We start from the raw sequence: 286855 nt of genomic DNA, 5'->3' as shown, positions 1-286855 counted from the left end.
TTTTTTAATTTGGAAATACATTTGGGATTTTCTAAAGGGCACCTGGAACATCTCAAAAGATTTGTTCTCTCTCTGTATAAAAAAAGACATTAAGGGACACCAGGGTAGCTCAGTTGTTTAAGCGTCTGACTCTTGATCTTGGCTCAGATCATAGTGTCATGGTTCATGGGTTTGAGCCCTGCATTGGGCTCTGCCCTACAGTGTGAAGGCTGCTTGAGATTCTCTGCCCTTTTCCCCACTCATGTGAGTGTGCATGTGCACGTGTGTGTGTTCTCTCTCTCAAAATAAATAAATAAACATTAAAAAAACAAACATAAAAAAAAGAGGGGTGCCTGGATGGCTCAGTAGATTGTCTCACTCTTGATTTTGGCTCAGGTCATTATCTCAGGGTCGTGAGGTAGAGCCAAGCCCTGCTTTGGGCTCTGTGCCGAGCGTAGAGTCTGCTTAAGATTCTCTCTCTCCCTCTGTCCCTTTCCTCTGCTTGTGCTCTCTCTGTCTCTCTCTCAAAAAAAAAAAAAAATAAGTAAATGAAAAATAAAAAAACAAACAAATAAAAAAATAGGGGAGTCTGGGTAGCTCAGTTGGTTAAGCGTCTGACTCTTGATCTCAGCTCAGGTCATGATCTCATGGTTCATGAGTTCGAGCCCCATCTCAGGCTCTGCACCGATGGTGAAGAGTCTGCTTGGGATTCTGTCTCTCCCTCTCCCTGCCCCTCCCCCACTTATGTTTGTTTTCTCTCTCTCTCTCTCTGTCTCAAAATAAATAAATAAACTTTAAAAAAAATAGAAAAAGACATTAAACGAATTGGACTTATTTGATGTGTTAAATTACATGGAAACATGTCAAGTAAGAAATAATGCTAAACTTTCTTCATGGATATCCTTGTATGGATATATGTTACTAATACAAGTGTTCCAGAAATTATATGAAATTCCTAGAAGTCCAATATATAACATTATCAGCCATAATTCCAGTTACCATCTTAACATGTTTGCATATCACAGAAATAACCAAATTTCCTCATCAATTTCACTAAACAGAACTCTCATCAGACTTTTAACTATGGGCATTTTTTAATGTTTATTTTTAGAAGAGAGAGAGAGGGAGAGAAAGAGTGTGAGTGGGAAAGGGGCAGAGAGAGAGGGGGCAGAGGATCTGAAGTGGTCTCTGAGCTGACAGCAGAGCCTGATGCGGGGCTCAAACTCACAAACTAAGAGATCATGACCTGAGCTGAAGTTGAACACGTAACCTACTGAGCCACCCAGACACCCCTTAACTATGGGCATTTTAAGTCTTTTTTCATTTACAGGCAGTTATTGTTTTACTCTGAGTCTTGCAAAAGTGCTTCATCTTCAAGGAGATTCATGGAAAGGACTCTGACAAGTACAGCTTTCTGATAACTTTCAGATCATACCATTGAACTCAGTAAGAATTTACAGAACTCTTACGAAAAGCTGGATTCATATGACTGTAACGAAACATCAAGATCAAGAATTAATTACATATGGGCGCTCCTGGGTGGCTCAGTTGGTTAAGCATCCAACTCAATTTTGGCTCAGGTCATGATCTCACAGTCATAAGATGGAGTCCTGAGTTGGGCTCTGTGCCTACAGCATGGAGCCTGCTTGGGATCTCTCTCTCCCTCTCTCTCTCTCTGTCCCTCCCCTGCTTGTGCTCTCTCTCTCTCTCAAAATAAATATTAATAAAAAAAATATTCTACAACATCACCCAAATCTTTGAACAGATGGCTAAACTCTTGCAATCACTAACCTGTTTTCATGGCTGGACCTTTCAAGTTTGAGACGACGGCTGTGGACTGGATTTCAGAATATTGTCTGTATAATTATTATAGCATTTACTATTACAATCCTATTTATGTGCAATTTCTGGGCAACAAGTTGCCCTACCCCCTTTTAGCATGTGGGCTACCCCACCACCATTAATCTCCTCACCATTGCCTCTGATACCTCAGCATCACAGGGAAGATTATAATGTAAACCTTGACAGTGGGTTGTTCTTTTTTGCAGCCCAAATGCCTGACTTAAGCTTTGACTACTGAGACATCCATATCAAGGACAGTCTTCTTCAATAAACACATTGCCAGCCACAGGGGCTAAAGAGCCAGGTCACCTCCCCGCCAACGGATGCTCTTTTGTTTTGGAGATCTTGTTTTTTCTCTTCTCACACTTTAAATTCTCACTCTTATTTATTTAATTTATTTATTTCAAGTAGGCTCCATGCCCAACATGGGGCTTGAACCCACAAGCCTGAGATTAAGAGTCATATGCTCTACTGACCGAGCCAGCAGGTGGCCCCTGCTTTCATGTTTTAAGTTCACCAATAAAGAGTGAAACCGTGAAACCCTAGGCCCCCACCCATGACTCCAATAAAAGTGGAACCCCAGGCCCGTGTGCTGTCTCTACCCACGACCTCGTTGTGTGGCCCCAGGTATGCTGTGTAATTTCCAGGTTCTGTGAGTAATAAATCTTCATTTTTTTCAAAGTTTCCTGATGGTTATTGCTGAAAGGCATCTTACATTCATAACAGGAAGCACAAGGGTCAAGGCCAGTCCAACCACAACATTGCTTCTTGATAAGCTGGGACTGGTACAAGATACTCCTCCATATCCATACAGAAACTTTCCTTACTTCACTATGGCCTCTGCCCAGATATCACCTTGTAGATCTTTCCTATATAAAATAACCCCTGCTGGGCACCTGGGTGGCTCAGTCAGTTAAGCAGCCGAATTTTGACTTCAGCTCAGGTCATGATCTAATGGTTCAAAATAAATAAACTTTAATAAAATAAAACAGCCCCCTCTATCATTCTCTATTCCCTTACCCTGCTTTATTTCTCCAGAGCACCATCACCATGTATCTCTTCATTTGTTTTCTCTCATCTCCCCTCCCTCACTGGAATGTTAGCTCCATGACAGCAAGGACTTTGTCTTGTTCACTGTTGTAGCCCTAGCACATAGTAGACACTCAGTGAATCTTGAACTGATTAACTTTTTAAATGTTTATTTATTTTGAGAGAAAGAGAGAGAGAGAGAGAGCAGGGGAGGGGCAGAGAGAGGGAGAGAGAGTCCCAAGCAGGCTCTGTACTGTCAGCACACAGCCCAATGCAGGGTTTGAACTCACGACCTGTGAGATCATGACCTGAGCCAAAATCAAGAGCTGGACACTTAGCCAACTGAGCCACCCAGGTGCCCTACTGCCACCTTGCTGGTCCAAGGCACCATCATCCCAGGCCTGGACTCCTGAGGTCTATCTGATCCACCCACCTGCCCACACCCAATCCCTTCTGCCCACCTCAGCCAGAAGATCTTTCAAAACTGCCGATTGAATCATGTCACTCCTCGAATTAAAACTCTTCAATAATTAAATAATCTGATCATCCCTTGCAGTGATGAGGAAGTCTGTGGAAATAGTTTGCTAATTCTGTAGAATTAACTGTTATTTGGCTGTATTAAGATGATAAGCCAGGGGCGCCTGGGTGGCTCAGTCGGTTAAGCATCCGACCGTGGCCTAGATCATGATCTCACCATTCCAGAGTTCGAGCCCCATATCAGGCTCTGTGCTGACAGCTCAGAGCCTGGAGTCTGTTTCAGATTCTGTGTGTCTCTCTCTGCCCCTCCCCCACTCATGCTCTGTCTGTCTCTCTCTCTCTCTCTCAAAAATAAACATAGAAAAAAAGATAACCCAAATTATTTCTCAGAGCCTGGAAAAGGCAACACTAACTGTCACAGTATTATCAGTTTTCTATTGCTGCACCCATCTCCTAGCTTTGTGGCTTATTGTTGCAGGCAAGATGGGATGGGAGGACAGTGCGATGAGGATATAAGCATAGTGTCAAAGTATTTTCCCACAAAATACTGATTACTCACAAAGGGAAAACTAAGAACTATATGGAGAGAAACCACCTTAACCAAACTATTGCTAGCAATAGGACATATTGCACATCACATACCCCTTGATATGATACACTCAGAAAGGGCCAATGCTCCTCTGATTTTCTGGCCCAAAAGTGTGTTTGGTTATGTAAGAGGCCAACATTCAGGGAACATGGATGAAAAGTGTATGGGAACTCTATTTACTACTTTTGCAATTTTTTTGTAAGTCAAAGATCATTCCAAAATGCGAAGTTAAAAAATCAAATGGATGTAGTGACTTAATAGCTATCTTATTAAATTTCATGATTTTTATGAGTCAGGAATTTGGGCAAGACTCAGATGGATAACCCTTCTGCTCCACGTGGCAGTGGCTAGGGTCACTTGGTAGTGTTCAGCTTATGTCTGAGCTGGTCTTGAACATCCAAGATGGTTTTACTCATGTGCTTGGCCCTTGGGCAGGGGTTGCTGGAAGGCCATCCTTCCTAGACCCCTCTTTTCCATGTAGTCCAGGGGCTTCTCAGTGTGGCCCCTCCAGTAGGTAGTCAGTGTCCTCACATGGTGGCTCAGGGATCTAAGAGATAGGAAATAGAAGCTGCTAGTCCCTGCCTCAATCGGTTTGGGCTGCTGTAACAGCATACCACAAACATGGTAGAGAGCAGAAAGAAAAAGCAAGCTCTCTAAATAACTCTTATAAGGGCACTAGTCCCATCTAAGCCTAATCACTTCCCAGAGGTCCTGCCTCCCAATATCATCACATAGTGGGGGGCAGGTAAGGGATCAACATACAACTGTGGGAGAGACACAAACATTCAGTCCTTAATAATCCCTAAGACCTGGAGCTAGAAACTGGCAAAACATCAGCTTTATCACATTTTAGTGGTCAGAGCGGTCACAGAGCATGTCCACGTTCGAGGAGAAGGGTCACAGACCTCACTTGTCAACAGTCAAAGAATTTGTACTCTTCTCTAACCCCTCCTCATGGGAAAGGGCTTTTTCCCCTCCATTGCACAGGATTAGATTAATCATAACCTTTGTTTCTTGGTACACTCTCAGCATTGGTCCAGGCGTGACCGCCTTTATATATTTATTTATGTCTTTGCTTAGCTTTTTTCAAAAAAGCAACGGAAATCTTACGTTTTCCCTTTCTGCATCGTTTGTGATTTGTATACCTGCTTGATAACATGGCTAGGAAGAACTTCTAATGAAAAATCTAAACTTACCTCTAGTTGGAATGGGGTAACATGATACTCTTCTTTCTAAAATATTATATTTCTTTTATTTACATTGACAAAACTTAGTAGAACTGGAAAAAATATTGTACAGTCTAAGAGGTTTCTAGGGAGAGAAGCTCTGAAGGCTGTTCTCAAAAGTAAACATAGAATGTGGTTTCTCAGCTAAATTTCCTAGAGACAAGGCAACAAAATGAGACCATGTATCTGGAGATAGCATTACAGTGAAAAAAGCATGGGCTTTGTAGCTAAATCAGCTTGGGTTGAATCCTGACTCTTCTACTTTTTAGCTGTTTGGGAAGTCACCTAACTCCCAAGGCCTGAGTTTCCTCATCTGTATGTTGGGAGTAATAGAGTTAACATTGCAGTGGGTTGTGGGAGTTACAGACACAACAAGGTAAGTAAAGCATCCATTATTCTAACTGGGGTAGAGTAGTTCTCAATGTATGATGACTGATGTGATTATGTAACACATGTTTAGTTTCATTTACACCTTCAAACCTCTCCTAAGAGAAGGAAAACAGATACATGTCCCAGTTTAGGGAATGAAGGTACCATGACCAGCAGCACAGTGAAGATCGCAGGCTGGTTTGCAGGCTGGTTCAATAGTGCTGCTGACCATGGTCTGGTACTCAGCAGTGATGGCGCCTGGAGTGGGCACATGGGGCAAGGTGAGCATCTCATAACCAGACTCTGACCTTGCCATACCAGACGTACCCGTGGCAGGACCATGTGCTGAGAAAAGACTGAAACCACAGACCTTGCCCCAGGAGAGGTATTCCACTAGTTGGGTACATGAGGACAAGATTTGGAGGTTTTCCCAAAATCATAATGGGAAAACATCAATACACATTATTAAAAAAAAAAAAAAAGAAAAAAAACAGGGGCAATACCATCGATCTTCTTGCTAGCAGCAATTTTACTATCTGAAATAATGTTTGAGAAATAGACTAAGGGACAAGCATCTCTGACTTGAAAAAATGAACTTTTCTTCCTTTACTTTTTTTTTTTTTTTAGAAAATTTTTTTTTAACGTTTATTTTTGAGACAGAGAGAGACAGAGCATGAATGGGGGAGGGTCAGAGAGAGGGAGACACAGAATCTGAAACAGGCTCCAGGCTCTGAGCTGTCAGCACAGAGCCTGACGCGGGACTTGAAATCATGGACCACGAGATCATGACCTGAGCTGAAGTCGGCCGCTTAACCGACTGAGCCACCCAGGCGACCCTACTTTTTGTTTTTTAAAGATTTTATTTTTGGGGCGCCTGGGTGGCTCAGTCGGTTGAGTGTCCGGCTTTGGCCCAGGTCATGATCTCACGTCCGTGGGTTCGGGCCCCGCGTCGGGCTCTGTGCTGACAGCTCGGAGCCTGGAGCCTGTTTCGGATTCTGTGTCTCCCTCTCTCTCTGACCCTCCCGCATTCATGCTCTGTCTCTCTCTGTCTCAAAAATAAATAAACGTTAAAAAAAAAAAATTAAAAGATTTTATTTTTGAGTAATCTCTACACCCAGCGTGGGGCTTGAACTTACAACGCCGGGATCAAGAGTCACGTACTCCAGGGGCGCCTGGGTGGCTCTCAGTCCGTTGAGCTTCCGACTTCGGCTCAGGTCATGATCTCAGGGTCCGTGAGTTCGAGCCCCGCATCGGGCTCTGTGCTGACAGCTCGGAGCCTGGACCCTGCTTCAGATTCTGTGTCTCCCTCTCTCTCTGCCCCTCCCCTGCTCATGCACTGTCTCCCTCTGTCTCAAAAATAAAATAAACATTTAAAAAAAAATTTTTTTTTAAAAGAATCACCTGCTCCACTGACTGAGCCAGCCAGGTGCCTCCTTTCTTAACTTTTTTATAATGGTTAAAGAAAGGGTTTTTGCCATAGAGAGCATTTTAATTAATTTCAGACCATACAAGGCATAAAGAAATACTTGAAGGTTATGGTATCAGCTGTGACGATAATACTCAAGTGTGTAAGTGCGGATAACTTGGCTTCATGAGGTTTTTGTTTGTTTTGTCAAAAGCATAAATGTATAGTGAGGAGTGCCTGGGTGGCTCAGTCGGTTAAGTGTCCGACTCTTGATTTCAGCTCAAATCATGATCTCACAGTTGGTGAGATCGAGCCTCATGTTGGGCTCTGTGCAGACAACGTAGAACCTGCTTGGGATTCTTTCCTTCTCTCTCTGTCCCTCCCCCACTCACATGCACATGCACATGCGCTCTCTCTCTCTCTCTCTCAAAATACATAAATAGACTTTAAAAAAAAACACACAAATGTACAGTGAAACTACCCCCAAAAGGCAAAGTGTAGAACAGTATGCTATCATTTGTGCACAAAAATGGAACATATGGTTGGCCTTGAACAATGCAGAGGTTAGGAGTGCTGATACTCCCTACCTCACTGTGCAGTTGAAAATTTGCATGTTAGGGGTGCCTGGGTGGCTCAGTTGGTTGGGCATCCGACTTCAGCTCAGGTCATGATCTCACGTTCCGTGAGTTTGAGCCCCGCATCGGGCTCTGTGCTGACAGCTCAGAGCCTGGAGCCTGCTTCAGATTCTGTGTCTCCCTCTCTTTCTGTCCCTTCCCCGCTCATGCTCTCTTTCAAAAATAAACATTAAAATTAAAAAAAAAAAAGAAAGAAAGAAAGAAAAAAGAAATCCGCATGTGACTTTTGACTCCCCCAGAACCTAACTAGTCATAGCCTACTGTTGACTGGAAGCCTTACCAGTAACATAAACAATTAACACATAATTTGTATGTTATGTGTATTTATGCCATATTCATACAATAAAGTAAGCTAGAGAAAAGAAAATGTTATTGAGAAAATGCATTTATAGTACTGTACTGTTTATCCAAAGAAAATCTGTGTATAAGTAGACCTGTGCAGTTCAAATCCATGTTGTTCAAGGGGTCAACTGCATATGGCATAAACGCACAGAATTTCTATGGTAGTATACCCAAGGACCTAGGACTAATGGTAGCCTCATGTTCACATTTCTGCAAACATATCTATAGTATCCATAACTAATACATAGCATTATTTTATAAATATCCTTCTTACTGAAATGTACATAATGGTATCAAATCAGATGCATCATTCTGTATTTTATCTTTCCATTCAACATTTTATATATTTATATTCATATACATACAAACATACATGTTATATTTAAATAAGGTATATACTCATATGGTTCAAAAAATCAAAACAGCATAGAAAGATTTATAGAAGAAAGTCTCAGTGCACCTGTCTGGCTCGGTCAGAAGAGCATGCGACTCTTGATCTTGGGGTTGGGAGTTTGACCCCCTGTTGGGTAGAGATTACTAAAAAATTAACAAACTTAAAAAAAAATTTTTTTAAATAGAAGAAAGTCTCATTCCTAATCCTGTGTCATCCCACCAAGCAACTACTTAAAAAATTTTCTTCTACATTTCCAGAATTTTCTTACGCAAGCACATACATTCTCCCTCTTCCTTGTTTACACAGAAGATTGCATTCTACCAACACCTTTCTGCACCCTCCTTCTTTCACTTAACAATATACTTGGAGGTTTTCCCATATTTGTACACCAAGAGCTTTCTCAATCTTTTATACCAGGTTAGATCCCATTGGGTGGACCATAATTTATTTACCTGGCCTCTCACTGAAAAACAGTTGAGCTGTTTCCTAGACAGAGCCTGACCACCCCGCCTGACTGAGACACTGGAGAAGCAGTCCAGGTAGGTTTATAAGAGGGAGTGGAGAGGAGGAGGGAGACACTGTACCTCCCAGGTGGGCTGAGGGCAGAGGCAAGTTCAGGCTTTGAGGGAAAGTGGGGAGGGAGAGGGGAGGAAAGGTGAAGTCTTTCCCAGTTCTCCTGGGGTCTCGAGTGTCTGCTGAATTTTCCTCTGGTAACTCCCACCACCCACTGCTCTGGCTCCGTTCCCTCCTTCAAGTGCCTTACTCTTGGCCTTCCCCTGGTTCTACGCCTGGCTCCACCAGGGTAACTTCCCAAGACCCTTGTGTGGTGGGGAGGGGTTGTTGAGGTGTGAGAAACCGGGCTCTGACTCTCCGGGCCTGCACCCTCATTGGCTCTCCACACTGCACCCCTAGCATCCCCCAACTCCTGTGTCACCGGGTCCAGGACCATAAGCGGTAACTGAATGGCTCAGTGGCCTTCAGCTGGCCCTAGGTCAGCATCCCTGTCCGCCCACTGGCAGTCTCCGGGGGCCTGAAACTAGGCTACCTTGGACTGGTGGGGGATGGGCTGAGGCTGACAGGTACTTCTTCCTCTCACTCCCCACCCTCATCAGCAGACCACTTCCTGTGTTTCCCGTTGTGCAGATCTGAGAAGACTTGCCGAGCTGGCAGGACTCTCAGACTGTGGATGAGACACCACCAGTGAAATACAGAAGGATATATCCAGAGAAGGGTGGTGGCTCCCACCAAGGTAGAGCAAGCTAGCATTGGAGGGCCCTTGGAAGAAGGCCCTTGGATCTTGCCTTCTGGCCTAGACCTCTACATCTGCCTTGTTATTTGGCTCAGGTGCCCTAGGGGATAAGCTGGGTGAGGAGGGCAGAGATCTGGGCTTGGCAGGCAGACAAGAAACTCAGTGGAGAGTCTCATGGCTGCTGCCTCTCTCTCAGGCTGTGTCCACCTCTGACTGTGGCTTTCTGGCAGGAATAGATGAACATGGCCTGGCAGATGACACAGTTGCTGCTTCTGGTTTCGGTGGCTACTGCGTGGGGCGCCCAGTCCAGGACTCCGGGGGCCAGGAGAAACCTGCTCAATGTCTGCACGGACGCCAAGCACCACAAGACAAAGCCGGGTCCTGAGGACAAGCTGCATGACCAGGTGAGGATGGAGTGGGGTCAAGGGTTGGGGAGAATGGAAGAAGTTGGGAAATGGGAAGATCAGTTTTGGGGAGCAATGGAGTCAAGAGGGTGGCTGAGGCAATCCCCAGGAGGCCACCAGATTTACTGTAGTGAGGGGACCATTTTCTGGCACCCACTATGGGCCAAGTGCTTTCCTCACGCCTTGTCAGTGAATATGCCCAAAGAGCCTAATTGGTAGGTGGATGGTCTCTACTCATTCAGATAAGGAAATGGGAAATGAGGCCCAGAGAGGGCACAGGTACATGTGGGAATTGAGAGGCTAGTCTTTAGCAGGGCTTAGGACAGAGTCGGGCAGTGCCTTTCCCAGCATTAACTATGTGCCAGCCTACGCAGCTCAAAGACGAGGTACAGGGGAGACAGGTCCCTCAAGGTCACAATGCGGCAAACACATATGAACAGTCCAGGTCCTCCACCCCTATTAAGTCCTGAAGAGACAGTGACAAATCAGATAATGCTGGGAACACTTCCCAGGAAAGGTGCCATCAGCCTTGGCCTTGGAGGATGAGTAAGAGATTTCCAGGAAGACAAAGCAGGAAAGGGCAGCCTAGCAGAGAACAGCATGTACACGGGTGGCAGGGTTACAGCACAAGCCGTGGCAAGAGTAGTGAGGCAAGAGCCAAGGATGCTGCTGCCCACAGAGAAGGGGAGGTGAGGGCCCTCCTTTTATAGGTAAAGCCCCTGAAGCCACCCAGGGAACCCGAACCTGAGGTTGAACTCCAGGATCGTGAGAGATGTCAGTATTTCACTCTTCCTGGTCTCCTCCTCTGTTCCCCACAAAATCTCACGTTGCTAGAGGGCCGGGGATGTTTCCAGGTAAAGAAGGCATAGACTGACCCAGGGGCTGGAAGTGAAGGGCAGGAAGCCCAGAGCCCCATGACTTCTGAGTCATTTCCGATGTATCATTTGCTTTGTGCATGTGTGCATGGCTAAAATATGAGTAACATAAAATATGCCATTTTAAGCATGTCTAAGTATCCAGTTCAGTGGTATTAAATCCATGCACATTGTCTTGGGACCATCACCACCACCCATCTCCAGAGCTTTTTATCTTCCAAAACCGGAAGTCTGTATCCACCACTTCATTTTCAGAACATTTTACGTTCTAGAGGGTGCTTTGAAGAACCCTCTGGAGCACTTCTTCTTCTCCAAGAAATGGCACACAGACTTTTGTGGGAGACAGATGATTCTGTAACTCTGAGAGAGACAGGGGCTGCACTGAGAGTGCTTATCTATGTTGAGCCCCTGCTATAGGCCAGCAAGTGATTTTCATTATATAATTAACCTTGTGGAGGCAGAAGCCACTGACTGTGGTGGGCAGGTCAGGGATGAGGTGCATGGGTTCTTGCAGGACAACCGAGAGTTGGGGCATCAGAGGAGGAGTGTGCATGAAGTTAGGGAGGCCTGGAAGCATGTTCTGTGTCAGCCGTGCTGGGGGCGGGCTGGGTTGCTGGAGAAGGGTAGGTTTGGTTCTACCCTCATGGGTTTTCCTGAGTTTCTCCTGAGTGCCAAGACCTGTCACATCTCCCCTGTCACTTGGCCCTGGGTGCTAGAGGCCATCTCAGAGATTTTAAGCAATCGGCTCATAATCACTCAGCTCTGGAGGCCCAGCTTAGAACGATTTCTTCAGACACCTTCGCCACTTCCTCTGTCTTAGCTGTCTTGAATTTACCTCTCTGGGATTGCCTCCCGCGTTGAGTCAGGTCCACACCGGGTTTCATGTGCAAGACATTGCCCCTCTGTTCCCCCACTGCTTTCTGGACCTATCTGAAGTCCCCTGGCCTGGGATTCTAGACCAGACGACAGCAGATCAGCCCCCCTCATCTCCACCCTTACCACAGCTTGGAGCCAGGCTTTTCAACCCCACCCCTGTCCTGAGTTAAAATCTTGATCCTACCATTTCCCAGGGATGCAGTTTATGTAAACTCTGTCAAAGTTGAAGTAATGATGTTTTCACTAGACCGTTGAAGGCATAAAGTGCCAAAGCCTCAGGGACTTTGCACTTGTTGTTTTCTGTGCCTACAATGATCTGTATCTTCCCTCTGCCCGGGACTAAAACTATAAGCTCCATAAAGGTAGAGATTTGATCTGTTTTGTTCACTACTATATTCTCAGCACCTAGCACAATGCCTGATTGAAGGTAAGCATTCAGTTAATATGGGCTGGATGCGGAATGAGTAATATAAATAACCCGAATCATGTGAAATAACTTTGTAAACTGTTTAGAGCTGTAAAAATAATTGCTCCCCCAGACAGTGGTTCCCATGCCTCCCACATCCTCTGTTTTACTCTCTGTTAAAAGTTCTGTTATAACTACCCCTAGGGCCAGGCATAGAGGCACCCTCCCCAGCAAGTATTCCTCTGGATGCCCTACCTGGGGCCAAGGAGCCAGAATATGGAGGAGACAGCTGTGGTGGGGGAGGCATGTGTTCCAGTGTCTTCTCCACCCAGTGCACTCCCTGGAGGAAGAACGCCTGCTGCTCACACAACACCAGCCAGGAGCTGCACAAGGACCCCTCCCTCTTGTATAACTTTAACCTGGACCACTGCGGCAAGATAGAGCCTGCCTGCCAGCGCCACTTCATTCAGGACAACTGTCTGTACGAGTGCTCACCCAATCTGGGGCCCTGGATCCAGGAGGTACGGGCCTCTCCCTCACCCCAGCCCAGCGGGCTGCCATCCTGCTCGGTCAAGGTGGTCAAGGCGGTGGCTGCCAGCACCCCTGGCTGAGAGGAGCCCTCCCTCCCCACCTCCCACCCAGGTGAACCAGAGCTGGCGCAAGGAACGCTTCCTGGACGTGCCCCTGTGCAAGGAAGACTGTCAGCAATGGTGGGAGGACTGCCGCACCTCCTACACCTGCAAGAGCAACTGGCACAAGGGCTGGGACTGGAGCTCAGGTGAGGGCCTGGGGGTGCGGAGATGGAGGCGGGGTCCGAGGATCTGGGGTTGGGTGCGGGTCTCCAGGGGGGTGGCCAGAAATGGGCTTTGGGCCCAGGGGCTGAATGTCTGTGTCCACCCTCTCTCCCCATGCAGGATCGAACAAGTGTCCAGCCGGAGCCACCTGCCGCACATTTGAGACCTACTTTCCCACGCCCGCAGCCCTGTGTGAGGGCATCTGGAGCCGCTCCTACAAACTCAGCAACTACAGCCGAGGGAGCGGCCGCTGCATCCAGATGTGGTTCGACCCGGCCCAGGGCAACCCCAACGAGGAGGTGGCCAGGTTCTATGCCTTGGCCATGAGTGCTGGGGCCATGCCCCATGGGATTGGGCTTCTCCTGCTCAGCCTGGTCCCTATGCTGCACCTCTGGCTCCTCAGCTGAGTCCCTCCCACTGCCGACATCTGGACATCTTCCTTGACTGCACCCAGCCTAGGTGACCCAGCCTCAGCCCAGCTCAGCAATCTCAGATAAAGGGGCCTCCCAATGCCCTAGTAATTATGCTTCTTGATCCAAGATGGGTCATATGGGGTTCCTCTGACAGCCTATTTTAATAGACAGATCCAGGTATATCTTGTATCTCGTAAATAATTTGGAGATGAGTCATTTGGGGGGCAACATGCCTCATTGCTTTATCATTCCTATTGAGAGGCCCAAAGAGGGACTGGGACTGGCTTGAAGTTCACCAGTAAGTAGGGGTGGAAACTGACCCCTAAGTCTGAGGTTCTTACTTCTGCACCAGGCTTCCCCCTCAAGTTCCCTCCCCCAAGTTCATCACTCCTACATCACAGGGGATGAGGGCCTTGGTGGAAGAGGTGGGCAGAGACTGGCAGATGAGTCATCAGGCTCCTGGTGGGAAATAAAAGTTTCTTGCCCCTTCCTTCCCTTTCTAGATGTGGACTAGGGTGGAGCTATTGGTGGTGGTAGTGGGTAGGGAATGCCAATGAAGAGCAATGGCATTGCTTCCCTTTCTTAAAAGGACAAATAATGCTACACTGAGTCATCTTATGCATGGTAGAATGCTATACTTGAATTCCAGAAAAGGGATTGCTGGGTCAAGAAGCATATGCATTCGGGTGCTTGGGTGGCTCAGGCAGTTAAGCATCCGACTTGGCTCAGGTCATGATCTCACAGTTCATGGGTTCAAGTCACACCGTCAGGGTCTGTGCTGACAGCTCAGAGCCTAGAGCTTGCTTCTCCCTCTCTCTCTGCCCCTCCCCAGCTTGCACTCTGACTCTCTCTCTCCCATAAATAAAGATTTTTAAAAAAAGGAAAAAAAGTAAAACAAACACAAAAAATGTCTTACTACATGACAGCCCCTCACCAGAGCTTTAAGGCTTTTCCATGGTATCTGTTGGAAAAACTAAGCTTCAATGGCATAGAAAGCCCTGCCATCCGCCCCAACTTAGAGCTCACTCGTGTCACACTGTTCCCCTTCCATACCATTCACACTTTTCACTTTGGGCCTTTCTCAGGCAATTCTCTTTCTGTGTTCCTGGAACGTTCCTTTGTCCTCTGTGGGCTGGCTCCTCATAGCCTCTCAGATTTCAACCTACAATTCCCCACTAACAGGACTTCTGACCACTCAACCAAAAGAAGTCATCCAGGCACTTTCTTATCACATCGCTCCAGTCCCTTTCTACAAACACCTACCTACTGTGTTTATCATCTGCTGTCCCTGACAACACAAGCCCTCACAAGTAGCCTATGGAAGCCCAGGGAGGTTAGAGGAGGCTTCCAGAGGAGTAATGTTTGCCAAGCAGAAAACGGAGGGCGGACCGGTATTCCATGGTTATGGTTCAGCATGTACAAAAACTTGGTGGGACCAAAGCACAAGCAAAAATTTCTAGATGGCTGAAATAGAAGTTAAGACAGACGGCGAGGGCAGGAATTGAGGCCAGAGGAGAAACATTGGATTTGCAAGCCTTAGGCTGATGCCCTGAGTGCCTCTCACAAAGCTTCTCTTTCATTCTTTGTGAAAGGATCTGGTTTGGAATGGGACTCAGATCTGAATCCTAGCCCCACCTTGCTGCCTGGGAACCACAGTTTCCACAGCTGATGGGCTGGCACTCAGGTAAAGCTCCGGTTGCTCCCACCCCCACTCCCTGCAGCCCAGGGCCTCTCCCTTTGTAGGCCAAACACCTTCCTGTTATCTTTGTCTGGTCACAGGGCAGCCTACAGATTGGGTTCTACAAGGATGCGGATAGCTCACCTTGCTGATATTAAGCTTCCGGTCCAGGCAGATAACTCTCTTGGGATCTGCTCCAAGGTGGCTGCTTCACCCCCGCCCCAGCACCCAGATCTCAGATTCAGAACCAGGCTTGAGGCTCAACAAGGGCAGGGACTCCCCACAGGTCATAACCCCACCCCCAAATCACCTCCCAGTGGCTGGTTACTTCTGAAGCCATCAGGGCCCAGGGCCTTACTCTCCTGGTGGAGGGGCCACAAAGCCCAGTTAATGATCAGCCCCCAAGGCAGGGGTGGAGGGTGCGGGCAGGGACAAGTCCAATCTGAAAGAGCTCCCACCTTAAGACATTCCTAGATCTCTGGTCATTCTTCCCCAATCAGGAGAAGGCTGTCTGGTCCTATAAAGCCAGAAGAGAGGTCTGAAGGGTCCAACGGTACCTTATCTGCCAAGGTCTTCAGAGGGCTGAACCCTCCCTGCTTGTCACAGGATTCAAGTAAGGATCACTCTGAGGGAGAGGGAAAGCAGGGCATGAGCTGGGGGTCTCCTGGGAGTCCATGTCTTTGCAGACCCTTTAGGGCTTGGCTGCTCCCCCAGCAATCCCACCCCCTCCCTGTTCCATGGGCCCAGACCTATGGCCTTCCCCAGGGTATTGAGGCTCCATCTTCCTTAAACTTCTATTGCCATCCATAGGTTGATGGCTCCCACATCTGCATCCAACCTAGACCCTTCCTCTAGGCTTTCGTCTCTGTAACCACTTCTCCCTGGGTCACACACAGGCGCTGTGACAAAATAAAGCTTGGTATTTTCTCGTGCCCAAATTTGCTCCTCTACTCTTCCCTTTCCCCAAAAGCGGTACCACCATGATAAAAGGAAGACTTGTGTCCTTGGCTAGGGTGAGAGAGGTGGGAGGGGTCTACATGAGACCAGACTCTGATGATGCCATAGATGGGGCACCTGTATGGGTAGATGTGGGGGGCAGGAGAGTAGAGGGAGGAGGGCTGGGGCCTGGGGTTCTGGGCATCTGAACATCTGATTGTGCAGCTGGAGGTGAGCAATGCCTGGGGCTGATGAGCTTGGAGGAGTTGCTGGATCTATAAGTTGGGGACTGGAGAGTTCTGTGCTCTCTACAGCTGGCTGGGAGCTTGGAAGCTTGCACTCCAGCCCTTGCCCTGCAATTGGTTCTATCCTGATTCTCTGGGTCTCATTCTCTTCTGTATAACAAGGACAGGGGGTTGGAAGTGGATCAGATTGTTTTAAAGGACTCGGCAACTCAGGCTGCAAGGTTTTATCAGACCTGAGTCTGGGGGAGAAAATGGGGTAAGTGGGGCTGGGGACTGGCCCTAGGCCGGCACTATCAATCCACCCACCTCCTGTGGAAGCTGGCTAGTGTCCACAATAATTGACGTGCAAGAATTAACTGCTGAGTAGGCCGAAGGACCTGCGGTGGGCCCACCTCAGCCACCTCTCTGGCTTGATCTTCCTCTGTGCCTGACTGTGTGCTTAGTCCCGCACCATGGGGCAGCAGGAAAATCGAGTGGCCTATATGAACCCAATAGCAATGGCCAGATCCAGGGGTCCAATCCAGTCTTCAGGGCCAATGACCCAAAATTATCTGAATCGACCAAGGCCTACCTGGGAAGAAGTGAAAGAACAACTAGAGAAGAAAAAGAAAGGCTCCAAGGCATTGGCTGAATTTGAAGAGAAAATGAGAATTGGAAGAAAGAACTGGAAAAACACAGGGAGAAATTATTAAGTGGACGTGAGAGCTCATCCAAAAAAAACAGAGAAAGAAAAAAAAAGAAGAAATCTGGTAGGTATTCATCTTCTTCATCAAGCTCTGCTTCTTCCAGCAGTTCTTTGGATTCTGAAGATGAGGATAAAAAACAAGGAAAAAGAAAAAAGAGAAAGAAGAATCGTTCACATAAATCTTCTGAAAGCTCCATGTCAGAAACTGAATGGGACAGTAAGGATAGTTTAAAAAAAGAAAAAGAAGTCAAAGGATGCAACTGAGAAAGACAAGGACATTAAAGGACTCGGCAAAAAAGAAAGATGCGTCCTGAAGATAAGGCTTTATCATCTGAGTCCTTATCAGAATCAGATTATGTTGAAGAAGTATGAGCAAAAAAGAAGAAAAGCAGTGAAGAACGAGGAAAAGAAAAAACAAAAAAGAAAAAGAAGCATGAGAAACACAGTAAGAAGAAGAAAAAGAAGGCTGCTAGTTCAAGTCCCGACTTGTCATAATATTAAGAAAAATCAGGATTCCTTTATAAAGAAAGTGCAATGTCTAAGGAAATTTCAACGGTGAAAATTATGACATAATTACTAAAATGCATGAATTTTCTTGTTTTCAGAATTATTACTGGACTATTCAGTAGCCACTCGGATGCCTCTGTGTGAAAGGGCCATAATTGTTGCCTGCTGCTTGAACACCAGTTTTTTCTCTTCCAGGGCTGAACAACTCTGGGAGATAATACATTGCAGTTGTGCTAGTGGTTAAGATGTGGGGATAAAATTACTATTTTTGACTCGAAGTAGCTAATGATACATCAACAGAAATCAAATCTGGATATATCATTTAAGATGTAATTAGAAATGACCAGATGACTCTAGTTAACATTTTGGAAATAGGGATTACACTGATATTTCAAAATTCTTATTCAGTAGATAAGTGTATTTTAATTTTTCCCCTTATATACTTTTATTTACCTGGGGAAGGAGCTTTGAGGTTTGGCGGGGGGGGGGGGGGTGGTTTGCTATCTCTTTAGCTAGAAGAGTAGCGTGCCTTTTATCCTCACACATCCTATTTTTGTGGACACAGTAGCCATGCTTCATGGGGAGCTCAGAGCTGGTACAGCAGTCTTGCCCTTAGACATCCTTGGACTCTTGTCATTTGCTGCTTTAAGTGAACCAGAATAACAGCCTTTTGCAGCACGACAAAGCCCCAAAAGTTCTGGGATTTACCTCCACTTCAATAATACTGAATGTTTTTTAGCATTAGAATGTGTTATAACATTTGAATTAACTTTGACTACACTTTGGCTCTGGAGAGGAATCATTTCAAATAGACACTGGTACTTTTTGAACTTGACAGCTAAAGATCCTAAAACGCATGTTTTACACTGTTAGTTTTAACCAGTCAGGAAAATTTTATGTAACCAGCGATAGTTACTTTACTTTTGTATGCATTTTGTTTAGGCTGCCGTGTTTAGCTTTTATTAACTCCTTATTCCTGCTCTTAAATTCCATACTGTGGTTAATGGCATACTTGCCAAGATACTTAGCATGTAAAACAAAAAAGCAGACTTCTAATTTTTTCTTTTTTTTAACAGCTTCATACTGAAGCTGAGTCTTACCATAAACAAGTTGAGTGGCAGGCCTGGTATGCTGTGTCTTGTTACATAAAGCTATTGCCAGAATCTTAGTAAATATAACACTTTAGAAACTTGTCTTTGTATATTCATAACAAATTGTGACAAGTTAAGTGAGAATTACATTATTGCTCTTCCTGTGTCATATTTTACTAAGAGTTTGTGCCTCATATCTACTGCTGAATTGTTTACTAGTAACGTTAAAAGGAATTGAAAAATCATTTTCACTTTACATTTTTATATAACCAGGTAACATGACATATAATTTGATGTACAATTTTGCCTGTTACAGAGGGTGTGCTAATTAGAGTGGTATATGCACAAAACATTTTGGCATGACAAGAGGCTGAATAAATAGCTATTTTACTTAAAAAAAAAAAAAAAAAAAAGAATTAACGGCTGAGTGGCCTTCGCCCGATCCCAGGCTCCACTCCTGGGCCACATTCCCTGCTGCCTGACCTACTGCCCGTCTCCTAGGCCACTAAACCGCGGCTGTGCCCCGGAGTAAGGCAAGGGGGACTGTAGAGCGGAGCAGAGGCCTGAGCCAGACCAGGAACCACTTCCTCTCCCAGGTATGCCACTCCCCACCCCTTTAGTAGAGGCAACACACCCCGCTGTGCTCCCTGCATGTGCTAAAGAATTTGCTGCACCGAGAGGATCCACTTTGCCTAAATCCTAGAGAATCCAGAAGTGGAAGCTAAGGGCCCAGAGCAGGGTCTGCCCAAGGTTAAAACCACAAGCTGGTGTCCACTACCGAACTAGAACCAGCGGACTTTTACCTTTCAGCACAGTGCTGGGTTCTTAGCGCTTCACGTCTGGGGCCCTGGGTTGTGTGTGTTCAGGGTGATGGTGGTTGGTGGGGGCATAGCTGCACCAGTATCTGAAGCTGAGACTAGGAATGTGGAGAGCAACTTGCAGAGAGCATAGGTTGCAGGGAGAAGAGAGCTCTGACTCTAGAGAGCAACCACCACAGCAAGAAAAACTACTGACCGACCAGGTGGGGCCCACCAAGCCTGGGGAAGGGCCTTCTCAGCCTCCACCCAGGCCTCCCTAGTACTCCCCATCAGCGGCCCCCATGAAAGCCTCAGCACAGCGAAGGTGCAAGGGACAAAGCTGAAGGAGCTCTGGAATCGAGGGGCCTGTATCAATCTTGGGGGGGGGGGTCTCTATTATGGTAGGTGGGGCACATCCCTCAGCCTGAGCCAACTGATGACACAATCCGTGCCCAGCTGACTCTCATTTGTTAGGGGTTTCTCCCCTACATTTAGTGCTCAGATGAGGACGCTAAAGCTCAAGATAATTTGAGTTATTTTCCCCCAAGGTCAAGCCAGAGGTGGTGTGTTAGGGCTGAGAACTGTGCTCTAAACTGCTAGACCGTGTTTCCCCAAAGAGCCTGACCCAAAGAGTCACCTGGTGCTCCTGAGAGTACTGATTTGTCTTGTGACCCAATCAGTGAGTGATTGGGTCATTAGAAGGATGATTGGGTCCTGGAATGAATGAATTACCAAGTGAGAGAATGAATAAACACTGGAGTAAATAGAGCAGCAGAATATTGGATTGTGGAAAGGTGAGGGGCGAGGAGGAGAGGGGAGGTAGGAATTCAATTCCAGGTTTCCCAAGCCCTGCCAGGCAGTCAGCCTGGAGGCCACCCAGCTCAGGTCCCGTCCAGGAGGCCAAGGAAGCTGCCTGAGCTCCACAGGACAGGGCGGGGAGGGCAAGGCAGTGTGGAGACAAGGCAACTTTGAGCAGAGGGGCGTGTGTGCTTTGGGAGCCATGGGAAACGAATGCCAAACTTTAGGAGAGCCCAGGCGCCTGGTGACCGGTGGGGTGAAGGAACGGTCAGTTCCCTCCCAAAGTTCAGTGTCTGAATTCAGAGGATTCAGGTGCTAACGAAAGCCAAAGGGAGGCCAGCTCTGTGGTCGGGGGCAGGAACCTCCCCAAGGCCCCGGAGGCTGTCCAGCTGGCTGCCCACAGCCCTCTGTGCCCTGGGACATTCCCCGTGGTGCAGGATCTCCAGGAGAGGCCAAATGATGAGGCTGGGAAGGGCTGGAACTGGGGCTGGGTTTTGTTGTCTTGTTTTAAACTTAGGTCTGCGGCTTATCTGGAGCTCCAAAACTGAGGTTATCGTCAAAGTTTGCACGAAGTCATTTGGTGTCAAAATCTGACCTGAAAATTAATGTGAGGTTATTATAGTTTTTATTTCTCCCACCAGTGTAGCTATTTCAGCACAGAATGTATGCTTGACTGTTGCGTGCAGGTGAATTGTATTACTTTTACAAAATCCTAAATACTTGAAATTCTGAAACACTTGCCTCCAAGGATTTCAAACAAGACTGTGGACCTATGGCAATCTCCCGGCTATTTCTTCATTTTGCCCAAACCCCATCCCTTAGTTTCATCATTTGATCCTCCTGTCCACCTGGAGAAGTCACTAATGACACTAGCAAGGACTGTCCCAGAGGGCGGTGTCTGATCCCACCCCTCCCTGAGGCTATGAAGACAGGGGTAGGGGTGGGGCATGACCCGGCCCAGGCTTCTTGGAGGCTCCACCCACCTGGGGCTGTTCCCACACACCTGGAGGCCCCACCTCTGCTTTCCTTGGTGCCACTGACCACAGGTCTTCCTTCAGACACTGACATGGCCCAGCTGGTGACAACAGAGTTGCTGCTCCTTCTGGCGGGGGTGGCTGCAGTGTGGGCAGCCCGGCCCAGGACTGAGCTTCTCAATGTCTGTATGGATGCCAAGCACCACAAGGAAAAGCCAAGCCCAGAAGACGAGCTGCATGAGCAGGTGGGCGGAGGGGTGATCCGAGGTGGGGAGGTGCTGACTCAGGAAGAGGGCAGCCAGAGATAGAAGCATCAAACCCTTTCCATGGTGGAGGTAGGAAGGCGACCTGAGAGACTTTGAGTTTGCACTAATGCGGGCAACTACTGGCTTACCACATACTGTGTGCCCAGTGTCGCCAGTACAATGCCAGCACCTCAGCTCCTTGGTTGTTGGGTTTCCGCGTTACACAGATCAGGAAGCACGTCCAGAGAGGAGCCTGGGAAATGACACAGGAGAGACCCGTCAGACACATCAGACCCATGGGCTGATTTTGATTTCAGAGTTTAGACAGGAACTGACCCAAGAATCTGAGAGCAGCAAGTGCACACAACACATTGTGGTTTCTTTCCCTCCAGCCCCAAACAGCTCGAGAAAAGTAGATTTCTCACGGTCTTGAGGCTGGGTGTGAGGCACATTGATTCATGCATCTAGCAATCATTTCCACTGGGGCTCTTGACCTTTTTGTTGGACCTGAGGTCTCTTTTCTATGAAAATTATTTTGTCACAACCCCCCTTTTTTTTTTTTAACGTTTATTTATTTTTGAGACAGAGAGAGGCAGAGCATGAACGGGGGAGGGGCTGAGAGAGAGGGAGACACAGAATTGGAAACAGGCTCCAGGCTCCGAGCCGTCAGCCCAGACCCCGACTCGGGGCTCGAACTCACGGGCCGCGAGATCATGACCTGAGCCGAAGTCGGACGCTTAACCGACCGAGCCACCCAGGCGCCCCTGTAAATGTTCATTTTGACCTCAGTAGCAGATAATGATCACAGTCCCCAGTTAGTGCTTGCTCAGAATCACTGAGCCTGCAGCTAAGTGATGGTGTAACTTGCATACTTTGAGCAGCCTTGATTTTAACTTCTTTTAAAGTGCACTTTTTTTTGTTTTTATTGTGGTTTTTTAAGCTTTTTAAAACAATGTTTATCTTATTTATTTTTGAGAGAGACAGAGACAGAGATAGAGCATGAGCAGAGGAGGGGCAGAGAGAGGGGGAGACACAGAATCCAAAGCAGGTTCTGTGCTGCCAGCACAGAGCCCCATGCAGGGCTCGAACTCACAAACCGTGAGATCCTGACCTGAGCCAAAGTCAGTCACTTAAGCAACTAAACCACCCAGGCGCCCCTAAAGAGCACATTTTAATATTTTGCTTTTAAACTGAATTCTAAACTATGGGTTTTCATTCATTCACTGTTTTGAGTATTTATGTAATTAGATCTATTCTGAGGTTCCAATTTATTTAGCTTGCCTCCTCACCTCTGGGTTTTTGTCACCTTCTAAATGAGGCTTGTCTGACAAGTCTAGAAAACTGCCCTTCCCCATCCCTCTCCCCTGCTTAATCTCTTTCCAAAGCAGTTGATGAGTTTTCATTGTTATGTCTCTACCTTCTGGGTTAGAGTAAGTAGGAGCTCAATAGAGATTTGGATTATTGAATTTTATAATGGCTGCACTTCCCCCAAAGAGGGTCCCCCAGTGGCAAGTATTTCTCTGAAAGATTGACTGTGTTAGGGGATAAAAGAGGGAGGAGTCTTGGTAGCTCAGTGAGTCAAGTGTAGGACTCTTGATTTCAGCTCAGGTTATGATCTCATAGTTCATGGGATCAAGCCCAATGTCAGTCTCTGTACTGACAGCGCAGAGCCTGCTTGGGATTTTCTCTCTCTCCCTCTCTCCTTCTCTCTCTCTCTCTCTCTCTCTTTCTCTCTCCCACCCCCAAGTAAATAACTAAACATTAAAAAAATAAAAAAATGATTTAAAAAAGACTAAAGGGGGAGAGGCTGCACATGGGAATACTGTGGCTGTGCCAGGCATGGGAGTTAGTGCCTGTGTCTCCCCCACCCAGTGCAGCCCCTGGAAGAAGAATTCCTGCTGCTTTGCCAACACCAGCCGGGAAGCCCATAAGGACATTTCCTACCTGTACAGATTCAACTGGGACCACTGTGGACAGATGGCACCCGCCTGCAAACAGCACTTCATCCAGGACACCTGCCTCTATGAGTGCTCCCCCAACCTGGGGCCCTGGATCCAGCAGGTATGAGTGTCCTCCCCTGGACCCCCAACTTTGCAGAGGACCTGAGCCTCCCAGACAACTCCTCGGGCTGCCTCTCCAGCTCTCTCTTCAGGGCAGAGCTGCCGAGAATTTTGAACCTGAGACCTTTTTCTCCACTCACCTCTCCCAGGTGAACCAGAGCTGGCGCAAAGAACGCATCCTGAACGTGCCCCTGTGCAAGGAGGACTGTCAGCAATGGTGGGAGGACTGTCGCACGTCCTACACCTGCAAGAGCAACTGGCACAAGGGCTGGGACTGGAGCTCAGGTGAGGGCCTGGGCAGGTCAGGGAGGGAGAGATTTGGAGGCAGAGGTGTGGGGTGTGGAGCTGGCATATTGGGGCTGTGAGATTGGCGGAAACAAAGTTAGTTCTGCGCCCAGTGGCTAAAGGTCTTCCATCTTCCCTACAGGGCATAACCGGTGCCCAGTGGGAGCTGCCTGCCACCACTTCCATTTCTATTTCCCCACACCTGCTGCTCTGTGCAGTGAAATCTGGAGCCGCTCCTACAAACTCAGCAACTACAGCCGAGGGAGCGGCCGCTGCATCCAGATGTGGTTCGACCCGGCCCAGGGCAACCCCAACGAGGAGGTGGCCAGGTTCTATGCCTTGGCCATGAGTGCTGGGGCCATGCCCCATGGGATTGGGCTTCTCCTGCTCAGCCTGGTCCCTATGCTGCACCTCTGGCTCCTCAGCTGAGCTCCTTTTACCTTGTGATACCTGCACAGCCCTGCCCTGTTCAGCCCCATAGCTCCCTGCTATTCACTTCCTGTTCCTTGGATGGGGGTGGGGCTCTGACCCACGTTTGAATAAACCAGACACCTAACATGTATTAAGTGAATTCTTTGGGTGTGAAATGGGAATGTGACTTTTGCTTTCAGGTTCCCGCTGATTGAAGCCAGTTAGACTTGGTCAGTTCCAAGTTCTGAAACTTACTATGAACTTTCTAGATGTTTAACTGCGCTTATAACCTAGGACATATTCATAGCTCTCAATTTCATTTTTTGTTACAGCTCTAATCTAGAGCCAGGCCCAGAATTTTATTTTATTTTATGTTATGTTATGTTATGTTATTTTTTTAAGTTTATTTTTCACAGAGAGAGAGAGAGAGAGAGAGAGAGAGAGCATGGGTGGGGGAGGGGCAGAGATAGGGAGACACAGAATCTGAAGCAGGCTCCAGGCTCTGAGCTGTCAGCACAGAGCCCGATGCGGGGCTCGAACTCACGCACCTCGAGATCATGACCTGAGCCGAAGTAGGACGCTCAGCCAACTGAGCCACCCAGGCGCCCCAAGGCTCAGAATTTTAGAATTTGAATTGGACCTATGTCCCCCCCCCCAAGGTTGACTATTCTGCTCCGTGCTCAGCTTTCCAATAGAAGAGAGAGGAATGGGTGTGCCTGGCATGTTCTGGATGTATGGCTGGGTAGAGGTGAAGAGGTTCAGCAAGAGCCATTCCTCACCAACAGCTAACACCCACAAAGCACTATCTACCAGGCACTATCCTAAATACTTTACATTTATTCCTATAGGGTATATAGACTGTTGTGTGCCTTGTACATATGTGGAAATGGCCACATAAATTAAGAAATATGGCTAAAACTGTCCCCTGCATAAAAGCTGAGATTCCAACTCAGGCAATCTGACTCTTGAGAATAAATTCTTTCCCCTGCAGACTGGGTAAATATGTGTATCTTGAAGGGATAATGGACCTCATGCTTAACCAGACTTGTGCGCTTGAGCTGGTCTAGCAGAGCCAGGAATGGAACCCAAACCTAGCTCCTAGATCAGGTTCCAAACCAATAATTTGACAGACTTTTAGGCAGTGTTTTCACATTAAGCATAGGTTGTAGCAGTTATAATAAGCTAGGTTAAAAAAAATAATAAGCTAGGCTATGTTACAGTAACATCTCAAATATCTCCCTGGCACAACTAACATTTCTTATTCAAGCCACAGAGTTTAATGTGGGTTAAGCAGGGTTGGGGAGGGGGGGATTTCTGCATGGCACTCAGGGATTCCCAAGGTTGAGGGAGGCTCCATCTCATCGTACACTTCCATGAGACAGGAATAGGAAGCTTGGTGAATTCTCTACAGGCTTACAAAACTTCCACCCATCACTAATTTTGATGGCCACATCAAGTCATTGCCATGACTAACTTCCAGGAGGCGAGGAAAATACAATGCTAACAAGTTCTTGGAAGGAGAGGGGGAGCAGAATGTTTGTCAAAAGACCTACCAACTTGTAATGTTATGGTCAGTTTATGTTTCTGGCATGGTCGTGGTTACAAATTTAATTTTTCAGCTTGATTCAGGTAAGAAAGAGAACCAGCCCTTTGAACCCTATGCAAAGAACTACATCAACATGAAAAGTGGAGCGTTCCACTGGCCACCATCCTAGGTAGTCTTGCAAACAAGGCCAACTGATGTATTACATTTAATATGGAACCAATGATACTATTTACAAATGCAACTTATTTATAGATGTGTTAGAATGAGTGAAATTTGGGGCACCTGGGTGGCTCAGTTGGTTGAGCATCTGACTTAGGCTCAGGTTGTGATCTCACCACTCACGAGTTCAAGCCCCGCATTGGGCTCACTGGTGTTAGTGTGGAGACTGTTTCAGCTCTTCTGTCCCCACCTCTCTCTGTCCCTTTCCTGCTTGAGCTCTCTCTTAAAAATAAATAAATCTTAAAAAAAAAAAAAAAAAGAATGAGTGAAATTTAAGATCGGTATCACTTCAAGCCAACATGCCTTATTAAAAGCTTATTGTGCTGTTTCTGAACCATGTATAAGAATACTTGTCTGAGTCCCACTTTCTGGAGTTGCCATTCTCAAGTTCTGAGGAGTCATTAGCTTGCAGAATGTATTAATAATTTTCCATATTAAGATCTCCTCAGCAGCGGTACTGGCATAAGGATTGACATAGAGATTAATGGATCAGAACTGAGAGTCCAGAAATAAATCCTTATATTTATATTTAATTGATATTTGACAAAGGTGCTAAGGCAATTCATCGGGGGGAAAGGATAGTCTGTTCAACAAATGTGTTGGGACAACTGATTATCCACACACAAAAAGGTGAACTTATGGTATGACCTTCAAGTCATACCATATACAGAAAATTAACTCAAAAAGATCATAGACTTAAATGTGACAGCCAAGGGTCACCTGGGTGGCTTAGTGGTTAAGTGTACAACTTCAGCTCAGGTCATGATCTTGCCCTTCATGAGGCAGAGCTCCATGTTGGGCTCTGGGCTGACAGTTCAGAGCCAGGAGCCTGCTTTAGATTCTGTCTCCCTCTCTGTCTGCCCCTCCCTCACTTGCACTCTCTCTCTGTCTCTCAAAAATAAATGTTAAAAAAGAAGTCTTTTTAACTGTGACAGCTAAAACAAAATTTCTAGAAGAAAACAAGAGAATAGTTAACAGACGTTGCGTTAGGCAAAGATTTCTTAGATTAAAACTTCTAGGGGTGCCTGGGTGGCTCAGTCGGTTGAGTGTCTGACTTCAGCTCAGGTCATGATCTCACACTCTGTGAGTTTAAACCCCGTGTCGGGCTCTGTGCTGACAGCTCGGAGCCTGGACCCTGCTTCAGATTCTGTGTCTCCCTCTCTCTCTGCCCCTCCCCTGCTCATGCTCTGTCTCTCTCTGTCTCAAAAATAAAACATTGAAAAAAAAATAAACTTCTACTGGGCCGCCTGGCTGGCTCAGTCAGTGGAGCATGCAACTCTTGATCTCAGGGTCATCAGTTCTGGCCCTATGTTGGGTGTAGAGACTATTTAAAGAAAAAAAATCTTAAAAAAAAAAAAAAGCTTCTACCTATTCTAAGATGGACAGTGTATTTTTTCTTTCTTTCTTTCTTTCTTTCTTTCTTTCTTTCTTTCTATTTTAACTTGTTTTATTTTTTTTTTAATTTACATCCAAATTAGTTAGCATATAGTGCAACAATGATTTCAGGAGTAGATTCCTTAATGCCCCTTACCCATTTAGCCCATCCCCTCTCCCACAACCCCTCCAGTAACCCTCAGTTTGTTCTCCATGTTTCAGAGTCTCTTATGTTTTGTCCCCCTCTCTGTTTTTATATTATTTGTGTTTCCCTTCCCTTATGTTCATCTGTTTTGTCTCTTAAAGTCCTCTTATGAGTGAAGTCATATGATTTGTGTCTTTCTCTGACTAATTTCACTTAGCATAATACCCTCCAGTTCCATCCACGTAGTTGCAAATGGCAAGATTTCATTCTTTTTGATTGCTGAGTAATACTCCACTTTGTGTGTGTGTGTGTGTGTGTGTGTGTGTGTGTGTATACATATACATATATACACACACCACATCTTCTTTATCCATTCATCCATCGATGGACATTTGGGCTCTTTCCATATTTTGTCTATTGTTGATAGTACTGCTGTAAACATTGGGGTGCGTGTGCCCCTTCAAAACAGCACTCCTGTACCCCCTGGATAAATGCCTAGTAGTGCAATTGCTGGGTCATAGGGTAGTTCTATTTTTAGTTTTTTGAGGAACCTCCATATTGTTTTCCAGAGTGGCTGCACCAGCTTGCATTCCCATCTTTCTTTCTTTTTAAGATGGACTGTGTTCTGTTGGACCAAAAGTAGTCTATGACTGAAAAAAACTGTATGACTGAAAAAACTGATAAACTGGATATCATCAAAATTCCAAGACCTCTGCACTTCAAAATATATCATTTAGAAAACTGGAGCTCCTGGGTGGCTCAGTCGGTTGAGAGTCCGACCTTGGCTCAGGTCATGATCTCACGGCTTGTGAGTTTGAGCCCCACATTGGGCTCTGTGCTGACAGCTCAGAGCCTGGAATCTACTTCGGATTCTGTGTCTCCGTCTCTCTGCCCCTCCCCCACTCACGCTCTGTCTCTCTCTGTCTCTCAAAAATAAATAAACATTTTAACAATTTTTTCAAGAAAATTAAAAGACAAGTTACAGACTGGAGGAAATATCTGGAAAACACATATCTGATAAAGGATTTGTATCCATAATATATAAATAATGCTTACCACTCAATAGTTAGAAAACAAACAACTCAATCAAATAATGGGCAATAGAATGAACAGACATTTCATCAAAGAAGTTACACAAATGGCTAATAAGAATGTGAAAAGATGCTCGATACCATTCATTAGTCATTAGAAAGATGTAAATTAAAACCACAATAAGATACCATTTCATACCCACTAGAATGTTTATAGTAAAAAAGGCAATAACAAATGTTGGCAAGGATGTGGAGAAATTGGAACTCTGATACATTGTTGAAAGAGAGGTAAAATGGTGCTGTCTTTTGGAGAACTGTGTGGCAGTTTCAAAAACAGTTACAGGTAAGACTGCCTTACAACTCAGCAATTCTACTTCTAAGCATCTACCCAAGAGAAATGAAAATATACATCCACATAAACACTTGTATGTGAATGTTCATAGAAGCATTATTCAGAGGAGTGCCTGGGTGACTCAGTCAGTCGAGCGTCCGACTCTTGATCTGGGTAGGGTCATGATCTCACAGTTCATGTGTTTGGGCCCCGCATTACACTCTGTGCTGATAGTGTGGAGCCTGCTTGGGATTCTCTGTGTCCCTTTCTCTCTGCCCCTCCCTTGCTCATGCTCTATCTCTCTCAAAATAAATAAATAAGCATTAAAAAAAAGAAGCATTATTCAGAATAGGTCAAGACTTAAAATAACCTAAATGTCTATCAACCAGACAATGTATAGACAAAATTTATTTTACCCATACAATGGAATATTATTCAGCAATAAAAAGTAACAAACTACTGACACATGCTAATGTCATGATGAACCTTAAAAACACTATGTTAAGTGAAACTCCATTTGTATGAAAATTCCAGAAAAGGCAAATTTATAGAGACAAAGTAGATTAGTGGTTGCCTAGGGCTGGGATTTGGGAACCAAGATTAATTATAAATGGACATGAGGGGGCATGAAAATTTTCTAAAACTCATTTATGGTGAGGTTGTACCACTTGGCAAAATATTTGTAAACTTTAAATAAGTAAATTTTACGATCTGTAAAAGAGTGAATGATTACCTATATGATACTCTCCCCTGCAATGGTAGCATATAGAGGATCTTAAATGATTCTAAATTTCTGTGGGGTGTGTTCATGAGGTGACAGATTCTGAGGAATTCAGAATCTGGCTCCATAAAAATCTATCATCTGAGCCAAACTCGATCCCATCATAAACTTTGAGAGATGAGGTGCTTCAGTGGCTCAGTTGGTTGTGTGTCTGATTCTTGATTTGGGCTCAGGTCATGATCACAGGGTTGTGGGATGGAGCCCCACATTAGATTCTCTCTCTCTCCCTCTGCCCCTCTCCCCCATTCATGTGCTCTTTATTTTTATTTAAAAATTTTTAATGTTTATTTATTTTTGAGAGAGAGAGAGTACGAGCAGGTGAGGGGCAGAGAGAGAGGGAGACACAGAATACAAAGCAGGCTCTAGGCTCTGAGCTGTCAGCACAGAGCCCAGTGCAGGGCTGGAATTCATGAGCTGTGAGATCATGACCTGAGCCGAAGTCAGACGCTTAACCGACTGAGCCACCCAGAAGCCCCACCTGCTCTTTAAAATCAAAAACAACAAAACTTTGAGAGACTGGTTGGGAAAATGCAGCAATCAAGGAGGGACTCTGTGCTTGGTGTGGTATGGACAGTACCAGTAGAGATATTTAGGAGTGTGGCCCATTGACCAAGGGTTTTTTTTAGAGAAAGGGTTTATTCCAGTTGGCACAAGTATGGTCTATTAAATTGAGGGTTAGAAACCAGAGCCAGGAGAGAAAAAGGGCTACATCATATGACTAATGAAAAAAAGATCATGAAGCACATTACCAAAAATACCAACACAACAGCCACAACCATATTGCCTTCTCAATTTCACTAATTCCGTTAAAAATATTCCTGCTTCTTGTCTGTGGGCTAGCTTCTCCCTCCATAGAAGTCTTCTGTTTTAGGACTGAAATTTTTCTGGAAACCTCAAGCCTCACAGCTCCAATGGGTTGCACTGTCCAAGGGTCAGCTATGGTGGTGATGTCAGACCCATGAGTCTGTTCTCCTGTCAAGTATGGCAGAATCTTTGGGAAAACAAAAGGAGAGAATAGAACCTCCTTGTTGGCAGGACCGAATGATCTAGAGACCTACTGATGTCCAATATCAGAGTGAAAGAGAGAAGCTTCATCGAGGAGAAAGACAACAGAGCATGAAGCTACTGGTGACTGCTGCATTTCATGAAGTCTCAGTTGATGGCTACTCTGAAGAGGAAATATTATTAGGATCTGGGGAAGGAGAGTTACCTTTGCAACCAACTTATTTTTGATGATTCTATTTGTCCTTCCTTACTTGCCTTGAGCTCTGGGTGATATGGACAGTGGATATATTTAGAAATCTTGAGGGCCTTACAGTCTATTGTGTAAGATGTACACCAAACTTACTATCGATAATAAAAAGTTATTTTAAACGAAGGCATAAAATGATCTTGGAAATAAATTTGTTGATAGGCATCATGCAAGCCCTTGCATGTGAACATGAGTATGTTTTTACCAATTTGGGAAAGTTCGCAGTCACTGACCATTCACAGCCACAAACTTCACCCTGTAGAAAAGTCTTCTGGAAAGGATGAGCTCCTCTCTTGGCTTTGACATCTTTCTCTACATTATGGACATGATGAACAAGGCAGATTTTGTTTGTTTGTTTGTTTGTTTGTTTGTTTGTTTGTTTTGAGAGGGAGAGAGCGAGTGAGCATGTGAGCAGAGAGGGGCAGAGAGAAAGAGGGAGAGAGAAAATCCCAAGCAGGCTCCACACTGTCAGCACAGAGCCCCAAGTGGGGGCTCAATCGTACAAACCGTGAGATCATGACCAGAGTGAAAACTAAGAGGTGGTGCTCAACTGACTGAGTCACCCAGGTGCCCCAAGGCAGCTCTTTAGAATACTGATAGCTAATTTTAAAAACATGGAGCATACCGACCATACCGAATTATTTTTAGCATCCCTCCTTGTAGCCTTTCCTTCTGAGTGCCAGGCAGTGAGAAAGCAAATTTTTTGTGTATTCTAACAGCTTCCAGGGAAGCATCAAGATGATTTTGGTGTAAAAGATGCCTTGATAATTTTGTTATTCTGAATTTAGGGGCTGATCGTGCATAAGGGAAACAGAAAAAAAAAGTGTTGTCAGGAAATAACCTCAGCCTCAGTCGTGTTATTAATAAGAACATTATATTTTATAATTTTATATTTTAGAACATTAAAAATGTTAACTTCTCCAGAAGTGAGGAACCCTAATGTTTTCTGTTCTCTCTTGACCCAAGGGGATGGATAATGTGAGTCGTGAAAACTTAACATGCTTTCTAAGAAGTGAAAGTTCACTTTCACATTATGCAAGGACTTAAGCTGTGCTATAAGGAGAAAACACACCAAAATAACTTTTATTTCTTCATGTTAAGTATAGACTGTATACTCAAAGACCATTTCGCTTTTTCTTTTTTTTAAGTAGGCTCCACTCCCAGTGTGGAGCCCAACATGGGGCTTGAACTTACTATCCAGAGATCAAAACCTGAGCTGAGATCAAGAGTCAGACACTTAACCCGACTGAGCCACACAGGTGCCCCTCAAAGACCATTTTTCTTATGAGTGACCATAGCATCTAAACATTGATACTTCTTAAAGTACAAGTAGTCTGAAGAAGCACTTCTGGAATGGCGGAGTAAAGACATCTGAAAATCTGCTTCTCCATAAAAGCAATAATACTGGTAAAAATTGTCAAAATCAAGTTTTTAGGAGTCTGGAAACCAAGGCTTTCAAAAATCGAAGGAGAATTTGTTTAAGAAAAATGGTCGAATGTCAGTAGGAACAGTGAATTTTGACCGGCTTCTTCCCCATCCTCCTCTCCCCAACTCCACAGGAGCTCCACAAATCCGCAGTCTCACAACTACACTAGCTTTGAAAAACAGTGGCCTAGCAGCCACTAGAGGGGGCAGCATGGGTGTGGAACTCCCCAAACAGCCCCATCCCTAGAGAACTGTCACCGTTTGATCTATCTGTAAGCTCCCTTGAAGAGTCCCATTCATAGCACTAGTCTTTATTTGACCTGATTCAGAACTCTCACAGCAAGAAACTCTATTTTGTTTGTCTAAACAATTAGCAGCAAATTGTTTGACGTCCCAGCTGCCGGAGGCAGAAACACCAGCTGAAGCAAACAAGAGGCTGGCTAAAAAACTTAAGAGGAATATTGGGGAATGAAATGTCGATGGAGGGCTATGAAATCTCTGATTACCTCGGGATCTAGAAATCTGCAAATGTTTACAGAACTGTGAGCACATCCAGGAAATACCTGAGGAAGTTCCAATCTCTCCATCAACTCTGGTGAGCTTGAGGTCCTGCTCATGCAGGAAGTGAGGAATAAGGCAGAGTAAACTGCCAGAGTGTTGAAGGCTTGCCTGAACCCTTGGTAAAAAGTAGGAAACTTACTGCTTCAAGGAATTTAATGAAATTTCTGTCCAATCATTAACTGACCACTAAGCAAACCAGGCAGAAACTTCAGCGACCGCATATGACAAAGAAAATAAGACTCTACAGAATTAACCCATGAAAGTTGATAAACAAATAAGCAGCAACAACTCAAGCCATAGTTGGGGAGATCTGATTTCCAGAGTTGCCATCTTACATTAATTAAAACACCCAATTTTTGAGGACTTAGTTGGCTCAGTTGGTGGAGTGTGCAATTCTTGATCTTGGGGTTGTGAGTTCAAGCCCCACATGGAATGTAGAGATTAAAAATAAAATCTTTTTTAAAAATTACCCAATTTTCAACAAAAAATATGAGACATGCAAAGAAACAGGAAAGTGTGAGTCATACACAGGGGGGAAAAAAAGCACTCAGAATAAACGGTCCCTGAGGAAGCCCAGACACTGGACTTATTAGACAAAGACTTTAAACCAGCTATTATAAGCAAGAAGTAGGGTGGCTGGCTGGCTCAGTAGGCAAAGCGTGACACTCTTAACCTCAGGATCATGAGTTCAAGCCTCGTGTTGAGCGTAGAGCCTACTTTTTTTTTTTAAAAAAAAGAGGAAACTATGTCTAAAGAATTCAAGGAAATATGAAAATGATGTCTCACTAAATAGAGAACGTCAATAAAGAAATAAAAATTATTGGGATGCCTGGCTGGCGCCAGTCAGTAAAACATGTGACTCTTGATCTCAGGATCATGTGTTCAAGCCCCACATTGGGCATGGAGCCTACCTAAAAAATAAAAAGAAATAAAAAAAAGAAATAAAAATTATTTAAAAACTGAAATAGAAATTAGGGTAGAACAGTACAATAACTGAAATGAAATATTTACTAGAAACTGCTCAACTTGATAAGGAATATCTACCAAAAAACCTAGAGCTAACATACTTTTTTTTTGAGAGAGAGTGCGAGCACAAGTGGGGGAGATAGGCAAGGGGGAGAGAGAGAGAGAGAGAGAGAGAGAGAGAGAGAGAGAATCTTAAACAGGCTCCGTGCTCAGCACAGAGCCCAATACGGGGTTTGATCCCACGATGCTAGGAACCCTTGGTTCCCCAACCCAACCCAATCAAGAGTTGGAGGTAGAGCTAACATACTCAATGGTGAGAAACTTGAAGCTTTCCTATTAAGATCAGGTACAAGGTAAGGAGGTCCCTTTCACTTCTCAGCATTGTACTGAAAGTTCTAGCTAATGCATCAGGATGATCAGGATGAGAAAAGGAAATAAAAGGTACAGATTGGGAAGGAAGAAATAAAGTGTCCTTGTTCATAGATGACATATTCATCTATAAAGAAAATCTGGGGCACTTGGGTGGCTCAGCTGGTTAAACATCTGACTTCTGCTTGGGCCATGATCTCGCGGTTTGTGAGTTGAAGCCCCACATCAGGCTCTGTGCTGACAGCTCAGAGCCTGCTTTGGATTCTGTGTGTGTCTCTCTCTGTTCCTTCCCCACTCACCCTCTGTCTCGCTCTGTCTCTCAAAAATAAATAGACATTAAAAAAAATTAAAAGAAAAAAGAAAATCTGAAGAAATGACAAAAAAATTTCTGGCACTAATAAGTGATTATAGCAAGATTGAAGGATATAAAGTTAATATGTGGAGGTCAACTGCCTTCCCACATACTAGCAATGAACAAGTGGAATTTGAAATTAAAAAATATATATCATTCGGGGCGCCTGGGTGGCGCAGTCGGTTAAGCGTCCGACTTCAGCCAGGTCACGATCTCGCGGTCCGTGAGTTCGAGCCCCGCGTCAGGCTCTGGGCCGATGGCTCGGAGCCTGGAGCCTGTTTCCGATTCTGTGTCTCCCTCTCTCTCTGCCCCTCCCCCGTTCATGCTCTGTCTCTCTCTGTCCCAAAAAAATAAATAAAAAACGTTGGAAAAAAAAAATTAAAAAAAAATATATATATATATCATTCATAATAGCATCTGGAAAAAAATGAAATACATAGGTATAAATCTAACAAACTATGTATAAAATCTATGTGAGGAAACTATGAAATTGATGAATGAAATCAAGGAATTAAATAAAGGAGACATATTTCATGTAAGGAAGACTCAATATCGTCAAGATGTCAGTTGTTCCCAACTTGATCTATAGATCCAATGTCATCCCAATCAAAATCCCAGCAAGTTACTTGGTAGATATTGACAAACTGAGCCTACAGATTGTGTGGAGATGCAAAAGACCCAGAACAACCAGCACAATATTGAGAAGAACAAAGTTGGATAAATGACAATACCTGACTTCAAAACTTACTGCAAAGCTACAGTAATCGAGACAATGTGGGCGGCACCTGGGTGGCTCAGTCGGTTAAGCGGCAAGCATCCCACTTCAGTTCAGGTGGTAATCTCGGGGCTCATGAGTTGAGCCCCGCATCGGGCTCTCTGCTATCATTGAGGAGGATGCTTTGGATCCACTGTCTCCCTCTCTCTGACCCTCCCTCACTAGCTTTCTCTCTCTCTCTCTCAGAAAATAAACACAACAAAAAAGACAATGTGGTATTGGCAAAAGAATAAACAAACGGATTAATGACACAGAGAGTCCACAGATACACTCACATAAGTATAATCAACTGCTCTTTGACAAAGGGACAGTGGCAATAAAATGGAGCAAAGAGAATCTTTTCAACAAATGTTGCCAGGACAACTGGACATCACATACAAAATGATAAATCTGGATACACGTCACACTTTTTGTGAAGGCACAGGAAGTAATTGAAAATGGATCACAGACTTGAATAGATCACAGATGCAAAACTATAAAACTCCTAGGAGATGATGTATAAGAAAATCTAGGTGACCTGGGTTTTGTGATGACTTTTTTTTTAATGTTTACTTTATTTTATTTTTTGAGAGAGAGTCAGAGCACAAGCAGGGGAGGGGCAGAGAGAGGGGAGACACAGAATACGAAGCCGGCTCCAGGCTCTGAGCTGTCAGCACAGAGCCTGACGCGGGGCTCGAACTCATGACCCTGAGATCAAGACCAGAGCTGAGATCAAGAGGTGGATGCTTAACCAGCTGAGCCACCCAGGTGCCCCTGGTGATGACTTGTAAGATACAAAATCAGGAGAGCCTGGGTAGCTCCATCAGTTGAGCATAGGACTTCGGCTCAGGTCATGACCTCATAGTTTGTGAGCTCCAGCCGAGGGGGAGCTCATTGCTGTCAGCACAGAGTTCACTTTGGATCCTCTGTCCCTCTCTCTTTGCCCCTCCCCCGTTCACTCTTTCTCTCTCTCAAAAATAAATAAACATTAAAAAAAAAAAAAAAGATACACAACCAAAGGCATGATCCATGAAAGAAAGAACTGACAAGCTAGTCTTAATTAAAATCTAAATTTTCTGGGATGCCGGGGTGTCTCAGTCCCTTATGCCTCCAACTTCAGTTCAGGTCATGATCTTGTGGTTCGAGCCCTGCATCAGGCTCTGTGCTGACAGCTGACAGCCTGCTTCAGATTCTGCATCTCTCTCTCTTTCTGCCCCTCCCCTGCTTGCTCATGTGTGTGTGTGCATACTCTCTCTCTTTCTCTCTCAAAAATAAATAAGCATCAAAATTTTTAAAATTTTCTGATACGTAAAAGATACTAAGAGAATGAGAAGACAAGCCACAGACTGGGACAAAATATTTGCAAAACACATACCAAATAAAGGACTGTTTTCTAAAATAGAAAGAACTCTTAAAGCTCAACAATAAGAAAATAAACAACCTGATTAAAAATAGCCGAATACCTTAATTAGCCGACACCTCAGCCAAGAAGATACACAGATGGCAAATAAACATATGCAAAGATGCTCCACATATATATCTTCAGGGAAATGCAAATTAAAACAATAGTGAGGGGCGCCTGGGTGGCTCAATCGGTTAAGCCTCTGACTTCGGCTCAGGTCATGATCTCGCCCCTCGTGAGTTCGAGCCCTGCATCGGGCTCTGTGCTGACAGTTCAGAGCCTGGAGCCTGGAGCCTGCTTCGGATTCTGTGTCTCCCTCTCTCTGTCCTTCCTCTACTCTCTCTCTGTCTCTCTCAAAAATAACTCAACATTAAAAAAAAAAATTAAAGCAAGAACAACAGTGAAATACCACTATACACCTAACAGAAAAAAATAATCTGAAACACTGACAACACCAAATGCTGGTGAGGATGTGGAGCAATAGGAACTCTCATTCGTTGCTGGTGAAAATACAAAATGATACGGCCACTTTGAAAGACTGTTTGGTGGTTTCCTAACAAAATTAAACGTATTCTTACCATATAATCCAGCATTTCCCCAAAGGACTTGAAAACTTATGTCCACATAGAAATCTGTACATAGATGTTTCTAGCAGCTTTATTCATAATTGCCAAATGTTGAAGCAACCAAGATGTCCTTCAGTAGGTGAGCAGATAAATGAACTGTGGTACATCCGGACAATGGAATATTATTCAGCACTAAAAAGAAATGAATAATCAAGCCATGAAAAGACATGGAGGAACCTTGAATGCATATTACTAAGTGAAAGAAGCCAACGTGAAAAGGCTACAGACTATATAATTCCAACTATATGACATTCTGGAAAAGGTGCAAACTAGGAGACATTATAAAGATCAGCGGTTGTTGGGGGCTGGGGAGAAGGAGGGATAAATAGGCAGAGCAGAGAGGTTTTTTTTTTTTTAAGACTTTATTTTTTTGAGTAATCTGTACATCTGACGTGGGGCTCAAATTTACAATCCCAAAAGTCACATGCTCTACTGACTGAGTCAGCCAGGTGCCCCAGAGAAGAGGGTATTTTTAGGGCAATGAAAATAATCTGTATAATAATGACACGTGCTATGATATATTTGTCCAAACCCAAAGAATGTACAACACCAAAAGGGTACTGTAATCTGAACTATGCACTTCAGGTAATTAAGATGTGTTAATGTAGGTTTATCAGTTGTAACGAACGTACTACTCTGGTTGGGGATGTTATAATGGAGGAAGATATGCATGTCTGGAGGCAGGGGGTATATGGGAAATCCCTATACCTTCTCCTTGATTTTGTTGTGAACCTTAAGCTCCTTTTTTAAGGAAAAGTAAAGTCTGAATTTAAAACAGTTTCTTACTGTAGGTACTCAGCAGTAGATTTGAAGGGGTAGAAGAAAGAATCTACAGACTTGGAAATAGAAATTGTCCATTTTTTTTAAGTTTACTTATTTATTTTGAGACACAGAGACAGAGAGAGCGTGCATGAGCACATGAGTGGGGGAAGGACAGAAAGAGAGGGAGGGAGAGAATCCTAAGCAGGTTCCATACTGTCAGCGCAGAGCCTGATGTGGGGCTTGAACCCACGAACAGTGAGATCATGACCTGAACCAAAATCAAGAGTCACTTAATGGACTGAGGTAACCAGGCGCCCCAGAAATTGCCCATTCTTAAAAACAAACAGGATGAAGAAAAATGAACAGAACACAGGGACATGTGGGAATACCATCAAGCATACCAGAATATGCACAATGGGAGTCCTAGAAGGAGTAGAAAGAGAATAAGAGCATAAATAATTGGAGAAATCAAGACCAAAACCACTCAGATTTTAAATAAAAAAATTAATCTACACGTCTAAGTTCAGTGACCTCCAAGTAAGAGAAACTCAAAGAAATTCACACTTGAACACATCAGAGTCAAACTATTGGACTATAAAGAGAGAATCTTGAAAGCAACAATAGAAAAATGACTCATCATTTATAAAGGATCCTCAATAAGATCAACTGTTAATGTCTCATTTAGAAACTATGAAGTCCAGGAGGCAATGGGATGAAATATTCAAAGTAATGAAAGAAAAAGACTGTCAGCCCAGAATTTTATAACCAAAAAAATTCTTCTTCAAAGGAGAAATGAAGACATACACAAATAAACCAAAGTTGAGAGAATTTGTCACTAGCAGACTTTCCCTACAAGAAATACTAATGATTGCCCTTTAGGCTGAAATGAAAGAACACCAGACAGTGAGTTGAATCCACATGAAGAAATAAAGAGCACCAGTAAAAGTTACTGCATAAAGAAATAGAAAATACGGGGGCGCCTGGGTGGCGCAGTCGGTTAAGCGTCCGACTTCAGCCAGGTCACGATCTCGCGGTCCGTGAGTTCGAGCCCCGCGTCAGGCTCTGGGCTGATGGCTCGGAGCCTGGAGCCTGTTTCCGATTCTGTGTCTCCCTCTCTCTCTGCCCCTCCCCCATTCATGCTCTGTCTCTCTCTGTCCCAAAAACAAATTTTAAAAAAAAAGTTGAAAAAAAAAATTAAAAAAAAGAAATAGAAAACACGGTATAAATGTTTTTATGTTGTAACTCTTTTCTTATCCTGTCTAATGGGAAAAGATAGCTTCACGAAGCAATAACTATAAAATGGTATATTTTTTTTATTGAGAGAGAGAGAGCGCGAGAGCGCACAAGTAGGGGAGAGGCAGAGAAAGAGGGGGACAGAGGATCTGAAGTGGGCTCTGCGCTGACAGCCAGATGCGGGACTCAAACTCACAAACCATGAGATCATGACTTGAGCTGAAGTCTGATGCTCAACCAACTGAGTCATCCAGGTGCCCCTAAAAGGGTACTAATATGCTCATAGTGTATAAAAATGTAATTTATATAATAATACAGCAAAGGAGTATGAGAAGGAATGAAACTATACTGGAGTAAAATTTTGAACATTATTGAAACTCAGTATTAATCTGAACTAGATTGTTATAAATTATGATGTTAATTGCAACCCCAGAGCAACTATTAAGAAAAAATTATAAAAATATAATAAAAGAAACAACAAAGTAATTAAAAGGGTACATTTTAAAATATCTATTAAACACAAAAGAAGGGAGTAAAGGAGAAATAGAGGAACAAAAGAACCAAAATACATATATAAAACAAAATTGCAGGTGTAAAACCTGTTATTAGTAATTACATTATATATAAATAGATTGAATTCTCCAATAAAAATGCAAAGATTGGCAGATAAAAAAATCATTGTCCAACTATACACTCTTTTTTTTAATGTTTATTTATTTTTGAGAGAGAAAGAGAGAGCTCAGGAGAGGGGCAGAGAGAGACAGAGAGACAGAGAATCCAAAGCAGGCTCTGTGCTGACAGCAGACAGCTTGAACTCACAAACTGTGAGATCATGACCTGAGGTAAAGTCGGACACTTAATCGACTGAGCCACCCAGGCACCCCAACTATCCACTCTTTGCATGACTCACGCTTCAGATTCATAGACACAAAAAAGGCTGAACGTAAAAGGATGGAAAAAGATACATTATGCAAAAAATAACTAAAGGATATCTAGAGTGGCTATAATAGTATCAGACAAATAGAATTTAAGACAAAAATTGTTAAGAGGCAAAGAAAGGCATTTTATTTTATCTTTTAAAGTTTATTCATTTTGAGAGAGAGATAGACACACGTGTGTGCACACACGGGAGGGGGCAGAGAGAGAGGGAGACAGAATCCCAAGCAGGCTCCACGGTATCAATATGCAGCCTGACATGGGACTCAATCCCATGAACCGTGAGATCATGACATGAGCCAAAACCAAGAATCAGACACTCCACCGACTGAGCCACAAAGGCACACCAAAAAGAAAGATTTTAAATCAAAACCTAACCTTCTACCTTAAAAAATAGAAAAAGAGCAAAATAAACTCAAAGTGAAAAGGAAAAAAATTAAGAGTAAAGCAAAAATAAATGGAATAGAGCATAGAAAAACAATAGAGAAAAACCATGAAAATGAAAGTTGGTTCTTTGTTTTGTTTTTTTTAATTAATTATTTAATTAATTCATTTTTAAGTAAGCTCTACACTTAACATGGGGCTCAAACTCATGACCCCAAGATTAAGAGTCACATGCTCTACTGACTGAGCCAGTCAGGTGCCCCCAAAAGTTGTTTCTTTGAGAATATCAACAAAAACCTTTATTTAGACTGATCAAGAAAAAAAGGAAAGAAGAGTCAAATTAATAATATCAGGAATAAAAGAGGAGACAACACTAATACAGAAATAAAAAGCATTGTAAAAGAATATTATGAACAATTGTATGCCAATAAATTAGATACCATAAATGAAATGGCCAAATTCCTAGAAAGATACAAACTACCAAAGATGACATAAGAAGAAGTAAAACATCTAAATATACCTGTAACAAGGAAAGGGATCGAATTCATAATTTTAAAACTTCCCACAAATAAAAGTTCAGGCTCACACAGCCTCAGTGGTGCACTCTACCAAATGTTTAAAGAATAATTACTACCAATCCTTCAGAAACTCTTTGAGGCACCAACTGGCTTAGTTGGAATAGAATGTGACTCTTGATCTTGGGGTACAAGCCCTACGTTGGGTGTAGACATTATTAAAATAAATAAACTTTAACAAAAAAAGAAATTATTTCAAAAAAGAAGAGGTAATACATCTCAACTCATTCTGTGAGATCAATATTACTCTGATACAAAATCACACAAAGACATTGCAAGAAAACTACAGACCAATATCCACTATGGATAAAGACATAAATATTCTCAATGAAATACTAGCAAACTGAATCCAGCCAGGGGCGCCTGGATGGCTCAGTCAGTTAAGAATGACTTAAAAAAAATTTTTTTTTCATTTAATGTTTATTTTATTTTTGAGAGAGTGAGAGAGTGAGCATTAGCGGGGGAGGGGCAGAGAGACTGGGGACGGGGGGGGGGACAGGATAGAGGATCCGAAGTGGGCTCTGTGCTGACAGCAGAGAGCCCCATGTGGGGCTCAAACTCTTGAACCCAAGATCGTGACCTGAGTCAAAGTCAACACTTAACCAACTGAGCCATCCAGGTGCCCCAAGCATCTGATCCTTGATTTTGGCTCAGGTCATGATCCCAGGGTATGAGATTGAGCCCCGAGTTGGGCTCCATGCTGAGCATGGAGCCTGCTTAAGATTCTCTCTCTCTCCTGCCCCTCTTCCCTGTTTGTGTGCTCTCTCTCTCTCAAAAAAAAAATAAATAAAATTATATATATATATATATATATATATATATATATATATACACACACACACACACACACACACACACACACACACACACAAAAACAACCCACAACTGAATCCTGCCACATATAAAAAGGATTGCACATCATGACCAAATAGGATTAATCCCAGAATGCAAGTTGGTTTAACATCCAAAAATTAATTGATTCAAAATATCATATTACTAGAATAGAAGACAAAACCCACATGATCATCTCAGTCGAAACATAATTTGGCAGAATCCAAAATACTTTCATGATTTAAAACAAAACAAAACCCAATACTGAACAAACTAGGAATAGAAGAGGATTCACGCAACCTGACAAAGGTCATCTATGAAAAAGGCACAGATAACATCCCAGTCAACATCAAAAGGCTTTCCCACTAATATCAGGAATAAGGAAGTATATCCATGCTCATCATGTCTATCCAACTTGTACAAAAGTTGTAGCTATGGGTACTTGGCTGGCTTAGTCAGTGGAGCACACGACTCTTGATCTTGGGGTGGTGAGTTTGAACCCCACTTTGGTGTAGAGATTAATTAAAAAAAAGTTGTAGCTAAGCCTGTTAGTCAATAAAAAGGAATAAAGGCATACAGATTTGAAAGCAAGAAGCAAAACTATTTCTCCTTCCTTCCTTCCTTCCTTCCTTCCTTCCTTCCTTCCTTCCTTCCTTCCTTCCTTCCTTCCTTCCTTCCTTCCTTCCTTCCTTTTTTTGCTGCAAAAAGCTTTATCATTTCCATTTGGTCCACAGCTTAAAAAGCTGCCTAGAGACTGCAGGGAGAAACTCAAGTACAAGCCTGGGCATAAAAGGGATGCCATCTAGGAAATGTTTCTCTAGGAAGAAGTAAAACTTTCTATTCACAGATGTCATTGTACATAGAAAATCCTAAGGAATCCACAAAATAGTATTACTAATAAGTGAGTCTAGAAAGTTTGTAGGATAGCAGATAAATACACAAAAATCAATTGTATTTCTATATGCCTGCAATGAAAATATAAAAATGAACTTAAGGAGCACCAGGGTGGCTCAGCCAGGTAAGTGTCCAACTTCAACTTAGGTCATGATCTCACAGTTTGTGGATTCGAGCCCCACATCAGTCTCTATACCATCAGCTTGGGATTCTCTCTCTCCCTCTCTCTGCCCCTCTCCTGCTTGCTCTCTCTCTCTCAAAATAAATAAATAAACTTAAAAAAAAAAGACTATAATTCCAGGGGCACCTGGCTGGCTCAGTCGGAAAAGCATGTGACTCTTTTTCTTTTTTAAATGTGTATTTATATTGAGAGAAAGAGGGGGGGGGCGGAGCATGAGCAAATGGGGGAGGGGCAGAGAGAGAACCCCAAGCTGGCTATGCACTTCCAGCACAGAGCCCAGTGCAGGGTTCCATCTCACCAACCATGAGATCATGACCTGTGCCGAAATCAAGAGTAGGATGCTTAACCAACTGAGCCACGAAGGCACCCTGGAACAGCATGTGACTCTTAATCTTGGGGTCATGAGTTCTTAGCCCCACAATGGGTGAAGAGGTTGTTTAAATAAATAAAACTTAAAAAAAAAAAAAAGAATATCATTCCATTCACAATAGCATAAAAAAGAATAAAATACATAGAAGTGAACTTAACAGAGTAAAAGGCTTATATACTGAAAACTATAAAACATTGTTGAAAGAAATTTAAAACCTAAATAAATGGAAAGAAAGCCCATGTTCATCAATCAGGAGACTTACTATTGTTAAGAGGGCATTACTCCCCAAACTGATCTACAGATTCAATTCAATCCTTCTCTAAACGCCAGCTGGCTTTTTTGGAGAAATTGACAATCTAATCCTAAAATCCATATGGACATAGAAGAAACCCATAACAGCCAAAACACTCTTGAAAATGAACAAAATTAGAGGACTCACACTTTTTGAGTACAAAACTTCCTACAAAGCTACAATAATAAAGACAGTGTGATAGTAGCATAAATATAGATATGTAGGTCAATGAAATAGAACTGAGAGTCCACATTTTTGACAAATTGAATTGTGCCAAGACAATTCAATGAGGGAAAGAATAGCCTTTTCAATATGTGGTGCTGGGATACAACTGGATATTCACATGCAAAATAATAAAGTTGGACACTCTCATTTTATACCTGATATAAAAATTAAACTCACAATGGATCATAGACCTAAATGTAAAAGCTAAAACTATAGAACTTCTTTATTTTTTTTAATTTTTTAGAGTTTATTTCTTTATTTTGAGAGAGAGAGAGAGAGAGCACAATTGGGGAAGGGGCAGAGAAAGAGAGGAAGAGAGAGAATCCCAAGCAGGCTCCACATCACCAGTGCAGAGCCCGATGTGGGGCTCAAAGTCACAAACCACAAGATCATGACTTGAGCCAAAGTTGGACACTTAACAGACTAAGCCACCCAGGTGTCCTTTAAAAATTATAGAACTCCTTTAAAAAAACAAAACAAAACAGGGGAAGAGCTTCATGGCATTGCATTAGGCAATGATTTCTTGGATATGACAGCAAAAGCACAGGCAATAAAAGAAAAAACAGATAAATTAGACTGCATCAAAATGGGAAACCAGGCATCCAAGGAGAGTTAACAGAATGAAAAGGCAACCTACAGAATGGGAGAAAAGATTTGCAAATCATATATCTGACAAAGGGTTAGTCCAGAATATATAGAGAACTCCTACAACAATAAAAAGACATGTAATACAAATGGGGTATCTGGGTGGCTCAGTTGATTAAATGTCTGACTTCAGCTCAGGTCATGATCTCAGGCTTGTGAGTTCAAGCCCTGCATCCGGGCACTGTGCTGACGGCTTAGAGTCTGGAGCCTGCTTCAGATTCTGTTCTCCCTCTCTCTCTGCCCCTCCCCCGCTCATGCTAGGTCTCTCTCTCTGTCAAAAATAAACATTAAAAAAATTTTTTTTAAATAAAAAAATTTTTTTTAATTTTTTAATGTTTATTTTTGAGAGAGAGACAGACAGGGCATGAGCAGGGGAGGGGCAGAGAGAGGGAGACACAGAATCTGAAACAGGCTCCAGGCTCTGAGCCATCAGCACAGAGCCCAATGAGGGGCTCGATCTCATGAACCTTGAGATAATAACCTGAGCTGAGGTCAAATGCTTAACCGACTGAGCCACCCAGACGCCCCACGTTAAAAAAATTTTTTTGAAGACATAGAATACAATTTAAAAGTGGGCAAACAACTTGGACAGACATTTGTATATCTTCCAAAGAAGATATACAAATGATCAATAAGCCTATGAAAAGATGTTCAACATCACTCATCACCAGGGAAATGCAAATCCAATCCATGACCTCACACGCCCACTAGGATGGCTTTTATTAAAAAAACAAAAAGCCAACAGGAAATAACAAGTGTTGGTGAGGATGTGGTGGAATTAGAACCCTGTACACTGTTGGTAGGAATGGAAAATTGTACAACTATTACAGCAAATATTATGGCAGTTCCTTAAAAATTAAAGGTAGAATTACCATATGATCCAGCTCGTCCATATCTGGATATATGAAAGAATTGAAAGCAAGGGCCTCAAAAGATATTTGTGCACCCATGTTCGTAATAGCATTCTTCATAATACCAAGAGGTGGACGCATCCCAGGATCTATAAAGGGATGAATGGAGAAACAAAATGTAGCATATACATATAATGAATTACTATTCAGTTATCAAAAAGAAATGAGGGGCGCCTGGGTGGCTCAGTCGGTTAAGCGGCTGACTTCGGCTCAGGTCATGATCTCGCAGTCCGTGAGTTCGAGCCCCGCGTCGGGTTCTGTGCTGACGGCTTGGAGCCTGGAGCCTGTTTCGGATTCTGTGTCTCCCTCTCGCTGACCCTCCCCTGTTCATGCTCTGTCTCTCTCTGTCTCAAAAATAAATAAAACATTAAAAAGAAAAAAAAAGAAATGAAATTTTGACATATGGATTAACCTTGAGGACATTATGCTATGAGAAATAAGCCAGCGACAAAAAGACAAATACTATATGATTCCCATTTATATGAAATATCTAAAGTAGTCAATTCATAAAAACAGAAAGTTGAATGATGGCTACCAGGGACTGGGGAGAGGAGGAAATGGGATATTGTTGCTTAATGACAATAGGGTTTCAGTTTTACAAGACGCAAAGTTTCTGGAGATTGCACAACATAAATACACTTAAAATTACTGAACTGTACACTTAAAAATAATTAAGATGTTAAGTTTTACATAATGTTTACCACATTTTTAAAAAAAGTTTATTTATTTACTTTGAAAGAAAGAGAGCAAGCGCAGGCTAGAGAGGGGCACAGAAAGGGAGAGAGAGAATTCCGAGCAGGCTCCACACTGCCAGTGCAGAGCCCGATGTGGAGCTCGAACTATGAACCATGAGATCATGACCTGAGCTGAATCTAGAGTTGGACACTTAACCTACTGAGCCACCCAGGTGCCCCTACCACATTTTTTTAAGGCTATCAAAAAATGTTCAATTATTTTTTTTAAAATTTTGTTTAATGTTTATTTATTTTTGAGACAGAGAAAGAGCATGAATGGGGGGAGGGTTGGAGAGAGAAGGAGACATCGACTCCGAAGCAGGCTCCAGGCTCTGAGCTGTCAGCACAGAGTCCGATGCGGGGCTCAAACTCATGGACCATGAGATCGTGACCTGAGCTGAAGTCAGACGCTTAACTGACTGAGCCACCCAGGCACCCCATTTCAATTATGTTCATAGAAATGCTAGGTGGTGAGATATGATCATTTACCAGGGTTTTTTTTTATTTTTTCTTTAATTTTTTTTTTAACGTTTATTTATTTTTGAGACAGAGAGAGACAGAGCATGAACGGGGGAGGGGCAGAGAGAGAAGGAGACACAGAATCAGAAGCAGGCTCCAGGCTCTGAGCCATCAGCACAGAGCCCGACGCGGGGCTCGAACTCACGGACCGTGAGATCGTGACCTGAGCTGAAGTTGGACGCCCAACCGACTGAGCCACCCAGGGGCCCCCATTTACCAGATTTGAGACCATTTTTCTTTGTGACCCTTGACTTCTATACTTCAACCTCTACCTATGTCTACCTGGCTACTCAAAAAGTAACCTGAGAGCTATCATTTAAGCCCACTCATTTTGTGCCAGGCTTTTCCATATATAATTCTCCACAATTTCCTGGAGAGTAAACGAAAGCTCAGAAAGGCTGTGACATTTTCCAAGGTTGTGTGAGGGACGGTGCTACCATTGGGACCCATGGCCTGACCCTAAAGCCTGGGTTTTTCCCTACTGCACCTCACGCCCAACAAACCCGCTTCATCCTAACAACCACGTGGGGTACCTCAAAAGTTCAGATCCCCCTTAGAGATGAGCTTCTCTAGGTTTTGATGAATCTTGGATGTGTGAATCCTGTGATGAATAAATTAACAAAGAGTTGAATGGAAACAGGAATGAATACATTGAGAGACTAATGGAGCCTTGAATGGGTGGGGCCTGGAAGAGAGGGAAGACCAGAAGAGCCGAATGAGGAAATTATACTGTGCTAACCAGAGTTCTTACAGTCTGTCTTGCACCGAGGTCAGAGACCACTGGTGAAAGTCAAAGGGCCTGGAGCCATTGCCAGCCTGAGAAGAGGCCAATTCAGACACAGCTGTGTGTGCTCCCAGCCGCAAAGGAGGCTCAGGCAAGATGCCCTAAGAGGGAAGGGTGACAGGGACACTGGGGAGACTTGGCGGGTTTCTGTGTAGGGGAGGGGCAGATCTTTCTTTAGAAAGATCACTCGGGCTCCTGTGGGGAAGGTGACTTTAAGGGGAAGAAATTGGAGGAGGGAAGACCTGACCCCAAATATAGAGCCAAGGGAAGTGAATTCCAGAAAGATCTTTGGAAGGACCCTTGACCAGGGCTTTGTGATGATCAGCTGCATGTAGGGATGGTGAGAGAGAGGAAGGAGTCTCCATTATCCCTTCCGGTACTTCAGTGACAGAGCCCAAAGAACAGATCTTTTTTTCCCCCTTAAGTTTATTTATTTATTTTGAGAGTGAGAAAGACATGGGAGGGCGGTGCAGAGAGAGAGAGAGAAGAAAGAGAATTGCAAGCAGGCTGTCAGTACAGAGCCTGATGCAGGACTTGAACCTTCCAACCGTGAGACCATGACTCGAGCCAAAACCAAGAGTAGGAAGTTTAACCGACTGAGCCACCCAGGCGCCCCAGGAATAGATCTTTAATAGATGGGAGTGGGGGGTGAGGGTCAGTCAGGAACAGAGAAGCGGGCCGTCACTTTTGCTGGGTGACTCCCATGACTCTAAGTGCTCGTCTATTTGGCTGTTCCAACATGAGGTACTTTTATGTTTTATGTTGTCCCCAAGGGCCCAGGGGTCTCTGCACTTGTTTTCTGAAGGGTAAGGAAGGGGGATCTGCAGGGGTAAGTGCATTAGCCTAGCGAGAGCTGAGGAGGCCAAAGTCATGATGGGGTGGAGGGAGGAAATGGTTTTCAGAAAACAAGGAAGGAAAAAGTCTGAGGAAGCAAAAGTTAGAAACCACCACTCTTTCTATTTCTGTATTACTTAACCAAATACCACCCCATGTGCTACATCCCTTGACCCTCATGGTGATCGGGAGAACTCAGCAGAGCTGGGCCACTGCCTTCCCCAGGCTAACAGGGTCTCTAAGCTGGCACGGGAACCCAGGTGGTTCGGTGCCTCGTGGAGCACTTGCTGGACACAGCATAAGGGCAATGGGTGTCCCTGGCCCCTTTCAGGGCAGGAGGGCATGGACCTGAACTATTTAATTACTTTTCTTGGGTAAAGTTGAGAGAAGATGAGGGCACAAAAACATCTCCTCCAATTTAGGAAGACTCCCCCAGAGCCAGTCCACTAACCTCAGATCTCCTCTGAGCCCACCAAGCCTGGAATGGGGAGCCCCCTTTGCCAACCTTCTCTACTTCAGCTTCAGGGAGCCTCAGGACCCCAGCACTAAAGGAACAGGGTCTGACCCCATCCTCCACTGTGGAGATGGGGAGACTGATGCAGGGGGTCAAGGGGGACGCCGCATGAGGCTCTCTCCCTTCAGGCCTCGGCCTCCCTAACCACAGCTCCATCTGCAGGGACACAAAGACATGGCCTGGAGACTGACACCACTTCTGCTGCTGCTGCTGGCCTGGACAGCCTCCATGTGCAGTGCCCGGAACAGGGTAGACCTGCTCAACGTCTGCATGGACGCCAAGCACCACAAGACAAAGCCAGGCCCCGAGGACAAGTTGCATGACCAGGTATGGCCGTAGTGTGGCTCGAGTTGGGGAGGGGGTTGGTTCTAATGGGGAAGAGGAAGTCAGGGTGGTGGGGGAAGGACGGACTGATCAGATAGCCCCACATCCTGAGTTACTGCTGTGGGAGAAGATGAAGGTAGGGTGGGGGGTATTGGTTGAGGTGATTTAGGGGTGGCCTCCTCAGAGGATAATGTCAGCAGTGATACGATATGATCACTTGTTGAGCACTTACTACGCGTTGAGTTTTCTGCACGTGATTTCACATTCCCAGTAGTCGTTCAATGTAGGAGATCATGTTCTCCCCCATAGAACCCAAATGAGGAAATGGGCCCAGAGAAGCAGAGGACGCACAGAAGATCTGGACATAAGCAGCCCCTGTGGTGTGGGGGTAGGACTGGGGTGGGCACTCCCAGCATGTTAGAGGGTAAGAGACTGTCGGGGAGGATGGTTCTCACTACCTTCATCACGTGCCAGTCCATGAAGCGTCAGAGTAGAGGACAAGGGCTCTTACGGCTGTGACCCAGGGGCACGATTGCTGCACATCCACTCACTCTATACAAGCGGATGCCAGTTGGTTTCAACTCTACTGAGACTCCATGTCTCCTTTTTTTCTGAAATAAAATTCAAAGCCAATAGGACCTATTTGTACATTTAACTTAAAAAATATCAACATGACTCTATCTATCTGTAATACAAAAGAGAAGCACAAAGAAAGCAATTTATAATAAAATATATTTCCATGTGTCAATTCTCTGATATGACTACGTTAGAAATCACTATCAAATGGCATGTTTGCTTTTTAAGTTACTGCTTTATTTTCTTTAATCTTTATTTATTTTTTAGAGAGAGAGAGATAGAGAGAGAGAGAGAGAATGCAAGAGGGGAAGGCGCAGAGAGAGAGAGAGGGAGACACGGAATCTGAAGCAGGCTCCAGGCTTTGAGCTGTCAGCACAGAGCCTGACGTGGGCTCAAACTCATGAACTGTGAGATCATGACCTGAACCCAAGTTGGGAGCTTAACCAACTGAGCCACCCAGGTGCCCCAATGTTTGCTTTTATTCACCAAATCACTAGGAATGGGGCAGCTACAAATGAAGATGGATACAGGTATATTCTGTTGACAACTCAAATGCTATAAGATACTCTATGCAGTGTTGCCATTGATGACATAATTTTCTAAAATAGTGAATAATTCCAGTAAAACAAAACACATAGCACGGCCTTCCTTTTCATAGTATTTACAGTCCTGAAAAAGCCAGTCTCTATTAAAGCTTACTAAAATATGATGCATCTATATGTAAGATGGAGTTTAGATTTAGGAAATCATAAATAGGTCTTTCATTTATTTTTTTCAGCAAATATTTTTACAGGCCTGCCACGTGTCTGGCACTGGCCTCACCGCTGGGGACACAGAACTTAATACCTACCAAGAAGAAAGTTATTCAACATACATTACTGCATAGGTCATTCCCTTCCTCCTTTGCTCAAAATGCCACTTTCCAGTGAGGCTTTTCACAACCACCTTCTTTAAAATTTCAACAATCACCCCATACTCCACATCCCTATTCCCTGCTGTAATTTTCTCCATGTAATTGATCATATCCTGACACTATATTTTTTCTCTTTTAGTTTCTTACTGTCTGTCTCCATTGATCAGGATGTAAGTTCTATGAACACATATTTCTGTTTTGCTTTCTACCGTATTCTTAGCATCTAGAACAGTAACTGGCATAGAAATAGGTACTCAGTAATTATTTTTTAATGAATAAATAAATCAAAGAACTCCCTATAAAATATGAAGGGCTGCTTAAACGATAGCTATTGTCCTCCCAAGACAGGGTTTCTTTCCAGCTCCCACAACCCCTGATTACACTGTTATAACTAAGTCTCCCCCAAGATGGGAGCTCCTGGAGGCCAAGGACAGAGGGGTCTTCACAGTAAACTTCCCTAGGACAACCCACCTGAGGCAGGAGACCAAGCACCAAATAGGGAGAGGCTGAAGGTTTTGGTGGGGGAGGCATGTGTTCCAGTGTCTTCTCCACCCAGTGCACTCCCTGGAGGAAGAACGCCTGCTGCTCACACAACACCAGCCAGGAGCTGCACAAGGACCCCTCCCTCTTGTATAACTTTAACCTGGACCACTGCGGCAAGATAGAGCCTGCCTGCCAGCGCCACTTCATTCAGGACAACTGTCTGTACGAGTGCTCACCCAATCTGGGGCCCTGGATCCAGGAGGTACGGGCCTCTCCCTCACCCCAGCCCAGCGGGCTGCCATCCTGCTCGGTCAAGGTGGTCAAGGCGGTGGCTGCCAGCACCCCTGGCTGAGAGGAGCCCTCCCTCCCCACCTCCCACCCAGGTGAACCAGAGCTGGCGCAAGGAACGCTTCCTGGACGTGCCCCTGTGCAAGGAAGACTGTCAGCAATGGTGGGAGGACTGCCGCACCTCCTACACCTGCAAGAGCAACTGGCACAAGGGCTGGGACTGGAGCTCAGGTGAGGGCCTGGGGGTGCGGAGATGGAGGCGGGGTCCGAGGATCTGGGGTTGGGTGCGGGTCTCCAGGGGGGTGGCCAGAAATGGGCTTTGGGCCCAGGGGCTGAATGTCTGTGTCCACCCTCTCTCCCCATGCAGGATCGAACAAGTGTCCAGCCGGAGCCACCTGCCGCACATTTGAGACCTACTTTCCCACGCCCGCAGCCCTGTGTGAGGGCATCTGGAGCCGCTCCTACAAACTCAGCAACTACAGCCGAGGGAGCGGCCGCTGCATCCAGATGTGGTTCGACCCGGCCCAGGGCAACCCCAACGAGGAGGTGGCCAGGTTCTATGCCTTGGCCATGAGTGCTGGGGCCATGCCCCATGGGATTGGGCTTCTCCTGCTCAGCCTGGTCCCTATGCTGCACCTCTGGCTCCTCAGCTGAGTCCAGCCCTCCTCAGGCATGTTCGCTGCATGTCCCCAGTTTTGATGACCAAGCTTGGCTCAGCATAGCTCTCACAAATGAGGGAGTGCTAAGCATGCCTCCACTCATTATCCATCCTTCTACCATCCGGTTCCTGCTTCCATGGTGGGCCTTGGGCTTTCTCTGACAGTCAGTTCAAACAAAGAGACAGACCTATCCGTGTCTGATGAATGGTTTTGGTTTCAGTAAGTAGAGGACAGCTTCCATAGCTTTTGTATTCCTTCAGATGAGAGAAATGAGACTTGGGTTTGAATCCTAGCTCTGCTACTGACTATGGAAAGTGAAGCAGTTGCTTGTCTACATTAAAGCTTAGTTTTTTCCTCAGTAAAATGGGCATAATAATCCTTCTTTCCCCCAGAGTTGTGAAGTACAAAGGAGATGTTGCCAGAAAGCATGTGAGCCCAGTGTCTGTGCCCTTAATAGTCCTCGGGGATCCTGTTCTCTTGTAGCCAAACATGAGAGACAGGTCCAGGACTGTGTTACTTGTATTGGTCCCCAAATATCCCCACTTTCTCTCAGGTCCTGTCTGCCTGGCTTTGTGGTCAGCTCTGCTGGGGATGGAAGTCCAGGGAAGGCTCTGGATTCCCAGTGGGGGTGAAAAAAATTCTCACGTGATGTGGATTGAAGGGACAGAGTTGAGACTAGGAACCCTCAGAGGCGGAAGACAGAAGAATGGGGAGGGCAGTGTGGGAGGTTCCTGGAAGATGAAATGTTCGAGTCTAGAATTGGTTTAGCCCTGCTGCAGCCAGGAGGATGGGAAAAGGTTGGAAAGTCTTGGGGGCTTCCCAGGGGCAGAAGCCTGGCCTCTCCTCTGGCGATTGCTAGATACACCTGTTCTGTCTCTACACATCCCCCAGGAACTAGGCCTGAGTAGGTCTCTGGGTCTCCCTCTTGCCTTTTTCCCCTGGGGAAGTCTTTGTCTCTACATCCCCCTCACAGTCATCTCCAAAAAGGCACAGGTACCTCTCTGAGACACCAGGCAGGTTGGTGATCAAGCTAGGACTAGAACCCAGGTATGAAGTTTCCTAGTCCAGGTCTCTTCCCTCCCCACCGCACCAGGGTGTCTCCTTCATGGCAGACTCACCTTCCCTCATTTCTAGAGCTGAGTGACGGGAAAAGTCGGGCAGTTTGGAGGATGACTTATGGGGTTCCTGGAGGGGTCTAGAGACACTGTTGGGTGTGGGGGGGCTGTCTCTTAGTCACTATATTTACCTAGTCGGGAAAGCCCCCACAGAGCCCATTCCGTATCCCAAGCTTTGGTCCCGCTGGGTTAAACAAATACTTATTGGAAATAGAGGAAGGAGCTTGTAGGGACTGACCCAGGCACAGGTTCAATTGAGCAAAGTGAAAGTTCTCTCCCAGGTTAAAGGGGATAGGCCGACGGTGGCTCAGGAGTTGGCAGCAGTGGGAGCCAGGATGGAGGCCTGCGCCTTTAAGGAGCCAAGGGGCGGAGGGGCGGGGCAGGAAGCGGACTCCCGGGAGACGCTGCCACCGGCTAGGTCTTTTTTGGGGGGAAGGGGCGGGCCAGACCCTCCATGGGCCCCGCCCCCTTTCCGGCGACCGTGTTCCCCCCACCCTCCCGCCAAGGGCGGGCGTCTGAGCGGGGGTGTCTGAACGTACCCGATAAGGGGAGCTCCCGGTTCGGCGTCCCGCCCACAAAGGCTCAAGTTTGTTGTCTTGGAGGGAGTAGCTGGGGCGGGGGCGGGTGCTAATAATACCCGTTCGTTCAGGCGCAGCGCTTTACAGTTTACACAGCTGTCACCTTCGTTACTCCTTAATTAATAATAAAAATAGCCGCTGTTCTGGAGCGCCTACTGGATGCCAGGCCCCGTGCCGAGAGCTTTACAAGCAGTCCCATTGAGTCGGCCAAATAACATTGCCCCCACTTTGCAGAGCGGGAAGGCGAGGCGCGGAGAGGTGCCGTGACTGGCCCGAGGTCACTCGGCGGGTCAGCGGCTCCAGGATCTGGGGGCCGGGGTAGGCGGGGCGCGGGTGCTACCCCCGGCTCCGCGGAGAGCCGCGGGGGCGGAGCGGCGGGCGGGGCGGAAGGCGAGGGGGGGTGCGGCGGCAGAGGATGGCCATCTTAAGTGGCCGTTGAGAGTCAAGGGCCGCTTCCCCCGGGAAAGGGGCATCGGAGCGGCCCAGGAGGTGGGGGTCTGCGCGCGGCGGCTGCGGTTCTGGGGAGAAGTCGGGAGCCCAGGGGTTTGAGGGAACTTTCTTCCAGAGGGCAGTTGGGGGTGCTGATCTCGGACTGCTGAACCCCTCAAGGCCCCGGCCTGCGTGTATGGGGGATGGTGCCAGGGAACTTGGCAGGGAGGGGGGAAGGGCTCTGCCCCGGCTGCGAGGGGCTGCCAGGGACTGTGCCCGGGGATTCGAGGACACTGGACCTTGTCTGAGGGTGTATGGGAGACCAGGTCTCAATGGGGGGAGGGGGGATTTACCCCCGCGGGATTTGTCGGGGGCTGGCCCCAGTGGAGTTTGAGGGTTCAGGTCTAAGAGGGGCCTAGATTTCACGGGAGTTGAAGGTCCAGGCCGCTCGGATAACGAGGATAAGGATGGGAAGAGGTTCATCTTGGATCCCTCGCGGGTTTTGGGAACTCGACCCTTTGAGGCTGCAAGGGGAGCTGAATGGAAAGGATTTGGGGTGGAATTAGACGATTATGGGAATTGGGGGTCATATCATTGCGATTACTAGAGACGGCTTATTTTCCGGAGAGGGGGCCGGGATCCAAAGTGTCCAGAAGCAGGGTGGGGGAACTTGACCTTCGTTGGGGGGATGGTTGGGGACTGGATCTCTAAGGGGTGGTGATGGCAGGGCAGGATCATTGTGGGTTTGGGGGAATCCTGAGGGAATGTGGGGGCCATCATCCCCGCGGGGAAGATGGTGGGGGTAGGGGCGGGCCGGGCCGTGGGCCGAGCGGAGGGGGAGGGGGCCGGCCGCCGGCTCAGCGCTGCGCTCCTGCCCCTCCCCCGCCGCCTCTGAACAAACTTTTCTTTCTCTTCAAGTTGAGGCCGGCGCTGCAGGCGGCGGCGGCGGCGGCGGCGGCGGCGGCGCGGCGAACAAGGCGGCCTGCGCGGCAGAGCGCGGAGCCCCAGACATCCAGCCCGGTCCGGTCCGCGGATCCTCAGGGCCCGGGCCCGGGCCCGCCCCCAGCCTCAGCCCCGAGCGTCCCGGGGCGGATGGCGCGGGGCGGTGGGCGCGGGAGGCGCTGAGCCCTACACGCGCCATGGCTTCGGCTTGCGGGGCGCCGTGCCTGGGGGGTGCGGGGCCCGGGAGCGCGCTGGGCAGCCCGGCCCCCGCCTGGTACCACCGCGACCTGAGCCGAGCTGCCGCCGAGGAGCTGCTGGCCCGGGCAGGCCGCGATGGCAGCTTCCTGGTCCGAGACAGCGAGAGCGTGGCGGGAGCTTTCGCGCTCTGTGTCCTGTGAGTGGGCTGGGGCTCCTGGCGGGCGGGGGCACGGCCCAGGTTCCTTGCATGTGCGCGGAGGGCCTGGGACAGTGGGACGTCTGCGCCCTCCACAGTGGGAGCTTTGGCTTCAAGCCGGGACTGAGGAAGGATGCAGGGGGCACTTCCTTCCTGCTGTGTCTGGGGACACTTTCTGGGGCAGGGAGGGCAGAGTATGTGGGGTCCTGTTAAACAGGGTGGCTGTAATAGGGAAAAATGCAGGGAGTCTCTGGCAGACCCCCTCAGGCACCCTCCAGGCAGGAGGGGCGGGAGGGAGTGAGGATGTGTGGATGTGTGTTCCGGGGTTATATGCAGTTCTGTTTATACAGGGATTGGGTGTTAAGAGCTGTAGGCATAGAGGGAGTTGAGGCCAGAGAGACTGATGGATATGTGAGGATGCCCAGCAGCTTCCTGTGCCGCCAGGACTGAAATTGGGACCTGCCTGGCCGTAGATGTCTGGGGCTGGTGGAGCAGAGTGGTGTTGAGAAAAGGGGATGTGAGGCTATATGGGGCCGTGTCATTATTTCATGAATCAATGGGCGCGTTCATGTGCCCTGGCTCTGGGCCCCAGTCCTGGGCATCCTGGCTGCCCTAGCCCTGAGCTATGGGTGCTGAATGTGGAGCCAGACTTGGCAGCTCCCTGAATGGATCTCATCCTGTGCCTGTACCCATCAGCTGTATGTGGCAGTGGTGTCGGGTGCGTTTGGTATGTTTGGAGCCTTCTCCCTGAGCTGTCTCCTGCACCCCGTGGTCTGATACTAGGTGGGCTCCTGTGGGCCTTGTTAGGATCTGGTAGTATTCCTCAGCCTCGTGAACCCTCCCAAACCCCTGTCGTTCTGTCCCTTACCCCTCTGTTCTCCTCACTTCTTTGGGGGTACATGGGCATAGGCCAGTGGTTCTCAGTTGAGGTTGATTTTACCCCTCAGGGACACTTGGCGATGTTTGGAGACATTTTTGGTTGTCACAAGTGGGATATAGTGCTACTGGCATCTAGTGGGTAAAAGCCAGTGATGCCACCACACATCCTAAAATGCACAGGATAGTCCCTCACAACAAAGAACTATGCAGTCCAAAATTTTAGTAGTGTTGGCGTTGAGAAACCCCGGCCTGGGCAGTGGACCTGAAGACGAAGAAGAAGGGGTCCCCTAAATCTCAGCTTATGCACCAAGTCTGACGTCCAGTAGGAGAGACTAACAAGGGACAGCTTCCGCAGATAAATATCACGGAGTCCTGCCTCCCAGCCCCCTCTGAGGCATATCCCCTAATTAGAGAGGGGAGGGAGGCAGGTGCTGGGTCAGCTGTTGAGTGGGAGGGGGACAGCTGGGCCTGTGTCTAGGGGAGGAACATTATTGTCCCAGGAGGGGAGAGCCCAGACTCCACTGCCAGGGGAGGAGATGGGTGGAGTGAGGGTCTGTCTGTGTCAGGGGCTTTGGCTTTGCCAGCTGACTCTGGCTCCTCCTTGCATCTCTGCAGCCCGGGGATGGGGGGAGGGGTCAGAAATGGGATAGAAGCCTGGGGGTAGGTGATGAGAAACATACTTGCTTACCTGTAGGTGGGTAACATTTCCGGACACACCCCTGCTCCAACAGGCACAGGCAATCTGACTGGCAGGTCGGGATACAGGCACTGGGCTCTGCCCTGGCTTTAAGTCCCAGCTCTGCCTTTTACTTAAAAGTGAGGCAAATCACTTTTCCTCTTTGAGCCTATTTCCTCTTCTGGAGAATGGAGTTGGTGCTCATATCTGTACCAAAATGTGAGGATTAAATGAGATCACATCTGTGGGGTGTTGAGTACCCAGCCTGTCATGCAGACAGGGCTCAGTTCATGGGTTGCTTATGTTATAAATACAGACCCACAGTCCACAAACCAGTGCACAAAGACACCCGCACAGAATGTTGCCCCGTCAGCATCCAGGAGAGTGCCCAAAGGGGGCTTACTTGAGGTGGGGGATGGACTGTGGCCAAGGTGTAGGGTCTCCTCAAACAGGCATTCGGTCCTCTGGTGCCAGTGTCCCCCTCCTGCCCAGCACACACATGGACCCGGGTGGCACTGTTGAGCAAGCTTACCTGAGGTATGGCTGCAAGAGAGAGTCTTTGCCCCCATTGAGTGTGGCCTGTGCTGCCCAGGCCTGGCTCAGCTGTCACCTGCTCAGCTGTTGCTGCCACCTGTCAGTACCCCTCTTGCCCCTCCTCAGTTTGGCACTCTTACAAGCCTGGGTCTGCCACAGGGGACCCCTTGGGTCATCCCAATTTCCTGGTATCTGGGGAAGGGGGACAGAAGCTGGGATACCCGCATACTCCCTAGCAAAAATGGCCCCTGACACACCCAGCTCCAGTAGAGACAGACACCAATGTAAACACAGACAGCAGGGACACACGTGTGTTAGCACATTGCCTATGCATGCAAACAGAGGTTACCAGGCTTCTGAGGACTCTTACTCTGGCGGGGGGCCAGAGCTGGTACCACAGCCCGAGGGGCTGTTTAGACAGCTGTGGAGGCCACAAAAGAGCTGCCTGTTGCTTCCCGGGCCCTGTGGTGGGTGTGGAGCCTATGTAGGTCTGGCTGGGGTGGGGGGGGGGGGGGATGCTGCTGGTCATTCCTGCTCTTGTTGGCAACACTAGCAGGCTAGAAGTAGACTGGCAGGCTAGAAGTAGACTGGCCTCATCATTAACCCTGTGTGGACTGAGTAAAGGATTTTAGGAAAACTAACCTGAGTGGGCTGGGGGCTGAGCCTGGTGGCAGGAGGAGAGGGTACCTTGGGGCTTAGACCCCAGCTTGGGGGCGACAGATTCTGACCCCTGCTTTGTCATCAGGTATCAGAAGCATGTGCATACATACAGAATTCTACCTGATGGAGAAGACTTCCTGGCCGTGCAGGTAGGAGCTTGGACCCCAACCCCTGACCTTGATTCCAGCCTGTGACTGGCTGATTTTTCTCCCACCCTTGCTTGCTCGCAGACCTCGCAGGGCGTGCCCGTGCGCCGCTTCCAGACCCTGGGCGAGCTCATCGGCCTGTATGCCCAGCCCAACCAGGGCCTTGTGTGCGCCCTGCTGCTCCCTGTGGAGCGGGAGCGAGAGCCAGACCCACCGGACGACCGTGATGCCTCAGGTGCTGCCTGCTGTGCCGTGTACATATGTCTTCTCTGTCCCTTCCCCAGACACCACCTGTTTTTTCCCATCACATCTTCTCAACCTGCCTGCCCTAAAGCCCCCTGCCCCTAACCATGATACCAGAGCCCTTTACCCCACCTCTGTGGAAGTCTCTGATAGCCACAGCATCCCCCCATACTTGAATGAGAATGGGGAGGCCCAAACAGCTGCCCCACTGACTCCTGTCCACAGATGGGGAGGATGAGAAGCCCCCACTGCCCCCGCGCTCTGGCTCCACCAGTATTTCTGCCCCCATGGGGCCTGGCAGCCCCCCAGCAGCCCCTGAGACTCCCACAACTCCAGCTGCTGAAAGGTAAGACCGCAACCCCCTACGCCGAACAGGAATTCCCTTTCTCCTCTGAGAACTTGTCCTCATCAAAGGTAGAGAGACCTTCCCAGCCCCCACTCCTCCCCCAGGGACCTTCATCCCATCTCAGCCCCAGAGGTAGACTCCCTGATCCATGGTGCTCCAATTGTTACCAGTACTATCTCCTCTAGGGATAGGGTGGCGGTGCTGGGACAGGGTCAGCAGATTCTTCACTGACTTTTTAACCCCTCCCTGAAGTGCTCCCAACGGGCTGAGTACTGTCTCGCACGAGTACCTGAAGGGTAGCTACGGACTGGACCTGGAGGCTGTGCGAGGTGGAGCCAGCAACCTGCCCCATCTTACCCGCACCCTGGCCACCTCCTGCCGGAGGCTGCACAGGTACCTGGGGCACCCAACACCATGCATGCAGCCTCTCCTCTGACCTGTCCTCGCCTGCCCCCTTGCTGCACAAATGCTCTGACCTCTGATCTCTGGCCCTGAACAGGGAGCCAGCTGTTGCCTCCTGACTTGTCCTCACCTGAACCCTCGTATCCTCATCGTAGAGGCTGAAGCTGCACACTCAGCCCCCCTTCCCCATACTTGGGTTGGGGTAGGGAGTTCTGACCTACTGTCTCCCCTAGTGAGGTGGACAAGGTCCTGTCAGGCCTGGAGATCCTGTCCAAGGTGTTTGACCAGCAGAGCTCTCCCATGGTGACCCGCCTTTTGCAGCAGCAGGTGGGATTGTGAGGAGACCTGTGGGGAAGGGGTTCATGTTCCGGGTTGGGTGGGGGACCTCCTGCGCGGTGGCCGCATGTTACAAACCTTATTCTTTCTCTGTGCAGAATCCACCACAGACTGGGGAGCAGGAACTAGAGAGCCTGGTGCTGAAGCTGTCCGTGTTAAAGGATTTCCTGTCAGGCATCCAGAAAAAGGTAGCCTTAACCCTGACCTCTGACCTGACCTAGCAGTCTCTGAGTATTTGCGTTGGCCTAACTGATCTCAACCCTGAATCTACAGTTTAGCATTGACCCCACATCAACTGTGTCCCCCCTGGCCCCAGCTTTCAGCATGTCCCCTGACCTTGCCCGCCCTTCCCTGCCCTTCCCCACTCCAGGCCCTGAAGGCCCTGCAGGACATGAGCTCCACAGCCCCGCCGGCCCCGCTGCAGCCATCCATACGTAAGGCCAAGACCATCCCCGTGCAGGCCTTTGAGGTACACGGAGGGGTGACAGGTGGGGCCTCATGGGCCAAAGAGCAGCTGGAGATGAAGGGGGTGTCACCTGCCCCGAGGTCTTTTCAGCAGCCTACACACCTCCTGACCTGCAGGTGAAGCTGGATGTGACCCTGGGTGACCTGACCAAGATTGGGAAGTCACAGAAGTTCACGCTGAGCGTGGATGTGGAGGGTGGGCGGCTGGTGCTGCTGCGGAGACAGCGGGACTCACAGGAGGACTGGACGACCTTCACACACGACCGCAGTGAGCCAGGGCGCAACCTGGGGTGGTGGGCAGGGTGGCCTCCAGGCCTTGGTGCACAGGCCAGTGTAACCATCCTCCATCCCCTAGTCCGCCAGCTCATTAAGTCCCAGCGTGTCCAGAACAAGCTGGGAGTTGTGTTTGAGAAGGAGAAGGATCGGACGCAGCGCAAGGACTTCATCTTTGTCAGTGCCCGGGTGAGTGGCATGTTGGGCTAGGCCCTGGGGGCTGCAGGGGTCCCCTGTGGGATGGGAAGAGAGGGAACACGTGATGTAGGCCGGTCATCCCTCTTGGCAGGAGTGGGTCTGACAGGGTAGAGAGTATGTGTACTGAAAACGGGTGGCCTGAGGGCAGAGTCAAATGGTCATTCAGTGAGCGTTTATTGAGTATCTGTTGTCTGCTTGAGTAGTGGATATTCAGTGAACTCACAGGCATGACCTCATGGGACCTACCACCTACCAGGGACCTCCCCTAACTAGTCGCTGTCCCCCCAGAAGCGGGAGGCCTTCTGCCAGCTGCTGCAGCTCATGAAGAACAAGCACTCGAAGCAAGATGAGCCCGACATGATCTCTGTCTTCATAGGCACCTGGAATATGGGTCAGGCCCAGGTTGGGGCTGGGATGGGAGAGAGGAATAGCCCCAGGTCAAGGGCCTGACCGCCCCCATCCCCTTCGCCTCCAGGAAGTGTACCACCTCCGAAAAACGTGACATCTTGGTTCACATCGAAGGGTCTAGGGAAAACCCTGGATGAAGTCACAGTGACCATACCCCATGACATCTATGTCTTTGGGACCCAGGAGAACTCGGTGGGCGACCGCGAGTGGCTGGACCTACTACGCGGGGGCCTCAAGGAGCTCACAGATCTGGATTACCGCCCGGTGAGGGGGTCATCTTGTCCAGTCCCCCTCCTCACACACCACCCCAAACTATCCTACTTCACCTCATGGGTGACCCTGGGGAGCACAAGTTGACTGGCTTTTCCCTTGGTCCCTGGGCATATCCTTTAGGAGGTCTAACCCGAGTCCTTCATGCTATGGGAATGTGCTGTGTTTCTCTCTGGCACCTCAGGAAAAAGGGGTAGTGGAGACCTTCCTATCCTATGACTGACAGAACAGTCTGTAGTGTAGGTGGGGGTGGGAGGGGAATGCGGACAGTGGCCCCGGTCCAGGGCCGGAGTGACCCCAAACCCTCTACCCAGATTGCCATGCAGTCACTGTGGAACATCAAGGTGGCTGTGCTGGTCAAGCCAGAGCACGAGAACCGAATCAGCCACGTCAGTACATCCAGCGTGAAGACTGGCATCGCCAACACCCTGGGTGAGCAGGGTGGGCAGGGTCCCTCTGTCCACGCCTCCTGCTTCCTCTCCAGCTCACAGTCTCCTCCTTTTGGTTGCTCCCAGCTTTCTTATATAGAGAGCCCTCCCCCCATTTTTTTTAAAGTGTGTTTATTTTGAGAGAGACAGTTAGCAGGAGGGAAGGGGGCAGGGCAGAGAGAGAACCCCAAGCAGGCTCTGTGCTGTCAGCATGGAGCCTGATGTAGGGCTCAAACTCATGAAATGTGAGATCATGACCTGAGCTGAAATCAAGAGTCAGAGGCTCAACCCACTGAGCCACCCGGCACCCCTATAGAGAGCCCTTTGTAAAGCATATTCATATTCTAAATCTCTTCCAGCACCACTAGGAAGGCAGGGCCAGGATAATTACCTCTATTTCATAGATGATAAAACTCAAAAAGACCCAAAAAACACTCAGGCCCAGAGTCGCTGAGTGACCTCTCCAAGGTCACACGACTAGTATGTGGAGGACCTGGCAGAGTGCCCAGGTCTCTTGGTTTGTGGTCCAGTGCTCCCTCAGCATAGATTCTGCTCAGAATCTGCAAGTCCTTTCAGCGTCACCTTTGGGATCCCCTGTGATCTCCAGGGGCCTTGTTCACACATGCAGAGAAACTCGGGCCATCCAGATGGACCGCGTGTGATCTGTGTGGCACCTCCAGGGAAGGAGGGGATGTGTTCAGGGGCCTGCCTGCCTCATAAGCCTCTGCGGGGGGGACTTGGGAGAACCTTCCCACTGCTGCTTCGAGGGGCAGAGGGGAGACTTGGGAGCCCTCTAGATGTGACACAGGCCTTCTTTTCTTGCTTGCCCTGACAGGAAACAAGGGGGCTGTGGGTGTCTCCTTCATGTTTAATGGCACCTCATTTGGCTTTGTGAATTGCCACCTTACCTCGGGAAATGAGAAAACTGCCCGGTGAGGGGGGCACCTCCCCAAGTCTTTACCCTCATTCCCTATTCGCCTGAGACCTATTCCCTTTCCCATATCCCAGTCCATGACCCACCTACCTCCCTGTCCCCAGAGAGCCCCTTCTCCCTTGTCCAAACCCGAGACTGCTGTCTGTTCCTGACCTTGATCTTGTTCCCAGCTATTTCCTCTGTCCCCAGGCACCCTGAGCCCTACCCTGTACCTGACCCCAGAGACTTACCTTTCTGCCAGTCCCTGGCTTGTGACCCTGGAGGCCTCCCCCCACCCCCACCATAGGCGGAACCAGAACTACCTGGACATCCTGCGGCTGCTCTCACTAGGTGACCGACAGCTCAGTGCCTTTGACATCTCTCTGCGTTTCACTCACCTCTTCTGGTTTGGGGACCTCAACTACCGCCTGGACATGGATATCCAGGTGCAAACAGGGCCAGTGGTGACTGGTAGGGGAGCTGGGCTGGGGGGCCAGTTGGGATCCTACCTCTGACTCTGGCTGTGGCTCAAGAGGGAGTTTTCAGTCTTTGTGTCCTCACCACAGGAGATCCTCAACTACATCAGCAGGAAGGAGTTTGAGCCCCTGCTCAGAGTGGACCAGCTCAACTTGGAGCGTGAGAAACACAAGGTCTTTCTTCGATTCAGTGAGTGTGGGCCTGTCAGGAGGTCTCTAAGGGATGGGGCCTTTACGATACTCCTGGGTCTTCAGGGCCCTGATCCATACTTGTTCCCTGCCTTTCCTAGGTGAGGAGGAGATCTCCTTCCCACCCACCTACCGCTATGAGCGGGGTTCCCGGGACACGTATGCCTGGCACAAGCAGAAGCCAACTGGGGTGAGTGAAGGGAACGAGGCAGGTTTGGGGGCGGAGTGCTTGGGAGATTCCCCTGGCCTGCAGTGAATCAAGGGTACATGTCTGGTCAAGGGTCTGGGCAGTTACTATTCCAGCTTCTGTGGTTCCTCTGAGGCCTTAGGGGTGATCCTGAGTGTTACAAGGACCCAAGAAGGGAGGTAGGCACGGGGGCCTGGTGTGGTGGGAGCATAGGGCCTCATCAGCTCTGCTGGGTGGGGCTCATGCTGAGCAACCCCAGCTATTGAACCTGACCATGCTGCCATCTCCTGCCCCAGGTCCGGACCAATGTGCCTTCATGGTGTGACCGGATTCTCTGGAAATCCTACCCTGAGACCCACATCATCTGCAATTCCTATGGTCAGAGTTTCCTGGACAGGGTGATGGGCAGTCCTGGGTGGTCACTGTCCTGACACTGCCCTAGCTTTGGGAAGTGGGAACGGAGAATAAAGAGCTTGCCCCTGAGCTCCCATTCCTATCCCAGGTTGCACTGATGACATCGTCACCAGCGACCACTCCCCTGTGTTTGGGACATTTGAGGTTGGAGTTACCTCTCAGTTCATCTCTAAGAAAGGTGACTATTCTGGATGTGCTTGTGGGTGGATAGGCACTGGTGGTGGCCTGGGGATGTGCATAGGTTTGAATATATCTGTGCGTGTGTTTGTGTGTATACACGGACATGCGGTAATGTTTCTGAATGTGTGCTGTGTGAGGGTGTCTGTGCCTGGGGCATCATGAGAAGTACATGTCCATGAGTGTGTGTATGTGTGTGAGTATAAACGTGCACGTGTATCTGTATTTGCCTGGAACCACATGTGTACCGCTGAGTGTGCCTGGTAGTGTGGGGGATTGTTGGCAGGCCATCCCTGCAGCCATTCTCATCCTCCAGCCCTTCCTTAGATGGTCTCTCATCCTTGGGTTGTCTGTTTGCCCTGGTCCATGGTCTGGGCTTTGGGGTCTCCCCATTGGTTGCTGGGGATTGGGGAGGCCCCTCCTGGCCTTCCTTCCTGGGACCTCCCTTACTGCTCTGCCATGACCCCTGATTTCTTTCCAGGGCTCAGTCTCTGTCCTGTTCCTCCTGTCACCCTCTCAGCCCTCCTGACTGCCTTCTTCCCTTTACCCCTCAGGTCTCTCAAAGACTTCGGACCAGGCCTACATTGAGTTTGAGAGCATTGAGGCCATTGTGAAGACAGCCAGCCGCACCAAGTTCTTCATTGAATTCTATTCCACCTGCCTGGAGGGTCAGAGGGGGGCCCCGGGCTGGGTGTGGCCTGAGAGGGATGGGGAGCCAGAGGTGCCCAGACACCTTGGATATCCCCCTTGGATAGTGGGAAGGGAAGCCGGGAGGTGGCACTCAGTCGGGTATTCCCCACCCTCACCCCAGAGTACAAGAAGAGCTTTGAGAATGATGCCCAGAGCAGTGACAACATCAACTTCCTCAAGGTGCAGTGGTCTTCACGCCAGCTGCCTACGGTGAGGCTTTTGTCAGGGCCTGGGCTTGTAGGTGAGGGCATAGGGAGAGGTGCAGTGGAGCATGTCCATGTATGTACGTGCACATGGGTGTGCGTGCATGCATGTGTATGTGCATGTGTGTGCTGGGGGCTGGGCATGAATGAGGATGAGGGCATTTGCTTTCTTTGAGGGGTGTGGGACCAAGTTGTAGGTTCATTTATTTGTTCACAAAAGCTTTTCGAGTTTCTGCTAAATGTCAGGTCCCGTGTTAGCCATTGAGGATGCGGAAAATTAATTACGATGCTGTTAAATGTTATGAAGGGCCCATGTGGGGCTGTGTCCTCTGTGTTAAGGATTTGGGATTTTTCCCTAGTAGATGAGTGGTAGTGAGCATGGACGAGCCTAAGGGTAGGGATGAGTGGTGTCGGGTAGGAGGGGATGGTTGGGGCTTTGTTCCTCACTGGGTCTCTCTGCTCCTTAGCTCAAGCCAATTCTGGCTGACATCGAGTACCTGCAGGACCAGCACCTCCTGCTCACGGTCAAATCCATGGATGGCTACGAATCCTATGGTGAGGGGTGAGGGGTGCCAAGGGGCACAGAAAGCCAAACAGAGACCTAGAAAGGTTTGGCAATCTGCTGGTCTACCCCATCTGCCCTTCAGGGGAGTGTGTGGTGGCACTCAAGTCCATGATTGGCAGCACAGCACAGCAGTTCCTGACCTTCCTGTCCCACCGTGGCGAGGAGACAGGCAACATCCGTGGCTCCATGAAGGTGCGGGTGCCCACAGAGCGCCTGGGCACCCGTGAGCGACTCTACGGTGGGGGCTCCACTGGGAGGGATATGGGGCATGAGATGGGGTGGTGTGGGCAGGTCTCGGAAAGGAGAACCGAGGGTGTGGGGAGAGCATGTTAGAATCCCTGGAATATTTGGAAGTTCTGCAGCCATGGTTGGGAGTGGGCCTGCCCTGAGGAGTAGCTGGAAAGAGGCTGGTAGGCCCAGTGGGTATCTAGGGTCTAGGACCCCAGGTCCTCTCTGAGTCTCTTTTCTCTTCCTCCCCCAGAGTGGATCAGCATTGATAAGGACGAGGCAGGAGCAAAGAGCAAAGCCCCCTCTGTGTCTCGAGGCAGCCAGGATCCCAGGTGAGCTGGGGTTGTGCTGGGTGTCCCATGAAGGGGTACCCGGGGGCTTTGGGACAGCCTCTACAGCATCTCCTCCCTATACACCCCCGGCAGGTCAGGGAACCGCAAGCCAGCCCCTGCAGAGGCCTCCTGCCCACTGTCCAGGTTATTCGAAGAACCAGAGAAACCACCACCAACTGGGAGGCCCCCAGCCCCACCTCGAGCTGCTCCCCGGGAGGAGCCCTTGACCTCCAGGTGAGAGAAGGAACCTGTTATCCCCCCACTTTAACTATTGCTATGTTTGGTTCTCACGGCCAGCCTGGGGATCATTTGCTGCTTGAGTGTTCTGACGCCCCATGGCTGGGAGTGCCAGGGCTCTACACCTGTGGCCACTCTGGCCAGCCAATCCCCTCTTCGGTGTGGCTCTCTGAATCCAAAGGAGCACAGTGAGCCTTTCCTCCCCATTCTGCCTTAAAAAATAGAATTAGAAGTTGTTTTTGCAATAGTTCCTTCCATGTAAACAGATTTAGCTTGAGCTTTCTGTTTGGCTTCAGCCTGGGATTTCCCTCGGTGCATACTATGGGACCACAGTCCTACAAGATGCCCTATTGGAAATGGGTTTGGGAAACGGTTCTTGCTAGATTCTTTTCTTAGATAGTCCAGTGCACACTAGTGTTCGCAAAAGCTCTGAGCATGTGGACAGGAAGGAAACTGTTTTTCAACTCTGTTGAATATAGTTTCCCAAACTTAATGTGCTAGGAAACTTCTTTTCCACACAGTAACTATTAATACCCTGGGGAACTAGTATTCTGTGGCTCATACTCTTGGAAAGTGAGGCTTACTTTCTAATTATATCCAGCTGTCGATTGAACTTCAATAAAAGCTGCTAGGTACGGTTTGGTGCTTTTTCACTCATCTTCACCTGTTATCAGTCGCCTTGGTTTTATCCTCAGGCTTGAGTAAAACTAACCTGAATCCCTGGGTAAGATTCCTCAGTAGATTGGCCTCAGATGCCTCCAGAGGCTTTCAAATTCTGGCTGATCATTCCCATTAAAGGCCTTCATTGCCTTGACTTCTGGCACCTGTTTGCACTGATTTACGCTCTGAGAATTTTAGCAAGTAAGGCTAGGAAGTTTAGGGATTATCTGTTCAACTGCCATGTCTCCTTGACTTTAGAGATGAAGACCAGAGGGCCAGAGAGGGAAAGCAATGTGCTCAAGGTCTCATGCAATTCTAGGACCAGGGACTCTTATCTCCTGACTCCCAGTCCAGTTCTCCTTCCACTGCACCCATTGCCTTCACTTTGGTCTCTGGGTCCTGACTTAATTATCCTGCTCCCAAATGCAGGTTGAAGGCAGAGGGGGCTCCAGAGCCGGAAGGGGTGGTGGCCCCCCCACCCAAGAACAGCTTCAATAACCCTGCCTACTACGTCCTTGAAGGGGTCCCACACCAGCTGCTGCCCCCGGAGCCACCCTCGCCTGCCAGGACCCCTGTCCCACCTGCCACCAAGAACAAAGTGGCCATCACAGTGCCTGCTCCACAGCTTGGGCGCCACCGGCCCCCCCGTGTGGGAGAGGGGAGCTCATCAGATGAGGAGTCTGGGGGCACACTGCCCCCTCCAGACTTTCCACCACCACCACTGCCAGACTCGGCCATCTTCCTGCCCCCCAGCCTGGACCCTTTGACAGGGCCAGTGGTCAGGGGCCGCAGTGGGGGTGAGGCCCGTGGCCCACCACCTCCCAAGGCCCATCCAAGACCCCCACTACCCCCAGGCCCCTCACCTACCAGCACTTTCCTGGGGGAGGTAGCCAGTGGGGACGATCGTTCCTGCTCAGTGCTGCAGATGGCCAAGACGCTGAGTGAGGTGGACTATGCTCCTGCTGGGCCTGGCCGCTCAGTGCTTCTGCCAGGCCCCCTGGAGCTGCAGCCACCCCGAGGACTGCCCTCAGACTATGGCCGGCCTCTCAGCTTCCCTCCACCTCGCATCAGAGAGAGCATCCAGGAGGACCTGGCAGAGGAGGTGTGTGGACGAGGGGTGGCTGTCTGTGTGTACCTGAGGTGGTATCTTCTTCCTTCACCATTCAGCACTTAGTAGTGTCCCCTCTGCCCTGAGCTGGGCACTGGAGAGTTTGGGGGAGGGGAGGGGAACACTTCAATCAGCCCTAGTTCTTGCCTCCTTCCCGAGAGCACGTGGTAGAAAGTGGCTGTCTGCAGGTGCTTCTCTGTGTGGGTACCTTCAGTGCTCCCCCTGACGTGCCCTATTCCCTCAGGCTCCGTGCCCGCAGGGCGGGCGGGCCAGCGGGCTGGGCGAGGCGGGCATGGGCGCCTGGCTGCGGGCCATCGGTTTGGAGCGCTATGAGGAGGGCCTGGTGCACAATGGCTGGGACGACCTGGAGTTTCTCAGGTGGGGGCGGGGCTGGAGGCGGATGGGTGGGTCTGACCCCTGGGGCGGAGCTACGGGCCCTCAAGACCACTTCGCGGATCTCCCAGCCTATCTTACCCCTACAGCGACATCACCGAGGAGGACCTGGAGGAGGCCGGGGTGCAGGACCCGGCTCACAAGCGCCTCCTTCTGGACACCCTGCAGCTCAGCAAGTGATAGCGGTGGCACTGCGAATCTGCGAACTCAGCGCCCCTCCCCGCCCCTACTAAGGCCCAGCCTTAGCCCCAAAGTTGAAAATTATGAGGGGTGGGGCAGTACCTCTCTGCCTATTTATTGGGGATCTGCGTTCCCCACTGCCCAATCATGTTGGAATGCCCTAATTAGGACATCCTGCCCTTCACCTTTTACAGCAGAGTCAGTTGCCCTAATTACCAAGGATTTTGGTTATTCTGGTGCTGACCTCCCTTTCTGGACCCCTACTCCCAGTCCCGGGGGTGCCTGTAGGGTCCATTTGGGTACGTCTGGGCCCCCACTTCACCGCGGTTTCTGCTGCCCTCTATCTGGCCTTGAACCACAGTGGGGCGTTCTCAGCTAGGACCTCTCCCAACCCCAACTCTGGGGGTGTCCGTCCGGAAATGAAGGAATAGCCCAAGGACTGGGCTGGGGTTTATTTAAGCTTTTCTGCGTGGGTTTAGGGAGGGCAGGCACTTTAATATTGGGGCCGGTTGGGGGTGGGGAGAAGAATCTTGGGCCATAAAGTGCTAGTTTGCTTAGTTCTCACTGTCTCCTGGTCTATACCACCATGGGGTGCGGATGCGTGGCAGCAGTGGCTTCCTCGCTGGTTGCAAGGGGGACCGTCTCTTGCAGGCAGCGTAGCCCCATCCTGAGTACTCAGAAGGGTTGCCAGCGTGATGTCTTCAATAAATTAAGTTTTATTTGGATTGAGCAAAACTCACCTCAATAAATTACAAGTTTTTCAAGGAAAAGAACAACAACAACCAAAAAAAAAAAAAAAAAATCAGGAAAGAGGTAACCCCTCTGTCCCGATGCCCTGGCAGCCAGCCCCTCTGCTCTGAACCGGCCTAACCTCTGCGCCAGACCGGCTGGGAATGGGAGGGGACAAATTGGCAGTGGGACCCTTCAGGCGGCTCATTATCCCAACGACGACCAGAACGGGTGGGGTCAGTGTGGGTTGACCCAGGGGCTAGAGCAGCAGGCTGGTGGCTAAGTGACCCAGCCAGCTGCAGAGCTAGGCTGTTACTGAACTTGAGGACCCTCACATTCCAGCGCTGTTATTTCATCCCGGTTCCACAGAAAACCAAGCTGGAATTGGGGAGGGGAGGGGTGGCGGCCCCAGTGAAAAGCACCCCGCTCTGCTGGGTAGGGTAGGTGAGGAGGAGAGTGTCTCTGACTTGATCTCTCTCCAAAGCTGGGGAGGGCACACCTACGGGTCAGACATGGTAGGGGTAGGGACGGATGGGCACTTCAGGCGGGCGCCCGAATGGGGAGGGATTCTGTCAGGTCCTGGAGGGGCAAGGACGTCTCTGGGGGGCAGGCCCGGAGCCTCCAGAGTCCGGCGGCTAGAAGAGATTGGTCTTCAGGGCCGGCCCAGGCTTCCGGTGGAAGGAGGACAGAACCCCCGAGAAGGGCCCCGGCCCGGGTTCCGCCGGCTGCCAGGCCTTAAGCAGCTCCGCCGCGCCCGCGCCCGGCCCGCCGCCCCCGCCGCCCGCCACGCCGGCCCACAAGGGGCCCTTGAGCGGCTGTGGCCCGGGGCCAGGGCCGGGCCCGGAGCCCAGGGCGGCAGGCAGCGGGCTGGGGCTCAGACGCGGGCTGGCCAGGCCGGGGGCGGGCGGCGGCGGCAGCGACGCGGTGCTGTCGGGCGTAGGGCTGCACGTGGACTCCTTGGAGTCGTCGTCCTCGGACGAGCAGCGCGCCTCGCCCTTTTTGGCGCCCGCCGCGCCCGCCGCACCCTTGGCGCTGGCGGCACGCTCCTGTTTGCGGAACTTGGCCCGGCGGTTCTGGAACCAGACCTGCGGGCACAGGGGCCGGTCAGGCCGAGGCCGCAAGGCGCGGGTGAGCCCTCAGTCCAGAAGGGACCGGATCAGGATTATTGCCAGCTTTCTGAGCGTTGGCCCCTCGGCCCTCCACTTGACCCGTTGCCCTCCTCACCTCTCTGTTCACCTCTTCTCCTCCACTTGCCCTTTCCTTCCAGGTCTTCCCCCTTGGGATCTGCTCACCCGCGGACCCAGTGTTCTTGGTCTCGGGGACTCCGCCTTCGCTCCCCTCATCACCCAAAGCCCTGCCCCGAAGTCCTTCCTACACGAAGCTCCAGGAATTTCCACCTGGGGTGTCCAACGGCGGTTGAGAACGGGTTGGGGCACAGGGGAAACCTTTTGTTCAGGGTCTCCAGTAAGGGCACCAGCTCAACCTCTGTACTGGATTTCTGAGATAGACAACAGAATCTACCCTGGCCTGGCTCTCCTGGGCCCTGTGCCTGCCCAGAGCCCGGGATTTCCCGGCTCGGGGATTTCACAGCTGCAGACCTGGGGAGGGGACGTGGAGGAGCTCACTGGCTTTCCCGTATTCGTCTGCCTCACTTGGCACTGAAGCCTCCCCGGGCTCCCGCTCTACCCACTCGGCCTCCTTCCAGGATTCCGCATGCCTGTCCCTGCTAGGGAGACTGAGGGGGAAATCTGGGGGGCTGAACACGCAGATCTCCCTAGGGCCTCAGGTCTGCCGAGTCCTGGCCCCCTCGCCTACCGCAGCTGCCCATCCTCTCCTTCCCAACCACCCCCAGACCGCGCCCTAGCTCCTGGTCCCAGCTCTCCGCCCCCAGGCTGCACCTGCCTGCCACTCTGTCCCGTGGCCCCCAGGTGCCGGGCACTGACTTCCCACCCCCTGACACGCGCACACTCCCGTTTACACACGCAAAACACGCACCTGCACGCGAGCCTCCGTGAGGTCGATCTTGAGCGCCAGCTCCTCACGCGTGTAAATGTCGGGGTAGTGAGTTTCTGCGAAGACGCGCTCCAGCTCTTTGAGCTGCGCGCTCGTGAACGTGGTGCGGATGCGCCGCTGCTTGCGCTTCTCATGCAGGCCCGACGGCTCCGGGAAGAACTTGTAGGGCACTAGGGGTGTGTGCAGGAAGGGGGAGCAAAGAGGGTGAAGGTGTGAGGGGCAGAGCTCAGCCGGCTGTGTCCTGCCCCTGAGATCGCTCGCGGTCCCTGCCCCTTCCCTGGCCCCTCGGCTTCCTCCTTTCAGTCTCCAATTGAGCCTCTTCCCTACCGTTCAGTGGAGCTGGCAGGAATGAAGACGGACAGGGCGCAGGTAGACATGGGGCCCAAGAGCAGAGGAGAAGGAACCAGGATCTGATCCTCAGGTCAAGACCGCTGACCTGGCCTCACCCACCGCCTTGTTCCCTAATCTCCCTCCAGTCCACTTGCCCCTCCGACCTCCGCTTGGGTGTTTCTGCCTTGGTCAGTCTGCCGGTTTGGTTTCAGGCTGTGCCATGTCCACCTTAACCTTGGCTGTCACGTCTTATCAGTATCGTGAGTCTTCCCAGTACCAGTTCTGGACCTGGCTGGGCGACCGAGACTCCCTGGCCTGGGTCTACTTTCAGCCCTGCCTGTGTACACTCTGCCATGTAGGGACTTGGCCCCCTCTACCCTGCCATTTCTCTTCTCCTAGGCTTCATTTTCTCATCCCCCTCTCATGCCTCATTTTCCTCCAGATGTTGGTCCCCCTCTCCTCTTCCTCATCTCTCTCCATCCGCATCTCTCTTCAGCTTTCCCCTTCTGAACCATTCTTCTCTTTGTGGCCATTGAGAAGAGTCCGTGTTTCTCCCCACCCAGGTTCCTTCACCTTCTTCTTGCCCTTCTCATTCCTCCCAGGCACCTCTGTGTCCCAACTCCCCCACAGCCAGCCCTACCCCTCTCCCTCATTTTCTTCCCATCCTTGTCTCCCATTTACCCCATCCCAATCCCCATTGCCCCACAGCCAGTGTTGCTGACACTGTCTCCTCATCCCTGTCTCCAAGCCCTGCTTAGGTGTCCATATCCTTTAGGGGTCCCTAATATCCTTCATCTTTGTCCTATGTCCCTAGTTCTCTATCTCCCCCCTAATCCTTGTCTCTAACACCCCATTCCTATCCCATCTTCCTCACCTCTGTTGCCAGTCTTCCTTGGTTCCCATCTCCCATAATTCCTGTCCCCATCACCTAGTTCTTATCTCTATCTCCCCAGCCCTGGGTCCCCATTTCTCCCATGGTCCCCAATCTTCCCGTCTTTGCTCACACTTCTCTGTATCTGTCCTCAACTCCCCATCTCAGAACTCCATCTCTCTCGGGCCCATATCCCCATTTCCTGACTGTATCTCCCCAATCCTTATCCTCATCTGGCCCAGACTACCCAATCTCCCCATCCTTGTTCCAGTGTTTGCCTCCATCTTGCTGGTTTTCATTTCTCCAAATCTAGGTTCCTATCGCACCATCCCTCACCACCCTTCAGGCCCCAATCTTCTACTTGGGTCCCAGTGGTGTTCTCAGGAAGGAAGGAGATAAGGACATTGGGTGGGGCAGCTTGGACTCTAACCGTGAGATGGGGATGGCTGAGAGGCTCTATGAGGTTGAGGGTTCAGATGGGGACTTGAATCAAGAGGCTTGGAAGTGGTGGGGGCTGCCTCTGGGTTCTGCAGGACTCTAGCTGGGAGAGGCCCCAGGGGGAACGAAAGTGGCTTAACTCTTTTCTTCTGGCAACAGAACGGGATTCAGTGGTGCAAGAGGGTCAGGACACAGGCAGGATGGGTTCAAAACCAAGCAGGAGGGGCTTGATGATGCTGGGGCTCTAGGAAGGTTTCCATGTGGGCAGCTCAGCTGCTGCAGGAGCCCTTGCTGGGGGTCAGACATGAAGTGGGGTGGGGATAAGGATGGGATCTGATTGGATTGAGCCGGAGTATCTTCTAAGGATACGGGGATGGAGAGGTTTGGTGGTAAGTCTTTGCAGGTGGGGACAAGTGGACCTGGTGAGGGGTCTGGGGCTGCACCAGGGATCTCTTTCCCTGACCTAAAGAGCACAGGATAGGGATTTGGCAGTGAGAAAGAGGAAGGGGAAGGATGAGAGGGTGGGGCTCAACTCTGTCTAGGGGAACCCCATCTTACAGGGAGGCTGGGGTTCCCGCGGGGTGTTGGAGGACAAGGATGGTGGCAGCTGTGGGGGACAGTCGCAGTCACCTGCCACATAGACCAGGGGCTGGGGTTTCCGCAGGATTTGGAGGGAGGGTTGGGCCGGGGCTGGGCTCACCTGCCGAGTAGGGCGCGGGCTGGTGGTCGCGTAGAGCGCCAAGCGCGCAGTTGGAAGAGCCGAGCGCGGGGCAGGGCGGACCAGCCGCAGGGAAGGCGGGTCGCAGGGGGCTGTACTGGAAGCCGCCGGGCTGGCTGCAGGCGCCGAAATCGCCGTAGGCGGACGCCTCCATGGCCGCCACGCACGAGTCGTACGAATTGAGGTAGGAGTAGTCCATCGGCCCGGGGGTCGGGGTCGGGGGCCGGACCGGGCCGGGTCGGGTTGGGGTTGGGGTCCGGGTCCCGGGCCGGGTGGGGGTCGGGATAAGGGTTCGAGCGCCTGGCGCCGAGGACCCGAGGCCGGCTCTGAGCGCCCGCGAGTCCGCCCGCCCCGTCGCGGCCACCCTCCGCCCGGGTGCAATGCAAGTGCAGCCAGACCGGGCCCGCGCGCCTTTTAACGCTCAGGACCCCGCGGAGGGAGCGGGGCGGGGCGAGCTCCGTGGGGCGGGGCCTGGGCCTCCCAGGCCCCACCCCCAGCCACACCAGACCCCCACCCCAAAGGGTCCCCGCCGCCCTCCTTGGGCTCCCGAGGTGCAGGGAGGGGTGGCGCGGGGACCGATCCCTAGAGTCCCCATCGGGCCCCAATCTGGACCAGACCTTCGCTCGCTACGCATAGTGCCAGGCTGGAGGGTCCCAACCCCTTTCCTCGGCCTCCCCACCTGCGGCCCAGCAGAAGGGAGGGGAAATAGGCCTGGCGGCGCTCATGTGAAGAAGTTAATTTAATTCGTCCCGATAACCGAGTTATTCTGATCCAGCCCCTCGGCTCCGCCCCCAGCGAGGTCCCCATCCCGGCGGGGACCACGGAGGCAGCCCAGGAGGGGGATGGAGACACGGACAAGGAAGAGACGGAGCCTGGAATAGGGACGTGGATGAAGAGAGGACACAGGGAGAGAAAGGGACAGAAACGTGATGGAGAAAGGGACAAGAGCGATACAAGTACACAGATGGAGACAAGGATGAGACATGGACCAGAGAGAGATTGGAGATGGGGCCAAGGAGGTGCACAGGGGCAGAGATGGAGACAGAGCTGAAGTGCATACAAGAGAAAAGCAGGGATGGAGATGTGGATGAGGCAGAAACAGAAAGAACAAAGATAAGAAAGAGACAGAGAGGGAATGGAGAAAGAGAATGAGGAGACAGAGAAGGCACCCGCATGAGATGTGGACGGAATCAGGGATTGAGATGGAGATCAGGAGAGAGAGGAGACAAAACAGGGCAGGGACAGTGAAACACACACACGGAGGGATAGTCTCAGAGAGACAAGGCCAGAGACAGGGAGAGGAGGAACAGAGGCTGAGAGAAAGAGCTTTTGGAGAGCTGAGACCCACAGCGGGATCACCCAGAGGGTGGTAGGATTCTGGTGGAGGGGCCACGGGAGGCTGCTGAGGGGGAGGGTTGCTGCAGCCGATAGCCCTCTATCCTGACTTGGCCACAAAACCGTGCCCTGTACCTTCAGGCCAGCCTGCCTCTCCCCTCTAGTTCCCCAGCTCTGTCTTCCCTGTGTGCCTCCACACAGTGTGACTCGCTGGTCCTCAGCACCGTCCGCAAAGACTGTTTGCGATGAATGTCAGGATCAGGAGTAACTGAGTGACCCCCACACTTTCCCTAAGCCTCTTAACCCCCCCCCCCTTTTCTTCACCAGGAAAACCACTTAGACTCTTTCTGGAGCTGGTCACAGACCTAGCCCTCAGCAGATTCAGACACAGACCTTCACACTGTGGGAAAACCAACACAGACTCCCTTCTAGAACAGAAGAGAAAAGCTTTTTGCCTTGGCAGCTTACCTGAGGTGGATTGGACAGCCTCCTCACCCAGCCCTCGGCCTCCTCCAGCCAAATCTTGGTAGGTCCTACAGATGGGGGACTGAAGACCCAGAAGAAGGCCAGGGGAGGGTGGCACCTTATTACCAAAGTCCTTGCAGGATGAGAGAAGGACTCTGGGAATATCTTCTCCCAATTTACCAACTTAGTGGGGAACGTGACTATCCTCAGGTCACCCACTTCCCTGGCCACCAGTTCTTTGCTTCACACAAGGACCACCTATCTCCAATTTTTGTAACTGCTCCATGCCACAGGGGTTTTTTTGAAGTGTTTTCTCTAATTACTTTTTAGATATAAACTTCTAAAACTGGCAGCAAAATTGCTTCAAAAGTCCTCCCCACTGGTGTGTGAAGCGTACTGCTCACCTGTGACACATCCTCCACAGGAAGCCTAAGGGATCTCAGAATTGAGAAATCAGAGGTGCTCTCCTTAGACCTATTATGGCTCTCCATTGCCCTCATGATCAAATCCAAGCCCTCATTCTGGTCACAGTGTCCTCTGTACCAGTGCTCCAGCCTACCTCTACCTCACCTTGGCTTTCTTTGAAGCCCTCACACATTGATCTTTTAGTTCATACTGTTCTCTCTAGCTGGAATGTTCATTCCACTACCCCCTCCCCCATCCAACTCCCCCTTACCTCCCCAAAACACCCAAACCTGGTGGGTTCTTGTTTATCCATCTGGTCTCAACTTGGACATTATTGTTTCCTGGAAGCCTTCTGTGATACTCCTAGACTATGTTGAGTGTCCCATAGTACCTCCCTCTCTTTTGGTTACTCATGTTACCAATATTCACAATAAAGTGCAATGTCTCAGGACAGAACTGTTACCTCCCAGTTCTACCACTGTCGAGCTCATCATTCTGTACATCACAGGTCTTCTCATGTCTGCCTGTTGAGTTAAGGAAAGCTAAGCTGGAATCTTTGTGTTGGGGAATCCCACCCTTATTTCTGGGGAAGGAATCCTCATCCCCTGATTCTTACTCCCCACTCACCGGAAAGGGATCATCCTCCCCTTTTCATACCCTCATTCTGCAGGGACAGGAAACTTCCTTCTGCTGAGCCACCCTTCTGCCTGCAAGAAAGTTCTCCCTCGTCTGAGGAATTTGCAGGGGGCCTGATCCCTTCTCCAATGACAAAGCTGAAGCAAAAGAACAATTGAAGCTTGTAGGCAGGGACAAATAGAGATCTGAGGAGAGGCAAAGAGCTTCTGGTTCCAGTTTTCTCAGAGACCATGATCCATCCCTATCATTTCTACAGCTTGGGTTTGATCATTGAGCCAATAAAGTCTCCTCTCTGTCTACACCTACTTTAAGTTGGGCTTCTGATACCTGCAGTCAAAAGTTCTGACCAATATAATCTCTGAGTGCTTGACACCTTTATAAGTAATCAAATATCGCAGTGGTGATTAGAAATTTTATGTAATGTGCATGTTGCACAGTTAGCAGGGCAGAAGCTGACCTTCCCATGACTCAGGGCTGTGGACTTGGAGGTTCTTTTCTCAGCAGGCAGCCATTTGCATCCTGCTGATTGGCAAAGAAACAGACATAGCACCCCCCCCCCCCCCCAATGCTTTGAATCCTGTTGACTACTGGGTTCAGGTCTTCCAGATGGTGGAAATAAGGGGACTTTGGAGGCTAGGCTGCGTGGTGTGGTGGTGGTGGTGGTGGTGGTGGTGTGGAAGTGATATGGGGGCAGAAAAGGGGGCTTCCCGAGAACTCTTCATAAAAGAAGAAAGAAACAGAGTGGGCTGGACTCTGCAAAGACCTCACGCTCAAGAGGCTAGTGTTTGAGAGCTGATGTGGGGAGCTTGTCCTGACTAAAACTCCCTCCCACATATGCATGCATTCCTGGGGGAATAAAAAAAAATGCTCTAGCACAAAATAGTGTTGCAGTAGTCTTGCTGTGATGCCTTCTTGCTGAGCATAATGTCTTCACTTCCATGAGTAATGACAGATTCTGGAGCCTGATAGCTGGTTTTAGCTCTGCCACTTACAAGCTTATGACTTAAGGTAAGTCATTCAACCTCTCTATACCTCAGTTTTCTCACCTGTAAACTGGTTGATTTTTTTAAATATGAAATTTATTGTCAAATTGATTTCCATACAACACCCAGTGCTCATCCCAACAGGTGCCCTCCTCAATGCCCATCAGCCACTTTCCCCTCCCTCCCACCCCCATCAACCCTCAGTTTATTCTGTTTTTAACAGTCTCTTATGGTTTGCCTCCCTCCCTAACTTTTTTTCCCCTTCCCTTCCCCCATGGCCTTCTGTTAAGTTTCTCAGGATCCACATAAGAATGAAAACATATGGTATCTGTCTTTCTCTGCCTGACTTATTTCACTTAGCATAACACTCTCCAGTTCCATCCACGTTGCTACAAAAGGCCATATTTCATTCTCATTGCCACGTAGTATTCCATTGTGTATATAAACCACAATTTCTTCATGCATTCATCAGTTGATGGACATGTAGGCTCTTTCCATAATTTGGCTATTGTTGAAAGTGCTGCTATAAACATTGGGGTACAAGTGCCCCTCTGCATCAGCACTCCTGTATCCCTTGGGTAAATTCCTAGCAGTGCTATTGCTGGGTCATAAGGTAGATCTATTTTTAATTTTTTGAGGAACCTCCACACTTTTCCAGAGTGGCTGCATAAACTGGTTGATTTTGGGGCGCCTGGGTGGCGCAGTCGGTTAAGCGTCCGACTTCAGCCAGGTCACGATCTCGCGGTCTGTGAGTTTGAGCCCCGCGTCAGGCTCTGGGCTGATGGCTCGGAGCCTGGAGCCTGTTTCCGATTCTGTGTCTCCCTCTCTCTCTGCCCCTCCCCCGTTCATGCTCTGTCTCTCTCTGTCCCAAAAAAAAAAAAAAAAAAAAAAGTTGAAAAAAAAAAATAAACTGGTTGATTTTAATGATTAGGTGAATTAAAATATATAAAATGTTTGAATAGTACCTAGCACATAGTAAACATTAAGTAAATTAGCTACCACCACCGCTGCTGTTGCCACCACCACTGTCCATATGCACACTTCCTTCTCCCTCTCACCAACTGATTCAGCCCTGTGTGACTCAGAGACCCAGACCACACTCTGGTCAGGCTTCTCTGGCTTGTTACACCTCATACCTGGGTATATAATCTGGACAAAAACTCCCATCATTGCACCATAGCATCACCTCTATCCTTAAGATTTCAGAAGAAATCAGGGCTCAGCAGTTACCCAGACTGACCTCTTAATTTTTACAGATGAAGAGAGAGGTCCAAGGAGTGGTCTTGTAGAGTCACTTCCACACAGTGAAGTGTGTCAGGATGGGAGGAGTCCCCCACAGAGGGAGCAGAATGAAAAAGGAATGTAGGGAGAGACTGTTTTTCTTCTGCTCTGACAACTAACTTACTCTGTGACCCTGGATAGTGGAAGAGCCCTGAAAATGGATGAGGAAGGACCCATGTTCTGGAGAACTTTTTTTGCCTGTGGTCACTTGGAGAAGGATAGCCTGGGAATTCCCAGGTACCACCACCTTATTCCAACTTCTATGAGTAGCCTCTGAGGTCAGGCTTGCCTAGGCTCAGAATGTGGCTGCCAAGCTGACTTATTAATCCAGGGCACCCCTCGCTAGTCCTTCTCTCCTATGGAAAGAACATGGAGCAGTGGCTCTTCCCTACCATGGAAATTCATCTTCTTGCCCTCTGAAGCAACGTCCTCAGTGTCATCATTGTCCAATCATGACTGGAAGCAAAGCTTGATCAGACATCCATGTCTAACTTCTAAAAAGGAAGAGAGTTTATCTATCAGTGAAAAGTTAACACACTGTCAGGTCCTGCATGAAGACCCTAGAACTCCTCCCCACCCATTTATCTATGAAGCATCCTTTGGAAGTGACAGAAATCCAACTTGAAGTAGATTAAACATAAAGAAGAATGTATTGGATAACAAAATCCACAAGCATCCTTTTTCCAAATCCCTATTCTCTCCTGCTGTGACTCTCTGCTCCAAGGAGTGTTGGAAGCAAACACACTAACTGTGTATCCTCCCAACTTGTCTATTAGAGCCTGTAGTCTCTTGTTCATCTATTAAGGGGACAACCTTGTTGACCATTCTCTTCTTCCCACTAATACCTTAGGCTACCCAGTATACTACCAATTTCTACTTTTTTGTTTTATTTTGTTTTTTAATTTTAATGTTTATTTATTTTTGAGAGAGAGAGAAAGACAAAGCATAAGTGGGGGAGGGATAGAGAGAGAGGGAGACACAGAATCAGAAGCAGGCTCCAGGCTCCGAGCTGTCAGCACAGAGCCCAACGCGGGGCTCTAACTCACAGAGTGCAAGATCATGACCTGAGTCAAAGTCATACACTCAACCGACTGAGCCACCCAGGCACCCCACCTATTTAGCTTTTAGCATTAGTTTTTAGCTTCTAGCATTAGGCCTCTTCTTTCCAGGGCCCCAAATGTTCAACCATCAAGGATTTCTGAAGAATGAGGAAAGATCTTAATCCAATTCTACAAATATTTTTAGGGTCTGATCCATGATAGCATTTCATGGGGTACTAGAACATGGGAATAAATTAACCCTGGATGCTTTCTTTAAGAATCTCCCAGTCTGATGGGGTACATGGATTCTTATCTATGGGGAAGTTCTCCTTAGAATGTTTTAGTTGCCTGGACAAGAGAATGGTGCATACATAGATGGTGAGGTGAGTGGACTCTTAAAAAAGGAAGAAGGGGCTCCTGGGTGGCTCAGTCAGTTGAGCAACTGACTCTTGGTTTCAGCTCAGGTCATGATCTCATGGTTTGTGGGTTTGAGCCCTACGTTAGTCTCTGTGCTAACAGCATGGAGCCTGCTTGGGATTCTCTCTCTCCCTCTCTGCCAATCTCTCTCTCTCTCTCAAAAATAAACATTTAAAAAGGGAAGAAGAAAAAAGGTTTGATCCTAACAACTATGCCTTATATTGACAAGCTTATCCAAGTTTTTGTGCATGGGAAGGAAACGGCATAAGGACTGCCATAGTGGACATCTATGGTGTGGTCATCCCAGCACAAGTCCTCTCTTGGGAACTGTCTCCTCCATCCACATGGATACCTAGGGAATCATTGCTCTTATACAATCCTACCCTCAGCCATAATTGGTCCAGGTGTGGATACTTGTCCAAAGATGGGTCAATAAACCCTTTCCCATCATTTCTTCTTTTTGTTTTTTAAATTTTATTTTATTTTGGAGAGAGACAGAGACAGCACGAGTGGGGAAGGGGCAGAGAGCAAGGGAGACAGAGAATCCCAAGCAGGCTCCCTGCTGTTAGTGCAGAGCCTGATGTGGGGTTCAAACTCATGAACCATGAGATCATGACCTGAGCCAAAACAAAGAGTCAGACACTTAACCAACCAAGCCACCCATGTGCTCCTCATCATTTCTTCTTAATTAAATTGAGAAACAAGACCTTCTCTTTTGGATGGCGAAAGCTGTAAATATAAATCTCAGGAAATGTTTGCAGCCATTTTCCCTATAACAAAGAGAAAGAATATGGTCTGTAGTGAAGAAAGAATAAATAAGAAGTTGAGGCAAAAGATATAGAGACTCAGGTTAGAATTTAGGAGCCTCGTTCCAGTTATTCCTGAGACATCTTTACTCTTTTTGCAAATTAGTTGTTCAGCCATCCACTGAATTTTGTTATACAGTACATGCTTCTTTTTTTTTTAAGTTTATTTATTTATTTTGAGAGAGAGAGTGAGCACAAGTGGGGAAGGGGAAGAGAGAGAGGGAGAGAGAATCCCAAGCAGGCTCCATACTGTCAGTGCACAGCCTGATACAGGGCTTGATGTCACAACCATGGGCGATCATGACCCGAGCCGAAATCAACAGACACTCAACCAACTGAGCTACCTAGGCACCCCCCACCCAACACATTCTTCTTTACATTTAATCTAGTTCAAGTTGAATTAAGCACATAGTGATGCGAAGAGCAGACCCTAAAATATGGAACTGGCCCTGTTGATATCAGGTGAAATGTAGTCAGAATCTCCATCCTGAGCCTAGAAATGAGATGACCTTGTTAGGTGATAATAAAGTAGCTGGAAAAACTACTGCATGTTGTCTCTCAGAACTTGACCTCAGTTTTCCCCCTTGCCCTGAGGTTTCAATTTCAGAGGATTAAGTAGAAAAATGGTAAAATATTGGTGTATACTGTCTACATTTGTAACCTCAGGAAGGTGGGTCAAGAGGGTACAAGCAGATGAGGAACAGCATGACAATTTGTAACTTTGGTAAGGATATGTCTGTTTGTGGGCAGCAATCTAAGGCTGCAACAAGAGTATAATCATGTGATTGGCAGATTGTTCATAGTCAAGTTTTCTGCCACATCCTAAAGTGAATGAATGTATTGATTAGGAAATAATAAATGTGTAACAGGTGAAATGGAGATATTTGGGAAAATCCAGAGGAATCAGAAAAGTGTGATTCTCCCAGTCCTTCTTGGCACTCTGGCCTGACAGCAGGAAAGAGTTGACATTCATTATTCTTTTTTTGTTATCTAGCATCTGAAACCACTTTCTAAGTTAGGGGAATTCCCCACCTAACAGATGTCAGATACTTGCTTTCTAAACTTCCCTTACAACCAAGAGGCAGACACTTGACCTAGTCTCACCCAATCATGTACACTCATCACAGACTAAGTTAAGGAATCTGTAGTAGTGAGGACACAGGGACCATAAGAATCCTCTACAGGGGCAAGGGGTTGTGACAAGGTCTAGTTCTAGGTGCAGGAGGGCCCCTACAGAGCTTGTTCTTGGCAGCATTGAGGGTTTGGCACCAACCACATCAGCTGTGCAAGGGACAGTGGTGGCAGGGCTGTCTTCATGGAGAAAACAATGCAGCTTAATTTAGGGCAGTATTTCTAGATCTATGGTTCTGTATTTAGTCCTCCAGGCATTCCAGTAATTCTTTAATATATCTAATATATTTTATAAATGTAATATACTAATATATATATTTTTTGCTTAAATAAGATGGAGTTCGTTTCTGTTGCTTGTAACTAATGACTCTGATACAGAAATTGGTACTAGACTGGCTGAGGGCATCAGGGTCTCAGAACTATTGGAATCTTGGAATAATTTTGATGCCTGGTTGTGACCAAAGGCAGTGAAAATCCAGAGATAGAATGTCATTCAATGGCAAAATAGTTCATCAATGTATTACGAGTGGCCACCTGGAATGAAGTGGCCATAAAGAGCATAAAGGGGGGCTGTTAAGGATCAGTATAAAGGGAATGAGGAATTGAAGGATTGCGAGGAAGTTTGCTCCTATGTGAGAGAATGGCTTGAAAGAAGTGATGCAGACAGGATGGTGGTGATGAAAGGATCCGGATGGCTACAAAAGCCATGAGCCCTCTATGAGTTAGGGTTAGGTTGGGTGCACATAAGAAAAAATCCAAAATAACAATACTGTAAAAAAAAAAAGTAATAGATTATTTCTTCCTCACTTAAGGTAAGTCTGTAAGTAAGGAGTCCAGTGCTTGTGTGGCTGCTTCATGGGCATCAAGGACTCCTATTCCTTCCTTCTTTCTGTTTCCTAGAGTGTGGTTTCTAACTTCATGTTTACTTCATGTCCTAGAGTTCCATTCTAGGCATCAAGAATGAGGAAGAAGGAAAAGAAAAAGTGCATCACTCAGTGAGACATCTCCCTATAAGGAACCTTCCGGAAGTTCCATACAACACATCTACTTGTTTCTTTTTTGTCTAAACTTAGTTATATAGTCACATCAAACTTAATGGGGGACTAGGAAAGGCAAGATTTTAACTGAGCATATTAGTATTCCCCAGCCCAAAATAGAGTCTGCGTTGCTGAGGAATAAGGAGAGAATGGATATTATCCATTGCTGCATAACAAATAACCCCCAAACTTATTAGCTTAAAGCAATACACATTTATTATCTCATAATTTCTGTGGATCAGGAATCTGGATGTGGCTTACTTGGGTCTTCTGCTTCAGGGCCTTTCACAAGATGGCAGTCAATGTGCCAAGTCTGTAGTCTCAAATTAAGCCCTGACTTAGGAAAGATTGCTTCCTAAGTTCACTCACATGGTTGTTGCCAGGACTCTATTCACCCAGGGCTGTTGGACTGAGGGCTCAGTCCTTACCAGATGTTAGCCAGAGGTTGCCCTCAGTTCCTTGCCTCTCCATCAGGGCAAGCACATAAGGAGAGCCGGATAAAATGGGTAGATCTTATCTAATAACAATGAGCCCTTTATATTTGGGTCAGAAGGTCAGAAACAGTGAAGTCAGAGAGATTTGAAGCATCACTCAACAGGAGGAAGATTCTTTATCGTCAAATGGAGGAGCCACATGGTAAAGAATGTAGGTGACTTCTAGGAGCTGAGAGTGACTTCCAGCTGAAAGTCAATAAGAAAAGAGGACCTCAGTCCTACAACTACAAGGAATTGAATTCTGCTAAGAACCTGAATTAACTTGGGAGTGGATTCTTCCTCAGAGCCCCCAGAAAGGAATGCACCCTGGCTGATACTCTGAGATCCTTAGCAGATGAGTACTGTGCCCAACTCTGACTTACAGAATTGTGAGCTAATGACTGAATGTTATTTTAAGCTGCTAAGCTTTAGATTATTTGTTACACAGTAACATAAAACTAATCTAATATGCAGTTTGCTTAGCCATTCTCTTTTGATGGACATATGGACTATTTCTAATTTTGTCTTAGTATGAGTAGTGATGCTATGAGCATTTATGTACAAGTTTTTTTGGTGGATATATGTTTTCATTTCTGTTGAAATGGAATTGTTGGGTCATAGAGTAGATGTATGCTTAGTTTTATAAGAAACTACAAGAACTTTTCCTAAAGTAGTTGTTCCATTTTATACTCCCACCAATATGTATGTGAATTCTGGTTGCTCCACAACCTTTTTCATTGTCAAGTAGTCTTTTTTTTTTAATGTTTATTTATTTGAGAGAAAGAGAGACAGCAAGTGCACATGAGCAGGAAGGGGCAGAGAGAGAGGGGCAAAGGATCTGAAGTGGGCTCCACGCTGACAGCTGAGAACCTGATAAGGGGCTCAAACTCTTGAACTGTGAGATCATGGCCTGAGCCAAAGTTGGATGCTCAACTGACTGAGCGACCCAGTCACCCCACAAATAGTCTTTTAAATTTTATCCATCCTTGTGGGTGTACAGTGGACTTTATTGCTTTTTTTTTTTTGAGTTGGTTGACTGAAACCTGGATTCATTGATGAAGTTAAATGAAATTGAGATGCCAAGAATCCTTTGGTATAATGTAGAAGAAAGAATCCAAACACTTAGGGAGATGGGAATGTTGTTTTATGAATCTTTCCTTCTAGGAAAGTGTGATTCATCCACAACCAATTCCAACCCCTGAGAGGGTCCAGATGACATTCTCTTCACTAAGGCACTGAGAAACATATTTGTGAGAGAGTAATAACATCTTTGGAAAATGCATAGTAACTGTTCTCTGTAGGCCAGGGATGTTGGGGGAAGACACTGCAGATGGGACTAAAGAATATGGGCATTTCACTAAGGTGTTAACTGATTCATAAAACCAAGAATCCTTTGGAACCTGTGAACAGAAGGCCAACTTAAGACAAGATAAAGAGTTATGGTCTCCCACCCAATTTTCAGGCCTGGATTAGTTCCTTGAATGAAGTGAAGACAAGTACACTTAAGGAAGTTGTATAAAGATCTGTCTATATATTCCTTATAGACTTCCCCAGTGGGACTTCTAGTCATTTCTCAGGATAACTTATGAGTTGAATTGCATCCTCCAAAAAGATATGTCGAAGTCCTTGCCCTAAATACCTGTGGAATAGGTGGCCTTATTTGGAAATGGGTTCTTTGCAGATGTAATCAAGTTAAGGTGAGGTCATACTAGATGAGTGTGGGCCCTAATCCAATGACTGATGTCCTTATAAAAAGACATTTGGACATACAGACACACAGAAAGAACACTATGTGAGGATGGAGGCAGAGGCTGGAGAGATGCATCTACAAGCCAAGAATTGCTGGAAACCAGAAGTTAGGAGAGAGGCATGTAATGGATTCTCCCTCAGAGTCTCCAGAGGGAACCAACTCTGCCAACACCTTTGAACTTCTGTCCTCCAGAACTGTGAGAGAATAAATCTCTGTTGTTTTAAGTCACCCAGTCTGTAGTACTTTGTTATGGCATCCCTAGGAAACTAAGAGTAACTGTGCCCTTAGGTACTGTTGACACCAGTTCTAATGCAAATTGGAGCTGTAGTTGGCACAGTGATCCACCACTCAAGAGTGGAGGCTTATGGAGTCAAGTGATAGATTGACTTTTGATTGTCATCTACCTCACTGTCAGTCTAGTCCTTAAACCCATTTTTAAACCCATGATTTTTCCAACTCCAGAGTGTATAGTTGGACTAGGCATATTCAGCAAGTGGCAGAATGTGTCTCTAATCCATGGAATATGGCTATTATGGTTGAAAGGGTGAAGTGGAAGCCCTACAACTTCCTTCCTATCAAAATTATAAACAAAAAATAATACTGTATTGCTGGGGGAAATGTAAGACTAGTGCAGCCATCAAAGATCTGAAAATTCAGAGGTAGCGATTGCTGTTACTTACCTTCTTAACTCACCTGTCTGGCTTATGCATAGTCAGAAGATGCTTGGAGAATGGCAGTGAATTATTGAAAGGTTAAGAGAGGTGATGACTCCGGATATGGTTTCTTTACTAGAGCAAAACAACAGAGACTCAGCCACCTGTAATAAAGTTGTTAGCTTGCAAATGTTTTTTCTCTATTTCAGCAGGCAAAGAGAAGGCAAAGGTATTTTTGTTTAATCTGGCAAGGGCAGAAGTACACCTTCATCTTTTTGACGCAATTTAGTCCCATAGACACTTCGATCATCTTAACATCACAGGGGATATCACACAAGTCCACTATAATCATGACAAAATGCTGATAAAACCAGATGTCTTAGTGAGTTGGTGTTTTCAGTGTTTTTGGTTTTAGTCACTCTAGGATGTGTGTAGTGGTATCTCATTGCTGTTTTAGTTTACAATTCCCCAGCTCCCTAAAAACATATGATAAGGAGCATATTTTTGTATGCTTATTTGCTATCTTTTTTAGTAAGGCATCTGTTCAAATCTTTTTCTTTTCTTTTCTTTTCTTTTCTTTTTTTCTTCATTTTAAAAAGTTTTTAATTTTTTTAAACTCACATCCAAGTTAGTTAGCATATAGTGGAACAATGATTTCAGGAGTAGATTCCTTAATTCCTCTTACCCATTTAGCCCCCTCCCCCCTCCCACAACCCTTCCAATAACCCTCTGTTTGTTCTCCATATTTAAGAGCCTCTTATGTTTTTGTCCCCCTCCCTGTTTTTATATTATTTTTGCTTCCCTTCCCTTATGTTAATCTGTTTTGTATCTTAAAGTCCTCATACGAGTGAAGTCATATATGTCTTTCTTTGACTAATTTTGCTTAGCATAACACCCTCTAGTTCCATCCACATAGTTGCGGCAAGATTTCATTCTCTCTGATTACCGAATAATACTCCATTGTATATATGTACCACATTTTCTTTATCCATTCATCAATTGATGGACATCTGGGCTCTTTCCATCCTTTGGTTATTGTCGATAGTGCTGCTATAAACATTGGGTTGCGTGTGCCCCTTCGAAACTGCATACCTGTATCCCTTGGATAAGTACCTAGTAGTGCAACTGCTGGGTCACAGGGTAGTTCTATTTTTAATTTTTTGAGGAACCTCCATACTGTTTTCCAGGAGTGGCTGCACCAGTTTACATTCCCACCAGCTGTGCAAAAGAGATCCTCTTTCTCTGCATCCTTGCCAACATCTGTTGTTGCCTGAGTTAATGTTAGCCATTCTGATAGGTGTGAGGTGGTATCTCATTGTGGTTTTGATTTGTATTTCCCTGATGATGAGTGATGTTGAGCATTTTTTCATGTGTTGGTTGGCCATCTGGATGTCTTCTTTGGAGAGTGTCTATTTATGTCTTTTGCCAATTTCTTCACTGGATTATTTGTGTTTTTTTGGAGCTGAGTTTGGTAAGTTCTTTATAGATTTTGGATACTAACCCTTTTCTGATATGTAGCTTGCAAATATCTTTTCCCATTCCATCGGTTGCCTTTCAGTTTTGCTGATTGTTTCCTTCACTTTGCAGAAGTTTTTTATTTTGATGAAGTCCCAATAGTTCATTTTTGCTTTTGTTTCCCTTGCCTCTCGAGACGTGTTGAGTAAGAAGTTGCTGCGGCCAAGGTCAAAGAGGCTTTTGCCTGCTTTCTCCTCAAGGATTTTGATGGCTTCCTGTCTTACATTTAGGTCTTTCATCCATTTTGAGTTTATTTTTGTGTATGGTGTAAGGAAGTGGTCCAGGTTTATTTTTCTGTATGTCGCTGTCCAGTTTTCCCAGCACCACTTGCTGAAGAGATTGTCTTTATTCCATTGGATATTCTTTCCTGCTTTGTCAAAGATTAGTTGGCCATATGTTTGTGGGTCCATTTTTGGGTTCTCTATTCTGTTCCACTGATCTGAATGTCTGTTCTTGTGCCAGTACCATACTGTCTTGATGATTATGGCTTTGTAATACAGCTTGAAGTCCGGTTCTCTTTTCTTTTCCCTCCTTCCCTCCCTTCCTTCCTTGTTTCTTCAAACACATATTGCTTTATTTAGCATTTCTCTGGATTGCAGAAATGTCAGAGGCTGGCTGAGACATCCCAGGAGGGCAGAGACAGGTGGGTAGCCACCAGGCCCTCTGGGGAGGTGGGGTAAAACAGCAGAAAGAGGTGATGCCTCCACAGCTCCTCCCAAGGCCAGCCACTTCCCCAGGCTTCCAGGACAGGGAGGGGGGCTGGGGCCAGGATCTACTGCCTATTTTAAAATTAGGTTGTTTGTTCTCTTATTGTTGAGTTTTAAGGATTCTTTGTATATTTTTGATACTAGTCCTTTATCAGATATATGTTTTGCAAATATTTTCTCCCAGGCTGTGTGTCTTGTCCTTTCTTTCTTTTACTAGTGTCTTTTATAGAACAGACATTTCTAATTTTAATAAGGTCCAACTTATCCATTGTTTCTTTATGGATTGTGCTTTGGGTGTTGTTTCTAAACAGTCACTGCCAAACCCAAGGTCACCTAGATTTTCTCCTATGTTATCTTCTAGGAGTTTTATAGTTTTGCATTTTACATTTAGGTTCTTTGGTCAACTAACATGTATATTTTAAACAATTACTTTATCAAATTAAAATGTACATAATTTAAAAAAATCAAGACTTATAATGAAAAACACCAGTCCTCCTCTCTACCCCTTTGTATCCCCAGAACCCACACCTCACTTTGCAAAACATTTCAGCTGTTTCTTTTGGTATTGACTTCCATATATTTAGATAAGTAATTTTAGCTAACATTTATTGTTTACAATGTGTCAGGCTTTATCTTAAGCATTTTTCATGTTTAGTCTTTATAATCGTTTTATATTGTAGGTACTATTTCCATTCCCATGTTAGAGATGAGAAAAATTGAGTCACAGAGGGGTTAGGTACTTACATAAGGTCACATGGTTAGCAAATGGTGGAGTTGGGATTTAATCCTAGGTAGTATGTTTTTTCAGTATAATGTTTACCCTGTGATTTCTTGATTTATTAATCTTTTAATTTAATTTAACTTTTTATGTTTTATTTTATATTTAAGAGAGAGAGAGAGAGAGACGGGGCATGACAGAGAGGGAGGGAGACACAGAATCTGAAACAGGCTCCAGGTTCTGAGTCATTAGCACAGAGCCCGACGCGGGGTTTGAACACACAAGCAGTGAGACCATGACCTGAGCTGAAGGTGGACACTTAACAGACTGAACCACCCAGACACTCCTTAATTTATTAATTTTAGACTGTTGGATTCTTAGTATGAATATTTACCACTCACACCACCTAAGTCCCCAGTGTGTCTCCCAATATTAACCCAATATGCTGTATTTCACTGACCCTCACTGACTATAAAATACACCTTTATATATCACTAAAAAGAAAAAAAATTACCAAAATAACCATTATATTTTCTTATCACTTAGAACATTTTTAGGGGCGCCTGGGTGGCTCAGTCGGTTAAGTGTCTGACTTCGGCTCAGGTCATGATCTCACCGTTCGTGAGTTTGAGCCCTGTGTCGGGCTCTGTGCTGACAGCTTGGAGCCTGGAGCCTGCTTCAGATTCTGTCTCTCTCTCTCTCTCTCTCTCTCTCTGCTCCTCCCCTGCTCACAAGCGGTCTCTCTCTCAAAAATAAATAAAGATTTAAAAAATTTTAACAAAAAAAGAACATTTTTATATTTATTGAAAGAGAGGATTTACTTTACATTATACATCTATACTTTAGATGTATAATTTATTATACACTTTTGTGCATGCATGCAAAAAGAAAAAGATAAGCAAATAAATTGGTTAAAGCATTTCTGAAATTTATTTCAGAATCTCATTCTTTTTAATTTTTTGCCTCACAATGCCCACATTTTATTTTTTTAATACAGTGTCATACCCCATACTTTCAAGAGTATTGGTGATATAGCATTTTTAAAGGTTTATTTATTTCTTTTGAGTGAGAGAGAGAGAGAGGTGGGGAGGGACAGAGAGAGAGGGAGAGAGACTCTCAAGCAGGCTCCACTGGCAGTGAGGAGCTTGATCCAGGGCTTGATCCCATGATCTGCAAGATCATGACCTGAGTCTAAATCAAAAGTGGGGTGTTTGACTGAGCCGCCCAGGCGCCCCAATATAGCATTTTTTAAGAGAGGGATCCACTATCATCAATGGGATTTTCTTCCAAACCATTGATATTTATTCTGCAAGTTTTGATACTGGTACTTACTTGATTTTTCCAGAAGATATAAATGAAAACTTCTTAGACAAAACCTGGACTTCTCTTCTTTCCTCAAATGGTTCTTAAATGGGTTGTGGACTGAAATGTCCAGGAGTGGCATATTCAGTCATGCGATAGGAGTTAACCATTACAGTTGCGTATGAAATAGCATCTATGTCATGATCATTGCCCATCTGCTAGCACTTGTGACAGACTTTGATTTCAGATTCTCAGATTTCAGTTTGATAACTTGTGTATCTTGGAATCCATGAAGAACAGTAGTTGTATACAAATTTTAGTTATGTCAACATTTAATTAGACTTTATACCTGAGCCATGTATCATATATGTAACATGATTAATTTCTTCATATGAACTTTTGCTTTCCTAGAATAATAGCCTGTTTTTCATTTGCTTACTTTTCTATATTCTCCATAGTTATTTCTCTCCTAAGAAATTGTAAAACATTTGTAAATACTCTTTTCCACACAGACATGTCTTCTATTAGTCCCATTATTTTTTTCCTGGAGACATTTCTCCTGGAGCTTTATGGGTTAGGCTGGATTATTGTTCCCAATTCTTCACTTCCTTCCTGTTATTGAATTATACACCCATGCTTTTTCCATGTGACTTTGTAGTATCTTCCATTAGAGTAGGGGGGAGTATGTTTCCCCACCTCATTGATGTTGAGCTTAGCCCTATGACTTGCTTTGGCTCAAGAATGTTAATAGACATGAGAGGAGCAGAATATTTCAATGTACTTGTGTAATTTGGCTTGCTTCTTCCGCTTCTGCAATTTGCCATGAAAATAACGTGGCTTTGGTGGCTGCTGGTTCCAAGAGAATGAGAAAACATGGGGAGAAGACTTGAACTCAAACTTCAGTCCAGAGCCAAGCCCAGCTGAGCCCAGTTATATTGATTGAACCCGAGCCAATATGTAGACCCACGAACATGAAAAACATTTGTTTTTGTAAGCCACTGAGATTTTGAGGTTTTCTTTTATTACATAGAAAAAATTGACTAAATGCCTTCTGTCTTCTTGCAAAATCCTGCAAAAATCTTCCTGGACTAATTGTTACTTTGCAGAGCTATTTTCCTGAGATATTCCTTTGCCCATCTATCAGGCCAGATACCCTATTTACTGATTTCTGTGACTTTCTTTTTCTTGGTTTATTTCCTTGTTTGAATGGAGCATATCCTAAAGTAGCTTCCTGAGAAAGGGTGCATAATAGGCACATTTCTTGAGCCCCCTTCATATCTGATTAACATGTTGATTAGGCTATCACATTTCATTAAGAATTTGGCCAGGTATGAATTTCCAGGTTGAAAATAATTTTCTTCCAGAATTTGAAGGCATTTCACCATTGTCTTTCTTTTTTTTTTTTTTTTAATTTTTTTTTCAACGTTTTTTATTTTTGGGACAGAGAGAGACAGAGCATGAACGGGGGAGGGGCAGAGAGAGAGGGAGACACAGAATCGGAAACAGGCTCCAGGCTCCGAGCCATCAGCCCAGAGCCTGACGCGGGGCTCGAACTCACGGACCGCAAGATCGTGACCTGGCTGAAGTCGGACGCTTAACCGACTGCGCCACCCAGGCGCCCCTCACCATTGTCTTTCAATTTCCTATGTTGTTTCTGAGGGATGTAATTATAATTTCTTACTTTTAAAAATGGTTTTAAACTTTATTTATTCATTTTGAGGGGTGGGCAGAAAGAGAGAGAGAGAGAGAGAGAGAGAATCCAAAGCAGTCTCTGCACTGTCAGTGCAGAGCCAGAGGTGAGGCTCCAACTTGTGAACCATGAGATCATGACCTGAGCTGAAGTTGGACATTTAAACGACTGAGCCATGCAGGTGCCCCTAATTTTTTTAAAGTTTGTTTTGAGAGACGGAGAGAGAGGGAGAGAATGAGCTGGGGAGGGGTAGAGAGAGAGAGAGGGAGAGCGAGAATCCCAAGCAGGATCCTTGCTGTCAGTGGAGAGCCTGATGTGGGGCTTGATCCCTATGAGATCATGACCTGAGTTAAAATCAAGAGCTGGATGCTTAGCCCAATGAGCCACTCAGCCACCCCTCTCATTTTCCATTTCTTTTTGTTATACTTTTTGAGAGATTTTCTCAAGTTTATCTTCTAATTATTTTATGGATTAAAAAAATTAGTTAACATATCTTAAAATTGCAGAAGTTATCTCTGTTCTGTTATTGTTACTTTTTAAAAAAAGAATCTTATTTTTTGTTTCATGGTTATATTATTTTTTCTTATCTCTCTTTATTATTCATCTTTATATTTTTTGGACAATTTTCTTCTATTGTTTTCTGTATTTTCTGCTTTTTTCTAGTTTTCTTCTTTTTTAAGTTCTATTTATTTATTTTTGAGAAAGAGAGAGAGAGAGAGAGAGGGATAGAGAGCACACAAGTGGGGGACAGAGAGAGAGGGAGACAGAGAATCCCAAGTAGGCTCCACACTCTCAGTGCAAAGCCCAACGTGGGGCTTGATTTCACAAACTGTGAGACCATGACCTGAACTGAAACCAAGAGTCAGACACTTAACCAACTGAGCCACTGGGTGCCCCTAGTTTTCTTCTTGATTATATTTTTGGCTTTTATGCTCAAGCTTTCCTCACATGTCTGGTGACCCTTGTTTCTTTTCATATTTAGGAGTGAAGTATCAAAGTTTGTTGGGAGCTCTCTCTGTGTGTCCAGAGCTTGTGAAATGTGGTTTCTCTGTATGGTCATTGGTTAAGGACTCATCCATTTTTTTTTTTTAAATTTTTTTTTTTTTCAACGCTTTTTATTTATTTTTGGGACAGAGAGAGACAGAGCATGAACGGGGGAGGGGCAGAGAGAGAGGGAGACACAGAATCGGAAACAGGCTCCAGGCTCCGAGCCATCAGCCCAGAGCCTGACGCGGGGCTCGAACTCACGGACCGCGAGATCGTGACCTGGCTGAAGTCGGACGCTTAACCGACTGCGCCACCCAGGCGCCCCCCATTTTTTTTTTTTAATGTAAAATGTTACATCTATAGATCTTTTCTCTATGATATTTTAGTATCTCTAGAGAGAAATCTGTCAAGGTTCTGCCCAAGAAGGAAATGTGCCTGGCTGCCATTGCTTTTGAAGCTATGTGGCAGAAGTAGCCGGGGTATATTTTGGGAACAGCTTTTATACCTCACTTTTTGTTGTTCTTGGTGGTCCTGAGCCTGAAGGCTCTCTGGTTGGCTTCTTCCATAGGCTAACACTTCAGTTTCCTGTTTCTTCGGGGAAGGGGTAATTAGCTGACCAGGATGTAGGAGGAGACCTGGAAGTCTTACTGCATCAAAAAAAAATTTTTTTAAACATAAAAAAAAATTTTTTTAATGTTTATTTTTGAGACACAGAGACAGAGACAGAGCAGGGGAGGGGCAGAGAGAGAAAGAGGGAGACACAGAATCCAAAGCAGACTTCAGACTCTGAGCTTTCAGCACAGAGCCCAATGTGGGGCTCAAACTCACAGACTGAGTTCATGACCTGAAGTCGGATGCTTAACTGACTGAACCACCCAGGTGCCCCATATGTTTACTTATTATTATTTTTTTTTAGAGAGAGAGACAGAGAGAGAGACAGAGAGAGAGAGAGAGAGACGGAGAGAGAGGAGAGAGGGAGAGAGAGAGTACACGGGGGAGGGGCGGAGAGACAGGGAGACACAGAATCCGAAGCAGGCTCCAGGCTCTGAGCTGTTAGCACAGAGCCCAAAGCGGGGCTTGAACTCACGGACCTCGAGATCATGACCTGAGCCAAAGTCAGACGCTTAACTGACTGAGCCACCCAGGCACCTCAGTCTTATTGCATTTAAAAAATAAAATATATTTACAGTCCTGGAGTTTCCTGGAGTCCTGTGGTATAAATTTGATTTTTTTTTTTTTTTTTACATCCACTCTGTAGCTATTGGGCGTTTAGTTTTCTTAGTTCTGCTATTCATTTTTCTCAGTTCTGCTTTCCCTATTCAGTTTCCACTTGTAATAGAGTACAGAAATGTACTGAGAGAAAAAGTTTATAATTTCACTAACTCAAAATAAAAATACATATATTAGGCCAGATGATTTAAGAAAGACAGGGGCGCCTGAGTGGCTCAGTGGGTTAAGCACTGACTTCGGCTCAGGTCATGATCTTGTGGTCCATGGGTTCTGTCTCTCAAAAATAAACAAACATTAAAAAAAAAAAAAGAGAAATAGAAAGTGATATATAAAGTGTCTTCCTCCTTTCTTCCCCTAGTCCTTCTCTCAAAAGGTAATCTTTGTGAATACTTTTCTCCTAGAAATAAAAAAAAAAAAGCCCGTGTGTGTGTGTGTGTGTGTGCGCGCGTAAGTGTACATACACATACACAAAGGGGATAAAACCATAATGTATATGAACTAGATTTTTCCCCATAATATTCCTGGAGATATTTCATTATTGGCACATACAGATTCATTCTGTTCTTATTAGTTGTGTAGTATTTATAATTTATTGTGATGAACACAATGGTTTTGAAACAATATTTCTTTTTTCAAAAGTTTTTAATGTTTATTTTTGAGAGAGAGAGAGAGAGAGAGAGAGAGAGAGAGAGAGAGAGAGAGAGAGAGCATGAGCTGGGGAGGGGCAGAGAGAGAGGGAGACAAGAATCCGAAGCAGGGTCCAGGCTCTGAGCTGTCAGCACAGAGCCTGATGCAGGACTTGACCTCAGGAACTGTGGAATCATGACCTGAGCTAAAGTCAGATGATTAACCAACTGAGCCACCCAGGCACCCCTGAAACAATATTTCTAGAGCACTATGCAAATTATAAATTATAGAATCCTTTCTAGTAAGTTCTTTTTGTAGAGCAAACAATTATTTCAAGCTAATTAATACTTACCCAGTATTTTTTCAGGCATGTACACTTGCACTTTATTTTTTAGTTTATTAGTTTAAGTAATCTGTACACCTGACGTGGGGCTCAAACTCATGACCCCAAGATCAAGCGTCACATATTCCCCCGACTGAGCCAGCCAGGTGTCTCTGTACACTTGTATTTTAATACATCAAACTTTCTTATTTTAAAATTTAAATAAACTTTCTATTTTGACAGAGAGAGAGAGAGAGAGAGAGAGAGAGAGAGAGCACAAGTGAGGGAGGGGCAGAGACAAGGAGAGACAGAATCCTGAGCAGGCTTCACACCATCAGCGCAGAGCCCTATGTGGGGCTTGAATTCAGGACTGTGAGATCATGACCTGAGCTGAGATGAAGAGTTGGATGCTTAACCCACTGCACCACCCAGGCACCCCAATACATCAACCTTTCTTAAAATGATCCCACCTGCAAATAACAGATGACCACATATATAGTCACAAGGGTTTCAGGTGAAATGCTCAGCGAGGCAGTGAGCAAGATTTTTGGGAATCTTTTGGTTGCAAGAAACAGAAATTTCACCTGAAAGTAAACTCCAGCTAAATGAAAAAAGAAAGTTGGTTTTAGGGATACTCTGTTGTCTTATAGGACCTAACAGCAGGTGGGCTTCAGGGAAAACTGGGACCAGAGACCCAGACACCATTGTAACTCTCTCTGACCTTTAGCTCTGCTCCTCTCCAGTCTGTTCTTTACTCTCAGCTCATCAGTTTCTTCCACTACTCTGCCCCCCAGAGCAGATAACTTGGCCATGGCCAGCTCCAGAGCTGTACATCTTAGGTACTCTAAAGAGAGCCTTGAGGTTCTCTCTCAAGCTCTGGTTTTAAAATTTCTTGGTGGGGGGAGAAAGGGGAGTCTGGTTGGTCCAGCTTGGGTCATAATAGGTTATCACATTAGGACCAGTAAAATATATCCAGATGTATATCCAGAGAGCAATGGATGGCCATGAATGGACCAACATGACAGCAACCTTGAAAAGCATTTGGATGGTGTTAGTGGGTGGGGGACAGCGTTGCTATCAGAAGGAGAATCCTGAGCCGACTGTTGCCTAGGGGTCTTCCATTACTAAGTCTTCTAATTTCTTGATGGACACTTCCTAGAAGGGGTAAGATTTCAGTGGTGCCATAATTTGAAGAAAATCAAAGCCCTCAGCGAAGGTTCCAAAGGTTCCCTAGGTCACAGAAAGACCCTAGCCAAAGATACCTTTACCAGTTTGGAGGCCACCAACACACCCTTTTCTGGGCCTCCAATGTTGTGTGATCCTTCCAATCAAAAGTGGAAAGCAGCAGGCATTATTGTTAAATAGTGGCTCAGAGGGAGATCTACATCTCTTAATATAGATCAAAGTTTCTCTTTGATACCATATTCCATCTTCCTGAAGAACCCCCTTTAACATTTCTTGTAATGCAGGTCGAATGGTAATGAATCCTCTCAGTTTGTATTTGTATGAAAAAGTGTTTCACTTTCATTTTTGAAATACTTTCACTGGGTATGGAATGCTGAGTTGACAGTTTCTTCCTTCAGCACTTTAAAGATGTTATTCTCTTGTCTTCTGGCCTGCAGAGGTTTTGGTGAGAAGTATGCTTTGTTCCCCGTATAATGTGTCTTTTTTCTTTGGCTGCTTTCAAGATTTTTCTCTTTATTTTTGGTTTTTGGAATTTTAAATATATGATGTGTCCAGGCATGTGTAGTAGTTTAAAAATATATATATGAATTCTTTGATGCTTTAAAAGGTGGAGCTTTATTCTTCTTTTAAGTTTGAGATGGACTTAGAAACTTACTTCCTGTTCCCTCAGGTATTTTAATTTGTAGTAATTTTTTTGTATTGAGGTAGAATTAACATATAACATATTAGTTTCAGGTATATGACATGATTTGACATTTATGTTATCACAAAATAACCACAACAATATCTAGTTAACATCTATCATTATATAGTCAAATTTTTTATTTACATATCGCCATGACTCATTTATTATATAACTGGAAGTTTGTATATTTTGATTGCTTTTACCGATTTTCCCCAGCCCCCACTGAACTGTTCTCTGTATAAGTTTTTTTTTTTTTTCAAGATTCCACATATGAGTGAGATCATATGGTATTTGTCGTTCTCTGACTTGTTTAACTTAGTATAATGCCCTCAAGGTCCATCCATGTTTCACAAATGGCAAGATTTCATTGTTTTTATGGCTGAATATTCTGTATCTTGGATATTATAAATAATGCTGCAGTGAACATGGGGGGGGGGGGCATATATCTTTCTGAGTTAGTGTTTTTGTTTTCTCCAGGTAAATACCCAGAAGTGGAATTGATGGATCACAGGATCCAAACTAAAAATCAAAAAAAATTTTAATTTTTTGAGGAACCTCCCTATCGTTCTCCATAGGAGACTTACTTCTAATGAAGAGAATATGGTGGGAATAATGGTGTGCTACTTCTGAGACCTAGATCATACTAGATAAGGTTGCTTCTGCTTCACTCTTAGATTGCTCTAGGGATACTAACTGCCACACTGTGAGGATTTTAAGCTGGTATGCTTTAGTGACCAGGAAATTATAATTGTTTTATATATTTGTTAGAATAAGCCAGCTGACTGAAGAGATACTGTAATGGGAAGAAACTATCAAAGATAAAAACCCAAGTTGTGACATTAGGCCACAGAAAGCTTGAGTGACTTGCTCTTCCAGAAAGCACCTGGTAAGCATCTATACTGTGTCTGAGTATGTCCAGATAAACCACAGAAATTAAGCAGAGTTAGACCCTAAAACAGTTTTGTAATTTTAACCTGCTGGGATATGAACCTTGACTTCTTTGATAAGCTGTATTAAAATGAAGTTCATTTACCTTTTTAAAATTAATAGACTTTATTTTTTAGAGCAGCTTTAGGTTCACAGCAAAACTGAGTGGAAAGTATAGAGTTCCCATATACTCCCCCATCCCTAGAAAGCTTCCCCACTATCAACATCACCATCGGAGTGGTACATTTGTTACAACTGATGTTACAACATATCATTATAAACCAGAGTCCATAGTTTACAGCAGGATCCATTCCATGGGTTTTGACAAATGTATGGCATGCACTCAACAATATCTAATATACAGAAGAGCTTCATTGCCTTAAAAATCCCCTATGCTCCACTTCCTCTCTGTCCCACTCAAGCTTCCAGCAACTGCTGATGTTTTTTACTGTCGCTATGGCTTTGTCTTTTCCAGAATGTCATATAGTTGGGATCATACAGTATGTAGCCTTTTCACATTGGCTTCTTTCACTAGTAATATGAATTCGTGGTTTCTCCATGTCTTTTTGAGGCTTGATAGCTTGTATCTTTTTAGCGCTGAATAGATGTACCACAGTTTGCTTACCCACTTGCCTATTAAGGAATATCTTGGTTATTTCCAAGTTTTGGCAATTATGAATAAAGCTACTATAAATTTTGTGTGTAGCTTTTGTGTGGATTTTTCAACGCATTTGGGTAAATACCAAGCAGCATGACCTGCAGGATCCTATGGTAAAAGTATTTTTAGTTTTGTAAGAACTAAAATAGTTAAACTGTGTTTCAAAGTGGCTGGACTGTTATGCATTCCCACCGGCAATGAATGAGAGTCCCTGTTGCTCCACATCCTCACCAGCACTGGTGCTTCAGATTCTTTTCTAATGTGTGTGTAGTGATATTTCATTGTTTTAATTTGCAATTCATTAGTGATGTAGGATATTGAGCATCTTTTCACGTGCTTATTTGCTGTCTTTTTTTGGAGAGGTGTCTGCTCAGATCTTTTGCCCATTTTGTAATCTGGTTGTTCATTTTTTTTCTGTTGAATTTTAAGAGTTCTTTGTACATTGTGGGTACCAGTCTTTAGTCAGATTATGTAGTTTGCAAATATTTTCTCCCAGTCTATGATTTGTCTTCTCATTCTCTTGACATTTAGCTTTGATGCTTTTAAAATGCTTATTTTCTAAATGATTTTTTCTTTAAATTGAGGTATAATTTTCTTGATACAAAAAACCTAAGATAATTCACATGTCATAAAAGTCACCCTTTAAAGTGTACAATTAATTCACTGGTTTGCACAAAGTTGTTCAACCATCACCACTATGTACAGAAAATTTTCCTCACTCCAAAAAGAAACCTATTATCATTCCCATTTCCCTCTCCTCTTGGCAACCACTAATCTACTTTGTCTCTATGGATTTGCCTATCTGGACATTTTCATATAAATGGAATCAGAATACGTAATCTTTTGTAACTGGATCCCATTACATTTAATATGTTTTCAAGGTTCATCTTCATGTTGTTGCATATACTTCATTCTTTTTATGGCTGAGTATTCCATTGTATGGATACATCATATTGTATCTATTCATCAGTTTGATGGACTTTTGGATGGTTTCCACTTTTTTGCTTTTAACATTCACGTAACAAGTTTTTGTGTGTGTTTTATGACACAGGTATATACTTGGGACTGTAATTGCTGGGACCTATAGAAACTTTTTTTTTTTTTTTTTTTTTTTTAATGTTGAGAGAGAGAGTGCATGCACACGAGTGGGGAAGGGGCAGAGAGAGGAGAGAGAATCCCAAGCATGCTCTGCACTGCCAGTGCAAAGCCCGGCATGGGGCTTGAACTCATGAACCATGAGTTCATGGCTTGAGCTGAAACTAAGAGTCACTTAACCGACTGAGCCACCCAGGGATCCCTGAAAGTTGTTTAATCTTCCCAGGGATTGCTAGACTCTTCCAAAGTGATTGCATCATTTTACATTCCCAAATCTCCACTTCATCACTTGTTATTGTCTATATTTTTGATTATAGCCATTCTACTGGGTGTATAGTGGTATCTCATTGCAGTCTTGATTTGCATTTCTCTGATGGCTAATGATGTTTTGCTTATTGCCCATTTGTACATTTTTGGAGAAATATCTCTTCAGACCTTTTCCCCATTTTACAATTAGGTTATTCATCTTTTTATTGTTGAGTTGTAAAAGTTCTTGAAGTGTAGTTACTGTTGATAAGATGTAGGATGTGACAGTGACATAGGTGAGTGAAGTGAGCAGGGGCAGAAAAAGATCATTAAATATAAGTAAAGCAGAGAGTTGGAACAGTCATTCATGGTAAGTTAAAGCCACCAAGAATAATGGCATGTGTGGGGAAAAGAGAAAGTGATACTACAGGAGCTAAAACCTTCCCTGTATGAGGGACATTGAGAGTTCAGTAGAAAGAACAATGACAGAAGGGTTGGGATAGTAGTCAGACTGCTTAATTTTAAAAGCTGGAAGAAAGGATGAGAAATAATCACAGAGCAGCAGTGGGGGGCTCACTTCCTGGGTATGACAATAAAAGCAGCCTCCACTTAGGAAGGCTACAGGGGAAGCAACAGTTTATGGGACAGCCAAAGTAAGCAGTCCCTTTAGGGGACAATTAAGGTGAAGAGTGATGCAAACATTCCAACAAGAAGGTGCCTATATAGAATTTGATTATAGGGGCACCTGGGTGGATCAGTCGGTTAAGCATCCAACTTCAGCTCAGGTTATGATCTCGCGGTCCGTGGGTTCGAGCCCCGCGTCGGGCTCTGTGCTGACCGCTCAGAGTCTGGAGCCTGTTTCGGATTCTGTGTCTCCCTCTCTCTCACCCTCCCCCATTCATGCTCTGTCTCTGTCTCAAAAATAAACGTTAAAAAATTTTTTAATAAAAAAAAAAGGATTATAGAAGGCAAGTGCCGGAAGGCACAGGCAAAGGGCTGGGAAGGGGAGCAGTATGTGTGATGTGGTGGTAGATGACCAATGAGGTTCAGACGCTTGGGATTACTGTGACAAACCTGTGAGGCATGGTGGGATTAGACTTGACTCTTAGGCGGTGGTGAGCAAATAGTTCCAGGACTGTGGTCGAGGCTACATTCCTTATTTCTGCAACTGGTCATGGCCCAGAGGTGGGGGTGGGTGGGGTGGCACTCCAGTGACTTCCCTCCTCTTCTACTCATTCCATATTCTCCTTGCCCTATGTCATCTCCTTAGATCATTAGTGTTATTTGCCTAGTAGGTGATCCAAATCTTTGTTCTTTAAAAATCCGAGTGGTCCTAGTATCTAATACCTAATACATAGTATCAATTAGGACCACAACAAAATAGAAAATTGCTTAGATGTAAAAAACATGGAAATAAATCTGAGGAAAGTTCTGGAGTGTTCTTTTCAGATTCACCTATTTTTTATACTGTCCTTTCTTGCATTATGGTTTCCAGTCTTCCCTTTATCTCTCTGAACATTTTAAACATATATAAATTCAGATTCTTTTAACAATTTTGAGTAATCTCTACATGTAAGTGGTGGCCAAACGCACAACCCTGAGATCAAGAGTTGCAGGTTCCACCAACTAAGCCAGTGAGGCACCCTTCAGACTCTTTTAAAAACAATTCTTGGGAGTGTAATCTCTCCCATTTGTTCTTTCCTTGGTTTGTTGTTTCTTCTCCTTCTTCTTCTTTTGTAACTTTTTCAATTTCTCCCTGTAAGCTCATTTTTAATAGGACTTGTTTTCCCATGGGTTCCTTTGTGAAAAGCTGATTATGGGAATATCCTTAAAGAACAGTAACTCCTTGACTTCCACTGTCACAAATCCTTTGACTTTTGGGTTCCCATTCATTTCTGGCACCTTGGGATCTCCCATTTTTAGTTCAAGCCCAGTTATGTGTTAAACTTTTTGTTGTTGTTACATATTATTTCCATGTTTGAGGGTGGGAAGGGATTTTGCCTGTAACTACTCCATTTGTTGCAAACTGGTCCGAAGTCAGCCCAAAGGGTCTTTTGAAAACATAAATATGGTAATTTCATTCCCTTAGATGGCATTCAAAGCACTATGAAATTAGGAAACTTGCTTCTCTAGCTTCATTTTCCAATGCTTTCTCCTCTTTTCCACATCCAGATACAGTCTCCACATTCTAGTCATAGATGACTCTTCTCTTTCCTTTCTCTCTCATTGTACCTAGGGTGTGTGTTGGTGGGAGTTAAACGGACTCATTCTCTAGTTTGCACACTATTAAGTAGTTACTGCCAGTAGTAGTAGCTTGTATGTTCTAAGAGCTAGATCCAGAAAACAGGATCTCCAGGTGCCTTCACATCTAGACACTGCAGTGTAACATGAGTTTAGTTAACTTAAAAAAATTTTTTAATGTTTATTTTTGAGAGAGAGTGAAAGAGAGAGAGAGAGAGAGAGAGAGAGAGAGAGAGAGAGCGAGCGAGCACATGAGCAGGGGAGGGGCAGAGAGAGAGAGGGAGACACAGAACCCGAAGCAGCGTCCAGGCTCCGAGCTGTCTGCACAGAGCCCAATGAGGGGCTAGAACTAACAAGCCGCAAGATCATGACCTGAGCTGAAGTTGGACACTCAACTGACTGAGCCACCCAGGCACCCCTAGTTAACTTTAAATTAAAAATGCTGTTGAGTCGTTAGGTTTACACTGAATTATATATTGAGTCATACTTTTCAAGAACTTGGTATATCTTTTCATTTTATGCCCTTCAGTAGGATTTTCTTAAGTTTATTCTTAAATATTTTATAATTTTGAATAGGTAACACATTAATATGGTTCAAAATTAAAAGTATAAAAATGAATATCGTGAATTTTCCACTTCCATTGCTATCCCCCTCTCTCTACCCAATTCCCCTTTCATAGGTAATTTTTTTGTATATATGAACAAATATACATATGTATTTGTTGCAACTGAATGAAATACCTTTCTTTTGTTACTGTTTTCTAGTTGACTACTGCTAGAATAGAAAAAAAGCTATTGACTTTTATACATTTACCTTTTATTCATACTTACCAAATTTCCTTATTATGCTACTAGGTTTTAGTATAGTCTCTTGGATTTCCTAAATACACAGTTGTATTTCACCAAAACAAGATAAGTTATTATTTTCCAGTATTTTCATCAATTATTTAGTTTTCTTGCCTAATTGTTTTCAGTTGAATTTTCAAAGTAATGTTGAATCCTGTCTTATTTCAGACTTCAATAAAAACAGCTTTAGTATTCACTATTAGAAATGTTTGCAATTGTTTTTTGATGAATTATCTTTTCCTTTTACTTAAAGCTTTATTTTACATTAAAAAAAATTTTTTTAAGGAATCTCTATGTCCAATATGGGGCTCAAAATCAGGACCCCAAGATCAAGTTACATGCTCTACTGGCTGAGATAGCCAGGCACCCTTAGAGCTTTATTTTTATATCATAAATCATTAAAACTGAAAATTTTTATTCAATGATTTTTCAGCATATACTGATAAAATATTTTATCTCCTTTAATTTAGCAAACTTTATTTGAAATAATTTTAGAGTTAGAGAGAAGTTCCAAAAATAATATAAAGAATTCCTATATATCCTTACTCAGATTTCCCACCTGTTAATACTTTACTCTTTTGTTTTATCATTGTGGGTGTGTATGTGTACATGTGTATACATATATGAGTCCATGCATCTGTATGTATGTATGTATGTATGTATGTATGTATATATGTATATATAGTTATATAAAGTTTCCAGATACATTTGCAAATTTTTACCTTTAACCTCTAAATACTTCAATGTAGATTTTATAAAAACAAGGACATTCTCTTAATCATATATTATTAAAATAAGAAAATTGATATTGATCTGACATTTAAATAATCCAGTTTTTTTTTTTTTTTTTTTTAAGTAAGCTCTACACCCAACACAGGGCTTGAATCTGAGATCAAGAGTCGCATGCTCTACCAACTGAGCCAGCCAGGCTCTTCGTTCTTGATGTAGTGACTTATATTAATAAATTTCTAATACTGAGGTTTGTACCACTGAAATAAACCTAATATGATCATAGCATACAATTCAACTTTGTTTTATTTGGAATTTTTAATCTATAGGCATAGGTGAGATTAGGCTAGGGCATTCTTTTAGGCACTATCAGGTTGGAGTATTAATCTTATGCTGGCCTTTGAAAATCAGCCAAACATCTTCCCATCTTATCCCACAGTCTGAAGCAACTTATAATTAAAAATTGTAACTCATCTATTTGTTGGGCTGGATGACAGCTTCAAGTGGTGTTCACCTTGTGACAATTCAATGAACTGTATACTTGTGATTTGTGCATTTTCCCACATATATTTCAATAAAAGAAGTTTAAGTAGGGGCGCCTGTGTGGCTCAGTCGGTTAAGTGTCCAACTCTTGATCTCAGCTCAGGTCTTGAGATTGAGACTGTGTTGGGCTCTGTGCTGGGCGTGGAGCTTGCTTAAGAGTTTCTCTCTCTCCCTCTAGCACTAATGTGTGCTCTCTCTCTAAAAACAAAACAAAACAAAAAAGTTTAAAAGAACATGATTTTTTAAAAGGATAAATGTTTAATAACCTTTCCAATTTTTTCTTTGGTAATTAATTGGTCTATTCAAAGTATGTTTTGGGTCAGTGTTTGCTAGGAAATTATCTATTGTTTCCAAATTTGTTGCCATAGAAATCTCCTAAAATTTAAAAAGTTTCCATATTTACATGGTTTCTCATTCTTAATTCTGCAGGGTTTTTGTTTGTTTGTTTTTTGCTGTTTTTCTATTTATCAAGCTGAGGTTTTATTTATTTTATTGGTGTTTTCAGAGTCATTTTTCTCCTTGTCCTTTTTTTTTTTTTGGTTTCCTACTTTTTTAAAAAGTTTATTCATTTTGAGAGAGAGAGAGAGAGAGAGAGAGAGAGAGAGAGAGAGAGAGAGAGAGAATGAATCCCAAGCAGGTTCCTCGATGTCAGTGTAGAGTGTGACATGGTGCTCATTCCCACAAACCATGAGATCATGACCTGAGCTGAAATCAAGAGTAGGACGCTTAACCAATCGAGCCACCCAGGTGTCCCAGTTTTCCTACTTTTTAACTTCAGGTTTTATCTTTATTGGTCCATTTTCTATTTTTGTATGGTTTAAATGTGTTTCTTTCCTAAATCTCTAAAACAATCACTACACATCTTTGAGTTTTTCTTTCTGAATAATAAGTGTTACATTTTAATTTTCGAGCCCAGTCTCACGCATTCCAGGATACTCAGTATGGGATCAGGGTCTTACTTTACCCTCCAATCCTGGCAGGTCCTTCTGGCTGGGCACAAAATCATGACAAATAAATGTGTCCTTGTTGAATAAATGATACTGTTCTGTCCTGGGACCCACTGTGAAGATCTGTGCTTGCTGCAAGGCCCACCCACCCATCCAAATACCTGGAGCATCTGTCATATGCTGGCACTGTGTCAGGTCTTATGAATAGGGCAGTGAACTAAACAAGTATCTGCCCTCTGGGTGTTTATATTCTAGTGACAAATACAGACACAGAACAAGTAATACAAGTGAACTAAGTATTGCCTAGGATGCTCTGGAAGTGATGATAGGGACCCAACATCACTTAGGAGGTCTACCTAAGAATCTGCAGAAGTAGTAATACTTAAGTTCCTCAAAATCTGAGGATCTACTCTGTCTCCTACTTTCCTCTCAGGAAGGTGGCCATTGGGTTTTCTAATATGAAAGTTGTCTGGTCTTGAGTTATATGTCTATTGCTCCTAGTCACAGCGGATTGAACCAAAGACTGACAGCCAGGCATACGAACTTAATCCAATAGGAATGTTCCACATAGGATGGTCACTAACTGACTGAATTAGAGCCCCTAAGGGAAGTCTGAACACCAAACAGAGTGAAAGGAGAAGAAACAGAGATAGCAGAAGAAGAGAAAAAGAAAAGTAAAGTATAATAGTGTCACAAATCCTATGGTATGGGATTGGAACTGTAGGTATCACCTGAACTCATGATTTTTAATAATATACATATAGACACAATAATAAATCCAGATGTGCGTGATGTGTGTGTTAACATAAATACACATATTTCTTTAGCTCTGTATGCTGAAAGGGCCTAGAAATAATGACACCGCAGTAGCAATGAATACATCTGATGCCCATTCTCAAGTGAAAGGAACCAGGAGCTACCTGGGGAAATAACTGATGCCAGGGCTAGAACAAGAAAAATATGAATGAGCCTGGAACATCCTGTGGTGCTAGAGAGTAAGGAAGTACTTAAAAAAAAAAAAAAAAAAATGATGGGGACAATGCTGAAACAACACAGAAGCCAACTTGAGAGAGTTCCTGATGGCCAAATCTGGGCCAGTATGAGCAACAAATTAACTATTTTAGTATTAGATTATAACCCATAGAATAAAACAAATATCCATTAGTTTATACTGATATAAATTATTGGATAAATATATGGGGGAAAAGAGATAGCTCTTCCCCACAGTAGAATGCCAACTAATACAGATAAAATAAGTAAACAGAAAGTCATCATTAGGTCAACACAGCATTAATACTTGTAAACAAAAGCCACTTGGTTTTTGGATGCTAAAATTAGTGGGCAAAAAGTCTAAGAATAAATAAGACATTGACACAGCTTCAAAGTATCTCCCCACAAGATTCTTACTAATTTCCAAGGGGAAATTAGTAATTTTACAGTGGAGAAACCTGGTACACACCACCTCAGCCACGTGATCAGAAGTAACATCACCACCTGCTACGAGGCACTAGAGGGGCACATCATCAGTTCTGGGGTAGTTTTGTCAAAAATGCAAACCCTCAATCTAATCACATGAAAACAGAAGACAAATCAAATTGAGGAACATTCTACAAAACAACTGGCCTGGACATTTCAAAAGTGTCAAGGTCATGAAAGGCAAAGAAAAATGGAGGCATTGTCACAGGGTGAAGGAGATGAAGGAAACAGGACAACAAATGTAACATGGACCAAAAAAGGAGGGCAGCACCTGGGTGGCTCAGTTGGTTAAGCATCTGACTCTTGATTTCAGCTCAGGTCGTATCTCACAGTTTGTGAAGCTGAGCTCTGCATTGGCTCTACGCTGACAGTGCGGAGCCTGCTTGGGTTGTCACCCTCCCCCTCCCCCATATGCGCGTTTGTGCATGCAGCACTCTTGCTCTCAAAATAGACTAACTTTGGAAACAAAACAAACAGGGGCACCTGGGTGGCTCAGTTGGTCAAGCATCCGACTTCGGCTCAGGTCATGATCTCACTGTTCCTGGGTTCGAGCCCTGCATCGGGCTCTGTGCTGGCAGCTCAGAGCCTGGAGCCTGCTTCGGATTCTGTGTCTCCCTCTCTCTCTGCCCCTCCCCCACTTGTGCTCTCTCTCTCTCAAAAATAAACAAACATTAAAACAATTAAAAACAGAAAAACAAAACAAGACAAAAACCCCCACAAAATGTAACATGGGATCCTGGATTGAACTTTGGGTCAGAAAAAGGGCATCAGCGGGAAACCTCGCAAAATCTGAATGTCTACATAGTACTGCATCAATGTTAATTTCCTGCTTTTAATAACTATACTACAGTTTTTAAGATGTTACTATTACGAGAAGTGAGGCGAAGGGTATACGAGAACTCTACCATTTTTGCAACATAAGTCTAAACTTATTTCAAAACAAGAAGCTGTAGCAGTAGTAGTAATAATAAAAAGAACAGCAGTCACTGAGGTAGGGAACAGCAGGCAGCTCCTTGAGGGGCTGGACAGTGATTACTGGAGCATCTGCTGGAGCCCATGTCTTAGCTTCTGTCTGCTTCATACCCACCATACTGTCATGGCATTCCTCCATCACCTGCCCCCATTTTCTGCTTCATGAAAGAGATCAGCTAACACAAAAGGAGAGTTCTAAAATGGCCCTGCAGGACGATGGAGTGGTCATCAATGGTGCCTACTGTCGATGGAGCCCAAGGATGCACCAGGCCTTGCTGTGCCCTGCTAAGCTGGGGTTGAAACGTGGCTGGTTTGTGGAATGCCCTTGGGGGATGGTGTGCAGCCCCTCTGCTTAGTGACAAAGAAGGAGACTGCATGGGGAAGCTATTCATTCCAGACTTAGTTGGGACAGCAGGATAGAAAGAGCTGCTACAGACGTCATGGCCACTTGGGCACAGGACTGACTTCATTCTCTCTCTCCCTACAGCTCCCCAATGTCTGTGTTAGTCTCCTGAAGGAGGTCCCATAGAGCTGAGCTTGCTTGGTGATTTGGTACTGTTGTCCAGTTCCAGAGCAGAGCAGGGTAGTGACCCAGTCAGCCTTCCTCCTAGAGGTGCCTTATCCTGGTTTAGTCCCAAAGCTGGAGAAACATGGTCTGGCCTGACACCAGAATGTGTGGGGAGGGGGAGTAGCTACCACATGGCAGTGGAGTGGGGAAGGATTCTATGGGTCCCTTCTCGTTGGAATTTTAGGGCATGGGAAAGAGGTAGCCTCAGCCTACACTGTAAAACCTCTGTGCCTGGGCCTCTGCATTCTTTCTCTACAATCTGTGCAGACATTATGGGGACTCAGTTGCATGAGGGCCAGCAGAGGGTGGCAGACAGGTCACAGCCTGGTCCCTGTCTTTCCTGAGCCAGATCTGTTCTTAGCTGTCAAACTTCTGAGCTTCCTCGGACCGTGATAAAGTTCCAGAGAGTATACAGGCCATGGGGATCATGCTGAAGGATAGAGAAAAGGGACCTCCTTCTCCTCCCTGCTCTGAAGAGGGTGGGAAGACAGCCCCTCTCCTGGGGACCTGTTAGCAAATTTTGGGCCCATAACAAATGGTCCAGGGGAAGGCAAAACCCCTATTTTTGATTTTGAGGCTAAGGAGGGGTCTTCCTGTGGCTGTGGAGGTAAACAGGCCTTAGGCTGGGTGGAGACGAGGTAAAGGGCATGAGGGGAAGATAGGGCGGTTGCCATGCCACAGCCGAGGGGCCTTTATTGGATGTTGAGGGCATGTATAGGTAGGTAAGTAGAAGCTAGAGACTGTGGCACATCTTCTCAGGGTGTAGCGGTGCCCGGATGTCCAGTTTGTGGGTCTTGCTGTCCTTGTCGATGATCTCCAGCCGCAGCTTGGGTGGACGCTTCTCAGCCTGAGGTGAGGGCAGTTCAGGGCTCTTGAGCAGCTGCTTGTCTGAGTCCTCCACAGTGATACGCAGAGTACAGCCCCCTGGCAGCAGATCCTGTTCATAGGCGGCTGCCAGCTGGTTCACCACACGGCGTTCTACCTGCAGGTGACAGGTGAAGTGGTCGTCACCGCTGTGGCCTGGGCTAGCATGTGGCCTGAGCCTGGAGCCCAGGCTCCATCACTTACTGCTAGGGCAAGTCAGAAACCTCTGAGCTTCAGTTTCCCTCTGCAGAGTGGGGCTAAAAACACACAGTTTAAAGGACTATGCTAAAGACTCAGGGGTGTCAATTTCTGAGGTTCCCAGCTCAGTTCCTCACTCCTAGCAGGGATTCATACCCGGTTATCTTTCAGGACAGGGGTTTTACTTGATCATCTTCTGGTTTTGGTTCTGAAGGGGCATCTGCTCTGGGTATGAACTATTCCAGGTTGGGAGCCCAGGGGCTGGGTCTGGGGGCCCTGGGGTGGGAAGTGTAGAGGTGCCTTACTTCTCTAAGGATCCTGTGCTCACCTCATGCTTGATGGAGCGGGCGCCATAGTGCACATTGTAGCCGTCGACCAACACGTCTGCCACCTCGCGGTCCCAGAGCAGCGTGATATTGTGCCTTTGCTTGGCCTGAGACAGGTCAGATAGGAGCGTGCCTGCATGTGGCCCAGTGCTTTCCATCTCTCACCACTCTGGCCTGAGGCCTGGGCCTGTGAATGACTGTGTGCCCCTAAGGCCACTGACCCACACCACTGTTCTCCAAGCCTCTAGGAAGGGGGTGCTCCCAACCCTGTGTTCCCCAATTTCCAACAGGCAGATGACCCATCCCCACCCATAGGCAGTTCCTATTCTTACTCTCTTGGCCCAGAAGTTCAGTTCCTTGTTGACAAGTTGGATGAGCTCCGAGTGGCAGAAGGGGAGGAAATAGACAATCTCATTGATTCGTCCTAGAAACTCGTCCCTCCGGAAATGAGCCTGTAGGGCCAGGTTAGGGGTGGGGTGAGCTCTGTGACCCAGAAGGGGTAAAGGGAATTACTGGACCCCAAAGGGGAAGACAGAGAGATGGTTAAGGGGGATCTTCTCACCCAAGACTCCAATAGGAAGGACAAAGACCTCTTACTTTCAGGATGGGGCGAATCACATTCTCCTTGAAGTTCTTTGAGATGGTAATCTTGTCATTAATCTGGACATCCCCTGTGGAAAAAGAATCATAAATTGCCTACTCCCCACACCTAGGGAGCTTTGGGAACTGTGCCTGCCTCGTGGCCCCATTTATGAAAAGAGATCTGGTCCTGCCCCTGATGGTCTGTGTGATCCTGGTCAGGGTCTCAGGCTCTCTATGCCTTGGCCTGCTCTCCACCTGAATATTGAGAGGGTTAGAACTGGGCACTTTCTGAGGCCCTTCCATCTCTATGTGCTACAAATCCAAAGCTCAGGATTCCTTAGGGTAGGAGTTGTGTGAGGGAGGAACAGAGGGGGAGAAGAGTCAGGACAAGACTTGAGTTCTGACTTGGAAGAGGGGTTGGAGGGTTCACTTCCAAATAGAAAGATGACAGATGTGGCCTCCTGCTTGATGTCATCCTCCACCTCCTGGGGAAGAGATGTGCTGGTGGTCTGGGCACCTGCTCAACTGCCCAGACAGCTCAGGCTGTGTGCCATACCAAGGTTATCAGCAAGACGGTTATGGCTCATCTCCAAAGCCTCCTGCCGCAGCTGTAGGGCATGCTGTGCGATCTCATCACTGGCCACATTGGAGGTCATGATGAAGATGGCATCCTTGCAGTCGATGGTCTTCCCTTTTCCATCCGTCAGCCGGCCCTGGGAAAGAACAGTGACTCCATGTTCATGGAGGGTTAAGCCTGACTACCTCTTCCAGAAGTTCTCTCTAGAACCCTCAGCTGCTCCCTCCTCCCAGTTCTCTGAACACTATTCTCACACCTAGGCTGCAGTGCTCACTGCCCTGGGCTGCAACCACTCCACCTGTTGAGAGTGACTTCAGGCAATATTGCACCTCTGTTTGTCATCAGTAAGGGCCCTTGATTCATCTCTGGCACCCTGGAAGTCAGCCTGATTAAACATGCATTTATCCAACACACTTCCTTGGTGGCCCAGTCCGGGCCAGGCTCGAGGCTCACCGCACCTTTGACACTGTCCTCCTTAAGAGAAGAAATGCCACTCAAGAAACCAGCAATGACAATTCAGTGAGTTAAGTGGTATAAGGTCACTGTAGGAGTTCAGAGGAGGGTATTTTATAGGGCCACTGTGAAGACTAATATGGTCATGTTGGTTAAAAACCCTTAGTTAACCAAACTATGCAAATGTCCTGAACTGTTATTATGACAGCAGACAATATACATTTGCTGTATCAAAATGAATGACATGAACTGAAACCAGTATAATCTCTGCATCTTTATTTATTTTTTTAATTTTTTAATGTTTATTGGTTTTTGAGAGAGAGACAGACAGACAGTGCAAGCAGGGGAGGGGCAGAGAGAGAGGGAGACACAGAAACCAAAGCAGTCTTCAGGCTCTGAGCTATCAGCACAGAGCCTGATGCGGGGCTCAAACTCACAAACAGTGAGATCACGACCTGAGCCAAAGTCAGATGCTTAACTGACTGAGTCCCCAAATCTCTCCATCTTTAAAGCCATCCTTTTGCCTGACAGAGAGGAAGAGAAAACAAGGCTCCTCTTTAGCCAATGTGGGAAGTTTCCTTGGAATCTTTAGCTCTTTCTGAAGTGACACAGATGAAACCATCTATACAGGAGATAGATGCACCGAGAAAAGATACAAGAAGCTACAGTAGAAGGGACAGAACAACGAAGAAAGTATAGTTGTCTGGGGCCACTCAGTTCAAGGGCAAGAAGCTCCACCTACTCAGCAAACATCAAGGCTATGACTGTACAACAACAGCACTTTATAGTCATTTATGACAAAAGCAATGGTCAGGGCCTCGCTGAGCAGAACTGATGGGAATAACAACAGTGGACACCGATGGGGCACTTCCACATCCACTGCAGGTCTCCTGTTTAGTGCTTCCCATGTGCTCCCACACTCTTCCCACAAAGCACAAGCTCATGCCAGGCCAGAGACCATGGCTCTGGGGACAGGTCACTGACCTCAACCTGTCAGCTCCTGCCTGCCCCAGGCTCAGATGGTAACTAGTCCTCCTTTAACAATTCCCATTCCCTGGTGGTATGAACCTGACTCAGGGTCAGCCCTTGCTTCTAAAGCCAAAGCAACGGCAGACTAGCCCTAGCCCTCAGGGGCTAAAGGGGAAGAAATGTGCATTAACCTAGCACCTACTCCATGCTGGGCATGGTATCTGGTGCTTGTTAGCCTTGCTTTATATGGGTCTTTGACACAGGCCTCTCAGAAAGTGTTAGTTCCAAGGGGGTCTATTTAGAATAGATGTGCAGCTCAAGTCCTAATCACTTTCTTGTCCCTGCCTTGGGTGGGAAGAAGGGAAAGCAAGGGTGGAAGCAGATAATCTTTAGCTTTTGCCATTAGCTTCCGTATCTGTGAGTTATAGATCAACAGAATCTACCTGGGGGCAATTCTTTTTTTCCTTTTTTAACGTTTACTTACTTTTGAGAGAGACAGAGACGGAGTGCAAGCAGGGGAGGGGCAGAGAGAGAGAGGGAGACATAGAATCTGAAGCGGGCTCCAGGTTCTGAGCTGTCAGCGCAGAGCCTGACGCGGGGCTTGAATTCACGAACCATGAGATCATAACCTGAGCCGAAGTCAGATGCTCAGCCAACTGAGCCACCCAGGTACCCAGGGGCAATTGTAGTTTTGAAGACCTGTTCTGTGCGTGTGTGTGCATGTGTGTGTGTGTGTGTGTATGAAATGTGTCCAAATGTGCGCATAGGACACTGTTCACAGAGCTCAACCCCAAGGACTGAGTACACATGCTGCTATACTGGCTAGAGCAATAACCAACAGCAATTTCATTCCAGGATCAAAGCGCTGCTTCTAACTGGGCCTGTGGATGGGTCCTAGAGGGGTGACGGGAACAGGTGCAGGGTAAGACTGACCCAAAGGATGGCTTTCAGTGTTCATGTCTTCTCTTCCTCAGAGTCTTTGGCAATAGGATGTTGTCACTGGCACACCTCCCAGCAGTGACTGGGTGGGTGTGAATGCTACCCTGGGTTATAGGGGTTGCTTTCCCACTGCTTCCATCCTTGAAGGGAAGAGCAGGTTGGGCTTCTCAGGGGCCAGTCTCTTCTTGGGACTTCTTCCCTGTGCTACAGGCTCTGGGGTCATAGTCCTGCTTGGTGTTTTGGTGAGAGCATTAGGGCTCCTGCTTCTCTGGATCCAGGCTTGTGAGAACTGGGCTGGGTGAGAATGAGGGTGCTTCCTTCATGCCCCCAGACTGGATCATATGCCCCCACAACTCCCGACAACTGTAACCTTATTCTAGCTCAGCATGCACCACAGTGGGCTAAAATGCTTTTTGCTGCCAGTCTGCCCTACTCATTCATGAACACCAAGGCAGACACTGTGCATCCTGTGTCCCCTCTGCCCCACCTGAACCACATTCCCTCTGACTTTCCTGATAGGTCACAAGGCTTTGGGTTAGCCTTTTCTTCTCTGCATACTACACACCCCCTAGTTGAGAGATCTCATCCCTTCCTGTGGCTTCCATTACCCTGTCCATGCTGATGCATTCCTGAATCTCTGCTTCCAGTCCAGAATTGTACTATGCTCTAGATCTCTCCAACTGATGACTGGCCTCTCGGGACACCTCCATCTGGTCGTCGTCCCTCAGGCATCTCATTTTCAGTGATTTCAAACCTCAGCAACTCACCTTCCTCGCCAATCTGCTGCTCATCCTCCTGTGTTCCCTGCCTCAGTCAATGGCAGTAGCGGCTGTCTTGTCACCCAGGCCAGAAACCCTGCAGCTGGCCACGCCTGGCCCCTCTGTCTCCCCTCAAATTCAATCAAATCACTGAGCCCTGCATAGTCAGCCTTCTGGGAGTTCTGGCTAGCCTGTGGCTCTGCTTTAGAGAAGGCATCCTCAGCTCTACCCCGGAGGCTTCAACAGCCTCCTTGCTGCTCCCCCTCTGCCTTCCAGTCCATTCTCTCACCAATGCCTTCTCTCAGGCTAGGAAGACAGATCTTTATAAAGTAAGAACCTGGCCATGTTTCTTTCTTGCTTAAAGTCTTTAAAAGCTCCTTACAATCTAACAAGTAAACCCATACTTCATCTCCTGGGATTGTAACTGGTCCCTGACAACTTACCCACTCACCTCCACTGTTCTGTTCTCACTTCCCTTCTGTAGCCGAGCAGTGCTGAGCAGCTGCAGTTCCCTGGACAGGCCAGACGGCCTCGCGCCCCCGTGCTTCGGCACAGTAGCTGTCTGCTGCCAGCCCTTCTCCACTCGTTCGCCTAGAACCTCCTGATTTATCCTTGAAAGGTATACTATATTCCTGTTGAATTAAGTTACTTAACAGAGCATTTCCCCTGACTTTGTGGGCTCTGGGAATGGTTGGACTAAGATAAAGTCCCTGTCCACAAGGAGCCTATAAGCATAACTCTGGCTAAGTAATCTTGGATGACAGCTTTGGTCAATGGAATCAAGGATATAAATTTCAGGAATGACAGTAGGCTGGTGGGGGCTGTAGGAAGGGATTATTACCAACTCCCAAAAGGTAGTCAATGGAGTGACAGTAGCAGGGAATGGGTGGACAGGGCTTATATATGAAGGCGGTAACAAGTTCTAGGTGGTGCTGGTTGTATTTCAGTCAGCAGCTGCCTTCCCTCTTTCTGGGCCAAGGTGGTCATCAGAGGTACCTCTCCAGGGATGTCAGAAACTGTTGTGCTCATGCTCCCTGCGCTGGGCCCTCCCTTCCTGTGAATGCTTCACTGCAGATCTACCTCTCTCTTCTGGTCCTACCTGCATGGTAGTTCTTAGTGAAGCTGTAGGCTCTGAACTGGACTGCCTCGGTTCCAACCTTGGATTCTCTCTTCCCAGCTGTATGACCATGGGCAAATTACTTATCTCACTTTACTTCAGTTTCCATATCTTACACAGAGGCAGTAATAAGAACTGTCTTCATAGGGATGTTGGGAGGATCACATGAATTGATACAAGTAACTGTTTTAGACCAGTGCCTGGTACATAAAGTCAAAAATTTCAACTATTATCATATCTCCTTTCCACTTATCTACCTAGGCAGGGAGCTCCCAGAGAGAAGGTCTGGGTCTAGTCCATGGCTGTGTACTTGAATCCCATCAAGAGACTAGAATAAAGTGGGAGGTCTTACAGCACAGATGTGGGTAACTAATATATGACTTTTGAAGGACCGGCCTTTATTCCTCAGTGGGTGGTCTGGGGACAGGGAAGAGCTGGGGGGCTAGGAAGACAGCAATGAAACTAGGGCAGGGACAAGGATACTGGGCCATGTGGGGAAGGTGATGGGCAGCTATGGGGATATCTGGATCTGGGTCTTCTTGGTTTGGCACCTGGTGTGCTATTTGGTCCATGAGGAGTCCCTTCCCACACCTCATCAAGTACACTTGCGACATGGGAAGCAAAACCCCTCCTTGCTGTCCCAGAGCTGGAAGGGACTAAGTGGAAAAGTGGGCTGGACTCCATCTGGACATATATTGGTTAACATAGCCCCGGCTTGGGAGCAGAGGAGAAGCCTCATGCTCAGTTCTGCCCGGCCTCTAAAGGAAGAGATCCAATCCTCCTATGATAAGCTCTCCCTCCCCTGCTTGAGGTAAGGAATGGCACAGAGTAGGAGAACTGGGGCTCTGGAATCAAATGTATCTGTGGCCCAAACCTGGATCCTCTGTATAATAGCTCCATGGCCTCAGGCAAGTCATTTATAACCTCTCTGAACTTCAGTTTCTTCTTCTCTAAAAAATGAGACAGCTGGGGTGCCTGGGTGGCTCAGTTGGTTGGGTGTCTGACTTCGGCTCAGGTCATGATCTCATGGTCCATAAGTTTAAGCCCCGCGTCGGGCTCTGTGCTGACAGCTCGGAGCCTGGAGCCTACTTCAGATTCTACGCCTTCCCTTCTCTCTGCCCCTCTCATGCTCATGCTCTGTCTCTGTTTCTCAATAATATTAAAAAAAATTTTTTTTAATTAGAAAAAATAATAAATAAATAAAAAATGAGACAGCTTTCACTGCCTGGCTATTGTGATGATTAGCGGTGACGTTGTTAGCACAAGCCTAGTACACAGAATGTACTGAAAAGCAGAGTTCTTATTTAGAGCTTACCCTACCAGAAGGAGGTTATCTAATTTGTGGTGAGCCTGGAACTCCTTGGAAGAAAAGGGCTTCACAAGCCAGAAAGGTTCTTGGAGCTTATCTTGGATACAGCCTCCTTCTTTGTCACATGAGGTCCCTGATGCCTAGAGATGGAGCAGAGGGGGAACTAAAAATTCATGTGTCTCTGTCTTGGTACCTCTGCTCCATGTCTCTCTAGAAGGCAGTCTGGGCAGCCAGAAAATGTCAATCCTTGGGTAGTACTACTGGTCTGTCCTCAAGTGCCCAGCCCAGGCCCTGATCCAGAAAGGGGGCAAAGCATCATTTGCTAAGTGACTGAATACACATGGGGGCAAAGTGGCAAGTAAAGAGATCAGACAAGCCTCTGGGCCCTTGATTCTTGATTCACAGCACCCCATACTTCTGGGGTCCCCTCCTCCATCCCAGCCCAAAGTCACTTTCACCTCATCAAACAGCTGCAGCATGATAGTAAGCACATCTGGATGGGCCTTGTCCACTTCATCGAAGAGCACCACAGCATTGGGACACTGTTTCAGCTTCTTGGTCAGCTGGCCACCTTCTTCGTGGCCAATGTAGCCTGGTGGGGACCCGATAAACTTGGCCACCTGGAGGAAGGAAGGAAACATATTGAAAAAGCCTTTCTATGCTTTTAGTTTCCGATATGGGCACACACAGGAAAATGGCTTTATTCATTAAGACTGCCTGTGTCAAGAGGCACCTGGGTGACTCAGTTGGTTAAGCGTCTGACTCTTGATTTTCGGCTCAGGTCATGATCTCACAATTTGTTAAGTCTGAGCCCCACGTTGGGATCCATGCTGACAGCATGGAGCCCACTTGGGATTCTCTCTCCCCCTCTCTCTGACTCTCCTCTGTGTGCGTGTGCACATGTACTCTTGTACACTCTCTCTCAAAATAAATACATAAACTTAAAAAAAAAAGACTGCACGTGTCAACAGGGACAGTCAGGCTTTCTCCTGGGGTGGCAGGAATCCTGCTGTAATGAGAGAGCAGACAGATCTTCTTTATGCTTGTTTTTCAGAGCAAGTCTGATACAAAACAGATCAGTGATCCTGCTGCACACATATGCCCCCAAAGGACAAATCCCAAGGCAGAATCATGTTGATTGACAGATCCACCAAACCACATTTTACCAAGGACTCTCACTCACCTCATGCCGCTCCTGGAACTCAGACATGTCCAGCCTGATGAAGCCCTGTGTGGAAACAAGCAGGAGTCCATTTGGAGGCAGGAAGGCAGAGGGAAGGGTTAAGGAGAAGAGCTGCTCAAATAGGCCCTAGGGTTTCAGACCACACCAACCAAGATCTTCTACCCCATTCTCACCATAGTGGGTTTCTGTTCACTCCTCCCCCACATGATTCCCCCCCCCCCCCATTCGCTACCTTAATAAACCTAAGTCGTGTCCCTGCCCTTCTAAATCTGGCTCAGAATGTCTTTTTCAGGCTTCTACTGGTCTGATTACCGTATCACCCACCTTCCCACCCATCCCACATTTCCTGAGGGCATCTTGTGTGTGCTGGGCACTGGAGCTACAGCTGTGAACAAGTCTTGGTCTCCGTCCTCAAGGAGAACACCTCAAGTGGGGGCAGACATACATGGACAAATTCGGTTACCATCAGTGTGGACCATGATGAGAAGGAAGGGTACAATAAATACCCAGACAGCTCCATGGTGCCCTCAGCTGTGCAGGTCTTTATAGGGACATGCCCCTTTGTTTTAGTTTTCTTTTATGTTAAGAAATCTTTTAATTTATTTAACAGCTATCCATATGGCAGCTTACAGCCCCTCTCTCTCCACCACTGGGCCTAGGAGTGATCTGCAGGGAACCTCTGGGGTGAGGTTCAACTATGATTAGCCTCAGAGGGAGTGGATGTGTGTGTGTATGTGTATAGTATGGGATCTGTGAGTTAACACAGGCAGAGTATCCACTCCTTTTCACAACGAATTTAGGGATTTAGGGAGTGAAAAGGGCATTCACAGGTAGCCTGTCTCTCTACTCGCAGCCTGGGTGTCCCAGGTTCCTCTCCTAGTGGCACATGCTTCCACCTTAGAAAGTGCACTCACTGAATATGCTTCTTCCGAGGGCTGGAGATGACAGGGTGCCAGGAGCCTAGAGGGAGGTAGCTATTTATGTCTGAAATCCAGGCCACATTCTAGCTCAGCTGCCGGTCAGAAATTCACTCGGTGACGTAGTTTTTCTCTGTTCTGTTCACTCTGTACCAGAGGTAGAGGGCAGCAGAAGAGCCTTTGCAGGGCCTTGGTTTCCAGTCCCAGTTTGGCCACTGTCCGTGTGGCACTGGGCATGCTGCCCCCCTCCCCCTTTTTGAACTGCAGCTTCTTCCTATGTAACACAGGCCCTGTTTCCTCTCCCTGGCTCACCAGAGGCCTGAGGAGAGACCTAACCCAAGAGGTAGAGGAGGACTGGAGAAGTAGTAAGGCAATGTGGAGGTGACCACTGCTATCCGAGAACATGGGGCATTAGCCAGAAAACATTTTCAGAGGGTCCAAGGCAGCTCAGCCAAGAGAAACACAGACTTGAGGAAGAATGGGAGGACAGACATGAAGAAGCCGGGAGTGTTTCCCAGAGGGAGCAAAGCATTGGAACCCATGAGATGGGTATCTAATGATAATAGCTGACAGTCACTGTGTGCTAAGTACCTGGCAATGTTCTAAGCCAGCTGCTCTACAGGGCTCAGAACATGTACAAGTCTGTAAGGTAAGTATTCTTATCATCCCCACTTTTCAGAGGAGAAGACTGAATCACAGATTAATGTAACTTGACCAAGGTCACTCAGGTTTGACAATTTAGCTCCAAGTCTGTGCTCTTAGCCACTAAACTCTACTGCCTCCTATTTCCTGCTCTGTCAATCAGCAGGGCTCTTGGCAGTCTTCATCTAAAGAATCCTGAGCTTTGTGCCGATGTCAATTGTCCCAGGATCCAGAAGTATAGGCTCTACTGCTCACTTATGTCAAATAATGTGGGTTCTCATCCTAGTTCTCCCACTGATTTGCGAAGTAACTTTGAACAAGTTTCAGGGCTTGAGTTTCTTGGCTTGAATACTTTTGGTTTCACATGATCTTAGTTTAGGATGAAGTGAGGCAACAATTATGACAGTAATATCCAACATGTACTGATTGATTACTACATGATAATGAAGGTGTCTAGCGTTTTACATTATTATTTCAATTAACTTTCACAGTAATCTAATGAGATAGGCACCATTATTGGACCCATTTTATAGATGAGAAAACTGATGCAAACAGAGATCCCAGCAAACTCCAGAGTAGCTTAGAATTGGGGTTTGAACCCAGGCAGGTGGACTACCCTTGATTCCAATAAAGAAATTATAAAATTGTACAAATGAGACCTTGTGAGGCAACCAGGTCCAAAGGTACCAGTGGCCTCTTCCAATGAGGAAACTAAGGATCACAAAGCCAGAATTTAAATTCAAGCCACCAACTCCCAGGCCAGCATGCATTTCATTTAGTCAGCCCTACTCTACCCTTTTTATGACATGACACTTCCATAAATCATTCCTTGGGTCCTGTTGGTGTTGGGTACAGTTTAAGACTCTTGGATTTTGAAGGTAGGTCTCAAACTTGCCTGTTATATGGCCAGAAAATGTCTCTACTAAACACAGACTCTGAGGTGAGCTGGCCCACGGGCTGGTACAAGTAGGAGTTTTATGGAAGCACCGCCTAGGATTTTAAAATTAGGGGCGCCTGGCTGGCTCAGTCAGTACAGCGTATGACTCTTGACCTTAGGATCTTGAGCTCAAGCCCCATACTGGGTGTGGGGCCTACTTAAAAAACAACAAAATAAATAAAATGAAAATTAAATACAGAGACAGTTGTTCTGGGCTTCTCATGCCTCTCATCTCCCTATGTGACGTGGGGACAAACTGACAAGTTTACAATCTAGTCTCCTACTGTAGCTGAGAACAACTGTATTGAGAGAAGAGATGAGAGACTGGATTCTGATTTTACCTCCTCCCCTCAAAATGAACTTGGACAAGCCCTTACATGTTGCAGGATCTCAGTCTTCTCATCTGAAAAGTGGATCTAATTTAGCATCGCAAGATCAAATAAGACAGCTGATGGGGTAGTGCTGCAGAAAGTACCAGATGATGAATAAACATGAGACAAGGGATCAGGCACTTACTTAAATGTGCCAGAGCCTGAGCTCACTGTGACTCCTATTACCTCACTGCATGCTCACAACCATCTTAGACACAGGATTGGACAGCTTCACTTTGAGGCAAGAGAGCTCAAACTTGGAGGGGTTAAGTAACCCACCTAAGGTCAGGAGAAAGGAGAACTGGAGCCTGTACTGAGGAATGGCTGGCTCCAGGGCCCTGACTGCCCAGCCCACTGCCTCCAAGGGGTGACGGTGTACTGCAGAATGCCATAACCATGCTTCTAGGAGCCCCCGCACTGGTGTCAGTCTGCCCCTCATTCAGATGCTCCAACTGAAAAATGACTTGAATCATCAGTCTCTTAGCAAGCCCCGCCTGCCTCCTACACCAGCAAATCAGACCATGCTTTCCCTTCTTCCACTGTGTATGAAGACATATTAAGACAGCTTGGATAAGGAGATTATAATCTGTAATTAAATATTAACCTTTCTGACAGTATTAAAATTAAACCACTCAGAATTCTTCATCCCTAATCAGGTGGTTCCTGCCCGTAACTGTATCTTCCCTAATAGTCCTGCTAGTTTATGGCTCTTTCCAGAGTGCTAATTGTTTCAATCGCTGCCAACCTGATGAATTGTCTTAAAAATGCTATTTTGGTTGCAGTATGTTAGCATGCTGTGTGCTGCTTCTTGCCTACTGCCTGTCAAGTGGGTCTGCTTTGGGTTTGGTTGAGGCAGAGCACAGCTACTGGCAGAGCCAGGAAGGCTTAGGAGCCTTTAGCCAGTTATCAGGCAGACGGGGGCCAGGGATGTGGCTCAACAGGACACAGCCTGAGCTACCTTGTTTCTGTGGTGCCAGGCCCTCAGGGAGGTGGCAAAGGGGTGGTGAGGCCAGAAGCAGGAGGAAAGGTGGCCAGGACTCTGCTGCTGCGGCAGTTTGGCTGGCAGAGGCCTGAGCAATTCCTCATTGCCTCAGCTGCAGAGGTCTTCCATAGAAATTAGGCGAGGGCATCTGGGGTCATGGACAATCTCAGGTGGTGAGCAGGGGGACTTTAGCTTCCACAATGGAAAGACTGGTGGAAAGAAGAATGTCTGGCTTTAGTTGAAATGTTTCTACAATCTCCAAGGATGGATCTCTTGGATGTTTCTCTCTGCGTGAAAACATTTACAGTCTGCCTAGAGGGTGCCTGGGTGGCTCAGTTGGTTAAGTCTGCCTAGAAAGTCAAATTAAGCAGGTCTTGGAAAGCCAGAGTCTGAATAAATATGGGACAGGGACAGCCTTCTCCTATGAAGAGTCCGTGGGCTTTGAGTCATGGGGCAAAGGGGACTATGACCACACCACAGGTTAGGGCATAAGAAATCATGTTTAAAAGCTCATATACAATGGAGAGAAGCAATAAGGCAACTTCTCATTCTTGTTTTCTTCTATAGGCCCCAAGACTCTAGCATGGCCTTGATGCACTAGACAGTAACATTATGTTTCTAAAGCTGTTTCCTTGTTCGGCCTGAGTTCCTCAGGTAAGGGAAAGTGTCCTAAATGCTGAGTTATTAGAATCTATTACAGTACCTGGCCAAAGTAGATGCCTGAAAATGTATGGATGAATCTCAGTGGGTTCTCCCAAATGCCCCAGGAAGCAGGCAGGGCAAGGATTATTTTGCCCATTTCATAGACTAATAAATGGAGGCACAAGGAGATTGGATAACTTGCCCAAACTCCTGGAATATTTGGTAGCCAAGTTGGGGGCCAGAGCTGAGGCCTGCTTCCTGGGTCAGGGCCCATCTTTTTGATTCACTATTGACAGATTCAGAGAGCCTAGAATTTTGGAGGCTAGCAGTAATGGCGAGGTTTCTATGGCCTGCACCTCTGGCCCAGATCCTGGCCCTTACCTTTTTGGCATCTTTGTGCATATATTTGGCTGTTTGCTTGGCCAGCTCTGTCTTTCCTAGTAAGACGGAAGGAAGAGGTGTTGGGTTAGGACCAGATGACTATCTCCTGGAATGAAAGAGTATTAGAAATGCATGGACACTGGAAATAATGTATTTTATGGGTGGGAACACTGAGGCTCAGAGAAGGTCGGTGACTCTCCCAATGTCACTGGGAGAATTAGAGGTGGTGCTGAGACCAGAATCAAAGTGCGTTGCATCTTGATTTTTCTGTGGCTGGAGACTGAGACTTTTTCTCTATAGCAGCATCCTAACAGTGGGAGGTTGACACTTATAATCCAGAGCCAACTTATCCTTTGAAGCCCAGTGCAAACCTTGCCTCTGACAGGAGCACCCTGACTTCCTGGTCACTGCACTGCATCTCTTTGGACACTCATGGTCTTGCCATCCAGCCAGGCCCTGGAGCCATAGGCCAAACAGAGGCTGGGAGAGGATAAAGAATACCTCTCCTTAGCTTCACAGCCTTTCTTTGTAACATAAAGAAGCAATGACAATACCAAAGCGGTGGCTCTAAGGGCCATTTGGTATGATGGCCAAACCTTTGGAAGTCACTGTCTAGTATAGGAAATCAAGTTCTACAGTATCATGGTGAGGTGGCAGTAATCTACATCTGGGGGAGAGCTAGGCCCATGAAGATGCTGAGAGGGGAAGAAGAGACAACAAATGCATGAAACTCCCCAAAAAGACAATGGTGGGAGGTGGTGGTGCAGGTCAGGGGTCTGTGAGGGTGGAGAGTGAGGGAGTGAGAATGCCTCAGATAATCCAGCCCAACTGGCTAGAAAAATACCAAACCCATTTGACTGAAACCAATTTTGCTATGCACCCCACACTGTGTTGGCCACCAGGGGCTTTCTTTAGCTTGCTAGAAGGTTATGTCCCAAGTTGTACTAATAAATAAGGTTGGTGTGCTGGGCAGTGGAGGTGGTTCAACTGTTCCCAAAGGGCAGCCTCTGGGGATGCAGAGTGGCTGGACCAGGGCTAACAGACCCCAAAGGGCCTGGTTGTCCAGGTGCATCAGGCCCTATACCACAGCTTCCGGAGGGAGGGGCATCATTCCAGCTGTTCCTAATGTGACAGACAACCCTCTTTCTGGCTCTGTAATTTGGAGGCAGTTGTTTTGAGAGCTGGAGTTCAGAAGTGGGCTGTGTGACCCTGGCCCACAGCAGCTGGGGCTCCCTCAGCACTCCTTCCCTACTTGCCGTTCTGCTCCCAGTTACCTATTCCAGATGATCCCAAAAAGAGGAAGACCAGAGGGTGTTCTTCATCGTACCAGCCATTCTCCTTCCTCCGGATCGCTAGGGCCAAACACACAAGACGGGGGGGACAGTGAGGGAGGCAGATAAATCAATGACACAAAAGGCAGGATAATTATCACTAAGTATACAATATGTTTTACTGCTCTGCGCCCACTCAAAGTCCTCACTACCATTAGTGCTGCCTAATCTGATTAGCTGGCAAGGCCCCTAGAGACACCTAATCAGGTTAGCATGGATTTGGAAAGCTGCCCAGAGCAGATTTCGGATAAAGTTTTCCAGGATGAGCACTCAGCGTTGCCAGGGAAACTGAAAGGCGGGTGGATGGTGAATGGAGGTGAAGGGGGCAGGGGGCTGGTGAAGGAGAACTGGAGAGGAACTTTAGCTCTCAGAGGGCTGGTTCCACTTCTACTCACGACTGGTGGGAGACTGAGCCTGCCTCCTATGCAAATGCAAGAGACAGAAGCCCATGTCAGGCCCTGAGTGATCTGGGGTATGAGCTCTGGGCTCTTTCCCACTTGGAGAAACCAAGACCTAGTCTGCTGTCTGGAAGTATAGCCAAATGTACTTTCTGGAATCCAATCAAGGGTAGTGCGGAGCTCAGGGCACAGAGGGGTGGACCACATGGTTGGCACTGTCACTAACCACGACCTCCATCAGGGAGAAATGGTGCGGGAGTGGGACAGGTATGTCCCAAGTTCCCTGGGAGTTCAGCTCTGCCAGAGTGAGACCTGACCTCCCCTCTTTATTTTTTATTGAAAAAAAATTTTTTTCCCAATGTTTTTGACAGAGAGAGAGACAGAGCATGAGCAGGGGAGGGGCAGAGAGAGAGGGAGACACAGAATCCGAAACAGGCTCCAGGCTCTGAGTTGTCAGCACAGAGCCCGATGCAGGACTGGAACTCACAGACCGCGAGATCATGACCTGAGCCGAAGTCGGACGCTCAACCGACTGAGCCACCCAGGCACCCCATGACCTCCCCTCCTTAGGAGGAAGTATATAATCAAAGGCTGTGCATTCAAGGTGAGGAAATTAAGTGTCCAACTACAGAGTGGGAGAATCAGGCTCCAGAAGCATCACTCAAGTATAAGAGCAGGGGGCAGAATGAGGCAGAGCCATTAGAAAAAGAACCATTTATTGGACAAGCTATCTGCCAGGCACAACTAGAAAAACTGTCAACATTTTTTTATTACTCAAGACCCACACAAACACCCTGAGAAGTAAAGTATTATTCTTAACTCCATTATACTGAGCAGGAAACTGAGGCCAGAGATAAAGAGATTTGATCGTCACGTCACATAACTGGTAGATTATTACTAGTTGGTATAGATGGTAGAGTTACTTCTCTCTCTAAACAGGTTTTCTTTTTTTTTTGCTCACATATGGCTGCTTTTAAAAAAGTATCCATTCGGACTGCATTAATGGGAACGTGGCAGTCAGAAGATAGAAGGGGACAGAGGACTGTGCAGGGCTGGTCTACAGATGGAACAACATGTATGCTCTGGTGCTCAGAGTGTCAGGGGGAGATTAACAAAGGGATATATGTCAGAAGACAAGGCCTTGAAAACAAGTCAACTGAGAAAGAGTTGATGGTCTTAGGGAAGTGTCTGCTGGTCCTGAGGTACAAAGATCCTGTGTGGTACAATCTGTGGCTGGGTTTCAAAGAAGTAGCTACACAGATCAGGGAAGGCTTTCTAGAAGAAGTAGGACTAATAAGGGATCATGAAGGCCAGGAAGGATCCGAAGGGGCAAAGGTGGCCGGCAAGACACAGATGGAGAAACAGGAATGAACATGAGTAGTTGTGTGTGGGATCAGCTTACCGTCTCAAATACCTGCCATAGCACTTCAGGTCTTTGCTGTGGTCTTTCTCAACTCAATCTCTAATGTTGCTACCTAAAGAACTTTCTAGTTCTGGCCTCAGCAGGAACAGATGGAAGTGCAACCTCTTGGGAGACGCTCTCTGTGAATCATGAGGGGGGCCTGAGAAAACACTCAAGTCTAGCTTCTCTAAACTAACTGACCCAGCCCTATGGAAGGCTTGGTTCTCAGGGGAATCCACTGGCCTCACAGATACCTGAAGGCTGGGAATGACAAGGGGCAGCCCAAGCCTGGCTGAGAGGGAGTCCCCAGTGTCCTGACAGAAATAAGAACCTGTGGGTGGGGGCTTTGGGGGACGTAGAGATACAAGATGGCAAAGGTTAGACTGTGAACATGATGTGTGGATGTGTTTTGGGGCAGCGGTGAGGCAGGGGTCATCTGAAAGGAGTCACATTCTTTAAAAAGTTGGGTGAATTGAGAGTGTAGGCTGAAAAGAAGCTGAGCATGAACTGGGTTCAGGCTTCTTGGGGTTTTGGGGGGAGAGAGAAGTGCCCAGGCATCACTTAGACAGGTGGCCTAGGGGAATTTGGGATCCTCCAGGTGTCATGAATCTGAGGTTCTGATCTTGATTTCTCTTTCAGGAAAGCTTCCAGATCACCGAGAGTTGCACATTGCTGGGCTATGCAGTTCAAAAGCGCCATGGAGAAGGTGGAATTGGATTATGCCTGGGGCCATCTTTTCCCCTTCTTTTCTAATAATGCACCTGGGAGAGAGCTCTTTATAATGCCAGGCAGACTGCACTGCACAGCTGTCCCTGGCCAATTCTGCCAGACCCAGGGCATGGATCTGGGGTGGGCTTGATCTGGTCCCCCTGTGAAACAGGCGAAATGCCAACCATTAAACAATTACAACTCTGGATATTTCTAATAATATCTGAAGAGAAAAACGACCAAGCAGATGGAGTCCGACAGAATGAAAAATGGAAGCAGCTAGGAAAGACTGAGGAAGGCAGGCCTCAGGGTGTGTGGTTGGCAGGGTGGCTGATGACCATGGCTGGTCCTGTTGGGCTGGGGCAGAGGCTGGGACAGAGACCCTGATGGGCCACTTGAGATGTGCCATAGGTATCGATGTTCTCACTGTGGACCAGCAATAGCAACTTACTCTGCTAGCACTTTCCAGTGTATCAACAACTTGCATAGACATAACTTCATTTGAGCCTCATTATGACAAAGCAGGCAGGGCAGGGAACTTGATTCCCTTCTGATAGATGAGGAAATATGTGCAAAGAAGTTAGGTAACCTATTCAAGTTACACAGGTAAATAAATGAAGACCCTGGGCTTTACCCCAAGTTCTGGCTGACTCTGGAGCCTGAACTGGTGCTTCAAGAGTTTAAAGAAAGAAGTTGGCTCTTCCTGGCCACAGCACCTTCTCACACCCTAGCCTCGCCCAGAAAACTGTCTTTTCTGTAGTCTTCCAGTCTGGCTCATTCAGCCTTTGATACATGGCCTCAGGAGCTCCTGTCCTCCAACAGTCTCCTGACAACTGCTCTCTGGGCTAAGATGGTGTCAGGGTCCCCGAGTGGGCAGCTGAGCCCTTTCCCTGGCTGGTCCCATCTCTGTGAGCTCCAACAGGCTCGGCTGCCTCTTCACAGGCTGGGCGAGCAGCAGTGCCTCCTTGCTGTGTTCTTCCCCTTAGCAGAATGCCTGCCTTCTCCTGGCCATGCCCACCACCACTGGACCATCTTAAAACTCACATGCAACAACCTTTTTGATTAACTCTACCACCCCACATCTACTCCATTAACTCTCGGGGTCTGTATTCCCTGGTCGACTTTCACCTATGGGGTGGTATAATAGACATAGTAGGAGTTATAGGACCTAGTTTGGAGTCCTGGCTCTGCCACTTACTAGCTTACTGAATCTGAATAAAACACTTATTCCTGTAGAGCCTTATTTCTTCATCTGTAAAATGGGAATAGTCAGACACATGCTAAGCCAGCCCCACATGTAGATGAAATGAGTCTAGGGTTATGAAGGCACTCCGTAAGAGAGGATAATCAGAAAAGTACAAATAACAGTAGTCAAAGCAGCTGCCGCCAGCTTTGGCATTTTATAGATATCTTTTTCATCCTTATGCTAGTCCTGAGAAGTAGGTATTGTCTCCATTTAAGAGGAGACTAGGGCTCAGTAAGGGGCAGCGTAAGGGGTTTCATCCACCTGTGCCCTTGCTTCCTGGAGGAGGGTGTTCCCTGCTCAGACTGTGTAATCTGTGGGAGCAGATGCTAGGAGTTCCATTTCCTGAGGGACCCTTGGGACTAGCCCAAAGGTGGTATAACATTGCTGACTACATGAATTAATTCTTGGTCATTCTGAAATCACAAGGAGGAAAAAAGAGATGCTTCAACTTCCATTTTACAAACGAGAAGGGTAAGGCCTGACCCAAGAGTTTGTTAGTGCTCCAAATGGTTACTACTACCCTTGGGGGAATAAGGCTTCCTCTCTCTTCATAACCCCTCTCCAGGGAGCCTTTTCCATTTGTGCAGCAAACAAGCTCTGAGCCAGGTGCTGGGATACCTAAAAAGACACCTAAAGTAAGGTCTGTTCCTTTCAGGTGAATGCTGCTCTGCCAACTGTGGGCTCCAAATGGAATGGGAACACTGGGAGAAGTGTGGGAAGAGCCATTTGCATCTGGGCGAGAATGATGAGAGGGGACTGCCAGGCAGTAGGGGTATGATGGAACATTCCAGACAGAAAGAACCATCGTATGCCAAACTAAAACAACAGGAGACAGCTGCCTCTGTCCGGCTCAAGGTTCTGGGGCAGTCTGGGTGGGCTGACTCCTCCTTCCTGATCAGTTCTAGTGATCTAGTATGGGAGGTTTTTTTAGCCTAACCTGGAACACGTTTGTCCCATGCTTGTGGCATCTCCTATGGGAACGAGTCCTTAAGAGGGACTCCTGTGGTTGAGTCACCTGCACATCTATTAGCAATCTCCTGTCTATACCTTATAGGTTCAAGGAGCACAGCAAGTGCTCAAGAAGTACTTGCTGGATGAGTGGATACTGACTGGAGCCTCAGGCTGAGAGGGTGATGAGAGTACAGTTCTCTCCTTTTTTTTTTTTTTTTAATTTTTAATGCTTATTTTTATTTTTTTTTTTATTTTTTATTTTATTTTTTTTTTATTTTTATTTTTTTAAAAAAAATTTTTTTTTCAACGTTTTTTATTTATTTTTGGGACAGAGAGAGACAGAGCATGACCGGGTGAGGGGCAGAGAGAGAGGGAGACACAGAATCGGAAACAGGCTCCAGGCTCCGAGCCATCAGCCCAGAGCCTGACGCGGGGCTCGAACTCACGGACCGCGAGATCGTGACCTGGCTGAAGTCGGACGCTTAACCGACTGCGCCACCCAGGCGCCCCGCTTATTTTTATTTTTGAGAGAGAGATAACAAGAGAGAAACACAGTGCGAGCAGGGGAGGGGCACAGAAAGAGGGAGACACAGAATCTGAAGCAGGCTCCAGGCTCCAAGCTGTCAGCACAGAGCTCGACACAGGGCTTGAACTCACAAACTGCAAGATCATGACCTGAGAAGAAGTTGGACACCTGACCGACTGAGCCAACCAGGTGCCTGAGAACAGTTCTTTTCTTAGTCTCTAAGGATTAGTGTTTCTGAAGGCAAACAATTGCTACTGAGTGGTTAACACATAAAAAATGCAAAGACTGGCTTTTGCGAAACCCCCCAACCCCCGCTCGTGGGTGTACTGGGGTAGAAATCACTAGAAGGATCACCCTTCCAGAAAGAGGACGGGTTGAGAATCTGTGTTGAGGAATGGCTAAGTGTGAAGATGGGCTCAGGCTTAATTTACTTGAGTTCAGCAATCTTTTATACACCTGTGTGCCCAACCTTGGGGAAAAAGCTGAAGGAGAGGTAGTTTCTGACCTTTGGAGGGAGACATCAAATAGATGCCCTTTGTTAAGTGCAGTGATAAAAGATGTCCGTGGGAAGCCACAAGAATGGGCCCTCTGTCCAGGTGGAGGGCTAAGGAAGGCTTCCTGGAGATAGCCTGGGTCTTGAGTATCTCAGCAGACCAGGGTGGTCCAGAAAATGAGAACATGTGAAGTGGTGTGACGTGAAGGTGGGACTGCAAGCAGTTTTCTAAATTAATCATTGCCACACCATGACTCAGGGATGGCCTGATTATATTTCTCAGCTCAGAAACAGGACCCCAAGAGGGGTCCAGAAAGGTATAGGGTGGGCTTGGGTGATTACATTTTTGGATTGTCAAAAAGAGAAGTGAAGCACGAGATAGTCCACCGTGTGCCACGTAGCCAATGGTGAGATTCTGAATTCGGGCCAGACCCCAGCATGGTAGAACATTTAAGCTGGCAGAGGTCTCCTGAGGGGAGAGTCAAGTGGGAACAGAGCAATGGGTGTTGAGGATGAGCCCCTGGTCAGAGGGAGCTGCAGGGAAGCTTCCAGGTGTGCAGGCTGACCCAGAGCAGAGCTGGGGAATGGCCTATCCACCCAAGGGGCCAAAGGTCAAGTTGTATGTGTGTTGTTATTAACTATCAATATACTCATGTTCCTAGTATGCTTGTGAGCTACTAGAGGGTAGGCTTACAGCTTCTCTTCTCTCCTCAGAGCATGAGACAGACATGGTGCCCAACCAAACTAATTCAACAAACTGCACTACACATCTACTTCAAAGCTGTGCCAGGAACTGCGAAAACAAAAACGACTGAGGCATGATCTCTGCTCTCAGGAGTGTACAGTCTATTACTTTTGAACTGAGTTAGGCTAAGTAAAAACCAGCCAGAATGTGGGAGATAGGGAGGGCTGGGCTAGGTTGGGGAAAGGGCCAGAAGAAAAGGAATTCCAAACAGAGAGGGCAACATCAACAAATGCAGAAAGCAGAAGCAGCTGGTGTATGTGATGCACAGCTGGGTTGGGGGAGGCATGGCAGAGGAAGGTGGGGCAGCAGCAGGGGTGGGCCTTGTATACTGGTCAGGGCAGCAAGAGCCACTCAAAGATTTTAAACAGGGAATTTTTTACATTTTACAAAGCTCACTCCAACTGGGTAGGAGAAGTGGTTATAGGGGAAGGAAAGGAGGCAGGGTGACCAGGGAGGAGGTCACTATGTGGTTCAAATGGGAGATCCTGAGGTCCTGAGCAAGGACAGTGGTATTGGGAATGGAGGGGAGAGGGTAAATTTTGAGACCCGTTTAAGAGGCAAATGCTAGAACCTGATATTTGATGGGCTGTTAGGGGTGAGGGAGAGGGAAGAGGGGCAAGGAATAATCTAAGTTTTTATTTTAGGAGATAAGTAAATAGTGGTGCCTTTACTGAGACAGGAGCACAGGATGTGGACAAGTTGGAGGAAGCAGTGGAGTCTAGTCCTGAATATGCTGAATAGACAGCTCGTTGCTTTTCTGAGAACGGTGGGATGTAGAGTCTCTGAGATCCCAGGAGGTCTGCTCAACAGGGTAGGCATCCTCCCCCTCCCATGACCAACAGTAGCTCTGGGTTCTGTAAGGAGAGCCTCACTTTCAATGCCAAGGCTCTGGCTTGTGGTATGTAGGCTGGCCTTGCTTTGGCTCCAGTGACCCTAGAAGACCAGAGAGGCCATCGGGGCCTAAGCTATGGGGTTGGTGCTTTATCTCCTCCATTTGTAAGGCGGTAACTGTGCGCCAGCCTTGCTAGAAGCCCTGCAGCTGGGGATCACACTGATAAATTCACTGTATTACTTTGCACAAATCAATATCCCAGCACTTACCAGGGGTTGATGTGACCGAAATTGGTTTCAGCCAATTCGTGTGGGTAATAAATGGCCATTTATCAAATCAATTCATTCTGCGGCACTTCTCTGGCTGCCCATCCTCATGGTACCCCTGGGGTGCCAGGCTCCACCCAGTCAGTCCCTAGCATATATCTGACGCTAGCCTAGAGGATCCAGAGAGGCCTGGCCTACCCCTCTGGATGTGCGTCTGTCTCCTATACTTGCTTCAGTCTGGAGATCTTTTTTTTTTTTTTTTTAATTTTTTTTTTTAACGTTTATTTATTTTGGAGACAGAGAGTGAATGGGGGAGGGTCAGAGAGAGAGGGAGACACAGAATCGGAAGCAGGCTCCAGGCTCTGAGCTGTCAGCACAGAGCCCGATGCGGGGCTCGAACTCACGGACCGTGAGATCATGACCTGAGCCGAAGTTGGACGCTTAACCAACCAAGCCACCCAGGCGCCCCCAGTCTGGAGATCTTGAAGCACTGGCTGCTGCTTGCCTGCCACAAATTCTGGCCCAGAGAGTACCTCATGCTTCACCTGGGTTGGTAGGTGAACATTATCAGATCTTTATCAATGTGATGACCAGCCACAGGCTTCTCAGCTAGGCGGGCATACAGTTATCACCATACAAATGGAGGAGATACACAAGCCCACAGCTCAGGCCCCAATACCTGTCTGTCTTTTCAAGGGTCACTGAAGCCACAGCAGGGTCAACCTACATAACACAGGACAAGGTGTAGGACCCTCCCTATCCGAGGCAAAGTCTGGGTAACAGAATGGAGTTTTGGGTAGAGGGAAGCTCTCAGGGCAGGCATTCTGACAGCCCTTCGCAAGTGGGCAACTGAATCATTTACTCCGGCTATGGGCCAACAACAAGGAGAGACAAAGTGGGGGTGCATCAGAGGTTGGTGTAGGATCAGAGGAAGAGGCCAGCCTGGGGCTGGGACTAAGGATCAGTCTCGGCTTGAAGGAAACAACTGTGGGCCTAATTTAAAGAACATAGTGCCCCACTCTAGCTGGTTAACACCTTGATGACAGGGACTGGAAAGAGCATGTACTTTATAGTCAGTCAGTCCTGGATTTGGCTCCCCAGTTCACAGATGAGAAAGCTGATGCTCAAACAAGCCACGTGTTTAGCTGGAGTTGCACAGCTAAAGAGTGCAGACCTGCTATTTTAGCCCACGTTGGCCTAAATCTCTCCTTCCCATGTCCTCCTCTCCCCTCCCTCCAACTTCTTGGAGCATCACATCTTATGGGGCTTGAGAAGCTGGGGAGAAGCAAGAGGTCAGAGAGGAGGAGACAGCCTGCTGGGAAAGGGCTGTGTAAGGAGCAGAGGGAAAACACTATGATGGCAGCTGCAGTGCCGGCCCAGGTGGACAGAAGACTGCTTTCTTAGCTCTCTGTGCAGGTAATGCCTTTTCCATGGGCAACTCCTCTCTTCAACCCTCAGGAACTCCCAGGGCTTCCCCTCCCTCCACCTCAGCCACAGCCTTGGCAAAGTAGTAAGGTGTCGTCACCTGTAAGGTGGTGGCTGAGAGTGGATGTCTGTATCCAGATCCTAAAGGGCAGCCTGGTGTGGCTTGGGCCTGAGTAGTGGGGCCTGTGTGTTCAAAAAGCTTTCCTTGGCTCCTGTGTATGCCTCTAAGCAGCCTCCTGACTTCTAGCTGGTGAGGCAGTTCTGGTCCATGGGCTCCTTTTATCTGCTGATGAGGGACTCATGACTGCCACATGAGTCCCACTGGTGTGTGAGGATGATGGAGACCAGGCTGGGCTGTGTTGCAGGGGTGGCTGCCTTCATTTTTCAATTACCCCTCTAATTGGTATCCTAGGGCTGATATGCTGCTCCAGAATGTCCCAGAGGGGCACCAAAATACAGCCTGATGTCTTCTTTTATCACTAAGCCTTTATCAGGTGCTGTCTTTGGCAGTTGCTGGATCACATCTGGTGGGGCCAGATGCTTGGAGAGAAGGGGTAAGCAACATGAATAGAATGTCCTGACACCATAGGGCAGAGGTTTTTAAACATGAGCTGAGCATCAGAATTGCCTACACAGCTTGTTGAAAGATTGCTGGGCCCCACCCCAGAGTTTCTGATTCCATAGGTTTGAGGTGAGGTCTGAGATCTGCAATTCTAACAAGGTCCTAGAGGATATTGATGCTGCTGGTCCAGAGACCATGCTTTGAGAACCACTGCCTGCTTGTTTAAGCCAGGCGTGGGTTACTCTGCCCTTGCCTCATCTGTCTGAGGACAGCTTCAGAGAGTCATGCACCTGAGTCAGAGAAGAGAAGTGAGAGCACTATCTTGAGCAGAACCCTAGTTTTATAATTCTCTCTAGTGGGGTCTGCATGGGCAGAAGGGCCATCAGAGAAGGGGTTATACCAGAGAGCATTCCGGCTCCCAGTATGGGACCTAAGAGCTTCTAGGGTCAAGAAGAAAGCGCTTAAGGCTTGGTTCAGGGTATTTCTCCTAAAACTGAACCAGATGCTGACAAAAAACACTGAAAAGTGGCAGAGTCCCAGGCTGGGAGACAAAAGACAGAAGTTCTAGTTCTGACTCAGCTGCCACATTACAAGTGATGGACAAGCTCCTGCTCCTCTCTGGGTCTTAGTCTGCCTACGTGAAAAGTTAGGGGTGGGAACAGTGGACCAGATCAAGGTTTGAGTCAGAGTATAGCAAAGCAGCCTTGAGCAATTATTATGAGTGCTCTGTATCTCCGCTTCCTCATCTGTAAAATGGGGATTTACCCTAACAGGGTTGCTGTAAGGACTAAATGACAACATACATGAAGAGCTTATCACAGTGCCTGGCACACAGAAAGTACTCAACAAACGTTAAGTTGTAATGTTAGTCACTTCTGCCTGGTATGGTGACAGCAGGATGCACACCTCACTGCAGCAGACCATGAGCTCCCCCGCCCTTTTCTGGCACCGGCTGGCATCTTGATACTCACCAGCACCCACTGTGGCGATGGCATTCTCCTGGCCAATGATGTGCTCTTTCAGCCGTTGCTCCAGGGGAAAGCGGCGCCGCTCCTCAGCCTCACGCTTCCGCTGCTTCTCCTGGTACTGTGGGGAGAGAGGGCAGGTGGCTCAGGAGCACAGGGCCCAACAGGATCCCAGTTTCATTCTATCCTGTAACTCAGGGGTAAAAAACACAGTTCTGGGTCTCCAGGGGTCCTAATGCACACTCTGGCTCCTGGTCATTGGAGGCTGGCCCAGTCCTTCCCACTGTCCCCTTGTCCTAGTCCTCACCTCATTCTCCTTACTTCAGTTGGCCACTGCTCAGGAGTCCTGGCTCATCTTGCTAGTAAAATAAGTACTGCTAGTAAAGTAACCCTTGATTCTGGAGTCTGACCAAAGACCTGAGTTTGAATCCTAGCTTTATCACTTATAAGATGTGCTTATCATCTGGAGCAAGTTACTCCCCCTCAGTTTTCTCATCTGTATATTGGGGATTAAATATGATGATATACATAATGTGCCTAACATCATGGCTGGCATTCAGTTTTAAGTGCTTAATAAAAATAGGTTATTTCCCTTTCCACTTACCCTCTTGAAAACTTTTCTGGTTTTACTTTTTTTTTAATGTTTGTTTTTGAGTGAGAGTATGAGTGGGGGAGGGGCAGAGAGAGAGAGAGAGAGAGAGGGAGACCAAGAATCCCAAGCAGGCTCCGTGCTGTCAGCACACAGCCCGAAGCAGGGCTCAAAGCCATGAACCATGAGATCATGACCTGAATCGAAATCAAGAGTCAGACGCTTAACTGACTGAGCCACCCAGGTGCCCTGTTTTTCATCTTTTTAAAAGTAAGCTCTACATCCAGTGTGGGGCTTGAACTCATGACCCGGAGATCAATGGTCACATGCTCCACTGACTGAGGCAGCCAGGTACCCCAAAAACCTTTTGGTTTTTATTTAAAAACAAAATTTTTTTTAACGTTTATTTATTTTTGAGACAGAGAGAGACAGAGCATGAATGGGGGAGGGTCAGAGAGAGAGGGAGACACAGAATCCGAAGCAGGCCCCAGGCTCTGAGCTGTCAGCCCAGAGCCCGACACGGGGCTCGAACTCACGGACCGTGAGATCGTGACCTGAGCTGAAGTCGGACGCTTAACCGACTGAGCCACCCAGGCGCCCCCCTTTTGGTTTTTAAACCAGAGCTATGAACACCCTCCACTTCCATGATACTGCATTTCAATTAAACACAATTATTCACTAATTGCTGTCTGTTTTGTCCTGTGCATGCCATGATGGAAAAGGCAGGGTGGAGAGGAGGACTAGAACCCAGAGGGTTCTAGTCACTGCTGACTGCCTGGTATGTGTTTGGCCCTGGGCTTGGTCCACTTCAGGGAAGGCAGAAGGAGGAAGCCTGAATATGATCACACTGCAGGGAAGAGAAGAGAGCCAGGCCTTGTCCTCAGGGAGCTCTAAGTTGGGAGGAAGGTGAGGCAGGGCCTGTGCACAAATATTTCTCAGGCAGTACTGATCATTTTCCTCCAAAGCATGTGTGCCTATTTCTAGCCTATACCCATCTCTAAAAAACAAACAAACAAAAACCTCCCACTATTGAAAACAAATTTGTTGCATGTTTGTGACTCTGTCCTCTAAATCTATTTATGAGCCGCCTGAGGGCAAGCGCTGTCTTTTACTCCCTGCATGAGTCCTGACACAGTGGAGGCAGCTGGTGAATGTTTGCAAAAGTGAATTTGATGATAGATAAGAGGAAAGAATTGACAGCTAAACAGGGTGGCACGGGAGTCCAGAGAAGGAAGGATATACAAAGACCAGAACATTCTGGGGAGGCTTCTGGGTGACTGGAGGCTTGAAGCTGGAGTACTGGGCCAGGCAGCAAATGGAGGGCTATCTGGGGGCCAGCAGGGAGGGTGAGTGTGCAGGTGGGATGATAAAGTGCGCATGGAGCAGGGTGGATGGTGGAAGGGAGCAGGTCTTGGACTGGGACAGAAAGACATGGATCTTCAGGAGGCTCCTTTCCCCTAAGACCCTGTAACACTGACAGCTTTCTAGAAAGAAAGCTGTCAAGGAAAGGCCCTGTCACAAAAGTTGTGGCTACAGATTGCTCTTGCAGGCAGAGTGGATGAAAAATACCTGCTGCTTGGGCAGTGTTTTCCTGTTACAGTAGTGACCTTGACAGAAGTTAAAAAAAATAAATAGCAAACAATCCAATTTTGGCTGTTGCTATCAGTCTGTAACTGAAAGCTCCCATCAGTCCTGGGTTTCATATGGAGCAATAATTCGGCGCCAATCCCAGTGGAGCGACGCTTGCCGGTTGGAATCCAGAGTGTCACTGTGCAGCTCCCTCAGGCGCCACATACATCACCTGGCTCTGACGACTCCACCATATATCTGCCTCCTCCTCCTCCCTGCCCACCCAGCCCCTCTCAGCACTTAGGTCCACTGGGCTGGAAGGCTCTGATGGTGACATGTACACATACTGCCTGGTGCTGCATTGGCTAGTGGCCTTGCTGGCTTGTAGTCAGGCAGGCCACAAAAGCAGCTTGAGGCAATGGAAGCTGACTGCCGGGGTTTGTTGAGTCTGCTTCCCTTCCTTCTCCTAGTGATGGGTCTCAGAGTATTCCTGCCTCTGAGCCCTTGCTCACACTGCTCCCTCACCACAAAAGTCTTCTGCATTCCCATCTACAAGTGCCCTGGTGATCTCAACCTAAATACTACATTGTCTAAGGACCCTATCGTAAGGCTTCATGCCTGCCCCTGGGACCTCCAGAGCACTTATTTAACTGCCTGTTTGTCTCTCCTTACTCAACCATGAGGTCCTTGGTGACAAAGACCATGTCTTATTCATCTCAACAGCTCCATCACATAGCAAGGGCCTGGCTCACAGAAGGAGTCAATACACGTTGCCAACTGAATGAGATGACTACTGGTTGTGGAGCAGGGGCTGAGTGCTGGGAACCATACAAAGGCACTGCCCTCTAAAAACAGTGTCTTTAATTGTTACAGTTGTCCCCACCTGAAGTTTGTCTCCTCTTCTGGCTCATAGTGGGGCAAGCTGTGTGGCAGAAATAAGCAGCTCTGTTCCATGAAGACCTGAATTCAAACTTTACCTCATCCACTTACTAGCTAGCTGACCTTGGGGAAGTTCATTCAACTCCTGGAATTTTCATTTCCTCATCTCTAATACGGAGATGGTGACTCACACCCACCTTCCAGGGTCCTGGTGGGATGCTGGGGAGAATCAGGTGAGATAACATACACAAAGAACTCGGCAGAGTCTCTGGCACATAGCAAATGTATAGCAGAAGTGGTAGTGTGAGAGACTTAAGCAGAGAACACAGTAGCTGGCCCTTGGAAGGCCTTTGATAAATGTTATTTCTCTCCTTCACTGCATTTTGATAACTATTTAACCCAGTGCTTTCTTGGAGGTGGGATGGGGACACAGGAACCCTTTTAACTAATTTAACCTGTATGGGCTCCACAGATGAAGAGTTGCTCTGGATCAAGCAGAAGCTAGGAGCCTAGTCCACTTAGATGCCCCACTACCCCAGAAATGGCTCTTGAGGCTCCCTCCTTAGGAAGCCTAGGTCTGTAGGGTACAGTCTCAACACCAGCGAGGTTCTGGGGATACCTCCAACTGCACAAGGCAGCTCATTTCTGCCTGCCAGTTTTCCTTATGTGTTAGAAATTCAGCCTCTAGGTGCTTTCCATGCATTGATGTGTGGGGCCTCACAGAACATATCTTTTTCATTTGTCACAGGCAACATGACTTTTCTTGCCACTCTGTTGGTTTGGGTAGGACCCTGTGGTCTTCCTAAGTCTTCTCCAGGGAAACATTTCTACTCCTATAACTCTTCTCTGATGTCATGAGTTTAGTATTCCTGTTATTTTCTTGGGCAAGGGTAAAGGGTCCCTGGCTTTTATGGGGGTGAGTATAGGGAAAAGGTTATACTGTGATCTGGCCGGTTTCTCAGGAGCTTTCTAGATGGTCCTGGGAAAGATCCAACCTGTGGCCTAAATCAGGACACATCCTGATTCTCCCCCAGCCTGGAGTTCTCAATATCTATTCAGAAAAACTTCTGAAAATGGATCGGACTTTTTGATAAAAATATATAGGATGCTGGGATTAAACCAGGTTAAAGTTTACTGCTCCATGCTCTTTTCCTAATGCTTAGCACGGAGTTTGTATTTTTTTAAAAAATGTGTTGAATGAAAGAGTGGCCTTTTTTTTTGAAGATTTTATTTTTTAAGTAATCTCTACATCCAACATGAGGCTTAAACTCACAACCCTGAGATCAAGTATCATACTCACCAACTGAGCTTGCCAGGCACCCCTGAATGAATGGCTTTTTGAGGCATCAACTATGAGCCCAGGCTTGTGAAAGAACACAGGAAAGGAAAATATTTGGTCTGGATATATTCTCTTTGGGGAAGGAGAGTAAGATGGGAGAAGGCACTTGGTAAGGGCTCCATAAATGTAGGCTACTACTGTTTCCGGCTTTTTGAGGAGATGGAGAGGAAGCCTATAGGGACTGAGGTCGAGGCCCTGCTTTGACACAGTTCCACTAGAGGAGAAGATAGGGCAGGTGACCCAGCCTGCAGAAGGAGAGGACACTGGGCTGAGAGCACTAGGAAGAAACCACCCACAAGAGCAGAAGTGGGGGAGTGATCATCTTCTTAATAAAAGCCACATGCAATTAGCTTCAGAAGTCCTCACCTGGAGCCGGCAGCAACCAGCTCCCCATGCTGCATCTTGGTGGATAATCGTGGCCACTGGTTTCTATCATTCTTGATTTAATATGGCACCCCTCCTGGCTGTGAGTGCATTTACAGGAAAGGGCTGGGAGGCTGGGGTGAAGCCTAGCTGCACACACTCAGTGGTAGGTAGCTGAGATGAGTGGTTCTTTGGGGGAGGGTTACAGGGAGAAGGGGTATGTCAGGCAACCCTATTATTGGGTATCCCTCAAGGAACAGGTCTGACAATGAAAGTGGCAATGTGTTCACTGAAAGGGCAGCTGAGGTGAAGGTGGGAGTGGTGAGTAGACAGAATGAGACCCTGGGCTAGCATGCAATAGGTATGGAGGAGGGAACAGAAGAAAGGCCAAGCTACCATTTACCTCTCATGGGAGGTCAGGGTCACAGAGCCCACTTAGGCTGCTCTCAGATATACTCAGATATGCCCCATGTTCCTGACGCTGACCCCAATTCGCATCTCAGGGCTTCTCCCATGCTCTGAAGCTTCAATGACAGAGAGGACTTGGTAAGAAAGTCACCAAAAGGACAGGGGGCAACAGATGAGACTAGGGTCACGGGATGATGGAAAGAACGCTGAGTGGGGGAATGATGGTAAGAGGAGCCCAGGAGGTCCAACAAAGAGGCCTGGAGGATGAGAGAGGCACCCAAGGGACTTGAAAATCTCTTGAACTAGCTCATAAAGTATACACCCCTGTAGAGAAAGTTAGGGCACATAGCAGGTGTCACTTCCATTACACTCAGTGACCATTATGTCAGCATCCTGGATTCCATTGTCTTCTCTTCCAGCCCATCCTCCTTGCTGCCAGAGTGATGTTTTAATATGTAAATCAGATCATGTCACTGTGCAAATAGCTGGGTTGATTCAAAGACTGGTGAGAGAAGGTTAAGAGGACTGGCTCAAGTGAGAAGATGAGTTGTGTTCTTAGTGTATCATATCAGGAGGCACAGGATGTTGATTATTTTATAACTGGTGATGTTGACTTTGATCACTGGGTTAAGGTGGTCTGTGCCATGTTTTTCCACTACCATTTTCCCCTTTGTAATTAATAAGTATCCTGTGGGGTGAGGATCTGAGCCTATGTAAATAATCCCCTTACTCCTCAAACTCTCACTCACTAGTGTTAGCATCAATTGCTGGGTCTCATCTGACTGGGAACCAGCTGTTCTAATCCTCCCAGCCATAAGAAGTTCAGTATATCTCTTCCTCCTCTGCACAGAGATGAAGTGCATTAAAGCATGGGTCCACCGGTAGCAAGTAATAGAGACAGAATATGCTAACCTTTGCAGTCTGGCTCTAGAGCTTGCAATTTACACCCTGGAGGTAAGAAAAGACCTGTTTCCTGCCCCAGGGAGTTCACAGTCTATTTAGGGAGATGAGACTTAAAACACTAATCTCCTATTCCTACTTTTAGCATGGGGCTACCTAATGATTTTATTGAAATAAACACCAGAAGGTGTTCTTGCCAGAAATGTGTAATCTAAATGTAATCATAAGGAAACATCAGACAAACCCAAACTGGAGGACACTTTACAAAATATCCAGCTTGAACCCATTAAATGTCAAGGTCATGAAAGACAAGGAAAGACTGAGGAACCATTCTAGATTAATGGAGACTACTAAAGAGATATGAAACTAAATCCAATTTGGGATCCAGAATTTTCTTTTCTTGTAAAGACAGTCATTGGGACAAACTGGTGAAGTGTGAATAACACGGACAGATTAGTTAATATCAATATTAATGCCTTGCTTTTGAGGACCGTACTGAGGTAAGAAAATGTCCTTTTAGGAAATACAAGTATTTAGGGATAAAGGGGCATCACGTGTGTAACTTACCCTTAAACAGTTCAGAAAGAACTACCTCTCTCTCTCTCTCTCTATATATATATATAATAAAGCAAATGTGATAAAATGTTAACAATTGGTAATGTGGGTGAAGAATTTACAGAATTCATCGCACTATTTTTGAAATTATGTAAAAATAAAATTAAAATAAATCAGGGTAATGCTTAGCCCTGGGGGATGGGCAGTGACTGGAAGTATAAGGTAGGTTTCTGAGTGTCTATAATGGTCTGTTTCTTGATCAGCTGTGTTTAGCTTGTGAAAATACAGAGAGCTATATAATTAAGATATATGCACCTTATAGAAGTATATTTCAATAAAAACTTATTTAAAAGTTAAAAACAAAGAAAAGAGAAAGCAAATAGCTTTCCTCATAAGCACATAGCTCTGTGTCTGGCCCACTGTAAAGCTGCAATGAAGGTCAGATGGTGCTGTCATCCCCGTAAGGCCAAGCACAGGGCCAGGCATGGGGCATGTTGGCACTTGAAATGAAATGCAGCAGGGAGCAGGCTGGGCAAAGTGGGGAAAGGGTATCACTTCACCCTATGACGGGAGCAAGATAACCCTCTTACTCTCCTGTGTCCCTCACCCCTTCTCTCCAAGAGGGCTCTCCTCAGCACCCAGGTTTGCAGCCCAGAATGCGGGCCCAGGGGAGCACTGCATCCCCAGCTATCCCTGAAGCAAATGAAAAAATATGGATACAGGAAATGTGCTTGTGATTCTGTCACTGGGATATGCAAATAAAATATATATGATAGGCCTATCTGCCTAATATTCCTGCCAATTCATTCTCTGGGTGTGATTAAAATGAGCAATAAATTCCTCGTGAGTCTCGGCGGAACGAGGATCCGGGAGTGGAGATGCGGGCTGGCACCAGCACGTCCCCCTCAGCTGAATATTCATCATGGACTAGCTCCCCATATTTTTGTTTTATCTGCCATCGTGTGCACAGAGATATATTTCTACCTCTCTCCTTCGTCTCTTAGTTAAAACATGAAAATGGTCTAAGCTTTAAGTATTAAACTCTCCATGTAACAAAATCCTTCAAAGTGAGATCACAACTACCTTCTCTACGAAGCCTGCCCTGCTCATTCTGCCTGAAGGTGATCCATGCTTTCTTGGAGCCCCCACAAACTCTCTGTGGACCCCTCCTAACATACAAATCAGTCTGTGGGTATCAGAACCAAGGGTGCCTGCCTCTCTCCCATCCTCCACTTCCAGATGGCCAGCTCAGAGGACAGGGGCTGGGGTTCATCCACCTCTGAATCTTCTTAGGGGGCCCAAGGAAGCTTCTGCACAGACAAAGCAGAGAAACTGAGCAAACCAGCAGCAAGGAGAAAATCATGTAGGCTACTAAAGGTGACAGAGATTCTTTGGGGTGCATGGGTGGCTTAGTTGGTTAAGTATCTGACTCTTGATTTTGGCTCAGGTCATGATCTCACGGTCCAAGTCCATGCTGTCAGCACAGAGCCTGCTTGGGATTCTCTCCTCTCTCTCTGCTCCTCCTCTGCTCACACTCTCTCTCTCTCTCAAAATAAATAAACTTAAAAAAAAAAAAGTGACAGAGATTCTTAGATAAGTGACACATTTTAAAAGGCAGAATGAAATTAAAAATTAGGCTTATGGATAACTTGAAAATGGGAAAATTTTCAAGAAATCATATTAAGCAGGGCACCTGGCTGGCACAGTCAGAGGAGCATGTGACTCCTGATCTCAGGGTTGTGAGTTCAAGCTCTATGCTGGGGTATGGAGATTACTAAAAAGAAATAATAATAATAATTAAACTTAAAAAAAAGAAATAATATTAAGTGAAAAAAAAAGCAAATTCCAAATATGGGACTAGGATCATAACTCAAACACCTTCAGGGCCAAGTAGGAAATATAAATGTCTGTTAGGCTAGCACAAAATATAATAGCGAGCTGGGAGGAATCCACACCCCCAACCCTTACGGGGTCACATTTTTAATAAATTCTTGGATTGTTAAAATAAAACATGGCTGCAAGTGTAAGACCCCTGTATGTACCGTAGGCTATCAACCAGGTTAAAAAAAAAGGCCATCTATATACATATATATAGGTAAGGTTCAGAAAAGGCAAATATAGTATCATGAAAGTAAATCCTCTGATTCATACCCCAATAGTTACTTTTTTCAACGTTTTTTTTTTTTTTTTAATTTTTTTATTTTTGGGACAGAGAGAGACAGAGCATGAACGGGGGAGGGGCAGAGAGAGAGGGAGACACAGAATCGGAAACAGGCTCCAGGCTCCGAGCCATCGGCCCAGAGCCTGACGCGGGGCTCGAACTCACAGCCCAATAGTTACTTTTAACAACCTGATTTTCTGTTAAGTATCTGCTTTCTTTCTTTCAGCTTCAGTTTTCCCATCTATAAAACAGGGGTAATAAGAGCTGCTTCAAGGATTTGTTAGAGGGTTATAAAAAATGCAGAGAAAGCACCTGGCATAGTACCTAGATGCACTTAATAAAAGATGCACTTAATAATACCTACTATTACTATAAATAATTAAAAATATTAATAGTGATCACATATTGATAGTAGGGCTAAAATGTTCATTGAAATTCAGCTCAGTTGCCCTGTCCTCCAGTGAGACTGCCTTGATCTCCCCAGGTAGGATTCGAAGCCACCTCTGGATTCCCACAGTCCCTGGGCTTCCCTGGTTCACTTTCATGGTTCACTTGCCTGTCTCTTCACCAGACAGTAAGCTCTTTGAGTGTTTCACCCACCTGTCTTCTTACCTAGCCCAGAGCTTGGCACACAGACATTCATAAACATGTACTAAATTATTTAATTCTCTTTAATTTACTTTCCAAATATTCTATAATGACACATATGACTTTTACACTTACACATTTTCCATAACGAACACATATTTGACTACAGGGTGGAGAAGGCTGGGCTGGGAAGCAGGAGGATGCTGGGTGCATGGAAGGAGAGTAAGCTAAGATTGGAGTGGCAGTCACCCATGTCTAGACAAAGAGCCAGGAGATGAGGTCTCAGGCTGGAGCCTCAGCACCCTCCAGGCCTGAGTCATTAGGTTATAGACGTAAGGCCTGAACTCAGAGAGGATCAGCTACTGCTTACTTACTGGCAAAGTGGGACAGAACCAGGTCTATAGCAGTGTTCTTCCCATGAAGCTCTGCCTCATGATATTGAAGAGGTAGTGGTTTTTTGCAGCTTAGAGGAAAAAAAAAAAAATCAGAGAAGAATGGGTGACAAAGTAGATGCTGAGCAACTGAAAGACAATGCTAATACCCAAGGAGAACTGAGGGATGACAGGACAGTACAGCAATCAAGGAGAGATGCTCAGTGGACAGTTGGGACATTTCAGACCAGATGAAAACATAAAGTACAGAGAGGTGACAACAGAGAAATAGTCTTCCATGGAGAGGTTACAGAACCCCAAGCAGTCTCTACGTGGTTTTCCAGCCTCCAAAGGCAGCCCCGTGCACTGTGTGACAGCTCTGTTAGGGAGCTCCTCCCGATAGCTGCCACTGAGCCTGGCTCTGTCCCAGCTCTGCCAGTGAATGAATCTCCCCCCCCTGCCCCCTTTCACTCACAGCTATTCCTGTGTCTATATGTGGTCTCTCCTTTCTGGGCCTGATGTCCCCACCGCCTTTGGCTTTTTCTCTGGCATAGTTCCTCTTTCCCCTTAGCTGCCCTACTCTGCACAGATTCTAAGAGCTCCATGTCTACTCAGAAGGTAGTGTCTGCGATTGCCCTCTGTGGTCCAGAAGGGTCTGACTGGAACAGAGGAACACAACCACCATTTATTTACTCGGGACACTAGCCTTGTACTAACACGGCCAACATCAAGCCACTTCTTAAGCAGCTGAATTTTGTTAAGGATCCCACAGCAGCTCTAACTCCTCCACCTATGCTGGCACTAAGAGACTTGCCCTATGTCAGACCACCTGACACACCATGGTTTCTCTTGGCCAAGTCTAGGGCATGGTCTCATGGGACAGCTATTGTGCCTGAGGGATGACGGGAGTGCAGTCCAAGGTTATGTGAAACACGTTTAGGGATATCTTTAAGGCACCTGGGCAAACTGACTCTACCTCTAGGGACATTCCTAGGGATGGAAAATCTGAACAGAGAGGAGGGAATTACTTGCTCTCTAGGAATTTTCACTCTTGCTGGTCCCAAGCACCCCTCAGGATGTGCTGTGAAAGCCCATCTCCCTTCCTACCTCCTCTCCTCTGGAGGAAACTACTGCAGGGTAGTTACTAAGGCTCCCAGGGAAACAAACTATATGGTTAATTCTGGCTGCCAGACATTTCCAGTCTCCCCCTTGTAGGCACATGGTAGGATTACTCCCCTTGGTCCCTTGTGATTGGGTGGGAACAGGGATTAGTTCTGTCCAGTGAGCTGTGAGTGGAAGGGTCTACTTCCAGACTGGGCATTTAACTGCATATGCAAGACCCTCCAGAGCATTCTTCTCCCTCTGGCAAGCAACCTGCAACATCCCAGAGGGTGGCTGCAATGCCAGTCTGGTCTCTGCAGGCCTTTGATGAACAGAGCCCCCACTGTTGACCCATGATGGATAGGCTGCATGAGGCCAAAAATAAATGTTTATTGCTTTACACCACTGAAATTCTGGGTTATTACAACATAATCTGGTTTATCCTGACATGTAGACAATTGTATACAGAATAGAACCTTAGAAACCATTCTGTCCAATGTCTTCATTTCACAGAGGTAAATTGAGCTTCAGTGAAAGCAAGTGCTAGCCCAACATCACCCAGTTAGTGAGTGGTAGAGTTGGGATCACAACCCGTATCTTGTCTGTTTCAGTCCAATGACCTAAGTGCTCTTACTCAAGACACAGAGAATATCTGCCACTAGGTGGGACCTGTCACACTGAATCATCTCAAGGTACATCAGCCAATATGCCAATAGAAACTCCATGATCCTGGACAGAACACAAGAATGAGAGTCAGCAACCAAGTCTTCCAGTTCCAGTCCTACCACGGAACCTATCACCTGACCTTGTATTCAAGTCTATTAGCTTAGGTTTGACACTAACTCACTCTGGAGCCAAAGTCATGTCACATCCCTCGGCTCTAGTTTCCCCAGGAGTAAAACGAGTCCATTGATTTAGGCTTCAGAGATTTAAAACGTGTGTTCACAGCAGAGCCTCCCCTGAGGCTGCTCAGGAGAGAAGGGCTAGGCCAGTTGGGTGCAACTCTGGTCCACTTCTCCTCAACCACAACATCTTAATTTCCTCTGACTTAATTGTTTAGGCTTTGGTAAAATTTCTTACCACCGGACTTGACAATTTCTGAGGTCCCTGGCAGCTCTGAGATTTGTGATTCTAATGCCTGGACTCTGCCAAGTAGTTCCTGAGTGATAGCTCAGTGGCTGGGAAGAGCAGAAAGCTGCCTGTATTTAGGGAGCTCAAAAGTTTGGTTGAGAAGATCATATTAAGATGGAGATTTTTTTGGCTCAGACTATACCAGGCTCTCTGGACTGTGTGTGGAGGGGAAGGGTCAGGGAATGGTTCTGAAAGGAGGGATGATGGGAAAGGATTACTTGCTGAGGTTATAGAATACATAACGACTGAGGAAACAGTACTTGGGCTAAAGATTTTGTCTAACTATCCCGGTCCTATGAAAAGGAGCTAGAAGGTCTATTAGCTCAAAAACTGAATTTGAAGATTAGTCCTCAGAACCCAGAAGTGGCCCAGGCCTCTGCCTGGTCATGATAAGGGTAGCTTCCTATTCTTATTAAGACTGGGGAGGGGCGCCTGGGTGGCGCAGTCGGTTAAGCGTCCGACTTCAGCCAGGTCATGATCTCGCGGTCCGCGAGTTCGAGCCCCGCGTCAGGCTCTGGGCTGATGGCTCGGAGCCTGGAGCCTGTTTCCGATTCTGTGTCTCCCTCTCTCTCTGCCCCTCCCCCGTTCATGCTCTGTCTCTCTCTGTCCCAAAAATAAATAAAAAACGTTGAAAAAAAATTAAAAAAAAAAAAAAAAAAAGACTGGGGACTAGATTTATGTATGTGTTTATATACACATTATGTGTATGTATATATAGATACATACGTGTGTGTGTGTGTGTGTGTGTGTGTTTTGTTTTAGAGAGAGAGTGCAAGTGAGCGAGAGGCGAGAGAGAGAGAATCACAGGAGGGACAGAGGGAGAGAAGGTGAGAGAGAGAGAGAGAAGGGGGGCTCACCCAAAGAGAGAGAGAGATGTGGGGCTCACCCAAAGCGGGGCTTGTGTTTTACCCAAAGCAGGGCTCGTGCTCACCTGGAGTAGAGCTCAAGCTCACCCGAAGCAGGGCACGAGCTCACCCGAAGCGGGGCTCAAGCTAACCCTATGTGGGACTCGAGCTCATGAACTATGAGATCATGATCTGAGTCAAAGTCAGATGCTTAACAACTGAGCCACCCAGGCTCCCCCTGGATTTGTATTAAAACAGACAATAATCACCTAAGTAGAAGTGGCCTTTGGTGTGGAGCCAGACATCATTTAATGAGCAAAAGATTAAATGCAGCATGGAGTACCCATAGGCCTTCTCCTTTCTCTGAAATTTACCTTTGCCTCCGAAGTCCTTAAAAGCTTCATCACCTCCCCTTCTCGGGCATAATCCAAAGGTGTGTGTCCCATTTCATTCCTCTGAAGGGGGTTGGCTCCTGGCAGGAAGAAGAAAAGTAGTTAAAGACTCTATGAGTGATCATTGGGGCCTCAGCCTTCCCTCAAAGGTGACTTGGGCCCTGATTTCAAAGTAAGGAATTCCCATGGAAATAGCAACAAAACCCTAAGAGATTGTAGAATGGTGTGACAAACATCAAGCTGCTCTGACAGGAGAGTTCTTAATTCTGACACAGAGGTCAGGGTACTGGCGTTCCTACATGCACATGCACATATGTGCAGAAACATACTACCCACACATACATGTGTTATGTACACACAGGTGTGCTCTATACACACACACAGAAAACAAACACACACAGCTGAATATGCTAAAAAATATACCAAAGACATAAATATATCCTAATGCCAATGCATTAGTCATTAACAAACTCATCTGCATACAGATGAATATTCATTAATAAAACCATATAAGAGGGTTCCTTTCTAAAGCACAGACTTTCTGAAAAAAGGTGAAACAGCCCCCTTCTTTCTGTTCTCCACTCCTCTCTCTTCTTTAATGTCTTTTACCTCTGGTATTTCTTGCTTACTGGAGTTAACTGAGTCCTCTGTAAGGGAGTGGGCATTACCAGGAACCTGGCTATGCTAGCCCCAAGGTTTGATGCCCTTACCAATTCCAACTGAAAAATTAATACTTTTATACATGATTCCTATTTTCTAATAGGAAAATGTGCATGTGGGCAGGCATTTCTTTCTGTATCAGTTCCTGTGCTTGGAGGACAAAGAACCTGAAGTATGATAAAAAGAAGGGGCTTGCTGGGGGCCATGCATCTGCCTTGTTTCTCTTTTAAGTTCTGGCAGCTCACAAGCCTGTATAAAGTGTCTACTTGGTGCAAAGCCTTGGCAGATATGGAAGAAAGGCTCCTCTGACCCCCACATTATTAGAATCTCCTTCTCAAAGCCCAGGTCTGAACCCTCACTTTCCTCTTCAAAAACTGTCCATTCCATTCAATTTGTCAAACTTTGAATGTGTGGGGCTTGAGACACAAAAGAATCAGATCTGGCCTGGCCCCAAAGGCACTTCTCTCGAAGCAGGGAGACCGAAACCTAAGAAAGCTGTGCCTTGGACACAGCAGATACTCAAGAACTATGTGTTAAATGGAATATTCCTCGATCTTCTTTCTTGCTAAGGAAGTGTTGTCGGGAAGTAAAGAAGGGTTAAGACACAGTCCCTGCCAGAAGGATCTAATGGGTTGGTTGAAAACACTAAATATGCAGGCCAATGCACATCAGCATGGGGCCTGGCTCAAGGCGTGTGTCCCGCTACTGTTTACTGATGGACTATAAAACTCAGCATTTCTTCTTTTTTCTTTTTAAATTTTTTAACATTTATTTATTTTTGAGAGAGAGTGAGAGTGGGGGAGGGGCAGCGAGAGGGGGAGACACAGAATCTGAAGCAGGCTCCAGGCTCTGAGCTGTCAGCACAGAGCCCAACGCGGGGGTTGAACCCATGAACAGTGAGATCATGACCTGAGCTGAAGTGGAACATTTAACCGACTGAGCCACCCAGGTGCCCCAAAACTCAGCATTTCTTAATCCTAGGCTGTGGAACATTTGTTCCATGATCTAAAACTATTCCTACTGAAGCTCTCTGCTTCTTAAAGGTCTATAAATTTATCAACCAACAACTGTAAGCTTTATTAAGCATTTACATGTGGCTGTCTGCCTGGGCTGCAGGGGAAGAGGTGTGGGAGGAGAAGGGAGTGGAGGAGAGAGCAAGAAGTATGATCTAGGGCAAGGACACTTATTATTCAATGAGAAAAATTAATACTTTTATACATGATTCCTATTTTCTAATAGAAATTTGATATAAAATATTAATATATATAATTTTTACTGAGATAGAATTCACATACCATAAAATTCAACCTTTTAAAGTATATAATTCAGTGGTTTCTAATATACTTACAGGGTAATACAATCATCACCACTAATTTCAGATCATTTTCATAATCTCAAAAAGAAAGCCCATAGCCATTATCACAGACACCCTAACCTATACTTTCTGTTCCTATAGATTTGCCTATACTTGACATTTCATATAAATTAAAACATACAGCATATGGCCTTTTCTGTCTGGCTTCTTTCATTTGGCATGTTTTCAAGGTTCATCCATGTTGTAGTGTTATTCATGCTACAACATGAAAGCAGAAATGCAGCATTCCTTTTCATGGATGAATAAAACTCCATTCTGTGGATAGGCCACATTTTGTTTAGTCATTCATCAGTTGATGGACATTTGGGCTGTTTCCCCCTTGGCTATTATGAATAATGCTGCTATGAAAGTATGTGCACAAGTCTTCACGTGGATGTGTTTTCATGTCTCTTGGTTATATATCTAGGAGTGGTGGTAATAATAGGTATTTACTGAGCACTTACTATGTACCAGACACTGTGCTCTGTACTTCATGTACATTACATCACTTAATCCTTACAACCACTATTGAGAGGTAGGAATTAAAATCCCCATGCTATAGACATGAAAACTAGAGCTCAGAAAAGTGAAATCATAGCCCAAGGTTACAAAGCTAATTATTTGCTTGGACCAGGAGTCAAACCCATGGCCAGGTTTTCTCAACTCCAATTCTCCACACTCCCAAAAGGGCAGCCAAAACATACTCCTGCTGAAATATCCTTCCCTGGCTTTTCACTACTTATAGGATAAAGTGCCAGCTCCCTGGTAAGGAGGGTGTCTGTGTTCTTCGTAACTAGTAGGTGGGTCTTTAGGGGCTCAGCTGGAACCTCACTCTTTCAATTCTATTGGCAGTGACTGGGTGCTTTGTATCAGCAGGGCTCTGTATGTAGGATGATGGGGGATTGGCAAAGCCAGTGAATAGCCTTCTTTTTTGTATTTTTTGACCACTCTATAGCAACTGATACCTTGGCCACTTTTTTGTGTTCTATAAAACCACTTTTTCAGGTTTTCCTCACACCTCTGTGACCATTTCTTCTGCAGGCTCCTCTTCCTGTCTTTAAGATTAGCTGTTATCTAGAGTTTGCATCAAGGAACAATTTCAGCTTTCCAGAAGTTAATGGGGATGGAAGACGACCATACAACTACAACTTGGGCTGAAGGAGGGACAGACAGTACTGTGGGGGCCCAGGAAGGAATGGAGTGCCAAGGGGCCTGCTCACATGGTCTGGCTTTCCCAGCCCACTCCTGTTCTCTCTGGTGCTCAACACTGAGGCGCTCCACAAGGGCCGAGGGCCAGTGGCAGATGGCAACTGCCTGCCCCACCACCCCTATTTCCGGGACCATAGCTAGAGCTGAAAGGGAGCTACAGTTTAGCAGAGTGGAAAGGTCTCCTTTCTTAGGCAGCCTCAAAGGGAGCTCTGTCACTAGATATGGACTGGAGTAAAAGGGGAATCAGGGACCTATAGAAGGGAAAGAAAAGAGTAAAGGGGGAATCAGAGACCTATAGAAGGGAAAGAAAAGAGGACCAAGAGTAGAAGAGAAGAGAAACAGGAAGAAAAGGGGAGGGGGGGGAGAGCAAGAGAAGGTAAGAGAGGAAGACAATGGGAGAAAGAACATAGGGTGAGATTAGTTGCATCAAACAAGTGCTGTCAGTGATCTATATTTGCTTACAGAATGAAAAATGTGTGCCATAAACATTGGCCACTGAGTAATTTCTAGTAGGAGTCGTGTCACTTCTCATAAAGGATGGGATGGGGACAGGTAGGACATCTCTGCACCTGGGCCAGCCAGCACAAGGACGCCTTTTAAAACAGTGCTGAGCCTATCTCTAGCCCAGAAGGCCCCACCCCAGCTACTCCTGAGGGGGGAAGCCAGCCAGGTTCCCCAAGGTTCTGGAGCCTCAGGGCAGCACTTCTGCTCCCACTTTAGGAAGGCTGAGGTGGGGGCATCATGGAAAATGTCCATCTAATATTAGTCCCCCAGCCCCCGCACCCTTGCACTGATGCTCTGACTTGACTAATTGCTGTAATAATTGATAGAACCTGACTTCTACAACTGATCGATTTCACCTCCACGACCAACGGCCACAAACCATTATACTCCAATAAATAACCACATTGGGTCTCACCCGCCTGCCCTCTCCAGGGGCATCAGGATGGCCCGTGCCCTGGCCTGACCTCCCCTTGTCTCCCACCCAGGGCCCCTCCGGGCCGAGCAGCTGGTCTAGAGGGTCAGGCCTCTGGGAGCAAGTGAGAGGGCCGCATGGAGGTGGGGAGTGCTAATCGCAGGCCATCCGTCACCTCCCACTGGCTGTCTGGGGCTGGGGCCAACACCTGGAGCACCCCAGGCAGTATAGTGCAGGACCCCTCCCCTCCTCTCCCTGCTCCAGATTAGTGTGTCCCAGCTTATAATATTTGATAAATAGCAGACTGGCTTCCTGGCAGCACTGCTGCGGCTGCGCCTGCCCGCTACAGCTGTGGAAGGTCACTCATTGGGGAAATATGTTTCTGTCAGTGGTATTGAAAAAAGTTTAGTGGAGTGACAGGCCTCAATTTTTCAAATTTTATTAACTCCATCCCCTTAACCATTTGTCTTGAATTCCTTCAGATTCTGGAGGATCTGTCAATAGGCCACGAGAGAAGGGGGGTGGGGTGGGGTACGGGCTGGTTCTGGTTGGTACCAGTGGCTGGCTTGGGTCTCACCATGTAAAGCAGTGGAAATGGTGCCGGCAGAAGAGAAGGCTGGCCCACCAAGACCCAGGGAGCCCACTGGCACAGTGCCTTTGGTTTGACAAAATCATAGATTTTGAGTGGAAAAACACCTTAGTAGTGAGCTCTTCTAATTCCCTACAAAGAGACACCCCTCCTACTACATCAGAAACAGGTGGTCACCCTGACTCCCCTGAATGTGTTCAGAACCTAGCCTCATGCTCATGGCCCTCCACAGGGTTCCCCCCACTAAACTGAGGGCAGATCCTTTTCCTACAAACCCCAACCTGTCCCTCCATCCCCACTCCCACCTTGGTCTTCCTGCAAATACTTGTTCATCTTTAAAGACCGGTTCAGGCTTCTCTAAGAAACCTTCCTGGTTTCCTTCCCACCCCAGGTTTGGTACCATCATTTGTGCTCCCACAGGCCCTCTGCTCTGTCTTACCGATCATTCTGCAGTCAAACATTCTGTCTGCATCCAAGACTGAGGGCTCCTAGAAGTCAGGGACTATGTCTGACCCACTGCGAGCCAGCACAGGGCCTGGCACAGAATAGCTTTCACTAAAATTTACCAAATAAATGGACTTCTTCCCAAGGACTATCTTCTGAGGCCACACAAACACACAAAACTGTTCTTCTTGCCTCAGAAGAGCCCTCTGACAGCAAGTGCATGCCCCATGTTCCTGACACCTGTAGACCAAAGCTCCTAGTCTCTTTTCTGGTCCCAAACACCTCTCTAGAAAATTATATCAGGGGCGCCTGGGTGGCTTGGTCGGTTAAGCGTCTGACTTCGGCTCAGGTCATGATCTCACAGTCCGTGAGTTCGAGCCCCTCGTCGGGCTCTGTGCTGACAGCTCAGAGCCTGGAGCCTGCTTCAGATTCTGTGTCTCCCTCTCTCTCTGCCCCTCCCCTGTTCGTGCTCCGTCTCTCTCTGTCTCAAAAATAAATAAATGTTTAAAAAAAAAAAAAAAAGAAAATTATATCATGTCAAGTCCCAACACCTTCTGGGCTCTGTGGGCAGGAAGTGGGGACAAAGTGGTTGGAGAGAGGCTCACACGCTCTTCCCTGGGAGAGGACTAAAATTAGGGTGGGGGAGGAGGCCTCCTCCCTTGGCCCTCTGCCTACCTCTGTGAATATCAAAGAAGATAATGCTAGGATAAGAGGGCTTAAACACACGCGCGCGCGCGCGCGCGCGCGCGCACACACACACACACACACACACACACAGTAACTGCCCTATACAAATGTGTTAGGCTATATTATCGATAATATCAGCATACTCACACACTCCCCACCGCCCCCTATAGTTCTCTCAGCCAGACTGGCCTTCTAGTGGTCCAGGTCTACCACCACTGCAGTTTCCATGACTCACCCCTTCCCCTACAGGCAGCTGGTTCCCAGTCCTTTAAAAGAGCACTGGGTGGGGGAGTTTGCAGGAGTAGGGGTTACCTCTCCCTGGCTCTGTGATTGAGGGCACCTGCTTCACTTCTCTGGTGGTAATGACTGCTGCCTTGCCCACCTCTAGGGGTTTTGTTTGGACTGAGTAAAATAAAAAGCTCGAAAATGGGAAAAAAAGACTGTACATTGTTCTTTGTAATAACGTTTATATTCACTCTCCCATTTTTTTTTTTTTCAACTTTTTAAAATTTATTTTTGGGACAGAGAGAGAGACAGAGCATGAACGGGGGAGGGGCAGAGAGAGAGGGAGACACAGAATCGGAAACAGGCTCCAGGCTCCGAGCCATCAGCCCAGAGCCTGACGCGGGGCTCGAACTCACGGACCGCGAGATCGTGACCTGGCTGAAGTCGGACGCTTAACCGACTGCGCCACCCAGGCGCCCCCACTCTCCCATTTTTACTGCGAGCTCCTTTACCACCTTCATCCTGATTTTCACTATTTCAACAGTCTGTTTACTATCTCCAATTGGAAGTTTTTTTGCTGAACTGGGGTGCCTGGGTGGCTCAGTCGGTTGAACGTCTGACTTCAGCTCAGGTCATGATCTCATGGCTCATGAGTTTGAGCCCCACATCGGGCTCTGTGCTGACAGCTCAGAGCCTGGAGCCTGCTTCTGATTCTGTTTCCCTCTCTCTCTGCCCTTCCCCCATTCATACTCTGTCTCTCTCTGTCTCTGTCTCTCAAAACTAAACAAATATTTAAAAAAATTAAAAAAAATTTTTTTTGCTAAATATAAGGGAACTCACTCCCATAATTAGAGGTATCTGTCAGGGTGCAGCGAAATCTTTTTGGTTGTGTGCTCCCCATCAAGGAAGCATTCCCAGAGAGACAGAATAACGACCTCAAAGAAGCCGCACACCTTCCCTGTCTCCACAGTGTTGCTTGCGCCATTCTTCTTGCCTGGAACTCCACTCCTTGCCTCCCTGACCATCTAGATCTTACCCCTTCTTCAAGGTTCCTTCTCTGGGAGGCCTCCACCACCCTCTAGCTATCCATGCTCTCCCCATCTGTCTGCTGGCTCTTGTTATCCTCTCAACTCCCTCCCTTTCCTGGCAGCCCATCCCTGTTTCATCCTCACAGCTAGTATGTATGTAGCTCCTCAGGTCAGAGACAAACCAATTCTTCTCCATTCACTGAGGCTGAAGGTGAGAGAGAAGAGACCTGTCCAAAATGCTGCAGGAAGCTGAGTGGAACCAGAAAGAGCCCCAGTTCCTGACATCTAATCTTGAGCTGTTTCCATAAGCCATACCATTGAGCATTCTCAAGATATGTACACACACATACATGTGCACCTATAGATATGCCTCCCCTCTAACCAACAATCTTTACTGAGCACTCACTACATGCCATACCCTGTGCTGACTCCTTCCATGTATTTCATTCTTAACAACAATTTGAAGAAAGTAGAAGAGGTATTATTTTTCCCATTTTCCAGATGATTTAACGGAGTCTGGCAGAAGAGCAGGACAAAAAGAGACAAGCTAACATTTGTTGTGTGTAAGGCCTTTGTATACAGTGTCTGAATTATTCATCATACAAATATTCAGAGAATACGGGCTCAGAGAGCTGAAATAATTTGCCCATGGTCACCCAGCAGACAAATAGTAAAGATGGAATTTAAAGCAGAGATTTATTACTGTATTTTTGTATGTGTTTTGCAATTTTCCATAATAAGTTTTTTTGTTGTTGTGTTTGAAGAAGCCAGGTCTGGTTTTCCACCACATGGAGCTACCTTCTAAAGACCTGATGATTCAAAAAGAGGAAAAAAAATCATCTCTCTTCTTCCCTTCCAGTGTGCTCAGAGGCTCCAAAACCAAGATATAGGGGGGTTTCTAGAAGTAGGCTTGGGATAGACAGCTTTATAGAAAGGGTACAAAATGGGGTTCCTTTTCTTCTCATTCAGGGCTGCCCCATCTGGGGACCAGGTGAACAGTGATTCACATTAACTGACCCCCCAGAAGGTCATCTACCAGTCCTAACTCCCCAGTGGACCTAGACAGGTAGGATCCCTTACCTTCAAAGAGGGGGATTTCTAAAGTTCATGGAACAGAGAGCTACTGCTTCATGGCTGAATCCAGCCATTCCATTAAAACCCACTGAGTACTGATGCTGGGCGAGGTGCTGGGCACACAGAATCAGATCAGTTCTTGCCTTTGGGCAGAACCAAGACTGATGGGACACAAACAGAGACAGAAACAGTGACAACGCAGTGTGGTGAAGGCAGACAAGGGGATGAGGATGATGACTCCCTTCCCCTCACTACAAGGGAACCACATACTGTGTAACTGGGGAGATGGGAAACCATGGCACCAGCTGGAGAAGAGCAGAGGTGCTGCACTGAGTAAGCACAAAGGAGAAAAAGACTGGAGGAGCCTGGGTAACAGAAGGCTGGAGCCCAAGGTGGTCATGGAGACTGTGAGTGGGAGAGTGGGAGCTGGCCTTCCAGTCCAGGGCTCTTTCCACCTGCCCAGTCTTGGGTCCCACACCCCAGGATTTCAATTCCAACTGACCAGAGGACTGGACTACACAGAGCTGTCACTGCTTTCTTCAGTGGTGAGCCCAGATCCATTTCCCCTATCCCAAAGCTTTCCCAGACCACTCTAGCCTATGTAGACCACCTCCTCCTTTGAACACCTAAGCACTTATCTGATCATACACTTTTCACATAAAAGTGAAAAGAATCTCCAGAATCAGATGTATTACAAAAGGGATGCTCTGTGAATGCCTAGAAAAGGAAATGGTGATGATCGCCAGGCATCACGATGGGTTCACGGAAACCAAGTCATGCCAGACTAACCTCATTTCCTTTCTTCATCAGGGTTATCTATTTGCTCAATCAGGTGCAGCCAGGGAAAATGTGGACTTCATCAGACATTTGCTGGGGTATCTGAGGACAACCTGAGAACATGATGGAGAATTGTGGGCTGGGTGCCAGTACAGTGTGGAGAGTTAATAGTGACTGGTGGACTAACCAGACCCAAGGGGAATGGAGCGACTAACAGATCATAAGTAACCTGGAAGGAAGTTTCGAGAGGCAGCAAAGAGGCTTGGTCCTGTTTAGTATGTTTATCCTTGACACAAATATCAAGGCATGGTCTGCTCGTTGAATCTGCAGACAACAGATTAGGGTTGGGAAGAGCACGAGATGCACCTGGTGGATGGCTGACATTAAGAGCTGAAACAGGGGCGCCTGGGTGGCGCAGTCGGTTAAGCGTCCGACTTCAGCCAGGTCACGATCTCGCGGTCCGTGAGTTCGAGCCCCGCGTCAGGCTCTGGGCTGATGGCTCGGAGCCTGGAGCCTGTTTCCGATTCTGTGTCTCCCTCTCTCTCTGCCCCTCCCCCGTTCATGCTCTGTCTCTCTCTGTCCCAAAAATAAATAAAAAACGTTGAAAAAAAAAAAATAATAAAAAAATAAAAAAAAAAGAGCTGAAACAAACGAGATGAAAAGTAATGGAGATAAATGGGAAGTCACGGGTTTCAGAAGAGAAACAAAGTAGAGATGGTTCTGGGAAGAGGGATCAAAATAGGAAAGGGCTGGGCACCTGGCTGGTTCAGTTAGAAGAACATGTGACTCTTGATCTCAGAGTTGTGAGTTCAAGCCTCGCGTTGGGTATAGAGATTACTAAAAAAACAAACCTAATAAAAGATCACAAGCAGAGATATGCCACAATTGTGCTACTTACTAGGAAAGGGTTGGGAAGCCACATGAGAATAATGGGTTAAGGAACTGGAGGTTCAGGGTGGAGAAAGATAGCTCAGAAGAATATGACTGCAACTTCAGGTATTTGAAGGGCTGGCAGTGGAATAGGGATCAGATTCATTCTACATAAGCCAGATGGTAAAATTAAAGACCCTTGGATTTTGGTTGAATATACGAAATTTCTAACCATAATCCAAAGATAGATTCTGAGCAGGCTGAGGAACAAAGGAGTTCCCCAGCACTGGAAGTATTCAAGCACCGAGTGAATGACCATTTGGTAGGTCTAACACTTACACATCAGCTTACAGAGGTTTTTTTCCCAAGACTTATTGCTTAACTTGTGCTTATTCATTCAGAGATACTTTTTAAGACTGTTCTGGGTGTCTGGCATCAAGCTAGGCACCAGGAATACAAAGGTGAATCAGAAAACACTGGCCCAGCTCTTAAACAGCTCCCAATCATGTGAGGAGAAGATGGGTAAGTTTATTTAAATAGTACCTTGTGCCTTGATTACAGGCCTCAGCACAGGGAAGCTGTGCTTCAGCTTAGATTAAACCAAAGAGATCCTGTGGAAATTCAAACACTTATTTGGTTACTGAAGGCCAGAGCTTAATCAAGCCAAAGCACATGCTTAAACCAACTACTGGCTGTGGGCACAGAAGTGTACAGTGAAACACAATTTGTGAATTTTTGTGCATGATATTTTGCTCTTATAAATCTGAGATTTGGTCTTTGGCTGGGACTTGTTTATGTACCTACAGATTGTCTTACAAGTGGCTGTGATGTCAGGGTGAAGTGATTTAGCCAGCAGGGCTACCCAACTCTCCATTTCTTACCCACCCTATGGGGACTGCTTCAGCACGGACATAAACATGCTCCTGCCGTTACCTTATTGCACTCGTCACATGGGGAGGCTAGAAGGCTTGATTCAGGGATATGATTGGATTTTAAATCCCAGTCTCACAGGATTTTAATTACTGGTCTGGGGCAGCAGGGATAGGCGCTGGCTGCCTTTGGATGGAGGAGGTCGATACACCACTCCACAACATATTGAGCCACAATGCCTGCAGACTCTATTGCTCTATTTAATCATCTTTTGCAAAATTTACAGTGGAACAGGAGGGATCAATACAGAATTTATCACATTCTCTTGTAAATATGAGCCAGGAAAGAGTTCCAGGCAGTTTGTTACTGAGTGGGAGGGAACATGTCTGTGTACAGCTGGGCATTAGGAGAGGAGACAAAATCCATACTTCTTGGCATAAGCTACAGATGCTCAGCCAGTCCCTCTTAAGCCTGGAAGCAAGTTCAATGGGAAGAACACTGATTCATTCATTCATTCATTCATTCGATCAACCAACCAACATTGCAGAACACCTATTTTATGCCAGATTCTGTAGAGACTCTGGGGATACAGACTGGTAATTCTGCTCACGAGATCATAAGCGAGATATGCCACAACGGCTGTGCTACTTACTAGTGAGTGGTGGAACTTGGGGAAGTTACTTAAGAGTGCCTTTGTTCATACATAGGGAAAATGTAGGTAATAAGAGTATCAAATTCACAGAGTTATTTTAAGTATTGAAAGAGATAAAAGCCTTAGTACAGAGCTTGATACACAGTAAGAACTCAATAAATGATAGCTATTGTTATGGTTACTACAATTACCATGATTAGGCATTCCTTCCTACAATGCCATCTCACCAATGGTCTATTACAGAGATGGCGTATTGAGCAGGGAGCCAGCCACCTCATCTCTTTAGCAGACAGAAGGAGACTGGGACGGCCTTCCACAGGTTAGACACCTGACCAGGGCTACTGGCAGCAGAATCAGTGGAGCAGAGGACAGAGGGTGTATGAGGTGGAGATATATGTTGAAACTCTGTATTTTGAAGCTTCCACTATAATCTCTGAAACAACAAAATAACCTCCTGAAATTGCTGTGGGGGAATAGAGTGAGAAATGATACACTTCATGTGGGCAAGTCAGGGAAAGTTACAGAGAAGAGACATAAATGAGTTGGCTCCTGAAGACTAGGAGTTTGATAGGTGGAGAAGCAGGGAAGGGGCATCCCAGGCAGAGAAAAGTGAATGAGCAAAGGTTTAGAGGCAGGAAAGACTCTATCCTACGCACCTGAGTGGGCCTATGGCAACAATAGTTCCTGTCTCTCTGGGCCCACCTGGCTGCAAGGATCCCCCTGGTAGGCCCACCAACCTCTGGTCCCAGTCCTGAAGCAATCCCCAGCCCCTCTTGGAGACAGGGCGGCAGAAGATTCATGGAGCACTGCAGGAAGACGTGCATGGGGTTAAACATCTAGGCTTATCTTACAGGCACTGGGAATTGCTGAAGGTCTTCAAACAGGGGAGCGCCTGCAGGGTAGAGGTTGAAGGGGAATCTGGAGGAAGGGAGATGAACAAGAAGACTGTTACAACAGGCCGAGTGACAGTGATGAAATCTGAACTAGGGTAGTGAAGACTGAAGAGAGAAGATGGACTTGAGAGAAAATTCTAAGACAGGCTTGATGGAAAGTGAGAGTGAAATCATCAGACTTACTTATAATGCTCTGTTTGTGATCAGTAGATGATGCTGCCAGTCACCAAATAGGAGAATATGGGAAGAGTCTGAGGAGGGCTGGGTTTGGACACACTGAATATGTGATGTCTACAGAATATTAAGCATCAGCAGAGCTACTGGAGACATGAAAGTGCCTGGCTTGTTCTAAGGCAAATATGTAAGCTAGTCTGGTTAGAAAAGAGGTGGTACAGGGGCGCCTGGGTGGCTCAGTCAGTTAAGCTCTTGATTTTGGCTCAGGTCATAATCTCGAATGGTGCAGAGCCTGCTTGGGATTCTCTCTCCCTCTTTCTCCGTCTCCCTCTCTCTTCCCCCCCCCCCCAATAAATAAATCAACTTAAAAAAAGAAAAGTGGTGGTACAAAAGCATGGAAATAAATGTTCAAACATAATTCATACACAGAGTTAAGTGGGAAAAAGGGCAAAAGCAAAAACTCCTGCCAAGGACTTCTGCTCAATGCAACCTAAGGTAGAGGTTTTCTAGATGAGAGATAATGTTCTGAATAGCGTGTGACATAGGCAATGGAAGTGTGGGGAGCCTCAGCTCATTTTCATTTTGGGCAAGTTTCCTGGAAGTTGTGGGCTTTCAGGAGGCCAGCTCTACTTCCATCTCTCCCCATAATCCAGCACGGACTAACCCCCAGAGACGGCAGCAAGCTCTGTGCCCAGAAAGCAGCTGGGAGCAACTGTCATGGGACGGAATGGCTCTGGATAAAGCAGAGTTCAAAGTGGACATAATAAGAGCCTGGGTCCCTGGGCTTGTGCATTCTCCCCGTCCCCTCCCACAAATGACAGCTGAGACCAAGGCAGCCGAGCCTGGGGTCTGGGCTGAATTTAGCAGTCATAATTATACTGCTGACGTCTGGGGCACAGCCACAGTCTCTGCAGAAGGCAAAGCTTTTGTTCATGCACTAAAAACACATCATCTTCAAACATGCTAATCTCATGTCTGCTTCCATCTAACAACATTGAAGGGAGGCTGAGGAGAGGGCACACAATGCCCACACATCTGGCTAATTCAGTTATGAGGCCAATCAATCTTGATGGGTTGTCTATAAAACATCAACCACCCCAAAGGACTGACCTGACCAGATGTTTAAGCTTCTGTTGACCAATCCCAGCCTAATGTCCACAGCAGACAAGAGGGGTTATCAAGAGATGGCTTATGCTTCCACTCACATGTCTACTCTCAAAGCTAAGCAAAGCCTTCTGCTTGGATGAGAAGTATCAGTCCATTAAGTGGTGGTTAATCCAGGCTTACTGAAATGATGTACAGCGGACCCTTGAACAACACAGGTTTGAACTGTGTGGGTCCACTTACATGTGGATTTATTTTTGACAAAAACAGTATTATAAACATATTTTCTCTTCCTTATAATTAAAAAAAATTTTACTTTTATTTTAGAGAGAATGTGAGCAGGGGAGAGGGGCAGATGGGGAGAGAGAATTTTTTTTTTTTTAATGTTTATTTATTTATTTTGAGAGAGAGAGGGAGGGGCAGAGAGAAGGAGAGAGAGAATCTGAAGCAGGTTCCTTACCATCAGCACACAGCCCGATGCAGGGCTCAAACTTACAAACTGTGAGATCAAGACCTGAACCAAGATAAAGAGTCAGATGCTGGGGCGTCTGGGTGGCTCAGTCAGTTAAGCATCCGACTTCTGCTCAGGTCATGATCTCATGGTTTGTGGGTTCAAGCCCTGCGTTGGGCTCTGTGCTGACAGCTCAGAGCCTGGAGCCTGCTTCAGATTCTGTGTGTGTGTCTGTCTCTGCCCCTCCCCAGCTTGCACTCTGTCTCTCTCCCTCTCAAAAATAAATAAAACATTAAAAAAAAAATTAAAAAAAAAAAAAGAGTCAGATGCTTAACCAACTGCGCCACCCAGGCACCCTAAGAGAGAGAGAATCTTAAGCAGGCTCCATGCTCAGTGCAGAGCCCATCATGGGGCTCAATTTCACAATCCTGGGATCGTGACCTGAGCCAAACTCAAGAGTTGTATGCTCAACCAAGCCACACAGGTGCCCCACTTTTTTCAGATTTTTTAAGTAACATCTTTTCCCTAGTTTACATTATTGCAAGAATATGTTATATAACACAACATGTATGTTAATGAACTTTATGTTATTGGTAAGTCTTTTCTGATCAAGAGCGGGCTATTAGTAATTAAGCTTTGGGGGAGTCAAAAGTTATATGCAGATTTTTGCCTGCATTAGCATTCCTAATCACCACGGTGTTCACGGGTCAACTGTATATTCAAATATACAGACTTTCACTTTGACTTTCAAGAAGGCAGGAGGCCTTCTTTACAGGTGGTTTCTGCAAAAACAGAAACCAATGAAATAATTTTGCTAATTGTACTTCCTAGTCGGGAGAGAATTCAAGAGTGCAGAGGTGAGTATCTTTACAATATTAAATGCTACAGCCTCCAGTCCTGGGTGCAGGAGCCATTCATCTGCTGATGTCTGCTTTTCAACCCCACATCAAGGCTGAATTACTCATCTCCCTCATAAAACTGTTGTGGTTTTCTTTTCTTTTTTTTTTTTTTTTTTTAAACCAGAAGCCACTGCTAACAAGGACTCTCTCAGTTTATGCTCCTTCCTTTATGGCCAAAGCCAGTCACCAGGCAACAGTCACCAAAAATAAAAGTGGAATGGCAGTGGGGAGATTAGGAGGAAGAGGGCAGGGACTTGCTGCCTACACCAAGAGGCCCATTTCTGACCTGGAGCTTCTTGCTGGTGCTAATTATTCCACTTCCCTCAAAACAGCTTTTCTCTACCTAATTCTGAGGATTTCACCAAGTTTGTCTCAGTTGAGGCTGCACAACAAACCAGACAGATGGACTTGGGAAAAAGAAACCTCCAACTTTTCAGAAAGTGGTGAGAGAGAAGCACAAATTTACAATGAGGTCAGGCAACAACAGATGTTGGCGAGGATGGGGAGAAAGAGGATCTCTTTTGCACTGCTGGTGGGAATGCAAACTGGTGCAGCCACTCTGGAAAACAGTATGGAGGTTCCTCAAAAAATTATAAATAGACCTACCCTACGCCCCAGCAATTGCACTAGTAGGTATTTATTCAAGGGATACAGGTGTGCTGTTTTGAAGGGACACATGCACCCCCATGTTTATAGCAACACTATAGACAATAACCAAAGTATGGAAAGAGCTCAAATGTCCATTGACTGATGAATGGATAAAGAAGATGTAGTATACATATACAATGGAATATTACTTGGCAATTCCATTCAAAAAGAATTAAATCTTTCCATTTGCAACAACATGGATGGAACTAGACTGTATTATGCTAAGCAAAATAAGTCAGAGAAAGACAAATATCATATGACTTCACTCATATGTAGAATTTAAGATATAAAACAGATGAACATAAGGGAAGGAAAGCAAAAATAACATAAAAACAGTGAGGGAGATAAACCACAAGAGATTCTCAAATACAGAGAACAAACTGAGAGTTGCTGGAGGGGTGTTGGGTGGGGGGATGGGCTAAATGGGCGTGGGGCATTAAGGAGGGCACTTCTTGGGATGAGCTCTTGGTGTTATATGTAAGCGATGGGTCACTAAATTCTATTCCCAAAATAATTAACACTGTATGTTAACTAACTTGGATTTAAATTAAAAATAAAATAAAATATGGGGCGGCTGGGTGGCTGAGTTGGTTAAGTGTCTCACTTCAACTCAGGTCATGATCTCATGGTTCGTGAGATTCCACTTCTTCCTCATGGCTACAGTAATCAATGTTGCTGGCCAATCCTGCCTCCTTTCGATTATTTTCCACCTTGATTTCCATGATATATATACATATGACTTTATCTCCTTTGAAGGTTCCTATTCATTCTTCTGTCCCAAGTTACAGGTGACACCCAAGACTAAGTCCTTGGCTCATGATCCTTTCTTTCCGTATGCGCTCTCCTTTAAGAAACAGTTCCAACTGGCACAGTTTAAACTACCCCAGTGGTTTGCAATCCTGGCTGTATAGCAGAATTATATGGGAAGTGTTAAAATCTTATCAAACCAAGGCTGGAGAAAATATTTGTGATATATATCACACATAAAGGGTCAATATCCCTTTGAACAAAGAAAGGGATCCCTTTCAACAACCCCATTCAACAAAGAAATTTTAAAAATCAAGAGAAAAATAAAGACCAAAAGTCCTATAGAAAAATGGGCAAAAGACATGAATAGACAATTCACAAAAAGAGATACAAAAAGGCTCTTAAACACATGAAATGGTGTATGGCTTCACTCATGACAAGAAAATCAAACTAAAACTATGCTGAGATACTATATCTCACCTATCAGATTGGCAAAAATCTAAAAGCTTGACAATACACTCTGCTGGAGATGTTGTGAGAAAAACAAGCACTTTCTTTTTTGTCTTTTTTTAAAGTTTATTTTTGAGAGCACATGCACAAGCAGGAGATGGGCAGAGAGAGAGACTCCCAAACAAGTCCATGCTGTTGGTGCGGAGCCTAACGTGAGGCTGGATCCCACAAACTGTGAGATCATGGCCTGAGCCGAAATCAGGTCAAGTCAGATGCTCAACTGACTGAGCCACCCAAGCACTTTCATACATTGCTAGTGGGAACGTAAAATGGTACAACTTCTGTGGAGGAGAAATTCACCATATTTAACTAAAGGACATATGTATTTACCCTTTGGCCCAGCAATACCACTTCTAGGACTTTGAATCTCAAATATACATGCAAGAGGTTATTCACTGCAGCATTATGTGTAACTAAAAAATACTGGACACTTCAATGTCTGAGCATAGGGGATATAGTGCAAACACACAACAGAATACCATGCAGGTGTTAAAAAAAAGAAAAGAATGAGGAAGATCTCTGTGAACTGATAGTAGTTTCCAGGAAATACAGTTAGATAAAAAGAAAAAAAAAGCAAACTGCAGAAGAGCATATATAGTGTGCTACCTTTTATGTAGGAAAAAAGTAAATTCAAAAATACATATACTGTATTTGCTTATACTAAGAAACATGGGGTTAGGGCTCACTGAGGGGAGTGGAAAAAGGTTGAAAGGGATACAGGAAAGTCTTACTTCTCTGAGTGTATCTTTCTGGATAGTTTTTAGACAAAAGTGAATCTTCTACATATTCAAACACCAAAATTAAAACGAAAACAGGTAGGGGAGAAAAACCCTAAAACTGAAAATAAACTGAAAAATTAACCCAACTGTATTTCAAATGAATAACATACACACTGAAGGGGAAAAAATACCACCCAAGTAACTTAATGAACCTAGTATTTGACTATATAATCTTAGCCACGGATGGAGTACGCATGAGAACTGCAAACAAATCCTAACTGGAATTCTGTTTAGTAGGCTTTTTTTTTTTTTTTTTTTTAATGCTTATTTTTGAGAGAGAGAGACAGAGACAGAGTGTGAGCAGGGGAGGGGCAGAGAGAGAGACACACACAGAAACCAAAGCAGGCTCCAGGCTCTGAGCTGTTAGCACAAAGCCTGACACAGGGCTCGAACCCACAAACTGTGAGATCATGACCTGAGCCGAAGTCCGGCCCTTAACTGACTGAGACACCCAGGTGCCCCAATAGTATGCTTGTTTTCTATAGTGGTATAGGTGAGGCAAGGCTCAAGCCTTCTTAGACGTCTTATAGGAGTAAACAAATGAGTAAATGTATCATTGCTATTTGGAGCCAGCATTCTCACTATAGAAGAAGGGGCATACAAATAAGAAATGTGTGAAGACAAGGAAGAACTCTGTAAGGATGGACTGGAATGGGAGGTAGTGGTGTTCAGGATTTCGAAAATACGTATGTGCATATGCCCATGTGTGTATATACGCATATGCATGTATGTGTATCTTGTGATGGATCTATATGCACATGTGTATATAACCATATGCATCCCATGGTCCTATAAACAGAAGGGGTGATGAGCAAGCCTGGTACTCAGGTTTCAGTCTCTAATACAATTGCTCACTAAAAAGTCTTAGGGCTCCTCAGAGAAATGGCTGATTCCAGGGGCACCAAGATGGATACAAGACTAAAACACCTTGTTATGCCAGGAAATATGGAAATGCTAAAAAAAAAAAAAAAAAAAAATTGCCACACTGGCCAAATCTGAGATAATTTTAGCACCAACATAACTAAAGATAGTAATGAGGTGCAGAACAATTAAAGCAATAGTATCTGTGAGCACATTTTGACAACACATAGATAAATGAGGGAGAAAGCGTTCTTGCTTTTGCTTACCACAGGATGCCAGGTCCTAAGTGGTCAATGTGGAGTGATGCTGGAGTTGGGAAAGATGCAAAATATTCATTTTGCAACCACTTATAAAGATTGGTTCAGGAAAGAACCATCAATGGAAGCTAAGTCCAGGGGGGAAATTTTGATGAGCAGCAGGATTACCTGCATGGTCTTAAAACTGTCTCCCCACAGAGTGCTTATTAATTTCAAGGGAAGAAGTAATAAAGGTACAGTGGAGAAACAGGGCAATACTTGGGTTGGTGATGGGACGGGAGTAAGATTTTTTACTGAAAACTCTTTTGAATTTTGTACTGTGTACAAGTATCAACTATTCAAAAACAGGAAGAAAAATAAATATAAAATATCCGAGATTGTCGTAGGCAGAATAACAGCCCCCCAGTGATGTTCACATTCTAATCCTTAGAATTTGTGAATATGCTAAATCACTGGGCAAAGGGGAATTAAGGTCGTAGATAGAATTAAGTCTGCTAATCAGCTGACTCTGAGAAGGGAAGATTACCCTGGATTATCCAGGTGGGCCCAATGTAATGACAAGGGTCCTTATAAGTGAAAGGAGGGAGAAGACTCAATGTCAGAGTGAAAAAAGAGGAAGACCAACTGACACTGCTGACTCGATGACAGAAGGGGGCTATGAGACAAGGAATGTGGGCAGCCATTAGAAGCTGGAAAAGGTAAGAAAACAGATTCTGAGTCTCCAAAAAGGAATGTATTACTGACACCTTGCTTTTAGTCCAGTGAGACCCATTCCAACTCATCTCCAGAACTTTAAGACAGTAAACTTGCATTGTCTTAAGTCATTAAGTTTTTGATAATCCGTTTACAGCAGCAATAGGAAGGATACATAAGAAAAGTTACAGTGGTTGTCTCTGAGGAGGAGGACCAGGGACACAGAAGGGAGACTTCCTTTCCCCTATGTATCTTCTAGTACTGCTTGAAGTTTTTATCATGTACAACTTTTAAAGTTAAGAATCACTGTAGTCACTAAATAAACAATAGTCAGTCACTTTAGGAACTCTCTATGGATTTCAAAGTGGAGTACAAGTCCTCTGGCTCATCCCCAAGGCCCTCCACACTCAAGCCTCCCTATCCATAATCTAGCAAGTGGCCAGTTTCTTCCAGGTCTCTAACATGCAAGGCTCATTTCTGTTACTGACTCACCTGAAAAACTTTCCTCCTTCCCTCTGCTTGTTTGAATTCTACCTGTCCTTCAGGGACTGCCTCCAGTCCCCCTCCTCCAGGAAGCTTCTACAATGCCAACAGTGATCTTCCCCTCTTCATTCATTACACTAATTCATTCTGCCCTTTGCTTAGGTTTAATTCAGAGTCCTGCACTGTCCTGAGTGTGCTTTGTGTATGAACCTTTTTACCAAACTAGCACTCTACAGGGTGCAGTCTGAAGGAAGGGCCTATATCTTTTTCATTTCCTGTAATGCCTAGTGCCCCTTTATAAATACACTTATTCAAAAAATGTTTACCAAGCACCTATCATGCGCTAACAATATTGCAAGGTGCGGGGAATATAAGCACTGCAGATCCAGACCCTACCTTCAGGGAATGCATTATTTAACAAAGGACAGATCTATTGATCAAACAGCTATATGTCTACATGTTGTGGTAAGTGTAAGAAAGAAATTATACAGGACACTTTAAGAGCACATATCGGAGGAACCTAGAAAAGGGATACTGGTGGTCAGCTGCAGGAAAATAATTAATAGTTGCTGAATAACTATGAGCACTTAGATTTGCAATTAGACAAATCAGAGGGCAATTATTTACTGAGAATCACAAAATATGAAAGTAGAAGGGAGTTTTGAGATTGCAGTCCAATTATCTAGTTTTACAGATGGGGAAAATGAGGCTCAGTGAGGGGGAGGGACTCCTCAAGGTTGCACAGCAAGGTCGAGTTGGCACCAGGTCACCTGACCCACAGCCACCACTCCCAACAACACAGCATTCATTACTTCAAAGGGAGTTTCTGAAGCATTCCTGAAGGGACAAACTCCTTCTTCCACTATATTTAAAAGAATTCATTTCCAAAATGATGTTCAGGAAGGAGTCTGTGGTTATAGACCTACAGAGAGCATGTCTGCTGTGCCCTTTCTAGGACACTGCCAGGCCTCTGTGTAGAGGAAGAGAGGGCATGAATGCTAGAAGCAAAACTCCTTTGGGGAAAGGAAACTTGGTTCTGAGCAAACTCCCAGTCTGACTCTAGGACAGGAACTTTGCTGCTATTCTGCAGACCCTGACCTTCAGACTGACATCCCTTCTTAAAGCTGCAGTGCTGTTCTTACTCTGTGCATTCAGTCCATGACACATTCACTGAAGGGGCAAGAACGGGCCAGCAAAGGGCAGATGGCCTTGCCTTGGGAAATCTGAATTCTACTCGGCTCTATTAGGCCCAGTGCAGGTGGAGGAGCACACTGGACACAGAACAGACCTGGCCTAGCTGATGCTGACCTTTCCCTCACCCAGGGGAGCCTTGGCCTCCAGCTGCCACTGTTGGCGGTGATGAGGTCATGCCGGATACCAGCCAGGCTCATCTGATGACTGCTTGGAGCCGATTACAGCCTTGATGAAATGCGCCTGCCTAGATGGCAGGTGGCTCTGGAGAGCTTGGGCTCTGGTGACCAGGCGCTCATCTCTAACTCAACCATGCAGTGTCTCCTCCAAACCCACAGGATCTGGGATAGAGAAATATCTTTCCTTGGGGGGTGAGCAAGGACAATTCTTCATTCTGTCCTGGGTAAGGGTCTGAGTAGGCCAAGGGAACAGGATAGGACTCAGGGTCACTGAAGGCCCCCTTTAGCCCTGACCTACCACATGGACTCCAATTACAACACCACAGAACTCCTCCATTCCCCACAATGCCCCCGCCTGGACTGCTGAGTCCCTTGGGATGACCAGTGCCCGTCGCTCTCTACGGGACTTTCTCAAGTTAAGTAACAAGCTAACATCTATACTTCAGGTCTCAATACATTTGCTCAGGGAAGACTTCAGATCAGATTAGGTCCCTGTTACACCCTCACAGTACCCTCTACTCTTCCCTAATACTTATCTCAGTGGCAATTAGCTAATAATTTTGTAATTACTTGCCTAATTTCTATATTCTGCCAGAGCTTAAGCTTCACAAGGATGGGGAGTGCCATAAACAGTTGTTAAGGTAATAAGAGGAAATCAACAAAAAGACCAGTTTTATAGCAAAAAGAGAAAGTTTTACAGGAAAGTTTTGACTAGTATTCTTTAAAAGGAAACTTTTATATACAACAGAGGGGCTCCTCTAGACCACCACCTTAGCTTTGGGGCCAGTCAGGTCCTCTTGGCTTTCTGACCTGCAACCAGTTACTCACACAAGCCCATTTTTCCTAGTTTTGAGTGGCACTGGGTCTTTCTTTCTTTCTTTGTTTCTTCCTTTCTTTCATGTATAACAGCTCTACTGAGATATAATTTACATATCATAGAGCTCACCCATTTAAATATACAATTTAATGTTTTTAAAGTATATTTACAGAGTTGTACAACCATCACCATAATCTAATTTTAGAATATTTCATCATCCCCAAAAGAAACCTCGAACCCATTAGCAGTTACTCCCCATCCTTCTCACAGACAACTACTGGCATGAAGGGATTTTAGCTCTGTATCCAAACAATATGAGGAAACCTTCAGTGTCCAATTATCTGACATGATCTCTTCATCATGCAGATGGAAAAAGTGATGCCAGAGATGGACTGTGATCTGCCAAAAGTCCTACAGGGGTGAGATGGTGGCAGAGCTGGGTGCCCACATCCTAATGGCAGTGCTGTGAGCTCTCTGTTACACAGTATGACTCTGTCTCCCAAATGGTCTATCACACTGGACTTCAAGCCACGTGAAGGCAGAGGCTATATTCTGCCCATCTGTCTTCCCTTCTTGCCCAGGAGTACCATCAGAACAGTTATGCCTCAGGTGTGGTCCATACACTGGTGCCAGTCTGTGAGCCTTGATACCAGTCCTCAACGAGGTAAGTACAGTGAGAGTAAGTGTCTAGAAACTTTTACAGGGACCCAGAGTTATTCTATATCTGTCAAACCTAATGGCACATTTGAGCTCTATTTTGTATGCCTTTAAAAATATAATTTTGCCAGTAATTTATTTTTATTGTATTTTACAAAAGTATTGGTTATTGGTTCATGACAGATTGCAAGATCAAACAACAACAAAAAGAGACAGGTCTTTCATAGATTGTTTGAGAAGTACTGCCTTAAAGCAACCCATTCTCCACTCTCTTCTGCTTCCCCTTTTCCCTCTCTGTTTCCTTGAATGTCTTGCACTGGCTCTCCCTCTCACGCTCACATCAAAAATGCAGGTGCTCTCAGTTGTGTCCTTGGGTCTCCTTAGCTCTGTAACTTCCCATGGGCAACTCACAGACTCAGCCAGCTTCCACCACCCCCAAGAGACTGCCAACTCTGAAATTTTCATGGCCAACTTAGAGTCTTTTCTCTCTTCAGCTTCAGACTCATTTATCCTACTGCCTGCTGCACATGTCTACAACACTGTCCCACTGGTTCCCTGGTTGGTCAACAGCTATTTATTAATCGCCTACCATATGCCAGCTGTGAGGTTTTTTTTCCCTAGGAGCTGCAACTATAGCAGTAAAATAGAGGGACAAGGTCTCTTATGATTGTAAGACTTACATTTTAGTGGGGGAGAAAAAGATAACCAATAAATGTGATCATTTGGGAACTGATAAAGAAGATAAGGTGGGGTAATATGATAGAAAGTGACCAGGGAGCTATTTTCCTAGGGTGCTCAGGGAAGGGTTCTCTGAGGAGGCAGCACTTGAGTTGAGACCTGAATTCCCAAGGTGGAAATGATCCCATCTCTGGGACAGGCAGGTACAGAAGCCCTGCCATGAGAAGTTCTGTGTGCCTGCAGGACAAGAGAAGACCAGTGTCACTAGGGAAGAGTGAAAACGGGGGAGAATGGCTAGGGATGAGGTCACACAGACAGGCAAGAGTCTGGGCTCTGGGCCTTATAGGCTCTGGTAAGGAGTCTGGATTTCATTTTGGTGTCAGTGGCATACCAATGTTAGGTTTTAGGTAGGACAATGATAGCATTTATGTTCGAAAAAAGATCGCCTAGCTGTTTTTTGGAAGATGGATTCGGGGAGACAAGAGTGGAAATGGCGGAACTTAGCAACCTGTGGTGCTCGTCGCCCTGCACGGGGACTACAGGTGAGGCAGTGGCACAGGGGAAACAGGAATGGGTTCAAAATGTGCTTGACTGGCACAGCTGACAGTACTTATTGAAGGACCTGACAGGGAATGTAAGGGAAAAAGAGAATTCAAGGATGACACCAGGATTTGGGGCCTGAAAACTACACAGATGATGGTATCATTTATTGAGATGGGGAAGCCCTGACATGCCAATTCTGGGAGAAAAATAGATGAATATTTTGGCCAGGGTGACACTGAGACAGAGGAAAAAACAGGAGTTGGGGGAGTGGATTATGTGGGTAGGGACGTAATCAGGACTTTTACCATGAAGGGATGTAGAGAAATGAGGTGGCAGCTGGAGGGAGATCCCAGGAAACTTTTAGTTTGCTTTATTTAAGATGGGTGATAACGAGGGCATGTTTTTGTGCTGACTGGAATCAGCCAGCAGAGAGGGGAACACGGCTAACACAGGAGAGATAAGGGATACCCAGAGGAGCAAAGACCTTGAAAATAGGAGCCTGAGCCCAAATGCAGGGCTGGTCTTAGGAACTGCAGAGGAAGGAAGGCAGCATTCAAGTACAGATGTGGTAGGCTAGTGGAAGCGGTGGGAAGATGAGGTAGTTCCCTTCGAACTATAATGTATTTTCTTTTTTTTTTTAATTTTTTTTTTTTTCAACGTTTTTTATTTATTTTTGGGACAGAGAGAGAGCATATCTTTGGGACAGAGCATGAACGGGGGAGGGGCAGAGAGAGAGGGAGACACAGAATCGGAAACAGGCTCCAGGCTCTGAGCCATCAGCCCAGAGCCTGACGCGGGGCTCGAACTCACGGACCGCGAGATCGTGACCTGGCTGAAGTCGGACGCTTAACCGACTGCGCCACCCAGGCGCCCCTATAATGTATTTTCTATAGTAAGCAGGAGGTGGGATCATTTGCTTGGGAGCTAAAGGAGAGGACTGGAGGTCTGAGGAGAAAGAAGGCATAAAAAAGGTGTCCTGGTCCAAAATAAGATGGTGATTTTAATCACAAGTACAGTGGGGCAGCTGGCAGTGCTGAGCGTCTGGGATTTATGGTCATAAATGTGAAGTGAGTCCAGTTAGCATGATTGTATGATTTTTTCTTTCCCCCAGCAATATTCAGCTCTTCAGATTCAGACATGAAGTGAAGAGAAATTGGGTTTAACTACGGTTAGTGTTGGGGCTCCTGGGTGGCTCTGTCAGTTGAGCATCTGACTTCGGCTCAGGTCATGATCTCACGGTTCGTGAGTTTGAGCCCCACGTCGGACTCTCTGCTGACAGCTCAGAGCCTGGAGCCTGCTTCCGATTCTGTGTCTCCCTCTCTCTCTGTCCTTCCCCCACTCATGTTCTGTCTCTCTCTCTCAAAAATAAATAAAGATTTTAAAAAAACAAACAAACAACAAACTACAGTTAGTGTTTCATCAGATGAGTGCAAAGAAGGGAGAAAGCAGCAATGGAATCATTAGAACACTGGACCTCAGAACCTAAAAGTGAGAGGGAAAAGGGAGGGAAGAAGTAAACATTCAAAATAGCACTGGTCATTCCCCTGTACCTCCAGTCCTGTATTTTTTTTTCTTTCTTTTTCTTTTTTTAATGTTTATTTATTTTTGAGAGAGAGAGTGAGAGAACTCAAGTGGGGGAAGGGCAGAGAGAGAGAGGGAGACACAGAATCTGAAACAGGCTCCAGGCTCTGAGCTGTCAGCACAGCTCGAATGTGGGGCTCGAGCTTGGGAACGATGAGATCATGACCTTGGCCAAAGTCAGATGCTTAACCGACTGAGCCACCCAGGAGCCACTCCAGTCCTATATTTTTTTTATCTCAGTGCAGGTACATGCCATCTATTCAGGCAACCAACCTAGAACTCGGACCTCATCTTGACTCCTCCTTCCCTCTCACTGTCTGATCCTACTCCTCACTCTTTCTGGGATCAGTCTTCTCTCTCTTCAACTGTCTTGGGTTAGGCCTCACCTAGAAAATTTCAGTAGCTTTTAAACGAAGTATTTTCCCTTTTTCCAATCATGCCCTCTTCTCATCCATGTTTCTCCATTTTCTTTAACCTTTCTCTCAAGTATAACATATACACAGAAAAGTTAAAAAAATACATAAAGGTATAGCTCAAAGAAATCTCATCAAGGTGGATACACCTGCACAACCAGCATGTAGATAAAGAAATAGAACATTACATATCCCAGAAGCCCCCTGGTGCCCAGTAACTATCTGCCCGCTTGAGGGTAACTACTACCTTCACTTCTTACACCATTGGCTACTTTTGTCTATTTTGAACTCTCTATATAATTGCAGTCACATAGTAAGTACTCTTTCATGTCTGGCTTGTGTCCAGAATGTTAGGTTTGTGAGACTCATTTGTGTTGTTGTACAGAGAAAGAAACCGTTTGTTCGTTCATTTGTTTGTTCATTCACTCATTCCATTCATTCATTCATTCATTCATTCATTCATTTGATTATTCCATTGTGTGAACATTTCATAATTTATTTAATTTGAATTTATCCATTTGATTACTGATAAACATTTCTGAAACTCCTAAGTGATTTTTCACATTAACATAAATCCAATCCTTCCCTCTCCTAAATTTTAATGCTTTCCCACTGAAAGATAAAGTCCAATTTCTTTAGCAGATCTTGGTATAGGCCTCCCTTATCGGCTCCTGCTTTTCATTCTTGACTTCTGAGCCTTCTATCCATACCCTATAAATTCAGCTCTTCTGAACTACCTGAAATGTCCTAAATACAGCATACTGCTTCAAACTCCATGCCTCTGGACATGCTGTTCCCTCTGCCTTTCTCCCTCATCTACCTGGTAAACTTGTATTCATCCTGTAAGACTTAGTGCAGACACCATTCCCTACACCATGCTTTCCCTGCCCTCCCCAGAGACAGAAAAGGTCTTTTCTTGGTGATCCCTCAGTACCTCCTATATATCTCCATTAATATACCCGATGGCAAGTCTTTGTTAAAATGTCTGATTTCCTCTCTGAACTATGAGTTCCTTAAGGGCAAAGACCACGTCTGGATCATCTTTATTTCCCAGGTGCCTAGGGTAGGGCCTATGACAGGAGAGGTACTCAGTAAGTGTTTACAAAATGAATGAAAAGACTTGCCTAGGGGTTATATAGGATGCTGAAGCTCGCTCGAAGGGGTCCGTGGGATCAGCTACTCCAACTTCTCTGTTTTACTGAGGAGAAGAAAGGATTTGCCTAAAGGAGAAAGGATTGGCTGGTGGCAGAGCCTGAATATCTGATCTTCAGCCCAGTGCTCATTCCCCTTCTCTGCACTGCTGGCAAGAATCAGAGGGTCAAGTTTCCAGAGGACAGCCTGAGGCAAAGCCGACTCCCTCAGCATCTGGCAGTACAGTCAGATGGACAGACAGTGAAGTGGAACAAGAAATGGAACTCTAAGTTTCCAGCCCCAAAAACAAACTAACAGGCTGTTAAAGGGAAGATGTCAGCACTGGAAAGGCTCTTTGCCTTAGGCAGAGATGGTGGGGAATTTGACTCATTTGATGATGGCTGGTTAACACTGACGACTGAGCTGCACACTTGGAGAGAAGGGCAAGGAAGAGCCATGAAAGTAGGTAAAAGAGGCTAAGGGAAGCCCCAGGGAAAGTGCTATTAGGTTTCATAAAGGCCAAGTGTTTCTGAGGGGATGAGCACTGAAAAGGCAGTGGTAGGTACTGTGACTACAAACGTAGCTGCAAAGAGGCTGCTCATATGTGAAGCTCCAAAAAACCAGATACATGCTGACACTAAGAACGAGTGGGCCAGGAAGCAAGAGTACCACATCTCCAAACAGAAAGTCTACAGTGGCTTTAGAGATGATCAGTGCATCTAGACATGTGCTAAACTATGTGCAGAGAGCACTGTGGCAAAGGAGGGAGGGGCAAATAAGACACAGTCCTTGTCCTCAATCTACCTCAATCTAGTAATGGGGACTGGACCCAAATCCCAGGGAGCAGGGAAGAGTTCAGAAGGGAGGTGGCATTCAAGATGGGGACAGACTGGCAGAAGACCTGCATGAGTAAAGGCACCAAGGTGGGAACACTGAAGCGACATTATTGTATAGCTGGATATTACGGTAGCAGTGGGGAAAAAAGTTAGGTGAGGTTCATGACTAGAACAACCAGGTTAAAAAGTTAGGATGAGTAGGGGCGCCTGGGTGGCTCAGTTGGTTGGGTGGCTGACTATGGCTCAAGTCATGATCTCACAGTCTGTGGGTTCGAGCCCTGCGTCGGGCTCTGTGCTGACAGCTCGTAGCCTGGAACCTGCTTCGGATTCTGTGCCTTCCTCTCTCTCTGCCCCTTCCCTGCTTGGTCTCTGTCTCTCTCTCTCTCAAAAATAATAAGCATTAAAAAAAAAAAAAAGTTAGGATGGATAGGATTCTTTTTTTATTTTGTATTTATTTTTTAACAAGTAAGCACTGAGTATTTTTGAAGTAAGTAATACAAGACCATCTATAAAGTGCCTACTTTGTAGAACCTACACATGCCCTAAGTCTGACAAAACCACAGACACCAGGTGGCATACTCCCATTTCCAGAAGAGGAAAGACAACATCAGAGCAGTCAGGAGCTTGCCCAGGACCACACACTATTTGGTGGCAGGGCTGGCATTGAGATCCTGACTTCACAGTTCGTGTTCTTTCCTTGCAGCTTTCTTCAACTGGGTTTCTCCTCTGAACCACACATAGGAAATTATCTCAGTAATGATTTTCTCAATTCTCCCATGAATGGTGGTGGATAACTCATACCATTTCAGCTGCCTGGGAGAGGAGTTATTCCCTGTGTACTGTGGATGCCTTAGAGCATTAGGGCTCAATTCTCTGGAGGAATCCTAGTTGAGAAAGGCTGCCATGACTGGAGGTATGTCTTAGGAAGATGGATTTGGCCATGGGATCACATCCCTCAGAGGAAATAGCTGCAAAAACCCTTAACCGCCCTAGAAATACTGGGATGAGTCAGCTCCAGGGGCTTGAGGGAGGTGGCTCCCTACTTTCCCCAATTATTCCTCATCCCAGTCATCCTGTCTCTCCCTCCCTGCGTCCCTCCAACCTTTTCTTGTACTTGGCAGTCAAGAGCAGAGGCAGAGCTTTCCTGTTCATAAGCCAACAATACAGGCAGAAGCAGCATGTTTACAGAATGAAAACCACAAAGATTTCCACTTTTGTATGGAGCTCAAGAATAGAGAATTGCTACCCGTGAATTCAGAACTCAGTACCGTCCACGCAAAGCTGTCTGGCAAACTTTCATTATCCTTCCTGATAGGACTTAAGCACAACCCCTGCCCCCTCCTCCCAAGCTTTCTGTAACTGACTCCACCTCCCTGCTCACTAAGCAGAGGTAGGTATTTCCTCCTTTTGTTCCTAGAGCCCCTGTCCTCCAGCTCCCAGCCAGACACCCACCCAGCTGTCACTGCCTGTTTCCATATCTATCTCCTCTACCAGTCTGAGAGTCTCTCAGGGTCAGGGTCAATCTGCCTGATCCATCTTAGGATGCCCTGAAGTCCATGGCCTCAGAGATGACAACTACCTAGCCCACACTGACAATGCAGAGCTGAGATTTAAAACCAGGTCTGTCGGGGCGCCTGGGTGGCTCGGTTGGTTAAGCGTCCAACTTCAGCTCAGGTCATGATCTCACGGTCCGTGAGTTCAAGCCCTGTGTCGGGCTCTGTACTGACAGCTCGGAGCCTGGATCCTGTTTCAGATTCTGTGTCTCCCTCTCTCTCTGCCCCTCCCCTGTTCATGCTCTGTCTCTCTCTGTCTCAAAAATAAATAAACGTTAAAAAAAAAAACAAAAAAAGAAAAAAAAAAAACAGGTCTGTCAGACTCCCAAGTTTGTGTTCTTTTCACTATGTTACAGGACCTCCTAAAGATGAAGACACAGCCCATGCTAAGCACCCAGCCCAACCCTGCAAGAGTTCAGAGGTGGTGCAATCAGAATGGACCAGAACATCAGAAGAAGCTTCCTGAGAAAGGGAGACCTTGAAGAGCCCAAGGGTCTAGATAAGAAGAGAGGGAACACAAGGGTGTTTTAAATAAGTTGTGGCAGAGACAGAATTAAGAAGCCTTTAGGCAGGAACAGAGGTTTAGCATGGGGAGGAAATAAGAAGGATTAGAACTGTCAGAGGAAGAGCCTGACTTCTCTATACAATCATGGTGCACCTTCCACATATCGTGGATTTTACAGACATTATCACTGGTCCTCACCTAACCCCTGTGGTACTTCCCAGGTATTATTTGACAGACAAGAAAGCAGGCCTAGAGAGTTAAGTTGACATGTCCAGGGCAATACAGCTAGTAGGTGAGGGAAGTGGGATTCAAACCAGGTTGGCCTGACTCTGAAGTCTGAGGTGTCCTTCCTCAGACACTTTCCTGAAGTGACCATGCCTCTAAAGGGGTCAGAGAACTTACCACATTAACAGACTGATGCTGCTGCCTGGACCACCTCCCAGCTCTCACATGGGGACCGCTGGCCAGAGGGCAAGAGCGGCTGCTTACTCTAGCTCTAACCCTCTACAATCTGGGGGCCCCAAATCCCTATGGATGAAGTAATTTCAAAGACAAGGGTTCTGTGTGGATCTCGTGAGCATAGGCTGCCCTGTGCCTATGCCTGCCTTGGATCTCACAGAGAGCCTCCCTCTAAGTTGCTGCAGCAAAGCCAGTGGCAAATACAGGCCCTGCTGCCTTCCCTGAAACCCTCTGGAAGAGGTCACCTAAGGTCAGAAGACTTTGGAAATGTGGCTGGCAATAGCCTCTAGGACAAGGGAGCAGGATCTTGCCTCTCGGTTGGCTGGTCACACATACAGGCAGACCAACAGAGGTCAAGGGGGGAGGGAGGTTAGAAGTTGGCAGGCCTGCAGGCCTTGAGTGACGGCCACTTGTTCAGGTTGGGAAAGGAGAAATAAGTGGGTTAATGGTTTTGGCCCTTGAGGCTGGGAAACTAGGGCAGGGGGTGTAACTAGATGCTGGGTAAAAAGGCAGGTGGGCCAACTGTAAAGTTGGGGGCTAAGGGCATCTGTTCCAAGTCAACAGGCAGGAACCATGCCCCTGGAACGGCTCAAAGGACCAGCCTTGGCCTGGAGGGGTAGGGTGGGGAGTGCTTCATAAAAGGCCCGTGCATCTTCATTTCAAAGGTGTTCGATCTGGAAGACTGGGGAGAGGGTGTCTCTTTAGAGTGAATTCCCTGTCTGCTTGGGGGCTGAGGGGAAGCAGGGAATGTAAACCACTGGACAATGGCTGGGAGTATTGATTGATTTTTAAGGCACGGCAGAGAGAAGCCCCATGGTGAATGCTCCAATTCTTAGCTACAAATGTCTTGCCTGAGATCTTTCCAAAGGACAAAGTGAGTAGCATCTTGCTTGAGACGTTTTCTAAGTCTCTGCTTCTGAGAGCAGTGAATTCTTGCTCTGAAAGCATCAGTCATCCCATCCGCAGACACCCCTGCACTGTCACCACATCCATGAGCAGTCCTATGCTTCACAGTGTTCATGTTCCAGGCCCAGGCACACTCTGCTGCCTAGGCTGGGGGGATGGGCCAGGCCTGGGTTCTAAGCCAGCATGGCTGTGGCTGACAGGAGGTGGCAGAGTTTGGGGATTACCAGAAATCCCTCCAGCCCAGCACATGACAAGGACTAGAATATGATCTGGGAATATTAGCTTGGGGAGGCAAAGGCTCTAGGACTGAAAGAATTTCTTTGAATACTGGATTTTGAAAAAGTGATTAGGTTGCAGAGGACAGTTGGCAGCAATTATAGATAAGAAAATAACAGTGTATTTTAAAAAAGATATTTCAACCAGTCAGAGAAGAACTAAAATGGAATGGACTCCTGGGGAAGAAGTAGGGTTCCCTCAGTCCCTGCCAGGATCCAAGAAAATGCTACCCTGTGAGCTCTTGGAGATTCCTGCCAGGAGGAGAGGGAGCAGGCAATCAGGGTGACCTAGAGGACTTCTGAGGCCCCTTCCTGAGCCCAGGCTCTATGAAGAATGACCACTGAGAAGGATCTTGGCCCAAGAGAGGGTCCCTAGGCTCTCAAGCAGTGGCAACAAGGGCATACACAGGCAGTCATGTGCCACACTCACTCAGAGGCCTGGCCATGTCACATCCTGGCAAGATGCTTCTTTCCCTACCCCAAGAAGAGGCCAGAGTGGGATAGGGGGAAGTGGGAGGGAAAGTGACAGCTTGGGAAGTATTTGGCAGGGTGGCAGGTAACTCTGTAACAGACCTAGACAGAATGAGTCCAGCCTGTCTGGGGATGGCATATACTGCCTTTCCAATTAAACCAATGCTCTCCAAAGGGAGGGTATTCAGTCCTGAACAAAGATTTATTGAGTTCTTACTTTACGCTAGGTACTGTACTAGGTACTAGGGACTAATTAGTCATGGTTCCTGCCTTTAGGAAGTTCAGAGTCAAGTTAGGGAGAAGGCCACTGAACACATTAAACTAATTCCAGATTGTGACAAGAGTAATTACAGGAAAGAACAGGGTGCCATGACCCAGAGTAATGGAAAGGGCCTAATTTAGACTGAGGTGGGGGGATGGGATCAAGAAGGATATCTTTGAGACTTGCACTGGTAGGGATTTGAAGGCCTCCTGTCTTGTTCCACTAGCCCTGCTCTGGAGGTCACAGAGGAGAAGACACTTATGGGGAGAGTCACAATCAAAACTCGGAGTGTGTGCAGACAAGGAGATGCTGTGGGATACGACACACACATAGGAAAAGAACATGTTCCAGGCACAGAAGGGCAAATCACACATGCCCAGACCCACTCTCATGAAGTGCAGCCATCTTTGAGGCATTTCCAGCTCTGGAAGAATAACAGAGCTCTGGGGAAGCATTTCCAGAGCAGAGAGGTTGCCAGGTACTCCTTCCCTGCTAACCCCCACCCCCATCACCCACACGCTCACCTCCATCAAGCAGCTCCTTGACTGTGCGGTAGTCATCCGCAAGGACAGCATAGTGCAGGGCTGTGCAGCCCTTGAAGCTGGCGCGGTTGTTCAGCCGGTTGTTGAAGTCATCCTCTCGGGTGACCAGGACTGGAGGGACAGCAACACAAACCCTTCCATTAGCAACAAATGCCATGAGCCACCAATCTCACCTTTTTCTTGGTTCTTTATTTTCCTCCCTCACTCATGTACCTGCTTACTAAACACATGATGTACCTACTAAGTGCTGGGCCATCTGTGCAGGGCAAGAGGTGGTAAAGCAAAACCAGTTAATTCCACAAATGTTTACTGACATTTATTATGTGTTAGGATTCATTTGGGTGCACAGAAAAGAGTCAGATATGATCCCTGACTCAATCCAATGAAGGAGGCAGACAACAAACAGATATTTACAGTGCTATCGGAGATAAATGCTATGTTAGAGGTATAACAGGATGATATAGAAAGCAGAGGGGAGCTTAGCTCACTTTGCGCATGAAGAGAGTATCCCAAAAAATGAGAGTCTTGAAGGGTGAAGAGAAACTATCCAAGTGAATAAAGAAGGTTGGGGTAGGCTAATGGAGGAGTCAGGTGGGAGAAAGAGACTGTTCTGCTAATAACAGCCATACATCTCTCTAATCTGAAGATTTTTACAATCTAGTGAGTATTTAATAGTATTTTGGAAAGAACTTTTTAAAAAAGCCATTAAAAATTTGAAACCACAGAAAAATACAAAGTAGAAAAGGCATCAACAGTTCAGCAACTCAAGAAACTACATTTAATATTTTGGTGTATATATATATATATACATATATATATATTTATGTGTGTATATATATATATATATTTATGTGTGTGTGTGTATGTGTGTGTCTTACATATAAATCGTACAAAGCACATATATATGTATCTCTCTCTATATGTACATGCATATAGGTCCTATAATATTAGAGCTTACTATATTGCAGTTTTGTTATCTTTCTTTTTTTCACTTTTAATGATGTACTATGAACATTTTTTTTAAGGTAAGAAGGATAAGTATTTCGTGTGGTCAAAGAGCCAAAAACCCTTGGTTCGGTCCAGTGCTAATATTCATGACTCCCTCTAATTTGATAGGAAAGAATCTAAATCCAGTTCCATCACTTCTGCAGGACCCTCTGGGCTGGGTGACCACAGATGTCCCAGTGTACCCTGGATGGGTCTGGTTTATGCCTACTGTCCTGGACAGTCCCAGTTTGGACAATAAATTGTAAGGTTATCCCACTTCTGGGGCCCCACCTTGGGAAATGAGACCACCTAGAACAGTAAGTATCCTGCATAGAGGACAGGGTTTCTTTTTTGCCTCATGGAGAAATTATTGGAGCTACGGTCTATGTTCCCACCTGAGTTGAGTTTGTTGGGGGCAGAATTTGGGTCTACCTACCTGTACACCCTCTTCCCTAGCCCATAGGGCTTGCAAAGGTAGGCTCCTCTTAACTCTCATTGGATAAAGGGTATAATTTAGTCAACAGGTAACCTTGCCTAGGTAGTTAAAAGCACCATACCATTTCTAAATCATTCTTTTCCAAGTGGTCACGGAATGGAGTCTATGCAATTCCCCTCTTGTGAAACTAGACTTCCTATTTAAAAGTCCCCCAGACCAGAAGACTGTCACATCTCTTCCTAAAACTAGTAGACTTCACTTACTGACCTTCTACTCTTGCCTGGAATGGTCACTTCACACAATCTATTTAATTCTTCTAACTAACTTCTGTAGTAGGTATTACAATTTCCATTTTACAGATGAGGAAACTGAGGTATAGAGGTCACATAGTCAATGAGTGGTTGAGTGAGGATTAAAACCCAGGTCTAATCCAAGTCCTCTTTCTTCTATTTTATTTTTTTAAGAGACAGAGAGAGCGAGCAAGAGCGAGTGCACACAAATGGGGGAGGAGCAGAGAGAGAATCCCAAGTAGGCTCCACGCTGTCAGTGCAGAGCCCGACGTGGGGCTTGAACTCATGAACTGAGAGATCACAACGTAAGCCGAAGTCAGAGGCTTAACTGACTGAGCCACCAGCACCCCCAAGTCCTCTTTCTTTACATCATATCATGTTGTCACTTAATTTTGCAAATAAGGGAATCAGAGCCCAGAGCCCAGACATTTTGGTCTTAGCCTTGGTTCCCACTCCCTCTTCTTTCTCTGCTCAAATGAAGGTACAAGCACATTCTCCTTGGAACTTGCCTTAATAAAGATCGGTCTGAGGTTTGTAGCTAGCACCGGGATAAGCGAGCTTAGGTGGAAGCATTTCAAGTGTTTGGCTAGAATGAAGTTGGTGGAGTGTATAGTTGAAGAACAGACAGACTTTCTTGTAGTCTAGTCAATTAATGGTAGATCAGTTCTTCTGTACCACACAGAGGCTCTCCAGACTGATGACCTCTCCCAACCTCTGAGTGTTATCTGACCTTTCCTGGAGCAAGAAGAACAGGAAGAAGGCCTCTGAATAGCTAACATACAAGTCCCACGTGCATCTGCATTTTCCCCATAGGTCACCTTTAGGACCTAACTCAGAAATGACTAACTCTTAGTCACAAATAGTCTTATCAAATCATAGTAAGTGATCTTGTTTCCAGCCCACTGCAGATTAGGAGAAACAAACAAGAAGCCTGGGGAGGAGGCTTCAGAATCCAGCAGACTGATTAAAACCAAGGGCTGCCCAGGCAGGAAGGGAAAAGAACAGCACAATAAAAAGCTGAAAGAGGAAGTCACAGAACACAGCACCTCAAAAGCCCCTAAGGGTATCACTGAACTGCCACACAGGACATTAGCTGTTGAATATAATGATGAACCTGAGGAAAAGGGATAGTTGGCTCAAAAAAGCAGGAAGGATATAATCCATTTTACAAAGAAAACACATCACTTATTCAACAAACATTTACTGAGCATCAATGCATAGTAGTAGCTTCTGGAGACACTAATGAGTAAGACATGATTCTTGACTTTAAGAAATTAACAGTCTGATGCAAGAATCAGGAACAGACAAATTATAACACTGTTTTGTGAGGACAATGACAGAGGTATACACTGGATGTTTGCCATAAAAAGCAGATGAACTCAAGGAACACAGTTGGGGCTATTCGGTTCAGGGACAAATGTCAGGAGAGTACCAGCGTCATAGTCTAGCTAATAAGGAATGTCTGTGAGGAAGACCCCTGCTCATCTCTGAGGTCTCACCTCTCACCATGCCCTTCCTAATGAGCTTTCTTGCCTCTGAACTTTTACAAATACTATTCCACTGCCTGGAATGCTTTTCCCTCTCCATGCCTTCAGCTGACTAACTCCAATTCATTTTAGGCCTCTGATTAGAAGTCACTTCCTCCAGTATTACTCTTCCTAAATTTGAGGCAGTTATTCCTCCTAAGGGCTTCCTTGGCATCTTAAGCATCTCCCAATTACAGTATTTATCATATTCTGTTGTAACCATCTGTGTACTTGACTATGTTCCCTACTAGACCAAATGCTCACTGAGGACAGGAAGTGTGACTGTCTTCAGAGCTGTATCCCCAGTGTCCAGTTTGGTGTCTGGACATAGATACGCACTTCACAAATACTTGATGAATTAGTGAATAAATGCGTAATACATAAATAAGGTCCTAGTATTACCTTGTTTTAGAGCGTGGCTGTTAAATAAGTGAGCTCAGGAGCCAGACCCTGGTGTTTGGATCCCAGTTCTGAACTTACTGACTGTGTATCTTGGGTAACTTACCTAACCTCTCTGTGCCAAGTTTATCTGTAAATGGAAAGAGCAGTACCCTCTCATGGGATGTTTTAAGGATTAAACAAGACACTATGAGCAAAGGGGCTTGGAACAGTGCCTGGCATATAGTACCTCTCAGTAAATGTCAGCTATTATCCTTCCTGTCTGGTCTTGTGCTTCCAAAGTTCATTCTGTCTGTGAAAAGTGGTCCCATTTGGGGAATCCTGCATACACTTTTCCCTTCTGAAAGGCGCACTGCTGACTAAGAACCAGCTGTTTAATTTGGTGTTAGTCAGCAGTACCCTGTTTGACAGACTCTTTCTCCCTTGTGCTTGTTAAAATCCTGTAGCACTAGTGTTCCACAGAATACTCTTTGGAAGTGAGTAGTGTACTACAATCTCTAGAGCATTTTCCTTTCCTTATTTATTTCAGAATAAGCCTGTGAGGTATAAGTTTATTTTCTCATCTCACAGATGAGAACACTGAAGTTGAGAAGGGTGCTACAATCAGTTAGGACCCAGTGCAGGTCAGCTAGGCCCATTCTGTGCTCTTGCAGGAAGCTCTTTTCCTGACATCACCCAATTCGAGAAGCCTCTCCCAGAAGATCTTGCTGAAGCCCCCAGATCATATGATGTCATACTATTCTCTATCCAAAACAAGTAGCTAAAGGTGGAAAGGAGGTGTGGGGAGAGGTGCGGCACGTGCCCTCACATATTTACCCACTCTCATTGAGGAAGAGTAAGTAAATCCACGAAAGCTAAAGTGACTCATTCAAGACTGGCTCACCAGCTGCCCACCAAGGTGGTCTTTCGAGGCCCCTGTCTGAGCCAATTCTCAGCCAGCGAACTGACCCCTTCCTAAAAGAAGACATTTCCCAGCCTCTACCAGCCCAGGGAGAGATGAGCTCAGGCTCCTGCTTCTCCTCTAAGTCAGCCATTCCCGTCTCTTCACCCCTCTGACCACAGGGAGAATGATAACGCATCCCACTGTCATCCTTCTGCTCCCACCTCTGTCTTTTGATGTTGCAAAGTCTATACCTGGGTGGTGTGGCCAGTATGTGCCTGATGTGCACTCTGCAGGATTCCCTGGACTCAGCAGTGTCAAGGAGTCAGCAGAGGTGAAAGTAGTACCTGAAGCCCTTCATGTAGCCCTGGCCACTTGCCAGCACTGCTGAAATTACAAAAAAAAAAAAAAAAGCCACTGTCTCCCACAGTGAGAAAGTGATTTAAGGTAATGGGGTCATGCAGTCCTGACTTTAAGCTCTGCCACTACTAAGTTCTTCTATCTGTAAAATGGGTATGATAAGAAATCACTTGAGGAACACTATGTGTTTAAATATTATGACAATCAAATCTGGTACCAGGGTTTTTTTTTTTTTAAGACATCATCACCACAAATATTTACTAATGTTGCTCTCCCTTGGGTTAAGCACTGGGACACAGACATGAATCAGACATGGCACTTGTCCTCATTTGCAAAGTCTACGGGGGGAGACTGAAAAAAGGTATATGAGGCAAGATGGGTGGTCTCTGGTTAACAAAAGCTTTATTACCACTGCCTTGTACAGGGGAAAGGCAACCCTAGAAACGAGTGCCTCTCCCTCAGGCTCAGCCAGCCTCTACCTGCCACTCCAGAACTTGTGCCATCTAATGTCATGGAGTGTCTAGCGGTGCCTTTGCTTTTAAAGATGTGGGCATGTCTCCAGGAGAGTAAATGTCTGTGACTAATCTGACAAATGCGAGAACAATCCCGTACATTTGTGCAGCATTTTATAGTTTCGAGAGTACTTCAATGTGACTGTTTCCTCATTCCATGACAACTTAGGACAGATGCCATCGCTCTACTCAACAGATTAGAAGACAGAGGTAAAGAAGCTGGGTGGCCTGCCCAACGCACACTGCCAATTGGTGGTGGACCAGAACAAGATCTGGAGCCTGCCTGGCCTTATCCTTCATACTTCTCAATGCCCAGCTTCTGTCAGTGCCTGCAGGCTCAAGCCTCACATAATCCAGGGTTGCTCAACCTGGTTTGAAGCTCAGGATGTAGGTTAAATTTTTATCAGAGTCTCGGGGAAGAAGCCTTGGGCTCTTAGCTTCCCCCCCCTCAAGATATTCTATATCAGGGCACCTGGGTGGCTCGGTCGGTTGAGCATCTAACTTTGGCTCAGGTCATGATCTCATGGTCTGTGCATTCGAGGCCCACATCGGGCTCTGTGCTGACAGCTTGGAGCCTGAAGCCAGCTTCAGATTCTGTGTCTCCATCTCCCTGACCTTCCCCTGTTCAAGTGCTGTCTCTCTCTCTCTCAAAAATAAACATTAAAAAAAAAAAAGATATTGTGCATCTTTTACCTCTTTAAATCCTCGCTATAACCTGAGAGACAGCACCTTGCCAGCATGGGCAGGCCGACCTCTCAACCCGTGTGGACACTGTCAGCTCTGCTTCTTGTGTTTGTCTTCAGGCAGGGGATGGGGCAGGAGAGAGACCTCCTGTGCAGGGTCACCACGAGACTATCCCTGGGAAGGGCAAGGCCCTTCATTTTCTTCCACAGCCTGGAAAACCCTCCTTCCTCTCCAAATCCTACTTGTTCTTTAAAGCCCTGTTCAAGCTTCCTCTTCCAGGAAGTTCTTTCTTCCCAGCTCTGCTCTGGATGCCTGTCATGTTGATTAGGCATACCCATCTGACCAGTTAATCATTTATTGCCTAAAAATACCCCTTGTAATACTTTCTTGTGTTAAAATTTCCCCCTGACCCCCAGTTAGATCATGGATAACAGTAACTAGTTCATAACATTTTCTGTATATATTTCATATAGCATCACCTCAGTATTTTACACATCTATAGCACTCAACATGAGAACCTTCAACCATCTGCCTGCCCATGAGCACACCAATACTGAGCTCCTCAAAAGAGTAAGTGCTATGAGAGTCATACATGCACAGGGTCTAATGGCAGCAAAGACGGGGCACAGGTCATGTGGCTTGGGGAGGAATCTCCCAGAAGAACGGTCTTGAGGATGAAGAGGATCTTGCCAGATGGAGAGAGGAAGAAAGGCATTCTAGGAAAGAAAGTATGTGCAAAGGCCAGGGCATGAAGTCTGCACTACCTGGCCCCTGGAGAAACTGAGTCTTTCAGTAAGCCTAGAATGCTGCGGGCAGAGATGAGGTTGCCCAGGGAGGCAGAGACCTGACTCAGAGTATTTGGATTCTACCTTGAAAACTATGGGCATGCAATGCAATGATTTTTCTTAGGGGATTAAGCAGCATGGAGAACAGCAAGAACAAAAAAGATCAAGAGACAAGAGAACTGGATTCAAAAATGACTCTTTCACTAACTGAAGATGCATTTCAATCCCTCTGTGCCCCCAGATTCCCTATTTTCATTTTTTTAAAGTTTATTTATTTTTAGAGACAGAGAGTATGAATGTGAGCAGGGGAGGGGCAGAGAGTGAGGGACAGAGAGAATCCCAAGCAGGCTCCACACTGTTAGCACAAAGCCCAACATGGGGCTCGATCTCACGAACCACGAAATCATGACCTGAGCCAAAGTCAAGTGTCGTACGCTTAACCAACCGAACCACCCAGGCACCCCCAGATTCCCTATTTTTAAAGTTGAAGAGTTTTTCTACACCAGTGGTTCTTAAACTTTAGTGGGAACAAAACCACCAGGGTAACTTGTAAAAAAAAATGTTGATTCTTGGGGCACCTGGATGGCTCAGTTGGTTAAGCATCTGACTTTGGTTCAGGTTATGATCTCGCGGTTCATGGGTTCGAGCCTCGAGTCGGGTTCTGTGCTGACAGTTCAGAGCCGGGAGCCTGCTTCAGATTCTGTGTCTCCTCTCTCTGCCCTTCCCCGGCTCATGTTCTTTCTCTGTCTGTCTCTAAAAAATAAATAAATGTTAAAAACAAATTTTTTTTTAAAATGTTGATTCTTAGGCCCCCATCTCAGCAATTTTTAGTAGGCAGGGCCTGGGAATGTACAGTTTAAAAAAGCCCTTTGTGTTGCTCCTCAGAGAAAACTCTAAGAAGCATCAAACTAGATGGTCTCTGAGGGTCCCTCCCACTCTAATGTTCTTGTGACAAACACAAGAAAGATACAAGGCTAGTCAAACCCATCCCACCTCCACCTGCTTCGTCCTGCTCCAGAGAAGCTAAGGATGTCTGGGCATCAGAGCACTCTTCCCAAGCCCTATGTTTAGAAACTTAGAGCAAAGCCCCCAGGACACCAAGCCTTGGGATGAGACCTCCAATATCTCACTTATACCTCCTTCTGCCCGCCTCCAGAATCCCAGTTGGAATTGGTCCTTTTACACCATATACTCTAGTCTATCTCCTCATTCATCCACCAAACATTTATTAAGTACTTTCCATGGGCTGGGCCATGGCCTGCAGAGCTTGTAAATGCTGCAAATAACACTGAAAGAAATCCATCTTTTATAAAATATCTCTGGCAGGAAAGAGTTCAGAATTTTGAGTTCAAGAGAACCAAATTCTGATCCTGCTGACTCTGGAAAATTACTTTGTCCCTCTGGACCTCAAATTCATCATTGGTAAAATGGGAACATAAATATCTATGAACTGGGTTGCTGTGAAAATCAGAGATGATGTGGTATAGTAAGGGGCACAGGAAATGGTTGGCACCTAGGAAATGGCCATTTTCCTAGTCCTGGAGCTGTTAATATATCCATATTCCTATGACTTTCAGAGGCTTTTCCCACCTAGTCCTAGTTAATGTCTCAACTCCTCCCTTCCTGCTGGCAAGACTCCCCATAAGAGGACCCTGGTGATCCTACCATGAATCCTTAGCAGGCAGTATTGTGCAGAGGTCAATAATGACTGAGGAGACTGGGGAGCAAAACTCACTGTATAACTTTGATCAAAATACTTAACATCTCTCAGAATCTGTCTCCTCATCTGTAAAACAGATATCACCACCTACCTTGCAAGATTCAATGGCAAGCCCAATTGAAACACAGATGAAGGATCTGAGTGGATATATATACAAGTGGCCATGAGGCACATGAAAAGATGATCAACATCATTAGCCATCAAGGAAATGCAAATCAAAACCACAAGATACAACTTCACATCCATCAGGATGGCCAAAGTAAAAAAGGCAGTAACAAGAGCTGCTGAGGATGCAGAAAAACTGGACCCTTCATACAAGGCTGGTGGGAATGTAAGATGGTGCAGCCTCTTTGGAAAACAGTCTAGCAGTTCTGCAAACGGTTAAACATAGAGTTATCCTATGACCAAGCAATTCTACTGCTAGGTATAAAGCCAAGAAAACTGAAAACATTATGTTCACACAAAAACGTGTACACAAATATTCACAGTAGTATTATTCATAGTAGCCAAAAGGAGAAACAACCCAAATGTCCCTCAACTGATAAATGGAGAAATGAAATGTGGTCCATTCATCAACGGACCATTCAGCTATGGAAAAGGAATGCAGCACTGACACATGCCACAACACGGATGAACCTTGAAAACATGCTAAGTGAAAGAAGTCAGTCCAAAAAATCACATATTGTATGACTCCATGTATATGAAATGTCCAGAATATGCAAAGCTATAGAAACAAAGTAGATTAGTGGCTGTCTAAAGTTAGGAGGAGTTGAGAGGAAATGGGGAATGGCATTTCTTTTTATGGAGTGATGGAAATGTTCTAAAACTTGACTGCGGTGATGAATGCACAACTCTTGTGCATATATTATAAGCCACTGACTTACACACTGACTTTATATATTTATATATGTATGTATTTTAGAAAGAGAGCATGTGGGGGCACCTGGGTGGCTCAGTCAGTTAAGCGTCTGCCTTCGGCTCAGGTCATGATCTCACGGTTTGTGGGTTTGAGCCCTGGGCTCTGTGCTGACAGCTTGGGAGCCTGGAGCCTGCTTTGGATTCTCTGTCTCCTCTCTCTTCCCCTCCCCCACTAGTACTCTGTCTCTCTCTGCCTCTCAAAAGTAAATAAATGTAAAACTTAAAAAAAAAAAAAAAGACAGCATGTGTACAAGTGGGGGGAGTGGGTAGGAAGGAGAAGGGGAAAAAAAGATAGAGGGAGAGAGAGGGACAGAGAGAGACAGAGAAAGAGAGAGAGAGGGATTCTCAAGCAGGCTCTACACCCAGCGCAAAGCCTGACGTGGGGCTTGATCCCATGACCCTGGGATCATGACCTGAGCCAAAATCAAGAGTTCCAACGCTCAATCCAATGAACCACCCAGGCATCCCTGACTTACACATTTTAAATGACCGAACTGTACAGGATGTGAATTAAATCTCAACAAAGCTGTTATATTTTTAAAAAGTGTATGTAAGGAGGTGAGCACACTGCCTGACATACAGTAGATAGTCAATAATGTTAATACATTTATTATTGTGCCCTTTCCTCTTCCTGATGCCACTCCAACTCTGACGAGAATCACCTCTCAGATTAACACTGTACAATGTGTCAGGCTCATTGCAAGAGCCCATTTCATACTCAGTAGAGGGTCACAGGTGAGTCCTGATGCCTAATACCCTAGGACTTAGAGTCTTTCTCCAATACTCAAATAAATATATAACTCTTGGTGAAGTAAGAAAAAAATGGCCTCCATTTATTGAGCACTTACTATATGCCAGGTATTGTGCTAGGAACTTTACAACTATTTTCCTCCCAAGAATTAGGCTGTTATTATTATTCCTAGTTAATTAATGAAGAAACCATGACTTACAGGGTTGTATAAATTGTTTCAGATCACAATGATATTTAATAATTGAGCTGCTCTGTTTAACTCCAAGGCTTGTACTCTTTTCTCTATGTGATTACATGACATCATTATTCCTTTTATCTATATGTTACTCATCCTTTATGATTTAAGCAGCCTGATCTTCACCGATCTCCTTTCCCTCTGTGCATTTGAGTAATGTCTAGTCTGTATCAAATTAGTTACCATTCTCTTTTTAGTCTTAAATGTTCTCAGTTGCCTCTTATGTATATTCTTGAACATGGCAGGTGCTCAATAAATACTTCCTTAGTGAGTAGATGTTGGAGTTTGTCTCCCCAAGCAGAAAACAGGTTTTTGAAGGAACAGATACTGTGTCTTACACATCTTTTTATCCTTCATACAAAGAAGGCACCCGTGGTCTCTAGGTTGGCCTATAGGTGGAATACCAAACCCCACTTGAAAATGGTTCTCACAGACACCATGTTCTCTGCCCATGGACCGGAAAATTTCTGCTTAAGAACAGGACTCTGCTTATCTCATTATTACCTTCTACTAGGAGCTCAGAAAAGGTTTGAAGAATTAAAGGTAATACTGGGTCCACACTTACTCTACTGAAGGCACATCAAGGGCAGCCTTCCCCCAAGGACCCCAAACTCATCTTCTCTCACCCCCATGAAAGGGAAGGGGGAGAACAGGAAGGTTGGCCTAGAACTTCAAGAAGACAGGTTGTTGACCCTGCCTGTGGTGCTAGGCAGTGTGGCATCCTCTCTGGGCCAAGACCCCTTCTTTGAACATAGACCTAGGTCGAGCTTTCCAGAGCCCACATGTCACCTTCATACCATCATATTCAAAGAGTGGGGCAAACTCTTAAGAATGTGTTACTCTGCTGTCTGTAGACACGTTGGCACTGTGTTTGACCCTCCTCTTCTTCCCATCTCATCTCTCACAGCAGTAACATCTCACAGCCATCTAGAGTCCCTCTGAGGTGGCCAATCATTACTCTGAGCTTAAACCTCCCCCACTGCCCCTGCTTTGCCCCCATCCCAACTAAAGCAGAATTCTTTCAGCTCCAGGGATCCTCTGGGTAGGGCTGGCAACAAGAGGAAGAGCCTGCCCTCTCTGCCTTTCAGCCAGTTATGCTACTTGGTTGGCCAAACCTGGTCCCTCTGTGCTCCCCATCTCTATACCTGCTTGCCTCTTCTCTGCCTTTTCTTCAAAATGTTAAAAACTTGCAATAAAAACAAATACAAAATGCTGTAATTAATAGCCAATTCCAAGCCAACCCAGCATCTCTACTAATAAACCTCAACACTTGCAAAAAGAACAATAAATTCTGCCTCTCTCTGGTTCTGAGGTGGTCTCTTTTATATCCAGTCCGTGTGTGTGTATGTATGTGGGTAAGTGTGTCTACATATATATTTATTTTCCTTTATTTCCCATCCAGGGAGGGGCAGAATAATGAACTGCGTGCGTCAGGGAAGATGAATCTGAGATACTAGGGAGCAGTGCAGTAAAAAGATTAAAGTGTTATTATTGTTGTTTTTTTTTCCCCCATGGTCCATTGTGACAGCTCGACCGTCATCTGTAAAAAATGTCTCAGCGAGAGATAATCATCGGAAACTCAATAAAGCGTCAGGGGGAGCCTCAGCCCCCATCAATCACTGGGTGCCTGGAAAATTTCAGCCCTCTGTCTCCCTTCCTGCTATCCATATAAATGTCTCTAATATATTTTGTGTGGTGTGTGGGACCCATCCCTGATTTGGAACTTTTGATGAAAAAATATTTATACACAAAATATGTAAATCAGTTAAAAATCACAAGACTAGTCCTTTGCCACCTCATCCCACTTTTCTTTTATTTTTATAAATGTATCAAATTTATTCTTTTTAACAAAACATGTCAACTCGTCTATCTCCCTCTCCTAGTCAAACATATATAAATATGGCTAAAAGGAGGGGAACAATTAACCTAACTGGCTGATACACTTCATCTTGAAGTTGGCTAACAGGCGTGATGGATTCACAGTACACTGTCCATCCTGGTGACTCTGTAGTGGCTGGCACTGCTGAGAAATGAGATGTAGAACCGCTGGCCCTGGAGGAGTGACAAGGCTGTGACATTGATGAGGAAGAGGCAGGGACATTATTAAAAATAATAACTTGCCCAAATAGCTTTTGGCCTGGCAGATTCCCAAGCCTTCCAAGACTCTGGACCAGCAGAGGTTCTGGGCTAAGTGTGGGACACCTAGAGGCTGCTCTGGTGGCCGGGTTCTGTGTAAGAGCAGGAGACAGTTCCGCTGGCATTTGGCTGCATCTCTCTGCCTCAGTTTCCTTTAGTGCCTACATCACAGGGCTGCTACGGGCACACAGCATCAGTGTTACCTGCTGCTGCAGCTACCTCATCACCATTGTCTTATGGTGGCCCCAGTCTACTAATGCCACATCTTTCCCGTTCACTACTCTTCAAAATAAACCTGCTATATGGCTGCTTCACCTGGACAAGTTCACTTAACAGCCTGAAACACATTTTTCTTTTCCTCACTGTTGTGGATATAATACACCCCTTCACACCCAACTGCACCCACCTTCAGGCCCTCCATAAAACCTTCTTATACTCTGGGGCTCAGATACCATTTTATTTCCTTGACTGCTTCAACCAGAGATTCTCTTCTTTGAGCTCTGATAGTCCTTATTATCTGCACCTCTGACTGGACACTTGTCAAAGACTGTCTTGGTCCAGTCTTCAATCTTTATTATTACTATTTACTTTTCTTGCTAGTATCTCACACATTTGCACAATGCCTTGTATCTTCTCAAGTGCTTTCATAAGTACTTCAATTTGATCTTTATAATAAACCAATAGTTTATTCTTTTCTATAGATGAAAAAATCAAGGCTCAGAGAAATAAAGAGAAATGCCCAAAGTCATACAGTTAGGTGATGACCAGGCCACTCCTCAGACTCTAAATGTTTGGCTCTTTACAGACAACAGTTTGCTACCACTGAATAGCATTTGGAAGCCCATGTCAAAGATTCTGAATGAAGTTCCATAAAAGTATGGTGAGGATAATGATGATGATATAAAAACAGCAATTTACATTAGTGGAATTCCTTCTATGTTCTAGGTTTTAGGCTAGGGATAAATATACTATCTCTAACTCTTCTGGTAACCTTTATTTTACAAATAAGGAGACAGAGCCTCAGAGAGGTACAAAAAAATACTGCAGGTGTCATAGCTATTAAGTGTTCTGTACTTATGGCATTAGCCCACAACCTCACCAGGAGTGAAGCTTAAAGTGGCAAAATAGGGTCTCTTCCAGGGAGAAAGTCCAGACGAGTTTTTAAAAGCAGTACAAGCCCAAGGCCAGAACTAACATCTGTAGACTTAAATCATGCTACTCAAAGACTGGGGACCTCTCTTATGCCCTTGGGAGGCTTATTCTTCCATCTAAATTTGTGCTTTCCAAGGGGATAGAGGGGCTGGGCACACAGTGGGTACTGGGTGATTAACTTATACTGAATAGATGAGCTAAGATGAGACGACTCCCTGGCACGTCCTGGGGAGGGGGAGAAATGTTATAGAGAGCCGTTCCATTACCGCCAGTGGGAACTCCTAGCCATCTCCTGAACTCCAGGGCACTTGTCCACTGGTTTGTGATGCGCCAGCTTGCACCGTCCTGTCCCCCATCTGAAGACACAGAGATGGGGAGGTCAGCTGGAGCAGGCCAGGGCCTACAGCCCCTGGAGCTGTGGGAAGGGGACCACCCAGGCTATTGGGGTTAGCCTTGGGAGGTACGGCCTACTCCCCAGAAGGGTCCTATGCCAACCCAGCTTCTGCACGACTCATCTTTATTCAGCCACCACTTGGAGCTGAGAAGAGAAGCTGATTTATATCCTATTCTGGTCATGTTTCTGCCGTGTTTTATTGTTTTAATTGTACATATGAGAGGCGCTCAGAGTGCTCGCTTGCATTTCTGACAGCCCCAGACACCCAATGTTTATAACAGTTACTTACAAGCAGCCTGCGGCATCCCTGGCTGGGCGACTTGTTTACTGTTATCGTTAATTTATTGCCTCCTCCACCTGAGGATTGGGACCCACCACCCATCGGCCAGCCACAAGTGGAACTCTCCTGGAGTGAGCATGAGTGGGGAGCAAGGCACTGAATGGAATGTGGTCAAGATCGGGGAATGAGTTGGTAGAGAAGCAGCAGTGATCTCCACGTTCTCCTCCACATCTGTCCCCTCTATGTGCCTTTGTTTAAGCTGTGTCCCTGCTTAGAATATCCTTTCTTTTTTCCTTTCCTTTCCACCCTCCAAAGCCCAGCTCAAATCCTACTTCTAAGTACATTACCTGCTCTGATGGTGAGCCTGGAGTTTCTAGAATCTTAGAAATCACATGGCTGACAGGGGCCTTGGAGGCCATATTGTCCAATGACCCAGGGCAAGAATCCTCTATACAGAATCCCTGATGGGCAGACACCCAAGCCTCTGTCAATGCCCCTTGAGTGATGAGTTGCTCAATACCTCCAAGGAAGGTTTGCATGGAGTCAAAACCCACTACAGTAGAGAAATTCTTCATCAAATGACATTATCCTTTACACTATGCTTTACTTATCTCTAGTCATCCTAATAGCCCTGTAGATGAGTACTGTTATCCCTATGTTAGAGAGGAGACAACTGAAATTCAAGAAGCTTAAGTCACTTGCTTAAGACCATACAGCTTGTAAGTACAGAACTTAGACGAATAGAGCTTAGATAACTGCCTGGCACCAAAGTCTGACCTTTCTCCAGGACACCATTATGCCTCTGAAGATGCCACTCTTGAGGGCTAACGACAATGGACAGAACAGTCAGGCCAGCAGGGTTTCTACGCCATGCACTCCTATATCACTTGCACTAGCAGACCTGCCCTCTGCCCAGAAACACCAACTCTGACAAAGGTGGGAGATACTGTAATGTGCCTGACTGAGCAGGCTTCTTGCCAAGGAGCAATGGTCATATGTAAAACAGGAGAAGGGTTTCACTAGGAATGGGGCAACCAATAATAAAGTCTCAGAAAGGAGGTCACAGAAGTTCCTTTCCTTTCTAGACTGTGCCTGTGCTGAGCAGGCAGAACAGAGATAACAAGGGCACTTCTCTGATACCTTTGGTCCCCTTGTTTGGATCCTCTCTCCTCCTCACACCTTGTCCCCTCACCTCTTACCTTAACTCTTTTCCTTGGGCAATTTTAGTCACATCCACTGTAGTCCCTACCAAGTAAACACAGGGGGCTCCTACATCCCTATCTCCTGACTTCTCCTTTGAGCTCCAGACCCATACATCCAACTGTTCACCCAAATCAGAAATTGGGATGTCACCATGGATACCTCCTTTTCCACCAATTTCCACATTTGGCTAAGAACTCAACCTCATAGTATGTTGTTCATATCTACTTTCTCCATTCCCAAAGATCACTTTTAAGAATCCCTAGAAATTATAAGTGCATTTTGGGGGAGACAAACATAGCTTCTCATCCAATTCTCAAAGGGGCCTATCATCCCCTAAAGGTCAAGAGCCATTGCTGATCACTCCCCTCCAACTTCATCCTCCACCCCATCAGAATGATCCATCTAAAATGCAAATGTAAACTGAGCATCTCCTTGCTTAAAATCCTTTAATGGCCTCCAGAAAACAGTGTGAGCACCCTAGGACTGTCCTACAATGTTCTTCTCATGTGGAACCCTGATTCCCTCTCTAGTCTTACTTCTTGCTATTTTCTCAGCACTGTGGCAGATGAGTCCCCCTGCTATCACCCACCCACCCCATGTCTCTGCATGTGTTGTTCCTTCTGCCTGGAAGATCCATCCCTCTTAGTCTGCCCGTCAATCTCCCACTCATACTTAAGACCCAATTCAAAGTGACTTCCTAGATAGCCTGCCCTCAGGTAGAACTCATCATTGCCTTTATCAGTGCTATCTATATTCTTTGTACGTCTACCTTTGCATTTATCACCCTGTACTGTGGTGTCTTGTTCATAGGTCTGTCTTCTCACTTGACTGGGAGCACTGTTGACTGGCTAGACCATGTATATTCATTTCTACATTCCCAGCATCTGGCAGAGTGCCTGACACTCAGTAAATGCTACTGAATTATAAAGAAATAAAACTAATAAGCAATTACAACTGTAGAGCACTTTACAATTCACACGTCATATACTTTATCTCTTGATGTTCACGATACTGATAAGGCAGAAAAATGATCTATTACTGGGATTTGGGGAGATCCTTCCAAGGTCACAAACTACAACTCACCTTTCAGTACTGAGCACAGTATAAGACCCACAGAAATTCTACTAGAAATTTAGTAAATTTGATGGACTTAGCATGGTCTCTGCTCCAAAGGTGAAGGACCGTCCAACTGAGCCTTTGACTTTCCTCTGGATTTGCGTGGACACACTCTGGGCAAGGGGCTCACATCCCGTATTCTATTCTAGCTTCCTCACACATCCCATAAGTCAGGTAACCTCCTGTGAAAAAGTATGTCCAATCCAAAGGAAAGAGAACCACAAGATTCTTTTGTTTCTGTCTACTTCATCAATGAGAATGACCCAGAATTGGATACAGTAGGCAATAAATAGTGGTTGAATAGATGAAAGAATGAGATACCTTTAAATGAAAAAAAGAAAGGAAATCTGGTTAAGAAGGAGCTAAAGTCTTGGTAAGGAGAGAGGAGAGTCCTGGGATGATTCTAAAGGACCGTCACTTTTTAGGACTTAGCATACATGAAGTTGGAGGGGAGATCACATTCAAACTGATATGTCAGGGAAAATCAGATAAGCTGCCAGAAAACTGTGGCAGGCAATGATGCAGTCTGGAATTTAACAACAACAACAAAACAAGTGCAAAGACAGGCATATCCTGCAAGCTACAAGATTGAGTTCATCAATGATTCTGACAAAATTTTAGTATTTTTTTTTAATGGTTCTTTAACACTTAGGTAATTACTGGGTATCAGTATGGGTTCTCTATGGACAACACAAGGCCATGCCAGAATAATTTAGTATCTTTTGGGGAAAGGGTTACTGGGCAAAAAAAAAAAAAATATGGCAAATGCTAAACACATTTTTATTTTCACAAGAAATTTAAGAAAATCTCTTAAAATTCTGTGGACAACAGGACAAATGGAGGCTAGAGATAAATGAAGTTTGGTGGATTCAGTTGTGAATGTTGAATAATGCTTCCAAATTGTCCTGATTATGAGGTCCAAGGCTCTGTACTGAATGGAATCCTTATGAACATTTAAACCAAAGACTAGCACATAAAGTACATGATAGCAGGGATCTTGTCTGTCTAATTCACCAGTGCCTAGAACAGCGCCTGTTAAATAGGAATGTCATATGAATCCATAGAAAGCCTACACACCAAATTTGCAGATCATACAAAATGAGATACTTAACATTATAATCTTTATTTCATAAGGAATATAATAGCCTTTTCCACTATTTTTGTTGTCTACCTACCTACCTTATACAGAATGCGGTATGGCTAGTGTGAGAGTTAAAAATTCAGAGGAGGCAGGCAGGCAGCGGAAAGAAAGAAAGGAAGGAAGGAAGGAAGAAAAAAGAAGAGAAGAGGAGAAGTAAAGAAAAAGGAAGGAAGGAAGGAAGGAAGAAAGAAAACATCTACAACAGGGTTAGCAAACTACAGTCTATGGGCCAAATCCAGCCTACTGCCTATTTTGTAAATAAAGTTTTACTGGTTCATATCCATGCACATTTATTTGTGTATTGTCTGTAACTGCTTTTGCACTATAGTGGCCAAGCTAAGTAATCAAAACTGAGGCCCACAAAGCTTAAAAGCCACTCTACAGCTCTTTCTAGGAAAAGTATACTGACTATGGATCTAGAATAGAATGTTGGATATGAACATCAATCTGGAGATAACAAAGACATAAAAGAATGCAGGGGTTGGGGACTGGAGTGAAAGTAAAGGTTAGACTACACGGCTTCACAGCTCTGAGATTCTGTGAAATCAAAAATAATGACTGAAGGGCAGCTGGGTGGCTCAGTTCGTTGAGCGTCGGCTTCAGCTCAGGTCCATGATCTCACGGCTTGGGAGTTTTGAGCCCTGCATCGGGCTCTGTGCTGACAGCTCAGAGCCTGGAGCCTGCTTCTGATTCTGTGTCTTCTCTCTCTCTGCCTCTCCTCTGCTTGCACTCTGTCTCTCTCAAAAATAAATAAGCATTAAAAAAAAATTTTTTTTTTTAAATAATGACTGAACCCTGCTGGAATCCTGAGAGCAAGTGAGAGGGTACTTATTCAAACAATCCCTTCCCTTCCACCTGGCTCTGCTCTCTCAGCAAATGTTCCTCCTTGCTTTTTGGTGAGAGCATCTGGACAGAAGACAGAGCTGAGGACAGTAATACTGTGTTTGAGTAAAGAGAGGACAGCCCACAAAGCAAGTCTCCACATAGCAAGCTGCAAATATAGGGCAAGTTTGGTACTTATGAAATTCTCCTCTGAAACATGAAGTGAACATAATTCCTCCAGCTCAGTGGGGAATCCAAAGAGGCATAGGTCATGGCCTGCACATGGAACTGTCAGCTGAGGAGGAGAGAACAGACATATGGGCAGATGAGAGTTCAAATAACCATATAAAAGGTCAAGATTTAGAGAACATTAAAAAGAACAGCTGAGGGCAGGTTGCAATTATTGCCAAGGACAGTAAAGGCTTTGTAGAGGGTCTAGCCATAGCGGTGGAGCTTGACACAAGGAGTAGGTTTAGAGAGGTAGAGAGGTAGAGAGGTAGAGAGGTAGAGAGGTAGAGAGGTAGAGAGGTAGGGGGAGGGCAACTCGACACTTCACCAGGGCAGCAATGCTCTGATGCTCTTAACATTGCTCTCGTGCTGCTGACTTGAGAAACCTCTCTGGGGCAGCAACAACCCCTCTGCTCTGGGCTACCAGAGCTATGTCAGTCTGGCAGCCTCACTGACAGCTCCGAGGGCTAAGCGCACCACTCCCCTGACTGGACGTCCCTCCAGCCAACGTTCCGACCCTCAGGCAGTCAGTGTGGCTGGCTGTCTTCCAGGCATCACTGCCGACCCTGAAGCAGCACTGCTTGGCTGCCCTGTTGCTGGAAACAGGGGTATCTCAGCCTCTGTAAGCAACACAGGATAACAGACAGGGAGGGAGGAGACCGTCCGAACAAGCAAAAGCCCAAAAGTAAAATACTCATTTCTGCCTGTAGCCAAAGCAACCCATCCTCTTCTAGACCTCACTTTCAAAGAACCACTCACCAGAGGCAACCAAGACTGACTTCACTGACTACCCTCCGACAGACATGTGACAAACCCTAGTATGGGTGCACATTGCCTCTTTCTTCTAAAATCCAAACAACCCACATGACACTTTTGGGAGGTGCTTATGACCACTGCATTTTACAAACATAAACGTCATGGCACAGAGAAGGTCCACATTTGTTCTGGGTCATAATGGTAAATTGAGGGGCCAGTCCCAGAGACAGGATTGCATTTTGCATATAGAAGGCGGGGGAGCAGTATTCGGAGTAGTATTCAGAGGGACTTCTGAGGCAGAGGAAATCAGTGAGGCTACTTTCTAGTTCTAGGGCAGGGACGGAACAGGGTAAGTCTGCAGGAAGTAGAAGAGGAACAAAGCCACATTCCATGCAGTTGCCTTAATTATTTTATGGAAACCTGCTCCATTGTCCACTCCTCTGAGGCTCCACAGGCTGAGGCGCTTTCGGAACACCAGGTAAAAAGTACCCCCACTCCCTGCTGTGGTCATGAAGTCAGACCTCTGTCTTATTCCCCGAGACTTTTGAAGGGACATAAATTAAATTATAGAGCCACAAGGGACTGTGAAAGGCATCTATTCCAAGCCTTTTGGGTTATCCATGAGTTCCCAGAGGATAAAGAACTTATAGACTCTCACTCTGAGTTGCTGGTAGAGCTGGCACAGAGCAAGACTGCCTGGTAGCCAAAGGGAGAAGAGTGCTCAGAACAGCAGGGGAGTCTATGCTTACCTTCCAAAGAATGGATTCCCTGCTCCTTGGCAGTCTTGTAAACACTGCTGAAATCATCCCCGAGGTTTGGGTCAGCACCAGCAGCAAGGAGGACCTGCACCACACTGGAAGAAATCAGAAAGACAGAAGTGTCAAAAGCTGGAAACGCCTAGGAAGTAGAGTCTCAGGTTCTGATACCTGTTTGGGGATTGGATCTGCGTCTGTTCAAGTGAGTGGTACAGGGGAAACAACATGGACTCTGCCAGTGTGAAAGTCACGGGTAGGAAACCTCTGAAACTTACTAGCTGAGAGGCTCTGGCCAAGTTATTTAACACCTTTCTAAGGCCCTATAGGCTTCCACAACTACAAAATACAAAGTATTTATTCAACGATTAGTTGTCAAATGCTTCCTGTGTTGTAGTCACTGTGCTAGGGTCTGTGCCCTCATGGAGGTTACAGTCTTCTGGGGAGGACAACAATTTAGCATAAAATTGTAGCAATGTGTGATCAAGGCTATGATGGAAGAAGTACCATGTGCAGTAGGAAACCAAGGGAAGGGATCAAGAAAGGCCTCCCAGAGATGTGGTATTTAAGGTATTTAAGACTTGAAGGCTACAGAGTCGTACCTGGGATGGTGAAATGGGAGGACTCAATGCGTTTACAGATCCTGGAGGCAAATGAGCACGGGGCTTCCCCTGAAGAAAGTAGGGCTGGAGCAGAGAGTGTAAGGGGGAGAAGCATGGGAGAGGAAGCAGGCCACTGAAGGGCTTAAAGGGGAAGGGACTTGACAACTTGTGCCTTTCCTCCCCACCTCAAAATACAAAGACTTAGAAAAATACATACCATATTGAAATACTAAATTAAAACATCCACCTCCTTAAAATTCCAAGAGTAGCCACTATTCACAGTTTGGTATATCTTTCCAAACCACTGCTATTAGAAAAATCACTCCAGTAGCTGTGTGTGAATGGACTGGAGGGAGGAGGACCAGAGGCAGGGGCATCTACAGACTCAGTGAGGTTAAATTAGGTAAATTTATAAAGCACCAAGCATAGTATCCTTGACCCAGGAAGTGTTCGTATATACATTTACTTCACTCCTATTACAGAATATTCCTGCCAATGCTTTATTTTTTCTGTAACAAAAAAAAATGTGTTCACTATAAAACATTCAGAAGATATAGATAATTAAAAAGAAGGAAATATTTTAGAATATGTAACAGGGGCGCCTGGCTCAGTCAGTTAAGCAACCAACTTGTGCTTTTGGCTCAGGTCATGATCTCATGGTTCATGGGACTGAGCCCCACGTCAGGCTCTGTGCTGACAGCATGGAACCTACTTGGATTCTCTCTCTCTCTCTCTCTCTCTCTGCCCCTCTCCCCTGCTCACATGCACGGGCTCTCTCTAAATAAATAAATAAATAACCTTAAAATATATGGTTTAAAAAAGGGAATATATAGCATCCATTTTTTCATGTACGTACATTTTTATTTACAAAAATAAGATCATACATAAATTTTCTCTGAACACACACAAACACACATATTTCCATGTTTTAAGTATTTGTCTATCACACTGGGTTTTTTTTTAATGTTTTATTTTATTTTTGGGAGAGACAGAGCAAGAGCAGGGGAGGGGAGAGAGAGAGGAAGACACAGAATCAGAAACAGGCTCCAGACACCGAGTGTGTCTGCACAGTGTTCTGACCCTGATGCGTCGCTCGAACCCACGAACTGTGAGATTGTGACCTGAGCTGAAGTCAGATGCCTAACCCAGGAACCCCTACCACATCGGTTTTTAACGGCTGCACAGTGTTCTACTATAAGACTATTGTATATTTTATTTAGCCAATCTCCTATTGTAAAACATTAGATTATTTTTAATATTTCAGTAACACATGTCTGATTATTTCCTTTGGCTAAATTCATTGGAGATGAAGTCCTAGGTCAAAAGCTTAAACCTTTTTAAGGGTTTTGATAAATATCACCAAACTGAATTTCAGAAAGACTGTACCAATTTTTATTTTTACTAGCAAAGGAAAAAGAGAGTAACTGTTGGGCCTTCCTTTCTCCAAAATAGGGTGTTTATCGGGGCGCCTGGGTGGGTCAGTCAGTTAAGCGTCTGACTTCAGCTCAGGTCACGATCTTGCAGTCCGTGAGTTCGAGCCCCGCGTCGGGCTCTGGGCTGATGGCTCAGAGCCTGGAGCCTGCTTCCGATTCTGCCCCTCCCCCGTTCATGCTCTGTCTCTCTCTGTCTCAAAAATAAATAAACATTAAAAAAATTTTTTTTTCAAAATAGGGTGTTTATTTTTCTTCATCACGTGTCAATCTGGTAAAGAGAAATGGAATCACACCGCCGTTTCAACTGAATTTCTTTGATTACTAATGAGGTTGGACTTAAAAGAATATGTTTAGGGGGCACCTGGGTGGTTCAGTTGGTTGAGTGTCTGACTTCAGCTCAGGTCACGATCTTGTGGTTCATGGGATTAAGCCCCATGTCAGGCTCTGTGCTGACAGCTCAGAGCCTGGAGCCTGCTTCAGATCTGTGTCTTCCTCTCTCTCTCTGCCCTTCCCCTGTTCGCCCTCTCTCTCTCGCAAAAATAAACATTAAAAAAAAAAATGTTTAGTAGTTAGTTGTGTTTCTTTTTTAATGAATCACAACAGTTGATTTTATTTTCATAATGTCCTTTGACCATTTTTCTCTTAGTATGTTAATCTTTTGCTTACTGGCCTTCAGAACTGTTAATGTTTTTGAAGGCATAAGTGGTAAGCAATTCAAAAACTTACTCTAATTATTATAACTATTAAAAAGTCAAACAGTAGTTTTAGTTTTTCTCTTCTTTGTTAGATTTTCAGTATCTGTAACCATCAGTGTTGAGGGTTTTCCCTGTACTAACTGGCTTGAATTTCATTACCTTCAACAGGCAAACAACCTGGCTCAATTACTTGCTGCATAAATGAACGAATTTTAGTAATTCCCATGTCCACAGACACACACTCCTCACAGACAGATCAAAGAACCAGAAGCCATCTCCCACGTACCTGAGGTGCTTCTACAACTGATCTAGCATGGTCAGGTTGAATCTCAGGTGTCTATTCACCTTACCTACAAGGATCTTAAGAAGTACCTTTCACAGGTAATCCTTATAGGATATGGATTATAATTCCAAAGAGAAATGAGAAGTGTCTGTAAGCAGCTAAAATCCACGTCTAAAACTCAGATACTGAATTCATAGCAGAGTCTGTCAGGTTCTCACTTGGAGACATATTTGTTCTTAGTTTACACATAAGTGGGATGAGACTGTTTCCCAGAAGATTAAAAGCCAAAGGGTACAAAAAGGCTGTTATGCATAGGCAAATCAATTGACGGCAGTGAGAAAAAATATCTGCTAGAAAGGTAGTATGATATAGAGGTTAAGAACACTGGCTTTAAGAGGTGCCTGTATGGCTCAGTTGGTTAAGCATCCGAGTCTTGATTTCAGCTCAGGTCATGAGCTCACAGTTCATGGGATCAAGCCCCGTGTTGGGCTCTGTACCAACAGCAGGGCATCTGCTTGGGATTCTCTCTCTCTCTTTTTCTCTCTGCCCCTCCCCTGCTCTCTCTCGCTCTCTATCTCTCAAAAATAAATAAACATTTAAAAATAAATAAAATAAAAAAAATAAAATAAAATAAAAATAAACAAAATAAAATCTGGGACTATCTGAGCATCAACATGAATAATGACAGTAACGGATTACAACCCATTGAGTAAAATAAGATTCCATAATTCCATACTGAAAACAAGTTAATGGAGAGAAAGGAAAGCTCTTCCTTACTGTAGAATGACAACTAATAAATGTAGAAGGTATGATGAAATTAGAACATCATCATTTTGCAATCTCATAATTATCAAGGATAATAAGAGCATCTGGCTTATATGGCTGTGTTAACGCATGTAAAGTGCTTAGAACACCATCTGACATACAATAAGTGCTCAACAAACATTGGTTATTATTATTACTATGTACCTGACTCTGTGGTTGGGCTGTGGGGAAGTCAAGAGAAATGTGAATTAAGACACTTAAATTAGGAAGACAGAATGATATTTTATAAAAAGCACAGAGAGACCTGGGTTTAAATTAAAGCTCTGTCATTTACTGCCTGTGACCCTGGACAAGTTACTTCACCTCTAAGACTCCATTTCCTTACCAGAATAATGGAGATAATGACGCCTCCTTTTCAGGTTATGAGAAAGTATGTGAAACTTTGTGGCACATGGCACATAGAAGGAGCTCCACAAATACGAGCTCTCTTCCCTTTCTCCACATAATCTTAGTGATAACAACATGAATCTGGGCCACAGTGGGCACGTATACCTGACCACCCTTCCCCCAGGACTTATGCCGGCACAGCCCTGTATTAAGAAGGCAGCTCTTCTATATTCTGCACAAGTCAGCTTGTTATAAAATCCAAGTGAGAAAGGTTTGTCGATCTAAACTCAAAGGGACATAATTTGGTTAATCCTCAGATGCTGTATCCAATCACCATTCAATCACAACCCCTCCCATGGCAGGCTGTCCCTCCAGGCAGCTGGTGTCACTAACTGTGCTAACCTGGGCCTCTCCAGGTTCATGAGTATTGATTCCGTCTGTCCAATTTGTAGGCTGCAAGACGTGTCCAAGCAACCAAGTATGCCGCCCTTGGCCCTGGAGGGCAGACAGTGGTCTGGTAGGATGGAGAGAAGACAGTGACTAGGCTCGGCCCTCGGGCAGCTAACCCAATCAAAGGGAATGGGCAATTCACTTCACAAAGTTGGAGGCCAAAGAGGGTAAGCAACCAAGCTAGTGACTCATTCTGCAACCTCAGAGAAAATTTCCCTCACTTTTAATAAAACTCAAAAGGCAGCAGCCCCACTATGGGGTATTGCTAGGACTAAAGGAACTGTGGCTGCTTAGTGGCCAAGAATGGCACCAAACACCTTGCCAGATGGCTAGGAGGCTTTTTGTCCAAGGGCCATTTACGTACTTAGAAAGCATCTAATCCAGAGCTTCACGGGGATCAAACCCCTCTTGGAGAAGCCAGCCCAGATCAGGCCAGAGGGCTACATGACTATGCTTAGCTTTGGTAATCAAAGCTAGCTCTGACGACCAAAAGAAGTGTCCAGACCTGTGGGCTACAGCAGGACAAAAACAGGCTAGCCAGGTTAGAGAAAGCTACGGCAAAGCTGGTAAGAACAGACTTAGCAGTTGGCCATGCCCAGCAAGTATCAAAACGTTCAGAGTCAAACTAGAACCAAGGGCCAGAGACTAGGCAGCACTGATATGTGGTAGAGAGTCAAAAGCCAGGTCAGATGTTAAGGGCTAGGAGCTAAAGGAGAACAGTAGGCCACAAACCAAGTAAGCAGCCAGAAACTAAGGAATATCCAGGTACCAGAGGTCAAGGCAAGGCAAAAGAAGCAGAAATGAGAAGCAGCAGTAAGACTTTGGAAATGAAGTGATTTCTGTCTCTTTGATGCTTTTTGCTGAAGCAGAAACAAATCCCCAGGTTCAGAACTGTATCGGGGAGAAGGTGACTTACATGGGGAGAAGGTGAGTTGGCCCATCTGGCTGACAAGGGAAGTACAAGGTCAGGAGTAAAATGAGAATCTGATGGCACAAAGGGAAGCAGACACTGCTATTTGAGGTGATCCATCAAAGGACAACTGCAGCCTCCCCTCTGTTCTCGTGCCAGCATACTAGGTGCCATTTTGTACGTCTGGGTTTAGATATTACTGCCTTAAATTTGGATAGCTGGTACCAAACAGACTTTGGTGTATGAGCTAGGCCTTCGTGGTCTTAACATCTGGATTAAAGGGGGCAGAGTAAGTCATTCCATGCACTTAACGTTTTTCTACAACAGGAAACATTTCTACTCAAAGGATCTATGTCAACTACTCTTCAAGTTCTCCATAGGCAAAGACTTAAGAATATCAGCAATTCTCCAAGCCAGCTCAGGATTTGGTCTCTGGTGGTCTGTGGAAAGATATGCCTACCAATGTGAGGATTAGTCTCAAAGGCTAGAGATAATTTCCAGACTCTCTTTCCCTAATTTCAAGATTCAGAGGATGTGTACAGCCCAAGAGGACAGGAGTCTGTCCTTTAATGACCTGGCTCTAGCAGCAGTACTTCCTTCCTGTGTGCCCATCAGGATCTGTTCTGTTCTTATCTCCACCCAGTACTCAACAAAAAGGCAGGGTCTTGTGAATACTGAAGGTGAAGGAAGTGAGGGTAAACTCTGATCCTAGGCTGAGAGCTATTTTTTTCTCTGCCTTGTTTCTACTGCCTGCTAGTACAAATATCTATTTTCTTAAGGGTACAGAATGGCTAAGTAGGAGGAAGGTAGTAGTCTAATCATAAGAGCTAACATTTGTGTATACTTCCCACATGACACTGTTTTAAACACTTTATATATAATAACACATTCAATCTTTACAGCAACACAATGAGGCAAGTTATGCATTAAGAAAACTGAGGCACTGCATGGTTAAGTAACGTGTCCAAGGTATCATTCAGCTGTAAGGAGTAGAGGTGGAATTCAAACCCGGGCAGTGTGGCTACAAAGTCCATGTCCTTATCCCTCTGCCATGTTGCCCCTCACGCTCCTATACTGACTCCCAAGAGCTAACAATCTGTGGGAACGCTGTGCCTCAAGTCAGGTTTTAGCAGCAAAGCTAGGATCAGAAAGTCCAACTGAAAGATGGGGCAAGGGTATGAACAGTGAATTCCCAGAGGAAGAAACAAACAAAAAAGATTATCATTAAGTATACGAAAAGATCCTCAAACTTATGTTATTAGAGACATGCAAATTAAAACAATGAAATATCACTTTAAATCCAACATATTGGCAAAAGTTAGAAAGCTAAAAAATGCCAAGTGTTGGAGAGGACATGGGGTTCTGGGACTGTTCACGTACTGTCAGGATAGACTGGTGCAGCCACTCTAGAAGCCAAGCTTGTAACACTTTGTCAAATTAAAGTACCTTACTCTATGACCCAGCACTTCTCTTGAATATATATATCCCAGAGCAATTCTTACACAGATCCATAAAAGGCGACATGGAAGATGTTCATCCCAGCATTTTGTGACAGTGGGGAGTTGCAGGCAATCAAGTATCCATCACTGGGGAATGAGTTAAGTTCAATGTGGTAGAGACACACTATCTGATATAGCAGTTAGAAGCAACAGACTAGATATACATTCAACAACACCAACATGATCTTTTAGAAGGGTTGATTCCCTATCCCCTTCTATTAATCATTAACTGAACTTAACCACTTGTTCCAAAGGTTTATTCCTTTAGGAAGTCTCTCAACTGCAGAACTTCTAATTCCTATGATGATCTGGTAGATCTTGGGGACTAATAGGTTAAGGACCCAGAGAAAACAATGAATTCTCTGAAGTACACCAAAGACCGTCAAATGTGCCACGACTTCTGCTGGGAGTGCCCCCCCTCTCCTTCAACTGGTTAGTGCTCATCACTTTCAGGGCTCTTCAGTGATAAGGTCACCAATTCACTGAGTCTTGTCTGACCTCCAGCCTGGATCCATGCCCTTCTTATTTGTCTACAGAATGCAAGACCCACACCCACGGGTAGGTGACCCTGATCATATTGTACCATGATTGACTATTTACTCGTATTTACCTTTCCTGATAGACCATGAGGCATGGAGACCATGTCTCCACCTTCCTTCCCAGCTCCTTGCCCAGTGCCTGGGTCAAAGTGGTCAGTAGATGCTTTCTGAATAAGTGCATGAATAAATGATGAATAAATAAAATTATTATTTTCTCCATAAGTTTATTTATTTTGAGAGAGAGAGAAAACAAGCTGAGGAGGGGCAGAGAGAAAGGGGAACAGAGGATCTGAAGCAGGCTCTGTGCTGACAGCAGAGAGCTTGATACAAGGCTCGAACTCACGAACTAGGAGATCATGACCTGAGCCGAAGTTGGATGCTTAACCTACTGAGCCACCCAGGCACTCCAATCATTATTTTATTTGATGGGAAACGGAGAATGGTAGATGGCAACTGTCTCAGCCCTGCCTAGCCATCTCCTATCTGAGGTTCCAAACTAGGCCACAGGTGGTTTAGCCATGGAAAACTTTCATCTTCCTCTCCTGAGCATGAGGCCTTTCCTGCCTTCCACCAGGCAGTTCCCAGACAAAGGTGAGGAAATGAATAGGAGAGTGGTCCCTAACTGGAAGCTCCTGGGACTCATGAAACTCCCTTTGGAACCACGGCCCCAAGAGGCACATTTTAATTTGCTGATCAGATTATAATTAGATTAGAGGTGGGAGCTCATGTAGGAAGGTTGGCTCACACCGACCTTGATGAGCTCCTGCTTTCAGGACAGTGGGGTGTCACAATGCATGGAAGATAGTTACATCGATCGATGTTAAGGCTTTCTGCTCTCAGTGGCCGGAGGGGCTTGAAGTTGCCACATTGTTTAGGAAAAAGCAAGGAAACCTGTGGTGTGGGCCGAGGCCTATGCTGGGCAGGCACGTGTCAAAGACAGCTGGTGAGCAGCTGGAGTTGGTGAAGCAAGAAGGGCAGTGATCCCAGCTCCAGGTCGTCCCCACACAATGTTGAGCTTCAGGAGAAGCTCCTCCAACTCCTCCTCCCCTCTACCCGCCCCCCTACATGCAAAGCATAGGGTCACTGTGATGAGTGTCACGGGTCCCAAGGAGAAGACAAAGAGTTGACCTATTCTCAACCCAGTGCACACCTCGATGAAGGGAGGAAGCAAAGAGGTCAGAGTTCAGGAGGTTTGCTGGAAAGTCAAATGAGCTGTGGCTCATTCAGCCTACTGGCTGGTCTATGAGCTGGTCAGGAAAGCAGGGTAGCCTGACCAAAGGCACCGGCATGTGTTAAATCTAAAGGTCCTTTGGCATGGGGGCATGAAATGGGAGTGGAGAGGGTGAGGAAAGCAGTTTTCTTTTTAAAGCAGGTTCCTTAGGCCAAAGCGTAAGAGACTCTTAAAAACTGAGAACAAACTGAGGGTTGATGGGGGGTGGGAGGGAGGAGAGGATAGGTGATGGGTATTGAAGAGGGCATCTTTTGGGATGAGCACTGGGTATTGTATGGAAACCAATTTGACAATAAATTTCATATATTAAAAAAATAAATTAATTTAAAAAAATGAAAAGTTAAAAAAATAGTAATAATAAAGCAGGTTCCTTAGGAAACAAACTAAGGATCAGGTAGGAGGCAAAGTACCTGTATAGAAAACGTGCCCCAATTTTCTCAAAAGAGGATAATAATCTTTTGTTTACTTCCCTCAAAAGGTAAAAGTCAATAATCATAGTAACAGCAGCCATAGTGTGATAAGCACTTTACATTCACTATTTCAGCTCCATATAACCACTTGCAATGAGGTACTAGTCCCATTTTATAAGTGAATAAACTGAGGCTCAGCAAAATAATGTGAATTGCCAAAGTATACACATTAATTAAGCATAGGAACCAAGATTCAAATCCAGGTCTGTGTAAGGCCAAACCTAGTACATATTCCACTAAACTACACTGGTTCTCACTCATCCAACTATCCATCCATTAGTGTGTCTTACTATCCCATAATTACTGAGCCCCTACTGTGTACCAGGGACAGTGACATTTTCAGATGGTATAGTCAAGCAGGTCATAGCAGCCAGCTGGGTTAAAAGGGAGTCTCATTCAGATGGACAGGGTCAAAATCAGTGGTGAGATCATTTGGGGCAAGGCTCAAGGAAGACATGGCACATTAAGGAGAGGGGCAAGGAATCAAGACCACCATCACAGGGTTTCCAACACAATCTCGATTTCACATCCTTAGCCTAGTTTCAAATGTAATTCCCTATCTTTCATGTCTTTCAATCTGTGCTCTGTAATATATGGTTGTCAAACCTATGGGCTAATGTGGTCAAGCTCTGATGGTAGGGATTTCACCACAGTATGGGCCTGATTAGGCTCTCTCTAGGCAAATGATCTATAAGAGCACGCTGGGGCTGATATTTTTCTTCAACTCTGGATGAAAATAACAACAAGAAAACAAAAAATATTAATAACACAAGCAGATATCTATGCACTAAATAGTCTTATGTGCATCTTATGTGGAGATTAAATCTTCACAATCACCATTGCTGAGGTAGGTGCTATTATTATTCGCATTTTGCCGATGCGAAAACAGAGCTAGTTAAGAGATACAGCTAGGTGTTAAACTCAGGCAGTCTCCTTCCAGAGCTCTTGTTCCTCACCACTGTCATACATAACTGGACTGTGTACTCCCCAAAGCAGGGACTGTGCTTGACCATCTGTTTCTCACACATAAGACCCAGTACAGACCAGTAAATATTTGTTGAATCAATTCACTTCTGGGGCCTTAACACTGCACTGCTGATACACAGAGTTTTTAGTCAGCTCCTGGGCTTTATTTGCTAGTATTGCTAAGTTGGGACTTCCTCACCCTGCATTTTATGGTTGGTTTTTGGTTTTTTAATTGTAGACTTAAACACTCATCCCTATTAATGTTTATCACCACAGATTTAACCATTGTTCTAACCCACTGAGTTCTTTTTTCATGTCCACAATTCTTTCACCTAACATATTAGCTCTCTCTCTAAGCTTCATTTAATCTGCCAATTGGGTTGGCATTTATCCATGGTCTCAATAGAATCACTGATGTAACTACTGAAAAGGACGAGGCCCTGTGGCTCACCACTTGAGTCTGCTATCTAGTCTCCAATCATATATACACAACATATGAAATAGGTCATTCACCATTTATTAGTCTGTCTGAACTATTCTCCACATCATACTTTATTCATGCGAAATGTCATGAGAGACAAATACCTTGCTGAAACCCACACACACCTACTATACTGCTTGTATACTCCTGACCCACTAGCCTGCAGCCTTATTTAAATAAGCAGCTCACCTCTTTCCACCATCTTGGACCCTTGGACCCTGTGGAAGCCTGCTGGGAACAGGACTCTTAAAACAACAAATATGTCTGTTAGGCTGTAGTCTAAGGCCATTTTTGTTGGCTATAAGTGAGGTCTTTGGAACCAGAGGGAGCACACAGCTCTTCTTAAAACTGAAGATGTTTATGCTCTAGATACAACTGAATTCTATCTAGGCAAGAGATATGCGTATATGTACAAAGCAAAGAACAACACAGTGACTCCTGGTGGCAAACCGAACAAAACCAGAGCAATCTGGAGAAAAGTAACTTGTGCTTGTGGAACCACTGGCATGGTTCATGCCAAATTCTGAAGCAATCTTCCTGCTAAAGCCTCTGGCCACAGAATCCGTGTGATGTTGTACCTCTCAAGGATTTAAACTTAATGAAAAGTAAATAAAGGTATAGTTTGTTCTCTTAGATAGATAGGTAGACAGGTAGACAGGTAGACAGGTAGACAGAAAGAAAGAAAGAAAGAAAGAAAGAAAGAAAGAAAGAAAGAAAGAAAGAAAGAAAGAAAGAAAGAAAGAAAGAAAGAAAGAAAAGAAAAGAAAGAAAGAAAGAAAGAAAGAAAGAAAGAAAGAAAGAGAGAAAGAGCGAGCCCATGGCAGAGAGTGGATCTGATGTCTTTAAAGAAAAGATGTGGGAGTGAACCATATCACAGTCCTTAGAAGTTGAACATCCTTCCCAATGTATCCTTCCCCATGACCAGGATGAGCACTGGATGCTCTCCTTGTTGGTCCCAACTGAAACTCTCCAGGAGATCACTGAACACAGAACTCCCGAACAAGATATAGTGTTGGAGAAGGGGGGTTATCCTGAGATTGTTATGTTAGGCAAATGAGCTGGCACTGCTTTCCAGGGACCACTGTCTTGGGTTGCCTGAGGTCAAGGCATGCATCTGCCAAACTAGAATTGGTGCATGCTGGAATTGGAATATCATTACTATGAAACAGGATTATCTTGAGCAATGATTCCAAATGGGATTAGAAATGACTCTGTTACTCAGACATAATCGGCCACAGCAGCAGCAGTGGGAGAAAATCAAACTAGGCACACTTTTCTGGGGACATGATGCTGGCATTCCGGGCACCTGGCCAGCATTCTCACCCACCCTTTCTTGCTGGGAAATACTGAGCACTGTCCAGCATCGGGCAGGTGGCCACCTGGGACAAGAGCCAGTCCCATATCAAAGTGTCCTGCTCTGGGGTCTCATGTTCTACGCCCAGCTTCTAGGATGAAAAGGAGTGGAAAAAGAATCTCCAAAGCCCTACTACTTCTGAGTCACCTAAAGGTATTGGTGAGAGACAAGTAATACCCTACATTCAAAGACAGGCTTACCTGTAGACCATTCACTAATTTCCTCCTGGAGTGACCAATAATCAACAACAAGAATAATAATTAAGGCACCACTACTACCACTAACCAAAGTAACAAACCCTTATCAAGTGCTTACAATATGGTAGGCATTGTTCTAACACTACATATATTTACATATTTAAACCTCAAAACAGCCTTTTGTGGTAGATCTACTTATTATCCCCATTTTATAGTAGATGTGAAGAAACAATCACAGATAAGTGAAAGAACTTGCCGAGGTACATAACTAGTAAGAGAAAGAATGTGGTTGAGCCCAGGTAATCCAGCTCTAGAGCTACAGCTGTACCAATGCTAGGCTACCAAAGACTGAGAGGATCATGGCCTGTGTTGGATAAGGCCTTTCCTTCACATTCTCTGATCTCTAGCCTCTGCTAGATCCTCCAACAAGATCTGGCACAGTCCTACTTTCTCACCTTTGTGAACCTATGCTCACCACAGTCCTTCTCCCAGAAATGCTGTCTTTCTAGCCCCCACCTCTATCAATCAAAATCCTGTCCAACTTTCAAGGCCCACCTCGTATGAAAGGCTTCCCTTAATGATGTTGCCTCTACATGGCGTGATCTACACCTAGCACTATAGGTGATCTTCACTGAGGCACTGACCACATTCTGCCTCATTCTACAGTTAAAGTGGGACTTGTTTATCCCTTTACTGCCAGATTTTCAAGATTTTTATTTTTAAGTAATCTCTCTACCCAACATGGGCCTTGAACTTACAACCCCAAGATCAAGAGTTGCATGCTCTACTGATTAAGTCAGTCAGGCACCCCCCCCCCAATTGTCAGCTTTTTGAGAAACGGAGAATGTTTTGTCTGTTTTTAGACTTCTCATAATCATCCAGCACATCATCAAGAAACCCTAATTGAGCTGACTTCACTCTAGTCCCAGCACCCCTTAGGCCAACCCATAGCCTTGCTTCCCACCATCTCCCTCCACAGGCAGCATACTCCAGTGGAAAAAATGAGAATCTGTGGTTCAAAGATACCTGGCTTCAAATCCTGGTTCCCTCTTTCACTTATTAAACAACCCTGGGTATCCCTGAGCTTCACTTTCCCCATCTGCAAAATAGGGATAATAATCCTTCCCTATTAGGATTGCAGTGAGGATTAGAGACAACCTGAGAAGTGCCTGACATAGGCTTGGCATACAGAAGGCACTCAATCATAACCATAGCCGTGATCACCACTACAGTCAGAAGATCAGCCAGCACAGCACAGGCAACAAGCAGCCAGGCCAAGAACAGGATGGGGACCCTGGGAAGAGGCTGCAGAACTCTGAGGCAGGATAGACCTCTACATGGTTGGGCCCCCGAAGGACCTGCACTGAAGCACAGGTGCAAGGGTGCTCTACCAGCACTGCCTCTGGCCAGCCAACAAGGAAGGAGAGCCACTCAGGGAAGCTGCCCCTGGTCCAGCTCCAGGAGCAGCATCACTCTAAGAACACCTGTGCAGTGGCTGACCCCATAAAGAAAGGCCTGCACAGCCAGGAATCTCAATTGAGCTACTGGTTTCTTAAAGACAGGTTTTAATGCCCACCCACCATCTCAGTAAGGTGGAAAGAAAATAAGCAAATGCTAAAAATAAATGACTGCTATGAGAGGAAATTAAATGGTCTTCGGCCAAGGATGGCGGCATTTTAAAATTAACAAAGCCCAGGTACCACATCCAGGAAGGCCTTGGCAAATGCGTGTTATCCACTCATTAGATCAGCTCCTCAGGGACCCTGGCCAAGCAGGGAAGGCAGTGCCGGGAAGCAGTCCTTCCGATGCTTATGAAATGCACTCCGGGAGAAAAAGCAGAGGAGGGAGGGAGACTCTTGTGGGGAATTTCAAACAGTTTTGCTGGAGCTCTGCTTCATAACTTCACCTTCTCTGAGGCAGGGGCTTTCAGAGTAACCATCAAGCCCAAGTGGACTTATCTGAATCTCCCCCCCACCATCCCACTCTTGGTTCCTGAGGCACAACAGCCACACTATCTAGGTGGTCTCACTGCCTGGCAGTCCAGGGACAAGGAGTCTGAGGATCATGTGGGATGGAAGACAAGCTCCCAGTCCTGTATCCTGTACTTTTTTCTTACTATGAAGAATCATAGGATACTTTGTGAATTTACATAAGCTCCCTGTGTATCGCTTGTAAATGAATTTGTTGTTGTTCATCAGGAATTACACCTTATGACGTCACAAATCATGTGAAGTCACAAACCTTTATTCTCTAGTAACAATTAATACACGTGAAATACCATCAACAATAGGAAATCTAAACATTCCAGGTGACCAGGAACTATACGAATTCATTTTGACATGACAAACAAATTCTCAGTGTGCCACCAGTCACAATAATGAATATTAGACAGGGATGATGGCTTTTTAAACAATTTTTTAAAATGTTTATTCACCTTTGAGAGAGAGAGAGAGAGAAAGAGAGAGAGAGAGAGAGAGAGAGAGAGAGAGACAGAGTGTGAGTGGGCGAGGGGCAGAGAGAGAGGGAGACACAGAATCCGAAGCAGGCTCCAGGCTCTGAGCTGTCAGCACAAAGCCCGATGCACAGCTTGAACCCACAAACTGTGAGACCATGACCTAAGCCAAAGTTGGACGCTCAGCCAACTGAACCACTCAGGTGCCCCGGGATGATGACTTTTTTAAAAAGTTTTTTTTAAGTCAATTTACTGAAGTATCATTTACTCACAGTAAAATTCACCCTTTTAAGATGTACAATTTGATGAGTTTTGATTGTTCAATCCAGATTTAGAATATTTCCATCACCCAAAAGTTCCTTTGAGCCCTTCCTCCTACTCCTAAACCCTAGCAGCCACTAACCTGATTTCTGTCCCTACAGTACTGCCTTTCCCAGATCATCCTATAAATGGAATTATATCATAGCTAGTTTTTTGTGTCTGGCTTTAGCTTAGCATAAGGCTTTTAATATTTGTCCCTGTTGTTGCACGTGTAATTTTTTTTTTTTTTTAACTGCAGAATAGTGGTCCGCTGTATGGATGTACCATAATTTGTCCATTCACCAGTTGATAGACATTTGGATGATTTCCAGTTTGGGGCAATTATGAATAAACTACTATCAATGTCTTTTTGAAGATTTTTGTTTTTGTTTTTAATCTTTTTAAATGTTTATTTAAACATATTTAAAACATATTTACAGAGGAGGGGCAGAGAGAGGGAGACAGAGGATCTGAAGCAGGCTCCACACTGACAGCGCAGAGCTCAATGCGGGGCTCAAACTCACTAACTGCAAGATCATGAACTGAGCCAAAGTCAGATGCTTACCTGACTGAGCCACCCAGACGCCCCCAAGATTCATGTTTCTATATCTCACGGACAAAGTTGGTATAAGAGTTGGTTTTGCTGGGCTAGATGGTAATATATGTTTTGCCTTTATGAGAGACTGCCAAAGTGGTTTATAGCATAATGCATTCCTATCAGCAATGATGGCAGTTGTTCTGCATCCTTGTCAGCACTTGGTACCGTCAGGTTTTCTAAACTTTAGCCATTCTAGCAGGTATACAGTGGTTTCTCCTTGTGATTTTAACTCACATTTCCCTAAATGATGAATGCTGAGTATCTTTTCATGTGCTTATTTGCCATCCATCTCTTCTTTGGCTAATGTCTGCTCAAATCTTTTGCCCATTTTTTAAAAATTGGGTTGTCTTTTTACTGTTGATTTGTAACACTTCTTTGTATCTTCTGGACACTATTCCTTTTATCAGACATGTGTTTTAAGTCATTAAAAACTATAAGGATCTAAATCATACCGTATTTCCATCACACCGCTATCCCTTGCACGTAAACACTGATGAAGTAAACAGGACAGACTTATACCTTCATTTTACAAATACTTTAGTGACACTGGACAGAGGGCCAAGCAGTAGTTGGTAACTGCTAAAACTCAGGAGACTATTTTTACCTCCACAATAAGCACCTAACCAACACTAGGCTTTAAGGAAAGCTACATCTGGAGAAATGACTGTTCTATAAACAGCTTTTGGCCCCCCAGGCTCTGCACCTCCTAAAGCCCTGTTCTGGTCCACCAGGCTCCTGGAATGGTCAACAGTCGTCACACTCCACTGCTGGCCATTGTCCACTGGGAAAGGTAGGAGGCTCCCAATGCATCCTTCAGTGAAAGAGCAAACAGTGGGGCCTGTGGCTGCTTGGACATCAAAGTTGAGCAAACAGGCCGGGCAGGCCCTGCCTCTCCGCCTACACATCCTGCAAACGCCATGTGAAGGAGCTTCCCTGAGGGGGTCATGACTTTCAGCTTGTCATAGCACACATCAAAGTTCGCACCACACACGAACTGGGTACATGGGTTCGAATCAAGTCGCCCAAGAGCGGATACTCAGCCATTGTATCCAGTTTTAATCCTGTGTTTTCCCAAGTAATTAAGCCTTCTTGCTTATGAACTTGTGACTAAGTAAAGCATCACTGAGAGGTTGTAACATCAAAGTGCCTTCCACCGTCTGTCCATGTTTGGTAAAATTGGATTTCTTTCCCTTCTTAAAGAAAAACTAATTGAATTTAGCTGAAGGCTGGGTATATTTGCACGAGCTGGTGAAGGCTATGCTAAGTCACAGTGATCATCCTGGGACCCTGTGGCTTAGCCTTTAGTTGGGTTGGGTCAAAGTGCAACACAGAATGAGGCACCCAGACTCAGGCTAAACAAGTGCCTGTGGCATGAGGCTTATGAAGGTCTCATTGTGGAAAAGGGGTCAGCCCCCAGCGACTGCTCCTCAAGTCGCTAGTACACCCAAGCTGTTACTAGGGCTGGCAAAAGGATCATCCTAGTAGAATGTTGGTAAATCTTTGGCAGAACGGCTACTGAAAACAAAGGCCATCACATTACTTGCATCCTTGATGTCAGCAGTCTGAGTAAGCTTCTTAAGGCAAAGGCTGTGATGCTTATTATCTGAATCCCCTCACAGCCTAACACATCAGCACCAGACACAGTATAGTTTTAAAAAATGTTTGCTGGATACATAAAATGATAGTATAAAGGGGTGCCAGAACAAAGTTCCTCCTTCCTGATGAACCAAACTCTCTGTATCCCTTTTTTGCCTTGTTCGTCAGGAAACTTCAATCTAAATTAATACTTAATTCCACTAATTACCTGATTTGCAGTGAGTACAGCATCGTCCCATTTATATAAAATTACACACACACACACACACACACACACACACAGATCAATCTCTAGACAGAGGGAATTTATTTGACTGCTACTTTCTTCTCCATATTATTTTTACAAAAACAATAAACCTATTTTCAGAAAAGAAAATCTCTCGTTCAATCCTGATACAATTATCTTTCCTTTTACCAATATGATTTCTGATCCAGTTTTAACTCTCCCGTGTACATTTATATTTGTATTTTAATTTGAGTCACTGCAAACCCTTTTGGAAATAAAAGGTGAGAATAAATTATAAATTAAGTTCCCATACATACTTCAAAAATTTTGTGCTACAGTACTGTATTTTCTATTCAAAATTAAATAAGATAGGACTATCTTTACTATTCAAAATTAAGTTAAAAGACAAATACATACATAAATAACAGTTCACAAGATGTTAATCTCCTTAAGGATAGACACTATTGTGATCTATCCCGAAGGATGTAAGGTATGAAGCAGGCACTCACTAACGGCAGTTGAGGTGAAATGATCAGATGGTCTTAGGACCTCTCTCCCTTGAGCTTGCAAGCTGCCAACATCTAAAGGAGGTGAAGGTTCTCTGCTCTCAGCTTGGAATCAAAATGTGCAGTTCCTCTACCCTCCTTTCATCCAAATCCAATTGAAAGGTGGTGGTATTTCAGGCCTGATTCCAGAAGGGCTTGGTGATTGATGAAATGAGGATCAGCACACTTCTAATCAGGAGAAACTTACTGGCAGACTGTGCTGGCATAAACATGATCATCTCTCAAGACCACCCCCCACGGCACTTTACCAATGAGGCCTACTCACTCTGACCAAGGTACTCCTGGCATTCCTTTTTATCAGGTTCCATTTTTCCTTTCTCTCTCTCTCTCTCTCTTTTTTTTTAAAGTTTTAATTTTAGAGAGAGGGCAAGTGGGGGAGAGGGGCAGAGGGAGAAAGAGAGAATCCCATGCAGGCTCCATACTCAGCATGGAGCCTGATGCAGGGCTAGATCCCAATACCCTGGGATCATGACCTGAACTGAAAACAAGAGTCAGACTCAACCAACTGAGCCACATAGGTGCTCCTATTTTTCCTTTCCTTTTCTTTTCACATTTATTCATTTTTGAGAGAAAGAGAGAGAGAGACACAGAGCACAAGCGGGGGAGGGGCAGAGAGAGAGGGAGACACAGAATCCGAAGTAGTCTCCAGGCTCCGAGCTATCAGCACAGAGCCCAATGCGGGGCTCAAACCCACAAACTGTGAGATCATGACCTGAGCTGAAGTCAGACGCTCAACTGACTGAGCCACCCAGGCACCCCAATTTTTCCTTTTCTATAGCACTTCTTACCTTCTAATAAGGTATGTAGTTTACTTATGTATTATATTTATTATTTATTGTCTGTTTCTGCCTCTCTCTACGCAGGGACCACTAGTATAGAAATATGCTCTGTGGGAAAAAAAAAAAAAAAGAAATATGCTCTGTGAGGACAGGAATCTTTGTCAAGAACAGTGACTGGCAAACAGTAGGTGCCAAATATATATATATATACACATATATATGTATATATATATATATATTGCAGATATATATGTATATGTATACATATATATACATATATACATATGTACATACATACATATATGTATATATCTGTAATATATATGTATATGTATACATATATATGTATATATATGTGCATATATATTGTGTATATATGTGTATATATATGTGTAATATATATATATATAATATGTATATATATGTGTATATACATATGTATGTATGTACATATGTATGTATGTATATGTATATAATGTGTATATATAGTGTATATATGTATATGTGTATATATATAATGTGTATATATATACACATATATATATGTATGTATGTACATATGTATGTATGTATGTATATGTATATAATGTGTATATATATGTGTAATGTATATATGTTATATATATAATGTATATATGTGTATATATATGATATGAATAAATTAACCTAAGTTTGCTATTTGCAATAAAAATCTGTCCCTGGGCCCTGGAAGGAAGAGGATGTTTAAACACCAAACATCCAACAAAATGGATGTTTAAAACACCAATAATTAGTCCTAGGAACCAAAACAAGTAAATACTAGCCAACACTGTCACTTCACTCAACAAGCAACGCTGATTTGCTAATGGCCCTGGATAAAGACAGGACAATCAGTTAAGCCAACAACTCGTTAGATTTAGAGAGAAATGTCCCCAAAGCACATCTACCAGCTATCTGCTCACTGATTGACAGTACTCTTAAGTATAGTGTTATTTCCTATTCTGTCTCAGCGCTGAAAATACTATGTAAAGAAGGGCACACACTCCCTTCTCTTTTCTCCACCACCTGCTATCTCTTGTGAATGGAGATACTTGCAAGCTGGGAAAGAAAACTGGTGGGTGGGGTGGAGGTGGTGGTGGATGGAGTATCACTGGTAGAATAAACACATGTGTTTATGTGTAGAGACATCTAATATGGGCAACAGAGAATAACAACTCACCATTTGTAACAGGTAGCACAAACACTATCTCACTGGGTTCTCACAAAAATATAGCAAGAATCTACCCTGCTCACAGAGTCAGTCCTCTCCTAACCTCTGCTTTGATAATTTCCTGTCCACATGGCTCTGACATCATTGATTACACTACACTCTGTCTCTCTACCTGCCATTCTTTTTCACATTGGACCTTGAGCTCCCAAGGTCTCTGATTCTCCAATGCTGAGCACAGAGTGTGGCTCAGAGTAGACGTTTACCAAATGTTTGTAAAAATAAATGATTTCAGATGAAGAAATAGAGTGCCCACAGAATTCTTAAATTCAACGAAGGGTCAGAACCAGGACTGGATTCCAGGACTCTCAACTGCAAAGCCTATTTACATCAAGTTTTCTTTTTTCTTTTTTTATTTTTTTAATGTTTATTTTTGAGACAGAGAGACAAAGAGTGCGAGCAGGGGAGGGACAGAGAGAGAGAGGGAGACAAAGAATCGGAAGCAGGCTCCAGGCTCTGACCTGTCAGCACAGAGCCTGACACGGGGCTCCAACTCACGTGCCATGACATCATGACCTGAGCCAAAGTCGGATGCTCAACTGACTGAGCCACCCAGGCGCCCCACACCAAGTTTTCTTTTAAGGGCTTGGAGCTTAAGTGGCAAATAAGGAAATGGAATTCTGAGAAACAAGTTCAGGACAGAGGAGCAGCGAGGAGAGACCTATCTCACATATAGCTAAGTCTCTCAGCCAGTCTGAAGCACTGCCATCTTTATATTAGAAAATCCGTTTTGTTGGTTTCCACCACATTTATGATCCTTCCAAAGGAGGCCAGTACGGCAGACAAAAGCCTTAATGATCTGCTTAAAGGAAAAATTAAAACTGGTAACTCAAACTATCAATTTCAGTGGCTGCTACTTAAGTGCCCAGTCTGCTTTTTTTGAAAGCATTTCTTTTTGCTCCTTTTTAATCAATTCTTTTGCATAATTACAGCTAGAGACTGGGATGGAGAGGCAGTATACAGCACTAGCCCAGGATCTGGCAGCAATGAGGTAAAGTAAAACACACAAACTTTGCAGGCAGCCAGACCAGGCTCTAACTCGTCTGTGTGATCTCAGACAAATCACCTTATCTCTTTGGGCTTCAGTTTTCTCAGCTACAAAATAAGAAATCCATCCATCCACCACCTACCTACCTACTTACCTACCTACCTACCTACCTATCTTGTGTCAGTTGTGAGAACTGAAGTAATTCTCTACACACAGGGGACTATTTCAGTCTTTACAAAACAGCTATCCCTTGAGGAAATGGGGGAGCGGGCAGGAAAAGAACACGGCCTCCAATGGGAGGGAGAATGTCCCCGGCCTTCCCTAGTTTCCATCAGAACCTCCAAAGAAATAGCCTAGCGGGGCCCTTACTGTGACTACAGATTCCTCACATGGACAGATGGTGGAATAAGAAAACATAGGTAACTCAAATGTGTACCTTCAACCACTTAACACACTTCCAAACATTTCGTGACTTCAACAATGCAAATGACATGCCTAATGTCACAAAGCCAATGAAAGATGGAGCTAGGATCCAGAGTTATATTCTTCCCTCTCCACATCTTCTATACTTTCCACTGCACAAGGTGTAGACCTGACCTTCTCCTTAGTCCACCACCCTGCCTCTGGAGAAAACAGCAGGGAGACAAGCAAGGGTGGAAGAGGGTTCTGGAATGTGGTCTGCAGGGATCTGGCTAAGGGAGCCCTGTGTGGAAGGAGATCTCTCACCTGTCGTTTCGGCTGATGGCTGCCACCATGAGTGCTGTCCACCCAAGTCTGTGCCTTGCATTGACATCTGCACCTTCTGACAAGAGCCTAGAAAGAGAGAAATATTTTCAGTGTATGGCATATCATGGACGTAAGAGTGGAAGAAATGAGACGGTCAACAAATAGGGAGGCTACATGAATCTGGAAACAGTCAGAGGCCTTTGAGAACTAAGTACCCACTCTAGCTCCTCTGGCCAGTCTCCCCCCCCTTCCCCAGGGATCCCTTACCCCTCTCCTTCTTCCCTTAATCAGTCTGACCCCTGCTGTTATCCTTCCAGCCTTCTGAGGAAAGAATGTGCCTTCTCTATCTTAATACCCTGACACTCCCACTACCTTGGTCCACTACCTTGGTCCAATGCTCTCTCCCTGATTCTTTGCCTATTCTAATCCTACTTCCATGGTATGGAATACAATCCTGGCTTGAGAGGTCCCCCGAGAAGGCTTCCTTAGCTCATCCAATCCACAGATCTGTTTCCCATCCTTAGAATTTCCCCATGCTTAGCACTGAATGCCCAATGACACTGCTTATCTAGGTAAGTGCCAGTTTGCAAAAGGATCACACTCAAGTTTCTCTGTATGGTGGTTATTTGGAAATTCAAAATCTCAAACCCAAGGAAACATGGAAAGAATGCTAGAAATGCTAGACTGGGGTGCCTGAGTAGCTCAGTAGGTTAAGCTTCCAACTTTGACTCAGGTCATGACCTCGCAGCTCATGAGTTTGAGCCCTGCGGCAGCTCTGTGCTAGCTAACAGCTCAGAGTCTGGAGCCTCCTTCAGATTCTGTGTCTCCCTCTCTCTCTCTCTGCCCCTCCCCCAACTGTGCTCTGTCTGTCTCTCTCTCTCTCTCTCAAAAATAGATAAATATTACCAAAAAAAAAGAAAGAAATGCTACATTAGGTTTCTAGGAGAGTCCACACAAGCCTGACTCTCTATGCCAGTGCCTAACACATAGTAAGAGCTCAATAGTTGCTGGATAAACTAACAAACACAGTTTTATATATATCACTAAAATCCTGAATTCCGGGTCCTGGGAACAGGGGGCTCTACAATGTGGGGGTGGACAGAGAGAAGGGAGTAAACAGAATCAACCTCTTACTGGACACCTACTATAAGCAGGAACTGCCTTCAGAACTTGACACACCTGCTCTCATTTGCTCTTCATAGACGCTTAAGGAACTGACGCTAACCTCCTCTTCTCATGGATGAGGTAACAGGCTCAGTGAGGTGATATGACTCGCTGAAGGTCACAAAGCTAGCTAAGGAGTGATCAGTGACTGAAGTTCAGGCTGATAAAGGCTCTAGAGCTGGAACCCTTCTCGCCTCACCACCCTTCCTCCAAACTGAACCTGACGCCATGGCACATGGAAGACAAGATACTCAACTGATTTTAGCAATCACCATACGTGCCTGGTCCTGTGCTAGATTCTGGGATGGGGGTGAGAAGACACAGGCGTACCCTAGAGAGCAAATGACATAGTTGTGGAGGGAAGACTCAGGACAGCAGGAAATCAAAGCCTGCAGCGTATAGTTTTCCACCAGAAGTGCTACAGGAGACCAGGAGAGAGGGGGACCAAAAGGCAAGAGCAATTCACCAACAAGGCAGGATCTGCTTATGAGGACTGGGTGGGAGGGTGTTTGGAGGACTCTTTAGAGGGGAGCAAATGAAAGGGCACCTGCAGAGAGTCTGGAGGCTTAGAATTGAGTCCTAGTGCCATTCTTGTGCCACAATCTGCAGTCACTGCTCCTCTGGACCAAGCCAAATAAAAGCTCTGTGCTGCTGAAGTAAGCAGGTGATGAAGGCTTGGGAGGAAAAGCCATATCAAGTATGTATTCACTTGGCCCGTGATGACACAGGGGAGAAGACAGGCCAGCAAGGACATAAGCATGCATCAGAGGAGCGCTGTGAATGGGGAGCACAGGCTACAGGTGCACACCCAGGAGACCTAATCCAGTCTTAGTGACCTGGAAGCCCTTCCTGAGGATGTGATGCCAGAGAGTTAGCCCGACAAATGAGGTCAAAGGAGAGGAAGGAGTGCATGAGGCAGAGGCTAAAGCCTCTCCCCCAGAAGAGAAGGCAGCATGACTGGGCACAAAATCTGAGGGAAGAGTGTTGAAGAGGAGATTGGGAAGTCACTCATCTCTGATCTCTAATTTGGAGGATTTCTTCCGGTGAAACTCCTGGGCCTCTTTACCACAGAGTTAAGCCTTTTTTATGCAGGAACAATTTTCTATGGCCAAGAATATTGAAGAGAGTAAGAACCCTGTGAGACAAAAATCTCTTTGCACAAAACCTCCTTCCTAACTTACAAAACCTTCCCTGGTTTAGCAGGTGCTGTGGAAAGTGCATGGGTATGAGAGTTTAGAGCCTGGGGTTCTGATCCTAACTCTGATTCTGATAGGATGGCTTCATTTATCTGGTCCTCAGTACAGAAGGCCAGAAAATCAGGACCAGCCGAAGCAAATCAAAGAGGTTTCTGAAGGAAAAGCCTGAACTGTGCCTTGAAGAATGGAAACAGTTTAGAGACAAGGGAGGAAGTGCACAACAGTCAAGACAAAAGGAACAAGACACTATCAGGACACAGGGAAGCAATGGGAAGGTATATTTGGAAATCATCAAGTAGATCCATCCAGGTGACGGTTCTTGGCAGAGAAACAGGCAGCTGCCAAGGTATGCAGGGCCTACAACAGAGCCTCTAAAGTCAAGACACAGGGCCAAGGCAGTGGGCGTAAATCTCTTTTGAGACATAGGCTTCTTTGAGAATATGACCAAAGCTGACGATTCTCTCCAGAAAAGTGCACAAGAGCACAGGTACTCAAAAAAAAGATTTTTTTTTTTCAATGTCCAGGAGTTCACAGGTCTTCATGAAATCAAAAAAAGATCCTAGGTTACAAACCCAACTTCAAGAGTTGACAAATGCCTGGCATGCATGCTACTGTCCTGCCTTCTGCATCTAAGTCAGAAATCATGAATCTCTCCCGGAAGTTTTTTCTGTGGAGCCTTTGAACAAGCCTCAGAATCCTTTTCAACCCTCGTTCTAATCAGGCATCATTGATCAGCTAAAGCCGGCAACAGAGAAGAAACCTATTTGGCATTCCTTAAGACTCTTACCACAGGCAAAAGGGTTGTCACTGAAGGTTTCTGTGTAAAAGAAATTATAAAATTAACCTGATAGCTTAAGCAAGCTGACTCTGAAAGGGGAGAGAGTAGAAAGTGGGGACAAAAGACAGTTTGGGAGCTGTTGTAACATAGACAAGGGAGACAAGTCAGGGCAGGAAAATGAGAAAGTGGGGCATGGCCAGGAAAAACTCAGTGCAGCCAGAATCCCTCCTGTCTCCAGTGGGACAGTGAGCCGTTTTCCCCTGCCTGGGCCCTGAGAATTCTGGAAGCAGCTCTGATCTGGAAGTAGGGCTGAAGAAACAGGACTGAGATGCCTCCTCCTCATGCCCCTTGAGGACCGAGTATGGTGTAATGAAAAGGATGAATAAAAGGACTTTGTAATAAATCAAACCTGGATTCACATTCTAGCCCAGCTAGATAACCCTAGGCCAATCAATTCTCTGAGTCTCAGTTTTCTCACCTATCAAATAGGGACACTAACCTCTAATTTGCTGGGATCCTAGCCCAGTACCTGGCACATAGCAGGTGTTCGATACAGGGTGGCTTCCACCTAACACCTTACCCTACTTCCACCTCTTTCATGGAACGAAGTGTTGTAGTCTGACACTGGCAGTGGCAGGTTGGCCAATACCCAGGGATTCTAAGACAGGGTCACATAGGATGACTGGGTAATTCATTCAGCTTGGCTCTGGGCACTCCTCTCTTCATTTATTCAACAAACATGTGTACATACCTACTCTGTGCCCAGCTGCATGCTGGCCCCTGGGAAGGAGACAAGACAGAGGTTCTTGCTTTCCAAAGCCTGAGCCAAGCAGTGTTTTCTCTTTATATATGTACACACACACACGTGTTGTATTTATTACTTTTTTTCACAAATAATACATTTTAAGATTAACTCACACCGCCAAGTATACAATTCCATTTTTTAAAATTGCTATATAATTCTCAATGGCACATTCACCAGATTTTTTCCTTCTCTGCTCTCCCAGAGATACCTACTGAGGCAGTCTCCATCTCCCAGCCACCAAAAGTAATGCTCAAAGAACATCCTCTTGTGGGGGGCCTGGGTGGCTCAGCTGGCTAAGTATCTGACTCTTGATTTAGCCTCAGGTCACGATCTCACGGTTTCTGAGTTCGAGCCCTGTGTCAAGCTTTGCGCTGACAGTGTGAAGCCTGCTTGGAATTCTCTATCTCCCTCTCTCTCTCTCTGGCCCTCTCCTCTCTATCAAAAATAAATAAACATTAAACAAAACAAACAAACAAACAAAAAGAACAAGAACATGTGCCCTTTTGGACCAGTAGGAGTATTTCTGAGGCATGTACTTGCAGTGAGATCCCTGGGTTTCAGGATGTTCCTGTGTCCTGCTCTCCCAGCCAACACTTGGCAGTTGCCAGCTTCCTACTGACTGCAAGCCCAATAGGTGTAAAGGGATCTCACATTATTGTTTTAGTTTGCATGTCTCTGATTAGCAACAATTGTCAGCTACTTGTTACATGGCCATCAGCATTTAGGGGTTATCTTTTTTCTGTACAATGCAGGGTTTTCTTCTAAGAGGAGGACTGCTGGAAAAGAGGGCTTCTCTAAACTTGCTATCCTGTCAATGAACAGAGCCAAAAGAGCAGAGAGCAGTCAGGCAGCCTGGGCTCTAGTTCCAGGGCTGGCGCCTCCTACTCTAACAAGCTACGGAAGGTATCTCATCCCAAGCTTTAGCCTCCTCATAGGCTCTTACAGGTTTCAGGAGGGGACACTGAAATCTGAAGGAAAGGGCTCCACCAACTTGGAAGACTCATTCCTAGGAGGCAAATCTTGGTGTTCTTCAGCGACACTCCAGCTTTTGAGCCCTGCACAGCATCCTGCCTGAGCACCATTCTTTGCAGCCTTCTGGGGGCTCAGATGTAATGAAAAAAGCAATGACCCTGGAGTCCAAGGGCGCTCTCTCACTTACTAGCTGTGGCACGGGGGATATTAATCTCTATTGTGCAAGGTGGCTGTAAGGATTAAAAGAGATACCACGTGGTAGCACTCCATAAGGAGTGGTGGCACTCGGTGACTCAAGGCAGGACCAGTACCAACATTACAAACCATCACAAGTGAACCCAGCTACAAACAACTTTTCCTCCTTCAAAGCTGGCTGGGGCCCCTCCCCCACTTCCCCTCTGTGCTCAAAGTTAGGATTTCACACACCCAGGTCTCCTCCATTTCATTTTGTTCCTTTGCAAGTGAATGCCCAGTAGGCAGTCATTTCAAAGTTTCGGGCCAGCTGGGCTTGCGGGTGGCTGCCTGCTGAGAGTGGCTGAAAGGGCCTCTGAGGCCTGAGAAAGCCACCCCTGCTCTCCCCTGTGATTTTCACCAACGGACAAAATGCGGCAAGTGAATTAATCTCTTTTAAAAAGAGCAATGCTTGTGACAGAGCACGGTGTCTCCGAAAAGGTTAGGATTCCATCATCCCTGAGATGATGAGTGGAATGCTTAATGCAGGTTGCCACTCAGGGCAGAGCAGCCTCTGTCCAGGAGTTGGGCACTGCAGGCCTTTCTGGGCTCCGTCCAGACTTGTGGAAGGCCCTTCCGTAATGAACTAGGTCTCTCCTGCCTGGCACAGCAGTGGTGGGTGACACTAATTGGGGGTGGCCCAGGGCAGCAGACAGGAAGGAGGCCACACTAGCGGTCAGGAGTTGAACCCCAGATCTCACACAGCTCTCAGGAAGTATGGTGGAGCAGGGGAATTACCAGGATAGACTTGGTCCACATGCATGCTCCAGCATTACTGGGTGGGTAGCAGTGAATGAATGCATGACCTAGCCTCTCTGAACTTCACTTGGTCCCCTCATCTGAGTGACAGCTACTGCTCTACAAGCCTGTTTCCACATCTGTTAAAAAAATGGAGGACCCCAGCGGCCCTACTCCGTAAGTCACACAGGGGTGCCATGAAGAAACGATGATGCAAAATATGTAAAAATACCTGACATGCAATAAAAATAAAGCACTGGACAAAGAGAACAATGGCCTGTACTATTATCATTTCCCAATTAGTATCTACCCCATTGTAAGGAAGTTAACAAGAGTAAACCAGGATATGTGAAAGGTGTACACAGAACTTGGAACATAAGTGCTCAAAATTTTCTGTGAAATGATAAATAAGCAGTCTCAAATCCCCAGGCAAGGGCCAGCAGTAGAAAAGGGCACCCTGGCCCAAGACCTAAACATCTCCATAGGGGGGCGCCTGGGTGGCTCAGTAGGTTAAGCGTCCTACTCCAGTTCAGGTCATGATCTCCTGGTTTGTGGGTTCGAGCCCCACATCAGGCTCTGTGCTGACAGCTCAGAGCCTGGAGCCTGTTTCGGATTCTGTCTCCCTCTCTCTCTGCCCCACCCCCCCCACTCATGCTCTGTCTCTCTCTCTCTCAATAATATATTAAATAAACGTTAAAAAAAATTAAAAAAAAAAAAGATTTCCATAGGAAAGGAGGCAAACCATAAGAGACTCTTAAGGACTGAGAACAAACTAAGAGTAGATGGGGGGTGAGGGAGAGGGGAAAGTGGATGATGAGCAGGGAGGAGGGCACTTGTTGGGATGAGCACTGGGTGTTGTATGGAAACCAATTCGACAATAAATTATATTAAAAATAAATTAAATAAATAAATAAATAGTAAGTAAGTAAAGATTTCCATAGGAGAGTAACAAATCAAGGGGGACAACAAAGCTGCTCCGATATATCAGGAATCCAGGAGAGATCTGAAGGCTATGGACCAAACATGAAACAGTTAAGGGGGAAAGGGGGTGGGGGGTATTAAACTTTCCCTTCCTGCTGTGAGTGCTTCTGTATTCTTTTAAGTTTTATTGTTGTTTTGGCAACAATGAACATACTATTGCTTTTCTTTTTTAAACAAAACTTTCTTAGGGGGAAAAAGCCCCTTACCCTTTTTTTCTCCAAGAAGCCTTCCCTAAGACTGCCTTGATGCTGCCTCATTGGCCTATGCTAGCTAACCTATATCGCACATCGGTTTCCTTTTTTTTTTTTTTAATGTTTATTTTTGAGGGAGGCAGAGAGAGAGAGAGAGGGAAACAGAATCAGAAGTAGGCTCCAGGCTCTGAGCTGTCAGCACAAAGCCTTGATGCAGGGCTCGAACCCACATACCATGAGATCATGACCTGAGCTGAAGTCAGACACTCAACCGACTAAGCCACCCACGCTCCCCAAACACATCAGTTTCCTTGTCCCCCCACCCCCTCCTCCAGTCAGCATGACCCTCCTGTCTCTTCACTCCTTGTGCTGGCACCACAGCCACTCTCTCAAGGCTCAGGGGCTGAATGAATGAGTACATGTATATAGCATTTCCTGACATGTATCTCTCACCAATACCTGTCTTATGTTGGAAGTTACCTGTTATATATTGGTTAGGCCTGTCTTCTTCAAAGAACTTAGGCTCCTGTGTATATGTGGGAGTATGTGGGTGTGGCTTCTCAGGCTCAGGGCTTGGGATACTTCAGATGCAGGCCTGGGGCTAGAGGCCATGGATTCTAGTCATGGCTCTCTCAGTAACTAGCTGTGTGATCCTGGATAAATCAGTCTCTCTGGGCCTCACTTTTCTGTGTGGTAAAATAGGGGACGTGAATTCAATGATTTCTCAAGTCCCTGCCAGTTCTACAATCTTAGGATTCTAATTACGTATAATGTCAAAATTTGAGAAGTGGATTCCTGACAGACACAGGCATCAGCAAGACTTCCAAAGAAAAGACAACTCCTCCGGCTGCTGTCTGTAGGAGGCAGACAGTCCCAGACAGGGATATGGGGGCAGTTTTGAGTTGTTCTGGCTAACCAGCTCTTCTACTCAGGGGAGGGAGGTACCACATGATTTTTCTTCCTCTTTCTTTACAACCAATCAATACAAAGCGGCCACTGAACTTCAATCGTGCATTGTTCCAACTGATTTCCGGATCCTTCACATTAACTGGCTCTCAGCTGCAGCTGGGAAGGGGGGCTGAAGGGTAGGGAGCCCTGGCCCACCTGCATCAGAGGCCTGGAAGCAGTGAGCCATGCAGACTCAATCATGATCACTATCTGGGCAACAGGACTCTGGCTGGAGCCTCGCAGAAGGTCCTGTTTACAGTAATAACAGCACCAGGCCAGGCTGTCTGAACAGAGGCAAGGCGCCTGGGGCTAGAATCCACACACACAGCCTCCATCTGCGCCTTATCTACCCAGTAAGCCTGGGCTGAGAGGGGCAGGGCTAGGGAGGAAGAAGGCTGCTCTCAGAACTCAGCCTGGGCCAGTGGACTTTAGGTAGGATCCTGGTGCTCTAACTTCACAGACATGAGGCCTCTCTAGCATCTTCTGCATTTGCTACTTGAACAAAGCATTCTCCTTTAAGGCCCTGCATGGGACCCTTCCTCTAGGAAACTCTCTAGTTGCTCTTTCTGCCAAGAATATGGCTCACCCCAGCACTGCCATACCCAAACTGCTCCAAAGGCAAGCAGGTGGGCAGAGAGGGAGAAGGGCAGGCACTTATGCAGCACTTACAACAAACGTGTAGAATGTGCCTGTAAGCTTCCTGACTAGTTATTTCCTATCATATAAAGTTTTAAAATTTCTAGACATAATAAATGATCGGCAGAGATTAATCAGTCCAATCCTTCCTTGTACAGATACAGATGTGGAGGTCCAGAAAGCATCAGCCTCAGACTAGACTAATTTGGATATGAACCTGCATGTGTCTCTTCCAGGCTGCATGACTATAGCAGGTCACGTTAACCTCTCTGAACCTCAGTCAGTCACCTTAACCTTATCAGCCTGCCAGACCTACTTAACAAGGGTGCTGAGCTTGAGCAAAGGAAATACCATATGCAAAAGCACTTACATTTTGCAAATGTTAGTTGTCATTACCACAAGTTTTCATTTGTTCAAAAGCACACAGCACAGGAGCTGGATCAGACCCTCACTGAATAGTACTAGATGAAATGGAATGAAGTCCGATGCTGGGTGACCATTCTTTGTCCCATCTCCCTGTTTCAAGCAGAAACTTGACACACATTAAAGTGCACAGATTTTTTTAAGTTTATTTATTTATTTTGAGGAGGGGAGGAGCAGAGAGAGAGGAGAGAATCCCAAGTAGGCTCCATGCTGTCAGTGCAGAGCCTGATGCAGGGCTTGATCTCACAAACCATGAGATCATGACCTGAACCAAAATCAAGAATTGAACACTTAACCAACTGAGCCACCCAGGTGCCCCTCACAGATTTTTTTAAACTTTATTTTGAAATGATTTCAAGCTTACAGAACAGTTACAAAAATAGGACAAAAAAACTCAGATCCATCCTCCACTCAGATTCTCGTTACATTTTGCCTCCTGTCCTTAGCCATTCCTTTTCTCTATTTTTTATATTTTTAAAAATATTTATTTATTTTTGAGAGAGAGACATACAGCGCGAGTGGGGAAGGGACAGAGAAAGAGGGAGACACAGAATCTGAAGCAGGTTCCAGGCTCTGTGCTGTCAGCACAGAGCCCAATGTGGAGCCCAAACTCACAAACTGCAAGATCACGACCTGCGCCAAAGTTGGCCACTTAACTAACTGAGCCACCCAAGCACCTCTCCTTTTCTCTATTTTTTTCCTGGACCATATGAAAGTTAGTTTCAGACATTATGTGCCCCTTTACTCCCAAATACTTCAGCACATATTTCTAAGTACAAGGTCATTCTCTTTCATAACCACTAACCAATAATGACCAAATTTGGAACACTTAGCATGGATAAAATGTTTTTATCTAATATTCAAATTTCATCAATTATCCCAATAATGTCCTTTATAGAAATTTCCCTCTGTAATCCAGATGTAAGCCAGAATCAATATTAGAACCAGGCATTGCAAGTGTCTTCAGTTTCCCTTCACTAGAATAGTTGCTGGGCCTTTCTTTGATTTTCTTAGTTCTGACACTTTTACAGAGGAAGGCTAATTTGTTTGTAGAACGTCTTTCAGTTTGGGTAACGATTTTTTGAGGAACCCATTTCCTATTATTCATCCATTCATTCCACAAACTTTCCATGAGACTGGTTATTACAGAACTCTGAGCTGAGTTCCACTGTGTCCTTCAAGGCATTCACTGTTCAGCTCCACACCTGGCAAACAGCTAAAATACAAGCAAGGACCCTGGAGAAGGTGTTGTGTGAGGGTAGGTCAGAGCAACAGAACCACAGGGACAACTTCCTGGAGGCAGAGACATGAGTTGCACCAGAAAGGACAGGCAGAAGCACAGATTCCCCCAATGATCTCCTGGGATCCTCTTTTAAATTTTATTTTTATTATTTTTTTTAATGTTTATTTATTTTTGACACAGAGAGAGACAGAGCACGAACCGGGGAGGGGCAGAGAGAGAGGGAGACACAGAATTGGAAGTAGGCTCCAGGCTCTGAGCTGTCAGCACAGAGCCCAACGCAGGGCTTGAACTCACAGACCACAAGATCATGACCTGAGCCGAAGTAGGACACTCAACCGACTGAGCCACCCAGATGCCCCTTAAATTTTTTTTTTAATGTTTTTATTTATTTTTGAGACAGAGACAGAGCATGAGCATGAGCAGAGGAGGGGCAGAGAGAGGGAGACACAGAATCTGAAGCAGGCTCCAGGATCTGAGCTGTCAGCACAGAGCCTGATGCGGGGCTCAAACTCATAGACTGGGACATCATGACCTGAGCTGAAGTCGGATGCTTAACCGACTGAGCCACCTGGGTGCCCCTCCTCGAAACCTCTTAAGGAAATATCCCTGTTTCCCCAAGCAGTGTGTGTTAAGGCTGGGACGCAATAAAACATGAAAAGCAACAATACAAGGCTATAAGGAGGAGAGGGTGGCCCAGGGCACCCTTATCTGGGTACCTCTGCCCAGGGCTATAGGGTATGTCCCAGTCAACAGCTGCCCTGGTAACTTGGTGACAAGATGGAAATGCAGGTCTAGGTAGCTGAAGTGTGGGAAAGGGCCACCGGCGCCACCTACTGGCACTACAGTAGGACTCTAGCTGGGCAGCTGGCTGGTTGCCAGATAGCTTGTCACAATATGGCAGTGAGACACAGAAGTGACTCAGACTTCTCCAACAGGGCTGGCACTTGAGCCACTAGTGCCAAGCTCCAGAACCCCATGCTTTTCAGTAAATACTGGACTGTGCAAAGTCAGTCACAATACCTGACTCCCTAGACAGGTGGAGGCAAAGACTGGCCTACATTAATTCAGGTTCATTCCAGTAACAAAACTTAGGTAGCATCTTCTCCAAGTCAGGCTCTGTGCTGGGCACTAAGTGTACAGATATGAATCAGACATGGACCTTGTCCACAAGCAGCTCCCATCTGAATTGGGGTTGCGGAAATGGGACAAGTACACAAATAAATGCTTTAAGTATCGCAGGTGCTCTGAGAGCTCTGCTCACTCAGGGTCAGTGAGCACACAACATACTTGGCTCCTCATGTGGAGAGCTCTTGAATGGTGAAGTCAAAAGAACTCACACTTCTTGAGCAGCCTACTATGTATCAGGCACCTGACGTGATCTCATCTGATCTTGTGACTAGTTAAGGACTTGCTTAAGATGACTAGCCAGTAAGTGGCAGCTTGGGACTGGGACCTCTCCCTACTGAACCACACTGCCTTCCAGGGCACATATCCCATTTCTTCCCTCCTTTCCCACATTTAGCCTGGGGCCAGCACACCACAGGAATCTGATGGGACTAATCAACTGACAAAAAATGACAAAGAAGGAAAAGACTTAAACGGAAAGGAGGGATCTGAAGGATGGAGATACCCTTTGATTAGTTCTGCTTTCTAGAACCTTTTCCCATTGAAGAGACCCTCTTCTCCTAGACTCAAGATGAGAAAGGCCCAATCCATCCCTTCTTCCTCACAGTAATCTCCACGTTAGCAGCACTACTTTCATACTCATGTAGCAATACATGGCAATACGATACTTTTTTAAAAGTGGTCTTGCCTTTAGGTTAAAACAAGTTTGCTAAACAAATCCAATCAAAAGGTTAAAGAAGTACAGGAAGCCCTGGTTCTCAGCAGGCTGGGCTGACTGCAAGCTTACAGAATCTAGGAGCACAACACGGCTACCAAAAAAGCTAGTGCAAGCTCAGGCTATATTAATAGAAGCATAAAATCTCTGACAAAAGGGATGACTGCCCTGTTCCTCACAACTGTGGTCATGCCACACTGTAATTCAGAAAGGGCACCAAAACTTTGTGGCCATTTCATTAGGAAATGACTAGGATGGGGAGAAGACTTGAAAACAGTTTAGGAAACCAAGTCTTACTTGGCTTGGAGCTCTGTCTCCTAATATTTAGAGGTCTGGAGGGGCGCCTGGGTGGCTCAGTCAGTTAAACATCCGACTTCGGCCTAGGTTATGATCTCGCCATTCCTGAGTTCGAGCCCTGCATTGGGTTGTCAGCTGTGCTGACAGCTCAGAGCCTGGCGCCTGTTTCAGATTCTGTGTCTCCCTCTCTCTCTCTGCCACTCCCCCACTCGCACTCTATCTCCCAAAAATAAATAAATGTTACCAAAAAAAAAATTTTTTTTTAAAGTCTGGAACAGGAAAAGAGTTGCGCAGTCCTGGAGGACAGAGCAGGGACTAAAGGGCAGTTGCAGGGGAAGCTAACACATAATGACAGCCCACTATGTGTCAAGTGCTATGCCAGTGCTTTCACACATACAGCTTCAGAATTCATCACAAGATAAATGTTTTTTCTAATTACCGAGTGCCTTTGCTTACATTACTCCAAATGCCCAGAAAACCTTTCCACCAAGCTCCTTGTACCCAAATACTATGAATCTCCAGGCCCAGACTAAATGCCACCTTCTCTATGAAGCCTTAACTTTTCTTACATACTAATTACAAGTCTCTTACCAGACTGCAAGTTCTTGAAAGGCAAAAGTCATCATGATGCATGTTTATTCTCCTCCTCAATGCCAAATGGGGCATAATGCTTATAAGGGGTCTTAAGAATAAATAAATGCCAAAAAAATATAAAAAATAAAAATAGGGGCGCCTGGGTGGCTCAGTCGGTTGAGCGGCCGACTTCGGCTCAGGTCATGATCTCACGGTCCGTGAGTTCGAGCCCCGCGTTGGGCTCTGTGCTGACAGCTCAGAGCCTGGAGCCTGTTTCGGATTCTGTGTCTCCCTCTCTCTGACCCTCCCCTGTTCATGCTCTGTCTCTCCCTGTCTCAAAAATAAATAAAATGTTAAAAAAAAAATTTTTTTTAATAAAATAAAATAAAAATAAATGCCAAAGCAGATATACAAATGGCCAATAAGCATGTGAAAAGATGCTCTATGGATGGATCATCAGCCATCAGGGAAATGAAAATCAAAACTACAATAGGATATCACTTCACACATACTAGGATGGCTATAATTAAAGACAGACAATAACAAGTTTTGAAAAGACTAGAGAAGTCAGAACCCTCATACATTGCTGGGAAGAATGTAAAATGGTGCAGCCACTTTGGAAAACAGTCTGGCAAATGGATAATAAGAGTTATCCTATTGTGCAGCAGTTCCACTTGTAGGTATCTACCCAAGAGATACCCAAGGTATCTACCCACATAAAAACCTGTACATGAATGTTCACAGCAGCATTATTCACAACAGCCAAAAAGTAAAAACATAAACACCCATCAACTGATGAAAAAAGGATAAATAAAATGTGGTATATCTATACATGGAATATTATTTAGCAATAAAAAGAATGAAGTACCAATACATGCTACAACATGGATGAACCCTGAAAACATTACGCTAAATGAAAGAAGCTTGTCCCCAAAGACCACGTTGTATGATTCCATTTATGGAAAATGTCCAGACAGGCAAATCCACAGGGACAGAAGGTAGATCAGTAGTTGCCAGGTTCTGGGGGGAGTGACAGGGAGTGACTGCCAATGGGACCAGGATCTTTTTTGGGGTGAGGGGGTGATGAAAATGTTCTGGAATGAGGCAGTGGTGATGCTTGCATAATCTTATAAATATACCAAAAACCACTGCACCCTTTAAAAGAGTGAATTCTATGGTATGTGAATTATATCTCAAAAAGAAAAAGAAAAGAATAAAAAAAAGAATGCTTATTCAACCAGAGTTTGTGCATCCTTTGGGAGGTAGAGAGGGCCTCATACCTAGAGGAGCTGTCCAGCAGAAAACCTCCTTGAAGGGGAAAAAAAAAGAAAACCCAAAGAAGGACTTGAATACTGAAGAGGAAGTGAGGCCAGAGACAAAAAGTGCCTTGGATCCAGTCTACCCATGCAGGGGCTATAACTAAGTGTCACTTGCCCTAGAAAGGCTCCTGCCCTGCCTGCTGGACTCTGAACCCCTGGGAATTCAGAGGCCTCCCACAATTGTTTGTGCTTTATATCCTGTCCCTGCTCACTGTCCATCTGCAAAAGCTGGTCAAACACACAGACTTCCCGGGAGGCCTGGGTGCTATCCCCCCCCCAAACAAAAGGGCATTGAGATGGAAGCCTCAGCTCAGCCTCAGAGAGGATTCTTATGCAACCTTCCTGGGCCTCCCATCCACATGAATGGAGGATCCTGGAGACCAGTCAGCCTGTCCAGCTGCTGTACCCTCCTGCTGGGTAGCCTCTGGAGAATAAACAGAGCTTCATTCAACCAATCAATCAACCAGTAAGGCTCTATCTGTACTGTGTGCCTTCTGAGTGCCCAGCCAAGCTTGTGTGACTAGCTACGGTGGAGGCAGGAGGAGGTGTCATCCACCTTGCTGTGACAGCACAGCCTGGTTGAGGAGACACAGGCACGAGAGGCAAGGAGAAAACTAACCGTGATATTGTGTGGCTCAGACTTTAAGGCTGTGGGAATCTGGTAAGAAAGCTCAATATGGGCTAGAGCAAGTAATGAACTGAAGCAAGGGAAGTGCATACTTTGGACTCCTGTGGGCCTCAGTTTAAATCACCACACTGCTATTTACTAGCTGTGAGGTAGTAAGCACTAAATCTGAGCCTCAAGTTTTGTCATCTGGAAAATGGATGTAACATAATCTGCTTTTGCAATACCGTACCAAGAAATGAAAATAATACATATACAGTATCTAGTACTCTGCCTCACATGGAGTGGGTATTTAATAAATGACAGCTATCATTATTAGTGAGGGTGAGCTTTCTGGAAGAAGAAGGGCTTGAGGTGGGCGATGAAGCATCAGTTGGATCCAGACAGGACAGGGGTGAACTGGAATCACTGCAAAGGCTTCCAGGTAGAATGAGTAAGCTGCATGTTTGGGACAGTGAGAAGCCAAGTCTGAGTGGAATGGGGTTCTTGGGGTGGAGGGAAGGGCCAGGCATGGCTGGCAGGAGCGTGGGGCTGGAGGCAGGGGTGTGGGTGAAGAGCAGAGGGGAGGACAGGTAAGGGATCTGGATTTGACAGTTTCTCTTCAGGAGCCTTGTGGACTCTCAATAAGGCGGACAGAAATGGTTCTTCCTCTAGCTAGAAAACATCTCGCTGAGCCTGGAAGAGTGCTGAGGAAACTGTGACCCCAGCAAGCCTCTCTCTGCTTCAGGCCGCCTCATCTGGAAAATGAAGTGGTGTGCAACTTCCAAGTGGGCCACTGTGGATTACTCTAGCAACCTGCATTTCTGTTTCATTGTCTGTGAAGCAGGGCTATTATTACCTGCACGACTGTGAGGATTTAGTGATTAAAGCCTCATATAACTGCCTTAAAAAAAGCATTTGTTTTTTGGTTTTTAAAATTTTTTTTTAATGTTTCTTTATTTTAGAGACAGAGAGACAGAGCACAAGCGGGGAAGGGGCAGAGAGAGAGCCAGAGCAGAATCTGAAGCAGGCCCCAGGCTCTGAGCTGTCAGCACAGAGCCCAACGTGGGGCTCAAACCCAGGAGCCGTGAGATCATGACCTGAGCTGAAGTCGGACGCTTAACCGACTGAGCCACCCAGGCACCCCAAAAAAGGCATTTTATAAACATCAGCCACTATCAATAATATTCAACAATGTTATTAAAATATTATTTAAGATTCTTGAAAAAGTTTTATTTATTTAACTAATCTCTACACCCAACATGGGGCTCGAATTCACAACCCCAAGATCAAGAGTTGTACACTCTTCTGACTAAGCCAGCCAGGTGCCCCTAAAATATCATTTTATAATATTTTATACTACATGTAACAAAGTACATAAAAATTATAGGTGTAAAAAATGTCATTAAAGTAATATCCTATAAGAAGTAAATAAAATTCTGAATATATGTGAGTTCTAAAAAAAAAAGAGTAAAACTAAGCATGATAGGCTGTGTTTTTTTGCCCCGCTTAATATTCATTTACCTTGTGTTCATTAGTCTGGGAGGTCTCTGAATACTCACACTAAAAGTTTAAGAAACATGTACAGGGTAACAACTGAATATCCAGAAAATTCTATCCATTACCTTAATTTATTTTTCTAGCTGTGGGGTAAAAACCTGGTGTAATTATCAACACTTAGTAACAAAACTTACTATGCACTGAGCATCTGGTATGCACTAGGCATAGCACTAAGCAGTTTCTGTCATTTAATGTTCTCATTTAGTACTCACAGCAATGGTGTGAGGTAGGTCAATCATCATCTCACTTTAGGCGAGAAGTGGTTAGGCAACTTCCCAAGGTCACAGAGCTGACAAACGGCACAGCTGGAATTCAACCCTTGTTTTCTCAGACTCACAGCTGGGAATGAAACCTTGCTTTCTCCCATCTCAAAGTCCTTACCACTGGGATTTCTGCCAATGATATGAGAGCCTCCTGGGCAGACGCCCTGACAGAGTGACAGGGGAGAACCACTTGTTGCCTTAAGAAGACTCTGGACCTGGGACTCCTGCTCAGAAGGGAGGGGAGGGAAGGAACTAGGATGTAAAAGAGCCTCAAAATTCAAAAGTGAGATTTTTTTTCTGAGAAAGCTTTCAAACAGGACAGGGACAGAGCAGGAACTGTGAAGCAAGAAGCTAAAGTGAATACTGTAAGCCCAGAAACACATTTAGCTTGACTATTTTCAGTATTCTTGGATTTCTCTCCCATTGTTTCTAGGAAAATTCCTTGGGAAAAAAATCTAACTGGTTCTAGCCATGCTGACATGTGTTATGGTCATGACTGAGCTGGGATTTTCAAGCAGCGGCACTCAGGCCACAGCGATACTGTTGGGGAGACAGAGCCTGACTGCTGCCCCTGCTGCGGGGCCCTGGAGGCCTACAGCTTTGCGACTTACCCTGCTGTGGTGGCTGGATCAGTGCCAAAGACGCTGGCAACACACAGACTGGTAACACTCAGATTGGTTCCTTATGTTTCTCAACAATCAGAATGGTTGTTGATCATGTCAACCTTCCACCCCATGCCCCACCACCACCACCAAATCAGCTACCACTGCTGTTAGAACAAACACAAAGCTCCTTACTACGGCTTCTAATGTTTATTCTGGCACCCGCTCTACACTGCGGTGCCTGCCCTTTCCAGTCCTTCACACTTGCCATCGTTCCTCCTTCCACGGGTCTCTGTAAGTAAAAGTTCCTTCTGCCAGGAAAGCTCTTCTGCCCTTCTTCACTCACCTAGGTTAACTCCTCACCAGAGCTCAAGCTTCCTCTGGGAAGCTTTCCTTGACCACAGGAAATCCACCAGAGGCTCTAGGATTCTCTTTACCCTCCCCTGCAGCATCTGTCACAGCTGTAATTTCACATCGGCACGATCAACATCTGAGTAGGCTTCCAGCTCCATGAGGTGATGCCTCTATGTATTTTTGGCTTACCACTGATCTATCAGAGCTTAGCACAGTGCCAGCACATAGTAGGTATTACTTGTTGAATACAAGAGCTAATTCTTCATTTTTATATTATTTTTTCAAAGGGAGGTCAGTCCTCTTTTACAGGTTTATTATAACTATCAATAACTATTAACATTTGCCTAACTCTTTATCATTTACAAAGCACTTTTGAAATATTCAGTAAGTATGTGTTAACTATTCACATGAACAGCAATGAAAACCAGCAATGCTCACAGTACTGTGGGAGAGAAAGAAAATAGATGACCTATCCCAACAGGGGGTGATAAGTGCTGTCACAGAGGAAGTTCCGGGTGTTATGGGGACCTACAGGTACTGGGAAGGCTAGGGTACTTGAAGCCTTCCAGGAAAACATGACACTGATGACCCAAAGGATAAGTAATTTTCCAGACAAGAGTTCACACCTGCCTGGAACTCTCATAAGACCCTGGGAGGGTGGTCTGACAAATATTATCAACAATACTTCACAGGTAAGGCCACTGAGGAAGTTTAGGCACTACGGCCACACAGCCAAGAACCAGGAGGGCCAACACTAGAGGCTCCATCCCAGGGCTGGGCTCCCTTTCAGGGACATCCCTCCTCCCTACAAGCCACCCCAGTAGGCCTTGGCCATTCTGTGCTCTGGGGGTTGGCCAACCACCTGACTCTGCTGGGTTTCTATGCAGATGACTGACTGCTTCCACCTACCCATGAAGTTCTGAAAAAGCTGCTAATCCAGCCTTCCCCAATTACCTGCCATCACCAGGGAGAAAGTAAGCAAAGATCCAGTCACGCACCTCAGAAAAAGGTACAGGCCACTCTGAAGAACTGCTTGCCTGGGAACTGTCCACTTGAATTAGTGTTTCAGTGTGCAATCTGGACCCTTCCAAAGAGACTCAGTTTTCTCTGCAGAGTTGAACACTAGGGACTGTATTCAAAGTTCTCAGTGGGGTCCCCATTAACATGATCTGGAAACAAAGACTCAAAGAGGGACGTTCTATGATTTACTAAGGGTCCCAGAGCCAGTTCATAGCTGTGTCAGAAGTGGAAGCCAGGTCTTCTCATTCTAAAAATCCTTTATTCTTTCCATTACACTGCCTTCTAACATCCCACTATTCAAAAGCCTGTGCACATTACATCCTAGCATTCAAAAAACAGTGTGATGATCTTAAGGAGCTCTCACAACAAGCATCAAATTAGAAGAGTGATACCAGTGAAGCCCTGACCTTTGGTTTAGAATAAACTTTAGTTTCAACCTACTGTAAACCACAAGGACATTTAAATATTTACTGGTTAAGAGAGCTGGATGTTTTGGTTGCCCTGATGCCATCATTAATATCTTCCCATCCAGCCAAAATGATACAACAATCGATAAACAGACAGCTTCTCTGAGGCTCTGAGACAGTCAAATGTACTTACCAGCCAGGGTTTTTGTTAATTAGATAAAATCCTTGGATCAATGTGCAGAACATTTACCTATGCTGTAGCTGAGCACATTCTGGACACCTTAGCACTGGCACATGGACAGCAAGTGCCTCAAGCCCCAAGCTGGGGCATCCAGGGACAAGAACCAAGCCATCAATGTAAAGCTAGAATAAATGTTTTGTGCCCTCAACAAAACCCAACACTTTCTTCTTTCTTGAAATGCAAACCAAATTAGACTTTTTTCCAAAGGCATCTACTAAACAAGTTTGAGCTGGTATGAACTCCTTTATTTTCTAAAACCATGAAACCAGAAATCAAAAAAAAGATAACAAAACAATCTCTAAAATAATCACTGATATATATATATTTTTTTTTTGGGAGACTGCATGGTATATACAGTGGGAAGAGTCAGATCTCCACTTGAGTATCTCACTAGCATGTTAAATTTAACATGTTTAAAACCAAACTCATAATCTTTTCCCAACTCAGTTCTCCTCTAGCACCTTCACCTCAGTGAATAGCATCTACATAGCTGATTAAGCCAGAAAACTGAAATTCCTTCTTAATAATTTCTTCTCCCTAATCAATGATATCCAATTCTATTCATTCATTCAACATTCATTTATTAGTATGTAGGACATATCAGGCATTGATACTGCTCTAACCACCATCAAGTCCTGTCTAGCTTACTTCCTCCATCTCTGCTATCACCTTAGTCCAAGTCATCACCTGCCATCATCCTCTCTTCTAGACTATTCCAGTCACTTTCATCCAATCTTCCTGCATCCACCATGGATGGCTCTCTATATCATCTATTCTCCATGGAGCAACCAGAGATCTTTTAAAATTACAGATCTAGATCATGTCACCATATCTCTCTCCCTCCCTCTCCCTCTCTCTCTCTGTCTCTCTCTCTCTGTCTCTCTCTCTCTCTCTCTCTCTCTCTCACACACACACACACACACACACACACACACACACACACACGTGCTTAAAATTCTACACTGGTTGCCCAGCAATCTTAGTAAAAATAAAAAGCATTACCACGGCCTACAGACTCGGTGTAGTATGGTCCTCGCTTAATTCTCCAGCTTCATTTCATGTCCTTCCGTCCTTGCTTTGTAGAGTCTAGCCAGATTGGCTTTCTCTCAACTGCTTGATTTCTTCACATCTGTTCTTAATTCAGGGCCTTCCGCCTACTATTCCTTCCAACTGAATGTTCTGCTTTTCCCTTCAAACTCCCGAGCTCACTTCAATCTCACATACTCCAATGCTTTTCCTTACTGATACATACCCTCACCTCAACCCCTCCCAGATTCAAGGTTAGATTCCCAAGTGTCTTATACTTCACTTTTTAATCAAGTTTGAAGATATAATTAACATATCATATATAACCCACCCATTAAAAATGTACAACTCAATTGTTTTTATTATATTGAGTTGTACAATCTTGACTACTAACTCCAGAACAGTTTCATCATTCCCCAAAGAAACTCCAGACCCATTAGCAGTCACTCCCTATTCCCTCCCAACCCCAACCTCTGCAGTCCTTGCCAATAACTAATCTACTTTCTGTCTCTATGGATTTGTCTACTTTGAAAATTTTATATAAATTGAATCATATGATATGTGGTCTTTTGTCTGACTTCTTTCAGTTAGCATAATGCTTTCGAAGTTCATTCATGTTGTAGCATATAGCAATACTTCATTCTTTTGTACTGATAATATTCTGCTATATGGCTGTATTATATTTTATTTGTCCCTTCAACCATTGTTGGGTTTTGGGCGCTGTTTCCCTCTTTGGGCTATTATGAATAACACTGCTATGAACATTCACGTTCACGTCTTCATTTCTCTGGCGTATATACCTAGGCATAGACTTGCTGCATCATAAGGTAATTCTATGTTTAACATACTAAGGAAATGCCAACCCTTTTCCAAAATAGTCACACCATTTCACATCCCCACCAGCAATCTACAAGGGTTCCAATTTCTCCACATCCTGACAAACACTTGCTATTATCCTTCTGCTTACAGCCATCCTAATAGGCATGAAGTGATACCTCATTGTGGTTTTGATTAGCATTTCCCTAATGATATTAAGCACCTTTCCGTGTGCATACTGAATATTATGTACTCATTTGAGTGTCTTCCTTAAAGAAATGTCTATTCAGATCCTTTAACCATTTTTATTTTTAAAATTTTTTTTTCAACGTTTTTTATTTATTTTTGGGACAGAGAGAGACAGAGCATGAACGGGGGGGGGGGGGGGGGGGGGGGGACAGAGAGAGAGGGAGACAGAATCGGAAACAGGCTCCAGGCTCCGAGCCATCAGCCCAGAGCCTGACGCGGGGCTCGAACTCACAGACCGCGAGATCGTGACCTGGCTGAAGTCGGACGCTTAACCGACTGCGCCACCCAGGCGCCCCAACCATTTTTAAATTCTGTTATCTTTTTATTGTCCAGTTAAACAGTTCTTTATGTATTCTAGATAAAAATCTCTTACCAGATATATGATCTGCAAATATTTTCTCCCATTCTGTGGGAAAGTTTTCACTTCCTTGAAGGTGTCCATTGAACACAAAGTTTTTAATTTTGATGAAGTCCAATTTATCTATTTTTTCCTTTGGTTTCTCGTGATTTTGTTGCCATATCTAAGATGGCTTTGCCTAACCCAAGGTCGCAAAAATTTATCCATATATTTTCTTTTAAGAGTTTATAATTTTAGCTCTTACATTTAGGCCTATGATCCATTTTGAGTTAATACTTGTCTATGGGTAAGGTAAGGCTCCAACTGCATTTTTTTGGCATGTGGATATACAGTTGTCCCACTACCATTTGTTGAAAAGACAAACTGCAATTCATTTTGAAGTACATAATTAGTACTGGCTCCCAGTCACTGGCTCCCAGTTAGACTGTAAGTACCAAGAGTGCAGGGATTGTGCCAATCTTGTTCACACTGTATCTCCAAGCACTCAGTCCAATGCCTCACTCCTAATAAGCACTCACAAACGCTGGTCAAATGAAGTAACATTTTGTCATTAACAAATACTCTACAACTCTACCGGTTAAAGGTATTATCATCTCTGTGTTACTTAAACAAATAAAAGTCAGGCAATATGTGCCCAGTTTTGCTGGTTCTCAATTTTGACTCATGTGTTCCCTCCTCCCCCGGGAAGGGAGTTAGTAAGCTCCTCCAGGACAGGAACTGCTTCTACTTCCTCATGGTGTTGCCACCGACACAAATGCAGCTCAGGGCTGGGCACAGAAGACAGGCTAGACAGATGAACAACTGAGGGACAAATGCACAGTGCCGTCCATGACCGAGTCCCTTCCTCTCTCCAGTTCCTCCTAGCCGCAAACTGTGATCAAACAACACCAGACAATATATAAATCCCCCTCCTCACCACACACCCTAGGCTGATTCTTGCCTCAATGCTACCACTCATGCGACCCCCTTTGCCTTCCCTTTCTATTTGCTAAGGCCTACTGATATTTGAAGCCATTTCCAATAGGATGCTTACTCTGGTCTCCCAGGTTGGTTAGGGCATCTTCTGGGCTACTGTCTCACAGCACAGACCACACTGTGTTGCCACAGTCTTCCCCAATCACCTACATTGAGGGCAGGAATCATGTCTGGTCAGGTGTAACTCATGCCAGGCATAGGGCCTAGCATATGAGAGGTGCTCAGTAAATTTTGTCAAGTGAGGGGCGCCTGGGTGGCTCAGTCGGTTAAGCGGCCGACTTCGGCTCAGGTCGTGATCTCGCGGTCCGTGAGTTCAAGCCCCGCATCGGGCTCTGTGCTGACAGCTCAGAGCCTGGAGCCTGTTTCAGATTCTGTGTCTCCCTCTCTCTGACCCTCCCCCGTTCATGCTCTGTCTCTCTCTGTCTCAAAAATAAATAAACGTTAAAAAAAAAATTAAAAAAAAAAAAATTTTGTCAAGTGATCAAATGGATCATGGAAGGTAAAAGCAGTCTGAAGTTGAAGACTGATATCACCAGGGTTCCTTCATTAGAGAACGTTTGGGCTGATGAAAAACTGAGTTAGGCACAAAGCAGAGAGGCCCAGCTTCCTGCTGGGAGAAGGGAAATGGGTTGGGGGTGTTGTCTTTCACCCAAGTTTGTTCTGAAAGAAATGTGATCTCCACTGAGAGAATAGGAGGCCTCATTTCTCTCAGCCTGGATAGCTCCTTACACGGCTCAGCCCAAGCCTGGACAGATGTGCCTTCAGTCTGCCCTGTGCCCTATGTTTCGGGTGAGTGGTTCCTACATCCAGAAGCCAGGCTTGGGTATGAGCTGAGCCGAGGAGAAGGGCCACCTGCTCATGCTGCTGACAGGTGGGACAGGGGCCCCAGGACAGGGCTTCCACTCCTGAAGAGTCAGTGTTGAACACATTAAGAAGGTTTAAGTGCCTTGGGGGAGGAGGAAGGAAATGGCTGCCACCCAGGGAGAAAGGAGGAGAGGAAGAAGGGAAAAGGGAGGGACCCAGCCTCCCTCTGATATAGCTAATGGGCATATGGAAATAAGACTCTGGACTTTCTGCTTCAAGTTTGCTGAAAAATCAGTAAAAAGCAACTTTCCCCAAATTCTGTTTGGGGAAGAGATGTGGGAAACCAGACCTCTCCCTGACCTGGGGAGGCACACAAACCACTGGTTTAAGCTGAAGTCTAGCTCACAACCTTCTTAAAGAAAGAACAGAATGGGAGCACCTGGCTGGCTCAGTCAGTAGAGCACAGGACTCTCAATCTTAGGGTCTTGAGTTCAAGCCCCACAGTGGGCATGGAGCCTACTTAAAAAATAAATAGGGGCGTGTGGATGGCTTAATCAGTTAAGCATCTGACTCCTGATTTTGGCTCAGGGTTGTGAGATCGAGCCCTGCATGGGGATCTGTGCTGGGCACGGAGTCTGTTTAAGATTCTCTCTCTCCTTCTGCCCCTCCCTGGCTCATGCTTGCTCACACATGTGGGCACTCTCTCTCAAAAAAGAAAAAAAAAAGATTGCCATGCTGAAAAGCAGGGTCTGTGCCTAGCTCATCTCTGACTCCCTTACAAGGGGTGAAGGGAGACTCTGAGTCATCATGACCAAAAGAGATGAAACAACAGCAGGCAGGAAAAAAGCAGCTGGAAACTGGGGGAGACACACAAAAGGCCCCAACATACTCTATCCACACAGGCAAGAAGGAATATTCTGCATCACACACACCATGAATTCAACCATTTTCTGCATTCTTTTGGCAGGTGTTTATTGCTATTAGAAAAATGTGTATTTGAAAGAGCTAAAATAATCAACACTTGGGGGCTCACTGGGATAGGGTAAACTCAGCCTCCCCTGGGTGATGGAAAAGTGGATTCACTGCACTGATACTCTGCAAATACACTACCTACATTGGGTTGCCACAGGAAAGCAGCAGCCTGGCAGCCCTCAGCGGTCACCAACCGGTGATGTGAGGGTCAGCAAAGGCCTGCCAGGAGGCGGCACGGCCAGTTTTTGCCCCCTCACCCCCTTGTACTGCAGCAGAAGGAAGCGAGGCTCATCTGTTTCTGGGGAAATGAAGACGCTACGCACAGCTGGCAGTTATGAATGGCTCTTATAACAGCAAGCTGACATCTGTGCTTGGTTTTTAAGATGCATCATCGCATGTTTATTAAACTATTGCTCCGTCGTATTTATTTGGCTACGAAACAACTCCCAGCCCATACTTCCAAAAGTGGTTTATTAAAAACTAAGCCTTGAACATTAATACTCAAAAGCACCCTTGAGAATCAATAATAATGCTGCAGATAAAATGAAAGGGAATCAAAGCAGTAAGTCTTGGTGGGGGCTGCAGCTGACTTTCAACACTTTCTTATACATTCAGGCAGCTGGAGTGGGGAGGAGCACCAAGAGTGTGTGGCACTGGGTGCGGGGATAGCCACTGCGAACACTAGATTTCCTGTCCAAAATGGGCACATGGTAGCAGGGAAGGCGGGGTATACTGTGGCCACCTCACTTTATACAAAGGGCCAAAAAGGCCAAGATGAGGCCCAGGGTAGGCCACTAGTTTCACCAAGAATAAAACCTCTGCCCCTAACCAACAGCCCCATACTGATGCCCTATGCTGGTCCCTGTCTGCGCACCTATCCTGGACACAGACGGCCCAGTCCCAGCACCAGGCTGAGCCCCAAGCTGTGTCCCATCCCTGCCCAAGAACAAACCTGAAATCCAACCTGCCTGCGGTCCTAAAAGGCACAGCTGAGCCAGGCAGACTGGAAGAATGCACTCAGCCCCTGAGCAGGAGCCCAGTGTGTACACCCCAGCCCTGCAGGCAGACTTTTCTAACACCAAAAGACCTGGCAGAAAGGCCTCTTCCAGCTCCCTCCCAAATCTCCAAACTTTTTCATGGGTGCCCCCCATCTAGGCAACAAACAATAACACCTGGCCACTTCCACAAAGATATAACAACAAATTAGAAGATTCAGTAAAGGACCCAAAGGATGCGGGGAGGACTCTGAACCATGCCCTGCAAAGAATAAAACAGAGGAAGGATCCAGAGCTGTTTGGGGTTAAAAAAAAAAAAAAAAAAAAGGAGACACAGGGCTGACTCCCTACCTTAAAACATTTAAAGGTTGACCTGGGCCAAGGGAGCCCAGGTGACTGTGACCATAGGGAAGTCACAGGGTTCACTTTCCAACTTAGTGTGAGCATTTCCTCCAAAGCAATCATCACTGGAGGAAGGGGTTCACCCAGCTCAGGCCCTCTTGTGGGGGAGAGCAAGTCCTAGGGTTCAACACTTACCTGCTGACTTCTTGGACATTGTTGGTGCGAGCAGCTTCCATCAGGGCTGCATCTGAAAAGAAAGGGGGCACTGGTCAGGTCCTATCCAGGACCTACCCTCAAAGCTGCATGGAGGACCCAGTAAAACAATAGAAATGGAAGAACTTCAGAAACATGGGCTTTAACAAGGGAAATTAAGCCAAGGTGTATAAAGGGAAAGCTAATCATCTCCTGTCCAGATGGTATCCACTGTTAACTTATCTTCCACATCCATTATGGAACCCAAACTCGTAACTCTTCTCATCATACAGGTGGTTCAGGTAAGGTGCTAGCAACTATGTGCTGTCTATGGCAAATGCATGATGTGTGAATCCCTTCACTCTTCATTAGCTAGAAAGCTCTAATGTTTCACATGGCTGTCACTGTTATTAATCATCCCCCCCTACCTTGTGCCACTTTCACCCCCAACTCCAATTTCTCAGCCTAGTTTTGAATCTCATGTCACAAGTCACCAACCCAACACCAGGAACAGAATGGGAACAGGCAAGGGTGTGGGCTCCTCTGAAAGTTAAGAGCCTTGACCAGGAATCAGAAGGCCTGGCTCCAACAGTCTGCCCCCTACTCCCTGTGCTGTAGCAGCCCCTTTCCTTCTCAAACCCCACTTTCAGGACTATAAAGCAGAGGCAATAATCCTTGTTCCGACAGCCTCACAGGGATGCTGAGGAGATGAAATGAGGGTCAAAAAGTCTACAAACTCCTCGGTGCCAAGATCAGCAAAAGGAGATCCAAAGCAGAGGGTTCCAATCCCTTAGGAACCACCAAGCAGAAAAGCAACCCTAGGGGCACCTGGGTGGCTCAGCTGGTTAAGCATCTGACTTCAGCTCAGGTCGTGATCTCTTGGTTTGTGAGTTAGAGCCCCACATTGGGCTCTGGGCTGACGGCTTGCTCAGAGCCTGGAGCCTGTTCCGGAACCCGTCTCCCTTTCTCTCTGCTCCTCCCCCACTCACACTCTGTCTCTCTCAAAAATAAATAAACATTAAAAAAATTTTTTTTTAAAGAAAAGAAAAGCAACCCTAAACCTAATGTAAGCCTGGTGTGGCCTGGGCAGTTGGCAGGCTACTGGCACCACCTTGTGGCCAAAAGGAAAACTGCCTGACTCAGAAAAAAACAACAGTAGAGGCACCATTTTTTCAAATAGTCAATACCAAATGCCCTTGGAGCCCTATCTGCCCAGCATGGTTTTAAGCTCCATTGTTGAACAATGGAAAGACTCATAGCCAGCCCTGCCTCAAGGAGTTCTCAATCTAGCCAAGAGACTCACCCAGTGAAACATTGAGAAGGCACTGCAGTAGGGTGGGAAGAGCAGGATCTGGAGCCAGACAAACCTAGGCTCCCATCCCAATTCTGCCACTTACTTGCCATATGACCTGGCCAACTCACCTAACCTCCTGACCTTCAATTTCCTTACCTGTACAGCAGGGATAAGATGGCCACCTTATCATGCATATGCAAACCGGATGTGTGGTTCAAACATTAGTGTCTCCATCCCACCTGCCGGCCTAGACTCTAGGGTCAGATCTTTCCTGGTTATCTTCCCCAGTGGTTCTCTAAGCACACATCCAGGGATGCTCAGGCAGCCCTCAGCTGGAAGGAGAACAAAATTCCCTCAGAGATCACTGTATCCACTCTTCCCTCACTCTGCAGAAAGAAGTGGCTTCTGCATGGTCACAGGAGGAATGAGGAATGAGCTGAGAACCAGGGCCTCCTGGCTCCTACAGGGAACAGTTCCTGAGCTTGTAACTCCAAATCAGGGTATAGGGCAGGCTAGCAAAGTCTGAAGGGTTGGAAGTGATCATGGTTTTGGCCATTACCTATTTTAGTAAATAGACAAAGTCCAGTCTGGAGCCCCCAGGAAAGTCTAAGGCAAGACCTTGGACACCTCCCCCAATCCATCTAAACATACTGGCCTCAGGACACTGCCTGCTCATGAACTTTCCATGGCTCTCCACTGCCTACAGCAGAAATTCCAAAACCTCCAAACCCTCTTGTCTGACACCCAGGCCCCACTCCATCTGCTCTCACCTCATTCCAAAAACGCCCTGTCCTCCACCAGGCTGGCTACCCTGCTAACCTCTATACACATCATGCTGACCTGTGAATCCCTTATCTGTGAAGCCTTCGCATGAAACAGAATCCAACTCAAGACACATTTACTGCATACCTACTAAGTTCCAGATGCTATCTATGGTGGACAAACGATGTGAAAGTATTAGGGAAAGGGGCTGGTATCAACCTGAAAAAAAGATAAGCTGCATTCCTTGCTCAATTGGAGCTCACACTATCGCTCTCTTTTTCATCTCTTGCCTCATCCTACAGAACTCAAGTTCAAATTCCCCATCCTCTAGGGGTCTCCAATCTTCCAGGAATGCTTTCCTGACCCTACTGGCCCTCCAATCCCCCAACAACACACTGTCAGACCACTCACCACACCCATAGGCCTAACTGCCTGCACTGTCTTCTTAACTGACTTTTTGTTAGGAGTTCAAAACCTCCCAAAATTGGGCTCACAGAAGGTATTAAAAAAAAAAAAATGCTCAAAGTTATAGAATTATAGCATGCCTAGTCCTCCTGCCAACTGTCCCACCTGGCAGGATCACCTCACACCTGAGACCAGGCACAGCAAAACCCGTGGGAGTCTGATGGGCAGACCCACGCTGCTGAACTCCAAGAGTCAAAATAACAGCACTGTAAGATTACTGAGAAATCATTCTTTACTGTGTAAGGGGTGGCGGGGGGGGGGGGGGGGGGGGGGTGAAGCCAGAGAGGAGCAAGGGGTGAGCAGTGGCAAAGCTGGCATTGAAACCAAGTCTCTACTTCCTTTCTTAGGCCACCTTACAAGGAAAACTTCACTAAATTACCCAGTGGTTGCCGTTAGAACACACCGTGGTTTCCTGGAGGCCTCTTAAGAGAGGAATTGGACCAGGCAGAATATTAGACCATAAAGGGTCCATTCTCTAATTTTACATGTTTTGTCCATTGCACAGATGGACAAAGTAATGCCCAAAGGAGGGAGCTGACCTACGATGGGAAGTTACACAACTCACAGGCAACTGAACTCTCCAGTTCACCACCTTGCCCCAGTAACCAGATGATGTCTGGGTTCCTCCAAGACTGAAGCTCTGCTGGTGTAAATCTACAAGCAACTCCCACCCTCGAGTCAGGACACTCCTCCCGCCTCTACCTTCCCCGAACCCAGACTGCCCCGATAATCACCCTTGTTGGACGGGCTCTTGCTGTAACAGTGAACCACTAGCGCCGTGGCCAGGGCCCACATGCTCAGTCCAGCCTTGTTGGGGACCCCGTTCCAGCTGTCCTGTCCCGGGAGTGTTTCTTCTGGGTTAGGAAGGCGTCCCCATGTTGTGGCTAGGAAGCACTGGGTCTCGGTGCGTTCTCCCTGACGCCCCCAGGTGGCTGCCCCTCCTCGGGTGAGGAAAGCCGGCGATGTTGCAGGGCGCCCCCCGACGGCTGCCCTCAGCCATTGCGGCTCCCCGCGGCCCGCGGTGGTTACAGTCTGGCCGGAGGCACTTCCATTTCTCCGCAGCGATGGGGACCTAAGCAGCTGGAGGAGGAGCCGCGGCGCCGGCGCTGTTCTCAACACCAGGGACCCCAGCATCGTGACAGCTGCTTCGATAACCCCCTGGTGCCGGCCCCTGTGCTGGCCGCGTCCAACATGGCTGCCGCGGCGCGTTCGAAGACGCCGCGAACGCGGTGGAATTCCGCGCTACTTCACGGGAGTGGTAGTCCACAGCCTTAGATTTTTCTGCAGCTGGAGAACAAATAAACTACACTTCCCAGAAAGCTGTGTTACTCGCGTCACAATGACTGCCGACTTAGAGGAGCCTAGGGCATGTTGGGAAATGGAGTTCGAGTGAGGGGGCGTGGTAAGAAGGGAAATGCCTAGGTGGGACGTGTCGATTAAAGTTAAGGTTGGAATATCCAATGGAAAAAAGACAGTCTCTTTAGCAAATGGTGCTGGGAGAACTGGACAGCAACATGCAGAGGAATGAAACTAGACCACTTTCTTACACCATTCACAAAAATTAACTCAAAATGGATAAAGGACTTGAATGTGAGACCGGAAACCATCAAAACACTAGAGGGGAAAGCAGGAAAAGACCTCTCTGACCTCAGCCGCAGCAATTTCTTACTTGACACATCCCCAAAGGCAAGGGAATTAAAAGCAAAAATGAACTATAGGGACCTCATGAAGATAAAAAGCTTCTGCACAGCAAAGAAAGCAATCAATAAAACTAAAAGGCAACCAACGGAATGGTAAAAGATATTTGCAAATGACATATCAGACAAAGGGCTAGTATCCAAAATCTATAAAGAGCTCAACAAACTCCACACCCAAAAAACAAATAATCCAGTGAAGAAATGGGCAGAAAACATGAATAGACACTTCTCTAAAGAAGACATCCAGATGGCCAACAGGCACATGAAAAGATGCTCAACATCGCTCCTCATCGGGGAAATACAAATCAAAACCACACTCAGATACCACCTCACACCAGTCAGAGTGGCCAAAATGAACAAATCAGGAGACTATAGATGCTGGAGAGGATGTGGAGAAACGGGAACCCTCTTGCACTCTTGATGGGAATGCACACTGGTGCAGCCACTCTGGAAAACAGTGTGGAGTTTCCTGAAAAAATTAAAAGTAGATCTACCCTATGACCGAGCAATAGCACTGCTAGGAATTTACCCAAGGGATACAGGAGTACTGATGCAGAAGGGCACTTGTACCCCAGTGTTTATAGCAGCACTTTCAACAATAGCCAAATTATGGAAGGAGATTAAATTTCCATCAACTGATGAATGGATAAAGAAATTGTAGTTTATATACACAATGGAATACTACTTAGCAATGAGAAAGAATGAAATATGGCCCTTTGTAGCAACGTGGATGGAACTGGAGAGTGTGATGCTAAGTGAAATAAGCCAGAGAAAGACAGATACCATATGGTTTCACTCTTATGTGGATCCTGAGAAACTTAACAGAAACCCATGGGGGAGGGGAAGGAAAACAAAGAAAAAAAAGAGGTTAGAGTGGGAGAGAGAGCCAGAGCATAAGAGATTCTAAAAAAAAATAATAATAAAAAAAATAAAGGTTCGAGTGGCAGAGCTTTCTGCCACGTTCAGTTAAAATACGCGACGCAGTTTCTGACTACTGCAAGTTAAACAGGGATCTTCAGCAGAAGCCTATTATGAAATGTATGCTTATTTCTTTTAGCTTATTTCTCTTTACAGCCTGGGACAGCTTTTCAAAAAATGTCTAGGGTAACCAGTCTACCTGTAATAGCAATTCTCTTTATTTTCCTACACAGACTTCCTTTCAGTTGAAGAGCTAACTCCTAGTCTTGCTTTCTCACTCGAGGTATTTTCAAAGAGTTTGCATCTCATGGCGGCTGCGTGCAGGAAGCTGGGCAAGGAATGTTATTCCTGTCTACAGAAAAGGGAATTTGGGCTCAGAGGTTCAAAAAATTGCTAATAAATCGATAAATAAAGCTCAGGTCTTCTAGCTCGGAAGAATACCTGCACCCCCATTTCTTCCCCTCTCTTCTAAACTACACACAGGCAGGCAAAGGAGGAAGCTCTTTTTTTATGGCAGTCCCATCTCTTATTCCTGCATTTCCTTTAAGTCTCTGCTCAAACGTCACATTATCAGAGCCTTCTCTGACGATTTAAATTAGCAATCCTCTCCCCCCACTCCCACCATCTTGCCTACTTTTTCTTCACAGTACTTACCACCTGCCATACTGAAAATTCGTTTTGCTTACTGTCTTTCGGTGGTAGAACGTGAGCCCCAGGAAACAGGGACTTTGTTTTTTCTCTTCTACATTACTAGCACCCAGAACAGTATCTGGAACAAAAAGAGCTACTCAATAAATATTTGTTCGGTAGAAGGATTACTCCCACCTTATTATCGTGGCAAAATGAATATAAGCTTTGGAGTGCAGCAGACCTGGATTTCAATTTTGACTCTTGCATTTACTACATGTGTGACCTTGGACAAACTCCCTTCCCTTTCTCATTGTTAATTTTCTCATTATCAACGGTCGTATTCTACCTACCTTCAAGAGGATTGCTTGTATTGGGGCACTTGGGTGGCTCAGTCGGTTGAGCATACATCAGCTCACCCATGATCTCACAGTTTGTGAGTTTTAGCCCCTGCACCCCGCGTTGGGCTCTCTGCTGTCAGTGCAGAGCCCACTTCAGAGCCCCCTTCAGATCCTCTGTCCCCTCCCTGTCTGCACCTCTCCCACTCGCTCTCAAAAAATAAAAACAAAAGACATTAAAAAGGAGATTCCTTGTATTAAATGAGATCACCACTGTCCCTGGCTCACTTTAGGTCTTGAAGAAACGGCAGCTGGCATTGTTTTCCCCGCTCTCGGGGTGCATTGGATTCCCTACTCTAAACTTATTTCTTTTTGAAGTTTTTAATTTAAAAATTTTTTTTCAATGCTTTTTATTTATTTTTGGGACAGAGAGAGACAGAGCATGAACGGGGGAGGGGCAGAGAGAGAGGGAGACACAGAATCGGAAACAGGCTCCAGGCTCCGAGCCATCAGCCCAGACCCTGATGCGGGGCTCGAACTCACGGACCGCGAGATCGTGACCTGGCTGAAGTCGGACGCTTAACCGACTGCGCCACCCAGGCGCCCCAGAAGTTTTTAATTTAAATTCCAGTTAGTCAACATAGTAATACAACACTTCTGTACAACACCTGGTGCTCATCTCAGCAAGTGCCCCCCTGAATCCCCATCACCTATTTTACCCATTCCCCCGCCCACCTCCCCTCTGGGAACCATCAGTCTGTTTTCTATAGTTAAGACTCTGTTTCTTTTTTTTTTTTTTTTTTAATTTTTTTTCAACGTTTTTTATTTATTTTTGGGACAGAGAGAGACAGAGCACGAACGGGGGAGGGGCAGAGAGAGAGGGAGACACAGAATGGGAAACAGGCTCCAGGCTCCGAGCCATCAGCCCAGAGCCCGACGCGGGGCTCGAACTCACAGACCGCGAGATCGTGACCTGGCTGAAGTCGGACGCTTAACCGACTGCGCCACCTAGGCGCCCCAAGACTCTGTTTCTTGATTTGCCTCCCTCTCTTCCTCCTCCTCCCTTTGTCTGGTTTCTTGCATTCTTCATATGGTATACTTATGTGTGGTATTTGTCTTTCTCTGACTTATTTCACTTAGCATAACACTCTCTAGTTCCATCCATGTCATTGCAAATGGAAAAATTTCATTCTTAAAAATATGGAACGCTCATAAATCTGCATGTCACCCTTGCACAGAGGCCATGCTAATCCTCTCTGTATCGTTCCAGTTTTAGTATAAGTGCTGCCAAAGCAAGCACTTTACTCAAAACTTCTTGGGAGCAGAGATGGAATTTCTCATTTCTTCATCCTTTAGTAAGGCACTCAGCAAATAGCTGTTAGACAAAGGAGCCTGCTTGGGATTCTGTCTCCCTCTCTGTCCCTCCCCCGCTTGCTCTCTCCCTCTCTCTCAAAACAAATTAAACTTAAAAAAAAGAAAAGCATTTTGACCTTCCTATTTTAAGAGATTCCCAGGGCATCTTGTCTTATTAGCCACTCTACTCACTAGAACAGCTTCACCCTCCCTGTATTCTTTTTTTTTTTTTTAATGTTTATTTATTTCCGAAGGAGAGAGGGACAGAGCATGAGTGGAGGAGGGGCAGACACACACACACACACACACACACACACACACACACAGAAGTCAAAGCAGGCTCCAGGCTCTGAGCTGTCAGCACAGAGCCCGACCCGGGGCTCAAATCCACAAACCTCAAGATCATGACCTGAGCAGGAGTTGGACACTCAACCGACTGAACCACCCAGGCGCCCCTCCCTCTCTCCCTGTATTCTTAGAATGCTTGCACTTCCCAATTTAGGCTTGGTCTCAGCCAGAGGAGCAATCTCTGAGCTCCCATTACCAGGTGGGTCACAGGATGGTGTGAGTATGCAGAGCTCAGCCCCTCCTTACAACAGGCGCTTTCCAGAGCACTTCAGCTTACTGCGCAACTTACAATCACTGGGTAATTCTCAAGGCATTTCCCCATTGATTCCCTCATTTGATTTTCACAAAAAACATCCGTGAGGGGAGCAAGGCAAGCTTGAAGAAGACCTAAAGTAATTTAAAAAATAATTAGAGTAGGAAACCTTTCTGGGTGTGACACAAAACTCAAAACCCACAATAGAAAGTTTAGATATATTTGACTCTACAAAAAAGTAATTCTGATGAAAAAATAGCAAAAAACACTGAAAAATAAATGACAATATGGGGGAAAAAACCACATTTGCACCACAGTGATGAAGAGCTAACTTATACGGAAAACTCCTATAAAATATACAAAAGACCTACCATACAAGACAGAAATGGACAAAGGCAATGCCTATGCTAGCTTATACCATGGCTTTATGCAAAGTAAAGAACAAGTCTCCCTGAGGATGAATTAGAAAAAGGGGCCCCCATGGGGTCCTTGGGTGGCTAGGTTGGTTAAGCATCCGACTCTTGATTTTGGCTCAGATCATGATATCAGGAAATTGGGCTCCGTGCTGGATGTGGAGCCTGCTTAAGATTCTGTCTCCCTCTTCCTCTGCCCCTCCCATGCTTGTGCTCTGTGCGTGCACGTGCGCTCTTAGGAAAAAGAAAATAAAAGGGGCCCCGTAGCACGCACAACTAGGTGAATAGCGCACTGCCAGATTTCAGCTTCCACATCCATGAACTGCATATCCAAACTTAGTAGCCTTGAGCAAAGGAATTAATCGAAGAGCTCACAAGAAAAAAAAAAAAATACAAGTTGTATTTAAACATGAAAATATGCCCAACTACACCTGGGATGAGAAATGTACAAATTAAAGCTATATTGATCCATATCTTACACCATAAACAAAAATCATCTCAAAATGGATTACAGACCTAAATGTAAAAACCTAAGCTCTAAAACTTCCAGAAGAGGGGCGCCTGGGTGGCTCAGTTGGTTAAGCGACCGACTTCGGCTCAGGTCATGATCTCGCGGTCCGTGAGTTCGAGCCCCGCGTTGGGCTCTGTGCTGACAGCTCAGGGCCTGGAGCCTGTTTCGGATTCTGTGTCTCCCTCTCTCTGACCCTCCCCCGTTCATGCTCTGTCTCTCTCTGTCTCAAAAATAAATAAACGTTAAAAAAAAATCAAAAAAAAAATAAAACTTCCAGAAGAAAACATGAAGAAAATCTTTCTAATATTCAGTAAGACAAAGATTCCTTAGATACAATACCGAAAACATGATCCATTTTTAAAAAGATAAAACGTGACTTTGTCAAAATTGGGAACTTTCGCTCCTCAAAAGCCACGGTTAAGAGAATGAACAGAGAGGCCATGAAGGGGAGAAAATATTTGTAAATCATATATCCAATGAAAGACTTGTGCCAGAATATAAAAAAGATTTTCAAAACTCAATACAGTAATAAGAAAATGACCCAATTTTTAAAATGGGGAAAATATTTGAACAGATACTTTGCCAAAGTGAAACAAGCACATGAAAAGACCCTTAATACCATTACTCATTAGGAAAATGAAAATTAAAACCACAGTAAGTTACCATTACATTATCTATTAGAATGCCTAAAATTAAAAAGACTGACTATACCAAATATTGGTGAGGATATGGAGCAACTGGAATGCTCATATACTGCTAACAGGAATGTAAAATGATAGAATCACTATGGAAAACAGTTAGGCAGTATCCTTAAAAGTTAAGCACACATTTACCATGTGATCCAGCCATTCTACTTCTAGGAATTTACCCAAGAGAAATAGAAACCCATGTCCATATGAAGACTTGGTCATGAATATTTTATTTGTGGTAGTTAAAAACTGGAAACAACCAGGGCACCTGACTGGCTCAGTTGGTAGAGCATGCAACTCTTGTTCTTGGGGTTGTAAGTTCAAACCCCTCATTGGATATAGAGATTACTTAAAAATAAAATCTTTAAAACAACAACAAAAACTAACAGGTGATTACTTTTTAGAAATCTGCTATAAGTAAAAAGAAACAAAAAATGATTAATGAAACAAGAATGAATAAAGAAATTGTAGGGACACCTGGGTGGCTCAGTCAGTTGAACGTCCAACTCTTGATTTCGTCTCAGGTCATGATCCCAGGGTCATGAGATCGAGCCCTGTGTTGGGCTCTGTGCTGAGCCTGGAGCCTGCTTAAGATTTTCTCTCTCTCTCTCTCTCTCTCTCTCTCTCTCTCTCTCTCTCTCCTTCTGTCCCTCTTCCCTACTCATGCGCTTTCTTTCTCTCTAAAATAAATTTCTAAAAAGCTGTAAGATAAGGGGTGCTGGCTGGCTTACTTGGTGGAGTGTGCAACTCTTGATCTGAGGATTGTGAATTCAAGCCCCACACCAGCTGCAGAGATTGCTTAAAAATAAAATTTAAAAAAAAGACCAGAAAAGTCACAAAACTATAAGATATGATTCACCTATCAGATTGGCAAATATATATTTTAATATATTTTTGTTTTAAAATATATTCTAAGCATAAATATTACTTAAGTGTGTGTGTCTGTACATATACATATATATAGTATATATGTATACTTAAGTATATAACATCTGTTGCAAGTTTGTGAAGTAAATGACACTCATATTGTTGATAGGAATGTAAATGGGTACAACCTCAACAAAGGGCTAGCTGACCAACAATATCAAACATTGGAATTTAAAATATAGATATACTTGCACATGTGTAAGATGAGGAATATTTTGAGATACTTGTAATAGCAAGAGGCAAGAGAAATATCTCAAACATTCATCATTGGAAACAAGCTGAATATCCATCAATAGGAGTTTGATTAAATACATTAAGGTACAGCTAAAGTATGGAATATATTTTTTTAATGGAGTAAGCCTATCTCTTAATATGGAACGCGCTGAAGTATTTTAAGTAGGAAAAAAAAGGCACTGAACAGTCGTATACAACCATTGGTGTTATTTGAAAACTAGATATAGGGGCACCTGAGTAGCTCAGTCAGTTAAATATCTGACTCTTGATCTCAGCTCAGGTCTTGATCTCAGGGTCATGCACATTGGGCTCCATGCTGGGGATGAAGCCTACTTGGAAAAGAAAAGAAAGAAGAGAAGAGAAGAGAAGAGAAGAGAAGAGAAGAGAAGAGAAGAGAAGAGAAGAGAAAAGAAAAGAAAAGAAAAGAAAAGAAAAGAAAAGAAAAGAAAAGAAAAGAAAAGAAAAGGAAAGAAAAGGAAAGGAAGGGAAAGATAAAGAAAAGAAAAGAGAAAAAAGAAAAGAAGGAAGGAAGGAAGGAAAGAAAGAAGGAAAGAAAAAGGAGAAAGAAAACTAGAAAACTAGTTGTATACATTATGTGCTTAAATACTTAGAATATCTCTTGAAGGATAATAAAAATAGTTGCCTTTGGAGTGGACAAAATGGAGCTGGGAGAGAAGTAGTGAGGAAAGGAGAGTTTACATTTTCGGCATTTTGTACCATGTCCATATATCACGTATTCAGTTAAATCAACCAATAAGATAGCCAACCAATTTCTCTTATTTCTTTTTCTTTTGTTTTGTAGTTGTTATTTGTGTTTTAATTTCTCTTATTTCTATATCAATATTCACTTTAACTTCCAGCACCAGCTAGGAGTACATTTAATTTCATTCAGACTGCTACATTATTTCTCGTGTGGAAACACTGCCATCTTGTGGACTTTTAAGATAGTGCTGCTAAAAATATTAAAATCATTCCATTTCACTCCACCCCATTCCTCCCAACAAATATTTGTTGATGCCTACCGTGTGCATTTGTCCAATCGTTTAAAGCTGACAAAGTTTCAGTGATATTCAACCTCATTTATAGAACATCTGTGAAGCGCCAGGCACTGAAACTACAATCCCAAAAAAGTCTGGGAGATCTGGCGGGGAGTGGGGGGAGGTGTCTCCAGACGTCATTGCATAGCTGTTAAGCGCTACAGCAGAGATAATTCAGGTTTCCCTGGGAGCCCACAGCAGGCTGAGTGTCCGGGGAAGAGACATCTGAGCTGAGTTCTGCAGGAAGAGCCACAACTGACCCCCAAAAAGGGAATAAAGTAGCTTGCTTGGGGGGCGCTTGGAGAATGGGTCACTGCAAAGGGAACAATGAAAATTCACAGAAACAATACATTTTTTTCAATGCACAGTTGAGGAACTGTGTGTGCAGTGTGGCTAAAGCACGGAATATGAGAGACTAAGAGGTGAGAAATGAGGCTTCATTTCATAACCAGAGAGGTTAAAGCAACTTAACCAGGTTCTCTCAGCAAGTACATGCTGCACCAAGAAATTTTGTAAGTATTTTTATAACTTTTTAAAAGTTTATTTATTTTTGAGAGAGATAGAGACAGAGTGAGGGGTAGAGGGACAGAAATAGAGGGAGAGAGAGAATCCCAAGCAGGCCCCATGGTGTCAGCAAAGAGCCCAACATGGCACTCAATCTCACAAAACTGGGAGATCATGACCTGAGCTGAAACCAAGAGTCAGACACTTAACGGAATGAGCCACCCAGGTGCCCCTGCACCAAGAATTTAAACCCAGATCTAAATAACTCCACTGCTTCTCCTCTTTCTCACCACTAATATTTTGCTCTGTGAGCCTTTCCAGGGCCCCATGCCTAATGCTCTGCTCCTCCAGACCCGGACTCAAAGGTGGGGCTCCTCTCTCCCTCCCTCCCTTCCTTTTTTCCTTCCTTCCCTCCTTCCCTTCCTTCCCTTTTCATAATGCTTGTTTCTGTAGCCTTGGTACTAGGGAGAAGCAAGGGAAGGCTTTTTAGATAACAAAGTGATAATTCAGTCTCAGAGGAACTCTCCACTCTGGTTTTTGTTGATTCTGGTCATGTTGATAATAAAGGAGAGTGACTGCATCAGAGCCTCTCTCCATCCCCGCAGCTTAGTAAGGCCAGGGTCTTGTCTGGGGCAGAATGGGGTGAACCTCAGCATTGAAGCTGTGTCTCTGGGTAGTGGCCCTACATCTATCCATGTGAAAATGAACATGTGTGTGTGTGTGTGTGTGTTTACTGAACATTACTGTGAGCAAGACTCTACTTTTGTGCTTATGATATATTATATTGCTTAACTCCAACAACAATCCTGTAAGGACAATATTATCTCCATTTTACAGATCAGAAAACCACCAAAGTGTGGAAGTGGTAAATAATTTCACCAGGATCACTCCTGCCTGTAAATGGCAAAACTGGGTCTCAGGTGGTCTGAATCCAAAGCCCAGACTCTTGATCACTACAAAGCCCTGGCTCGCAGGAAGTAAGTGACATAGATGTAATAGACACTTCTGAAATGTGCCTTAGGTTTGGAGGAAGAAAAGAACCAAAAGGATCATCAACACTGTGCCGAGTCAATATGATACATTCCGAGCTAGGGTATGAGGATGTACTCCCGCAGAATGGAACCAAATTGAAGTGAGGAAGAAAAACTCCCAACCCGAAGGAGTTCCCAGATGCTCAGCTATATGGCCAGCTCTACCCTGAGAGCTGGTGGAATGATCACTGTTGCTTCTCCAAGCTCAAAGGGGCTCTGGTCTCTCTGACAGGCACAATACAAACCCCTTCTCATTCATCTGACATTCTTTAATACATAACTAGAAAGCTGACAGAACAAAATCTTAAAAGGGGAAAGGAACAGATGAAATTCTAGAATGCATATTTTCGATAGTAAGGAGGGTGAACTCTGGCCACAGATCTGCTTGGCTGGCCCTTCTCCCTGGGCACCTGAACTCCTGCCCCTTCCCCCAATCTCATCTTTGTCTTGCTTGGATTGTGGAGCAAGCTCCTTTATCTCCTGTCACAAATGGCTTCTGTGGAAGCAGAAGCTGGAGTGTGGGTAACCAGATGGTTATTAGGGAATGTTGAAAATAAGACAACAGGTCCAAAACAAAGTTGCTTGTGCTAAGCCCATGTCACCAAACTGAGACTTAATTTAATTACCGTTTTGGCTCCCCCAGAAATGGAATCTTAAACCAGCCAATCAGGAATTGCCTGAAGTAATCTGCCAGACAAACCCCTGCCATCCGCTATTGAATGTAACCTCTCAGTAACCAATCTGTTTTTTTGCCCAGTAAAACTTCCTTGTTCCTGCTCCCTTCTGCCTATGAAAGTCTCCCATTTCGTGCAGTTTCTCAGAGCTCCTTTTTTTTTTTAATTAATAATTTATTTATTTTGTAATTTACATCCAAGTTAGTTAGCATATAGTGCAACAGTGATTTCAGTAGATTCCTTAATGCCCCTTACCCATTTAGCCCATCCCCCCTCCCACAACCCCTCCAGCAACCCTCTGTTTGTTCTCTATATTTAAGAGTCTCTTATTTGTGCCCCTCCCTGTTCTTATATTATTTTTGTTTCCCTTATGTTCAGCTGTTTTGTATCTTAAAGTCCTCATATGAGTGAAGTCATATGATATTTGTCTTTCTTCAACTAATTTCACTTAGCATAGTACCCTCCAGTTCCATCCACATAGTTGCAAATGGCAAGATTTCATTCTTTTTGACTGCTGAGTAATACTCCATTGCATATATACATACCACACCTTCTTTATCCAGTCATCCATTGATGGACATTTGGGCTCTTTCCATACTTTGGCTATTGTTGATAGTGCTTTTCTATAAACATTGGGGTGCATGTGTCCCTTCAAAACAGCCTACCTATATCCCTTGGATAAATGCCCAGTAGTGCAATTGCTGGGTCATAGGGTAGTTCTATTTTCAATTTTTTGAGGAACCTCCATCCTGTTTTCCAGAGTGGCTGCACCAGCTTGCATTCCCATCAGCAGTGCAAAAGAGATTGTCTTTCTCTGCATCCTCGCCAATATCTGTTGTTGCCTGAGTTATTAATGTTAGCCATTCTGACAGGTGTGAGGTGGTATCTCATTGTGGTTTTGATTTGTATTTCCCTGATGATGAGTGATGTTGAGCATTTTTTCATGTGTCAGTAGGCCATCTGGATGTCTTCTTTGGAGAAGTGTCTAGTCTTGTCGTTTGCCCATTTCTTCACTGGATTATTTATTTTTTGGGTGTTGAGTTTGATAAGTTCTCTATCGATTTTGGATATTAACCATTTATCTGATATGTCGTTTGCAAATATCTTCTCCCATTCTGTCGGTTGCCTTTTAGTTTTGCTGATTGTTTCCTTCACTGTGAAGAAGCTTTTTACTTTGATGAGGTCCCAAAAGATCATTTTTGCTTTAGTTTCCCTTGCTTCCAGAGACATGCTGAGTAAGAAGTTGCTGTGGCCGAGGTCAAAGAGGTTTTTTCCCGCTTTCTCCTCAAGGATTTTGATGGCTTCCTGTCTTACATTTAGGTCTTTCATCCATTTTGAGTTTCTTTTTGTCTATGGTGTAAGAAAGTGGTCCAGGTTCATTTTTTAATTAAGAAATTTTTTTTAATGTTTATTTGTTTTTGAGAGAGAGACAGAGCATGAGCAGGGGAGGGGCAGGTAGAGAGGGAGACACAGGATCCCAAGCGGGCTCCAGGTTCTGAGCTGTCAGCACAGAGCCCAACGCAGGGCTCAAACCCAGGAACAGTGAGATCATGACCTGAGCCAAAGTCAGACGCTTAACCAACTGAGCCACCCAGGTGCCCCCAGGTTCATTTTTATGCATGCCACTGTCCAGTTTTCCCAGCACCATTTGCTGGAAAGACTGTCTTTATTCCATTGGATACTCTTTCCTGCTTTGTCAAAGATTAGTTGGCCATACATTTGTGGGTCCATTTCTGGGTTTTCTATTCTGTTCCATTGATCTGAGTGTCTGTTTTTGTGCCATCAGAGCTCCTTTCTATATGCTAGATTGGATGCTGCCTGATTCATGAGTCATTGAATGAAGCCAATAAGATCTTAAATATTTAGTCTGCTGAATTTTGTTTTTCCACAGGATCCACACCTGTAAAGATGGGGTGGGGTGGGAGGAGGGAGCAGGGTCAGGCAGAAGAAGAAACTAAAGTACTAAACAGACCTGCCCAAGTCTTGGTCAACCTGGAATTACTCTGAAATATTGCCTGTGTCCTGTGTCCAGCTGGAATGGCTCACTCAATCACTGCTAAGGGCTGCTTAGGCAGATCCTGAAAGAGCTGACGGCTACATCTGTCTGCTGACTACATTCTCTGCATTCCCCTTCCTTGAAGGGGGACCTGAGCGTATGTCTCCATGACTACCAACATGCGTAACGTTATTCACTCACGTATTGATCATTCAGTGTGCTATGTGTTAGTTGCTGTGCTGACTGCTGGAGGGCAGGAGAGGATAAGGGACAGAGCAGAAGTGAATCCTATCCTCAGGTTTAGTCTAGAAGAGGAATCAGATACTTATGGAGCAGGGTGGTATATCCAGAGAGCAGCAAGAGTGTCTAGACAAGAGTCACTGCTCTAGCTGGGGGTGACCTCTGCCAGGGGTCCTTCTCAGTCGAGCTTTTCAAAAGGAATCTATATCTGGGGCACCTGGTGGTTCAGTCAGTTGAGTGTCCAACTCTTGACTTTGGCTCAGGTCATGATCTCACAGTTTCCTGAGTTCCAGCCCTGTGTCGGGCTCTGCACTGACAGCACAGAGCCTGCTTCGGATTCTCTCTCTGCCCCTTCCCTGCTTGTGTGCGCTCTCTCAAAATAAATAAACTTAAAAAAAAAAAAAAAAGGATTCCACATCCTATTTGTCCAGTCCTATTCTCTCACCACACCGATGTCATCTGTGTCCTCCCCTCCCTTCCACTGAAACTGCTCTTTGTGAGAATACCTTCCCGTCCAACTCTCTCCCCAGTGAGAGTCTGTGTAGTCTTGGTATCTGAATGTTGCGGTTGTTGTACCGGATTCTATTAGCCCCTTGACTCAGAAGGCACTAAGAGGAGGTAGATAGAGCAAGCGGTTTCTCTCTCTTGAACTAAATGTAAAGAGCCAGAGGTCTAAGAGGGCAGACGGAGAGGGATTTTGCAGCAGGGAAAGAGGAAGTCATCTTTGAGTCCTGGAGAACAAGCTGCATTTGGGAAGTGAGATTTTGAAATAATACTACACTGCTTGTTCTCCAGAGCCCAAAGACGCCACTTACCTACCTTCCCACTCCCCTGCTCCAAATGCTCTCTCCATTCTGCCCTCTTAGACCTCTGGCTCTTTACATCTAGTTCCAACTAGTGGGCTGTAGCTTATCTCAGTAATCCTTGTACACTAAATCTTTCATAGACGTTGCAGCTGGCTATCATCTTTCACAGAATGGATTTAATGTGGGATCCAAGGGGATCTCAGTGGTGCAAGGAGTAACCACAACAGAGCCTATGATGGCCTGTGTCACATCTCCTTAGCTTACCTGATTTCAGCCGTTACTGCGGCTGACAGTTCTTTGTGATGGCAAACTCATCTTGTGCTGACAGCATCCCACCTCAAGCAGGAGTCTGCTGGCCTCATCACTTAATGTTTCAGTTTCTGATATTCGATCTCCACCAGAACCCAATGGCAAGTTAAGATTTGCTTTTCAAATGGAAGACAGCCAGCAGAAAGGGTATAGTTTTACTTCAGTCCTCTAAGGGTCTGCACTGTGATTATCTTCTTGGGGTTTTGGCAGAGGCTCGCTCTCTCTTGTTACAGACACTTCCCATACCATTGGGTCTGCTAGGTCTCACGACCAACCTAGGCCTGCTGCAGAGCCTTTTCTGGCCCTGGGCCCCACACAAAACTGGAAATCTTGTAGATTATCTGGTAAATGGGTTGGAGCAACATGCTCCAAAGTAGTATATATGTTGCCTCCAAAATCCAAACAGGCTTATTACCAAGATTTATGCCTCTTTAGTCATGGTGGTCAATTTGAGATGAAGCAACCTGTGTCTCATCTTAACAGCTATATTTCAACATGTCCCAGGCACCTCGACCCCTAGAAACTTCATCCACGTGTCAGGTCCCTGAGTTTTCACAGAGTTTTTCTCATATCTTCTGGAATGCCCATGTCCTACCAAAATGTCTAGCATGTTTACTACTTCCTGCTCAGCAGGTCCAATGAGCATAGTGTCATCAATGTAATGGACCAGCATGATGACCTGTGGGTTATCAAGATGATCGAGGCCTCCTCTGGCTATATTATTCCAGAAAGCCAGAGGTTGACATAACCACGAGAAAAAAATAGTGAAATAATACAGCTGTCATGCCACATCACGGCAGATTGCTTTTGGATTGAAAACAAAACATTTTCCAGATGCCAGGAGCTATATCGATTTGCTCCAATAAAGACATCACATCCAGGTTGCAGCTGTAATTGAATTCACTAGCTGAATATGTGTATAATAATCCATAGTCACTCTCCAGAATCCATCAAGCTTTTGCATCTGCCAAAAGGACAAATTAAATGGGATTGTGGTAGGAATAACTAGTCTGTATCTTTCAAGCTCTGTTGGTGGTGCTAATCCTTGCAATTTCCTCAGGAATGCATCACTATAATGATGCCAGGGAGGAAGGTGGTTTTGTCTCTTCATTAGCTAGAATGCCTAAGTCTGGGCAACTACAAGGTGGTTGAAGTAGGATTGTCCCTGATCACCATTATTCCCAATGACCCATTCCCAATGACTCATGTTTTCTGTTCCGTAATCTTAGGGCCTAACAAATTCCTGTTCGTGTGTGTGTGTGTGTGTGTGTGTGTGTGTGTGTGTGTGCATGCGCGCGCGTGCTTCTACCAGGTAACTAAAGGCTATGATTGTGGTTTGGTCACTCTGAGCTCCTCATGCCATTGGACCAGCAGACAAAAAAGTTACTACACTGGCAGGGGTCGTCAACCCTGAATCACATTAATAGCAAGGGTTGCCATTTCATAATGGATAAAGAAAGAGTCTGTCTGCAATTCAGGGAATTCACTGGGGCAAGTGTTTCTGCTTCTCTGCCCAGGAATAACTCTGAACGGATCATTGCCACCATTGTTTGACAAGAGGAAGGCAAGGGTGTTGAGTTCTGGATCACCCCACCAGGCAAGTAACCCAGATCAGCCAAAGTTCTGGTTGAGAGTGAGGGAAACCTACAATGGTTGTTAGAGCAGGAAGATGATGAATGTCAATTATGGCCCTGGGATCAGCTGTAATAAAGGCATATAACTTGGTCTTATAGTCCCTTCTAAAGAAATGCAACTGGTCATCAGCTTGAAGAACTGGCTTTAAGCTTCTCTCCTGGGGAAAAAGTGAGAGCATCATTTTTCCTCACACAAGATCCAGATCTAAACGGGTAAGAACAGATCTAAGTGGCACAAGAGATGGATGTACAAGATCCAGTTTATTTCACCCCAGATGTGCTCAGCCTGACTTGCCCACTCCTCTCCCCAGGACCTAAACCACTTGCCATATTTTCTGGCTAGACTGCCCTGGGATATGTTTTCTTTCATTCCAGTGGTGATAGCCCTGACCACCGTATCTCCCAGCTCTGGTTGCCTCAGGTACCCCCTTAGGCTTCAGGACCAAGTGTCAGCACAACTTCTATCACACCCACTGCCGTGGGAGCCATAGCAGCTCCCACACCAGGTCTGACCTGACTGGACCTTTGAGTGCTCTGGCTTCCCCCACTGACTTCCCAGAGGGGTCAAATACACAACCTGCAGATCCTAAGGACTTACTGTCCCGTGGGGAAGATTTTGGCCAATGAGAAACAGAACATGACAAGGCACCCACAGACAAATGGCTTCCTTTTCCTCCCCTGATAGAATGTTTTTAGATGCGGCAGTTCCATATGGCTTCTCTGGAAGGGTCCTGTAAGCCATCCCATTTAGCATTCTTGTAAAGATGGTGCCAGCTCAGTAAAGCACCACCTTGTAGGTAGGTGTTCTCTTGACTTCTCTACCTGATTATTCCTTTCCCCCCACTCTTGCATCTTTCCCAAAAAAGCATCAGCACATATGTTTTGCCTCAGGTCAGCTCTGTGTTCTAGAAAATCTGGGTTAGGAAAGAGGTGTGGTCAAAGAATGAAATATCTAAAATTGAAATTATGGTAAGACTGAAGTTCTTATAATGACAAGGTCTAGAATACTATCATGGAAGGGAATGGCTTAGATAGAATGGATGACAATTTCATGGAGAAGAGAATATTGAGGAATTTAAGAATCTGGGGCACTGGAATAATCATCAGTGTGGATATGGAAATTCCCAAGAATGATGTTGGAGTGTTGGAGAGAGTGATCCAAGGGCTAAAATCATCTACACATGGGGAGGAGGTCAGAGATGCCCACATACAGAGGGGTTGTGGATAGTATAGACTCTTCATATTATGGAAGAGAAGGCATTTGTGATTAGCAATGAGGAACAAGGAGAACATGTAAATCACCTCCAGGCCTAGAGATACAGAGGCTATAGGAGAGCAAGCAACTGCCTCTTGAGAGGACTTCAAGGAAAGCAGTATCTTCGGACCAAAATTATGTTGCAGAGCAAGAAGATGAAGAGAACGTACATAAAGAGGGTAAGGATGCAGAATATTCTGCTGATGAATGACCTTGAGCTCTCAGGGCACAGTGGAGAGGTTTTAGGAGATGAGGAGTTAGGGCAGATGGGATCAGAAAAGGTGATGTCCAAGCCAAACAGGAATAGGACCTGGAAATGAGGACGAGTGGGAGGCCGTACCCACAGGGTAAAGGGCCTATTGAGATCCATCCTGATGAGCCCAAGGCAGAGAGTGGTGGAGCGGCTGGGAAGAAGGAAAGAGGAAGGAGAGCCGGCGCTAGTCCAGAGTTTGCTCTTCTGGCCCTGCGGACGGAAACGTTCAGCCCTTGGGTTGGGTCCTGCTCTGAAAGCACTAGCTTTCTGGGGACTTCTGTGGGCGGGGAGGCCTCTAGAAGCACAGAAGTGTCCTCCCACCCTAGCTAAGTGGGCACACCCGCCCCCTGCTGGTCACAGTGGTATAAGCACTGGATGGGAGGTCTTGTAGGTGCTGACTGTAGGTGGACCAGTCCGTTTTCTCATTGACCTTTGGTTCTGCATTCTGGCAAGGGACTGTTTTCCTTTGCTGGTGTTCGGTGTAGGCCTGCTTATTTCTAAGACACTGTCATATCCTTTTCATTCCTTCACCTAGTTTGCATAATTCTTTAATCTTTATCTCCTTATGAAAAGGAGTCTATTTTTAATGTCTTGACATTTCTCTCATAACCTACCATTCTCTTTTCCTGTAACTCTGATTCCTTCTCTTACCTTAACTGACTTTGTACATTGTGAGTTTGCTCGGCCTGACACGGTTAGCCCAGACTGTTTCTCACTTTCCAAGCAATGTACAAATTTCCTTCCTCCTTTTGACCAACTCTTCAGAAGGACTCGGTGACCCATATGTAATAATCTGAATTTGCAGGGTGTCTGCGTGGCTCAGTCGGTTAAGCCTCCGACTTAGATCGGATCTCACGGTTCCTGAGTTCAAGTTTCTGACAGCTCAGAGCCTAGAGCCCGCTTCCAGTTCTGTGTCTCCCTCTCTCTCAAGTGTAAGCCCCTCCCCTGCTTACACTCTCTCTCTCAAAAATAAACATTAAAAAAAAATCTGAATTTGCTGCCTGTGCATTATATTTCTATCAATTAACCTTGATACATCCTTTCTTCTAATACAGATTTTCCTCTCTGCTCAACAGTGCTCACCCAGTATTTCCCTTCACCTTTTACTTATATTTTTCCATCTTCCACAGCACTTCCCTCATCTTCTACAAAATTACCCTCACTCTCTACAAGTATGTCCCCACCTTACATAAGCACCATGGATAGCTATTTTCCATGTTTCTCCTGTGTCTTTCCAGCATTTCTTTCCTCCTCAAACCTACTCATATAGCTTACATTCTGGAGTTTGACCAAAATACCAGTGCATGACTCATATACTTCTGGATGATTGATACAAATTTTTAAATCAATAATATTGCAAACTAGTGTGCACAGTACCACCACCTTTAGTTCCTTTTGTGAAATCTTCCCCTATTTAGGATTTTTGTGAACTCACAGTTCTTTAACAGACATATGAGCTCTGATTCACTGGGGTCGCTGTTTCCCTCTCTGGGGTTCATTCAGATAGGTGACTCCTTGGCCACTCACAGCCCTGTTTTTGTTTCTGTTTTTTTTTTTTTTTTTAAGTTTCATTAGTTTTTTTTTGTTGTTTTTTTTTTTTAGTAATCTCTCCACCCAACATGATCAAGAGTTCTGTGCTCTTCCAACTGAGCCAGCCAGTCTCTCCTCACAGGTCTGTTTTTAAGCAGGTGTTTCAGACCTTGTCAGTTCTGCCCAGGTATCTCTGAGTGCATCCTTGTTGTCTTCAGTAGATGACAGGATGCTACAGGCTCAGTGTGAAATGGTTCCTGCTTCGAGAGATGGAACCAGTGCATTTCTTCCCTAGAGTCTTAGCCTTTCTTCCAGGGGAAAAGTATTAGAGTCAAAATCTAGCTAGTGCCCCTCATCAGCCAGAGGAAGGCAGGTCAACACTAGAGTATTCTCAGGTCACTTTGATGCCATAGAAAGCGTGTTCTTTTCCTTCTGGCTTTTTTACCTCCCTATTGTGTAAGGAGTTATGAGTATGTTATATCATGTTTCCAAGTTACCTTTACCAAAGTTCTTGCTAATTTTCTCTAATGTGAGCTATTATTAGTCAATTTCTCCTCCATTTTTTCAGCTAATTTTCCCTTTTTCCCACCAATACCAACAGACAAAATTGTCAGAGCAAACCATTCGGTTTAGTTATGGCTTTGTCTCACCATTTTCCAAGTCTCCACTTTGATTTTCTCTCTTAACCCTCAGCTAAGCATCCCTGGGCTCCAAAGTGTGCATGTCCTGATGACCTGACTCATAAGCATCATTGCAAATGCATCATCCAAAAGGAAAAAGAAATCCCAACCTTCTTAGGATAACTTTCAGCTCAAAGAGAGGAGCAAACGCTTCACAAAGGTAGAATAGAGACAAAGACTCAAGGTTTCCCTTCAACTTCTCTAGTTTTCTCCTGAGTCTCACAATTTAAACCTATTTACTTCCCCTGAATAGTTTCCCTTCTCTTTGGTGCTGTCTCAGAGAGAGAGAGTGCATGCACAAGTGGGAGAGGGGCAGAGGGAGAGAGAATCTCAAGCAGGCTCCATGCTGTCAGCACAGAACCTAACGTGGAGCTCGATCCCACCGGCCATCAGATCACGACCTGAGCTGATATTGAGTCGGACGCTCAACTGACTGAGCTCCCCAGGCACCCCTATGACATTTGTAATTTCACATGCTAACTTACACCTTTATTTCTTGTTTCATCACCTACAGACTATGTCTCTTGATCCCAACATTTATAGAAATCAGTGCCCCTGTTCTTCATTTACCTTTGCTTCCATCTTCCATCTGTTTCTATCATCTGTATTTTCATTTTTATATTTTCAAGGTTAAAAGCATTTATATATCCTTTTCTGTTGCCATAATACATTCTGTTCAATCAGAAAGCTGAAAATCAATAAGCAAATGTATAAAGTCTATATCAGGTAAGAATATTTCTGTTTTATACAAGAGGAAACTTGACCCAGACTTCCATAGATAGTGAGTTTATGGACTTCATAAAAGTCCCAGAACAGGGTTGACCATTGGTGTGGCTTAAAGCAGGAGCTTATAAAATATCATCAGGACATAAGTCCTCTCCATCTTTTGGTTCTGCTCCCCACTGTGTGTCAGTCTCAACCACAGAGAGGCTCTCTCTGCCCTCTTATTGTCGTATGGCAGCCAGTAACTTCTAAGACTACATCATTCCAGGTTTAAGACCAGCGGGAAAGAGTGAAAATCTTTGCCTCAACATTTCCAGCTAATGTCCTAAATTCCTTGTGATCGGACATCTTATGGCACGTACTGCCCCTTAGCCAATGTTGTCACTAGAGAACAGTATGTATTGTTTGACTTAAGCCTGGTGTGTATGTTCCTTCCTTAGACTTGAGGGCAGAGCCCTACCCAGACTAAATGGCTGAATGAAGAGGAACCTTGAGCTACTTAGGAAACAAGTATCATGTAATTCTTTCTTTGTAGTTTTCCTTTCTCTCCTCTAGGCACCAACTTTCCTCAGCTCCAAAGCCTATCCCCCCTTGTGAATAGCAATTCTTGTCAACAGATGCCTGCGAGGGAGTTTCAGGCCTCACACCCCCAAATTCTGAGTAGGTTCTGCTGGAACAGCCAGCTCCTGAAAATCTCTTAGAAAGGACACTGAGTAGAGAATTATAGAATAGATTCATCAGGGAAGGATTCTGAAGCAATTTTTTTTAGAGATGGAAGAAAATAGTTTTCTAGAAATAAACATGACTTTTCTCCTGAAGTGTCTCCAAATCCTCAAGGATAGCAAATCCCTGGAATCCGTACTTTCTGCAGCCCCCTCCTCCTGTAATCCCCCATCCTCCTGCTCCAGCCTGTCCTAGCTGCAGAGTTCTTGTCCTTTCATTTTCCTCCTGGCTTGAATTCCAAGTCTTTAGCTTTGTTGATTTACGCACTGGTCTTATTTGAGTACATCCTCAGGAATTTCCTCATCGGGACTATGTTGGAGATAAAAGTCCTTGTTACTTGTTTGCCTGAAAATGTTTTTAGTCTGCCCTTGCACTTCACAGGATATAAAAGTAAAAGACTGATAACACTTCCTATCAGAACTCGAAAGGTTTTATTCTTCTGTGGTCTCCCAGTACCTACGACTACAGATGAGCAATCCCATGTGAGTCTGGTTTTCAGGTCTAATTTGGAAGTCCCCTCTCTCCCTTCCTTCTTTGAAATCTTTTAGAATCTTCTCTTTATTCATGGAGTTTTGAAATTTCACACAGATTTATCATTCACGTGTTTGGAACTTGGTGGATTCTTTTCGTCTGGAAACTAGTGTCCTTCAGCTCTGGCCAAGTCTCTTACCACTCTTATAATCACCACCCTCTGTTTGACCCATTTGGAATTTCTATTACTCGAGTGTTGCAAATCCTCTCATATCTTCCATCTTTATCTTACTATTCTTTTATTGAATTATTTGACCAATTATATATTTAATTCCAGAGCTCATTCTTGCTTCCTGGTGGTTCTTTTTTTTTTTTTTAACTTATTTTTGAAGGAGAGGGAGAGCGTGAGCAGGGCAGGGACAGACAGGTGTCAGCACAGAGCCTGATGCGGGGCTCAAACCCACAAACCGTGAGATCATGACCTGAGCCAAAGTCGGACGCTTAACCGATTGAGCCACTCAGGTGCCCCCTGGTGATTCTTTTCATAACTGCGGCTTCTTGTTTTAGCACTTTTCATCTTACAGGCTTTCAAATATCTGGTAATACTTACTTGCTTTTAGGAATGAGCCACAAAGACCTGATTGGGACTCTGTGAATATGTGCTGGGCTTGTTTATTGGAGAGCTTGACTCCAGGCTGATCCAGAAATCAGCTGCCCAGAGGGCAGATATTGGAAATACATTCTAAACAGTCGCTTGAGAGGCAGATGCCTGCTAGCTGGGGTTTTGGTGTGGGGATGGGGTGGGAGAGCATGTAAGCAGGGTCCAATGTTCTACTTATAGAACTGCCATCTATTTCCCAGTTTTCAAGCCCAAGTCATCTTTCTTCCAATGGCCATTCCTGGTGTTTCCAAGCCTTATGGTTCTCTTGGGTTCTGACTCTACCCAACTCTGTCTCTCAGTCCTCTAGCACATTCCAGGGTGCAACTTCCTGCACCCTGCATCATCAGAACTACTTCTCCATCCACTTCCTTTCTCTCAGAAATGTGTTGATATTCCTGTTACACTGATATCCCCCTCGTTTTCTCGTTTGTATCTTTTTTTTTTCCTGTCATGTAATGGGTTTTTAGGTGGGAAAAGACAAATTCATGTTTTCTATCTTGTATCAGAAGTTAATAGATTATTGTGTATGAGCACTAAAAGAAAAAAATATGAAAGGACTCCAACTTTCGGTACCATCTATCTTCTTAGAAGGAAACCCTGTGCATGCTCCCCTTCAAGATAGATGTGACTCACCACGAACATGCTGTAATGGCTACTCTGGGCCATGGCTCATCTCAGGTCTCCATCTTCCCTGTCGCAGGGAAAAGCATAGGAAATGGTTGAAATGAAAGGATCTTCCTGATGGGATGGATGCAACATAAATCACATGGGCCCGAGAATGTGACCGGGGCCTGATATTTTACAGGATCCTCTCTGTTCCATTTCATGCCACTCTTCCATCCCACCCCCGCCACTCCTGAACAGTCCAGCTGAATCTGCCTCTCACTGGGCTTTTTCCCCCAAAGCTTTCCCATCAGAAGAGGTGAATTTATCATTCATTGGCTTCTTTTTCTTAAGATTTAGTTATGATCTGATACTCATTTACCTCCATGATTTAATTTTGTATAGGGCCCCTAGTTTAATAAACTGTAATATACTTCTGACTGTATCATGTCAACCAATATAAAATGGCTTTTCTTTTTTTTTTTAATTTTTTAATGTTTATTTTTAAGAACGAGAGAGAGAGAGACAAAGCACGAGCAAGGGAGGGGCAGAGAGAGGGGGAGACATGGAATCTGAAGCAGCTCCAGGCTCTGAGCTGTTAGCACAGAGCCAGACACGGGGCTCAAACCTACGAACCGTGAGATCATGACCTGAGCTGAAGTCAGATGCTTAACCAACTGAGCCACCCAGATGCCCAATGTTTATTTCTTCTTGAGACAGAGACAGAGCACAAGCAGGGGAGGGGCAGAGAGAGAGGGAGACATAGAATCCAAAGCAGGCCTCAGGCTCCGAGCTGAGAGCACAGAGCCTGACACGGGGCTCGAATCCACAAACCACAAGATCATGACCTGAGCTGAAGTTGGAAGCTTAACTGACTGAGCCGCCCAGGTGCCCCAAAATGGCTTTTCATTTCGGATGCATTCTGAGCCAAGACATACTATTTATATTCTGGACATTGCCTCTATGTTAAGGAAGAAGAAAACTATCTGAAGAAAAGACTGCTGTATATAAGATGAAACTTGGCTTTATCTTTTAAAATGCAAACCCTCAAGTTCAGATGACCACAAACATAACCCTCTAAAATATCCTCACCCTAAGTCAAATGGATATGTGCCGCAGAGAGCTCCTCCTATTTACCACCAGCACCTGCCACACTGCGGGTGCGTGATAGATGTTTGCTGAGTCAATGAGTATTGGGCCAGAACTGTTTAAATATCTTTTGCTTGGGTCAGGATTCATTCTAGAGACTAGAATAGCACTCATTATGCAGGTGGCATTAAGTACTGTAAGCCATGGGGAGACAGGTGTCTAAGAGGCAAACTGTAGTTGAATGTTTGGAGAAGGGGAAGGAGCAATCATTAGAGTTTAACTACTTCTCGGTTCTCTCTGAAGTGGATTCTGATTCTGAATTCATTTAAAAGGTACAGGATGTTTAGAGAACATTATTTTTAACAGTGGAAAGCCAGAAACAGAATGGATGTCTAACACTAAAAAAAGTTACTGGATAGAATAATAATGTAGTCTTTTTAAAAATAGACTCGATTTTTTAGAACAGTTTAAGATTTACAGAAGACTTGCGACAATAGTACAGGGAGTTCCCATATACCTTGCACCCAGTTTCCCATATTATTGATAGCTTACATCAGTATGGTGTATTTGTTACAATTAATGAATCGATATTGATACCTTATTATTAGCCAAAGTCCACACTTTAGATTTCCTTTGGTTTTTGCCTGATGAGCTTCCTCCGTTCCGAATCCCATCCAGAATACGTTACTTTTAGTTGTCATGTCTCCTCAGGCTTCCTTTGTGCAGGTGGTTATAACATTGTTTTTAAAAATGATAAATTTATTTAAAAATGTTAATGTATTTACATAAGGTAATAAAGACCAAAAAGAAACACAAGGAAATAAAAATACTTGCGTCAAGGCATCAAGGTTATGGTTGAAATGGACATATTTACATTGTTCTCTTTTTAAAATCACGTTCTAATTAATGGTTCAATTATAAATCCTGAACCCTTCACCTCTCCCCATCACATTTGTACAGTTTTTGACTCCTAGATAAACAGCCTACAGGCAGCGGCTCCAAAACAGCTGATGGGGGCTCACAAGCAGGCACCGGGAGACCCCCGTGAGGTTAGGCTGGACGTCCTGAACTGTGAACAGAATGACATTTCTTCTTAAGTCTTCATCTCGTCCTCCCGCCCACCATTTTAAGACTGAGATAAAGCAGGTATTTGAACCTCACGTTTAGACAGGGAACTTATCAACTTCTGAGCCTAGAAGTCTAATTCTTCAATAGGTTGAGAGGAGAGATTGGGAATAAACACCATGTGGTTATTTCTCTATTTTTCTTTTTTCTCTCCCCCAAGCACCTACCTTTTTCCCTTTCTTCAGCAACAAAGCACTACCCCCCACCCCCACCATGTAGAACTAATTCATGCAACTCCTATGTCCAGGCTCTGCTTACAGATACTCTGCCATCCGGATTCAGAGCAGAGAGGAGAACAGAGCAGACTTTTGGGAACTTAAAGCGTTTTAAAGCCATTTTGTAGAAGTGGAAGGTGTTGGTGGAAGAGAGTGGTCAGACACTCATGAATTTCTTTCCTCTCCTTCCTGGAAACACATCTGGGGTCCACTTCCCAGCCTCCCGTGTGGGTGGGGGTGGTCATATGACTGAGTTCAAGCCGGTGGAACGTGGGCAGAAGTGATACGTGCCACTTCTCACGTGAGGAATGTTGGTGAAACAGAATCACGTTCCCCCAGCCTGCCCCTGAGTTGCTCAGCATACATACACCTGTCTTCTCACACATGCAATCCCAAATGGCCCATGAACATAACCCACATACCACCTCCAACTCAGTAGTCACATGTAACTTCTGTTACACCCCTGAATCCAACTCTGAGTCTGGGATCTCCGGGTACAACCCGTATCAGGTCTGGATATCGTTTCTCACAATCCAACATCCAACAGGATGAAGTAATGAAGGCCCCCCACTTCTACCCAGCAGTTCTGAAATTTTTTAAGTCTGTCACTAGCAATGCTTCATTTCTGTTTACTCATTTCTGTATTATCAGGCCTCTTGGGGGACAGAAAGCTACAGTGTTTGGCAAAGTGAGATAATCCTGAAGCCAAAAGAGAATTAAGTTGGTCTCTGTGGGATGCGGCATCTGCAGCGTTTAGATCTGGAATCTGTGGGGCAGTGACAGTCGGCCGCACGGTTGGAGGACCGGAGCGAGAAGCACTTAGGAGAGGAATGAACCGAGACGTCTTGTAGAGCTTACTCTGTCGGCTTTCAAATCGCCCCGAGTTCTGCCTACACTTCCCCCTTGGGTTCTGTGAAATACATTTGTGTTTTTATCATAATTAACCCTCCCTTTCTGCCTCCTGATTCTTTTTTGGCTTAATTAATTTGAATTGGTTTTCAGGACTTATTAAAGAATCCCAACATGATGAAGCAACGTTTAGAAACACAAAAGGAAGGAGGCACCTGCTAATGATCGGCGGGTTTTATCTGCTTCGACTCGAAAGAGTGGATTCCAAACTCAGACATAGTAAACTCTTTAATGAGTCCCAGTTTTCTTTCTGTGAGGGTGTGATAATCACCTTTTAGAAATTCCCTTGTGGAGATTTATAGGGGTGTAATATCTCTAACTGATTGCCATTTCATTAAGTTTAGAGATCCCTGCTAGAAAGGAAACCTTTGTTAACCCCTGACTCAGAGTTTTAGGGTAAAAATCCTCACCATTATTCATTCATAACATCCTCATTCTTGCTTCAAAGGGCCCTGCTTCTGGAATACTTAGTAACAGATATAGAATGTATTGACAGGGTGGAGTCTGGACACTAAGAAACAAAGTAGTGGGACACCTGGGTGGCTCAGTCGGTTAAGCATCGGACTTCGGCTCAGGTCATGATTTCTCGGTTCATGGGTTCGAGCCCCGCGTTGGGCTCTGCACTGACAGCTCAGAGCCTGGAGCCTGCTTCGGATTCTGTGTCTCCCTCTCTCTGCCCCTCCACCACTCACACTCTCTCTCCCTCTCAAAAATAAATAAACATTAAAAAAAATTTTTTAAGAAACAAATTAGGAAGCAATTGCAATAGTGAAAGGGAAAAATTTCCCCCCAAATCATGGCAAAGTAAAAGAGGAGGAAATGGGCTTGGGAGATGTGCAGATGGGATTTAACAACTGAGTAGGTGTGAGATATGAAGAAGAGGTCTGAGTCAATGAGAACCCAAGGCTCCATCTGCAGCATTTCCGTTGTGTTAATATATAATTAAAATTGAGTTACATTACTTTTAACCCTTAATATTGGCAAAAATGACAAAGCTAATTAATGATAAATATTGTTGGGGATAATGGAATATAGGGACACTCACACACTGCCAGTGGCAGAACAGACTGGTACAGCCATTCTGGACCCCAATCTGGCAATACTAAGTAAAATTAAGATTACATGTGCCTTATCACCCAATGATTTCCTTCCTGAGCCTATATCCAAGGGATATTCTCATACATGTTGAATGGGGAGATGTACAAGGGTGCTCATTGCAAATGTTTTCTTTGAGAGTAAGTTTGAGGCAACCTACTTACCTATAACTGGTGGATTGAAAAGTAAAATGTAGGGGATGCACCCAACGGAGCACTCAGTATCAATCAGAAGCAACAAACTAGATGTACATGAGCACCGGAGCTAGATCTTAGAACCATAGTATTTAATAAAAAAGGAATAGTAAGCAGGGGCACCTGGCTGGCTCAGTCAATACAGCTTATGACTCTTGTAAGACAGGAAGCCATCAAAATCCTCAAGGAGAAAGCAGGCAAAAACCTCTTTGACTTTGGCCACAGCAACTTCTTACTCAACAAGTCTCCGGAGGCAAGGGAAACAAAAGCAAAAATGATCTATTGGGACCTCATCAAAATAAAAAGCTTCTTCACAGCGAAGGAAACAATCAGCAAAACTAAAAGGCAACCAACAGAATGGGAGAAGATATTTGCAAACGACATATCAGATAAAGGGTTAGTATCCAAAATCTATAGAGAACTTATCAAACTCAACACCCAAAAAACAAATAATCCAGTGAAGAAATAGGCAAAAGACATGAATAGACACTTCTCCAAAGAAGACATCCAGATGGCCAACCGACACATGAAAAAATGCTCAACATCACTCATCATCAGGGAAATACAAATCAAAATCACAATGAGATACCACCTCACACCTGTCAGAATGGCTAACATTAACAACGCAGGAAACAACAGATGTTGGCGAGGATGTGGAGAAAGATAATTGCTTTTGCACTGCTTGTGGGAACGCAAAGCTGGTGCAGCCACTCTCAAAAACAGTATGGAGGTTCCTCAAAAAATTGAAAACAGAACTACCCCACGACCCAGCAATTGCACTACTAGGCATTTATCCAAGGGATACAGGTAGGCTGTTTCTAAGGGACACATGCACCCCAATGTTTACAGCAGCACTATCAACAATAGTCAAAGTATGGAAAGAGCCCAAATGTCCATCAGTGGATGAATGGATAAAGAAGATGTGGTATATATATACACAATGGAGTATTACTCGGCAAGCAAAAAGAGTGAAATTTTGCCATTTGCAACTACGTGGATGGAACTAGAGGGTATTATGCTAAGCGAAATTAGTCAGTCAGGGAAAGACAAACATCGTATGACTTCACTCATATGAGGACTTTAAGACACAAAACAAATGATCATAAGGGAAGGGAAGCAAAAATAATATAAAAACATGGAGGGGGACAAAACAGAAGAGACTCTTAAATATGGAGAACAAACAGAGGGTTACTGGATGGGCTAAATGGGTGAGGGGCATTAAGGAATCTACTCCTGAAATCATTGTTGCATTATATGCTAACTAATTTGGACGTAAATTAAAAAAAATAAAATAAAATAAAATATAGCATAAGACTCTTGATCTTGGGGTCGTGAACTTGAGCCCCATGTTGGATGTAGAGATTACTTAAAAATAAATTTTTTTTTTTTTGTAAGTAGGCTTCACACCCAGCGTGAAGCACAACATGGGGCCTGAACTCACAACCCTGAGATCAAGACTCAGATACCAGGGCACCTGGGTGACTCAGTCGGTTAAGCACCCGACTCTTTTTTTTTTTTCAACATTTTTTATTTATTTTTGGGACAGAGAGAGACAGAGCATGAACGGGGGAGGGGCAGAGAGAGAGGGAGACACAGAATCGGAAACAGGCTCCAGGCTCCGAGCCATCGGCCCAGAGCCTGACGCGGGGCTCGAACTCACGGACCGCGAGATCGTGACCTGGCTGAAGTCGGACGCTTAACCGACTGCGCCACCCAGGCGCCCCTTAAGCACCCGACTCTTGATTTCAGTTCAGATCATGATCTCAGGGTCGTGAGATCGGGCCCCGCGTCAGGCTCCACACTTGGCATGGAGCTTGCTTTAAGATGCTCTCTCTCCTGCTAACCCTCCCTCTCACTCTCTCTCTCAAATAACTAAGTAAATAAAATCCTACAAAAAAGTTGGACACTTCATCAACAGAGCCATCCAGGCACCCCCTTAAAAATGAAACTTTAAAGGGGTGCCTGGGTGGCTCAGTCGGTTAAGCGGCTGACTTCGGCTCAGGTCATGATCTCGCGGTCCGTGAGTTCAAGCCCCGCATCGGGCTCTGTGCTGACAGCTCAGAGCCTGGAGCTTGTTTTGGATTCTGTGTCTCCCTCTCTCTGACCCTCCCCCATTCGTGCTCTGTCTCTCTCTGTCTCAAAAATAAACGTTAAAAAAAAAAAATTTTTTTAATAAAAAAATAAAATAAAATGAAACTTAAAAAAAAAATAGTAAGCTACATGTTTTTAAATTGGCCACATAGGGGCGCCTGGGTGGCGCAGTCGGTTAAGCGTCCGACTTCAGCCAGGTCACGATCTCGCGGTCCGTGAGTTCGAGCCCCGCGTCAGGCTCTGGGCTGACGGCTCGGAGCCTGGAGCCTGTTTCCGATTCTGTGTCTCCCTCTCTCTCTGCCCCTCCCCTGTTCATGCTCTGTCTCTCTCTGTCCCAAAAATAAATAAAAAACGTTGAAAAAAAAATTTTTTTTTAAATTGGCCACATATATAAATGAAAAATACACGTATCTAACATAATACATTTTATAAAAAACATACAAATAAAAGGATACACATCACATATATTAGAGTGTTGTTCATTTAAAGAGAAGAATGGTTGGGGGGGGTGCCTGCTGACTCAGTTGGGCGTCTAACTCTGATTTTGGCTCAGGTCATGATCTTACAGTTCATGAGTTCGAGCCCCACGTAGGGCTCTGTGCTGGCAGTGAGGAGCCTGCTTGGGATTCTCTCTGTCCTCTCTCTCTGCCCCTACCCTGCTCTTGTGCTCTCTCTCTCAAAAGAAATAAATAAACTTAAAAAAAAATTTTTTAATTAGAAGAATGGGACTGAGGAATGAGAATAAAAGACAATAAATCAGTAAATGAAAGAAGAGAGAGTCTTCAAGTGGACCAATGAGGACGGCGTACCATGAATTAAGGAGCATGATGGACTCAACCCTCTGACCTGAGGTGAGAATAGACTTCCATGAAGGAGGTAAATATCCCACAAACATCACTGAGACTTGAGGAACCCCTCAAGTGGTACTCTTCCTTGGAAGATATCCTTTGATTAAAATGTCAAGTGCAAAGATGCACTTGACCATGTGAATCTCCATGAAGCTCAGGTGATGAGTACAATAACAGTTACTAGGTCAAGATAGAGGAGAAAAGCAGAAAGCATGGTGGGAACAGGATCCGGATTTCTTGACTGAACGAAGGCAGTGGATAACATGTCCCTGAAATATACCAAAATGGGCATACTTGTGAGCAAAACTAATTTACACTGAAAAGCACTGGGGGTTAAGGAGAGACAGCAACAAGCAAGATATGGGTAACCAAGTGATAAAAAAAAAAATGGCCATAAAATTGATGTTGAAAGTGAAAGTATATTTTTCCTCAAGATTATAAAGGGTCAGAGTGCAAAAGGAATCAGGTACCTGGCAGTTCTAAATCAGAGAATTTGTGGAGTCGATGAATAAGAAGCTGGAGTTGAGGGAAACTAAATCCTCTTATGAAAATGAGAATTTAGGGGAAGGGGAGAGAAGAACTGAAGACTGGGGGGTGGGGTGGAGAGTGGTCATATTTGGGAGGGGAGGGGGTGGTATGGGAGTGAAGAACCAAATCTATACTTGGCAAGAAGTATTCCAAGTGAGGAATATTCCCTTAGAAACTCTAAAATTCAACGATATCATGTAATTATCCCCTGAATCCTGAAGCAGCTGTGCTGGTTACCTGACCCTCAGACGGTCCCTAGTCAAACTGGTTGGGACCCAGATGCTCAGTGAAGCGAATGAGTAATATTCTATTTTCCCCCCTTTCTTTCATCCCCAAATTCAAGTTCCCCCTCTTTTCTCCTTTAGTCAGATTTTTATTGGAAATAAAAGCTGTGCAGTCAAGATGTTAAAATAAATGCTCTTGGTGAGGGGTAATTTATAGAGGAAGGTCAGGGGTTCTCAGACTTCCCATGTCTAGGCTCTGATGGAACATTCTGATGATTAAGTTTTATTGAGTTCAGCATGATGGGTGTGGATCTGAAATAGCACTCGGAGACTCTAAGACGAGAAAATAATTGAGAACAGGAATCTATCTCACTCATCTTTGTAAGTCCCTGAGCCTAGTCGGGCATTTAGCACATACGCAGTACCAAGGTAGTGCCTGAAGTGTCAATGAGTATTGAGCCAGAAGTGCTTAACGACCTTGTGCCTAAGTCCGGATTCACCCTGCCTGGAGTGGACGTTGCCTGGATTAGGGCTAAAAAGGCAAGGGAGGCAAAGCTCTTTGTGAAGAGGGGCTGTCAAAAGTCAAAACCAGAAAGGCTTTTCGGAAGTTTTGGAAGGGGGACGATGGCCGATGATTATTAACTTCCTGATTTGTTACAGGTAAATGTAAACAAGATGCTTACAAAAAATTACTTAGGATAGCGAAAAATAAGAAATAAGTTTGAGTAGGCACTGGAACGTCTCAGAGAAACTAAAAAGCGAGCAAGGACATTAAAATAGTTTGTGATAGAGTAAAAAGATTTTAGGTGCCATTTCATTTATTTTTATAACGTTGCAAATTGTAATTTTAAACGTTCAAAAAAGAATTCGTTGAACTTTTCACATGGTGCCTAGTCAGTGGACAGATACTAACTTGAGAAAAGCACGTGGGGACCCACATTCAGGACTGCTCCTCATTTAGGTTTCCCCATGTGCTCTGAACGGTGGACAAAATATTCCCTCTCAATTTCTCACCTATCTTTTCTATACCATTTTGAAGATAAAGAAAATGGGTGTTTGGCATATTAAGTTTAGACAGCGATCTTGTTCCATTGCCTTTGAAGTCGGGTGAATTATTTTGTAGGCCTCCAGGGAGAAGTAGCTAGGGAGAGCTGGAGCATAAGCATCATTTTCAGTTTTCTGTTTTCCTCAGTTTCTTCTGCCAGTTGGTTCTGGACCACCTACTTCCTCCTTTCCTTTAGTCACAAAACACATCAATTAATACAAATAGATGCTTGGGGAGCTGCTGCCAAGTTCACACACTCAATATCTGATCAAACTCCGCTAGAAAGCTCTACTACGTGAAATTTCTGGATGGCTCTAGATGAAAGGAGTGATCGAAGTAGGCAGGCTGGTACTGTTGTCCAGTTTGCGCACTGCCTAAAGATACCTGGTTGACTATGTGAGCAAAAGCAGTCCCCACTTCCCTCCACCACGCTGTGTGCACTTACTTGTGGGAGCTGCTTTCAAAAGTGCCATTTTGTATGGCCCCCAGGAGCCATGTCTGCTCCAAAACTACTTGGAGCCATGTAGTTTTGTCTAACTTGTCCACATAGCTGGGGCACCTGGGTGGCTCAGTCAGTTAAGCGTCCAACTTCCGCTCAGGTCAGGATCTCATGGCTCATGAGTTCAAGCCCCGTGTCAGGCTCTGTGCTGATAGCTCAGAGCCTGGAGCCTGCTTCAGGTTCTGTGTCTCCCCCTCTTTCTGCCTGTCTCTCTCTCTCTAATAAACATTAAAAATTTAAAAAAAAAAAAAAACTTGTCCACGTAGGAGTTTTCTTCCATTCGTTCAAGTCATACACTCTTAGCAGATGTCTTGAGAGTGGGTTAGGGTTACTCAGAGAAATCTTGGGAGAGAAGGATTTCAAGACAATTCTGAAGGAAGAAAAGATGAATTTTTGGAGAAAAACCAGCAGGGCAGGAAGAGGTATTGCAGACACTCTCAGCATCCTGCCTATATCTCCCTCATACTGCCATCTCTGCATCTGATGCACTTCTGCACTTGTAGGCTGTTCCAGAACTGTGGAAAGCTGCCTTGTTCAACAAACTCCCCAAATTCTGGGGAATTAACACTCCCCAGATCAGCCATCAGCCAATGACTGATGAGACGTGGTGTAAAATACCCCAGAGCTCCTATTTCTCTAGTGAGATAATTGTGAGGTATGCTTTGAACCCTTTTCCAGAATGTTCTTGTGGAATTAAGCTGTAGTTGGCCTCTGTGGCAGCTGGTTCCTTTCCCTGTGTCACTTCCTTAACTCCCCAGCAGGTGGCTCCTGAACCTCCGAAATAAAAGACTTGCACTAGAATCTTCCTGTCCGCACCAGAGGGAACCCACACAGAGGTACTGTTTGCTTGGCTGGATGGAACAGGCACTGGTCTGGGATTGAGAGGAAAGTGGATACATGAGTGGGGTGGATGGGGGGAGGGGAGCATTTGTTTAAGGACTTAGAGACCAGACTGAGACTTTACACTTGATTTAAGAGACCATTCATGTGCTGGGTGAAATAGGAATATTTTTCTTACAATTTACTATGTTCACATTTGATGTATTAATTCCTAGGTTTCTACAAATCTTGCATTTTCCATTGAGTTCTGGCTATTAAAATCTTGCCTGAAGTCAAAAACTGCAGACTTCCTATCTATTAATTGTGTGTAACAAGAAACTCTGGAGAGAGAAGTCTTATTACCGTGTAAGACAGAGATGAGAGTCAGAGCAATGAAGCCATTCTCAAGAGCTTGTTAGAAGATGAAGGCTGAGAACAGTCACAAGACTATAGATGAGACTATCCATGTGAGGATTTTTATTTGTAGCCATCCTATTCAATATTTTATAGCCTTTTGAAAAAGTGACTTTGTAAGGTTATCTGAAGTCTCCTTAAAAACATTGAGATTTCAAAAATTTAGTATTATTTCCTGTGGTAGGAAACCTTGAATCCCAAAGGTTTGCATAATAATTGGTTGTCATGGGAAACCACATGATTGTAACTGGTGTCTGTAACTCCTTAAAGGTATATAAATAACCTAAATCCCTTTGTTCTGCAGAAGAGTCTCAAAATTCTACATCTGACTCTTCTCACTTAAGCCAGAAAAAAATTAATAAAGTCAGCGACTCTGGCAGACTCTGTCCTAAGACAACGCATTTGAGAAATTTAAATGAGATAGTTGGCAAATCTATCACATTCTCTCTGCCTTGCAAGCTTAGAAACCTAGATTAATCTTTCTTAGAGGTATTTACCCTTGTCTCACAAGTTCAGAAGCCTAGGATCATCTTTTATACGTAGACTCTTATTAACCATTCTCATAGAGAATGCCATATTTAAAAAACAGACTACTGGCTTGTTAATTTACTCTGGAACTCTTTCTGCAGAGGGGACTAGTTACTCACATTCTCTGGTCAGAGCACTTTTGCCCTGTAGGCAAGCTACTCAAGGAGTCAAATTATAATCAGAAGTTTGGTGTGTATTCGATCAAAATAAGGGCATTTGTTCATTTGAGGGGTTAATGGCTTCAGATTAAGTTGGAATGACACTCTCATCTTGCTCTCAGGACCAGAACATTTGATGGATTTTTTGGTCCACAGTCCTCTCTTCCATGGAGGATATTTGGAAGGACACTATAGGGTCTGTCTTTTTGGTTCTCTTTTTTCTATATTCATGCCTAACCGTTAATTCCCCTTCTGATGAACACTTTCTTTAGATATTTTAAATACATTTAAATACATTGACCATAAGGTATGGGTTCTTAACTATGGGTTTATCAATAA

General features: G+C 45.4%; 6 protein-coding genes, 1 long non-coding RNA gene, 1 other non-coding gene and 1 pseudogene across 15 annotated transcripts; 5 read left to right on the top strand and 4 right to left on the bottom strand.

The window, feature by feature from the left end:
• The first annotated feature begins 9406 nt into the window (after nucleotides 1-9406).
• Nucleotides 9407-14174, top strand: LOC131487305 (folate receptor beta-like). 2 transcript variants are annotated; one of them, XM_058687886.1, is made up of 5 exons: nucleotides 9407-9536; nucleotides 9767-9940; nucleotides 12430-12618; nucleotides 12740-12875; nucleotides 13012-14174. In XM_058687886.1, exons 2-5 carry the CDS (start codon nucleotides 9773-9775, stop codon nucleotides 13296-13298), a joined length of 780 nt encoding a protein of 259 aa, XP_058543869.1. In that variant the 5' UTR covers nucleotides 9407-9536; nucleotides 9767-9772; the 3' UTR covers nucleotides 13299-14174. The 2 variants fall into 2 exon arrangements, with proteins under 2 accessions (XP_058543869.1, XP_058543868.1); XM_058687885.1 differs by lacking the exon at nucleotides 9407-9536 and having other exon boundaries at nucleotides 9754-9940.
• Nucleotides 14175-16161: 1987 nt separating this feature from the next.
• On the top strand, nucleotides 16162-18862 carry LOC131487309 (protein FAM133B-like; annotated as a pseudogene).
• Nucleotides 18863-20003: 1141 nt separating this feature from the next.
• On the bottom strand, nucleotides 20004-54043 carry LOC131487310 (uncharacterized). 4 transcript variants are annotated; one of them, XR_009249705.1, is made up of 6 exons: nucleotides 53136-54043; nucleotides 49557-49709; nucleotides 45351-45478; nucleotides 37103-37282; nucleotides 21045-21513; nucleotides 20004-20636 (listed from the first exon to the last, which is right to left on the bottom strand). It is a non-coding gene; the product is annotated as an uncharacterized LOC131487310 (long non-coding RNA). The 4 variants fall into 4 exon arrangements; XR_009249703.1 differs by lacking the exon at nucleotides 37103-37282; XR_009249704.1 differs by lacking the exon at nucleotides 37103-37282 and having other exon boundaries at nucleotides 53672-54043.
• Nucleotides 21108-24165, top strand: LOC131487308 (folate receptor alpha-like). The gene is made up of 4 exons (XM_058687890.1): nucleotides 21108-21260; nucleotides 23133-23321; nucleotides 23470-23605; nucleotides 23748-24165. Exons 1-4 carry the CDS (start codon nucleotides 21108-21110, stop codon nucleotides 24032-24034), a joined length of 765 nt encoding a protein of 254 aa, XP_058543873.1. The 3' UTR covers nucleotides 24035-24165.
• FOLR2 (folate receptor beta) lies at nucleotides 47368-52381 on the top strand. 2 transcript variants are annotated; one of them, XM_058687887.1, is made up of 5 exons: nucleotides 47368-47517; nucleotides 48937-49101; nucleotides 51144-51332; nucleotides 51454-51589; nucleotides 51726-52381. In XM_058687887.1, the coding sequence occupies exons 2-5, from the start codon at nucleotides 48949-48951 to the stop codon at nucleotides 52010-52012; spliced, it is 765 nt and encodes a 254-aa protein (XP_058543870.1). In that variant the 5' UTR covers nucleotides 47368-47517; nucleotides 48937-48948; the 3' UTR covers nucleotides 52013-52381. The 2 variants fall into 2 exon arrangements, with proteins under 2 accessions (XP_058543870.1, XP_058543871.1); XM_058687888.1 differs by lacking the exon at nucleotides 47368-47517 and adding an exon at nucleotides 48408-48520.
• A 48-nt stretch (nucleotides 54044-54091) lies between the features above and the next one.
• On the top strand, nucleotides 54092-69426 carry INPPL1 (inositol polyphosphate phosphatase like 1). Of its 2 annotated transcripts, XM_058687882.1 has the most exons (29): nucleotides 54092-54199; nucleotides 55058-55475; nucleotides 58310-58373; nucleotides 58455-58605; nucleotides 58839-58959; nucleotides 59212-59352; nucleotides 59595-59688; nucleotides 59796-59885; nucleotides 60068-60166; nucleotides 60280-60430; nucleotides 60518-60624; nucleotides 60922-61024; nucleotides 61109-61305; nucleotides 61626-61743; nucleotides 62575-62671; nucleotides 62960-63098; nucleotides 63219-63318; nucleotides 63419-63507; nucleotides 63801-63882; nucleotides 64007-64096; nucleotides 64650-64763; nucleotides 64907-64995; nucleotides 65456-65543; nucleotides 65636-65791; nucleotides 66035-66113; nucleotides 66207-66347; nucleotides 67440-68112; nucleotides 68363-68496; nucleotides 68601-69426. In XM_058687882.1, exons 2-29 carry the CDS (start codon nucleotides 55279-55281, stop codon nucleotides 68689-68691), a joined length of 3795 nt encoding a protein of 1264 aa, XP_058543865.1. In that variant the 5' UTR covers nucleotides 54092-54199; nucleotides 55058-55278; the 3' UTR covers nucleotides 68692-69426. The 2 variants fall into 2 exon arrangements, with proteins under 2 accessions (XP_058543865.1, XP_058543866.1); XM_058687883.1 differs by lacking the exon at nucleotides 68363-68496.
• Nucleotides 69427-69529: 103 nt separating this feature from the next.
• PHOX2A (paired like homeobox 2A) lies at nucleotides 69530-74146 on the bottom strand. The gene is made up of 3 exons (XM_058687884.1): nucleotides 73773-74146; nucleotides 71416-71603; nucleotides 69530-70505 (listed from the first exon to the last, which is right to left on the bottom strand). The coding sequence occupies exons 1-3, from the start codon at nucleotides 73987-73989 to the stop codon at nucleotides 70056-70058; spliced, it is 855 nt and encodes a 284-aa protein (XP_058543867.1). The 5' UTR covers nucleotides 73990-74146; the 3' UTR covers nucleotides 69530-70055.
• A 34939-nt stretch (nucleotides 74147-109085) lies between these two features.
• CLPB (ClpB family mitochondrial disaggregase) lies at nucleotides 109086-252579 on the bottom strand. Of its 2 annotated transcripts, XM_058687880.1 has the most exons (17): nucleotides 252032-252579; nucleotides 248780-248831; nucleotides 222662-222748; nucleotides 200920-201023; nucleotides 194497-194586; nucleotides 180442-180570; nucleotides 147589-147686; nucleotides 134422-134536; nucleotides 123840-123917; nucleotides 122566-122621; nucleotides 117694-117738; nucleotides 116969-117130; nucleotides 110945-111101; nucleotides 110404-110477; nucleotides 110139-110258; nucleotides 109809-109913; nucleotides 109086-109400 (listed from the first exon to the last, which is right to left on the bottom strand). In XM_058687880.1, the coding sequence occupies exons 1-17, from the start codon at nucleotides 252429-252431 to the stop codon at nucleotides 109152-109154; spliced, it is 2121 nt and encodes a 706-aa protein (XP_058543863.1). In that variant the 5' UTR covers nucleotides 252432-252579; the 3' UTR covers nucleotides 109086-109151. The 2 variants fall into 2 exon arrangements, with proteins under 2 accessions (XP_058543863.1, XP_058543864.1); XM_058687881.1 differs by lacking the exon at nucleotides 194497-194586 and having other exon boundaries at nucleotides 252032-252578.
• Nucleotides 252580-256071: 3492 nt separating this feature from the next.
• Nucleotides 256072-256177, bottom strand: LOC131488904 (U6 spliceosomal RNA). Its single transcript, XR_009250293.1, has one exon. It is a non-coding gene; the product is annotated as a U6 spliceosomal RNA (small nuclear RNA).
• Nucleotides 256178-286855: the final 30678 nt, after the last annotated feature.

Source organism: Neofelis nebulosa, chromosome 10, assembly GCF_028018385.1.
Source record: "Neofelis nebulosa isolate mNeoNeb1 chromosome 10, mNeoNeb1.pri, whole genome shotgun sequence".
Taxonomy (NCBI): domain Eukaryota; kingdom Metazoa; phylum Chordata; class Mammalia; order Carnivora; family Felidae; genus Neofelis; species Neofelis nebulosa.
This window is presented reverse-complemented; position numbering and strand designations above follow the sequence as displayed.

What these genes read in the sequence shown, in the direction of transcription:
- INPPL1 (XM_058687882.1), top strand. Translation starts at nt 55,279, where the DNA reads ATGGCTTCGGCTTGCGGGGCGCCGTGCCTGGGGGGTGCGGGGCCCGGG. An exon ending in GGACGACCGTGATGCCTCAG is followed by an intron (nt 58,606 to 58,838) that starts GTGCTGCCTGCT and finishes TCCTGTCCACAG; the next exon opens with ATGGGGAGGATGAGAAGCCC. An exon ending in CAAGGTCTTTCTTCGATTCA is followed by an intron (nt 63,319 to 63,418) that starts GTGAGTGTGGGC and finishes TGCCTTTCCTAG; the next exon opens with GTGAGGAGGAGATCTCCTTC.
- PHOX2A (XM_058687884.1), bottom strand. Translation starts at nt 73,989, where the DNA reads ATGGACTACTCCTACCTCAATTCGTACGACTCGTGCGTGGCGGCCATG. An exon ending in GCCCGCGCCCTACTCGGCAG is followed by an intron (nt 71,604 to 73,772) that starts GTGAGCCCAGCC and finishes ACACACCCCTAG; the next exon opens with TGCCCTACAAGTTCTTCCCG. An exon ending in TCACGGAGGCTCGCGTGCAG is followed by an intron (nt 70,506 to 71,415) that starts GTGCGTGTTTTG and finishes CTGTGCCCGCAG; the next exon opens with GTCTGGTTCCAGAACCGCCG.
- LOC131487305 (XM_058687886.1), top strand. Translation starts at nt 9,773, where the DNA reads ATGAACATGGCCTGGCAGATGACACAGTTGCTGCTTCTGGTTTCGGTG. An exon ending in TGGGGCCCTGGATCCAGGAG is followed by an intron (nt 12,619 to 12,739) that starts GTACGGGCCTCT and finishes CCTCCCACCCAG; the next exon opens with GTGAACCAGAGCTGGCGCAA. An exon ending in GGGCTGGGACTGGAGCTCAG is followed by an intron (nt 12,876 to 13,011) that starts GTGAGGGCCTGG and finishes CTCCCCATGCAG; the next exon opens with GATCGAACAAGTGTCCAGCC.
- LOC131487308 (XM_058687890.1), top strand. Translation starts at nt 21,108, where the DNA reads ATGGCCCAGCTGGTGACAACAGAGTTGCTGCTCCTTCTGGCGGGGGTG. An exon ending in TGGGGCCCTGGATCCAGCAG is followed by an intron (nt 23,322 to 23,469) that starts GTATGAGTGTCC and finishes CACCTCTCCCAG; the next exon opens with GTGAACCAGAGCTGGCGCAA. An exon ending in GGGCTGGGACTGGAGCTCAG is followed by an intron (nt 23,606 to 23,747) that starts GTGAGGGCCTGG and finishes TCTTCCCTACAG; the next exon opens with GGCATAACCGGTGCCCAGTG.
- FOLR2 (XM_058687887.1), top strand. Translation starts at nt 48,949, where the DNA reads ATGGCCTGGAGACTGACACCACTTCTGCTGCTGCTGCTGGCCTGGACA. An exon ending in AGGACAAGTTGCATGACCAG is followed by an intron (nt 49,102 to 51,143) that starts GTATGGCCGTAG and finishes TTCTCCACCCAG; the next exon opens with TGCACTCCCTGGAGGAAGAA. An exon ending in TGGGGCCCTGGATCCAGGAG is followed by an intron (nt 51,333 to 51,453) that starts GTACGGGCCTCT and finishes CCTCCCACCCAG; the next exon opens with GTGAACCAGAGCTGGCGCAA.
- CLPB (XM_058687880.1), bottom strand. Translation starts at nt 252,431, where the DNA reads ATGCTGGGGTCCCTGGTGTTGAGAACAGCGCCGGCGCCGCGGCTCCTC. An exon ending in TGATTCGCCCCATCCTGAAA is followed by an intron (nt 110,259 to 110,403) that starts GTAAGAGGTCTT and finishes CTGGCCCTACAG; the next exon opens with GCTCATTTCCGGAGGGACGA. An exon ending in TGAACTTCTGGGCCAAGAGA is followed by an intron (nt 109,914 to 110,138) that starts GTAAGAATAGGA and finishes GACCTGTCTCAG; the next exon opens with GCCAAGCAAAGGCACAATAT.